This window comes from Diceros bicornis, chromosome 7 (assembly GCF_020826845.1).
Source record: "Diceros bicornis minor isolate mBicDic1 chromosome 7, mDicBic1.mat.cur, whole genome shotgun sequence".
Taxonomy (NCBI): Eukaryota; Metazoa; Chordata; class Mammalia; order Perissodactyla; family Rhinocerotidae; genus Diceros; species Diceros bicornis.
Window position 1 is genome coordinate 85,933,382 of NC_080746.1, and position 288,358 is coordinate 86,221,739.

The following is a 288,358-nucleotide window of genomic DNA, read 5'->3' on the forward strand; positions in this document are numbered from 1 at the left end:
AGTCAGACTGAAAAGTGTGTCTGAAACGAGTATTGTCATATATATTTATAGAACCCACCATCAATACACGAAGAATAAAGAAAACCCAGCCTCCTGGTTACCCTGACCCTCGAAGCCCTATCGTGTGCTTCCCGTGGGCCAGGGAGTGGTGTGAAGAGTCCGCATGTGTGGTCAAGCCCACCTGGGTTCTGCTCCCGGCTCTGCCACTTACCAATCGCTGAATCTCGAGCAAAAGACTCCCCTCTCCTTTCCTCGTCCGCGAAGTGCACGTGGTAACAGCACATACAACACACGAAGGAGCAGACGCGAGGACGAAGGTCACGTATGTGAAGGCCTGGCACACAGTAGGTGTGAAAACATGACTTTTCTTCCCTTCGCTTCTTGAATTTCTAATTTCCCTCTTGAGTTCAGTTAACATATCTGTCGGTATCCTTTGAACACTGTCCTGGAGGAGACGATCACCGTCTGACTTGAACAGTTTGTTTGTCTGATTTGGGGCCAGAAGCCTCAGAAATAGGCCTCCCTGTCCAGAGGCATCAGACGTGTTTCTGTCCTTATCCCCCATTCTCCCTGTTCTGTCTCTTTAAGGAAAAGACCCCGACCAGGCTACTCACCCCATTAATGCTAAGGGCTGCGGGATTTCCAGCTCTTCTGAACTCTGCATGACCCTGCAGACAATAATTGCTTTAACATAGGGTTAGGCAACAGCCATAAGCTTGTCTGAAAGTAAGCCAGGGCTTAAAATACAACTTAACCTGGGAGATTTAAGCAGGTAAAGAAGATGGCTTCTCTCCGGAATTGCTTCTTGATTAATCACCCCATCTGAGGCTGCTGGAAAAATGACAGTTTTCAAACAGGGCTTTAAATGTCTCCTGTTCCACTTTTCCTCCCTGGCAGGAAGCCAGTCCCTGCGGCCACTGGTTCTTAAAGGGGACGGGTTCCCACGGATTCTCCTGAGCTGCTCACAGAACGGAGTGGGATAGCGATGGACACATTGATGGAGGGAGTTTTCATGCTTCACACTCGAGGTCTTCCCATCTTCAAGACACACTCACGGAGCAACCACTGAGTCTGGAGGACAGAAGCAGCAATATCTGGGGAAAAGTGCACATTTCCAGCTCTGCTCAGAGTTTCAGGCAAATAGACTTCAATGCGCCCACTAGCTTCTTTCCAGTCACATGATCCAACATCTTGGCATCTACACGTGGGTCCCGGCATTTTATCAACTTGGCCTTAGTCTGCCCTGTCCCTCCTGCTGGCCTCTCTCAACCCTCAGCTTCTTCTCAGCCACCACTTCTCTGAACATCATGCCTTGAGTTTGGGAACCTTCTATTTGCAAGCAATCTGGAGATGACCTCCTGTTTACAGTTGTTTTTTCTTCTCAAATTAATTATCAGTCTTCTGGGCTAGAGTCTTGCCTTCCCACTGCGCTGCTGGGCACCTATAGCATCACCAGTCTCCTCCCTTACGCGTCCTTACTAATGGGCAAGCTGATTTCTGCTCTCACCACATCCTTAGTTTCTGTGGTCTTTAGGTCCTAGACATAAAGTGTGCCTCCAACTCATGGGATTTTTAGACGAGAATTCCATCTTGGCCTTGGGTAAGAGATTTTTCTTACCCAACAGAGATATTTTCTTCACCTCAAACCAAAAATAAGCTCTGTTCAGGGATGGGTTGGCTTAGTGGTTTTCACATCGTGTTCCTCATCCAAACCCTAGGGTTCTGGAAGGATTCTCTGGGAATCTTCCTCTTGGTCTCAATGAGAGTGGTCCACTTGGACTAGTCTTGTGTACTGTACTGGAGTTCCATCTAAGCTTGCCCCTTTTGTCTACAGCCTTCAGCCCCAAGACATTTGCATAGCTTGCTCCTTCTCTTCCTTTGTGTCTCTGGTTTAATTGTTCTCTGCAACCACCCTACATAAAATGGCAACATTATGCCCCCAGTTTCTCATTCGCCCTGTGGTAGTATTTACACCACCTGATATACTGTGTTGTCATTATTTATGGTGATTCAAGCTCCCATGAGTTTTTGTCACGCTGAGTGCTTCATTCCCCAAACCCACAGCAATGAAGACACACAGCAAGTGCTCAATAAACATGAGTAATGATACTTAAGGAAAGAGTCCCAGAGTTCTAGGGTGTTGTGTCTTGTTTATTGTAAGTCAGAATGACTTCTTGATGGAATCATTTTCTTTTTATTTTATTGTATTTAAAAAATTAACATACAGTCTATTTGACATTTGTTTTGGCATCTGGTTCTATGAGTTTTAACACACGTATAGATTTGTGTGAGCACCACTACCACAGAGCACAAAACAGTTCCATCATCCCCCAAACTCCCCCATGCTGCCCCTTTGGAGGCACATATTCCCCCCACCCTAACCCCTGGCAACCATTGATCACTATAGTTCTGTCTTTTTGAGAATATCATACAAACGGAGTCATACAGAATGCAACCTTTTGAGACTATCTTCTTTCACTTAGCATAATGCCCTAGAGGTTCATCCATATTGTGTGTGTTAATGGTTTGTTCCTTTTTATTGCCAAGTAGTATGCCATTGTATGGATACACCACAGTGAGGTTACCCATTCACCTGCTGAATGACATCTGAGTTGTTTCTAGTTTTTGGTGATAATGAAAAGCGATGCTATACACATTTGTGTATGGGTTTTTGTGTGAACCTCAGTTATCATTGCTCTAGAGTAAATCCCAGGAGTGGGACTGCTAGGCATATGATAAATGTATGTTTAAGTTCATAAGAAACAACCTGTTTTCCAGGTGGCAGTACCATTTTGCATTCCTATCAGTAATGCATGGGAATTCTAGCTGCTCTGCATCTTTGTCAGCACTTGGTATTGTCAGATTTTTATTTTTTTGCTTTTTTTTTTTTTAGCCATTCTAATAGGCATGTATGGTATCTCATTGTGGTTTTAACTTGTTGCATTTCCCTTACGGCTAACGATATTGAACATTTTTTCTTGTGCTTATTTGCCATCCATATATCCTTTATGGTAAAGTGTCTATTCAAGTCTTTTACCCATTTTTAATTTGATTGAACTTTAAGACTTTTAAAAATATATTCTAGTTACAAGACATCATGTGATTTACAAATACTTTCTCCCAATTTGTAACTTGTCTTTTCATTTTCCAAATAGTGTCTTTGACAGAGCCAAAGTAGTTTTTAATTTCAATAAAGTCCAACTTACCAATTTTTTCTTTCATGGATTGTGCTTTTAGTGTCATATCTAAGAACTCTTTTCCTAAATTCCAGGTTATGAATATTTTCTCCTATGTTTTCTTTTGAAAGTTTTATAGATTTATGTTTAACATTTAGATAATGATCCATTTTGAGTTCATTTTTGTGTAAGGTATGAGGTTTAGGTCAAAATTATTCCTGTTTTTTGCATATGAAGTCTAATTGGTTGAACACCACCATTGGTTGAAAAGACTGGCCTGTCTTCATTGAATTGCCATTGCACCTTTAATAAAAATCAACTGGTCATACCTGTGTGGGTTTATTTCTGGACATTCTATTCTATTCCACTGAAGGACGTATCCATCTCTTCACCTATACCACTGTCACGAGTACTGTATCTTTACGGTAATTGTTAAGATCAAATAGTGTGAGTCCTCCAACTTTGTTTGGAATAATTTTTTAACTGCTGTCATCCTGTACTACAAAAGAAGGAGAAAGAGAAAAAACTTTACTGAGCACCATCTATGTGATATGCAGTGGACTATGGGAATTACAGTATTGTTTAATTTTTAAAACAATGCATTCCAGATGGGTATTATTTTCCCATTTCTGAAGATAAGAGAAATGAACCTCAGAGAATTTTAATAACATGCCCAAGGCTGTAAAGTTAATATGAGGCAGAGCCAGGAGTTAACCCCAGGTCAGACTGACCCTCAAGCTTACCCCCTGTCTGCCACACAATAGTTCATGTCACCTCTTCTGGATTTACTTTTTAAAAAATCACTTATGATTAAAAAAAAAACCTTCTGTGGTTTCCCAAAGTTATTTTGTTCCTATGGCTGAGATGCAAACATATTCCTGTTTATACAGTCTGAGCAGAAGGTTTAGTTTGGCCTCTTGAAAAATAGTGCTGAGTTAATAATCTAAGAGTAGACTGTCACACTGGCTACAGGAAGATAAATAATCAAGGATTATAAGTCTTTAATTTAATATAACTTATTCTCATTAATTAAATGCCAATTACCTGCATGTCTTTCCTGGGAACTGGCCTTTGCAATCAATCTTTTCAGAAACGTTGTACACACATGCTCACAGAGGTATTAATATCACTCTCAAGATTTACAGGCGCTGGACTCTTTGGCTTAAACCATCCTGCAACACTCTACACTGTAACCGCAGATAATCGTCATAAATTTCCTGATCTTTGACCTGACCGGTTCTTAAATTTCCATTCCCTAACGGGCTTGAGGAGTTCGTATTTATCACACCGAGACACTTACTTCTAAGGATCAACGCGTTCCAGGAAGGCTCTAGATTTCGGATCTACGCCCCATCCTCCTATTTTGGGTTTTTACTAGTCACAACAGATGAGAATCCTTGGACAAAGAGAGTACTCTGTCCTCTGACTGCCCTGTGCAAATCATTCATTCACGGACAACGTAACCCTGCAGAGCACCTGGAGCAACTTGACCCTTCAGAAGCCTTTCAATGCCCCACCTGCACCGATTTAAGTATTCAATGGCAGCACACATCCACCACTGAAAATATTCCCATTCCAGCCTTCAGCAGCTGGCTGTGTGGATCTGCAATTCTTATTAAATTTCCTATTCTCTACTCTGCTTATTCCTTATGCTGGTACATAACTATACATTTTATGGGCGCTATAAATTTAAGTTTTGCAAGTGGCTGGTGGTTGCTTCGCAGAACTGGTCTGGAATATGTGTGTTCTAATTCCATATTTCAGCTCAACAAAACAAGGGGAGAGAGGAGGAAACCAAATTTGTTGAAGGAAATCCCAGGTTCACTTGCGAGCTCAGAGTCACAGCTTCCTGCATCTGATCAGCTTCCATTCTTTCTTTGTTAACATTTCGATTTGAGTGCCCAGAACAGAATTATCTCCATCTCAATCATTAGTTGAATGTTCTTTTTTGTTTGCTTAAAACTTAAACTTAAAATAGTTACGCATGCGCATGCAAAGTAGAATTTAAAGAGTGCAGCAAAGTACAAAAGAGATAAGTCATAAATCCACCAGCGGCATGTATAAAGGTCTACATAAGTGATTTGATAACGGGGGCGTGCATGTGCCAGGCGCCATCGAAGCTCCTCGCATCCGTTTTCTCACTGACTTCTCCCAACAATCCTATGGGATCAGTACGGTTATCACCCTCTTTTTAATGAGGGAACTGAGGCTCAAAGACATTAAGGGATTTGGTCACAATCTCACAGCTGGCAAGTGGTAGAAGCCTGTGCTGAACCAAACCTGCCGGACTCCAAATCCCATGTTTCAAACACGATACTGAAGCTGTGAGCTACTCACCACCACTGTCATCTCAGATTCAGCTTTTCAACCACAGACCTTGTGACCTAGCTTAACCCCCATAACCCCAAGTCAGTCTATTACAGGTCTTTAATGTGGGCAGGACCAAACATCTTGCAAGAGATGCTTCATAGCTTAGCTTGACCAATTCATTCTTTGAGTGTGACCAATTCATTTCTCCAATTTGTAGGAAACAAAGAAAACTGGGCTGGGGATTTCTTCATAAACCACTATCCTGGCAGGTAAACACGGTACTATTGATTCCTAAGGGTACATCAGGGGGTATGAATTATTGCTGCTTTTTTCCCCTTCCGTAGCAGAGATAGATTTGCCTCAATTCACTTATATTCTTTCAAATAATTTCCATGGTCACCCTGATGAGTTATCAGTAAGGTGGTAGGGCTGAAATGTCTGGGGCCTTGGACAAGAATAATGGACAATACTTGTCCTCATTAACACACTGTTCTGACCTAAACTCCACCTGTTCAGTCATTCACAGACAGGGTAGCTCTAGGTCTTACATGACCTTGGCTACTGTTGATTAGATCGGGTGGATACAGTACCGGGGGTACCAATACATTGACTAGGAAGAAGCTGATGAGATGATGTTTACTAAGCATCAGATGGAAGCTCCATGAGCAACTGCTACTGAGGTGCACGGAGAGTCCTGGTTCATTACCTCCCTAGGTTTGCTTGTTTCCTGTTCTTTATTATGTCCGTTTCCTATAACGAACCTGTTTTTTTTTTTTTTTTTAATAAATTAGAATGACTTTTGGTTCCTTGCAAACAAACATCACCTGGACAAGAAAGATGTTTTTGGCTTCCTTTAACGTCAGATAGAACTCTTTGGAAGTACAAATGGGTGAAGAGCATAAAATGGTATGTGTCAGACTTGAAAGCGTTAACTTGCCCACGCAGAGCTAAGGGGGTGACTTCCTTCTCTTCAGTTGGGCCCAGATGAATTTTGGTTGGTTTTAAATGGTGTTTTTATTTAGGAGGCATGGGACGCATGTGATAAATGTGAGGACTATCGTATGTCTTACAGAGAGCTAACTGTTCGTGAAAGATGCTCGCCCAGTGACACACACAAGTCTGATGCACACTGGCTGCTGGCTTTTCTAGAACAATTTCATTAAACCATCAACTCTCACACCAGAATGTAACGTGACAAAGCAGAGATTGTCTTCTCTGACCTTGGCAGGGTCTGGAAACATTAAAAAAAGATCAAATACTCTTTTTTCAATAAACAACTTTATGAAGACCTAATCACCCTGCATACTAAATTCAAGCAAAGACTTACAAGGCAGCCACTTTCTCATTAACACTGCTGTTAATTTTTCCTGCTGTATCCAATTTTCTCCATGTCTCAGACTAACCACTTACTCTAATTTATTAGCTTAAGAATTGCCGAATTACAAAGGTAAGAAAAAATCATATGTTTCGCCTTTCCTCCAGAGTTAGACTCCCATCCCGAGGAATTGGAATTCCTCACTCAAGGAACCAGTTCTTCTCATCCTTTAAATTGGTATTTTATCAAATCTCTGGCCTCTGGAATGTTGGCAGGCATCACCCAGAGTAGAATGTAATGTACTGTTTCGCGTCTTGGTAAAGGCACTTTGCATTTACCGTCAGAGTTATTTTATCATTTTACGAACAGTTTAACATATTTACTCATGTGTAAATGGACAATGGGTGAAGACGAGAGAGGCTTCATTTGCAGTGAAGACCTCAATAGAGTCTCTAAAATAAATGGTTGAACTATCAGCTAAAGACTGTAAATTGTGGATATCAAATTACGGCCGTTATCTCTAACCTTTAAGATATTGCTTTTAAACAGAATAGACAGAAAATTTCTGGAAAAAATGAGTATATTTATATTAAACAGATTTTTGAGATGTTGTATCTATCCATCTATACCTATATCTGTATATCTATATATCAGCTTGACAAATAGAGTTCTGAAACTCAGCACTGTACTGGAGAAATATTTCAAATCTTGAGTTTGTACCTAATTCTTTAACTGTAATTAGAGAGACATACTTGTGAAGAGAAGTTTTTTTGACTGACTGACTTGGGAGAAAATGGAGATGCCCTAAAACTGTAAGAAAGTTCAAGAGCTGCCCAAAAGCTTGAAAGGAGTCAAGGCCCCAGCCCAGGGGAGATATATTTCATTCTTCATTATTTGGGTGTCCATTTCAACATCACTCTGCAGATGTCAATGTTAATGTTAGCCAGAGAAGCTCTAAATCCTTGAAGAACAGAGAGTGCTCTCATTAGCCTCTTTTAGGACATATCATCCAAACAATGAAAGTTTAAAAGGCTTAAAACTTTAATTTCTGATTTAACATTAGCCAGACCTCTCTGGCTTACAGACATGTACTCCCAGCTACACAGTTGAAAGGTCAACTACTTTGTGTTCATCTCCTTTTCCAATAAAATGTATTTATCATCAAACATTCTTACATAAATTTATTGATACCTTCTCCTGTTTATACATATCATGGCCAAAAAATAAGTTATAAAATAGAAACCATGGTCAGCAGAAATCACGGCAGAAGACGAGACCGTGAGTCACAGGAGAGCAGGTGGAGAACACGGAGAAGCACCACTGATTTCATACGGTCACTTAGAGGGAAACAGGCTCACTTGCTGTGATGCCAGTTAGACCGCTGGTTAAGGCTTCAGTTGGAGCCTCTCTTTGGCCCAACTCTGCACTGAATCTTATGCTAAGTAGAGGGCCCGATGCAGAGTGGCCACATGATAAATATCAGTTACCCGGTGCATGGCTGTTGAGGTGCAGATTTGCATCCCTCACCTCAATCTAACATCCCCCAGGTGCATGTTTCTGGCCACTGAAAACTCCTGAAAAGATATCCATTGGGTGTGCATCCCACTTCCAAACCTCATTCCTAGAATGAGGACTGAAACAGAATCTCTTTGACTTCAGGTGAGTAGCAGAAACATTTTCTAACAAATTAAAAGAACTGTCCATAGATTCAACTGAAGAATGACAATTATAATTTTACAAAAGTTTCAGATGACAGAGAACTACATAAGAGAAAAAAATGGCCAAGATACCTCTCCCTGCAGAATGCCTCTAGGTCAGCAATAATTATCTGGGAGGCTATGAAAGGACAATGCCTCTATCGAGTTGCTTTTAACTTGGGTCAAAGTGGTGGTGATGAAGGGGTTCTTTAAACAGCTTGGAGAACGCTGAGCTTTAACAGTGGGTGATGTCGTCAGCATCCCAACCAAGCTATTCACTGCAAATACCCAACAACCGCAGCACTTCTGGCATGGATACAAACATTCATATCAATAAATGCGATCCTGCTGAATCCACAAGTATAGCTGGAATAGCCTGCCCATTGTCTCTTCACTGGAGATCCGTAATTTATTTCCTGGGAAAAGTCTTTTTGAAGAGTAACATCCTCAAAAAACAGTCTCCCCTGTCTGCTCTGTTAATTGTGTTGGAAAAACCCATCACATACAGACTCTGACGAGGGGTCCAGCTCTCTTGGTCCCTATAAGAGCCAGCGGATCACACATGAATGAAACAACCAGGCTCCTCAATTGCCCCCTTTGTTCAGGGGTGTCCTGACACTAGAGGAGATAAATACATCAATCCATAGTTTAGAGAAAGAAAGTGATGAAAAGATATACACAAGTCTCACCTATGGGCCTGGAAAATTAAAAGGCTTGCTCAGTTTTGGGCCTGACCTCTTGCTTTCTGCCCTTCCTAGTCCCATCCCCTGCCCCACCTCGCCTTTGTATTGAGTAAATTTCTCTGCATAATCTCTGAACTCAAATATATTTTATTGCTCTTCCTGGATGCTGTACCCATAGACCTCACCCTTTGGGAAGACGATCTGTTAAATACAAATGCAAGGGAAATGCAATGCCCATCTACCATAGCTTCTGAATCTTCTCAGAACACAGATTCCGTTCACAAGACGTGAAGGCAGCATACTGCTCCCTCTGCAACCCGTGGTCTTATGATGAGCTCCAGATTTTTTATTTTGGGTATTCAGCCCTTTAGAAAACAATGCAAGGAACGTTCTTATCCTTCTGTACACTTTATTTCAATACCATTGATACCCAGAAATATAGCCAGTCAAGGAAAATGGTTAATTTGTTATATACTGGAAGAGTATTGTGGAAGTAGAGACATAAACACACATACACTCTCACGAGAGACACTTTAATGCAGAAACAAAGTGTGACGAGTATCATTATTTTTCTTATTTCTATAAAATTGATTTCAACAAATTTTCTCAGGTGAAACCCTCCAAGTTATATTTTTCAACTTTTTGAGATAAGAACTAAGAAGGTAAACATGGTATTTCAAATCTTGCCAGAATTCATTAATGCTACAGAAGCACTATGTTTACATCCCAGGATCTCTGTACCATCTGATGCTTCAACTACGTATCTTCATTATCACCATCATCTAACAAGATGAAAACTTCGTGGAGTGGCCCCTCCTGGTGTTTGAGTCAGCACCAGACCCTCCTCAGAGAGTGCTGTACTCTACCTTCCCTCTAGGAACCTCCAGCAGATAAGAATTTATCTTGATGTTCCTACTGATCTTTCATTCCTCATCTACGGATCTCAGAGGAGGCAGAGGCCAGACGTCTCCAGCATGGGGAGACGGAGTCCAAGGAAGCAGACAAATTGAGGGAAGGAAGGGAACCGTGCTCATGGTGAGTGTGGGCTCAAGAGAGCTCATGGGGCATCTCACTGCTTGCTCAAATGGCCACAGGCAGAATCAAAGCAAAGCTCTGGTTTCCATACTCCATAGTCCAACCCTAATGGTCACACCCACGGGAATACAAGCTCTTTTACCTGAGGGTTGCAGACCACAATGGACACCTGGACTAGCTCCCCAGGAAACACTGGTCAGGGGGCTATCAGGGCAGCCTATGCGAAAGTCACCCTTCAATACAAGTTCAGAGCAGCACAAAGAAACACGTGCTCAGGGCAGCGTTTCTCCAGAGAGTGATTTCAGATTTCACATAAAGTAACTGGTGGCCTTGGATAAATCATTCCTCTCATTTATGTGCTGAGCAGAGAAAACAAGTCAACAACTGATGCATGCAAAAGCATTTGGAGGTGATGGATGGAGACATTACAGTGCATTTCGTCAAAGGCATGCCATTAGAGAAAACCATTTCATAGAGTAAATTAAGAAAACAAACAGGCTACGTGACCCACTTGGAATTGCCACTGGCCAGACCAGTTTTTCTCCTCCAGGAATGAAGCTGCCTGGGACTGACATTATCATTGGCCCTCAGACTCCTTTCCTAGGTTAGCCCCAGTGCTTGTCTGAGGCGCACACCCCCCAGCTCGCACTTCTGCAGAAATCATAGACCCCGATTTTCTTTTTATTGCTGTCTTGAACTATTATTTAAGTCTCTTACTGCTATTTAACTTCATGTGTCAATATCTTGTTTTCTTCACCAAGTTGTAAGGCCCTTCCTTTCACAGCAAGAACTGAGTCTTACAGATGATGCTTCCTAGAATGGCACCAGGCTTGGGGTGTGCAGTAAGCATTTATTGATTTCGCCTGTGATTAACTTCCCCCATCTTCCTCACATACCTGGCCATTGTCTGCCTAACACTGATTAATCCATTAACAAAGCATTTCTTCAGACCTAGATGCCAGGAACGCAGAGAAGGAGACCTGGTCGCTGACCTCCAGGAGCTCACGGGCAGAAGAGTAACAATCAGAGCGGGGTGCAGGTAGAGGCAGGTGCAGTAGCACCAGATGGGGGTGTTCTGGGTCCAGGCAGGGAAGGTGTCTAGGAAATATGAGTCCCTTCAAGGATTAAGTAGTTGTCACCTGGACATTACAGCCGGTGTGTAAGGGCATGTTGGAGAGCCCAGGCATGGAGCACTTGGGTTCCAAGTCATTTGCTATTTCAGGAGCTTCTGCTGAAAAGCTCAACCTATTCCCGAGGTCATCTGCTAAGGTTGGCGCAGAAATGGGCTATGAAATCACAGGCCTCCCCCTTGGTCAGCGGGCTGAGAGCATTCGGATGCACCTCATGGCAGCTGAGGCTTCATAAAAATCAAAGCTGATTGATGGAGGCAGGCGCTCTGCCTGCGTGGGTCCATCTACCTGTGCTTTTAGTACCTCTGTGGCCATGCTGCCTAATGGAAATGCATTTCTCCTCTCCCATTACCCCAGATATAGATGCTCTTGGATATGAAAGGCCTTTTACCTCAAGATTTTTGTCTTTAAGGCATCCCTAATTCAGAAAGAAAACGAGGAGTTGAGAAGAACCTACCACAAATATTTTGTCAGGTAGTTCAAAGAGAGAGAGATGAGAATTTAAAGAGCTCCATTTAGTGTGGCCTGGGTTTGCAGCTCCATCACCCTGACTCATTCCAGTTCAAGGAATTCACTTTCTCTTGTGAAGGGCTCTGATTAACATAGAAAAATTAGCTAAATATTTCTTTTTGCCTTAAGAAATTATGACTGACAGCATAATAAAATCTTCCATTTACTGTAATAGTTTACTGGGCCCAGGACCCTATGGATATGACCCCATGTCAACTGTGACAAATCACTGTGAGGGAGGACTTATCCCCATCATACGGGTGTGGGGTCTGAGACGGACAAAAGAGAAGCAGGAAGTCGGAGGCTCCCAGACAGTAGATGGTGTAGCTGGGGTGTGAGAACGAGCGCGTCTGATTTCATGAGTGGCAGCTCTTACTGACACCGATGTTTTCCAGACCGGACATATATGTGTGTGTCAAAACGCACGACAAAGATGTCAAAGCTCAGAGGCAGACAAGGCAGAAGCCACGCACTCATCTCTCCTGTAGGAGGAAGAACTGGGTGTCCACCAGAGTTCTTGTAGGTGGACTGGCTGAAGGGACAGAAATCAAACCCTCATGGGAACACTCGGAGGCCAGATTCTGAGGTTTCTTTCAAATAATCAAGTTTAATAATAATAAGCCACAGATAGGTGGTTCGTTCTATGCTACAAAATCCCATTACGTCTGCCCAAACTGATCTCCCCATCTTTGATTATTCCTGAATGTCAAGCTGAAAAAGCAGTTCATGTTCAAAATTAAGAGTCCAAATGCCAGTGTGAGGCTCTTTGATTGCTGTGTGACCATGGTGGTGCCACTAAGCCTCTCTGAACTTCTCATGAGCGGCACAGGCTGACTTCATAGGGGCAGCAGGGAAAAGAGAGGCTTCTCAGAGAAGATTTTGAATCAGTGTGGTTTTCTCTTTCACAGAAAGGCAGGATAGGAGCAGCGAAGTAGAAGTGATGTCTTAAAAAGGCAGGGAAAGTAGCTCTGAACTTCTGGGAGACTGTGCTGGAGAGCGGAGCACACACAGCCATTCTGTGACTTCATTGAGAAGTAGGAGAACAAACATTTTGCATTAAGAAGCTGACATCCGGAAGTGGGCCTGGAGCCTTGTGTTTTGAAATGGTGCATTAAGACTGCCCAGTCCTGGAACCCCCCACATCCACGTCCTCCAGCCCATGCCTGGCACTGTTTCCAGATGCTTTAGCTCACAGCCAAATTTTTCAGACATAGACCTTAATTCACTTTGGTTTAATAATGAAACAGAAACTACCTTAAAACTTTTAGGAAAGTGGGAATAGGGCATGAAAAGATACTGGGAAGCTAAAATAACATATGGATGTCAACTCTGCCAAAGCAGCACGTCCTTGTGGGATGAGGGTTGGGGAGGGGGCCTTATTCTGGGCACAGCAAGTATTTCATCTGCAATTGGCAAGTCCCAAATCCTCCCAGCCTCTGCTTCTCCCGACTTAAGACCTGGGTCACAGTATTTGTTTACTTAAGTGATGGAGAAGAAGGTAGGCTTAAGGCTGGCCACCTGTCACAGTAACAGTGACCTGCCTTTAAGGGGATTTCAGCAATCCCCAACATCTTTATAAGACAAAAGGGGATTGGGAGGAAATGCAGAGAAAAAACCTCACTAACTGAGCTTGAAGGAGACGGTGAGAAGGAATGAGAAGACTCCATGGGGAGAGAGATGCTGAGACCCACCAGTGCCGCTTGAGGCAAGCTGGAGGAGTACAGACCCTTCCTGTTCTGAGATTAGAAGGGATTTTACAAAATATGATGCCCAATCTGAAAAGCCAGGCCCCATAACTGCCTCTCACGGCGGCCTTGGGGTTCTTCACATTCTCATGAAGAGAGATTTCTTATAGTTTCTGAAGAATGAAAACAAACACACTTTCTTGGAAATAATGCCACTGGTGCTCTGGAGGGTGAGTCCACAGACAGGTCCCGCCTGGAGCATCCCAGGCAGCAGAGGGTCTCATTCACCACACACGCGTGTGCCCTGACCGGAGGCCAGGGAGTGAGCTCCGTATCACATATCACACAACTCACAACAATTTCACCGTCGTCATCACCCTGTCTTACAGAGACGGTGAGCACCCATTGAAGGCACCCTTGGATGTGGGCAGGCTGCTGGTTCTCGGCTCTGAGCTCACCCACCACACGTGCGGGGCCTCAGGCGGAGGGGAAGTGGTCCAACTTGATGTTGTTGCAGCGTCTCCAGCGGCTCCTGCAGGGCGACAGACGTCCCAGGCCCGCATGGGGGTCCATCAGCTCGGGGAGGCACAGCGTTTCTTGTCCACAGGCAGCATGATGAAAAGGGCGTGGAGTCAGACCTGCTTCGGACCTTCCGTTTTCCTAGGACAGTTAGTTAACTTCGGGAGCCTTGGTCTCCGATCTGTAAAGTGGGGCTTATGTGACCTCCCCAAGGTTTTCTGAGGATCGGAAACAAGACACGAGACCTGCTCAGCAGAGTGCCTGTGACGGAAGGTGGAAGTCCCCCACTGGTAAGAGCTTCCTCAAATGTCTCCCTGTCTCCTTGTTCTCCGGTAGGGAAAGCGTCAGGCCTCTTGAGAGCCATCTGGCCCCCGGGGGCAGTTCATACATATGGAGTGGGGAACTGGACCGGCTCAAGGAATCTCTGTCCACGAGCCAGTCCACCCTGTAGACTCAGCAGGCTGGCCTACTTCCTGCCTCCACACATGGAAAGCCACTTCAGTAAGTGCTTAGCTGAATTCATTTGTGTCCAGACGTGCTCTCAAGGGCTGTGCACGCTCACTTGTCATCACGGTCGTCCACCTGTTTCTGGAAAGCCTTCTTTTCCGGAAGTCTGAGCCTGGCTCCTTGTACAGTAACCAGAGGAAATTTCCATTCATTCAGTGCTCCTCTCCCTGCGGCTCCCTAGGAGGGAGGGCTAGGGGGCCAATACCCTCTTCTACTAGGTAGCAGGTCAGAGGAGGGTCATTAACCTCTCTCAGTACCTCTGTTGGCCCACCTTAGCTACTACAGTCATGGACCACCTCTGGCTGGGAAGCTCGAGCATCTGTTCAGCGAGCCCAGACCAAAGTGTCCACCACAGGCTCTGGGAGGCATCTGAGACCCTTAATGAATATTAACAACTATGATGGCCCAAGATGATTACATGTGAGTGAGCTGGAATTCTGGCCTAGAACGTTCTCTTTACTCTGTTAGTACGAAATCAAGAATTCTTCTCAGGAATTACACCAAAGAATCCATAGTGGGTAGGAAGGAAGGAAGACGTGTCAGGATACAATCCAATGGGCCCTGGAGTGCAGACTTGGGATATACTCAGATTCAAGACCATGCTGCTCTTCTTCAATGGCTCCTCCAGAGAAAATAAAGAAGGCAACAATTTCCCCACCCCACCGGGGGCCGCAGCATTTTAGTGCCGGGCATCATTAAAACAACAGTGAGGGGAGATGGTAACTGCTCCTGGGGACAACTGAGAACATGTTACTCTATCATCACGGGTCCGTCCTCTCACGTCCACACACACGTCCACAGCGTCTCCAGCCCCACTGCGTGCTCGCTCTGCTCCTGTGGAAATTACAACGGCCAAAGACTAAGTCTCCCCTCTCTGAAATCTATGGCAGGTTAGATGACAGCATGATGGAAGGGAAGGGCACACTGAGTGCCTTACAGATCTACCTGCTGGCCCCTGAGGGGTGGGGGACAAAAACTGATTGAAAATTAGGAAAAAAAGTCACTTATTCTAATTCTTCTGAAAGGGTGCACTGATGTTGCATATGAATAAATCCCCCCTCCTCAGGACTAAGCCACCAGCCTCCCACCAACCACCCTCCAAACAGCACAGATTTAAAAATCTTGCAATTTTATTTGCATATAAAGGCCGCTAGATATAGAATATCACAATAAATTTAAAGAAACAACTGCTTTCCTAAATTTCATTAGCAAGATAACATAAAATAGAATTAAGCTCAACAGCATTTACAACGGGAGAACAGAAATGACTATTAGCGACAATATTTTGTGCTAGCGAAGATTGCATCAACACACAGTGCAAAACGGGGGGGTAAGAAGACAATTCGGGGTATTTAAATATAAAGGACAACTAAGCCTTATTTTAGTTCGCTTCCATTGCATCCATTTACGTCTATACACGCCTGTAATGTACCTAGATTTGACTCAAGCTCTTTAAGACCTTGAGTTCTGAGAAAACGTCAGCTCCTCGGGACCTCCGATGCCCCGCTCACAGCGTCCCTTTACAGTTGTACTGTCCTCGGCAATACCAAACTCCTCACTCAGTCATAACACACAAAAAATATTTATATATATAAACCCCTATTGAAAAGGAGTCTGCACGCTCATTTTTTTACTGCATGAAATACCTGCTCTTGAGAGATTCCATTTCCATATTTTTAAAGCTAAAATAATTTAAAAGATACAAACAAACAATGAGGCTAACCACAGCGTGGATCTCACTAGCTAAGCATCCTTTCAACGAGGGCCGTTTCCTCCCTTGGCACAGAGTTCTTCACAGAGAGTGCGGAGACGGCTCGTCCACCTCTACTTTTGTTGAAAAGATTGCTACGAATCCGGGCCACGTCTGCAAAGAAGAAGCATTACCAAGAAAACAACAACAAAACATCAAAACACAAAATAGTTCAAACAATACTCTCAAACAGCTGTGCAAATCTGGGTGGTTTTTAAAACACTGCCTACCTGTTTCTTCTTTTCTTTTTCTTCCAGCTTAAAGCACTTTAAAATTAGACTCTTATCACCTTTTAAAAAGAAAGCTTGGCTGTCCTTTGGGGAACACTAACAATGTACAACGGCGTGGCCTTTGAGAAAACAGAAGTCATTTTACAAATTCACAACGCTCCTTTGATTTCCAATGGATGCCCCATTTAGAAAAAAAACAAAGAAGAAGCACGACCTCTAGCATCATTTGTGTTCCAGCAATTTACAAAAAGAACTCACAGGATTTGGAAATAACCGAGTACGAGAATGTAAGTTTGTAATTAGAAAAATGGCAGTTTGTAGACCTTCTCTCACATTCCAGTCAGCACGGGGGAGCTTCAGGAGCCCTGCGGGGTCGGGAGGTCAAATATAATTGGAGGGTTGGTCGGCTGGAAGCTGACTGTGCACGTGGAGGCGTTGATGTACGTGGTGTACCCGTCGGTCATGATGCCATAACCTGCGGAGAGACAGCGCCACGCTTACTGTAACGCACACCAGTGGTGTGACTCAGCGCAGGGCCGTCAGGCCAGGAAACCCAACGTCCCTGCCAGTGGGCAGAGGGATGAAACGCAGAGGAGCCTCCCAGATACAACAGCTTTCAGAAGCTGCCTCCCAATTTTATTCTATTTTCTTTAAAGGGAGAATTCTCTCCTTCAAAGAAAAGTGCCTCTTTTTTCCTTATTTAAATACTAGATTTGTCGGGGAAAGGCTGTGATTTCTTTACTAGTGAGAATATAAAGAATTTTTTTCCCTTTTTTAAATATGATTTTCATTTCAAAGCCCCGTATTAACTGTTGAGTTCTAGGGAAGAGGGTGAGGAACATAAGGAACTCCTCCAAGGCACACGGCTGCACATGGGCCCCGGGACAGGGGAGGAGGGAGAGCACGGCCCTGGCAGGCGGGAGGGGGCACACGCAGCTTCTGAGCTATGACATCATCTCTAAACTGCCTCCGTGAGAGTTAACAATGAGGGAGTTGATCTTATTGAATTGTGTGGCTTTGATGCTGAGCCTGTTTCATTCAAAAGAGTCAAGTAATCACACATCCAAGCGATGTGGAGAAACATCACCAGAAGACCCTGCTTCCTAAGCTTGCCTGGACACTGGACCAAGAAAACCACAGCACACATGCAGTATAAATCCCTTGTGACCTATTGGAAGAAAGATAAGAAAGTTTCTCTGGGTCTCTGGTATGTACCTTCCTTTTACAATTTTTAATTCGTTGAAATTTTTAGCATGTTTGCAAATTTGCACATCTCCCTGGACATCTTATATATTTGCCTTATAGCCTCTGCAATTAAGTCTGTAATTCTATGTTGTTATCAGGCTCTTATGGCATAGAAATATATGTCTGTGAAAAAATAAAATTACCAGGACATACAGAAATAACTGATAAGGGTTAGTTTTTTTCCATTTGCTAAAATTTCTCTCAGTAAGCCTGTGGAGAGCTTAATGAGAGTCAATGGAAAAATCTCTTAAGAAAAGAAAAGAGGCATTTAAAATGTGCACTGTTTAGTTCTGGGGTCATAAAGTCTTGTTATCTCTCTCCATCAAGAGGCTGGTATTTGCCCTCTCTCTGCCCTCTTCAGCTGTCTTAAGTGAATAAAAGCGAGACAAGTTTATTTGAATATGATCTCCTCCCTTTTAAGCAAGTTTATTATTTTGGGACTTCAGTGGAATTCCCCAATTGTCTGGCTAGTTTACAGCTAATTAATGATTTAAAAAAAAAAAGGAAATATGAACTCACAGGCATGCTGTAGGAATTCCAGCCTGAGACCTGGCCCCAGAAATGCTGTGTAGACATGAGCTCCCATCCCCCAAAACCTGTGTCATGCCGTAGAGAAGTGCCGTCCTTTTCAGGGGGTGCAGCTCAAAGTCAGGGCAGGATGACACCCTCTCTCGGGGGGCTGCACCCCTGCTCCATCCACTCAGCTGGTGCCTGCACTGGGAGCAAGCTGAACTTTCCCTGGCTTTAGTGGGATGGTTTTCAGTATGCTGTTTATTCCACGCCTGAGCAGGACGCCACCAGATTTGTGGGCTTTGAAAAGCAAATTTTGTTTTTTGCTTCCTCAGGCACAGGGCCCTAAACAGCTCACCTGCAGATTTGTCAAGAGTAACTCCAGAGGGCAGTGTAAGCGGGAGCCACCACGCCCACCACACACAAGCCTGCATAATGGGCGAGGCCTGGAGACTGTGGCCTGCTGGAAGACGGCTCGGAGTCTGCGCAAAGGCCCTGCTACCCCTGGTCTGAGAAGGGAAGGACAGACAAAACCCAGCACCCCGAAGGTTCCTGCGAGGCTCCCAGGTCCTGTGCACTTGACTCCAGCTCCCCCTGAAAGGCGGAACAGGGCATTGGACCGGTTCTCGCCGAGGGGGGTTCGTGACTGTTATCCTCAGCCCGGGCTCATAGGGCCCCTGGTTTCTGAGAAGACGAAATGGTTTTCTGAGGTTAGCAAGGAACCATCTACCTGCAAATGTGCAGGTTCCTGCCATTTCTCTTCTCTGTCTTTCATTCGTGTCCAAAGTTATTTTCTAGCAAGTGCCCTGTCTTCCCGGGGCTTTGTGTGTGTTCCACACGAAAGTGCTTACAGGTGGGAGGATGCCACGGAAGTCCTCTGGTCTACACTCCGGGCCGTCTCTTCTGACTCTCCTCAAGAGGAAATTGGCCCTTTTTACCTCCGGGCTGCTCCAGGGGTGGTTATCAAGGCTCCTCCTCAGAGCTCTGAGGTTCCAGAGGCTCCCGGGGAGTGCGGGTTTCCTACAGGGTGGGCCAGATCTGCTTCCTGCCCTCACTCTGCTCCCTAGAAAACACGCATCAGCTCCACACGCAAGTGTTTCTCCTGCCATTCATCCTGCAAGAGGGTTCTGCTGGTAAAAGCAGCTTGAACCCCCGCCCGTTGTTCCCAGCATGGCCAGGGCCCCTGTGGCGTGGCCCACGGATAGGGACACAAGCTTTGAGCGCCCTGCGTCTGGTCTTACCTTCGTGGATTCCTCCAAACACGTGGAGCTTGGGCCGGACGCGCCTCTGGACGGTGTTCAACAGCTCCACGCAGCCCACCCGCTGAAGCTCCTTTGGAACCCAGTCTCGAAAACCTACAGGCAAAATGCAATCAATACTCTTAATTCTCGTTCTTCAGGTAAGGAGTCATCTGGGCTTTCAGGAAGCCATAACTCACACCAGGTTTATTACATTATCTGCAGTCCTGGCCTCGCCATTAAGGCTCACAACGGCTTTTAAGGAACTTTTCACCTGTCACTTTGTCTTCTTTAGGTTCTTGAAATTTTTTTTGGTTTCCATTTTTTTTCTTCCTGTTAATTAACATTTTTTTTTTCTGTAAGGGATGTGATTTATTCAGCCATGGGTTTCAAACCTTCTTCATGAGCCCAATGACATTTATTCCCAGCAGTCCCATAATATCTCTTTCTCTCTCAATTCAGTTACTTTCTATTTTTTTATTATATCTATCTTATAGCAGTTTACTTCCAAGGTGGTTCAAAGAGGAAGGGCTGGGAGGGGCTGCCTGTGAACCGGCCACAAGACCCCTCGCTCTCCTGAGATCCATCAACCCTTAACCCTCGATGGTTCCTGAAGACCACAGCGGGGAACGCCAGGCTCCTGCTCCAGGCTCCTTGCTAGCAGTGGGCAACAACGTGACCTCGTAGTGGCACCCAGCAAGCTGGGACTAACTGACTGCCTTTAAAGTAAAAGCCACTTAGTTCTACGCTTAATGCAGAAAATCTATAAAAACTGACACCAATTCTAGCAAAAGTCAGCTATCTGGATGATTATGGTCTGAAATGGAATCCACACGCCTCCCAGGATGGGGTAGAAAGAGGCAGTGAGATGAAAGGCTAAACCGTCATCTGTGGGAAATTGTTCCACGGCTCCACGAGGTGATCCTACTGTTTAGAAATGACTGGGCAGAAAGGGACGGACAAGCTTCTTCCACTCTGTTTGGCGACACTGTAGACGTGAAGATTCAGCATCTCTGTAGAGACACGTTAGCTGGGGTGTGGGAAGGGGCCAGAGTCTGGAGAACATCAGACGAAAGTGAGGGCCCATAAAATCCAACCAGGGGTTTCCAAACCTTGTTAATTAGAGGAAAAAATCCTTAGCCCACAGTGATTGGCATATTCCTGCATGAACGTGTTTTTCTGGAAGGAGGAATATTTCATATACAATCACCTAAGAAAGCATCCTGCTCACACCATCGTAGTCAAGCCCCACATGCGATGGCTTCCCTTCCCAGCAGGAGAGAATCCCCCCCAATCCCCGAGTCCAGCACTATCACAAGAACCCCACACCTGCACAGACTACGGTTCACCTCCACCTCAGGAACACTTGGCCTGACCTTCTATTTGGAACTCCTTGACATGGACCTGACTCTGCACAGCCACCCCGGGTTACCTGTCTTGACTACAACGGAGGGGTGGGGGGGACAGCAGCCTCCCTATGAAGAGTTCCTGGGATGTCTGATTTCTTTGGAGCTGGAATTCAGACTTCCCATTATTGCCACTTGCTTCTGTACCAAAATTAATGACTTGATGAGTCTGTGAATCAATTGTTCCATTCAAAGTTATATCCAAACAACACTTGAGTCACGTAAATGTTTCTGTGCTGAGGATGTCCAAGTCCCACAGTAAACAGCCTAAGGGGGATCACGCCTGCATCCGGGAGGCTGCGCAGGGAGGACCAAGCTGGCCGGGATGCGGTCCGCAGGGCCCCACTGGGTGACTCATGCTGCTCAGAATATTCAGCTAGCAATTCATGATTCAGTTAGTCTCTATGATTGGGAAATAGGGAAATTAATTAACTATGACCTGATAAAGGTTGCTGATAAATATAATCTTCTGAAACATGGGATGGAGTGGGATGGAGTTGGGAAAAAAGCTGGGGACGGTGACTCTGAAGTGTTGAGAAAGTCAGGAAGAGCTGACTTGTGCAAATGTGTACAATTTCCGTGTCTGCAACAGAACTGGCTCCCTTCTTCTGCCTCCCCCGTCATTAAAACGTGCCACTGCGGCCCAGCCCCGGCCGCCCCTCCCCGTCTCTATGTGCACAGAGCACGTCCCTCGTAAGGACGGAAAGCAGCACTACGTGGCTTGGAGGGAAAATATCTACAGAGATTAAATTCGTATTAGGGATGCAAGCCAGATTTTGTATTTTTGAGGCTGACAGAGGAGGGAAGTGACATGGATAACAACTCCAAACTAGGAAAAAAATCATGAAAATCATTTATTTTTGTACTGTTTCCCCCTCTCTCCAAACCAAGATGATCAAGCACACTGTGCTAGTGCTGTACATTCAAAATTTGTGAAGAGTAGATTTCGGGCTGTGTGTTTTTCACCACAATAAAAAAAACAAGAAAGCTCTCCTACTAAGAGTGAAGCGTCTGAGTTTCCTGAGCAGACCTGCGCTGGACAGGAAGGGACCCGGCCTGAGAGACGCCCCGGGGATGGGGATCCAGGTGGTAGTCCTGCTGAGAAACGTCCTGTGGCCAAGCCAGACAGACAGCAAGCTCCTGGGTAATCAGGAGATAATTACGTAAGTCAGACAGTCACCTCTGACCTGTCGTCTGGGTAACTGTAACCCTGCACACAGGCTAGTTGGTCTGTGGGATGAGTGTCTCTAACTTTTAACAGAATCCTTACCTAACACTTTAGAGAAAAAGGAAAAGGATTTTTTCTCATATAATCAGCTCAAATGTTAAACTTTAAAGATCTCCCACGTCCCACTTTTATATAGAAAAGGAAAATGAGCTCCTTTGAACAAAAGTTTCCCTCATCTCATTGCCATTCAGAAGCCCCGGGACTGGGAGGTCCGTGCCTGCCTCCCATTCCACCCCCACCACCCTCACTCCAAAGTGCACACAGTTCTTAAAATAAATCATCGAGCTCAAAGGACTGTGGTGCTCCACACTCATCTGATTCTCCCTGACTCGACTAAATCAAAATATTTAATTTCAAGAACACCTATAAGCCCAGCAGAACCGCTGAGTTTAATTATCGTACCGGTTTCTTTAAAGACATTGACTTTCCTTTCTGTATTTGCTTTTTTTGGGGAGGAAAATGATTATGTCCTTGAAGCATTACTCATTAATTCATTATGCTTGGGAAAAACGGCCTCTCGGACAACGAAAGGGCAGCCGTGCTCCACTCACCCAGCGGAGGTCCGTGTGTCATGAGGATGTCGACGCCCTCGGGGATGAGGTTCCACTTGTCCAGCAGCGACTGGCCTCTGGGGAGGTTGAAGCCCCATCCATTAAACCACGGGGTCCTTTGGGGGAGACAAGGCACACGTATCAGGCCCGCAGAGCCGCGTTTCCACTCTGCGCTCTCTCTCTCCCGCACATCCCCCACGGTTTGCAGCCCTCTCTCTTCTCTTTTTGATGTTGGCCCTGGCAGCAGGATGCCTTTTTTTGACTGCTTCAAAATCAACACATTTGAAAGCAAGCGCGAAGCCCGAGAATTGTTCCACTGGAAAGGGGCACGAGAGCCTGTACAGTGGAGACCTTCCCAGCAGAGCTCTGTCAAAATCTGAACAATGCCTTGCCTTCCCCCAAATCTCAGCGCTTCCTAAGATGCCGGCCCAGATCCAGACCACTTCCACCCTGCTGCAGGGTCTCAGGGCTAAGAATTGCACTAGCCGGCCCTCCTCCTCCCCATCACTGCGGAACTACCTCACTAGAGACTCCTATGCGAGTCCTCGGAGAGATGGACAAGAGCTCTGCAGGCAGAAGCCCCTGCACGTGGAGATGCTTTGGAGCCCCCTGGACTGAGAACACTGGAAAAACACGGGGGCTGAGAGGTGCGGAGGGACACAGGGAGCAAAAAGCAAATGCGAGCTTTCCTCTTGTCACCAAGGGGACGATTCTGGGGGCACCCCTGGTCACTCTGGAGTCCACTCTGCTGACAGCAAATGTGAGCATCCCACCTTCACAGGAGCCTCTGCTCCTGGAGTGGGTTTCTGAGATCGATGCTACGTGTAGAATGAATGGGGTCTTTGTCCACCCAACAAGCATTTCTAATTGGAGCCGAAAACGTCTCTACCATTGATAATAATGGGAGAAGGATCAATTTTTCTCTACAAATACTACGGGCGAAATCATATCAGAACAAAGCAGTGCCCAGTGCCGTCCTGTTCCCAAACATCTAGACACAACCATTATTTTTTGAGACTGACTCTCTCTTGTTCTGTAGGAAAATTCCGATTTGCTAGGGCAGACACATCAAAGGCAAGGTGGTCAACGCTGCCTTCAACGGAAGCTGCCCCTTCCGTGCCACTGAAAGAGGTAACCTGGGCACCAGGTAACCTGATGGCCACAGCCAATCAAGTGGCGTGCACTCTGACTCACAGCCGGTCACGGGCCAGACTGCCAGATGCTCTCAACACTCTGACCTCAGGTACACTGACCCTGCATCCATTTGGGGGTGGACACAAGTCAAGGCCAGAGGTGAGAGGCTGCCCACTGAAAACCATGTGAAAATCCACCTTACACGTGGGAACCTCAGATCTCACTGAGGTGGCTGAGAGAGAAAGTTCCAGAGACAAGAGACTGTGTGACCCCAGCCACAAAAAGAGAAAAAAGGAAGTACTGACTGGTTCCTAACCACTTTCCAAGTCCCTGAGCCATCCTCAGGGGGCTTCCTTAGTGACAGGAATAAGTATTAAAGTGGTTAATTAGTGAGTGTGCACTCTTTGTCAAGGCACCATTCTCACACTGTTTGTACTCACATGACAAACTCACGAGGTGGGTACTACTCCCAACCCCATTTTACAGCGGAGCAAACAGGCACAGGGAGGCCAGGTAAACACACCCAACAGACTGGATATAAACCCAAGCAGACCCATGCTCTCGACCGCCAGCATTCCTCTTCTTAGAGATACACTTCCTGAATCAACTTCCGATTTGCCCTGGCTGAGCCTCTTCTGATCTCTTTCAAGTCCAAGCGTCATGTTGTTTGAAGCCAAATGATCTCTGAACGGGAACAGCGCATCAGCTGTGAGGTTCTGAAATCCAGCAACAAGAGGGTAGAGTGGACCCCTGTGGTTTCTGTCTGCCCGGCTCCTCCCCCTTCTCCTGGTAATGACATCTGAATTCCCTCTGGAGACCCTTTCCCGCCCCCACTCGGTGCACGGGCTCTGCGAGGGCTGACTCGTCCCTGCACTAGAATCTCCCTGAACACTGACCCGCCTAGAGATGTACATACGACCCAAGCTGGGCTGAAGAGAGTCATGCTCAGGAGTTTGCTGGTGCTACCTAAAAAGAGGTCATGTTCCTCTCTGGGATCCTGAGTCTTGAGAACTACGTAAGCCTACAAGTGCCTGGGAGCTGTCCTAGCCACCATGCAGATAGCCCGGGCCTGGGAACCAAACCAGCACAAAGAAAGCGGAGCTGAGAAACGGAGTGCCCTGATGACCCTGTTGGACACCTGGATCCAGCTCTGCCTGAAGCCAGTCACACTTTCTCTTCCAAGTATGTAAGTCAATAAAATCCTTTTCTTTTTATTAGCACGTTTGTTAGAGTCCTAATATATACAATTATCGTATTTAGTGTAAAAATGACCTACGTACTTATGGTAGGCAATGACGTGTCCCTCCCTCCCCCAAAGACGCCTGTGTCCCAATCCCTGGAACCTACATCGCCTTACACGGCAAAGGGGAAGTAAGATGCAGAAGGAGTTCAAGAGCTCATCAGCTGACCTTGAGATAAGGAGGTTACCCTGGACCATCTGGGTGGGCCCCAGATCACATGGGTCCCTAGAGGGGGAGGAGGGGCAGAAGAGGAGATGGCCCTGAGGTAGTGTGAGAAGGACTCGACCTGCTCTTGCTGGCTTTGAAAGCGAAGGAGATGGAGCACGAGCCAAGGAGTGTGGGCAGCCTCCAGCAGCTGGACAAGGTGAGGAAGGAGAACGATTCTCCCACTGAGCGGCCGGACAGGAGCGCAGCCTCGTGAGGGCCAAGTCAGACTTCTGAGCAGCACACATAAGGCGAGAAATACGTGTTGTTTTAAGCTGCTAAATTTGTGGTGATTTGCTACAGCAGCAATGGAACGCTGATTCGTACCTAGGATGTCTGCGCTGGCTGTAACATTTCCGGCCTGTGAGTGGCCTGGGCCTCGCCTGGTCCAGGCACACATTCAATCAACACGGCCCGTCCACGGCCACACGGCTGGCTCCGTACCCAGCCTGCCGGGGAGGCGCCAGCGTCGCAGGCCCAGGGAGAAGGCCAAGCAGACCCATGCGGAGCTCATACGTCCAACCTGCCCTCTCGCCCTCCAGGACTCCCTGCCTTCAGGTTCTTAGATATTTTCATTACAGTCTAAAATAGAGCCTTCCCAGTCTGGGATGCCCAACTATCCCCCTCATCTTACAATGACTCTTTTCCAAGACTTGTCTTAAAAGTAAAAAGAAAAAAAAAATTGGCAAGTTCAGAACCCCATGAAAACTCAGTGAGCATCACGGCATGAGAGAGAAAAATAAGCAAAAACATCTGTTTTCCTAGATTTTGAAAACAAGCTTCTGGGCCTATGGTTCCTGCTTGAACGGCGAAGAAAGGAGGGTTTGACAGCGTCCCAAGCACACCCAAGGAGCGGGACAATGAGGGGTCTGACTGCGCTGCCAGAGTGTCTGCGGCCGTCGGCCTCTGAACCCCCAGGACATCCCAGGGCTTCCAAGTCAAAGGAACAGGACTGAATTCTTCCAGAGTCTTCCCAGTTTTCCCTCACAGAATTTTCTCTGGGAACCCACAGCCCTGTTCCCCCAGGAAACACTCAGTTTTATAAGAGCTCTGTGAAAGATTCAGACAGGCTTGTGGTCTACAGACACCACAAATTTCATTTGGTTAATGTTAAGCTTGTGACAAAATCCAGAAGTTTCCAAGTTATGGGTAAACTTTAAAAACGTTTGGCGTTTTATTCTGACTCAAACCTGGACGTGTATGAGAGAGGGGTTGAGTTGCAGGACAGGGATGTTTGACAAGTCCTTGATACGCTTTACACAGGGTTTTACAGCGACTATTACATTTAATTCCTCTTGCCAATCCTTGCGTTAGACGTCATCAGCTCTGTTTTTAGATAAAAGGCCTGAAGATCAGTGCTATCAACTCCCTTGTTCACGTTCCCAGGACTGGGAAGTGGCAGAACCAGGATTTGAACCCAGATCTGCTGGCTCCAGAGACTGTGCTCTCTCTTTGCTGAACTAAAACCTCCTGGCCCAGTTTTGATTCTGGCTCTCACATACATTAGCTGAAAACAGGGCTGCCCCACGAGGTCTCTTAGGCTGTGCACCGCACACCTCCAGAGGGTGCCATGGCGTGTGTGATCCAGCTGGCCCTTGGTAAAGATGCAGTGTGACCTCGACAGTGTTGTGAGGGCTTTCCGCTCCTCTGGCTCCTCCAGATAAGGCCTTTTCCACTAGACAGTGGCCAGGCAATGAGAAAGGCAGCTCAGTGGTGGGTTCCAGAACTATCCCAGCACGGCGCAATAAATGGGTCACAGAGAAGTGGGAGACCCGTGTGCTAATTCTCATGGTGGCATCAATTCACTAACTCATATAGACCTTAGATAGACAAGGACCCAAGGTGGGCCAGGTTCCTCATCTGAGAAATGCGTGAGTGGGTGGACTCGATCACTAATTCCAGGATTGCTTCTGGGTTACAGAAATCTTACGACGAAGCTCCGCACCCAGAGTAGGAGCACACAGGAGCGCTCCTGCGGGGGCACTGGGCGGAGGCGCTCCGACCCTGCTCACTCCCTCAGCCGCTCCTGCCTTCTGACCCACACCTCTGAGCACAGCTGGCAAAACCCGGCCCTTGATGATCTCTCTGTGATCTGGAAATCCTAACATTCTATAATTCTGTGCAGACTAGTCATGTGCTGAGTAAAAGCTGTGAACTGCTCTCGGTGAATTTACCTCAATTGCTTATAAGGGACCCGGCCCAGTGTGGGGGAAGTAACCCCAAAGAGCAGAGACCGAACGCATCAGCATCAGTGAATAACGTTTTATCCAGTTGAGTTTCAGCCGAAACACGAAACCCCAGCAGTGAGCCCATCAGGGGTTGCCTGGAAGTCCGTGCAGAGCCAGCCTCCAGAGCCCACAACGGGTTTTGTTCTGTAGCCATGGGGGCGAGGGGAGGCGGGAGGGCGGAATCCAGGGGGACAATGTCTGCTGCCTCGGCCAAGGACTTAATAATTAGCTGTGACCAAGAGACACCACATGGGAACCAACTTGTCAGAAACCGTTCCACACAGCACCCTATCACACACAGTGGGCCGGTCGGAGCCGTGACCCCGCCGAGGAGGGATGAGAGACCCTGCAGGAGGGGGCCCTTCAGCTGCCTGAAGCCTCAGATGGATGGAAGCTGGGGCTGCTTTCAAGGCGCCTCCCCTTGATCTCAGAATTAGAGGCCCCGGCCTCTCTGGGCTGAAGGTCCAGGGGCAGGCGCTCGGGAGTTAACACAGGCAGAGCACGTTCCAAACAAAGTCGTACAGACAGGTCTTCTCTGCGGACGCAGGGTGGGACGGAGTCGCCGCGAAGGTCACCTGTGTTTGCAGGTCACACGCTGCGGAGCGGGCAGAAGGGAGCTGCCGGATGGTACACCCCAGGTCTGGACAGGTGACGGCTGTTGTCCCCTGCCGACGCAGTGGGGGCCGGGCGCGCCCCGGGAAGGCAGGATTTGAACAGGGAAGTTGGTACTTGTTCTGTTGCGACGGCTCCTCAGGTCCACAGCCTGGTGCTGGTCGGTGTCCACAAATTCTCCACGGCCAGACGGGGCCCGGGCGGGCTGCAACAGGAAGCCTCGGGATTCTCACTGATAGGCTCCTGGGCGCCTCCTGCAAAGAGCAAGGCTCGGAAGCGGGGGCGGGCTCCACTGGGATCCTGAACGGAAGCTGCGAAGGGGACGGGGCAAGGGCGCAGAGCCGGGCCGTTGGCCGGGCCACTCAGAGCTGTGAGGACCTGGGGCTCTGTGAAGCTGGCCGCTCTTCTGGAGGCAGTGGGTACGAGCATGGACCATGGAGTCAAACAGACCCATGTTCAACTCCCAGGTCTGCTACTTATTAGCATCTCGGAGCCTCAGTCTCCTCATCTTTCAAACAGAAACAATATCTGCCAGTGTGGGTACGGTGAGATCATGTATGTAAAACTTTTGGCAGAGTACTGGCACAAAGTGTTAATGTGCAGCTTTTAATTGCTATATAGTAGCAACATACGGGTAGGTATACACACACGTACACACACCTGAGCTCCCCACCACGTGAGCTGCCTGTGTTACTTCCTCTCTCCAGAGCCCCCAAAGCTAGGGCTCACCAGATCACAGACCCTCCTGCTCCAGACTCTGGAAAAGTCCCCAGTGACCAGGCGGCATCACTAGACGGCTGGATGGAGCCTGACTTCCTCAGCTGATTACTTACTAAAAGGGACTTCCTCTGCTCACTTCTGAGTGGAAGTTTTTCAGGAAGGCGCTCACTGGCTCCTCTCACCTAGACAGAGGAGGCGTGGAAGGAGGGAGTACAGGGCCTCACGGTTGGTCAGGGCTGCTGAGCTGGCTAGTAGGGGTGGCTAGACTCTGACGGGATCTTACATGGGGGAAGTTCAAGGGAGGGGGTTACTCTGGGTCCTTGGAATAGTAATAATACAGGGCTCAGAGAGGTTCACTGGAGGGATTGGCAAGCTACTAATTAATGCCATCACTGCCGAGGGCACCTCCATTATGCAAAACTCAGAAACCAGGGGCACTTTCCACAGGCGCTGTCTTTTCTAAATGGTGGCTCATCGGAAGTGTACTCTTCCTCTGAGACACCATCGGCCCCCTCCATCCGCATCACACCAGGCCCAGGAGGAGCTAATTTCCCCCCGGCGTTCCCGTGCCAGGAAGCTGTCACGCTGCCTCCTGGTCTCCAGCCCCCTGACAGCTCAGCCCTCCTGACTGCAGGGCTTCCGTCAGTCAGAGCTGCAGCTTCCCTGCACCAGCTGTGTCGTCCTCAACACCCAGATCAAAGGCAGACACCTGGTGCTCCCCTCCTCGCCTCCTCTCCTCCTCTTAGCTCCGGAGTTTGTTTAGGAAGCCAGCCTTCTCCCACCAACTCACTCCACCCGGCAGCCTGGAAGTTACTCTTGCATGCAATTAAAAAGACGCCTTGCATTAGCCACAGGGAACCTCACACCTCGTGCAGCGAAGTGACACACAGACCAACTGACCTCGTGAGGAGAAGGAGGAACAGCTCAACTTCAGGGCAAGGTTCTCCCCATGCAGCTGCTCGGGAGCCTGCCCGCCCGGACTCGGCCCAGCTGCCTGTGACGGCCTGCCGGCTGCTCTGCACAGCTGTCCAGGCCCTCTCTTCACTGTGACTTCGGGACTTGGTCTTTCATGACCACGTCCTCGGGATGAGAAGAGACACTGTTCTGATAAAGAGAAACTGTTCTGATAAACGGCAGGCCTGGGTGAATAACGTGGTCTGGGTGCCGTGGACTGGATAGGTACAGATCACACTGAGGTGGTGACCTGAGGCCCATGAGCCATGAACAGCGCCGTAAACCAGGGCAGTAGGCCATGCCATCTGTACATACTTGCCAGCCGTGGCCCTTTTTGTAACTAATTAGGAACAAGTGTCAGAACGAAGCCTCTCTCACCCATTTTCCTTTCCCCTGCTGGAAAGGAAATGGTGTAAGCAGAGTTTGCTTTACGAACCGAGGGAAAAAAATCACTGTGACCTGTTTTTGAACTTGGTGTGCCCTGAATTATTAAAAATAACAGTGTCTTCACGGCTCTCCCAAGCTTACCTGCCTTTAATCTCATCAACAAGTTCACGGCAGGAAGAGGAAGACTTTCACTCTGTTCCCGTCCCATCGGGCTGCCAGGGGGATGATACCCGTCCACCAAGCAGAGAGCTTGATGGGCAGAGGAATGGCCGTGGCAGGACTTCTGCTGTGGTGGGCAGGTGAAGTGCATTTGGGACAGGCCCTGGTGCTTCCCGAAGTGGCCCTTTGTCCTGTGGCCCAGGAAATCAGCGGACACGGTAGCAAGGTGCCCTGACCAGAGGACGGGCCCTGAACAGAGCAGCCCCTGATGGGGCCTGTATTGATATCAAACCCCAGCAGGGGGAACGCCTCAGAGAGGGACATCACAGCACCCTCGTCCAGGCACAAAGAAACAGAAGGCTCGGTGGATGGAGAGAAGTAGAGAAGAAAAGCAGCGTTCCTCTGTTTTTCTTTGGCAGTATTTTTTATTGTGGTAAAATATATATATATTTTTCTCTTAAGGAAGATTTTGCTGAGCTAACACCTGTGCCCATCTTCCTCTATTTTGCATGTGGGATGCTGCCACAGCAAGGCCTCATGAGCAGTGAGTAGGTCCACACCCACAATCCGAACAGGTGAACGCTGGGTCACCGAAGCAGAATGCACGAACTTAACCACCACGCCACTGGGCTGGCCCCTGGCCTCCATTTCTAAGTAGCCTAATGTCTCAGGAACTTGGGGAACATCAGCATGATCTGAGAATTAATCCAGCAATTCCAGGTGAAGCCTGGCCCTCAGGCCAGGAGGTGACCTGGACGTTTCTGTCAGGACTTTCAGGGGGTGGTGTCCTTCCATTTCCTCCTGCACACTCCTTAATAGGGCTCTGCAGCTGAAAACAGGCCCACGAAACACAAAACCACAACCTACCAGAGACGGAGCCTGAGAGGGCGGTGTGTGTCAATGCCTGGCTGGCTCCAGGCACAGGACAGACAGGACGGGGAGCAGGTGGGAAGGCTGCCAAGTCCTGAGGGGACTCCACAGAGCAGCTGCACCGCCCTCGTCCCCTCGCCTGCCCGAAGACACCTCACAGAGACTCAGCAGCTAGACAGCGTCTTTCTAACACAGATTTCCCAAAAGGGTAAGAGAAAGAGGGAAGGTGGCCTCAGGATCAGCTAGAGTTTGTTTTGTTATATAGTGAACTCTCAGGAATTGACGTTAACAGGTAGGGATGGACTGAGGAGACCTCTGCCCCCAAACAGAGGCTAACACAACGTTTCATTACGTTTACTGTGGAGTGTGTCCGTGTGAGTGTGTGTGGTTGCACACTTATGTTGCTCACGTCGGTTTCCTTTTATGCTATTCCATATTCTAGGGCACCAGGGGGATAGAGCCGGGAGGACGGGGCTGGGAAGAAAGCTGCCACCCAAAAAATCGACCCAAAGAGAGGACGTGGTGAGTGGACAAGAGAGCACTGTGAGCTCTGAAACACATCGAGGGAGGCTGGGAGCTCGACGCCTTCACCTGGCTCACCACCCTGTGCTGCGCCCGGCACAGAGCAGACGCTGCCGCACTCGTCAGTTGCGTGGAGAATGCGCGTTCACGAAGAGTCTGCGGCTTCATGAGGAAATGTGTATTCCTCGGTGGTCAGTGGAAAGCAGAGTATTAGTCTGCAGATCAGTATGAACTCATAGAAAACATGCTTAGGAAAAAGAAACAGACCAACATGCTGAACGGGTATCTTGGGGGTGGGGGGGAGGACCAGGAGTGATGTTTTTCCTTCTTTCTTTTTGTCTATTACTTTCTACTTTTTCTATACTGACTATGTATTATTTGGAAAGAAAAAGTTATTTAGCATAAAAATCTCCATACGGCGAAACGCAAGCTGAGGGTGGATGGAGATGTGGAGGGCTCATCATCCGCTTAGACGCCACTCTGCCTGCACAGCAGCTGCCTCCAGGGGGTGAAGAGCCTGGCGGCTTTGGGGGACTTCTGCTCAGGAAGTTGACGTAGGGCTTGTCTGCTTCCTCTCCTCTCCCACCACCATTCTGGGGATGGAAAGGCGTCTTTGGCAGCAGTAGAAGTCTTTTATTCCTTCGAGTAACTCAATATTCACTATATATCCCAGACACGTTTACTGAGGCAGCTGCTCTGTGCCAGGCACAGCGTGTTGATGGTGGTTCAGCTGTCACTTCACTGAGGAATTTCAGTTTAAATGTAGATAATGTTATATAGCTGCAGAGGACTGTACTTATTACAAATCGCTCTCACATTTATTAGTTCACGGTACCCCAAGAAGCAGGCAGGTATTAAGTTTAGAGAAAATGGAGTACAGAAACAGGAATTTTAGTAACTTGCCCAAGGCCACCCACAGCTGAGGTGGCATGAACCTAAATTTGCAGTCCAGTGATTACGTACGCAGGGTTCAAAGTTCGACAGATCTGGGTTCAAATTCCGACTGCTCTGGGACCTTGGGCAAGCCCATCGTCTGATCTCAGTTTTCTCGACTATAAAGCGGAGATAACACCACCGAGCACACAGGTCTGCTGTGAGGACTGAATGTGAGAATGTATGTAAGGCGTTCAGCAGAGTGTCTGACTTAGATTAGGAATTTATTAAGAATTAGACGTTACTCTTGTCATCGTCATTATGGATGTTATTAATATCACTATAAATACCCAATCACCAACTCTTTGGTTTTTGCCCCCTAACGTATCTTCTTCACATCCCCACAAAGTGTACTTCCCTCCATTTCTCAGATCTAGAACGTAGACACCAAAGAATTGAGTGGATCCATCTCAAAGCAACGAGTGATGGTCTTCAGATCCAGGTGGACCAGCTCCGGACAACGGGAAGGCCCGACCTGGAGCCAGGAGACCCGGCTGCTCCAACTCACGTGCTGTGTAACCTGGAGCGAGTAACCTAACTGCTTGTCTGCTTCCTTGGCGGTGCGGTGGGGAAGGCAAGGCCTGTGAACCTCAAAAGGCTGTCAAACAGAGGCCCTTCTGAGCGAGTAGTAACCAAAGGAAAGTGTCTTCTCGTTCCCAAGTCACCGGCCTGCTGGTGCTGTTTGATAAGCTCGGAGGAACTGGAATAAGTGACAAGCAGGTCAGATGAAAGTTAAAGTGTTGGCCTCCATTCATCCACCATTTTGGCTGTACACGACTAGTTTCAGCCCAGATCGATTTCGTAAAGTGAGAAAACCGTGACTTCAAACCGGCAGTGCACACAATCCGAGGATGGAGGGAAAACTTAGCTGCCCGTTCCATGCAGAGGTGAGAGCAGGTACAGACCTGGTGTCGCCTCCCTGCGGGCCAGCCAACCCTATATTATTAATCGGGCTCCGCAAACATGACGGAGCACCTTTCCCTGCAAGGCCGCGGCAGGCGCTCCAGGGAGCTCTAAACGCAAGGCGAGACCCTCCCACCTGCCATCTGGTTGGGGTAAGGAGACCATCGCAGGCAGAACTGTTCTCTCGTATCTCTGCCCATTAAAACTGCACTGAGGCTCAGCCCACATTTTCCCCAAGAAGCCTTCCCCATCCCCTGAGCACTCTGTCTAATCGTCACTTGTGGACTTTCCCAAACTCTGCACCATCACTGGCCTGTTTGTGTTTTTGCTTATTTCCCACCTCATTCCAGCAAGCATTTGAGTCACACCTGTGTCACGAGAAAGTCTGTTTCCCCAGCCGACGGTGAGCCACGTCCTATTTATAGTGGGGTCACCAAGACCTAGCACAGTGCCTGATACATAACAGACGTCAAGAAAAGATCCTAATGGAAAAAGCGGGAGCATCTGGAATGAACGCCCACGGAGGAGTCCAGGTGATGGGTGAGAGGGGAGGTGGAGGGCTCAGGACAGACGAAGGTTCCGGTTTTTAAAAAACAAAGGCGACTTAAAAACCCTGGAATACGTGTCCCATAGGCCTGTGCCACCAACTACGGTATCACCATGAGCTCCTGAGCACCTGAACGGTGGCTGGTCTGAATCGAGGTGCACCACAAACCTGGAACACACACTGGATTTTGGATACTTTATACAAAAAAAGAATGTAAAAATATCTTAACTTTTACATTGATTACATGTTTAAATGATAATATTCCGGAGATATTGGGTTAAATAAAATATATTGTTAAAATGAATTTTACCTTTTTTCATTTTTTAATGAGGCATATTTAAAATTACACATGCAGTTCAGGTTATATTTATATGGACAACACTGTCCCAGGTACACAAATGTTCCCACCATGATTCAGAAATCCCTGTTTAGGGATTCTATCCTAATGAAATAATCCAAAAGTAAGCAAAAATGCTATGCACAGAGTTGTTCACTCCAGTGTTATTTATAAGAGCAAGGTATTGGAAACAAGTATCTCCTAAACTCTGCATAAAAATAAGAATGGTTAAGAAAATCACCATTATTGGAATGTCCGATAAAATGTATATTTTGCAAGCACTAATTATGAAGACTAGGTAGCAACACAGAAAAGTCTTAAGACATAATATTGCTTGAAAAAGTCAGCTCACAGTGCAGGGAATCTACGCACAATCCGAATGGAGGCAAGTCCTCTCACCTACTCATCACCCTTACTGAGTGACTGCTACGCACCAGACTCGGCACTAAAGGCAGACTGAACTGGAAATGAAAGGAAACGGGGAGACAGCTGGGTAAACAAACAACTGTGTGTGCAAATGGAAATATCTACCAAGTGAGATGGCACCTGAAGGAGGCCACGCCTAGGCTTTCCTGGGATGAGCAATGACTGAGGAAAATGTGAAAAAAAACAAGCAAGTTATTCTTTTGGTCAAGGGGTCAGGAGTCGTGTGGGTTTTTCCTTGGATTCCTAAGCTTTCTTGGAATTCTACCATAAAAAGGGAGAGTGGAGATCAGCGTGTGACCCGAGGGCAGTGAGCCTCTGGCTCTGAGCAGGTGCGCACTGCTGGCTCAGAGAGGAACCGGGTAGTTTTAACAGCCTCGCTCTGGGGTCAGACCTGTGTCCAGACCAGCGCTAACATCCCCGCTGCACCTCTCAGTCTCAGCTTACCCATCTGTAAAATGGGGATAATTATAGTGTCTACCTCATTGAAACACTGTTGAGAAAATTAAATAATCTATGTACAGTTCTTAGCGGGGTTCTTTGCACTTAATAAGCATTAAATAAATGTTGAATTTATTATTAAGATTGTAAAAATTAGAGAAACAGCATGATATAACTGACCAGGAAGACAAAGCCGAGGGTGGGACCCACCTGCTCCCAGCACTACCTTCTAAGATGCACTGGTTCACCTCCCTCCATTTCTAGATCTTTTACAGCCCATGAATTTACTCAACCAAGCTTTCATCTTCCTTTTTCATTGCCTTGAAGAATGATGAAATTATAGATGTGATGAAATTATAAAGGTTCTATAGAACATGATGGTGAAATAGTTTAACCGGAGAAGTATTTCGGTCTGCTGTCTCTCACTCAGCGGCACAACTCTATGAAAGCCAGACGGTACTCTCCTTCACATTCCCCTCCCCCCAGCATGTTACTCATTCAGTTCCAATCCACTCGGTCAGAATACTAAGCACAATTTATCAATCTCCAGGTGACCTCCCATCAGTCAAAAATATAACCAGGTTCATTGTTTTGTTGTTTCTTAAAGAACTGCTGATGAATTCAAGAAATTTTGAAAAAGAAACATTTCATTTTTCTGATACTCGGCCCTGCTCTTTCTCTAATAAGAGACTAAGCAAGTTTGTGTGAAAACAGACTCTTTGTTTTATAAATAGAACACTGTTCAAGGTTTTTTAGAGGTGTCTGCTAAAAATAAAGAGGGTTATAGTTTACTTCCTTGTAGCTTTCAAAACAAAACAAAAAAGCCTGAGCTCAACTAAATGTGTTATATTTCTATTCTGAATGGTATCTTTACGTGAGCCAGGCCTGATTTCTTGAAATGAAATCCCCCAGAAATTAGATTTCTTCTGTTTATACACGGTGTGCCTACGTAAAGTGATGACACTATAGTGGGTTTTGTTGACACTATAGTGTTTTGTTTTGTTTTTTTTAAACATATGCCCCGGGATGAGCTGAATGATCTCCTTCCCTCCTACACAGTGCTCACACAACTCCTCCTGGAGAACTGCAGCCTCTGAGGAGGGCAACCACCATGTCTGTGCAGAAGTGCTAGGCTGTTTGCTCACAAATTAACAGTACTTCTTTGAAGCTGAGCTCATTGGTCCCCAAATCGTGAACTGACTGTTCCAAGCTGTTCCTGGTTGGAAGCTGTCAAGTGTGGTGGTGTGGAATCAATGCCAGGTTCCCAGGCAAGTCCCAGGAGCCACGTGGAGTCATGTGATAACTAACATACAGTGACAAGGACAGCGCCAGAGCTCCACACTGCCCAGAACAACGTGAACTTGGAAAAAGGCCTGCTTTTCAGCTCTGGATGCTGGGTACCCATCGCTCCTTGCCTTGGTGGGACGGAGCCCCTAATCTCTGGTTCAGCGGTGGCTCTGGGGCCAGGGGCAGAGACTGCGAGGTGGACAGGGGTGAACCGAGGCTTCCCGGTGTGACTCTGCAGGGCAGTATGCCCACCCTGTATCCACCATCCATCTGCTGGGATTGCTCTGATCACAGCGGGCTCTACAGTTCAATGAGTCTGAGAGATGCTATTGCATCTCCCTCCAGGTCGGGGCGTCAGTGAGCATTAGCACAGCCCAGGCTCTGAGCAGCCTGCAGAAGAGAAGCACGTTTCACCTGATACAGCTGAACAGGCTCCACACATGTGGATGGTTGCACCCTGCCCCCTTCTCTCTCTAAGGCCTGTTAACAGCTCACGACGTGGCAGGAATGTTCTGAGCACTTTCCACACAAGAAATCATTTAATGCCCACAGCATCCCTCTGAGCTGGAGGCTGAGATTAACCTTGTTTTATGGATGTGGAAACCAAGGCAGAGAGAGGTGAGCGATTTCCAAAGTCACACTGAGACCCGTGTTTACCTACCATGCAAAATAAACCCAGGAGGGCCGGCCCCTTTCAAGTCCTTGAGGAAACGCTGTCCAGTAGGCAGGCCCAGGCCCCCCAGGCCCCTTCTTTCCTCATGTTAGTCCCACTCTCACATCCCAGCCCCCGAGTCTTCAGAAGCTGCATCTGGACATTTCCCAGGGTTATAAGTCTCCCTCTTCTGCAACGGAGAAAGACGCGGTCTAACAAGGAGTCTTTATTCACCGAAGACTGAGGAAAGATTCCACCACACTAGGGACCAGCTTACTCCACGCGGGTGTATCGGTCTCCTCTTGCTGCGGTAACAGATTACCGAAAACGCAGTGGCTTCAAACATCGTAGATTTATTCTCTCGCAGTTCTGGAAGTCAGAAGTCCAAAATCCGTCTCGCGACTGAAATCAAGGTACTGGCAGGGCTGGGTCCTTCTGGAAACTCTAGGGGGAGTCCACTTCTTTGCCTTTTCCAGCTTCTGGGGCCGCCACATTCCTTGGCTGCTGGCCCTTCATCATCTGACCTCTGCTCCTGTCGTCACGTCTTCTCTCACCTCGACCTCCTGCCTCTCTTATAAGGACCCCTGTGATTAAGATGGGCCCTCGGAGATAATCCAGGATAATCTCCCCATCTCAAGGTCCTCAATACAATCACATCTGCAAAACTGATTTTGCTACGTAAGGTAACAGCCACAGGTTTCGATGTAGGATTATGATGTGGACTTCTTTGGGGGGCCATTATCCTGCCTTTCACAGTGGTGCTGTGCTGATGGAGAGCTGAAGAGGAAAACGGGGGCCTGGAGTTGGCAGGGGTGGGAGGGAGCAGATGGAGATTCCTCTGGGGCCCCCAGCTCCACTGCAGGGGAAGGGAAGAGACAAGGTCACGGGGCTTTTCCCTGCCTGGCCTTCCCCCTTTATCATCGCCAGCTCAGCTACAGGACCCTGAACAGAGAGGAGAGACAACAACGGAAGGCAGGGCTGTACTTCTCAAACAGGTGTGTGCCCGTCCCCGGGGGCATGGTTCTATGCTGGGAACACCCAAATCCACAGATCATCCTGATTTATCTTTCCGGAACAACAGTTTTCCTTAAAGATGCTGAGATTCTTAAAACTGAAATCACGATTTTCATATTACAAGCCCAGGTATATTTCTGGTTCTGCTTAAAAACAACACTTTTTAAGTCTTCCTGTTGTCAGAGTGTATGGAGATTACACAATCCACCTCCAGTAGTAACAGTGATGAGTAAATAAACTTAAGCCTGTGAAATGCTTAGGTCGGGGCCTGGCCCGTGGGAAGCTCTCAGTGAGTATCAGAATTCGACCTGGTCCTTGTTTCTCCACCACGACCAGGACAATTACACAGTCACCTGCAGGCGCTTTCCATACACTGGCCCCTTCAGCCTCCCAACCACCCTGCAAGATGGAACTGTTGTTGCTCCGTTTACAGGTGATCAGTGAGCGAGGGCTACAGGGTTTCAGTCGCTGGACTAGGGTCACTCACTGGACTGTCAAAGTGGGGACCCAGACTGCGTGCCTCCAGGGCCCACAGCTTCGGCGTTTCCATTTCTCCTTCAGGTCTGCTGCCCAGGTTCCCGTGGGGCCAGCAGCGCCCATCACCCCACGAGTCAGGCAGTCAGCAGAGCTTCAGAAGGAGTTCCCAGGGGCTCTTGTTTGAAGGCTTTCTAAGCTATCAATTCTGCAAAGAACACATTTCTGCTTCCTTCCTGGTTGGTGCTGGTGTTTTAGAGGGTGAGGGAACCAGAATTTGTGTCCCTGCTCTCCTCCAGTCACCTCGCTCTGTCTGATGATGCACCGTCTCCTGCGTGAAATGGCAGAGCCCCTAGCCAATCCTTTACCTGCTTCTCAAAGCCTTTTAGTGAACAGAATCAAAAGTGGCGCTGACTTTTTCAACAACTGGAAATTTCTAGGAGTCAGATTTTTGCTGGCTCTCCCTAAAACAGAAAACTTGGAACCAGCAGTGCAGTGACATTCAGTGACAGTGGCTCTGCATTTGGAAGAATACCTGACATTACACGCAAACTTAGTGCTGCTTCTGAGGATTCCGGCTAAGCGTACCACAGGGAGAAAGACAGGGAATGTACGTCCTGAAACCTTCACGAAGATGAGCAGGAAGCTCTGCGAGGGCAGTGACAGCTGGCCGGCCGATGAAGGCTGACCGCCCACATTCCTCTCTTCCCTGGACCGCAGTCTCCAGGTTCCATGAGCCAGAGGTAGCCAGGGGTGCATTTCCACTCTGCCTCCACCCACGACCGTCACATGAGCCTGCAAGTGTGGGGTGGGGGCCTGGTCTCGGCTCAGCTGTCTACAAACCTCACGGTTTCCCAACAAGACACAGAACAGAGGAGCTTGGAACGCATGCCCAGCGTCGCACAGCAGAAAGACATGGTGGTAAGGCACCAAGAGGCCGGGCCTTCTGCCTGCCGTGGAATGATCGCAGCCGTGTCACCTAAGGTAAGTCCCCGACTCCTCTGATGGCTGTCCCTTCCTCCGCCATCAGTGGCAGCGGCCGAGGTGAGCGCGTTTCCCACTAACTGACGACGCCATCTGCTGACCTGAGACGACAGCGTGGGGTCTGTGTACGAATCACGGCGTTTCTTCATGTCTGTCTCACTCTCCAAGCCGTACGCTCCTGGAGGGGTGGCACTGTCTTCGCTGGATCTCCAACGCCTGCCCTTTATTAGACACTTGACAAGTATTTATGGACTGTGAGGTCACATGCTGGGACAGAGCATTGTTCTCAGACTTTGGAGAACATCAGATCACCTGCAGGGCCCATCCCACAGCTCAGCAGGTCCAGGGGGCCTGAGAATGTGCATTTTCTAACAAAGTCCCTGGTACTGCTGGTGGGTGGGCCCTGGGACCAGAGTCTGAGAAGCACGGGCGTTCTGGTGAGAGCTGGCTTCCCGGCAGACTTCGCTGGTTCAAATCCTGGTGGTCAACGCACTTCACCTCTCTGTGCATCTGCTCCCTCGTCTGCAGAAATGCAGAGACGACCACACCTGCCTCACAGGTTCCCGTGTGTGAAACACCTCCAGCAGGGCCCGGCGCATCATAAACCCCACGTTTGCCATGGTTACCGGGAAATTTTGCTCTCCTGCTCTGATCTTTCAGTCTGTGTCTGTATTAGTTCTTCCGACAACAAACGAGGATGTATGGCTTGGGAATCCTGGAGTCACTCTGGACCCCGGTGGGCTCACATCTTTCTGTTAAGATCTGTGTGGATTTGGGCCTCTGCTGAGTAACAGAAAGAGATTTCTCACTTCACAAGTCAACGTACCTTTAGACTTTTAAGGTGAGCACTATATTTTCCAAATCAGGCAACATCTAGGTTCCAGCAGTAAATGAAGACGTCACCTCCAGCCTTGAGAGTGTGGCCATGACGGTCATCCCTGGATGGTCAAGGCCACGATGGACATCTCCTCTCTGCGACCGCCCGGGCTGGCAGTGGGGGTGCAGAAAGCTCCCTCTATTTAAGCTGAAGGAAACTAGCAGTGAGATAAACTGAAACAACAATTAGATTAAGTGGCCTCTATGAGGAAATTAACTTTAATAGGTATTGTCATCAGCAGGCCTACCTCGGAGATGCTGTGCTGGCAGAGCTGGGATGCAGTAAAAACCAGGGCCCAAACGCAGCCCCACCCGCCCACAACTAGAGGGGATTTTCTTTTTACCACCTCTTGTTTGCTTTGGTGTGGTCCTTTCTCTGCTCATGCAAGCTTTTCTGTGACTATCAAACTGATCACACACCTTTGCAAATGATCAACTCCTCACTTAGATGAGATTGAAGCTCAAACAAGGACTGGGAGATGGATTCCCTTTTTTGCCGCTTTCTCTTAAGTGACACCTGAAAGTTTCCCTTTTCTTCAGCAAATTCCAACCCTGGAATGGTGAGCGGGCTTGGAAGGGCCTGCTGGCGTGTTTCTGACTAAGTCCCTTCACTGCAGGGAATAGAACCTGCCTTGTTATCCACATGTAGTTACATGATCTGGGGCTCTTCTGGATCAAGACTTATGTGAATTCTAGCCCGAATCTAGTCTCCAGCCTTCCCCTACCAGCTGACCTAGGAGCAACCTTCCCTCTTCATTCAACCACCTCTAAGATCCTGCGTTGAAATTCAGGCCTGGGGCTCAGCTCCATCTTGACTTGCCACCTCAGCATCAAGAGATCAAGAGCGGCGCACGAGGCAGACAGAGGGAATCTGGCCTCGTGGGAGAATCCTCTGACTTGTTCACAAAGTGACCCTCTGGGGCTCACGGAGCAGGAATCTTGGAAACAGAGCTGGTGGGCTTGGCCACCCAGTCTACCTGATAGCAGCCATGATGGGGAAGAGCATGGACTCTGGATCCAGACAACTGGGCTTGAATCCTTGTGCCCACACTCATCAGGCAAACTCCCCCGTGCCTCAGTTTCCCTATCTGTATAACTGGAATAACAGTTTTTCTACTTCAAGGGATTATCATGAAGCTTAAAACATGTAAAACACGGAACGGTGCCTGACACACATTAAGTGTTAGGTATTTGTTAAACAAATAAAATATGTTGAGCCCTGCCATGTGTCAGAGACGACCAAGAACGGCTCTGATTCTCAAGGAGGTCATGGTCTGGAAGGAGATAGACTTGAGAAGAAGTAGGCAGTGTGAGTGTGTGTGGAGTGAACGCTAGGTGGATGGTAATTACAACAGCTTCCACTTATTGAACACCTATGAGGCGTCCATGTTTGTCCTCTCTGTAATCCCTGCTAGAGGCCTGCAAGGTGGGTATTACAGTCTCAAGTCACCCACGAAGAAGGCGGCTAAGACCTAAGGGTCACAGTCAAGCAGCTGAGCTGGGATCTGGACGCAGAGCCACCTGACTTCAGAGCTCACGCTCTTTCTCCTGACAAGATGGAGGGATGAGACACTTAGGAAACCGCGTGCTGTGCATCCAGTAGAAACAGGTGGGGCCAGAGGGCAGGAGACTAGGTGTTTTGTTTTGTTTTGTTTTTTTGTGAGGAAGATCAGCCCTGAGCTAACATCCATGCCAATCCTCCTCTTTTTTGCTGAGGAAGACCGGCTCTGAGCTAACATCTATTGCCAATCGTCCTTCTTTTTTCTCCCCAAAGCCCCAGTAGATAGTTGTATGTCATAGTTGCACATCCTTCTAGTTGCTGTAAGTGGGACTCGGCCTCAGCATGGTCGGAGAAGCGGTGCGCCGGTGCGCGCCGGGATCTGAACCCGGGCTGCCAGTAGCGGAGCGCACGCACTTAACCGCTAAGCCATGGGGCCAGCCCGACTAGGTGTTTTTTAACCCACAGACACCTGCTCCAACTCCAGACCTCAGAGCACGACAGCCTGACCTGAAAGACCTGCGCCCCATCCTCTGTGAGCCGTCACCCTGCAGCCCTGGCTCCGCATCCAGATGGGAAGCCCCCAAGGGGCAGAGACAGCACCTTCTGCTGGTCTCGTCCCCCTGCAGCCTGTGCCCGAGGTTAGACACACAGAGGGAAGACACTCAACAGTTGTGAGGAGCAGGACTCCAGCAAGGGAGAAAGACATAAGCAGAAAATGACAAAACGTGTCCAAGGAACTCACAGAAGGAGATAGGGTTTGCAGAACAGATCAGGTGGGCCTGAACAAGTGAGACAGGAAGGAACGCGGTCTGGTTCTGAAACACCCTGGGTTCAGATAAAGTCAGGTCATGCCCTTGTATTTCCAGATTCAGAAAAGAGCAAACCCTGCAAACCTCTGAAGGTTTGCCAATCACTAATTATATGGCAATTATTCTATTTTGGGCTTTTGCTAATGAGATTTGGGAAGTGTCTTAATCACCTAAAATTAAGAAAATAATTTCAAACTTGCCTCTAGGGCTAGTTGCACTCCACTTAGGAGGAAACATATAAGTGAATGTACACGGGGTTATTTTTTATTAAGAAACGTCTGGGTTTGCTGGAACCCTCGGCTGCCATCCCATATCTACGGCATCCCCACGCTTTAATGTCTGAGGTGTCAGCACATCTGCAGTGTCACTGTTATGTTTAATAGACTGCGGGTGGATTTTGTAATTTCCAGAAAAAGGCGATCTCTTGGACTGTGGTGCCCTGGTCACTGCTGACGGAGGAGAAGGTGGAGAACACGGGGTGCTCGACGCAGGGCCTGGACGTGGTTCGGACGTGGGAGTGAGGGACGGGGGAGCGTGAGCTACACGTATAAAACACACTCCTCCTCCTGAAGTGCCTCCTACAGCCCAAGTCAGAGGGAATTTCCACAGATAACACCACATCCTAACTGTGCATACCTTTGTCATCTATGACCTGTTTCTGTGATGTCGTGGGGAAGGGAGGTTAGCACGGCAGTGAGAGCACAATCCTCGGTCCTACTTATTACCTACACTGCCCTGAGCAGACTACTCAGCATCTGTGTCCCCAGTTTCCTCGGGTACAAATCGAGGTGTTATCTGCAGTGCCCCACAGGGTTAATCAGAGGTAATACATATACAATCCTCCACAAACCCTAGATCCGGGCTCAGCAGACCACGGCCTGTGGCCAATCTGGCTTGGTGACTGTGTCTCTAAGTAAGATGTTCTGGGGACACAGCCATACGTGTCCACTCACGTGTGGTCTGTGGCTGCTTCCACGCTGCAGGGGCAGAGACCACGGGGTCCACGAAGTCTAGGATACTCGCTCCACGGCCTTTACAGGAGCAGCGCCTGCCGGTTCCAGGCTCTAGAGCACCAAGGGCGCGGTGGTGGTCAGGCAGGAGCGGAGCCGGTGCTGTCACGGCACTGATGCGCCACAGAGAAGCTGTTGGGTGCGTCCCTCACTCGAGGTGGCAGAGGCAGGAGGTGGAGCCCAAGGCCACGCCCCGGCCATCCGCTGTCAGCCCCATGTTGTCCCCACTCCACTCACCCACACGCTCTTTTCACTCAACAAACAGTCTGTGCTGAGCTGGCGCCTCCACTTCTGTGTGAGGCCCACCTGATGTAAGTCCTGTCAGCTCAGAGTCCCCACAGGGACGCACCCACAGACGCTAAGAAATCCCACCACAGCCACGTTCCCCGGTGTGTTCTGTGGAAGGGTAACGTGGTCAGTGCCACAGGGCAAACACTTTGTGGAAAGTTGAGTTAAAGAGGTTTCTCTACCACGGGACTTCTCAGGGCCTTGAGTGGGTTAGCGCACAGGGCGCATCTCCAAGAGGACGGAGCAAGCAGCACTTCCCCATCGATCCTCCCCACCCCGCGAGTCACCCAGCGGGACCGTGGTCTTCAGAACACTCTTTGGGAAACGCTGCTGTTTGGTCTCGGAAATAGTATTTTCCCGTTTTTAGGAAGGGACTATACCTCCCCGTACCCAGATGACATATTTTTCAATTAATTAAAAGAAATTAAAACCAAGGAAATGCCCTTTTAATTACAGCTGAAGCATTTACTGACCAAATAGTTCCCAGGAGTTATCACCAGAAACACGCTCTCCAGCGCTGCCGAGAGAACAGGTAAGGAGCAGTTTACGCTCCCTCCAATCTTCCCAGACCTTCATACCCTGAGCTGACCATGAGACGCTCGTCTGTTCCATGTGGAAAATCAGAGATGGAACAGGGAGAGATCACGTTTTTATACATTTGCCACAATCCCCTTCTATGAAACCAATCACTCTAGAAACGTCCGTAATGTATGAAATACTTACAATTGACTACAATCTTGTGGTAACCGCTTAATTACGCCTCCAAAAAATGCCCCTCATCCCGGGAGCCTGGCAGCAGATCTGCGATTCTGCGGGTCAGTCTCAGATTTCTCTCCCACTTTGTCCTCTAATTCAATCCCAGCTATGACAGTGGGAAACATTTGAAGGCTGCGGTCCCCAGACGTTGTTACAGTGCCTGGCTGCAGTTTCTTGGTCCCATTTCTTTTTCCCGACTGTGAGACCTGACGGGACAAGTGCTGGGCCCTCAGCCTTCAGAGCCCACCCTCGGGCAGGTTACGCCGGGCTCTCATCCAGAATGACCACCGACACAGTCACCACCTTGGACCCGCTTCGTTTCCGGAGTGTACAGCCCACGAGACAGGTCTTGTTGACCACTGAATCCTGACTACCCAGCCCAGAGTTGGCACCTACTTGGAGTGAAATAAATATTTGTCTCTGTTGATCTCTGGCTCGCTGGAATAACTGGTTCAGAGATGGCGAGAAGGGAGGGTTTCATATACGTTCAAGACAGCCAGTTTAAGTAGAAATGTAAGAACCGGGCAAAGTTGTGGAAAGAGACGGGAAGAATCTGAAGAAGAACAGAGACAATCCCTGAAGCATGGCAGTTTAAGAAGAAAATCCTGAGACTTGGGAGGGAGAGAAAGATAGCAGAGTAGTCTCCAGACAGAAATACTTAAGGAGTGTTCTACAGAAAAGAGAAATGTAGCCCAACTAACGCCGATCTATGATATGGGTCCTCGTCCAACACAATCTATGTTCAGAGAATTGTCTCTGATAGGAAAGGAGTCTACACAAGCCACAGAGGGAACTGTCGACTGCCAACTCCGTGAAGACATGTCGGGCAGCAGAGACGGGGCAATTCCATGGTCTGATAAGGGAACTCAGTGTGAAAATATTTTAAAACAACGTGATAAGTGCCATTCATTCAGACACACAACAAACATTACCCAGCACTCAGTCTGCGTAGTGACCTGGGCAAGTTCTGGAACATCACATGCAAGCTGACTATCCACTGGGGCTCCTTTCTTTTTCTTTTTTAAATAGTTATCACGTAAGCTTTGATTCTAACCTGCTTTGGATCAATCACATGAGAAATTCCTCAGACGCATGTCGATACCTCCCTTTGCTCACAGAAACGCGGACTCCTGAGACCCACCCTGCCTCCCCATCCACTCTGCTGGCACCTGGGAGGAAATGATACATTTTAAAAAGTCGTAAAATAGAAACAGCATTTATGATGAGAAGACGGTAAAGACAACAGCAGCTACATTAACGAGAGCTTCCTCTGTGTCAGACACCAGGCAGAGCGCTTTAGACGATGGGCTCACGTTACTACTGAAGTAACAGCATCTCTGTTTTCAGCTGTGAACCCGAGATGTAGCCAAGTTAAATAACTTGTCCAAGGTCACCCAAGGTCACCCAGCACAGGCTGTGGTCTGCCTGACTTTAGGGTTGGTGTTCTGTCTCACTGAGCTCCTTTCCCGTGGTAGCAGGGGAGGGAGAGACGGAGTGAGAGGAGACAGGCGCGAGAGGTCATTGTGAGCGCCATCGAGGGGACTGTGACCCCCAGCGACCCTGGTAAAGCAGAGGGAACCCTGCCCGGTCTTTCTGCCCCATCCTCTCTCCTTCCGGTGCTGCATCAGACAACGTTCCACTGCTATCCTGGTGGCAGAGCTTTCAGCATCACAGCAACATGCAGCTGCCACAGCATGACAACCGACAGACGGGTGGTCCGGTTCCCTGACGTGGTGGTAAACCAACCCGGGCACGGTGGTGACAGCGCCGATCTTACCCACTAGAGCACCAGGGCTGGTTAACGGTGGCACAGCCAAGTGGAGAGCACCCAGACTTGGCAGCCAGACAGATGTGGGTTCAAATCTCGGCTCCTGCAGATGAACTCAGGCGATGCTTTGTATGCAGCTGGGGTAATAAACACTAGACCCTTCCTCCGGCACCTTCTGCCTCGAGAGGATGACCAGTAACTAGTGTGGTGGAGTTCTGTGTACCTGAAAACAGTGCATCAGTGACACTTCTCACAGAAGGAAGACGCCTCAGGAAACCGAGACCTCCTCGAAAGCAGGGAGAAGCCCACCTGTCGCTTCTCCCGGCCCCCAGATGCCTGGAACCTGCAGAGCTCTCAGGCCGCGCGTGGTGAATGCAGGAATGCAGACTGCGAAGGGACACACAATTTTCTGGAAAAGCACAACTTTCAAAGCCTAATAAACGTCTTTTTGTGTTCCTGTCATCTCGTTCGAGCTAAAGCAAAAGCAATTATGTTGAAAGGAAATTGATTAAAGCGTTTTGTAATGAGTTCAAAAACAAATAAAAAAACAAATGGCTATGCACCGGGAAAGTCATGGAAACCAAACAGGATGGAATCCCGGTTGGGTGAAAAGCCTTCCCTCAGGGCGCAAGAAGGTAGAATACTCGAAATGCGGAGAGGCCACTGGAGAGGCGGGATCTGCATTCCACCTGCCTGTAAAGTAAGGAAAATAAAGCCCTGTGCGGGGCAGACCTGTCACTTCCAAACGCTCCCAGTTTTGCTTGTCTCACAAAGCGCCTCAGACACGTCGACTGCACTCGCCCGTCTGACGGGGCAGTCCACAACAAGACTGGGATTAACAGTGGTTTCTGAGTTACTCTCAAAGACACAGAACGTCATCCTTGTTTTTATTTTTAGATGGGACACATTTTTCCAAGATGATCTAACTCCATGATGGCTAAATCCATTTAAAATAAGCATTCCAGATAAACTCACCTCGGGCTGACACAAGAAATAAAATACATATTTACTGCGATCCCAAATAATGTTACAAGTTAAGACTTTTAAAAAAGAATAAATAAATTAACTCATTTTAAAAAGACGTTTATTGTAATCTTGCTGCATTCTACTTCTCCTTTGGTTTTTTACCCGTACTTTTTGGGCTGTGTTAGTTTGCCGGGATTTTTCCCACTTGTTTAATCTAGTCTAGTTAAAAAATGTTTAAGTTATTCAGTAATGCATCAAAACATTAAAGAAATCTTAGATGTACTCATGACAGCATTAATTTCTTAAATCCTCATAACTCTAGGGTGACATGGAACCAGCCCCTGTGCTACCTTAATTAAATAAATCGCAGCGTGTCCTCCAACTTTATTTGTCAGGATTTCTGGGAGTCAGTGATCACCCACATAGGGATGAAAGAACAGGACACACAGCAATTTCATAACAGCAACCACATTAATTTTTTTTTCCTCTTTGGGAATTGTGAAATTAAGTTTGGGGGAGGTGAACAGTCCCTTTAAAGCTTCCGTCTTCTCTTTCCCTCGTCTCCCCTTACAAGGTCTAGTCTAGGTATGCAGCATTGCCTGAACGACCTGTGACAGAGAGAAAGTTCGAGAGCAGAAACCAGGCTGGACTCATTAGCACGTCCAGTGGGAGAACATGGCGGACGAGGGAGGGCTCTGGGTGGGCAAGGCTGGTGTAAGGGGAGTACTGGTCAACCCGCCCATGTCACAGACAGGAATTAAGGCTCAAAGGGCTGATGTGATTTGTCAGAAGACCTTGCATTAATACATGGACCTAGATTCCACACTCTCTGACTCCTAGATCAAAGATCTTCCCATTCCAGCATTGGACTGGGACTCAAGGGACCTGAGTCCCAGTCCAATCTGTCACTAATTAATGTAACCTTTTTTAAATTGTGGTAAAATATACATAATATACAATTTACTATTTCAACCATTTTTAAGTGTACAGTTTGGTGGCATTAAGTACATTCACATTGTTGTGCAACCATCACCACTTTCCATCTCGAGAACTTTTTCATCTTCCCAATGGAAACTCTGTCCCCATTAAATACTAGTTCCCCATTCCTCCCTCCCCAGCTTCTGCCACCACCCTTCCACGTTCCATCTCTATGAATTTGACTATTGTAGGTTCTTCATATCACACAATCTTTGTCCTTTTGTGTCTGGCTTATTTCACTTGGCATAAGGTTTTCAAGGTTCATCTATGTTGTTGCATATGTCAGAATGTCCATCTTTTTTAAAGCAGAATAATAGTCCACTGTATGGGTACACAGCTTGTTCATCCGTTCGTCTGCTGATGGACACGGCTGCTTCCACCTTTTGGTTATCGTGAACAATGCTGCTACAAACATGGTGCCTAACAGCTGCTCAAGTTAACATAACCTTTGATGAAGCAGTTTCTCCCTTTCCTCCCTATCGTCTCTAAAACCGTTGCAGAGGGGTGAGTACTGTCTTGAGGATCCTGTTTTCCACTAGGGCCATCATTTCTCCATGGACCGCCCAGTATTGCACTAAACTGCTAACCCAGCCCAAACTGAGACTGACACAAGATGAACAGCTTTGCAGTCAACGTCAAAGGTTTTGAGTTCCTTCCTGGCCCTGGGAATTCCAACTGTGTAGAGAAAACGGGATACACTCAAGGAGACTGGCAAGTTCCCACTCCCCCTCTCCTCCTAGAGTTTCACCGGTTGGGAATTTATCCTGTGCAGACTCTCAGTTCAGTTCAACCCACAACCACGTACTGAGAACCCAGCAAGCACGGACTCTGTGCTAGGTGTTCACTGGCTGGATCTTGGCATCACTAACTCCCTTTCTCTCTGGAAGTCACTGTGATGGAATGGCACGTTTTTAAAAGGGCTAGCTGTTATATGGTGTGCTTTAAAAGAATAAATTAACTCACTGCAAGGAAAAAAAAAAGCCAGTGTAAGCAAGCAGAAGAAACAAACATCCTTCCATCTCCTGGCACCGCTGTCCCTGTTTGCTCGCCTGCTGCAGCCTCTAACTCTGCCAGGCTGTTCCCTTCTTCCTTGCAGGCAGGATCTAAAATATCTGCGGAGCCTGCTCGGCAAAGCAATTAGAGAGCCTGTATATTTCAATCTGGCTAATGGCTTCCCAAGCCATTCCCTCCTGAAGAAGCGCTAGAAGCAAGGGCAGTGAGAGGCACCCCCCCGATCCACACTCCCACCCATAATGGAAAGCAAGCAGACCAACTCGTTTGCCAAGACTGTCGGAGCCCCCGGACGCTGAGCTCCAGTCCAAAATGACTTTTTATGTCCAAGTTACTGATTTCCCTGAAAACAGCGACTTATAATGGAAATGCGAACATTTAACTCGTGCTCTTTGCAATGGTTTTGCATTAGCGTTCTGAAAGCAGAAGAGCCACAAAGTTAACAGACTGTGCTTCCTATCAGGGAGGGAAGGAGGGAGGGAGGAAAGAAAAGCTGTTGAAAACAACAGGTCATTTTATTTGATAACATAAAAGGAGCATTAGATTTGTCCTCCATGGACTGGGCTGCATAAACGACGGGTCACTCTGGGCGTCAGGCCGCTGTCTGTCAGGGGGGATGGCCCTGCCCAGGAGTGCCTGGCATCAAGTCCTCTCTGAATGTGACAGACCCAGTGGACCAGAAGCCGTCCTCCTGGGCTGCCACGCGCCACGGAATTTCATACAAGTTCAGAACTTCTGACAGTCTGATTTGATAAAAATCCCAAGCCCACAGTAGCCCATTATGTGGGCAAACTATTCATTTTATATTCACCTCCTTGTCGTCTTAGTGCAGAGGTCATCTAAAGAGGAGGCCTAATTAATCAAACTGTCAGGGGCAATGAGGAGCAGCATGTTAATAGGACTTTTATTTTACCCAGGAAAGCGGCGGTCTGACAGGGCCCAGGAAATATGGCCTTGGTGTTGCTGTTTATTCGAAATGCCGAGACCAGTGGTAAGAGGAGCCAAGCAGTGTGCGGCTGATAAAGTGCAGGGTGTCAAGCGGCAGCAGCAGCAACTCGGAATTAGACCGATGAGAGCCAGCCCTCAGCGGGTATTGATCGCTGATAACTAGGGGCCCGGAGCAGAGGGCCATATCAACGAGGGTGGCACAGCCCAGAGGGCGTACGTAGTGAGGCAGGGCAGGCCAGGGAGAGGAGGCAGACCTCGCTTCTGTCCTTTGCTGAGAGCTGAAAGGGTTTGCTTCAAAATGAGTCTTCACTCCGTGCAATCAGTATTTCTTCAAAGGCTCCTCTGCCCCGGTCCCCGTGCCAGGAGCTGGGGCGCTAAGACGCTGGAGAGGCCAGCCCTACCAGCGAGGGCTGCGCTAATCGTTTGGGGAGCAGACTCCCTTAAGAATGTAAAGAACGCCACGGAGCTTCAAAAGAGAAAGTGCATATTTACTCCAAAGACAGGAACGTAACAGACAATTTCAGGGGGTTACAGAATTGAAGCCCACCGAGGCACACTTCGAGGCGGGACCCTGGCTAAGAGCTCCTTGTCCACCGTCACCATCTCCTACTGAGGGGTATTTTTCAGAGGTGAAGGAGCATCATTGCCGGGGAGAATGAGACAAATCACACGGCACCGTTTTCATTACAGGATTTCCATTGCAGGACTCAAGACTGTCTTCACGTCACACACACTGAACCCCATCTTATGCTCGAGGCAGCGGCGTCCCCGCTGCTGTGGGGGGAGCCGTGATGTTCAAAGGATGCAGCCAGCAAAGGGATCAACAGCCCCGGAGTGAACGGGGCGCCCAGACCTGAGGGCGCAGCAGGAGCAGGATAAGCCCCAGAGACCCCCTCGGACGCTGGGCGCCCACCGGGCAGAGCCTCCTTCACTCCCGGGCAGAGGCCCCGGCTCCTGGTTGTTCCACGGACGCCACAGAAGACGACGATGTGCACTCAAGTTTCACAGCTTCACCACACTGGTTCTTACAGCAGCCTGTCTGAGGCCACTGCTGTGTCCTCGCTGAACCACAAGGAAATGGACTGAGCCGCTTTAGACAACTTTCATCCACAGGGATGAAACGCAGGGGCAACTGTTTGCATTCAGAAGGCACTCCCTGACAGCCCAGAGCAGCATCCCCTTTCTTTTTCAAGCCATCTCTCTGTCTCCTCCACAGCAGTTATGCTAATGCGGACCTGGACTGATTTGTTTTACTTGCATCTCTTCAGTCTCCCGACTGGATTTTAAGGTTACGCCGCAGGAGCTGTCTCCCCTTCACGCCTAATATCCATCCATTTCCCGGCACAGGGCCTGGCACGTAGGGTGCTCAACAACTTTTTGTGGAATGAATGAATGAGTGAATGTCCCTAAGGACAGCCAAAAATGACATTAATCAGAATACCATGAATCTTAAAGTTCTGCTGTGTTTGAATACGATTTCATTACTTCACGCTAAACTATTCATTGAGCATTTATTTCCCCAGGCCTCATCAGACCCGGGGGCTCAGTTAACAAAAGAGCCTTGACCCTGTCCTCACGGGCTCCACAGTCTCATTCCTTGTCTGGATCAGAATGAATAATAAAAACAGTGACTGGAGCAACATTGGTAATCACAGGTGTGTTGAACTGTTCCCATATTTCAGGCTGCACAAAGTAATTTGCACACATTATATCATTGATGCTCCAGCTATCTTACAAATTAAATGCTGCTCTCAGTCCCATTCTACAGATGACGGTCTGAGTTCAGGGAGGTGAGGTAACCTGCCGACGGCCAGCAGGGGGCAGCCGGGGGAGCCAGGATGTCACGGCAGCTGGGGCTGACTCCAAAGCCTGGATTTGAGGGATCAGCAGCAAGGCTGCATCTAGGTGTTTCTAAAACACCCAGAAAACAGACACAGAAAAATAAGAGCTATATATGTGAACTTCCTTGGACCCTATTCTGCACCCAGGTTCAGCAGCCAAGAGTTTAATGGCTTATGTCTTAATGGGGTTTTTCAGTCTGCAAACAATTTCCACATAAAATGACACGTTTCACCCCCCGAGAAACTCCGCAAGAGGGAAGAGAGTGTCAGCCTCCTTTCAGAGGTGATGGCTCAGGGAAGGTCTGGCTCAGGGCCACGCAGCTGGCAAGCAGCAGAGACGCGTCCTGATCCTGGTCTTGCAGGCTCCCCAGCTTCCCAGGATCATTTTAATAATTTTTGCATTTAAAGGATGCATAACTATCCCAGTGGACCCTTGGAAAGTAGTGTGTGGGCGGCAGAGCAGCACCACTCGACAGGAGAGCAGCAGCTCGTTGTGGGGTCTTCGTCCCAGCCTCACCTCTAACAAGCTGGGGGCCAGAGCCATCCCCTTCCCCTCTCTGGGCCTCGGCTGCTTCTCCAGGAAAGACAGGGAGGGGACCTTGACTGCATGATCCACAAGCTACTTTCCAGCTCGGACACCCAGTATGAAGCTCCATGTCACCCCTGGTCTCCTTCTCTGTTTTAGCTTCCTTTCTTCATCTTTTGGCTGCTTTTCTGACATTCGGGAATTAGATATGACAAAGCTTGGCCCCTCATGACTAAAGACCTTGCTGTCAGGTCCTAGAAACACAGCTCCCACTGCTGACCTGACCCAAGTGCAGGGTGGAGCAGGGGCTCGGAGTGCGGGAGGGGTCCCTGCCAGCCAGAGCCTGCTGTGGTGGATGATGGAGATGCCCAATGCCCCATGCCCTCGTATTTATCGTTTAAACCAGTCGTTCAGGGACTCCGCTACTGAGGAACCTTTACCATAGGGCCACAAATGTAGTCTATTTACACTCTTATCAGGATCCCCCCATCTCCCCCTCTCCCCCCATCTCCATGGGAGATGCTATTTTAATGTTAAAAGAAGCCTGTTTCCATAAATGTCCACTTAACTTTTACCATTTTCCTGTGTGCTCCAACAAAGTTTGAGGAACTTTCAACAAGACAACGCGTTGTGCAGTGGGCCTCATCATGGCAGAAGCTGAAGGGGTGGGGTGGGGACTTTCTTCATCTCCCCGACGGGCAGGCTGCGGGGGATCACCAGGGATGTGGAGGCAGGAGACCCGCACCCCGGGCCTCGCTCTCCACGTGCCTGGATGCAAGCACGGGCCAGTCGTGGACCCTCAACTCCCTAAACTGAGAATCACACCAACTAGGCCCGCCTCGAAGGAGTGTGGTGAGAAGGGAGCCGGGAGGCGGTTCCCTCTTCCCGCCTCTTCTCATTTGCCCTCTCTGCTCATTAATGCTGCCGGAAACCACAGCTACAGAATAAGAGCAGAAATCAGATCATTTCACTTCTCTGCTTAAATATCTTCAAGGGCTTTTCACTGATTAAGAATAACCCCAAATTCTGAGCTCCACACAGGGTCCTCACCTACACCCAGAGCCCTGGCTGCACTGGCCCCTCTGCACCCTTTAACCTCTGACCTGAGTCTCCCTGACCTTGTATGTCCTGTTCTGTAGGCCCTCCTCCTCCAGCACTGCCAAGAGGCCAGGCTGGGTCATCCTTCAAGATCTGACTTAAACATGACCCGTCTAGGGCCACAGACCTGCCCTGGGCCATCTTCTAGCACGAATACCTCTCCCCTGTTCCGACAGGACTCCATGCAGACCTTTGCTCTGGCAGCTTCTGCAGTGTTGAATTAAGGATGGTCTGTGCCCCCACCCCACTGTATCAGTATTTCTCTTGTGGTCCCTGTGTGAGAATTACCTGTGTTGCTTGACAGAAATGAAGACTCCAGGGTCCCCTCAAGCTCACCAGATGGCCCCGTCTGGAGGTGGGATATGTCTACACCCGCTGAGAACCACCGAGCTAGCGCGTGGGCTCTCGAGCGCCAGGAACCACGCTGGATTCGCTGTCTCCAGAGCTCAGCACAGAACCTGGCACAGAGAAGGCACCACTAAACCCTCGGGACGAACACACAGCTTATGCCTTTAGGACACAGGCAAGCGGACATCTTGTCCTGAGGGTGTGACTGGAAGACAGTTCCCTCAAGATGTCTGCAGAAACACCTTCTGTCTACCGTGGGGCTCCAAAGAGGGAGGAGCTCTGGGAAGAGCCAGCTGCTGCGAGGGAGAGCCAGCAGAGCGTGCCTCGTCTCTGTGCCCACTTTCCTCTATGTGGCTCTGCATAAAGGACGGCGGGACCTACAACAAGAGCAGGGTCTGCGATGGAAGGGCCTTGGGGGGTTGAAGACGGAGACATGGCAGGGAGGCCGTCCTGGCTGAGGATGCCCAGCTGCGGCACCTGGTCCACACACGGCCTCCTGGTGGAGTCAGAGGCGCCCCCTGGAGGATGTGCAATCCAGTAGGAGCTGTGGGCACTGAAGGGAAACACTGCCCTTTGAGCTTTCTGTTCTACTCAGACCTTCAAATAAATATAAAAGGCTAAGCTACCAGCAGCTAAAATCAAGCCTCTGGTGACCACCACAACAGAAGCAATGGACTGCCCATGACCTTTTCACTGAGAAGAGAATTTGGCGCCCAAGCAGGAAGGGGTGCACTGCAACTTAAGCTGCAGCCTCCAAACCCTAAGGCATCCCAGGTCCAGAAGGGCCTGGGTCCCTGCCCAGGGACGCGCTGCCCCTGTGTTATCCACTGGCCTTCAGGCATCCTTCAATTCAGTCTTCTTCAAAACCATCTCTTTGAACTGAGGCTTTGCAGGGGCCCTAGCGAAATGAAGACGGAGATCACTTTATTTTATTTCTGGGCCAATCAAATTTCTCTCCACTAGGGCAATTTGGAGACTGGCTATTTCTGTAAATAGTGTACTGCAGCCCCCAGAGTAACACCGCACCCCATACCCCTGTTCCTGGCTGCAGACGGTGACATTCTCACTGAATTCGCTTCCTTAGACATTAAGAAAACAACTGATTTTCCCTTCCCATGGGGAAAATTGAGTGCACCAAAATTTCTGGTCATTTTCTACAGTTTGCTCTGTGATTTGGAAATGGCAGACTTCATTGGACACTAATAAGACCAAGCAAAGAAGAGAGTTTCTTCTTCTCTGAGCTTCCCCACTTGCCTCCAAAGGGCAAATGCCCCCCGCTGCGTCTAACTCGATTACGCCCTTCAAAGGCTGGCGGGAATCTCAGACATGGTCCTTCTGGAGCTGGCTGTGCCCCCCCGGAGAGGCACCAGGACAGCACTGGAACAGCATGTGCACGCAGCAGAGTCAACAAGGAAACTTCCTCTAGTGCTCTCTGCTGCCTCAGTACACAGCAGAGGTCAGGGGAGTGCCTCTGCTTTCCCAAAGAGGTCGTCCCCAATCCCGTCTCCATGCCACACACCTTTGTCCCACGCATTTCTTTGAGCAAGAAACAACTTCTTCAAAAGAGTCCTTTAAAAAGGAAGGGGCTTCTTTTTACCTTGGCAAGGAGACTGTTGTTGCTTGAAAACAAAAGGAATCTGCACCTTAATCTAGATGACATTGCTATAGGAACCTTATTTACAGTATGACAAAAGCCCGTTCCATTCTCACAGCCTCATTAAATCTAAGCCTCATTTAACTAGTAGGACATTTTTACAATGGGTTTACTGGCGTACCGTGATAAATGGCTGTCTAACATCCTCCAACAATAGGCGGGCTACAGCCATAACCACGATGTGTATAAACACAGCCTCGGTTTAACAATGCACAGTGCTGAATAGCAGGAAGTGAAGGAAACATTCTCCCCGAGCATTTTTGTGTGTGTGGGAAAAAAGGGGAAAAACTCACTAGAGGAAAATTTATAAACTATTTTTACAAGTTTAATGTTTCTACTGAGGACAGTAAAGATGACCTTTGAAACTCATGACCTAGTTAAAACAAAAAAGTTTTCCTGAAATTTGATAATTTCATCCCTGAAAGATCAAAAGGGTTGGCAACAGGATGAAAATGACCCTGTTCTCTCTGCTTTTCAAAAAATCCTGTATCTGAAAAACAAATAGAATGGCGTGTGAGTATATGCAGGGCACCCTTCTAGAAGCTGAAGTCTTGCTTCCCCAAGAATACGGCAGGTCGCCGGGCAGAGCAGCAGCACCAGGCCGGACGCTGGAGCACTTGTGTTTTTAACCAGGGGGTCTACAATTCTGCATTTTCCTCTGTGATGGAGCATCGAAGCATCACATTCATCATATTCAGGGCTTCTGGGGCCTCTTCCAGGTACTTGTCGGAGCCAAAGGGGGAGAAGCATAAGGCCTCCTAAATGAGGGAGAAACGTAAACGGACTCAACACACTGCGAGCCGACCTGGATTTTCACTGGCCTCTGATTTCATTTCACACCGAATGCTGTTGCAAAACTGGACAGAGCCAAGCCACTAGTATTTACACTGGAGACGAAGGTCTGACACACTGTCTAAATGAAATTTCCCAGTTGTCCTGAGCAGTTTTTACCTTGTTTCCACGCCAGCAGTTTGAATTGTCACCACATACTGCTGCAATGACAGGTGAGCACCAGCCCGCCCGGCTCGGCCAGCGCTCAGCACACAGGCCCGGAGCCAGCCCAGCGCTCTAGCCTCTGCTCTGTCCCACTGGGCGGCACTGCCAACGGGGACCCAACAGCTCTGCCATGACCCTCTCAAAAGGCTAATGAGGAGGGACTGTGGACAATTATGACTGGAAAGAAAGGACACATTCTCCCTCACTCTCTGTTTCCCTCTATGCTTTAATAAAAGGCTGCCTTTTGGAGTGAGTTTTGGCAATAACTCAATTTTTATTACTAGAAAATATATTTAAAATAAAAAACTACTTGTACATAAAACTAGTTTTCATAGTGTTAAAAAAATTAAAAAGCTAAGTATATATCCTTAGGTTACTCAGGTGTCTTGTTTTTTCTTCTCCTTTTTAATATCAAAAGGCAGCTTCTACAACCTACGCCTTCCTCCCCATATGGGACGGGAGGGGATCAGAGGCCGGCTGTGCTTCATCAACAGTGTCAATCAATTAAGCGTCGCTCTCCCCCAGGAAGCAGCCCTCTGCAGATCAGCCTGGCTCAACGTGATGAGATATGGGAGCTCCCCGCTCGTAAAGGTAACTCTGCAGATCAGCCTGGCTCAACGTGATGAGATATGGGAGCTCCCCGCTCGTAAAGGTAAAGATTCCTCACCCGGCCAGTCCTGCCAAGATCAGAGCAGCCTTTGGGCATATCCAGAACTCGTTAACCTGCCAGCCACTCTGCCCTTTGAGGCTGACATACTGATGCTCTGCCCAAGAGGCTCTGTGACTCAGTTTTCCCACTCCAACAGACAGGACGCTGGCCTGGGTAACACTTCATCACATCCTGAATTCAAAGCCTGCACGTCTTACCTGTGAAGGGGAGACAGCATAATTTGCAAGAATTTAACTCTCTCCAGACACGGCTTTAGTTGTTCTTTATAAATACCATTTCTCTAGAGAAAGCCTGCACTGGTGTGAATAACGGAGGAAGCTTTTCATGCTGTTGATCATTCCCCATAACAAGGGGCAAATGAAGAATGTGGGGGAGATTCACCTGGGGAAGGGACAGCTAAGGAAAACACCGATTCCCTCCGACTACCCAAGGAGCTGTCTGACATGTGGCTGAGCTTAGATGGACAAGGAGCTCTGGCAGAACGTGAATGGTCCTCAGCTGAGAGGAACCAAGGCACAGCAAAGCCAGAGGAAGGGGCGCTAACTAGCACTCAATCAGCAAAATCAATCCTGGTTAATCATGACCATACGTGGGTGACCGCGTCCTGGCCACACTCCAGAATACTACGTGGGCGGTGAAGCTGGGCGTGGATGAATCCACTCTTTCTCAATCTCTCTCTCTCTGGGGGTGTGTGTGTGTGTGTGTGTGTGTGTGTGTGTGTAGTAAAGGACTGTTATTGAGGCACTGGATGGCTAGATACACTTTAAGGATGTTGCAATCCAGAGATTCTATAATCCTAAAAATCAAATATAAAGAGGGGGGCTGGCCCGGTGGTGCAAGTGGTTGGGTGCACGTGCTCCGCTGCGGCGGCCCGGGGTTCGCTGGTTCGGATCCCGGGCGTGCATGGATGCACCGCTTGTCAAGCCATGCTGTGGCGGCGTCCCATATAAAGTGGAGGAAGGTGGGCACGGATGTTAGCCCAGGGCCAGTCTTCCTCAGCAAAAAAGAGGAGGATTGGCAGATGTTAGCACAGGGCCGATCTTCCTCAAAAAAAAAAAATAGAAAGAGGAATGAAAAGAAATGGCCTAGCCTCCACTTGTTATTTTTTTGGCCCACTTTTCCTTGCAGGCACAGTATATTTATTTTGGGTCTTTCCAATTTCCTAAACGGGGCCATAACGGATTCACGTCTAGGACCCTTTATCCGAAGGTTCGTCGCCTAAGGCACCACGTGAGAACTAGTTACTCATGCAGCCACAGAGCCGGTAACAGGAATAAAACTGTTCAGACCGACACAGACACAGCGACAGGCACTCACGCACACCTGGAGAAGTGAGCCACACCCTGTTAAAAACCAACGCCGCACAGAGAGGAATAAGCTGCAGAGAAAGCGCAGGTTCTGGCAGGGTCCAACTTCGTAGTCTTTGATAGACGTTATTCTCTGCCCCTTAGCTCACGTGGTTTCAGTCCGTCTGTGCAAATGTCTCACCGGCGTCTGCGGGGTAAACCGACACGCCCGGAGAGCACCCCCAGGGCCGCTCCCGGACCATCCCGAAGGGACGCCGAGGACAAGACGACGAGGGGAGGGTCTCTGCCTGGGCTGTGACAGGGTTCTCGCAGGGCTGTGTCCTGAAGGATGATGTGGACCCACGATGAGAAAGCTCGAAAGGACTTTCTCATTCACATGTTAGTCTGGCATTTGGACCTTCTCATTTTTCAAAACTGCCCTTTCTTTTTAAATCGCTGAAAGCTGATATCCTCCTTAAGTCATGTGAGAAGCTGTTTTAACCCTTGGCACTTTCAAATTGTTGACATGTGCCCCAAGGTTGTCAAGTTTCAGACCCCAATAACACCAAAAGGTAAATAAAGGCACATGAAAGAAAGCCAGCATTGACTCAGCGCCCACTAAGTTCCAGGAGTCTTTACATATGTGACCGCACGGACCCTGCAAACCAGCTGTTTCACCAGCTTCACGTTGAAGAGGCTCGGAGAGGTCGAGTGACTTGCTCAGGGTCCCCACTCAGTAAACACTAGCTGGGGTTCAGTTCAAACACAGCTCTAAGTCCAAAACCCATGCTCTCTCCCATACACCAGAGGACTGCGATAAAGTCACGTGCTGCATAACGATGGTGCAGTCAACGAGGAGCCACATACGTGACGGTGGTCCCGTGAGATGATAACCGAGCTGAAAATTCCTGTCGCCTAGTGCCTCCGAAGAATACGCTCAAAAGCTTCATCCGGGACTTCAAAGGATTTGCCGAGGGCGAGGAGGCTGCAAAAATCAACAAGGCTGTGGTTGAGACGGCAAACAACTTTAACCTGGGTGAGGATGAGGATGGCATTGAGGAGCTCCTAGAGGTGGTTCCTGAGGAACTGCCTCATGAGGAGTTGTTGGAACTGGAACAGGAACGCACAGCTGAAGAAGACACGAGAGGAAAGGAAACTGCGGGAGAAGAAAAGGAAGAAGAACCCCCAAGAAAACTCAGTGGAGGGTTTAGCAGAAGCTTTGACAGACCTTAACAAGCTCCATAAAAAGTTGGAAAACACGGACCCCAACACCAAAAGGTTTTCATTAACAGAGAGGAACGTTCATGTGCATTATCTGCTTACAAGCAAATCTATGATGAAAAAAAGAAACAAACCAAGCCAACCGCCATGGACATATTTCTGAAAAGAGTGATCCCTCCTCAAGAAGAGCCTCTGGCAGGTCCTTCAGGAGGTATTCCAGAGGAAGGCGCTGTTATCACAGGAGATGACAGCTCCACGCGTGTTATTGCCCCTGAAGACCTTCCAGTGGGACAAGATGTGGACGTGAAACACAATGACATTGATGATCCTGACCCTGTGTAGGCCTAGGCTAACGTGTGTGTTTGTGTCTTAGATTTTAACAAAAAAATTTAAAAAGTAAAACATTTTTAAAAATAGAAAAAAGCTTACAGAATAAGGATATGAAGAAAGAAAATATTTTTGTACAGCTGACAATGTGTTTGTGTTTTAAGCTGTTATTACAAAAGAGTCAAAAAGTTAAAAAAAATTAAGTTTATAAAGTAAAAATGTTACAAGTTAAGTAGTGTTAATTTATTATTGAAAAAAGAAAAATCTTTTTTTATAAATTTACTGTAGCCAAAGTGTCCAGTGTTTATAGAGCCTACAGCAGTGTACAGTGACGTCCAGGCCTTCACATTCACTCACCACTCACTCACCGACTCACCCAGAGCAGTTTCTAGTCCTGCAGGCTCCATTCGTGGTCACTGCCCTATACAGAGGCACCATTTTTTTTCTTTTATACCATATTTTTACTGTACCTTTTCTAGGTTTAGATACACAAATCCTTACCATTGTGTTACAGTTGCCTACAGTAGTCAGTACAGCAACATGCTGTACAGGTTTGCAGCCTAGGAGCAACAGGCTGTACCCTACAGCCTGATGCATAGTAGGCTGTACCATCCAGGCTTGTGTAAGTACATTCTGTGATGTTCGCACAACCACGAACTCGCCTAACGACGCCTTTCTCAGAACATATCGCCGCCATTAAGCGACGCGTGGCTTTAGTGCCGTCCTGGCGTTCTAGAGGCAGCAACAAGAGCCATCCGGGGTTTACTTGCGGACCGCCATATTCATATTTGGGTCTCCCCAGAATCCATGTTCTCAGAGTGAAGATATGGTTTGATGACACAAATGAACGAATCTGCATTAAATTCCTGATTTTCAGATATCCAGGGCCACTTCTGACGCTGCAGCCCCTCCTGCACACAGGGTGTTCCTGGAACGCAGGACATGGCGCCCCTCCCCTGACCTGCAGTTCATGTCACAGTGGAAGGAGCCCTGACTCCAGAGCACGGCCGGGGCCCTTGTGCCGGCTCTGCCCAGGCAGCACCTCCTGTCTGCTTCTCATCTGCTTTCTCTGGTGCTAAACGAGAGACGAAGATTAAATGGTCTCAGAGGCCCTTTCCAGTTCCACCCATGAGAAAATGTTTTGAGGTTGGGAGAGAAAAACTTAAAAAATAAAATAAGGAATCATAAAATGTTAGAGATGGAAAGAAACTCAGAGATCAATTAGTACAACGTTTTCATTTTATACATAAAGCCAGTCAGGGCCAAAGGGACGAGGTGACATCCAAAATTACAGGAGCAGGAAGTGAACCACATATGTAATCCAGGTCCCTGAGCTTCACATCAACCCTCCTTCCTCAACACCGAGCAGAATGAGCTTGAAACGAAACACACAATTAAGGGGAAAATATTTAAAAATCAGTAAAAATCACAGTTATCCATATCCCAACCAACCCAGACGCTGAATTAACTGGATTTTTATTTCTTCAGCCCTCCACTTTTACAGGAAAGAGGCAAAAAGATGTCCCCGCCAGGAGTCGATTTACAAGGAGCAATTCTAGGAATAAACACACAGCCAGCTCCAGCACCCATGACTTCAAAGCCAGCTGTTCTCACGTATTAGTGGCGGGAAGTCCCCCTGGTGCTGAAGTGCACACCGCCTACGCCACCGCCGCGCTCTGACTCACGCCCAGGCAGGGCCCAGCACAGATCAACAAGAGCCGAGGTCAGGGGGGTGACCTGTGTTCCGGAACCACATGCTCTACAGCTGGACGAGTGAAGCCAATAAAACTGCTAATGATGGTTACCTGGAGACACGAGGCGACCTCCCCCCACCCCCGACTCAAAATTCCTAGACCAACTTTGAACAGTTATTAAAATAAAAGTTTTTGTTTAAGTCTCAGAAACTTACACTTACCCAACACCCCACCTCCCAAAGATGCCTGTTTCTCAGTGCTGTGCCACCTTCATACACAAACCCCATTTCCTAAAGCGGGACTTTTACAGGACCATGGAATATACCTGGTCTGAAATAGACAGTCACTATGACAACCCTAATTTTATAACAAGGAAGCCCACAGACATCCCAGCAGACAAAGTAGAAGCCCAGTGCTGGCGTGGGACCTGCTGCATCTCCTGAGGTTTCCCGCAGCTGGGAACATGCACGTCTTCATCAGAAAGGAGCTGTCCCAGCACCTCAGGTCACGTTATACGCAAGGAGAGGCCGTGACCAAGAAGTTCAGAAATACTCAGGCAGTTTTCAGATCCACAGCTTCACAGGGAAGCTCTCCCTCTGGTCATGTCATTCCAGGACGCGTTGGGAGTTAACAGAGTCGCCTGAGAGTCACACAGACCAGCGGCAAACATTTTTCTCTTTGGAAATCCCGAGCAGAACATGCGTATCGTGACAACTGATTTGCCCAAGGGTGGCGACTGTCTTCAGAAGCCAAACTGACGCTGTTTCCAGAAGTACAAGAACGTGGTGTGAACTCTGGGCAAATGGCATCAAGGAGTCCTGACCTGAGACCCACCCAGTGTCCGTCCCTCTCTGCAGCCCCGTGGACACCTGCGTAGGACAGAGCAGGCGCTGGGCTTGGCCGTGACGCAGGCACACAGGGCACCGTGCACTGGGACAACCGAGAGCAGGTGCGCCCGAAAATGAAGCAGCGACCCACAGACAAGAGACTCACGTCCTGCTTACAGCACTTGCTGCTTCAATCCAGAGGCTCCTGTACTCCTTGTGAAAGCTGGCTTTTCTTCTATGTATTTGTTATGTCACAGCTTTTACCTGTTCTTCTTATCTGTTTTTATACATCCCTGCTTCCCTCGGACACCATATAAATGTGGAGTCCAATCCCCCCCCAAAATGAAGAAAACCTTTACTGATGAGGAGTCCACCAGTCCCATATTCTGGGCGTGTGGGGGGGTTGGGAATTATGTCTGCCAAAAGGAACCTGATGGAGTGGCGGTGGGCATGTAAAGTGGTGCAGCCGCTGTGGAATGGTACAGTAGTTCCCCAAAATTAAACACAGAATTACCGTTTAGCGCAGCGATTCCACCTCTGGCCACACTCCCCAGAGAAGTGGAAGCAGGGACTCAGATATCCGTATAGCGACGTTCACAGCAGCATTCTTCACAACAGTCAATAGGTGGGAGCAACCCAAGCATCCATCAATGGACGAATGGGTAAACAAAATATGCACACACATACAGTGGAGTATTATTCAGCCTTTGAAAGAAAGAAGAATCTGACACGTGGTAGAATATGGATGAACCTTGAAGACACTGTCATGTGAAATAAGCCAGTCATAAAAGGTCGCATATCGTATGATTCCACTTATATGAGGTCCCTAGAGTAGTCAAATTCATAGAGATAGAAAGTAGAATGGTGGTGCCAGGGGCTGGGGGAGGGGGAATGGGGAGTTATTGTTTAATGGGTACAGAGTTCAGTTTGGGATGATGAGAAAGTTCTGGAGTGGTGGTGGTGATGGTTATACAACAATATGAATGTAGTTAATGCCACTGAACTATACACTTAAAAATGGTTAAAATGGTAAATTTTATGTTACGTATATTTTACCACAATAAAAAAAATCTGATAGGAAAATGATGATGTTGCACCAAAGATGTCACTGACTGGGACTCGGTTAGCATTTCATTTGTGCTGCAGCAAAGATGAGAGCCAGCGAGTTCATCCCTGCAGGACTGGAAAGGATCCTCCACCTTCCGCAGCTCACACCCAACATCGGGATCACGAGCAGAAGCCCCAAAGACTGTCAGGGCGGCTACAGGATAAAGAGAAGGATATGCACACCCTGCAGTAGAGTCCAGCGCCGTAAGGCAGGCACATGATGAACAGACCTCAGAGAAGAGAGAACATTCCCTGGAAGTTGACGACGATGGCTAAATCTTCTTTATGAAGAGTAAATGTTCTTTCGGCCTTCGCCTATTTAAGCGAAAATCATCCTGACAATTTAATCTCCAGACTTTTTTCCCAAGTCTTATTTCAGATTCTGAAGGTAAGCACCATATATTTCCTATCACAAATGGAAACCTCGCTGTGCTTCAGGAGATTACTCTGTGTAAACATTCAGGCAGAGAGGCTGCGCACTCACTGTCTGGCATAAATTCATCTGATTGACTTATCAATCGTAATTCAACAAGTGTGAATGCCTAGTCAGGTGCTGACAGACTCAGAGGTCTGGGAGTGGGGCCCGGGGTTGGGGGAACGGGGGCACATACTGCAGTTACCAACACAGCCATTGGCACTAAAGACCGTGGAAAGCTCTGTCCTGGTTCGGGGCACATTCTGAGAACATAAACTGGAAGCTCACATTCAACTGCTCTTCATTACCCCTGCTTTCCAGGGTAAAGACGACCCCGATACCAGGGAGCAATCGATGATGTAAACATTCCTTTGACTTAACAAGAAACTGAAAACAGCGAAGAGCAGAATGCAAACAAAAACTCGACAAGCGCCAACCCCCAGCATGAACTCGTTATGTGCTTCTGTGACTCATCTGGAAAGAGAAAAACCACCCACAGCCTGCAGATTCAACTTGGGCATGAAGGAACAATGAGACCTCAACAGATGCTCTGCATAGAAATCACTGCATAAATAAGGCAAATAATTTAAAATAATGTAAAGATACCAAGAGTCTTTTAAAAGTATGTTCAGAAATATTCTTAAAAACGAGACGGGAAATTAGCCTCTTTTAAGCATTATTTTAAACAATGACTTCCTTCATTTAGGGAAAAAAAAAATCCTGTTTCTATTTCTGGCCCTCAATCTATTTTCCTGGACTGGATCTCCAAAAGAAGTTTACTAACGTCCAAGTGCCAGCGAACGAGGAGTCCAACCATGCCCTTCCCATCCACACTAACTTCCACACAACTGATTAAATAAAAAGCCACTGTAGTATGTTTAATTGATGGAAACTGAAATAAATAGATGTATTTATTACCCACATGGCAAAAAGTATGGAAAAGGGCACAGTCCCTATCATCTGGTATTTATTTGATGGATGGAAAGTTTAACAAGAAATCTAAAAAGGCACATACGAAGGAACTTTAAACCTGGAAAGAAAAGGGTTGTACGGAAGGCAGCCGGTTAACTGCTGGAGGAAAGAAAGATGGACTTTCCTAAAGAACCTGTGGTTTAGAAAAAAAGGAAATACAGTAGTTAAGAATAGTTGAGTGACTTTGGAATTGAACCTGTCGATTTTTATTCAAATAGTGAAATCATAAAAGAGAGAGAAGAGGTAAAACATCCCTAACACCTTGTCTTTGTACACATTTATGTCACTCAGAAAGGTTTCTCTGCCTTCTATTCAGGCCAATTCTCAATATCAGTTACAAAATAATCCTGAGAACCACTGAAGAAAATAAACACCAAATAATTGTGATCACAGAAAGGAAACGAGCTTCCAAGGGGGGCTGTCCACCCCGTCCCGAGTGAACACCCCAGAGTGGACATTTGTCAGGTGCTCTCCCAAGCTCCTTCCTCCTCCTCCTCCTCCCCACAGCCCTGGCTTCCACCTGGCGTCTATGGTGAGTGGACTGCACTTCAGGCCCAGTGAGGCGAGCCTGTAACCCAGGCTGAGGCCGTTAGCGCATTCTATCCCTTTGGCCCTGGCGAATGGGCACAGGACTCAGCCAGCCAGCAGGATCAGCTTCAGGATTTTGCTGAGTCAGCCTTTCCCCTACATACAGGCTCTGCCCCCTTTACGTCCCCCAAAGCCACTGGCAGCATCTTGAAAATGTGAGGAGACAGTATGCCTGAGAATGGAGCCAACCCACAAGAAAAGGAAAGGGAGAGACTGTCCCAATGTCATGTTTAAGGCTATGTTAAAAGCCATATCTACCTGTGAATTTTTCAAATAAGTGAGCCAATACATTCTGTTTGTTCAAGCCAGTTTGGAGCGAATCTTCTGTCAGTTGCAACATAAAATTCCTTACTAATATGGTGCTATGACTAAACTGTTAGAAAATATATATATATATTTTTTTCTGGTGAGGAAGATTGGCCCTGGGCTAACATCCGTGCCCATCTTCCTCTCCCTTATATGTGGGATGCCTGCCACAGCATGGCTTGACAAGCGGTGTGTAGGTCAGTGCCCAGGATCTGAAGCCGAGAACCCTGAGCCACGGAAGCAGAGCGTGCAAACTTAACCACTACGCCAATGGGCTGGCCCCCAAAATATGTTTAATGTAGTAAAACATCATTCATTTGAACCCCACACTAATGAATTTTAGACAATGTAGGTCAGGGAAGGGCTGAGTGGAACTTAGCCATGTAGCGTCTAAAGAAACAAGATTCAAAGGAACATTTAAACTGTTAGACCATAAGCAGTATATAGTAAGCATTCAAAAAAACTTGATGAATTATATTGATACATATTTAAGATATCTTAACAACTACACAAACAACTTGTACAAATAAGTGAAATGGTAATACACATCAGCCTCTTTGATCCGATCTTTTATCAGAGCCAGAGGGTACCAACCTTTTGGATCTCAGGGACTAGGGAAATTTCAAGGAATGTTTTAGGTACTCATAAGTTGTTAACTTTTATTCTACCACGAAAGGATGCGTCAACACAAACACACACACGCACACTCATAAACACACATACCACACTTGACTATCATCTACACCATTCAATAAAAAAATATTTAAAGCCCAAAATGTAGGATGAACATAATTTCAGAATGAAGGATAATTCTTCCCAAGAAAAGACGTTAATAACATACAAAGATACTACAACACACACACACACAGTCTTTTTTCTCACTTCATCACGACAACATGGTGAAAGTTTACCTCCAGTTTCCTGATGTATTGACTGTTATAAACCATTTAGAAACTTAGGGTTTTCACTAATTCAGACTGGCTATTTCTCAATCATCTGGATAAACCATTAGCATTTCATGTGTCTGTTTTGTGACCCTGGACAGAAACCTGCTACTTTGGGGCTATTTTGCCTATGAGAAGAGCCTCTGATCAAGTTCAGAGAAAAATCTAGAAATATTCAAAGCTGTGACTTGTTGCTCGTCTTCAATCAATTCACTTTTATGCTTCATGATTGTATAAAGTTTTAATTTTCTAATTTATTTTATGTTTCCGTTTCTACTGTGAGGGTGCAAGGATTTAGATGAGGAACCTCCAGGAAACTATGGGGTTGGGAATCCAGTGCTAACACCAGGGGACGCCTGGATAACCGGCAGGCTCTCTGGTCCAGTCCAGCTCAGCTAAGAGCTCAGCTTTACATGAAGCAGACTGAGTGACTCCTGACTCACCAGCTGTACGATTTCAGGCACATCACCTGTGGGTCCTGGTCCGGGGTCTGTCATTGAGGGTTAGTAATACTTCCTCCCGAGGTTGTGAAGACGAAGTAACAGTTTGGCACAGTGTGGGGCACATGGTGAGTCCTCAGTCAAGCAGGAAGAGTGACACCTCAGTGATGCAGGAGGACATGCATTTAGAGGCCATGCAGGTATGTCAGTAGGTGAAGCTGCAGTGTCGAGGCAACTGGAAAAAGCGATGGGTCTACGGCACAGGGGAGCACAGACGTACCACGGAGGACCTGTGAGCTCATCTGTTTCTTTATCCACTTGTTTAAAGAAAATACTGTACACGGAAAGCAACACATTTGGGGTCCAAATGCAGCCCTAATTCCTAGTTTAAGGCCTTTGGCAGGTGGAGTCTGACACAAGTAGAGGGTTTCAACGGAGGTAGTGTCTTTGAAGCTACACTCAAGCTCCTGGTGATTTTAGTGCCTTCCTTAAGTGGCCACTCGATAACACGTCACTATTTCATTCCTGTTGCACAGCACCTATCGGTACTGGACAGTCGTCTTCTACATTATTTTTATTTTTGTTCTGCCTTTTTCTTGCCAGAATGGAAGCTCCATGAGAGCACAGACTTTGCTCCTAAGCCTGGCAACAGAAGGGGTTCCATAAATATTTGTTGAATGACAAATAATGACAAACATGAAAGGTGTTACCATTTGCTACTGTGGATTTTTATTCAGAATCACTACTTTCAAACTAGGAATTTTGGTTTTTGACATTTAACAGATGTATCTCCCCCTCTGAATGTGGACCCGCCGAGGAGAGCCATGTGTGACAGCCAGGTAATTCAACAGAGGAGTTAATGTTGATGTGAGAGTTAGTTTCAAAGGCACTGAAGAGGAACTTGGATTTAGCAATTGCAGGGTGCCACTGCCCCCCACGGGGCCAGAGTGATGAAGGGAGTGGCTGCTGTTCCTGGAGGCCAGGACCACTCTGAAGGCTGGGCCCGTAATGGCCCATGGAGCAGAAGCTGGGTCCACTGAGGAAAGGGGTCTTGGGGGAGCTGACAGCAGAGCCCCGCAGGAGGCCAGCTGGCCTCAGTCTCTGTGACACAGAGAGGAGCAGGGAGGGGTGGGGATGGACAACTCCAGCCGAGTCTTGAAGCACTGATACGAGAGGGGCAATGCCACGCAGATCTACCCAGAGGCCGGGCCGAGGTGGTTCTGCTACCTGCCTCCACTCTCAGTGCTTCTGGGAATTCAACGGACACAGTTCTTTTTGGCACCAAATACCTACTGAATGTTCAGACAAAATGTATGTGAAAGAGATCATTATTAGGGCCTACACAACCATGACATTCTGATCTTGACTTCGGAGCCTGCTCTTTTTGGTAAGAATGGGAAACCTCGTCTAACACTATCCCTATTTGAACACACTTCTGAGCCTCTGACTTGAAAGTGTAATATTCTAACAAATACCTTTAGCATATACACATATTTCAAATGTTTACCTTCACACATGACAGAAGAGTTAACAGGAATATTAATCTCTGTTTTCCTCTGTTTTTTCTCCCTTTTTCCAAGAAGGTCTCTGTGTTCCTTTGCCTCAGGGGTGTTTGGATATCATGGTTTAAGCAGAAGTTGCCAGAAACACCCCCTCCCCCGCCCTTCCTGGCTTTTGTTTTCACTGAGGGCAAGAAGCTAGGTCAAGGCACAGGGGTGGGGGCCACCAGTACCCTGGGGACAGGGGAGGGGGAGGCAAGACAAACAGAGAGGACCTCCTCTGAGGGAAGCAGCATTGTGTGGAGTATCGAGGACTCCGCTGGAACTCCCCCGACCAGGCAGGGTGGGCAGGGAGTGAGGGGCCCTCAGCAGGACAGCGTGTGACGCCCCCCAGGACGCCAACCCTGCCCTCACTCCCAGCTTGGGGAGAGATCCCAGCCCAAGTCAGGGAGAACAGGGTCACCTGTTTCCAGGGACCGTGCAGTGGACCAAAGTCCAGAGGGCCCTCCACATGGCCTGGATCCCTCCAGGGCCCCGGGTCAGGAGCCGGGCAGTGGGAGGTTCAGTCACCAGGGAGATCTAATTTCTTCTACGCTGAGGGGTAGGGGCTCCGACGTAGATTTATTTCAATTCCAAAAGCAAACAAACAAACATGATGACGTGAAACTTCTTGCATTCGTGTATCACAGGGACTAATGCACACCTGCAACAGTCGTCTCAGTGTTGAAAACTCAAGTCGCTGGTGCAGTCACGGCTCTCACCTTGGGCTTTCATAAGCAGATGCAGCTGTGGAACTGCTGGGGGCTGGGGGGGTGGTTATGTTCCAGAATCCTTACCTCGGAGACAGACTCGCTGGTGGTGTGACAGAACCACAGTAGGACGGCGTGGACGTCTCTTAGAGATCACTCTGGTGGACCCATCTCACATTCTACAGAGCAGGCAAAGAGCTCCCCGGAGGCCCCAGATCCAAATAAAACATGCCGTACATTTCAACAGTGGTTCCCAAGCTTCAGTCCTGGTGCACCAGAGTCATGATTCACTTACCGCATCCGCGTACCACCTGTACTAATATTTACTGGATATTTCTCTACACAGGGACTCACTTTTATTACTTAAGTACATTAATCCTCACCCTAAACAACAACATCCATGAAATCACATGAGTGTGGTGTGCTACATGTACACTCACACAACACACTTTTCAGTATGCCCGCAGTAAACACAGGACAGGACGACGGAAGACCCAGGGCTCCTCTGTGCGCCGCCTGAGGTGATGGCATGCTTCCGTAAGTGGCGCAACTAAGCACAGTTTGGGAAACCGCACCACACACATTTCTGCAAGAACTACAGTGGTTCTGACGGCATCTTCTCGTCCCTTGATCCCAGTTTCCAGGCTTTGATAACCTCTGATGATGCCTCGTCTGAATATAGGACGGTACTGAGAGAGAGTGAGGGGTAGAGAGAAGAGAGGGGCAGAGGAGGGGGAAGAGATGAAACAATAAGGGGAAAGCAGAAAGAAGAAAGGAGGGAGAAGGAGAGAGAAGAGCTGCCCCGGCAGGAGATCCAAACCACCTCTATCAACCACGATGGCACAGGGACCTCTGATGCCTGCACGGTGAGAGCGAGGGATCACGCGGGAGGTCTGTCCATCATCGCCACGGTGGCTCACGCAGGGGCAGTACTGTCCCAAACCATCACAGCGCTGATCCCCAGCGTGAATCTGGAAATAGGAAGCGTCTGCACTCCCATCCTCCGGTTCTGCGGGCCCCCAAGGCCCACCTGCCCCTCGAGCTCCACCTTGCGCTCTGGGGGGACCCAGGCTCATGGCCAGCCCTCTGCCCCTTCCTTGCTCACCTTCCTTATCAGCTCAGGAAGAGATTTCTGCACAACTCTTCCTCTGGTCACTCACATCTCTGGGAACCAAACCCATTAAGATATTTTTGATCCTTACTCATGCTATTTTGAATGTCTGGTGCACAGGAAGGAACGGATAAAAATAGAATTACAATGCCCTTACTGCCAGAGCAGCAAAGGGGCTGATGAAGATTGATGTCTGAATAAATACACAACAGCAGGCCCTATGCTTTCACAGCCTTTGACAGACACAGAGAGGAGTGCATTTCCACTGTGTGTGCACATTCCTGCTCCCCCACCGCGGACTTTTTCTTAAAATATGGCCCCTCTTTTTTCAAATATTAAAAGTCACATAGAATAATGATAATACATAAAATCATGGCTAATATTCATTGAGCTCTTAGTAGATGGCAGGCACGGTTCTAGAAGTTTCCATGAACTGACTCATCCAGTCCCCACAACAAACGACCTCATGGGGATGCATGGATACTAGTACCCTTTTTATAGATGAGGAAACTGAATCAGAGATGTAGCAAGAGCATGGCAGGGAGATCCTAGCCTGGTCTCGGTTCTCCAAATAAGGGTATTAGCATGGGAGTTACCTAACATCTCCTCCTCCCAGCCTCTTCTGTAGTTTGGTGTTTAAGATGCAGGTTGCTATGAGGACTAAGTGGGAGGTGTGTAAAGCACTTCAGAGAGTGCCAGCCACAGACTAAGCCCTCAAATGCAATGCATCTTCATCATCATCATCTTCATCACCATCATCTCCATCATCATCATTCCTTCCTCCATCTCCTCCACTGACTAGGAGGAAAATTTTCTCCCTCTCCCTGTCTCTCCCTCCTTCTCTCTCTGCACCTATGAATCTGATGATACAAAACAACTCAATTTCACGAAAGGAGCACGGCACAATCCCTACGAACTCTCCAAGGAAAGGAGTGAGGGCTTATTGTCCCTGTGTCCTGGGAGCTCCCCAGGAACTCCAGGGGGAGTGCCCTCAGCTCAACTAGAACCGGTCCTTTGACAGCCATGCTTAGTTTATGGTTTGCAGTCACTTCAACTCAGAGAGCCTTGCTTCTCTGTGAGTGGTCATAGTTGGTGACTGATGACTGAATTCTTTTAGCTGTCAGTTTTAATCATTCTTTCCACTTTTATGTTAGGATGTTCTTTTACACAGCTTTATTATTTAATTCCATTTAACATTTTACTTTTCAGGTATAAACAGGATGGTCCACCATGAAGTGGAGAGCTGGGTAGAGAGTTCACGACTCAAATACAAAACGTTTTAGACACTTTTACTTGTCCCCTGTCCGACTGGCCCAGCACGGGCCTTCAAGTAAACAAGCCCCCACGACCAGCAGCAGGCACTGCTTAAAAGTAGACTGCCTGTATCTTCACATCACTGACGGTCTGGTTTAACCATCTGTGCCCTGAGCTCCTCGTATCTATACTCCATAGGGGCCCCATTCCTGCTGAGGACCTGGTGGCTTATTTCTACTTGAAGTCTCATCTGCTACCCCTTTAGCCCAACGCCTGTGCCCAATGTCTGGCTTCAGTAGCTGCCTCTCTCCTTGCTTCTTCTCCCACCTCATCTGCCTCAAGTCATCCTGTATAAGCTTACAGCCTCTAAGATTCTGTATGAATATACCTCCAAGAATAAGGAAAGGAGGAAGCTTGTGGGATGTGCTAGCTGGGAAAGGTGGCCGGCTGTATCGTAGGCACATAATCAAACATCTCTCACAGCAGGACTTCTTGGAAAAGACGCAATTAATGTTAAGCGTCCATTATCAGGTTACTGGAATTGTATAATACCAGTCAGCAAGCAGAGATCTACTCTTAACTTCCTCCCTACCCTCAGCCCATCAGTCCTAAACCCTTCAATTCTATCTTCTCAACATGTCTTGAGTCTCTCCTCTTCATCCCCCCTGACAATGTTTTAAGTAAGACTCAGCAAGGTTTCTGATTACTGTTCCTGGTCTCATATCCTTCCCCACTCCCTTCATTTTGGTCTGCACTGCTGCTTGAGTTCTTTCCAAAAGATAAATACAGCCAAATAATTCTCCTACTTCAAACCTCTCCATGGCTCACCAAAACCAGAGGACGAAGTCCCAGCTCTCACCTGGCACCTCAGGCCCTTACAGCTGCCTTATCCCACCACACCCTGCATTCCAGGGAATGGAACTACTCGAAGATCCTAAATTCTTAACTGCTTCTATTCCTTGTACGTGTGGCTCTTTTGGCCTGAAATGTCCTCTGGATTCTTCTCAGTCTTCCTGAAGCTTTCCTTACCCACCCAAGCTGACTCAGGAGCTCACCATATCTGTCTCCAAAGTACTCTTACAAAGTAAGAGTAGCACATGTGACAATGTGTTAAATGATCTACTGGTCCTCTCTTTAGTAAGAGACTTAGGAGGTCCTCTAGGGTCAGCATTTTCTTTCATTCAGCCTCATATTCCCAGCATCCCACTAGTTGGAGAAAGCCTTTTCATATTTTGCAAATAGCTTTTTGGCTCCGCCACTAAGTTGGGACTTACTTGACTTTCTTCATTAAACATTAAAAGAATTTTTTTTCCCAACTGAAGACTGTGTCTCATTTGTAGGTCATGAAAGGAGTTTAGTGACCAGCATTTAAAAAATGAAATACACAATGAGATACTACTTCACACTCATTTGGATGGTTATTATCAAAAAAACACAAGTGTTGGCAAGAATATGGAGAAATTGGAACTCTCGTACATCGTCGGTGGGAATGTAAAACAGTGCAGCTGCTGGAAAATGGTATGGCAATTCCTCAAAAAATTAAACAAAGCATAATCCAGCAATTCCAATCCTAGCTACATACCCAAAAGATGTGAAAGCCGGGACTTGAACAGACCCACGCTCACAGCAGCCTTATTCACAGCAGCCAAAAGCTAGAAGCAACCCAAGTGTCCTTTGACAGATGAATAGATAAACTAGATGTGGTCTATACCTACGAAGGAATATTACTCAGCCTTAGGAATTCTGACACGTGCTACAACACTGATGAACCTTGAAGACACTACACTAAGAGAAATAAGCCAGTCACAAAAGGACAAATATTGTATGATTCCCTTTATATGAAGCACCTAGAACAGTCAAGTTCATGGAGACATAATGTAGAATGGTGGACGCCAGAGCTGAGAAAAGGGGAAAACAGGAGTTAATGTCTAATGGATACAGAGTTTCAAATGAGAAAGATGAAAATGTTCTGGAGATGGGTAGAAGTGATGGTTGCACAACAGTATGAATGTACTCAACGCCACTGAACCATACATTTAAAAATGGTTAAAATGGTAAATTGTATGTTATATATATTTTACCACAACTTAAAAAGTGAAATATCAAAATATCAAAAAAAATCAAAGTGTAACATATGTACAAAGGATAAGCATGTTCTATGAAATTTTTATTTCAATTAAAAGTTTGTATATATTTATTTTTGGTGTAAAACAGATCTTTTACTGTGTGTTATGGTCAAAAAAGTTTAAACACTACCGTTCCAAAAAATTCTTTTTAATAGCTACATAATATTCTGTCACATAGATATGTTGCAAATCTTAAACCAGCCTTTTGGACTTTCAAATCATTTTCTTTTTTTTTTTTTTTTGCTAATTCTCTGTAATGAACATTCTTATATAAAACTCTTTGTATGTATCTCTGTTTCACCTCTTGTTACATGACTATTTTCTCAGCCTGTTTCTGTAATGATTTTTCTACAGCACAACCCAACCTTCCAACAGTTTCAGCCTTGCCTTCTTATCAGATTGCACTTCTAACCAGGAACACACAACCCCCGCCCCCGCCCCGCCACGGCTCTCAAGGACTGCTTGGAGCTTCCTCCGCCTGCTTCACGCCCGGGCCACCATCCAGGCTCCCCGCAGACAACGTCAATGCAGGGAGACGGGCAAGGTCTGCCCTCTGCAGACACTGCCGCCGCCACTGCCACTGCCGCCGCGACGCGCAGCTTCTGAGATGCTCCCAAAGAGCCTGGCGTGCATGCCCATGCGTAATCCTTTCCCCCTGGGGGAAAGCCAGGGGCTGGCCCAGCGACTGGTTCCAATGAAAAGCACATGGGGAAAGTGGCAGGGTGCTACTTCTGAGGTCAGGTTGCCGACAGACCCTGGCTTCCGCCCTGCTGGCTCTCCTTTGTTCTCTCACTCGCTCACTCTGATTCCAACCAGTTGCCATGCCATGTTGTGAGCTGCCCTACGGAGAAGAAGTGAGGAAGCCACCGGCCAGCAGTCAACAAGAAACGGGGAGAAGCTGAGACTCTCAGCCCAACAACGTGCAAGGAGCCGGACTGACCAACAACCTCTCGAGTGACCCTGGAGGCAGGGTCCACCCAAGTCCAGCCTCGAAATGACACGACAGCGCTGGACAACAGCTTGATCGTGTCGTCTTATTAGAACCCATAGCGGGAGGACCTGGCCAAGCTCTGCCTCGACTCCTTGCCTAGAGAAACTATGAGATAATAAAGGCCTGTTGTCTTAGCAGCTAAATGTTGTGGTGACTTTTTACACAGCTGCAGATGACCACAACGTCAGAATCTCTGACCACTGGGCCCAACATAAATAAAGGTATGTATCACTCCAGAATTTTCAATCCATTCTCGCCGCCACCCACTGCTGAGAGCGTTTCTGGCTTCCAGGGCCAGAAGCAAAGATACTGGGATGAACAAATGACCACGGTTCTTGAAAAAAGAGGCTGTAAGACAAGTGGTTCCAGAAACTCAAAACATTTGACCACTTGCAAGAGTCCTCTTCTCACCCACATCATGCATCTTGCGTGTCTGTGACTGGAGGAGGGGACGACTATTATCGATGTCGGTGGAACACTCAATCCACCTCTTCCGGTAACAGTACATCACACCAATTTTCCTTTGAAAACTCCCCTGTCTTCCACCGTTGATTCAAGTGGTCCAGGTGGGGCCCACCCCAGCCTAGCCTGCCTCAGAAGGCAGCGGATGACCAGGCCAGCCAATCAGAGCATTCCATCCTCCTTCCCACACTGACTGTTCTGCGAAGGTCTCGTAAATCACGCTGAGACGATTACTCTCTTGATTGGATGCAAAGCTGAAACTGCCAGCTCACCACAAAGGGAGAGTCTGTCGACAGACGTGGGCAACACCTGGAGACTCAGCCAAGAAACAGAGACGGATTCCATGATAACGTATGGGTATCTGCATCAAGGGCAGTGTCAGCTATCCCCATGACTTTTAAGTTACACGAGCCAATAATTTTCATTTGTGCTTGAGTCATTTTGAATGGATTTAACTAATACCCCCATCCTGCTTTGCTGCTCCAACGTTAAAAAAAAACAAAAAATACAAAGCTATGTGACTTGACAAAGAATGTTGCTGATACAAACTGAAATTTTTCCTGATTGCTAAAAGCAGCAATGGCCTTGAACTGTAAGTTATGGTAAGCTTGTTTCTAGAAAGGTCATTCTCTTATATCTAAGATGGTTAGATATGGAATCTAGAATTTGGGTAGTTTTCTTTAGACTTGAACTTCTTTCTTTCTTTTTTTCCTCTCCTATGAAAAAAATGACTGACATAAGTATACCTCATTAACGCCTTCCTTCCTCTCTCCCTCCCTCTCTTATTTGATTAAACATAGCAATAAATGCTGAATAAAATAAAAAAGCCCCAGAAGACTATATTCAGCCTAATATCCTTTGAAAAATCAACTTTATTGGGATCAAATTTACGTACACTAAGTTGTATCCAATTAAAGTGTACAATTTGATGGAATTTCTCAGAGGTATACATATCTGTGATAATGAAACATGGCCACAATCAGGACACACACATTTCCACCACCCCTCAAATATCCTCATGCCTTTGCAGTATGCCCTTCCCTCTGCCCCCAGTCCAAGCAACCACTGATCTTCTTTTGTCAATTTAGATTAGTTTGTGTTTTCTAGAATTTCATAGAAATGGAATCATATTTTACATACTATTTTGTGTCTGGCTTCTTTCACTCAGTATAGTGATTCTGAGATTCCTCCATGTTGCTGCATGTATCAGTAGTTTATTCCCTTTTTATTGCTGAGCAGTATTCCAATGTACAGATATATCATGCTTGTTTATCCATTCGCCTGTTGATGGACATACGGGTAGTTTCCTGATTTTGGTTATGGTGAAAAAAGCTGCTATGAACACTTGTGTCCAAATCTTTGTGTGGACATACATTTTCATTTGTTTTGGGTAAATACCTAGGAGCAGAATGGCCAGGTTATGTGGTAGGTGTGGGTTAACTTTTTAAGAAACTGCCAAAAAGTCTTCCCAAAAGGTTGCACCATCTGATATTCACACCTGCAGTATATAAGAACTCTATTTGTTCCTCCATCCTTGTGACTCCTGGTATCGTGAGTTTTTCAAGTTTTAGTCCTTCTAAAGGGTGTGTAACGGTATCTCATTGTGGCTTTAGTCTGCAGGCCAGACATGACTAATTATGGTGAATATCTTTCTCTATGCTTAATGGCCATTTGTTTATATCCCTTTATGAACAGTCACTTCAAACTTCGGACCATTTTTTATTGTGTTTGTCTTCTTATCGGGTTGTAAGAGTCTTCTGAATACTCTGGACAGAGATTTACATAATTGTCAGATGTACGTATTGAGAATTTGTTCTCCCAGATTGTGGACAGCACTTTTACTTTTGTAACGGTGTCTTCTGATGAGGAAAAGTTTCTAATTTTGATAAAGTCCAATTTGTCATTGGTTTTCTTTTTTTTGTTTTTGTGAGGAAGATCAGCCCTGAGCTAACATCCATGCTAATCCTCCTCTTTTTGCTGAGGAAGACCGGCTCTGAGCTAACATCTATTGCCAATCCTCCTCCTTTTTTTCTTTTTCCTCCCCCCCAAAGCCCCAGTAGGTAGTTGTACGTCCTAGTTGCACATCCTTCTAGTTGCTGTATGTGGGACATGGCCTCAGCATGGCCAGAGAAGCAGTGCCTCGGTGCGCGCCCGGGATCCGAACCCAGGCCGCCAGTAGCGGAGCGCGCGCACTTAACAGCTAAGCCACGGGGCCGGCCCTGTCATTGTTTTTCTATGTTCATGCTTTTTGTGTGTCCTAAGAAATCTCTGCCTACCCCAAGGTGGCAAAGATTTTCTCTTAAGTTTTCTTCTAGAAGTTTTATAGAATTAGTTTCATATTTCCATGTAAGATCTATTTTGTATTTATTTTTGTATATGGTGTGAGGTTTGGATCAAGGTTTCCCACACTGACATTTATTTGTCCAAGTGCCATTTACTGAAGACTACCATCTCCCCTTTAAAATGCCGTGGCCTTGCATCAAAATTCACTGACTATATACGTGTGAGTCTGTTTCTGCACTCATCTTTCTTTTCCATTGATCTATATGTCTACCTTTCACCAACACCACACTGTTTTGATGACTAAAAGCTTTACAGTAAGTCTGGAAACCAGAAAACGTTAAGTCCACCAACTTTTTTTTTTATATTGTTTTTGCTTATTCTAGATCTTTTTTATTTTCAAATAAATCTTAGAATCAGCTTATTTCCAAAAATCAAAAGTGTACTGAGATTTGTGGCTCAGTCCGTGGACTAAGTCGAATCTACAGATCAATTTGGAGAGAAGTGAACAATCTACAAACAGCATATATTTTCCTTTAAGTCTTTCTTTAGTTTCTTTCAGTAATATTGTTTAATTTTCAATGAAGAGATACTCCACATCTTTTGTTATATTTACTCTTAGCATTTTATATTTTTGGTGCTATTGTAATTAACATTCAAAAAATTCATTTTCAATTTTATGCTGCTTGTATACAAATATACAGTTGATTTTTGTATATTAGCCCTGTATCCTATAACCTTGCTAACTTCACTATTACTTCTAGATTCTTAGAAGATTCCTTAGAATCTTGTTGTTTTGTAGATTCCTTAGAATTTTCTAAATTAACAACCATGTCACATGCAAAAAAGACAATTTTATTTTTTCCTTTACAATCTTCATGCCTTTTATTTCTTGTTTTGTGTTTTATTATACTGTTTAAGGCCTCCAAAAAATTGTGACTAGAAGTGTGAGCCCAGGAATTCTTACCTTGCTCCTGATCTTGGTGTGAAAGCATTCAATATTGACCATTGACTATGATGCTAACTGTAGGCTGCGGCCCTGTATCAGACTGATGAAGGTCCCATCTACTCTTAGTTGCTGAGAGTTTTTATTATGAATGAGGGTTGAATTTATTCAAATGCTTTTTCTGTATCTATTGAAATGATCACATGGTTTTCTTCCTTTATTCTGTTAATAGGGTGAATTATGTTGATTTGTTTATGTTAAACCCATCTTGAATTCTTGGGATAAACCCAAATTGGTTATAATATATTAACCTTTCTGTATTTTTTTGGATTCGATTGGTTAAATTTTGTCAAATATTTTTGTGTCTGTTCATGAGGCGTATTTTTTTTTTTTTAGTAAAGTCTTGGTTAGATTTTGGTAATAATGTTATGCTGGCCATAAATTGAGTTCAGAAGTATTCCGTCTTCTTTTAAGAACAAGTCTGTGCAAGATTTTGATATTTCTTCTTTGAATGTCTGATAAAATTCACAAGTAAAGCCATCTGGGCCTGGAGTTTTTTCGTGGAGAAGGTTTCTGGAAATGAATTAAATTGATTGTTATATACAGGGTTATTCAAATTTTATGTTTTATCTTGCGTCTTTTTTAGTAAATTGTATTTATTTTTTTAATATGTCCATTTCATCTAAGGCATAAAGTTGTTCATCATATTCTCTTATTACACGTTTAATGTTCTATAAGATCTGTAGTGATAACTCTACTTTCGTTCTTGATATTGGTGATTTATATTCTCTCTCTTTTTCTTGATCATTAGGTAAAGGTTTATCAATCTTGCTGATCTTTTCAAGAATAAGTTTTAGCTTTGTTATTTTGTTTTCTATTTCATTGATTTCTGCTCTTAACTTTGGGAAGTCCTTCACTCTGCTCACGCGGGAGCTGTTTTTGCTGTCCCTTTTCTAGGCTCCTGAAACGGAACCTGAGGTAATTAGCCTGAGGTCTTCATTCTTTTCTAACATAAACATTAAAGTTAGAAGTCTCCTCTACCCTGTGCTTTATCTGTATTCCACGAATTGTAACATGTTATATTTTCATTACTTTCAATTTGAAATCATTCCTAAATTTGAGGAGCTCTTCTTTGACTCATGTAGATACATGTTGTTTAATTTCCAAATATTTGGAATTTTCAGATATATCTTGTTGTTATTAATTTCTAACTAAATTCTGTTGTGTTGAGGGAAGACACTCTGTATGATTTCGATCCTTCTAGATTTACTGAAATTTGGTTTATGGTCCGGTATGTGGTCTACCTTGGTGCAAGTATGATGTGCACTTGAAAAGAACGTATATCCTGCTGTCGTGGGTGAAGTGTTCCACCAATAACAATTGGGTCCAGGTAGTTAGTAATGTTGCTCAGATCCTCTGTGTTTTACTGATGTTTTGGGGTTTAGTTTTACAATTAATTAATGACAGAGATGTGTTAATATCTGTTATGATTATGTGATTGTCCATTTTTTCCCTTTAACACTGTTAATATTTGCTTCATGTATTTCGAAGGTCCAATGCCAAGCACATACACATTTATGACTGCTATGTCTTTCTGATGAATTGACCCTTTTATCATTATGAATGTCCCTCTTTATCTATGGTAATACTCTTCTGAAAGTCTATTTTACCTGATCTTAATAGAGCTGGTCCAACCTTCTTGTGCCTCCCATTTGCCTGGTATATACTTTCCCATCCATTTACATCAACTTATTTGTATTTTATATTTAAACTGCATCTTTATATTTAAAGTGTGTCTTTATATTTAAAAGGTGTATTTTGTAAATAGCATACAGTTGTTTTCTGATCTATTCAGATAAACTCTGCCTTTTAAGTTCATGTAATGTAATTATTCACATGAGTAGATGTTGGTCAACTCTTATTTGTTTTCTGTCTGTCCTCTTTGTGTTTTGTTCCTCTATTCACTTCATACTACTTAAATTTTTTTTAGAATTCTGTATTATCAATTGGCTTTTAAGCTATACGTCTTTATATTACATTTTTAGGGATTGTTCTAGGGTTACATTACACATCCTTAACATTTTACAGCCTTCTTAGAGTCAATAATGTACCACTTCACATAAAATGTAAAAGTCTTGCAACCATGTAAGTCTCCTCACCTTTCTTTGTGACATAGTTGTCATATGTATTACATCTATAAATATTATAAGCACAAGATATTTAATGTTTGCTTTAGACAGTCATAGTATTTTTGAAAAAAATCAGTGGGGAAAAACAGGTTTTTATACTCACCCAGATATTAACCACTTCTGATGTTCTTCATTCATTCTTGAAGGTCCGACCTCCCCTCCAGCATCATTTCTCTTCAGCCTAAGAACCTTCTTCAGCATTTCTTGTGCTGTGGGTTGGTGGCAATAAATGTTCTTTGATTTCCTTCATCTGAAAATGTTATTTTGCTTTTATTCTTGAAGGATACTTTCATTGGCTGTAGAATTCCGGGTTCACATATTTTTTTCTTTCAGCTTTTTAAAGAAGCTGTTCTCATGTTTTCTGACCTTCACTGACGCCATTTAAATCATTGTTCCCCTGTATGTAACATGTTGTTTTTCATCTGGCTGCCTTAACTATTGTCTCATTTTCTTTGGTCTGCAGCAATCTATGATATTCCTAGGCATAATTTGCTTGATGGGGAAAATATCTTCTTAATCTGTAAGTTAATGTCTTTCACCAAATTTGAGGACTTTGGGGCATTATTTCTTCAAATAACTTTTTGGTTCTCTTCTCTCCTCTCCTGCAGGTCTCTAATTACCTGTATATTAAATCTTTGATATTGTCCCACAGATACCTGAGGCTGTTAATTTTTTAGATAATTTTTCATTCTCTTCTTTAGATTGTATAATTTCTATTAATCTACCATCAAGTTCACTCACTCTTTTCTCTGTTAGTCCATCTGCTATTAAGTAGTGAATGATATGTTCAGGCATTATATTTTTTCAGTTCCAAAATTTCCATTTGGTTCATTATTTTTTATTTCACTGCTGATATTTCCTAACTTTTTATTCATTACAAACATAGTTTCTTTATCCTCACTTAGAATAATTATAATAGTTGCTTTAAAACCTTTGTCTGATAATTCTAAAACCTGATTCATCTCAAGGTTGGCCTTTGCTGATTGCCTTTTCCCTTGACAATGGGTCACGTTATCCTGGCTCTTCACCTGTCAAGTGACACTAGATATTTTGAGTGTTATGTTGTGGAGACTTGGATTCTGTTAGATTTCTCAGAAGAGAGTTCGTGATTTGTTTTAGCAGGTGATTAACTTGGTTCGAATCCAACGCTAAACTCTGCCGTGCCTGTGGTGGGCCGAGGCTCAGCTCTCAGCTCAGGCTGCTTTCAGTCAGCCCACACACACCTGGCTCAGGAATCGGCCAGAGACTGGGGCAGGGTTTATATACGAAACGTGGTGTTCCTCTTGTTTGACTCTATTTTGTCTGGGATTTCCCCCTCACTCTCTGGTGGCTCTGATTACTCTGAACTCCTTCAAATGGCTTCTCCAGCCAGAAGAGTGCCGGCTCTCTATGGAGTTCCAGCCACCCTGTGTCCTAACCCGACCCACCCGTGGCTGCCCTCAGGGCAAAATCACAGAAAGGGAAAACTCATTCTACACAGTTGCCTCCTCCAAGTTTCAAGTCCCTTCCAAAAATCTACCCACTTGTGTTTATTCTCCAAAGCTCTTAGGTAGTTTATCTTTTGTTTTTGCAGAATTTATAGTTATTTGTAGGAGGTTCAATCTGTTAGGAGCTTATTTCTCCACAACTAAAGCAGAACCCCATAATATCTTTTTTATAAAGTTCAAAACCAATAACAACATATTGTTTAGATATTTGTGTGTGTGCACGTGTGCGTGTGTTAAGACAAATCTAAGTAAGCAAAGGAATGATAAAGACAAAATTCAAATTAACATCTCCCTGGAGAAGGATGGCAAAGCGGTAAGAGAGGGGAAAGCACAGAGATACACACAAATTACCGTCAGTGTTCTGGTTCTCTGGCTGTGGAGTGGGTTAACGGATGTTCACTGCGTTATTCATACATGGATAAATAACATGATAATAATAAGGGCTATGCACAGACCAGTGACGACAGTGTGTCGTGAACCGAGGACTCTGATTGATTTAATTCTGTCCATCTAAAAACAAATGTTCACAGAGTCCTCATCGTGTACACAGACTCCTGAAAAGTCTCAGTACCAACAAGATCCTGAGGCCCTCTCGTCATAGGGTCTATGACACGACTAAAGATTTATGATATTCATTTATAGGTAATTACGGCCCATTCAAATTTAGGCACATCTTAGACACATGGTTAATAATGAGAAAACCCCTAAATAATGTTGTCGTTTTGAACGAGAAGGATAACAAGCAAAATCATGCATGTGTGTTTTGTTTCTTTGTTCACAATACGTACAAGCTGTTTGACCAAGACAGGAAAAGTTCCTGAGGGTGCAGAAGCAAGGAGTAAGAAGAAAACAGACTGAAGCAGGATGCCGAAGTACTCTCAAAGCAGGAGAAAGCTTCAGCTTGCATGCCTAGGAGCATATCCACATGTCAAGGGCCGTGGGACGTTTTCCCCAGAGGGGACTGGACGAGAAGCCTCTCTGGTCTTAGTATCTTAAAGGAGGCTGAATGGAACACCAGGGAATATGCGGGAGGGAGGGAGACCACACTGGCCAAAGGGGTGGAAAAAGTGATGCAATCGGAAAGCTCATTCCCGTCTCTAATTTTATGACTCTCTGCGAAAAGGAAGGAGAGTTCAAACCACTTCAAAATAAGATCACTGGAGACCTGGCTTGGGAGACTGGACCGATGAAAAAGGAGTTTATAAAGATTTATTTTCCTGGCTGATAATCGCATACCAAGGCAGAAGACACCGCCACCTGACTGCTGCTTCAGAGCAAAGCTGAGGCACATTCTAAACCGACGCAGAGGAATTTCTCTGGGAATTGGGAACAGCAGGAGGAGAATCTACAAACCACATCACCAGATAATAAAGGCTTTCCTCCCCGACAACCAAAAGCTTGACAAATCGTGCCAACGTTTGAGTTCTCAGGATATTTAATAGAGCACGACGAAGCTCCCCTCCACCAGCCTGCCGCCTGGTTTGACTCCCAAAGACAAACCTCTAAAGAAAAAAATACCATTAGATTTTCTTTTCTTTTTTCTTATTTGAGGCCATTAATAACAAATTGTACGTATCTTCCTTTCCCAAGTCAAGAAAAAAACCTCTTTTTGTTGCTTTCACTGAAATAGCCGTAAAAACACGTTTTAAAAGCTATGCCTTATAAAAGGACATTTTTTTAAATAAAGGACAGAGAAATTTGCTAATTGCTCTAAAATTCAAATCTCCAATCAAGGGAACACCCCCATGGGTGTGAGGAAAGAGGGCCTCTTTGGGGAAGGTATTCCTAATTATGTGGAATGCTCTAGGGGCGCCCAAGTTTCTGTCAGTAGCAGATTCTGATAAGATACGCACCAGAGGAGTCAGGTCTGGGCCATCTCAACCGGGAGGTGTTGGTATAATGTGGGTATTTAGCTGTGATCCAGGGGCCAGCAAAGGTCAGGCTGGACAAAGCAGAGCCTAATGAAGCTGCCAGTGTCTGGGGTACAAGAGCCACAAAGCCTTTCAAATTAGCAGCTGAATCCTGACACTCATTAGCAGTTATCTACACAGGGGCTGCAACCTACGCCCTGGCCAGGAAAACAGCCTAGACGCTCCCACACACAAAGGAACGAAAGGGCCTGCAGAAAGAAAGAGCTGCAACCGTTTGAATTCTTCCCTTTCACGTCGTGACATTTTTCTTTCTTTTTTTATATACTAATGACAGGATTGCAGTGTGCTTACCTTCCAACTTAGTACTAAAATAATTACCACCCCAACTAAAGTGAGATTTCATTTTTTTTTTAATCAAGGAAGGTTTAGTCAGAAATCTCTTCTGTGAAGTTCTGTACAAGACATAATATACTTTAGTTAACTAACAAAACCAATAAATCAAGCTGAAGCATTTATTAAAGTATCGTACAGCACTAAATTTATCACTGATGGCAAACTGAATTTGAGACCATGGCAGTGTGCTCCTCGCATATACTTCAACAGATTTCTTTTTTGTGGGGAGGGCAGTAGAGTTACTACACAAGTAATGAATGCTGAATTTTACTAGAAATTTTTAGCGATGTAAGAGACGCCTTCCAATAGAAAACTGTTTTTCCCACAGTGTCGCTGTCACCGGGAAAAGTTATGTATTAAAATTCTTTTCCAGCGATTCTATCCTTCACACATTAGAGTTAGCAGAATTTTTAAAATGGTGATAATGAGCATTTTACAAAGCAATTTATAATCATGACTCAGTTAATCCACACTCTCTCTCCACCATTAGGTCAGTGCTTGCCCCTCGATAATAAAGATAAGAAAACCGAGGTTCAGTTTCCCTAATCCAACAGGTAGAATAATTTTAATCCAAGGTGGGTGAAAAGTAAGGAACTTCACAAAATTGTGTTGGGTCTTCTTAGTATTACTCAAAACTGTAGCTCAAAGGACGATATTCCCACCTTAAGTATCAAAAGAGAATCACATTTCAAATACACATAAAATTATTATTAACAGGCAATCTCTGCTCGACACCACACTTCTAGACCCCATCATATGAACACTGCCTTCTTTTCTGCTCTGGTCGCTGCACTGGGCAGTTTACTGTAAAACACATCCAGGAGACACAGTCGTATTTTCTATAAACTTTTCCTCTGCCCTAACATAGCTCTACAAGCCGACATTAGCATTTCCTCGTTGTCTTTTCAAACGGTATTTTCTTCTAGACAATGCAATCAGCATATAAAAACCAAATTTCGCTGCCTGGTCCTGGTCCAGGCAAAGCAGCAGTCTGACGAGGAGAGGGCATTAAGCTCTGAACAAAAGCGTCCATGTCGACCTGTTCTGCAGACTGATTAACAGAAACAAGCTCCAAGGTCTAATCGCAAGTCGAGCCCTGTTTTGCAGACTAATAGAACAAAGACCCAGGAGAGGAGGGGGAGGTACCGCACTGGAATACAAATAAGCAAAGGTAGACACCAGGCTTTCCTGACGGCAGTCGCAGCCTGCGCGGCCAGACTCACAGCCCCAGTCCAGGGAGCCACATTAGGGGCAGGTCAAAATGCAGCACCCGAGGCCTGGGTGCCATCTGCCAACCCAGCACCAAAATGAGCCATCAAGGTCCCACTTTCTTATAAGATTCTGATTGAAAGGAGGAAACGACATTTTTCAGCAGAATGACGCAGGGCTCCGGGTGCTCTGGGGGGATCTCCATTTCCACAGGGCACACCCTAGCAGCTGTTGATCAGGACAGACACCTCCCCCGCCCCGCCCGTCTTTTGCAGTGGCCTGTCACACGGGTGACCTGTGAAGTGTCGCACATGTGCAGGCCCACAAATACACAAGGACTACACACACAACGACGGCATGAAGTTAGAAGGAGAGAGTCAATGTCCATGTTACGCACAGACACACATTTCACAACTAGAGAACGTGGCCTCTTCTCTTGACTGTAAAAATAAACCTTACCCACTGTAAGAACATACAAAATCCCAGGAAACTAGAATGAAAGAAAGAAAGAACATTCCTAAGAGAAAATTGCTGCTGTACGTGTGGCGTATGACCTCTCAGTTTTCATTTTCTCTAGATATTTATATACTTTTTTTATGATGTTATGATCTCTCTGTACATTTTTGGTGGGGATATGGCTTTTGAAATGCTTACTGCTAAACAGAAGAAGAAAAACATGCCACAGCTGATGACTGATGCTACTTCTGGAATGACTAAGACCAAGGGAAGGTACGAATTTTCACTGGAATCATAAAATCTTCATCCATGTGAGTGTCTGGTTAACTGAGGAGGGTTCACACAGCTTGGGAAACATAATCTTTAGGAACCAAAAAGTCAACTTTTTGCGTTGTTTCTATACTTGATGATTTTCTGCAGTAATTATTTTCCTTTCATTTTTATTTTTTTTTCGTATTCTTACTTATAGAAATCCAGGAAGACAAAAGCTTTTGGCCTCATTCAGAAGAAGAGAATTTGATTCAAAACACAAAGAGAATGGATTTTCTCTGGCATGTCTGTATTCTGCTTGATCAATAATCCAGTTATTCTGTTTATTGCAACAATCAACAAGTAAAAACATTCATAATGGAAATCACAAATATCAACAGTTACAGCATCTCAGCACAGACTTCAGGGCAGTTAGGCCTGTGGCTTAGAGGCCAGACAAACTTCAACATTTCCAAAGAAGTGACCCTTTTCTCTGAGGCTTTCAGAGCAGAGTTCAAACTCTACAGAAGGGAATTCCTACGGCAAACAACCTTAAAAAGCGACACCCTCCTTGCTATGTGCTTTTCCCTTTGATAGCAGTACTGAATGGCGCACATGGCGTGTCTGAACGCAGGAAGGCACTCAGCACCCGACAATTCCCTGGGCTCTCCCGGCTGCCTCTGAAGCTGCTCTGCAGGCCACAGCCAGAGGAACTGCCCCCGGGAGGAGCCATTTAAAGCACAGAGGTCACGGCCAGCTTTCTGCACACGCACTCAGGGTTCTCATGTTTCCAACTCGTTCTGCTGGACCTACAGGTGAGTGTTTCTCCTTGCAGAATTAGATCTGGGGAATTTCATCCTGGGCTAGTCCGGACCCCTTCCTCTAACGTGCCTTTGACACCAGGTGGTCCCCTTCCTTGCCTTTTCAGTTTTTGCTGCAAATTTCATACTTGGACATTATTAGTCATAGTAACTGTATTTGCACTTTAAGCCGATCTTTTCTAATATTTGAGGAAACGGTCTTTCTACATCCTCTCTTGAATTAATGCAGACTTGCTACCGTCTTTTCTGCCCTTTACAGAATGCGGACACATTCTGCTAACCCAGAGGCTTTCAAATTCCCCACGAGCTTCCTGTTTGAGCAGCCCTGATGGAACATTTCACATTCAATTTATAGTCCCCATCCAAGATTACCCTTACTTTCCTGGGTGAAAACGCACTACCAAGCGTTATTCATACATTTAAGACGATACTTCACGTAAGTGACCTTAAAAATGCCCCATACGTCTGCAGGTAACAGACATCTGTTCATTCCTCCACGTCTCTGGACCACATGCAGCCCACAGACGGGGTTCCTTTCCTAAACGGTTTCCACTTACCCAGATCATAAGCACCTTGCCGTGCAAAGAGACTGTACAATATTTGCTTTAATAAACTCTCTCTCTCTCTCACACACACACACCCCTCCATACACACAGGGGTGACCACTTTCCTAGACTAAGTTTCCTATTCACCTCACTTCTGCTTCTTTTTGCTTCTCCTCTTCTATCCCAGTACACACACCATCACCAAAAACAAAAAGCAAAGAAAACAAAACCCAAACGATAACAGCCATTGCAAAACCACACAATTGTTACCTTTCAGGGAAGAAAATAACCTTGATTGAGCATTGAGTAAGTGCCAGGAATTTAACACACATGATCACATTTTAATCCCAGGAAAAAAATGCAGGTTTCCCCGCTCTCTGAAAGTTCGCTTTACACCACTTCTCTTTCACGAAAGGCCCGTGTCAGTACCTGTGAGAGGATTTTCACTTCTGTGAAAAGCATCTCAGCATCCAGCCGCCACAGTGTTGAACCGTGTCTGCGCTTTATCTCGATTTACTTTGGCAGGTTAAGTTTTTGAGTCTGGGAACACTCAAAACTTTTTCCCATATAAATTAACAGCAATTGCTTCTCCGCTTTATGCCATTTCGGCTACAAAAAGTTTCACAGGAACGCTCTACTTTCAGATAGCGAGGGCAACCTGCACTGAGCAGTGAAAAGAAAAAAGGCTTGGGGTTGACTTCCAGGTCCACTGGTTAGGAAACGAGTGTCCTGGGTGAGTTATTTAACTTCTCCAACTTCCAATTTTATCATCTCCCAAATGGGGTAACAATTACTTTCTTTACAGGGTTGCTGTGAGGCTTAAAAAGATGGTATATAAGGTACCTGTTGTAGGTATCATCATTTGCACACCCAGCTGACCGACGGAACTGTTGCTCAGAGAGATGAAACCACGGGTAACAGGGTCAACGCGTTCTAAGTGGTAAAGCTGAGGCCCGAGCTCGCTGGGACGGCTGCCCCAGCCTGCAGCCTCCACACCACACAGGCCTCCCTCGGTTAGCGGGCAGGGCCGAGCAGCAGCTGTGTGAGCTACGTCCCGTCCGCAAGTCAGAACTTTTGTGGCGTCCTCCTGCTGGGGGGTCCTGCTGGAGAAGTCTGTCAACCTGAGAGACTGATGGTTGCAGGGAGGGAATCAGCAAGAAGCGCTCAGCCCAGTCTCAACAAGGCCTTCGCTGGCACAGGGACATCCCTGAGCACACCAGGGCTCAGCCTGTCCCCCAGCAAGCCTCCCACGGGCTCAGAGGTGCATTCTGGAGAGGGGGAGAGAGACTGTGCCGCGATGGCCGCCCAGAGCAGCCTAGAAGGGCAGAGGGCAACCCCTCCTTGGCCCCCGTCAGCACAGAGCAAGCACAGCTTTGCCCATCAGGACTTGCTGTGGAACGACTCTGGCAGCACGCAGACCTGGCGGAGGGGCAGAAGGGGCGCCCTGAGGTTGTGCAGATGTGGGCACAACCACCCCTAACCACGTGCTCCGGCCCGCCTCGCATCCTCACAGACCACCAGGAGGGCTGAGGCGCCGTGGGGACCCCTGGCTCCCATGAACCCGTCTGCGCTTCGGGGGAGAAGGCCGCGGAAGGCCAGCAGCGGGGACCAGAACCGGGCAAAGGGGGTCAGCACGGCTGGGGGACCCCCGAGGGCTCTCTGTGTGGTGGGACCTCGAGACACTCAGGTCACCTCACAGGTCAGGACAGAAAAGAAGAAATCCATGTGTGTCAAATAGCTGGAAAATAAATGATACACAATCTACGTGAGCTAATTCAACTCTAGGATTTCGACGGCTGAGAACTCAAATACCAGGGAAAGGGAATCCTACACACTTGACACCTGGTTTCTGACATCCGGGGGACGTCTGCGGGCCCACCTGGTCTGGCTTCCGACCAAACTCCCACTTCACACTGACCACTCTGACTGCAGCGTGAAGAGTCTCCAAGTCTGACAGAAACTTCCACCACTGCTCACAGCACGGGGATAAGGCGTCTGAGTGAAGAAATGACAACATAGAGCCTAAAAATACTGTGGGAGCCTTTCTTTGACAAGTCTCACCGCCTTCAAGTCAGGTGTGAACAACCACCCCGCTCCTTACCCTGACTGACCACCCGCCTCCCTGTCTGAGTGTTTGGGAAGGATCGCGATGTGTCCACGAAGGGCACAGACGTGGTTCAGGGCTTCATTTGGTTCCGTTTTGCTCTGCCATCTCTAGTCCTCCTTGTGGGTTCATGGCTACACTTGACCTTGCATTGGAGATATTTTCTTTCCTTCTCCCACCCTGTGTCCCATCTGTGTAGACCTTCAGTCCGTCAGCCACAGACACGGCTCTACCGCCACCACCCTGATTCACTCATTCATTCAGATACGCACTGGGCACCCACCACGTGCCAGGCACTTCCCCCAGGATCTGCACAGAGAACAAAGCCAACAGTCCCCTGCCCTCACGGAGCTTACGGCCACTGATAACCTCCTTCCACCGCCGGCAGCAAGGCCAGGTTACAAACAAGAGCTGTCAGTGGAACGTGGGGAACGAGAGCACACCGGCAGCCAGCGGCTGGGTTCAGCGTGACGGTCAAGGTCTTCTCTGAGCTCGGCGCACGGGCCCCCGCCAGGCCTGGCTTCAGGGGCGCCCTGCCAGCACTGCCTTCCTGATGCACGTGCCCTGACCTGCTGTCCCCCTCAGCTGCTGCCTGGTGCCGCAGAGGGAAAGCCACACGCAACAGATACCCGCCCCACAGCGTGTGCACACAGGAAGCAGAAGTCGCCTCCACGGGGCAGAAGGACCAGAAGGAGCTGATCCGTGTCTTATGACACACTGAGACGTAGACTTCTCATTTTTAAAGCCCTAGGTTCTGGAGCACACAGTGCAAAAGATCCCGGATCGTCCTGTGTTCTGTCCCCTCAACATTCCCATTTTCCCCCATAAGCACCTCACCACCGAGTCCTGGGAGCCCTGAGGGTGCTGGCCTGGCGTCTACCCTCTTTGCAATGAGATGGAAACAGCCAAGTCCTCCAAGTGGCCGCTTCCTGAGTTGCCTCAGGTCAAGGAGGAGAGGGACATCTGAGGTCACCAGGATATCCTGTTTTAGCGTAAAGAACTCAGCAGAGGAACTCTGGGTTCTAGTTCTGGCTCTCCTCCAAACCAGCTCTGCAACTTCGGGCAAGTCACTCCTCTGTCAGAAACTGCACCCTGGTCCCCTCTGTCACAAGGAGGCAACGCTGGGCAGCACTGACACACAGCCCTGAGGACACTGGCTGCTATTAATTGTCATTACTGATACAGACTCTGCTATTTTTTTTTTTTTTTTTTTGTGAGGAGATCAGCCCTGTGCTAACATCCACCAATCCTCCTCTTTTTTTTGCTGAGGAAGACGGCCCTGGGCTAACATCGGTGCCCATCTTCCTCCACTTTATATGGGACACCTCCACAGCATGGCTTGCCAAGCAGTGCGTCGGTGCGCTCCCGGGATCCGAACCAGCGAACCCCGGGCCGCCGCAGCAGAGCGCGCGCACTTAACCGCTTGCGCCACCGGGCCGGCCCCCCAGACTCTGCTATTTTAATTGTCTAGAACTGTTTTATTAATTTAAGTTTAATTACTTTAATTTTAATTTAACTTAAATTTTATTTATTTAGAGTTGTTGTGAAGCTCGAATGAGATAGCACAAGTGAAAGTTCTCTTAGCGAAACACACCATCCACATGGAAGACTATTACTGTTGTTTGCTAATCGAATCTGTCTCTCAGAAGGTGGGGGAAGATTTAAATTATGCCAGTGGCTGACATGAAGCATAAATGAACGCTCAGGGACACCCTGACACGCCCTCCACGTCCTTCTGCACGATCCACACCAGCAATCAGAGAAGGCGCCCGGACAGGTGTCAGGACGGAGCTGGAGGACAGGCAGAGGTGGATCCAGCAGCACAAACTCCGCAGACACTGGCTTTCCAAACGATGTTTACCGATGTGGCTATCAACGGCAGGGAGGCGGCAAAGGGATTGGTTTTGCTTTCTCCTTTTTCAAATAAACAGGGCAGTTGTTAAACCAGAAGTGAATCCGATTCCGTGCGGCTTTAAGAGCAGTCAGCTGCATTCTGAAACAGGCAAAAATGTAAACAGAGCCTGAAACTCGAGAGCCGGGCAGAGCAGCCACAGGTCTCCTAATGGGAGAGTCGGCGGGCCCTGCGCCAAGAAAAATGCAGTGCTAGCCTGGGCCTTTAAACAGAACCATGTAAAAGCAGAGTGCATATGTGTTTAACACACACACACGAGACCTTTTTCTGGGCCAGTACCTTCCTGAACCCTCTGGAATAAAAGCTGGGATCCTGAAAACATGGTACAGAACAGTATTGTTGGCACAGTCTTGTTCTTCAGCGTGAAAGGACTTTCCTGCTGAACATGGAGATGTTTCTCTCTTTTTTTTTTTGTCCCAAGTTAATTACCAAGTGTGACTGTGAAAATAAAATAAACGAGCCCATTCTGCCCGTCCTCATATCTGAATTCTGTCACATGAGCTGCCAATCGGTTTTCTAATCCTCTCCTCCATATCTGCTGTTAATTTGTTCGCTATTTCAAGAACTTAAGACTGTCAGCAAAATACATGATGCATTACAAAACTCCTAATTGGAAATAAAAACATCTGAAGCTTTCCTGACGGCGTAAACATGAAGTATCATTGCACTGAGCAGAACAAGGAGACACGAGCAGCCTCGTAGCGATGTGCATGCAAACACAATTCCAAATGCTGCAGGAGACTGCAGTCAACACTTAACTCCCACTCTGAAAAACGCTGAGAAAATTACATCTAAATGAATGAATGAACTCAACGTGTTTATGATCGAAATGAGGGAAAGAGAGGAGGGAAAAAATATCCTGCTCACACTTCCTTTGAAAATGCAACTCAACGGGCTTCCTCTTGCTGTTTCAGCCATCTTAGAATCATGCTGCCTGGGCCCAAGCTAATTCTGCTGCAGAAGTTAAGGCACTTCCTCCACAGATACTAAAGCTGGCAAATTACACCTGCATCTACTCTAACGTGAAGAAGTGTGCTCTTTGTCCTGACCCCTTAGTCAGCGTGAAGATCAAATTCATGGACGTCGCAAAGGCCCACTCATGTTCACGAAAAGCCACAGGAGACCAGCCCTGTGCTTCTGTTCCAGAGGGAACAAGGTGCAGGCTGGGGCTGAACCACACGACTGCTCCGTTCAGGTTGGAGCAAGATGGACTTTTCACCTTGTGCAGCTGATGAATGAGTACCCTCATTTTTTTCTACACAGCATCTTAGTATCAAAAGAGCAACTGAAATCAGAAAAAGAAGGGGCCAATCCATTTTTAAATGCCAAGTCCCACGGGTGAGTTTACCAAAACCTGCTCACATTAAAGTGGTGGCTACAGACCCAGTAACCAAAAATGCAAAGATGATTTCAAAATTCCACCTCCCCTCCACCCAGGCCAGACCAGCAGTTACTCCAGGGCTACCATTTGACAGAGAGGAACCTTGTCTCCTCCCTCTAACCAGACTCAGCCTTTAGAAGAGACGCTGCAGAGCTGAGAGTGATCTCAAGAGGAAATCAGGCAGCGTCTTGGCGGAAGAGAATCAACACGAGGGATGTAAGAAGCGCACAAGCTTTCCTGTTGTGAGAGCAAAGTCTTGGGCAGACCTAACCGCCTGGCAACACAAGACCCTCTTCTCCTGTCCCCCAAAGAGGGAAAGAAAAACACAATCGGAGCAGTTAGGAAAAGTTGTGACCAAACTGTGACTCCGAAGACGACACTATGTCCTGCCTGATTCCTTTCCTCAAGACTCTTGGAAGAACGAGATGGTGAAGGCATATATACAGAAGCCACAGAACCTGCCAGAAGGCCTCCGGAGGCAGGAGTGCCCCCAGGAACTCGTCAGCTCTTGCCCCCTTTCAAGGGAGCCCCTTTCTCCCACGACAAGGCAGCCCACTTTCAGTCTCTTCAGTGTAGACCACCGAGCTTTCCCAGACCCGTCAAACCACATCCAAATCCTCTTCCTGGGGATCTTGTGAGGACCACAGCGCCCTCCAACTGCAAACACACACGAAGGCTCTGGAGGGCTGACTGTAAGTTATTGTCCACATACAAATTCCCGCCAAATCGTAAATTAGGAGACACTGCTTCAATTCTCCCTGGTCTTCAGGAAGATTTCAGTTGTGCTACAAGTTAGGAACATGTGCCAAATAAAGGCAAATGTTCCTTTTCTATAGCGAAACCAAGTCACAATCCACATTTTTTAAATACATGAGTTATAGCTATCTTCCTGGTCAGAGAGCAATTACTTTTGAGAAACCTACGACAGGATGGAAATCCTTAGTATCAAGGTTCTTATTTTGATTTCTGTTTTTAAACTAAAACCACTAGCAATATCAGCAAATCACAACTTACTATTTCCTCCAGAAAAGTCACTAGAAGAGCACGAAAGTCACCTTAAGTCAGTTTACACTATTTTGGGGCTGGAAACTCTAACGGGTCTTTAGGCAGGTTCACCTCTGGGTGGAACACAGGGAAGGAGAAACCCAACTTCTGAAGAGAGAAGAGTGGGAGCTCTGGTAGAGATGCCCCAAACTTTGCTTCCAGTCAAAGTCTTAATAGTGAGAGAGGTTAAAGACTTTACAAGATACTAAAATGATCAAGGACGCCTGCAAATAGGTGTACTCTGAAGATTCTGACTCCGGGACCATTTAAGTGCGTGGCCTACGAGAGAAGCGAGGGCCGACCTCATTGCCCGTGTTTTAGGAACAGGGAAGTTAAGTGATTTGTCCCGTGTCACCCAGTCAGCAGAGGCTGAACGCGGGCTGGAACCACCGAATCTGACTCCTGGGGCACAGTCTTCGCATGAAGGTGGACAAAGGTAGAAAGTAGATTGAAACACCAACCCCACTACGTCCGTAATGGCCGACACTTAACAAACACACTGTGTGCCGCGGACGCACGGACTGTCCATCCTCATAACAACCATGTGAGCGAAGTAACGTTGCCGTCTCCCACTCTGGAGATGGGAAGACAGAGGCACGGCGATGTTGAGAAACTCGCCCGAGGTCCCAGGGCTGAGTCAGCGGCAGAGCTGGGGAAGCCCGTCCCTGCCAGAAGTGCTCACGGGGGCATTCCCAAGTCAGTGTTCCAATTACCAGCAGACCTGGGGATATTACTTTTCACAAAATATCTTCACAGTGAGAGCCAAACTACTGATGCCTCCAAAATATATGGTGAAACTGAAATTTCCTCATCGTCAACCTCTGTATTCTTGGTCAAAAGACAACTACCAACAATTCCTAGGGGCAAGACAAAATCCGTTTAAAGATCTCTCTCACTGTAAAGAGGTGTTGGGCAGGAAAGAGTTCAAATTTTCTGGAAATCCCAACAAATTCTGTGTAAAGACAGCTTCAGGTTAACATTTCAGAAGACTAACACAGCCCATTTACTTAAAATAAAATATTAAATATTAAAATAGAAAAGTTTAGAATGTATCAATCCAAAAAGTTTGTACCACCACCAAAAACGGATTACTCCCCATCACATCACATATTTGAACTGCTGTGTCTTTTCATTTCTTGAGACGCTGCAAGATCTGCCTCAGGATCCAAAATCACCCCTCACTCATCATGGCCATCATCCGGTCTAGCTAAACCCTGTCCTACACAGATATGAACCTGACAGACAACAGAGGAGGCTGGCTTGCTGTCACCATCTCAGCAACCTCAATCTGAGCATCTCTGAAAGTCCTGCTCGTTCCGGAATGGCCTGCAGTATTCTGTGCCTGTCGAAGATTTTTCAAAAATCATCTTAGGTTATTGAAAAAATGATCTTAACTCCATGTAGAGCTTCTCTGCCTATCAGAGGTCATTCATTCCTCCACTACTGCACCGTCGTTAAGAAGAGAGCTGGGAGGCTGGAGGAGCTCTCTCTCCTGCCTCTACCCAGAAAAACTAATACAGTCGTCCCCCCGATCCTCGGGTTCAGTTACGCATGCTCAGCCACAGTCCAAAAATAACTACGTCACGAGGTCTGTGTCATTCACTCACTTCATCTCCTCACGTGGTACAGAGATAGTACAGCACGTCCAGAGGACAGTACAGTAAGATCTTCTGACAGAGACCACATTCACATAGCTTTTATTAGAGTATATTGTTATAATTGTTCTATTTTATTGTTAGTTATGTTGTTAATCTCTTACTGGGGCTAATTTATAAATTAAACTTTATCATAGGTATGTATGTAGAGGAGAAAACACACTATATATAGGGTTCCATGCTATCCACGGTTTCAGGTATGTACTGGGGGTCCTGGAACATGTCCCCCATGGTTAATGGGGGTATCAACATCCTACATTACCCTGAGATCAGTTTTCAGATTACTGTTTGATAGGACTAATTTCTGCGGTTTATTCTCTTGCCCTTTACCACCTTCTCACACGTAAAAAAAATTAACTGACGCACATTAATAAAGTGGATATAACCACCACCACCACACCCAGTCCTACTGGGTGCCCTGCGGTTGACTCCAATTAGGAGGCCGCCACTTAGTATCTGTGTGATTTCTGAACAGTTACTTAACCTTTCTGTGCCTGAGTTCTGTCATCCACCAACTGGGAATCAGAAGACTGCCCATCTCTTAAAGGTATTTTAAGAAAATGAGGTAACAGATAGAAAGGACTTGGAACAGAGCCTGGCATATATTAAGTACTCCAGAGGTCACAATCACTGTCGGGTTGATTTTAAACAGAAATATACTTCCTGTATCCATTCATCAGTCCTAGATACTAACCTGTAAAGGTGGAAAAGAAAATTACAGAAAATATCTCAACTCTCTACTCTACAGAGGACAAACCAAGCTGAGTGGGTTGGCCAACCTGAACATACTGTTTGTCCTCTTCCAGCCACTGGGATCCTTTTCCAGGTTGGGTGAGGAAAGGCTAGGTCTGCTCTATACACACACAGAACTCTCCAAAAGTCAATCAATCAATCAATCAGTCAATCTAAGACTTCGCTGATACTGATCTTCTGGTCTAACACTCCTTTTCTAAAGATGGAGAAACCAGCCTGGAGACTAAGCGACTCGTCAAGTTCACATAAATACACTTGGTGGCAGAGCCCAGGCCCTGAATGGTCATCACTCTCCTAAGCAAACCACCAGCACTCTTCTATACCCCTGCAAACGTCACCTAACTCAATCCCCAGAATAACCCTCTAAAGCAGGTAGTATGTTCACCATCTCAGCGATGCAGAAACTGAAGCTCATCCTCTTCAAAACCAGACAACTGACAACTGGTACAGCCAAAATCAAAATGCCTCCTGTCTGGCCCCAGAGAATATGCACCTGCTTCAAGTTTTCTAGAGCTCAGGGCCGAGAATTCTCATCCCAACCTCACCCTGTAACTTCTACGCTGCCTGTGCCTCTGTCTCGTCCAGAGAGCCTTAAAAACACGGACTGCTGGGCTCCACCTCAGGAAGGAGAACCAGAGTCTCGGGGCGTACGGCTTCAAAATCTGCATTCTTCAGAGCTGGTCAGGGGATTCGGATGTGTAACAACATCTGAGAGACCCTAATCTAAGCAAGATATGCTCTGAGTGCTTCAGTGTAAAATGGGGGGCAATGAGTGACGAGGGAGGTTAGCGTAGATGAGTCTGCGTGAAGGGGAACACGGTGACCTTCCCCAAATCCTTCCGTGTCCCCGACACGCATGCAGCCCGCCACATGAACATATACACATCGACCACAGCCCTGCTCCCGCCAAGCCGCCCCAAGAAATCCGCCTCACGAGGGCAACACGCCCTGTGCTCTGCAGCGGTGTCAGGGCACGGGTTACGCTGGAAACACAGCGAGAAGGTTCTCTCCACCCTTCTTCCCACTGAAAGCGCCGAGCCAGAAAAGAGGGAAGACTGTGCGAGGAGCACTCACCAAGGAGCACCGTAGATCCTGAACCCCTTGACCGTCACCTCCGAGTCCTGTAAGTAGATGCTGTTGGTCAGGAGGGCCTGCACATTGTCGAAGTCCTCCGGCTTCAGCTTGGACACAGAGGGGAAGCGGTAGTAGTCCTGCTTGACGAGGTCCGCCATGAACTCCTTGTCGAACGTCAGCTCGTGGTTCCCGGCAATCACGATTTTATATTCGTACGGCAGGTTTCCTGAAATCAGAAGGAGAGCACCAATTAGCACATTCATTTTCCATCACGAAGTGCCCGTGCCGAGCCTACGCCATCGGCAGACAGCACACTCAAGTGAAGCAGCTCACGCGTTCCTCTGGATTTCCATGGGAACCGAAATTTATGACAACTCCTTTACGCTAACGAAAATGACAATAAACAGGAGACAGGGAGCTGCTAAGAAGCTAAAAAGCTACTAAGATGTTAAGTTTTCTGTATCCCTTTCCCTCATCAAATTCACTGTGATGAATCCACACTTTGTAACTATCCAGCAAAAAGCTATTTAATCCTGATCCTCAAAAAAGGTCTGGACTTGCTTTGGTCCTCAAAAAATAAGCCAATCAACTCTTCTTAACAACTCAGGTAACTGCTAAATTTTTAGTATATCCTTCATACAAAAGATGAAGCCCAGCCAAGCGTTCTGCAACTTACATACAGTAAATGAAAGGAACTACATGGTACAATTTCATATTGCAAGTTAAAGTTTACCTTCTGGCTTGTGAATAAAAAGCACATTAATAACAGCCCTTTGATTAGAAGGCTAACTTTCCTCCCACTGGGACAGGAAAAGAAACTGTAAAGCTTAACCCCCTTTTAATATTTATGGTATGGAAATGCGAGTTCTCAGTGTGTGCTTTTTATGCAAAAGTTTCCCGATCAAAATGAGATAATTCTAGGAAGAAGAATGAAAGCTATAAAGGACAACCCAAACACCAGACTTCTGCATAGATTTATAATGTCTGAATGAAGTGCAGATCATACATATTAATAACTCACCGTGATGCCAGTGGCACCAAAATCCGAAGGGAGACAGTGCCGGGCAGCTGTCCCCATCCTGAAATTAATGCCCTTTCTCTTCTCTGTCATTATCCATCCCTCAAGCCTCACCGCTGGGCTGCTGCTCATTTTATTTCATTTTATTTTGAGGGGAAAAAGTGCGGGACAACGGCGCCTGTAATTCCAGCTTCCTGAGACTCCTGGGTCCAATGCAAAATTAATGTTTCTCGCTATTCCAGGAAGAATGCAAGTTGCCACTAGCAGGAAATTGGATACACTTGTTGTAAGAATTGGTCCTTACCAGCAAGCCAGCGTCAATGATTTAATTAGTGAAGTTTAGTGGGGAAGAGAATTATATTTGGGGCGGGGTGGGGAGCAAGTTTTGTTGTAGGTCCACTTGGACTGCAGCACTGCAGGCTGCAGAGATTACACCGTGGAGTCCGCAAGCCCAGTAGCACTCTGCAAACGGACCTGCTAATGTTGAAGTGATTCCTAAGATCTCCAGAATATGCTTTGTAATGCTACTGATTTTTCTTTAGCTTTCAATCTTTAGATTTCCAACCATAATAAAACTGCCTATTTCGCATGAGGGTAAATGGGGAGGCTTAAGAGAGAGATGACGGCCGTCAGAAAATAACACTGGGGGAAGATGAAACCAAAAACACTGTGGCCAGGCGTCAACGGCCCTCCTTGACACTAGCCCCCAGTGCTGCGTGACACGCCATGGCCTCGGTTACCCACAAGGCTGGGATGAAGAGCTCACAGAGAACGGGAAGCCTCTCTCAAACGCACGGTCATGTGAGTTTACAATCTGCACTCGCAGAAGGCAGTAAGGAGCGTGACGCAGTCCCAGCTACCTGACAGAATGATGGTACTCAGGGAGCGATGAGATTCCCTGCGCTTAAATACAGATGCAAGAAGTACTACCAGGCTGCACATTCCCAGTCCGCAGACGCTGGAAATCTGTGAGGCGGCCCACAACTCTGACATCCTGGCTCTGTGGCCCCCAGGACACCGCACCCCCAGAATCAGCTGTGCTGCCACAGTTGGAACATTCTCCTGGACAGCAATCTGTTCCACAGCAGGGCCCACCCGCGTGAATCTCAGAGCATGCTGTCCGCACAAGCCACGAGGCAGCTGCCCGGTCCCCCCACTGTTGGTGACGACAGACTCCCCGTGAGCCTGTCCTTGACGCACCGCCGCTCCCGCACGAGCACTTGGCGCCAGCTTTTTCCGTTTAGAGCTTTGGTTTGGGGAAGGCCTGGGTGCGCCTGGGAGATAAGAGAAAGGAAGGGCATTTTCCCCTTCAGCCAGTCTAAAAAAGGTAAAACTGCTTCAAGGTAAATCTTCCTCAGGAAGACAGGCCTCTTGGGTGGCTTGTAAACGAAATTTTGGAGACTCAGCGTAAAGCAGCACCCACCGAAACGAAGAGCCGCAGAAAGGCGATGATATCTGCACGTTGCCAGCCAACACCCTCCTTCTGGGACTCGACAGGAGTCTCCTACCCCGTCCTCTGTTTCCACGTCATGAGACTGCCATGCGTCTTTCCTTTCTTTCAGCTGTAATCCGCCCACTTTTATGTTTTATGTGAAAAGTGTGAGAGTGCAGCTGACACATCTCCTGTTACGCGATGGCGTTCTAGTTTTTTTCCAGAATAGATTAATTTGGAAGGCTCTGCAGTGAAGCTCCAAACTTCTTGGTATTCAAATAGCATCACTTTAAAATTGTCAGACAAAGAGGTGCCTGCCTTTATGCATTTTATTCAGATCAGGCCATCGAGGCTGACCTGCCTGAATAAAAAACCAAGGCCGTATAGAGTTATTCCAGCACAGAAACATTCTTGCTTTGAACGACCTACAGAACTCTACCAACTAACCAGCTTTCCCAAGACATGGTATATGCTCTACCGGTGATATGTAACATTAGTTTAGGCAGAATGGAGACAAACTTTTGAAAAAATGTCAGATAATTTTGTATGTTTTAAAAATGCATATTTGGAAAAATACAATATAACAGTACAAGTAATGATATATGGCTTCATTTTTCTATTTTACTACTTTTCATTCCTATTTTCATTTTTATATATAAAATAAGAGATGATTTAAAGAAAACTATTGAGCAAATAAGATAACACAGATATGGCAAAGTGACAACTGTAGCAAGCGAATGAATAAAATGTGGGAAACTAGCCCATCAGTTCAGGTTAGAGTCATAGACTATAGAGAGAACATAAGCTCTTGGAGGCAGCAGTTAAGTCTTATTCTAATCTGTATCTTCTAGTGTATCTGTATCGCCCAGTTTTACCACATAAACAGATGCTCCCTTAGTAAGTGAAGGATAATGAAAGTCAGCTGGGTCAGCACTGCTCCTCCACAGCTCTGATTATCCCACACTCTTGCCACCGCCCTAAGCGACCATCGCAAAATTCTTCCAGATTCCTCTCTAGCTCCCAGGCTCCTTTTGACTCCCTGCTTGGCACACAGTATGTCCTTGAACCTCACGGTGGGCTCTCTTCATTCCCTTCCCTTCGCTCTCCTCTCACTCCATCTTCTCATCTCTCTAATAATTGGCCTCATAATCCCATTCCTCCCACTCCCGCTGGCAGTGTCCTTTTCCAGACATCTCTCGCTGATATTTTGGGCCTCTCTCTCTTTCCACTGAATCCTCCTCCTTAGTGAGTTTATGTTTCCCACCCCAGGAAAGAAAATAAACAAGCAGTCCTTGACATGCACACACACGCGCACACACACACACTCCTAAACATCCCCAACCTTGCTTCATCTTTGAGATGCTTCCTCATTTCACTTCTAACTTTCTGGAAAGAAAATTCCAGAAGATTGTAGCTGGCAGGCAAAATTCAGCCCACAGGTGTATTACAGTTACAGCTCAACCATGTTTTATTTAAAAAAAATTGAACTAACATTTAGAAATCTGGAAATATCACACAAAAAATTCTGGGTTTCTAGCTTCTTTCGGAAAATCAAAAGATGAGACAACACTGACCTCCAGTCTGCCACAGACCTCCCCACTCCCTGTTACTTCTCACACCTGGCCCACTTAGCACGTTTGTGTTGCCTGATGGGCCACTCTATTATTAGACTTCACAACTTTGAGACAAATGGTTACTCAGAATTTACCCAAGGCAACCTGGCTTCTGTTTCTGTTCTCTTCCAAAAGCTTCCTTGGAATGTCGACAGTAACCTCCTAACAGCCAAAGCCGAGACTTTCCTCAGTGCTCATCTGCACTGAGCACATGCAGTGACATGCTTGTCCTGAAGGTGTCTCGTCCCCTGATTACTGATGCTGCACTCTCCAGCTCTGCTGGCCCTCTCTGATGTTTCCCCCCCTCTCCCTCTTCCTCCGCTCCCGCTGCGCCCTCCTCATTCTCAGAGAGTCCCTCACATTCTCCCCTTCACCTTTACTTCTATGGACATCAGTTAATATTTTCTTACTGTTCGCCTCACATTTCTGTTCTTCACAATTCAGTTTTTAAGCTACTGCAACTTAAACTGTGAAGGCAACATGGTGTTGAGAGCAGGGACGCTGCGGCTTTGCCACGTGCCAGCTGCACGACCTTGGACAGAGTCCTTCTGTCTCTGAAGTGTGCTGGCAAAACAGGGATGGTTGCTGCACCTGCCTCAGGGGCTGCGGCCGAGCCCCCCTGAGATGAAGCTTCCATGGCACACGCGCCACGTGGAGGAAACAACCAGTGCGAGGTAAGTATTTGCTCTCCAGTTTCTAGTTCTGCTTTTTGCCTGCGACTTATTCCCCAGACTGTGAGGCCCCTGGAGGCAGGCACCGCGGCTTGTGGCTTCTTGTTTCGCCCAAAGTACCCAGTTCAATACCTTCCACACGGCAGGCACACGGTTAGGATCCTTTTACTGAATACGTGAAGGAGTGAACGACCCTCGCGAGATTCTCCAGGAGCTTCCTCAGGAGAATTCCAGGAACGGGGCTGGTCATCCTGCCTATGACAAGCTTTAAGCGGGTCACGCGTGCCTCCAAGCTTCAGCCCTCCCAAAGTGTCCTATCTCTGCCCAAGAATCTGGCCTAGTCAAATAACCTCCAACAAATCAGTTTTAAACTTCAGTTTCCTCAAATATAAGTGGGGGGAGTAACACTCCCACCCCAGGGTCTGGTGGGCACTAAATGAGACACTGCGTGTAAAGAACCCACCCGGTTTCTAGCCCTTCATGATCACCCAACAGGTATTAGCTGTGTTACGATAATTATTACAATGATTACCCTTCCCAGTCATCATCCAAGAAAATATTAATTTACCCACAAACTGGACCACTCCCTGGTCACATGGCACAACGTCACTACTCTCAAAAGGAAGTATCTGAAGATGGAAAAGAAAACTTCGATATTCCAAAGGCAGAACCTGGCGTGGTCCAGCACGTCCTTCAAGTTCACAAAAGGGTTCATAAGGCGTCTGGATGTAGAGGTGATGGTGGGGGGCCTATAAGCCGTCAACCTTCCACAGCACAACCCAGCGCCTATGCCGAGGTGATGCCAACCTTGCAAAACACGTGCCCTGAACATGTCGCTTCTTCCCTCCATCTGTTGTCCGGTTACCCATCTCTTCTAATATTTACTGAACACCAACTAAGGTGCCAGGACTGGCCCCTCATTCGCAAACGCAGAGTATAACCATGACAGATAACATGCAGACCCTGTTTCTCTCAGGAGTCACTCTCATTTGGTATATCCCTAACATCTCATAGAATCCGATGGTGGCACTCTTCCATGAGTGTGTAGAGAGGAACAGAAGATCTAGAAAAGCGTAAGATCTTTGGCGACGCACACGTCTGATAAATCCATCATGACTCTGAAGCAACACACGACGAACTGTGTCAAGGTCAGCCTCCCCTTCCTCACCAAACTCCGGACATTTAACGTGTCCCCTAGAGTGGCTTCCATGAATCCCAGCACACAAACCCAGAAGGATCCTCGAGACGGCCTGATCTGGGGATCTGAAAGCTGTGCTCGGCGAACCTCCCCGGGGCTGGAGCAGGACAACAGGGGCCAGAGACGGGCCGAGAGGCGGGACCTGCTCCCACGTTCGCCACAGCAGCACTGCTTCCTTTATTTTACCAATCGGGGAAAGGTTTCATTGGAAGAAAGTTAACCTTGGCTTAAAAACATTAAAGAGAAACCAGTGGTTTATCCAATTCTATTTTACTGGCAGAGAAGCTGAGAGCCCGAGAGGAGCTGCCACCGGCTCAGCAAAGTCACAGGCCAAGCTGGGGGGCACAAGAACAGCTCTTCTGCCTCCCAGATTCTTTCGGGGGCTCTGCATTTCTACCAGCCTTGTGCAGTTCGGCTCCAGGCCTACCACTTACCTGAGTGCTCCTCACAGCACTCTTCACCTACGGTGACCTCTCTAGTTCTAGGCGGCTGTGGCCCTTTTTGTTTGTATCGTGACATGAACTCCCCATTTAGATGCCTCTCTGGCTGTGTCATGGACTACTCCTCCAGGGGACGTGAAGCAGTGTCAGCCTCAAATTCTGACAACACACATCCTGGCTCAATTAAGGCATTCCCCCAATGCTGCTGCAGCTGGGTGTAATTTCTTTGCCACTCACTCCCAAGAGAATGTGGGAGCCTACCCAAGAGGAAGGGAAGGTCAGAGACTTGGGAAGGAGAAGGAAAAAACCTCCTTTGCTGAACTTTATGCAGGATCCCAGAATTTAAAGACATGTTGGCTATATTATGAGAACTAAGGTGAGACTTTGACGGTAGAATAGAAGTCCCAGGTAATAGATCCAAATGCCTACAGGGACCAGAGAGGTAAAACAAAGCAATGGAGAGCAGTGGGGACTCAAGTGCATCACCATTTAAAACAGACATTGAAGGGGCCGACCCCATGGCCGAGTGGTTAAAGTTCTGTGCACTCCACTTGGGTGGCCCGTGTTCGAGTGTTCGGATCCCGGGCACAGACCTACACCACTCATCAGCCACGCTGTGGCAGAGACCCACATACAACATAGAGGAAGACTGGAACGAGTGTTAGCTCAGGGTGAATCTTCCTCAAGCAAAAAAAAAATACACATTGAGAGGCTCCGCTCTGGAAAACCAGATTCCTTGCTAGCTTGCCCCCCACCAAAAAAAGTTCATGTCCCTCAAAATTAAGTGTTAGACAACTACAACCTATTTTTCTGCTATAAATCACTGTAGAATGTATTCCTCTCGGAAACCCAAGCGCAGGTCATATGAAAATCCTAGGTCAATTCCAGAGCAGTCACCTTCCTTGGCAATCTACCCGCCACCTGCCAGAAGACGGCTCCTGCCCTACCCTCTCCATTCCCCATGAATGGGAATGTGGGAACCGGGCAACCAAAAGGCCGAGGGGTTGTGGCTAATGCCAAACACCACCTTCCCGCTTCCCGTTTTTATCAGGGATCTGGTAGGCAAGGCTAATGGACTGCTCTCTCCTATTTGTTTCTGCTAAAACCGAGGGAAAACCCCCAGAGTACAACAGCAGTCCTCTGTGGAAGAGAGCATCCAAAAGCAAACACGGCTTTCTGGGTTTCCTGGGAGAGAGAAAACCTAGTTATACAAAGGTGACAGATTTTCAGATCTCCAATCTCTATGCCTATTCCCCTCCATACTCCTAAATTATAGACTTTGAAAATGTCTGAGGAAACCAAGAACGTTTATGGCATCACACTCTTATTAACTAGAGCTCACTCTGGAGCAAGAAGAAAACAACACAGGAGAACCTGCTACAGCTCCCAGGTGCCCAGGAAATCAGACACACAGGAACACCTCCAGGCTCACTCTCCCCTGCCAATGGGCGAGAAAATATCTAACTTTCTGAGATTAAAAAGAATAAAACAGATGTAAAGTCAGACCTATTATCACAGGACTGCTTCTAAACAAAAGAGACCTACTGCAATACAATCCCATTTCTGAAACCTTTGGCCTGCGTGGGCAGTGCCAGGGGCCAGTTCTAAAACACTGTTCCCTGATGCCCATGTTATAAAGGGACCTGTTAAACCCCCAAGGTGGATAAAAGACGGGAGGTTTTTCTGCTTAAAATTATTATGATATTTTTAATATCGTGACTCCAGCAGAGAGGGAAAATGTTCGAACTCTAGAAGCCTCTCTATTCCACTGAGGACTGAATAAGAATAACTTGGGCTTGAAAACTGGCCAAGCAGAAAATTTTGCAGGAGGATGAAAGAAAAAAAATACTACCAATGGCTATGAGGATGGAAGAACTATGAGGCTGTGGGATGGACTAAGGAGATATGTCATCTAAAGTCCCTCCTTGACGACTGGGGGCTGAGGGCAGAGAAGGGCTGAGGCCAGGAGGCAGGGACAGGGCTCTGTAGGCCTGGAGCAGGCAGAGCTTGCCTCCCCTGTTGTACTGCCAGCACAAGAGAAATGGCTGGCACTTAGCAGTGCCCACTCCTACTTGTTACATGAACGAATGGACCTTCACCAAGCCCTCTGGGCTCCACAGTTCGCACTCACTTGCCCTGGCTGCAAAGCCACCAGAAACACGCAGCCAGGGCAAGCTCCGCCTCTGACCTCAGTCTGTCCCCCGTCAGGCTCCATTAATTCTCACAAGTCCTGACAGCTCTCACGTTAATACTCACACTTGCTGATGGAGCCACACAGCAGGTTCAGACCGCTACCTTCTCCTCTGAAACTCATGCATTAGGATTTCTTCCATGCTTGCAATGGAAAACCAAGTCTAAGAAATATTAAACACAGAAAACTATATTACAATAATGTCAGGGCTGAGCTGGAAACCCAGGAGAATGTGAGGAATGCTGAGTGAAAGCCCGGTGGTCTGCTGCAGGAGTTAGGGCTAGCCTGAGAAGCCACAGCTGAAACGCTCCCTGCTCTTCTTCAGCCTCCTCCATAAAAAGAATCCCAAAGCACCTGGAGATGTTATAAGCCTGAATCCACACAAAGGAGGCAAAAGTCCATCCTCCACCCAGGAAAGCAGACCCCCTCTGGATCTGAGCGGTCACCATGGCATTGATGGCAGGTAGATGACGCTAAGACGTGTAGACTAGGAGGGAGCAGGCCGATAGTAACTATTAGGGACTTGAAAACAGCTCGGAGAGGTGACTGCCGCTCTTGTGTTGGCATGCATTCCTGTCTCAACCATACTCTTATTCCAACATAACTTTTCGTGACTTCAACACACACAGAGACACACATACATTCACACACTCATTCATACTCATCCATTTTAAAAGACAACCATAAGGCGGTAGAAATGAATGACAATATCCTCTTTGTTTCCCAACTGAGTATCTCTACGTTGCCGCCCAGACCAACACGGCATGTTCTACACGTGAAGCTGTGGTGGTAACTGCTGAAGTGCAGCTCCAACTATACCCGAGTGTCACCATCTGGCTAGACAACTAGAACCACAGGTAGTCTCTTCCCTGTGCATTTTGTCCAACCTCTTCCTTGCAAATGAGGGCCTTGGCTTGCTGAGAAAGATTTATCCCCCATAAAACAAATTCGATCTGAACAATGAGACTATCTTCTGAAGACCCTTCAATCTACTTCCTCAAGCTTCAAAAAACCAGATCCAAATCAGGGTTCCACTGGATAGTCACAAGAATTGGCAAAGACATTGTCAAGTCTCATCTCGAGCAGCTGTGTGCATGTTTCTATCACTCAAACGTGTTGGAATGTAGGCATGAGGGAAAGATCGTGGGCTTTGGAGTCAGACAGATTTGGGACCAAGGTTCTAGTTCTGTCTCTTATTACTTGTGAAACTCAAACTCAAAACATGCTATTTAACCTTCATATTACTCATCAGAAAAAATGAGGATGACTGTACAATCCACACTACAGACTGAGTGAGATCAGGAAAGGACCTAACACAAATCTGACACACAGAAGGATGACAAGTCCTATCATTATTTTTATCCCGTCTTCTATTTTGCATTGTAACTTCATTCAGGATACGGGGCCCATCTCCTACTTCCTACCACCTTAAAAGAGTATTCAATAAATATTTCTAATAACCTGGTAGTCTTGACTGACAAAGTCTATGTGAGCTGAAGAATAATATGTTATTGTTTTTTCCCCACAAAGCCTTTAAAAAGCAACTGAGAAAAAGGTGTTCCTTCCAGCAATAATTATAAAACAAGTGGCAATTATTCTACTGAATAATTAGAGGAACAACGCAAATCCTATGTGTTTGCATTTTAAACCGTTAAGTATAGTGAAAATCAAATTAAATAAAAATAACACAGGCATAAAGTCCATATTGTGTAAAAGAAACAATAATTTCAGAGGCTTTTTAGATTCCCTCCCCACCTTAACCCCGTAAATAGTAATAAAAAACCTTTTTGTAATAACTACTATTATTTTTGCAAGCTGAAACAATGTTTGGGCAGAGGAATGCAGGATTTCATTGTGTGGTGATTCCAAGGGGCTGGTCCACAGAAGCCAGAACAGAGGGTTGACAGTGGAAATAAAATCTCTGCCTTAACAGCGCCACTGGGGCTGGATGAAAATGGTCTTCTAGAACTTGATTAAAACTAAATTGAAAAAGAACATATTTGGCTAATATTACATTAGACTAAAATATAGAAATGAACCCTAATACTCTCGAAATCTAATAAGAAAAAGCCATCTCAATTTCCAAACTTTCAAAGCATCTTCTTTAAATGCATCACAGATCAATTTACATGGTACTTTTGCCAATAAGCAAAACCAAATCACAGGTTCCAATTGGCTTATATTGGAAAGTGTGAGAGCAAATGCTAGAAAATGCAATTACCGCAAACAAACTCCATTTTCTCCCCTCTGAAGGGAATTTCAGAGAATATTTTATTGCCATCAAATAATATTTCTGAAGGCATCAATACACAATTCTATTTTCTTTGCAGAGTCCCCACTCACGGTATAATCTAATCCCCTCTACAGAATATGTTGAAATTTAGAGAAGAGCCTACGAAAGGCGATATTACCTTGCACACACATCCTACGTCAATTTTAATAATTTGCACTCTGGACAGGAAGCCACACAGAGCAAAATTTAGGATCCAATAAAATCGACTTTTCCCATTTTATAACTCAAAATTTTAATGAAGCATTTCACGGATAAAATTTTAAGAGAAATCTCTCAGGGAAGGTTATTTTGATCAGTAGTGACAGCGACAAGACAGAGGGAATGGAGGCCACATTCATTTCCTCTTCCAATTTTGCTTCTCCCTCAGCCTTCAACTGGCACAATTTTCTACTAATAAGAGCTCCAGATAATCAGAAGCTACAGAGAAGACTTCCTGGGGGTGTGAAACCATGAAGTCTCCTACTGATAGGCTGGGGTTTCAGTGAAACACCTGTTCCATCCGTCTCTGATCTCCTTCGTTGGGAACAGCTCTGTGGCCTAATGCCACAAGCCTTCCCTCTGGGGTGAAGTGGTACGAAGTACGTAGTATAACTCCTCAGGAAGAAAGGATTTCTGGGAAGGCCATCATGGCCGTTGGGGCCCGAGGTTCCAGGAAGTACAGATGGAGGTCTATTTCGCTTTCTCCATTTTTATTCCTTACCCATACGTTATTGTCTGAATGTATGTGTTCCCTCAAAATTCATACGTTGAAATCCTAATCCCCGATGTGATGGTATTGGGAGGTGGGGCCTTTGGGAGGTGATTAGGTCATGAGGGTGGAACCCTCACGAATGGAATTAATGTCCTTATAAATGAGACCCCACAGAGCTCCCTAGCCCTTCCACCACGTGAGGACACAGAGAAAGTACCATCTATGAACCAGGAAGAGGGTCCCCACCTGGACTCGACCGCGCTGGAGCCTTAATCTTGGACTTCCCAGCCTCCCGAACTGTGAGAGGCACATTTCTGTTGTGTAAAAGCGGCTCAGTCTGTGGTATTTTTCAACCTGAATGGACTAGGACATCACAGTTTTCTGGTTTCTAGAGACCTAGCCCCCAGCATCTTAAAGCTACAGTTCAAGAGACAAATGTTCACTGTGTCTTCCTAAACCCATCTTTTCTCATAAGCAGTATGCTTAAAGCATACATAAGGTGTTCTTTAAAGCTCTCCTTTAAATAATTCAATTAAATATTTTAAGGAATCCAGGTAATCAGGCCACAGTTGGAGAGCACAGCTGTCTGCTGAACACTGTTCCCAGCAAGACAGTAAAATGATAAAAAGAGCGCAGGTGGTCCTGTTCTGTGAACATGTTCCTGAACACGTGAAGTGAGGGGAGAACACACTGCTTTAGCCTTAAATTGTCCATTAAAATCTATGTCCAATTCTCTCCCTTAGGGTACACATCCATGCCCTCTGAAAAGGCATGGATTTCCCACACTTTTGGGTTCACTTCTTTTATGGGCTGAATTGTATCCTAAAATCCATGTTGAAGCCCTCACCCCCAGCACCTCAAGTATGTGATCGTATTTGAAGACAGGGCCTTTAGGGAGGTGGTTAAGTTAAAATGAGGCCGTAGGATGGGCCCTAATCCAGTCTGACTGGTGTCCTTATAAGAAGAAACACTATGGACTCAGAGAGACACCAGGAATGTACAGTCACAGAGGAAAGAGCACGTGAGGACACAGTGAGAAGGTAGCCGTCTGCAAGCCAAGGAGAGGCCTCAGGAGACCCTGATCTTGGCTTTCCAGCCTCCAGAACCATGAGAAATAAATTCTGTTTTTTAAGCCTCCCAGTCTTGGCATTTTGATGCCTAATCCACCTTCCTACTAGGCAGACTTTGCTTAATCACCCTACGCACTAAAGCTGAGGTGACCTTAGCAGAACACAGGTCTGACCGTGGATACTCCCTGCAGACGCTTACACTCACCCACTTTAAAATCCTCCTAGATCCCTGTTATTGCCTACAGACCAAAGAGCAAACACCCCGGGGGGTGGCACAGCTCTGTGGTCTGGGCCTGCTCAGCCACTCCTCCACTCAATCTTGGGCTCTGAGCTTGCCAAGTGCTCGAAGTTCACAGAGGAGAATTTGTCTACAGGGCTCTTCTCCCACTGACTACTGACCTCAGGAGGCTCAGACCACATTCGGTTCATGTTTGCAGGCTTCAGTAATTACTTATCACACGAATGAATGGATGGAGAAATCATTTCATCCTGGCTGAGAACCACATGGATATGAGTAGCTAGACTTCAATTCTGGATTCCATTTGTAACATTAAAGTGTTACGATAGCGCCAATTACATACATCACAAGGTATACTATTCATTTGCAATTGAGAAACTAAGTCTGATTCCCCCCTTACAAGAGGGGAAGCAGATGGGAGCAAAGAGATTGGCCTACAAACAATGACTCAATTTTTGGAATGAGTGAAGAAATGAATAGACAATGAATGAATGAATCAGCTATACACATCACACAAACGATGTGTTGCAATTTCAAAAGAGAAGGGAATTACTGTTGTTGCATTGTTAACATTACTCATTTAAAGATTCCTCCAGTCTTTGTTCCCAGGGCTGTGTAGCTCAGAGGAGATAATCAATAGTGGAGTTAATGGAATAGCCATTCATTATCTGAGGAAGGGGCCTGTACCTCTTCTTCATCGTATCCCTTCATCTGCAAGTTTGCACGCCTAGGCCTCTCAGGCAAATCACTGCTGTTTTGACAGCTGGCTTTGCAGAGGCCACTCTTCACAAATGCGCCTGCTGCCCGGGCCGAACAGGACACGCGTGTGCGTCTTCTCAGGCTCCCAGGCACTGGGTCAGATGAGAAAATCCAAGCTAGCATGTTTGCAGGGCCAGCTTTTTCCTTGTGCTTCCAACAGAAAACCAAGAGGCAGCAGGGTGCTCCCGACCTCATCTTTTAATTCCAGGCTCACTGAAATTCCAACCCAGGAGAGTTCTCGGAGACCAGAATCACTCCTTCTATGGAAAGGGAAGCTAAGACGCGGCAGGGCTGACTGGCTGCTCCAAGGTCGCCCCAGGAGTCAGCCGTGAGGGGGAACTCCTGACCGATCCTCCTCTTCTCTAATAGTCCGTCACACAATTACAGTCAGTTTTTCAGTCGCAGAGAGCTTAAACAATTTGCTTTACAGACCAGGAAATTTAGGTTCGCAGAAACTGAGAGGCTTTTCCTAAGACGGTGCCTGAAGCGTAAATCCTGACTCCTAAGATCATCCATCACCTGAAGGTGCGGTCCAACAACACCCGGGCGGACGGCCACTGACGCCTTCCTGTCTCGCAGACACTCAGGACCGTGCCAAGTCCAGTGCTGGGAGAGTCTTCCCTCTTGTTAAACCTTTTCCATTTTCGTTTAAGACCATTTTCTTTCACGTGACCCTTGGAAGGCATCTGTTTGGCCACCTTAACTGTGAGCTTAAGTCAGAGAGTAACTTATGATAATAGCAATGAGCTCTCTGGCCCCCTCCACAGTCCTTCCGAGCTCTTCTTCTATCTCCAGCACTATCACTAAGGCATCTTTGATGAAACCCAATGGTAAAGCTGTTCCATGGGGCCGACACTCCAATTTTTACTTATTTTTTTCCATCAGTAGCTAAGGGACTATATTTGCTCCTCTCGGCCAATATGGTACCCCTTTTTCACACCCAATACCAAAGTGGTTTCCCAAGTGTCTGAGCAAAAGATTTTCTAGACCAACATCTTATAATACACAGGCTCATCTTGACCAGGGTGTTTCATTTCTACGTATCTCTGAAGTACCAGCTTTCATTTTTCACTGGGATTATTCTCCTCAGAGTAGGGGTAAGGCCAGTATCATCAATTCTTAAATGCTGAAAGGGAGTCAAACTTTTATGAAAAAGACTACTTTTATTTATTTATTTTTTAAATAAATTCCTTTGGAGAGTTCTGGCCAGAAACTGGAGATCAGATACCCTTGTAGGAAAAGAAGGTATTTCTGCTGGGTCTAACATAATTCTCCACAGCCAAGAACTCCGACCGCCTCTATCCCAAGCCGTCCAGGCTTGCTAAATCGATTCCTCACAGGAAGGTCTGAAAGATCTCAGTTCTCTGGGTTAACCTGTTCTTCTCTTACCTCTGTCATGTGGCATTTCTCTTTCCACTCCATGTTCTCAGATTCACCCACTTTGTGGTTTCCTTTCCCTTTTGGCTCATTTCAAAGCTCTTGCAAAGTCGGGTCACAACCTAATTTTCTAATCCAGCAGCCTTGGGGAAAAGAAATCCTATCAGATCCCATTAAATCTCATTAAATCTCTGACCCTCTCAAAAGTCAGGATGAGATTCGATAACAAAACAGGGCGTCAGAATGCCCATGGAATGGTCATAGTCTTCCTACAACATTCAACAACTCTTCCTGGGGTCCTGGGGTGTGACGGGCAGTACGCTTGGTGCTGGCTGGGAATGTTACGATGCACAAAACCCTTGTGGAGCTACACTCAGCTGGAGGCAACAGACAGCAAAGAAGAACCTGCAACGTAACTCAGGGCACGACACGTGCTAGGAAGGGAGTTAGCAGGTGCTATGAAAGAGTAACGTGAAATCCATCGGGATACAGCGATCAAGGAAGGCGTCCTTGAGGGAGATCAGTCAACACTTCCAGTCTGCCCAGCCCTTTATCAATAATCAGTTAAGATACGTAAGAAACAGACTTTCCTGATCGTGTGTAACATAACGCAAGAAGGCAGGAAGCACACTCGTGTGCGCATGCACACACACACACACATGTGCGCGCGCCTGATCATTTGAATTATGTAGGGAGTTAAAAGAAACCAGATTCCAGGCTCCACTCTGGGAGTTTCTAACCCCGAGTGACCCATGATGTTAAGGAAAAAAATTCCCTTTTGGCACTTCCATGTTTTCTTTTCATCTTCCAGCAACTAGGTAAGATCTCAGGGGCCAGCATTATCTTAGAGGTGGAATCTACCATTCTATCCAGAGGCGGAGGGAGGCCTCGGCCCACCACGGTTCAGGCTAATTCATCTATGAAGGGGTGGGGCTCAAAACCACTAGAAACGCACACAGTGTCATTCATTTCCGTTTGTTCTTGTTTCTCTTCTTGTTCTTGCTGGCCCTGCCCACTGTGCACGTCTCTCACATGGTTTAGAAGGGGATCCTCAACGCCCTGCAACAGTGGGTTCAGGTTCCAATGTCTTTCCATCTCTTGATAACAAATTGATGGTGACAATTGATTTATTTGTATTGTTAGAAGGATACTTCCTATGCTATTTCCAGAATCCTGACGTGCCAACTCTAGATGGTAAGAGAGAAAGATGAAGCTACTCTGAAGAGACAGCCATCAAATAGAATACACAATTATGGGGTCAGCTTCTCCAAGTTCTGGAATCTGACCACATAACAGGAACCTGTACCCTTCTCTCTCGACATCATTTCTACTGGAAAGGGACGTAGGTGACTGGTGCCAATCCTCCTGTCTAATACGTCAGGCCTGGTGGTTGCTCTACAGGAAGGGCAAGGGATGAAACAGAAGAAAGAAAGAGAAGAGAAAAAGGATCAAAAGAAAAGAGTCAAAAATTTCAAGACGAAAACAGGAAACAGGCGACGAGCATAGTATTTGGAAGTGTCACCCACAGCCGTCTCAGTCACTGGCCAAGCCACGCCACGCGGCTGTCTCCTGAATTACACAAGTCACACGGAACGAACTCCACTCAAGGAAAACAGGCTACTCTGTGCAAGGTGTCACCAGAGATGCCTCCTTACTGGACTCACAGAGCAGACACTGTTGAGGGCCTGCTCAAAGCCTCACCTCAGCTTCCACGAGAGCAGACAGAGCCCCCAGATTCGTCCATTATGCATCCCCCCGGGAAGTCGTGTGCCCAAGAAAGGCGGACCTACTCTCAGGCCCAGGCCAGTGGGTCTTGATTAATTAGTAGTTCTATTTCCCTCGCCAGTGACTGGTTGAAAGACACTCATGTCACTCAGTCCCGGGCAATGCGACACGAGGGGCAGTCTGCTCAAGGGCTTCTGGGAAATGGTGGCCACCTGCACGAAGAGGCAATGCAAACAGGGAACGGCCCCCTTTTCCACTGAGCACTGTCGTGTCTTCATGCTCTGCCTGGAACTTCAACATCACTCTCCAACCCCAGTGGCAAGGCTAATGACACGTGAGGAGAGGAGAAAGGAACACTGAAAGAACCTGGGCCCCTGACCTCCGGATCCTGACAAAGGCTTTACCTCCGGCCTTCTCGTTACATGAGATAATAAATCCCTGTCATTTAAGCCATTTTGCTTCTTGCAGCCAAGAGCCTCTTGGCTGATTTTCCTCACTACGTTCATACTTCCACATGCTTCATTAATAATGCTTCCCCAAACAATGCTATTTGTCTACCTTGTACTCCTCCGTACAACAGCCGGGTAAGAGATCCTGATTCGTGATTTGCTGCCTCTGACATGGATACTCAGAGACCCGGTAAACAAAATCAAATCACGATGACAATTCTAAAGCTTAGAATCAACACGTGTAACACTTAGCCTCTGTTGGGCACTGTCCCGAAAAACTTTATAAATTAACCCACTTTGTCCTTACAACCGTATGAAGTAAGGGCTATTATCGCCTTTTACAGATGAGCAACTGAAATACACAGAAGTCACAACGGAAAAGAATGGCCTACTTGCTAAGGGTGATGCGATCCTGCAGAACATACCCTGGAACTTGACAGTCGACACCGTCACAAGCAAGAACGGTCGCGGTGCACTGGCAGGAAAGTCGCAGAGGAGCTCATCACAGCTCTGATTATTCAGACCCGCCAGCAGAGAATCTGATTCAATAGGTCTGAGCTAGATTCCAGGAATCTGAATTTTTAACCACCTGCCTGGGACCTTCTGATAAGAAGCCAGTTTTAGGAAGGAGACAAAAACTTGGAACTAGAGAAAACCGAGCTGCCCACGATTTGGGGGACACGACAGGACAAACTGAGTTGATCAATTAACTCCTTTGCAAGTAGGTGTGCAAAAGCTAACTCCCATCAGAGTGGTCAGATAACCTTAATTCTTGATAGACTAGGGTCATAAATCAAAGTTAATTTGCTTCCTAAATCCTATAGGACACAGACGGCGTATGTGTCTTCTTGACTGCCCCACTCATCTACTGGACCCAACTCGCCTCCCAGTTGCACCAAGAGCCTCCTGCAGCAGACGCGAACGGCCTCGAACATGAGGGAAACCTAGAAACCCCACCAAGCCAAGGCCACAGGCCTTTCGGGAACTTTCTGATGCAGACACCTGACAGTCTGGATTGGCCACAAAGAGTTAAAATCTAGCAGGCATACATTTTCACTGTGGCAATCTTCTGTCTACCATGGTCAGAGAGCATGAATGTGACCAAAGACAGCGACACTGGGCCAGGAACCACAAGTACATGGCACATGAGCGACCAGCTGCCCATCCGCAGTGCCCATGGCGGACACTGCTGATCAGTCACACCCCCCACTGAGTCTGGATGTGGGAGGAAGAGCCTTCCCAACAAAGCACCTCAGGGAGGAAGCTCCCGAAGAACAGGAATAAAAATTAAGACCTCTCACTACCAGGAGACCAAAAAATATGAAAACACTGTGCGTTCACGTCCCCGACACTGGTCTGGTGCATCTGCGTCTCACGACTGTTATTTCTATGGCTCCTCATTTCTTGCCCGTGAAGAGCACTTGGGTAAATGTTTCCTGATTTTAATCTAGTTTTTTCCTGCTACTTCGGAAAAGGATTTAGCACTTCCCTAACATGAATATTAATCTCAGCAGAGCCCATAAAGCACTGGGACCAACACAGTTAATTAGCGAGTCACCAAGAGTGGAGCGAGAAGCAGGAGGCACGGCTTAGGAACTGCCCCTTTTTCTTGTAATAAAGGAAATGAAGACCGTAACTCTAAGAACACGGATTAACCCCCCAGTATGGGTAACTGCCGTCAGATGTGGGTCCGTCAGTCTCGCATTAACATAAGCTACTGCGTCTTGGTTTTCAATGGCACAGCAATGCCCAAGATACTGCAGATAAGTGCTAACGCTGGAGTTTGGAGAACCAAGCCCTGTGTCCAGCAAATGCTTTTAAAAGAATTTCACTCTCAGTGGTTGCTTGCCCAGAAGAAATTCATTTTATGTTAAAAAAAAAAAAAAAGTAAGAAAGAAAACAAGGAGGCATTCAATTGAGCAAGCATTTTCTTAATTCATTTTAAGATAATCTCTTGCACCAACAATTTCTCCGATGGGTGGAACCTCAGACAGAGACTGTATGATTTGGCTGTATGCTCCATTCTATCTTGGCGTACCAAGCGAAATAATGGAATGGCGATAAAACAAAAAAAGAAAGGCTTTATAATAGTCAGGACACGCCAAGCAATTTTAAATTGAATTACACAGCCTGCTAATCTTTATGATGGGATAAAATTTATTTCAACCTCATGCATTATGCTAAAATTTGTGCGCTTCCCCCTCCCCACTTCCTGAGCTGAGCGCCCCCCGGCCACACCTCCCCAGTGATAAAGCTTCTCTTCGACCCCCAAAGCGTTGTTCCTGCTGACGAGGAAGCAGGGCACTGCTTGTGCAGGATTTCCCTCTTAGCGCTGTTGCTGGTCGGTGTGCATCTGTATTTCACACCGGGGATACACAAACGTGTTACGAACACTGAGCATGTTTTCCTCACACCACAAACACACATTTTTACAAAGGAGGGATTCAAACACACGCGTATGGTAGAAGAGATTTTTAACACCAACAGTACTGAGGAGCCTTGCTAAACTTTAAAGACAGCTGTGTGACACACTGCACACTGCACGTGTGATGAGGCAGACACACTTCAGAAACCACCCTGTCAGAGTCCAGAAGCATCGTAACCCCACGGAGCATGCGCCCGTCCATCTGGGCACGGCAAGGGAGCTTCCAAGTTTACCTCGCTGAGCCCATGTCTGAAATATTCCAGCAGACACGACCCTCTTTAAAACATAGGCTCCTTCCTGATACCTTGTGGAATCTTACCCTGAGATGTATTTTTGCTTATTCATAATAAAAACGAAAAACACACCCATAGACACTGACTTGTGAACAAATCCCTGTTCCCTATCACTGAGTGGTATCTATGACTGCTTTTTTTGACATTTGCAAGGCAGGCAGAGAGATCACGAGCAAGAATAAAAACTTAGATCTGAGAAACACTGCCGGAGCGTATGGCAAATTACAAGCTACAGAACGTCTACCCAAGACCACACAGTCTCTGTTTTAGGTCTCTCTAGAAATCCTAGACACTCTGACTGACCCTCTCCTCCGTCTGCGATGCACGCTGAGTGCCGCCCACAGCACAGTGACTAACCACACTCACAGTTACCCCTGGTGACATCCATGCCTTCTGTCCCCACGTGTGGCGTCCCCAGACTAGTTTATGCCAGCTGTCCTTTTCACCGTAATCATCTCATGTAATTATATATTACTTAAAATGACTACACACGAACTTTGCAAAACTGTAAAATTTGCTGTTGCATAAGGAGTCCACAAGGCCACTTTAAAACCTGAAGAAAGGAGTCATAAAATCTAAAAGTACTCTACGCTCAGATCGTTCCAAGCATCTTTACGTTCTCACTCGCCAATAAGTAAACTAAAATGGACACAGGATAAACATGATAAATTTGAGATAAAGATGATAAACTACACGTGTATTTACCCAAGAAAGGCAGTGCCGATCTCTAATCAGTGTGTCCCATTCACAGAAAGGCTTCGCACCACCCCAGGTGACTGGCCAAGGCCTGTGTGCTTCCAGTAAAACACAAACACACGCGGCTACAGGGTGTCACCGCTGCTGATGTTCTGACTGACTGGACACCCTCGGGTCCCTGTCACACTGGACCAGAGCGGGCAGGAGCTGCGCACGCTCACGGTTGTGGTGGCAGGAGTCACGGCTCTCACCACCCAACCTGCACGGGGCCTTCTCAAAGAACAAAACATCTAGGAACTGGCCTGCTGGTGTAGCGGTTAAGTGCACACGCTCCGCTTCAGCAGCCTGGGGTTCGCAGGTTCGGATCCCAGGCACGGGCCTACACACTGCTTATCAAGCCATGCTGTGACAGCGTCCCATACAAAGTAAAGAAAGATGGCCATGGATGTTAGCCAAGGGCCAGTCTTCCTTAGCAAAAAAAAAAAAAAAAATCCAGAAGCAAAAGCTACATCTGACCACAAAAGACACTCTCCAATTTCTGATTTCTACCTGTTTTTATAGGAGAATCTTAAGTTATCTCACTCTCACCGTGCTAAATATACAAGTTTAAAGGTTCATTTATCAATTCAAATATAAGTCATTTTTAGGCTTTGTGGTTATACTGCTTTCTGAATCCAGGCTTTCTGTGAAGAAAGGATTCCCAGAAAATGAAGAATATGAAAATATCAGTTTGGTTTCCTAAATCCCCAAGAAACTCACAAATTACAGCTACTAATCCAGCATTCCTGCTGGTGGCCCCAGTTCTGCCACCACCACTCAGACAAGTACTGCACGCTCCTGGTTGGTGATCAATTCCAAGCCCAGGTGATACGGGGAATAAACGGGTCGGGGCCGGATCGACCGTGGGCACTGAATCACAAACGGCTGTGTAACGTGCAATAACGGAGAGGCAGGAAGTGAAGACCTACACGCTCTCGCTCTCAGCAGCCACAGAGAAACCAAGGCTCAGAGGGTTTGTGTTGCAGTCAGAGGCCTGTCCTCACGGGCGAGCCGCGTCTCCCCAAAGCAGAGAAAGCTCGCCTCCCACCCCCCTTTCAAAGCAGAGCGTAAGCGACATTCCCACAAACAGCAGGGAGAAGGGAGACAACAGTTTAATTGTACGACTTTACCCTGAAATTAGAAGAAAAAAACGTGCTGATTCTTTCCTGCTCCTGAAGTTTCAACAGAATTTAGGAAACGTGGGGGAAAAAATTTTGCTTCAGTTCTATAATGCACACAAAACTTGCTGTAATAACATCTGAATCTGGCAGATCAATAATGCATGCCGTAGTTAGCTGCTTAATTATTCATTTTGGATGCACTAAATAGGGTTTTAAAACAAATTCCAGATGTGAAAAGAGCCAGGAAACACAGGAAGTGGAATCAAAAATAAAAGTCATTTTTTTCACCAATGTAATTCTTTTCTGGAACATCATAAAAATCTCCTCTAATTTTCAAAATTAGAAAGAGATATTTTACAATTGTGTGTGTTTTGTGGACTATTCCAAAGGCAAAAATCAAATGCCTTAAATACCCCATTTCAAAATACTGCACATAAAAATGTCATATATCACAATATCCAAAGGTCACAAGGTGACAAATAGACGTAAACGCTAGTATAAGAAAATTAATGAAAGATATGTAATAAAATGTGAAAAAAGCAAATAAAAAGAATGTTCATTTGTGGGACAAATCAAAACAGAAGACTAAAATTGAAGTTTGCTGTACATGGTTGCAGAGGTTGTTGACCGCACGAGCAGCAGCCAAGGGGATGAGTGGGGGCTGTGTGCCATTCAATAAGCACGTACCCACCGGGTCCAGGGGACGCCACTTTACACTTCGTACAAAAGCACCTTACAGACAAGCAGCAGCCCTGATCAGGAATGACATACAGGCACACCTCAGAGATACTGAGGATTCGGTTCCAGACCACCACAATAAATCGAATATCACGAGATAGCAAGTCACACAAATCTTTTGGTTTCGAAGTGCATCTAAAAGCTATGCTTACGCTATACTGTAGTCTATTAAGTGTGCAATAGCATTATGTCTAAAAAAATGTATATACCTTAATTAAAAAATACTTTATTGCTAATAAATGCTGACCATCACCTGAGCCTTCAGTGAGTCATAATCTTTTTGCTGGTGGAGGGTCTTATAAGAAATGTAATATGTGGGGCTGGGCCAGTAGCATAGTGGTTAAGTTTGCGAGCTCCGCTTCAGCAGCCTGGGGTTCGCAGGTTCGGATCCTGGGCGCACACCTACACGCTGCTTGTTAACCCATGCTGTCGCGGTATCCCATATACAGTAGAGGAGGATGGGCACGAATGTTAGCCCAGGGCCAATCTTCCTTAGCAAAAAAGAGGAGGATTGGCAACAGATGTTAGCTCAGGGCTAATCTTTCTCACCAAAGGAAAAAAAAATGTACTATCTGCAAAGGGCAACAAAATGAGGTATGCCTGTATTGGAGAAACTGAAAAATTTTTAAATGAAAATGCAGAACAACTCTCGTTTCCTTCCCCAAGTAATAAAATAGAAAAACAACAACAAGAAGAAAAAACAAAAACAAACCAGGTGTAGGGATCTAACTGTGAGTTTGGAGATGAACCCCCTTCTAGGCTAGATTACGAACGCCTACTAACCAACTGTCTTTGCAAGAACCTTCAGTCCACGGCTCTGGAATGCGCCTTCCAGTTTCCACAAGGGCTGACTCGGCCAGGCCAGAAACACAGAGATCTGAGTGCGCCAGTTTGAGAACCACCGGCCAGGATACCAAGGCTCTTTGATCTCAGTACTCAGCACGTTCTGGCCAGCAGTCTAGCAGCCTTCCATCAAACAAACTGAGTTTATCCAACATTCATTAATAATCTCACTAACTTTTAAAATTAATTAAGATACCAGGCAGCATCTCTTGGAGCAAAAAAACTAGGTAACTCTCCAAGGCAAATATGTTTTCTGGTCTTTGCCAGTACAACGCAAAAACTGGAAATGAAAGAAATCTAACATCACCCAATTCTCCTCTGCCCCTCTAGGACCCTGCAGTCCCAGCCTTCCTGTAGGCCACGGAGAAATGCAGGGCTCAGAGCACAGATACTGCTCTTAGAGACGTGTGACCCAGGGCACGGTCGGGGCAGCATCTGTAGCTTCAGATCAAGAATAACTTCTTTGTATGCTGGCTAGGAGGACTGAATGAGCTAACTAATGTGTTTGCAAAACACCCACGTAGCATCTTGGCACTTAATATACAGCTCTTCTCATAATTATAATTTAGAAATGAAGGGATAAATACACTAACTTCATAGGATCAGGTTTCCATTATAAACCCTCACTCCTTAAGGATACGCAAGTGAGAAATAGTATTTTAATTTAGTTTGATTTGCTTTGATTTTTAAAACTGATTGCAACCCAACTGGATCCTAGAACAGAAAAAAACTGGTATAAAGGACATTATTAGGTCAATTAGCAAAATCCAAAAAAAGTCTGTAGATTAAATAATAGAACTGTATCAATTTAAATTTGATTTTGAAAATTGTAGTGGGTTAATGTAAATGAATATCCATGTTATTAGGAAAGACACATTGAAATATTCAGGGTAAAGGGGCATGATGTCTGTAGCTTACTCTCAAACGCTCCAGAAAAAAAATACAGATAGATAGACAGAGCTAGAGAGAAGGAGGGGTGGGGGGGGAGAGAGGGAAAGGGGGGGGGGGAGTGGGGGGGCGGAGAGAGAGAGAGGGAGTGAGAGAGAGAACGATAAGGCAAATGTAGCAAAACATTAACAATTGCGGAATCTGCACATAGAGTATATGGGAATTCATTGTATTATCCTTGCAACTTTTCTGAAACTTGAAATTAGATTCAAATTAAGAAGTATAAAAATGTTAACTGAAAAATGATTAATCAACTGGGGCTGCCTGTGGGTGTGAGCTGGGCTGTCCACACGTGATGGCCCTCCTGCTGTGCCGCGAGTCCCCATGCCACCCTTGCTCCTTGGGTGAGCAGCCAGCCCGGAGGGCAGGCGCGGCCGTCCTGAGCTCAGTGGACAGCACTGTAATCATGTTCTCTTCTCTTTCATCTTCCCTGACGACCCCAGTGAGCACGTGGAGGGCAAGCTAATGACTGCCCGTATCTCTGATGAGCACTATATCATCTGCATCATAATATTTTCAGTTCTTCCCCCTGCACATAATGCCACGTTGACAGCAAGGTCAGTTAAGTTACTATAAGGGATTTTTAATGAAAACAATTATAAATTTAAAATAACTGTGTTTAAAGCATTTAACAGTCACTAGGGTCAAGTGATTACAGCAGTTACAAGCCCCTTGGGACATGTTCACACCAAAACAAAGTGAATAAATTACCTCGGCGGGCGCCTGTAATCACTGAGTGACCACAGGGGTCAGGCAGAGCGGAACCCTGAAGACTCTCACGCAAAACCAAGAATGAAAATTTATCAGTCCAGAGCGGGGAGGGGGAACGTCAAGAATTAGTGAGTCTGGCGATAGAGTGGAAGCAGAACTGACTCTCCACGCAGCCTGAAGGGCCAGGAAAATGGCACTCAAAGCCCTGGAAAAGAGGCTGCAGGACACAAGATGCAGGTGGCTGGGAGGAGGCGGGGAGCTACCACGCAAGTGATCTACGCAGCATCAGCAAGTTCAGACTCAAACCAGGGGCCACTTTGGTACAAGGATGACTGTCCTTACCCAGAAACCTGTGGGGCCTGGACACACAGACGGGGGCCTCGGATGTGAGACGAGGAATGTGATGTCAACAACAAAATGCTCATCTCTAACATCACCTGGCTCCTGGTACCTTCTGAGGATGTGCCTCAAACTTCCCTCCCACCACCCTGTGACTATGTCTCCTAGTTGTAGAGACCAGGGGGCTGAAGGTCAGGGAAGCTACGCATTTTGTTCAGGGAAGTATGAGCCGGAAGCGAAGGAAACCCAACATTTATTAACAGTCCCTATTTGCTAAAGACTCTGCTGGCAGTGCGCACTCGGGAGACTCAAAATCGAAAGGGGAGACCAGAGGTCATACAGTAACCTGTGCTGATGGCGTGAACAGAGTATAGAGGGAGGAAGGGACCACAGTCAACTGGGAGACAGGGCCCCTTTCTTAACAGAGGTAACCTTTGGATGGGGCCTTGAAGGATGGACAAGAGTCCACAGAAGAAAGAGAACAAGATTGGCAGGCAGGCAGCAGGACCAACAGAAGCAAATGTTCACTTAATCAGCAAAAATTTATTGAGCACTTAGTAGGCAACCCCACATCACAACAGGGAGCAGGAGAAACACTGTTCTCCTGGAGCCTGCTCTCAGTCGTCTATCCATTCTCTCATCACAGTTGTTTTGAGCAGCTCCTATGCGTCAGGCAGTGTTGTAGGCAGAGAAGATACAGTGTAAACAGGACACGTCCAGACCCCACAGAGCTTGCATTCAGTAGAGAGAGACTGACGATAAACAAGAAGACTCACAAGTCGGAAAAATAAGGTCTCACCAGGGAGGTGGCGTTTGAGCCAACACTGACAGACCAAGGAAACGGATAAGGACAAAGGTTCCAGGTGGGCACAACCATGGAGTAGAATGTTCTGTGGTCAGAGGAGAAAGAGCAAGGGAGAAAACGGTAAGACAAAAGCCCAAAGAGCCAAGGAGAGAAGTATGGTGGGGACGCACTGGGCAGACAGATTGGACCAGCTCATGAAGAGCCCTGAATGCCACCACAGACCACTCCAGCAGTAAGTGGTTCCTAAAGTGCATTCCACAATACATCAGTCAGATGGGATGCTCCATGCAAAAGGATCCCTGCGCCTCCATGCCCGTATCTGCGAAAATGGTGAGAGCAGCATCAGCCACCCTGAACGTGCTGAGGATCTGACGAGTTCGCTCTTGTGAAGGGTCAGGCAGCAGGGAGGGCTCGCTAAGTGTCGTTATTACTAAATGATTCCAGGAAAGGTGAACGGCATCAGAGTCTTGGCAGTTTCTTTAGGTACAACAGGGACCAACAGACACCCGGGAAGTAAAACCGACAATTCAGTCACAGTTAGACACGAAGATTTAGGTGCCTGGGTCAATGATCATGTGAATCAGAAGGCGAGTTCAGGAGAATGAGCAGTATTTGGAAGCGATATTAACTCAGTTTGAGGTACAGTGGTTTTGAGGTATCTATGTATCTTGTACCATCTGTGTTGCAAAATACCTAGTCTCCAGTAAGATGCAAGTACCTGGCGAGAGATTAAGATAAAATCAGTACTCCATTCTACAAATAAAATCTCAGAGAAGGAGAATAATCTCCCAGGTTTGACGTGCAGAATTAGCATAGGATGTGAAACGGCATCACACTCAGGCAGAAGACCAAGCCCCTAGTCCTGGGCCCTCCACTAAGAAACTTGCGCAAAATTGGATCAGACATTTATTTAAACTCTCTGAGCTCTAGCTGCCTAATTTATAAAATGCGGGAAATCACAGTCATGCACCACATAACATTTCAGTTAAGGATGGGCCGCCTATCTGACAGTGGTCCCATAAGATTAGTCCCCTATGGCCTCATGTGCAGTACGCTCTACCCCGTGGGTTTTTGAAAGCACACTCTGTCATGTTCACACAGCAACAAAATTGCCTAATGACTATCTTTCAGAACGTTTTCCGTCGTTAAGCAACGCACAACTACTGACAATCTGAGGCTGGACGCCGAATGCAGTGACACACTCTTTTGTTCCCTTCTGCATCCTCAGTGCCCACCACAAAGCAGGACCTGGCCCTTAGAAGACACTTAGATCATATGCAAAGACACTTAGATCATATGCAAATAATCTCTTGAGGATGAAGTCTCTTCATGCTCTGGGATACAAAGATCCTGCTCCAGGATTTAGCATTATATAGTTTGGGGGCTTCATATTTCCCTCTTGGGCCAGATAGTTTGGAAAAGTTAGGAACTCTTCTGTTTCCAAAGAGCTCCTTTTTTATTTTATTTATTTGTTTTTAATAGGCATACAATTTTCATACAGTAAAATGCAAAAAGATTCCCCCTTTTCAGGAAATCGTTGGCCTGGCTTTTTCTGTTCTGCTGATGCAATAACGAGTCTTGCCCACGGCTATTTCTCTTTAGGAGATGGAGATATTCCAGCGAAGGAGAAAGCTGGAAGCTTTAGAATTAAACATTGGGAGAGTGAAGACAACGACCAGTGACTTTAGCTCTCGTCCCAGCTCCTGCACTGGCTCACAAGACGACCCTAGTCTGTCCTTCCCCCTTCTGAATCTCCATCCATCCATCAGCAAGACAGGGATAATGCTGTCTGCCCACATCAACTTCCCTGGACCATTATAAACATTAATGATCTAATATACTCAACGGTACTTTAAGTCCTTTGGAGGAAAGATGTCATATAAATTAGAGGCATTATAATTAACGTAATTTGAGAAAATGGCTGGCCATAGCAAAGAGTATCAGGTTCACATGGATCACCAACGACCTAGCCATCACGTCCTCAGGTCACTAACGATCCTTTCTAATGGAACAAAATCCATTCTCACTTATTTGAGCATATTCAACTACTCTGTGCTTGGGTTTATTTTTTTCAAGTACTTTACTTAATTCTATATCAAAATTGAACTATACTTTGAAGTTAATTTTGTCCTCAATGGGAAAACGTATTTATATATGAATTAGACCATGAGGTCATTCCCTTTACGACAAAAGATTCTTCAAGGTAAAGAAGGCAAGTACATAATAAACATGAATCAACTGTTACTTGGATTAGGCGAATACTCGTCCTATACTCTCACAGACAAGAACGCAGGACGTTTGTATCCACACGACAGAACATAGAGACAACTCATAGACACTTCTTGAAATTCTAGAATGTCATAGTAAGAAAAAAAAAAAAAAAACTCTCCTTGAAAGAGAAAGAGAAGCTGTTAAATAAATTATAACTCTAGGATGGTAACTGGGAAAATCAAATTATGAATAAAAAACTGAAAAGTACAGTATGTCAGATACTGTTTTTGTGAGCAAGCTAAAGACGAAGAAAGTCCTTTGATAAGAAACTCTAGATAATAGGATCAGGGCACCGCAGGCTCTAAGGACCTCGGGCACCTTCTCCTCTGTGAGTCATGGGAGAAGTCTTCTTGTTTGCCCTTCTTAAAGCTCACACCTTGGCCTCTTTATTAGATATGATCGCTAAGTGGTGGTAAAGTTAGATCACTACGAACACTCCAATGAGACGCCTCTGCTCAAACCACTTCTGAAACTTCTCTCTGGGATCCGCCAGGCACCTCACAGGAGAGCAGCTGCCACTATGTCACATCATTGATTTTTACTCAAAATGGTGTATCTCCACTGGTCCATGTGACAAACTCCAGATCCTAACAATTCTGTACTGTTTCAAAAAATCAGAAGCCTTAAACGAGCAAGCCATGCCTGGAAAGCATTCTGTGTGTAAGAGTTTAAAGCAATAACCTGAAATCCCACCAAAGGTGGGCGTGCTGCAGTGTGTAGACAGGCGCTGGTGGGCAGGGACGGTACCACAAGGAGGGGAGGTCACACCGGAGCGGAGAATGAGTGAGCCAGAGTACAGATCTGGGACGGGGGGCCATGACAGGAAACTCAAGAGGGGGACAGAAAGGGGAGGCCTGGCCCCTCAGGTGTGTGGTCCAGAGGCTGATTAGAATCAAAGGCGATGTGCACATGTGCTGGGTCTGGGGTGCCTGGAAAGGAGATGGCAGGGCCATGGGGTCACCGTGGCACAAAGACTGTAAGGCCACGTTCCCTGAAGTTCCACTCTCCAAGGGAGTGAGAGCAGCTCAGGGCAGGCAGGAAGGAGCGTCCGCACGCTGGGAGAACGCAGTAGCAGGAGGGACACTTACTGACCACTCACTGCCTGTGCACGCTGGGCACCACCATCTTATTCGACCTCACAATAGTCCTTGTAGGTTATATATCCGGAGCATTAACAGATCTCCTTTTACAGCTGAATAAAGTGAAGACCCCAGAGTTAACACATCTGAAACCAGGATTCACACATAAAATCCAGTTCTCACGCTCTCGACCCTATACCACACTGTCCTTTCTTTCATCAACACACAAGCGTGCACTCGCAAACACAACAGGATACACACCAGCTGACAGCAGCAGTCATCTGTGAACTGGAGGATATACTGGTGATCCTAATTTTTTTCTCTGTTACCATTTTTACATTTTTTGCACAAAGAGTGTGGAAGCTTTCACAACTAAAAAAAAAGAGTTTGTAGTCATTACTAAAAAGCCCTTCCAGGGTGAAGATTTTCTGCCACTGAGGACATTCAAAAATATGTGACACAAACTCTCAAATACTACTCAGATTATTAGGGAGAAATTACAATCTTTATAGAGGGAAATTGGACAACACATAATAAAACTTTTTTTAAAAAAGTACATATCATTTAGAGCAACAATTCTACTTCTAGGAAGATGTCCTACAAATATAATTAAAGGCGTTTGCAAAGAGAGAGCAAGAGGGACATCCACGACACCAGATGACAATAGAAGAATGAAGACACCTCAGTGTCCAGGAACAGAGATCTGGATGAATAAACTACAGCACACCTCACAACCGGACGCTCCGCTGCACGGGGCCTGACAGGTTAGGTTTTTTAAAGTTACAGGATAATATGCACAGTGCTATTAATTTTAAAAAACAGTCATTAAACAAAAAGCCCTTAAAGGGTGAAGATTGCTGCTACTGAGGATATTCAAAACAGAAGTAGAAAGTAGAAAAATTTCCCAAATGCCATAGATACACCAATTAGTAATTACTCTGAAAATAGGATTATAAAGGAATGTATATTTTCTACTTTGCACATATCGAATACTTGAATTTTTATAATGTATGTGTATCTTATTTGTATTGAAAATATTCTTTTGGGGGAAAGATTATTTTAGTCATATTTATTGATGTAGAAAGTTGTTCATGATATATTGTTAAGTTGAAAAACAGACTATAACATGGTCTTAAGATTTCTATTCTGGTAAAACGTGTGTGTGTACATATGTATCACTATAAAACATCTTATAAAGATTCACACTAACACGTTAACAGTGGTTACCTCTGGCCGTGGGTAATTTTGTTTCCTTCCATCACTTATCTCTACTTTCTAAGTTACCAGGAATGAACATGTATCACATGTATTATAATAATACAATAAACAGCTCAGGCTGTGAAAGCTTTCCCTCAAGACCGGCTCCAAAACTCTTGGCCAATAGCAAGATCCATGGGAAGAACACAGTCTCCCAATACGATTATCCTGAAAGGGGCAGAATTGATTTGTAGATGTAGATCTGGCGTGTTTGTTACAGTCACTCTGTCCCGGCCGTGATGCATACAATGCTCCTACAAATGAGAATAACCTTTTCCTGAGATTTTCCTTGGAAGCACTTTCATTCTTTCTTTTAGGCCTGGAGAAACTGAAGCTCAGAGCTACTCAGTGACAACCGAGACCACAGAAAAGCGAAAATTAGAAGTTCATGGCATCGGTGTTACGTTAAAAGGGATTTTGACGGACTAGATTGTTATAGATAAACTCTCAGCTAAAAGAATAGGCCATCCAAGATTTAATATTAATTATAATATAGGAAATAAAACAACAACCACAAACCCTTTTTAAGTATTTCCGCACAGACATAGGAATTACTAATAACAGCCAACTGGATGTTACAAATACTTTGAGGAGAAACGGAAGGGAAGGGAGGATAAGACATTTTACATACAGTCCTACATAATTTTGAAGTGGGGCCAAAAGTGAAAAAATAGCCCTGAACCTTCGTGTCCATTCACCCACTCAGGGATTCGACAAGGCTTCATGTGCGTCGACTTCCTCAGGGCCCCATACTCAGAACTGGGCACGTGGGGCACCCTCGAGACCCACACGCTGTCTAGTGGGGGAGAGACAGTAAACAATCACGTCAACCGGCCTCTCTGACAGTCACAGAAGATGAACTCGCCCTCCTGGAGGAGGAGTCATTCCAGGAAGTGGGAACAGGGTTTCAATGGGGAGCGGAGGGCACGTGCATCCAGGGAGGGGGAGGAAATTGGGTGTGGGTGTAACTGAAAGGCAGAAAGAAGAAGGTGGATGTGGGATCAAATGACAAGGTCTCCTCACGCTCCTCTGTGCAGCAGCCATGGACGTACACGCAATATTCAAGAAGAAGGCCACCAAAAACACTCTGAGACGAGAGGACAGCAGGACGAGAACAAGGCACCAGGACAGACTGCCAAGAGGCAGAGGTCTCGAGAACACAGAGGGAAGGGAAGGAGACCATACACCGCCCAGTGCCTCCCAAAACGTACCGCAGGCACAACGGTGGTGTCAGAATGCATGGATGCTCAGAATTTACCAAAACGCAATAAAAACAATCACATTCTAACTGGCAAGTACTCTATTGTGGGCAAGTTTCTTTTTAAGCCATGTCTGTGACTGAGACGCATTTCTGTCAAGCTAAAGAAGAAAATGTTGTCACGGTTGAGTGGCTAGGATCCCAGTGCTGTTCACCCATGCCCTTTCACGTCATACCTGTAGCATATCTGAGCCAACGTATTAATGGGACCACAGGATTTAACTATCATTTTAAACAGTATTTCTTTGTGGAAGATTTATCTGTGCGTCTTTCCCACAACCCGAAGTTCCCGGCCCTAAGAGCCATGTGTCTCTCTGGCCCAGGCTGGTTCCCTTGAAGACAATCCCGGGGGCACCAGCCAGGTGGAGGGAGGGGCAGGTTGTTTGTGAGACCGAGACCTGGGATGTCTGATCAGCCAGACCAGGCAGAGGTGAAAAACAGGGATTTTGGTGGCTCCTCAGGGTGGCAGAGACAGAGATTTAAAGTTTCATTCCCCAACCCTTGGCAGAGATTTTGGAGGAAGGGGCCACTGGGAGCCACAGCAGCAGCTGCCAGAATATACCGGCTATTTGTAACTCAAGGGCCTTAAGTGGGAGAGACCTGCCCACAGAAGACAAGATGTTCAGGCTCCACCGGGGGCTGCCCATTTCAAGGACCGAAACGAGAGCAGAAATGCTCACGTCACAACGTGACTACACCACCCCTTGGAGCTTCTGCGACTGGCCGTGTTTTCAGAGTTCTTCATGGATATTTACTTTGCTATAATTCACCGCCACTGGAACAGGCCACGCCACATGGTAAGAATGCTTCCCCACCTCACGACGCCCGCCCGTGGGCCAACTCACAGGCGGGGGCTGTGCCGCAGCACAGCTGTAGCATGCCACACACCGCCCGCAGACCCTGAGTGCGTGACCTCGTACGTGTGTGTCAGGGAGGCTGTTATTCAAAGAACCACCATCTTACCTGGGACACGGCCCCTCCAGCAGGGTCCCAGGCCCCAGACTGAGAACAGAGAAAGACAGGAGAACACACTTGGGAAGTGGAGTCTGATGGACCCAAGTTCAGATCCTGAGGTCACCTCTCAGTCATCTGACCCTGGTAAGTTAACTTCACCAAGACTCTGTCTCCTCATAAGTAAAAGAGAAGCTAATACCTACTTCACAAGTCACTGTGAGGACCACAGGGCCGATCCGTGTAACTGGGGGTGGGGGAGAGGGGCCGTGTCTACACTCCACCACCCAAAGACAACACATGTCAGTTCAACCCCCTCCCCATCCAAGGTCCAGCCCAACGTGGCCATTATCTGAGTGGCCCTGGGCAAGTCATTTCATCTCCCCAGCCTCAGTTTCCCCTTCTCCCAAGGCAGGAGGTGGGACTCCAAGGCGTCTTAGAGCCCCATATTCTGTCCGGTTAGTCTAACTGCCAAGAGGGGGGCCTGTCTTCAGCCTCTACTTCATAGCTGCTCCCCCTCATGCTCCAAATCTTTCTTTAAATCCCCAGTGTGGCCCCTTCCAGGTTCTGCTCTGGATCCTACGACACTGGCTCTGCTGTCTCTCTCCACACTATGTGTGGGAAGTTATCTACTGGCCAGGGCTGTGTGAAGATGGTACAAGCTTCGTCACAGAGCAATCCTCACAACCACCGTGGGTGCATTGTTATTATTACGCCCATTTTACAAATGAGGAAATCAAGGCTCAGGAGATTAAGCAACTTATCAAAGGTGGGAAATTCAAAGCTGGTTCTTCCAGCTGCTGGAAATCACTATATGCTACACCACCTCGCCATCCTCTGAGTGCGCCTAGCTTCAGTCCTCTCTTCTTATGACCCTGTGCTGTGCTAGCTTATCTCACACATTCCTTTGTGTTAACAACTTGATGTGCTATGCCTGCCAGATGACATAGTACATATAGCCAGGACCCAGCATCTCTGAACCAGTAGGGAACTCACGGGATTCGAGGGCCCTGCAGCTAGCAGGTCACGGTGAGATTCAACACAGGCAGGGCTTAAACACATCTTTCAAATAACAGCACATGGTCACACAGCTACTCAACTTCCACATGAAGCTGCCAGAAGCACCTGCATTTTAGCTCAAGCCTAAAACGTGCGGGCTTCCCAGCTGCCATCAGCCTACCCATAATATCACAGAACAGTGAAGGACAAGGGCTCACACTGTGGGGTAAGACAGCCCCTGGTTTACTAGTCCAATGAACCTGCGGGTACTTCTTAGCCCCTCTGAGCTTCTTATCTGCTACACGATCTTGGGTAAGTTAACCTAACTGAGCTTTGAGCTCCTCATCTGTGCAATGGGGACAACAGGAGCACCTCAGAGGGACGTTACAGGGACAGGAGTGCCTGGCCTGTAGCAGAAACAGATGAGCCCGCTGGGAGAGCAAAGGGGGGTCGGGGATGGCGGGGTGGATTCCAGTCATCAGTGCAGTCTGGACCAGAGGAGAAAGATGGACATGGAGCAGAGGTTCATCGGACTCTGAGGGCCTGCCAAATCTGGGAGGACCCGTGCCCGTGGGAGTTGGATGCCCTATTCTGGCAAAAGCCCTAGACTGATGTGACCCCTGACCCCACTCTGCCCAGCCACCTGGCAGCTCCTGCTGCTGGAAGCACCTTCTCAGGTGAGAGGCTGCCGACAGTACCAAGGGGTGCAGCGTAATCACCCACCTCTCACCCTCAGAGCACCAGGAGGTTGCCGGGTAACTGAGCTATTCTGGGCCCTCCCTGGGGGATCCCAAGTTCTCCATCCATGTCCCGTGGGGTCCCTTTGGTCTCTCACTCTGCGCTCATCCTCCTGCCTCACAAGATCAGGGGGAAACGGGAAGAGAAGGAACTGACCGTGCAACTGGACCTGAGCATTTTGTTTCCTTATCATTTTATTTCCTTAGTTACGGCACATTTCCATTTATGGGGTACTTCCCCTTAGAAGAGCTCCCAGTGTTTACTTCAATCTACTAAATAATTCCTCTGACCTCTTCTTGTTTTCACCCTTTAAATATCTGTTGATGGTTCATTCACCACATTCCCCATCCAGTTATTAATGGCCCACAAAAACACACCAGCAGTAATCATTCACTGATTAATCTGTACAACAACCCAGAAAGGCAGGTAGGATTAATCCTTAGTTCTGCAGAGGGAAGCCAAGGGGAAAAGAGAGGTTGACTCAGCTGCCCAAGGTCAACGATTACACCCAGCATCCATCCTGCCTTGTGTTTCTGTGAATGCCTGCCACGGCCTCATTCCCTCTTTGAAGGTCAACACTGTCAGTGCAGCCGGGTCACTTCTGTGTTGAGACTCGGTCATCACAGAACAGTTTAAAACTGTCGAGGGCCGGCCCCATGGCTTGGTGGTTAAGTGCGCGCGCTCCGCTGCTGGTGGCCCAGGGTTAGGATCCCGGGCACGCACTGACACACCGCTTCTCCGGCCATGCTGAGGCCGCATCTCACATACAACAACTAGAAAGATGTGCAGCTATGACATACAACTATCTACTGGGGCTTTGGGGAAAAAAAGGAGGAGGATTGGCAATAGATGTTAGCTCAGAGCTGGTCTTCCTCAGCAAAAAGAGGAGGATTAGCACGGATGTTAGCTCAGGGCTGACCTTCCTCACAAACAAACAAACAAACAAAAAAACTGTCGAAATTCAACCCAGAATAATTTTGCCCGTTAATAGTTCATAAATAAAAGCTGCTAAAATGAAGAGATAATCATACTTAAAAGGAAATTTTACTGAGGCCAAAGAGAAGTGAAAAGATCTGAATGATAGCCCTGGCTCTGCCACAAGAGGACTCCAAGAAAGGCACCTAATTTCTCTGCTTCTCTGAGTCACCTGTAAAAATGAGACGATGCTGAATGATAGTTAAGGTATCTTGCTGTTTGAAATGAGATGACCAAACACCTGCTAGAACAACACCAAACGCAAAGCTGCAGCATCCAGGCACCAAGACCGTGGTAAATCGGCGCGTTCACGCGCTGCTCATGAAGCCCACAGCCACAGGCCCTCAGAAAGCAAGGTGCCAACGCACAGCAAGAACCATAAAGCTTTCCACATCCTCTCACTCAGTGCTCTAACTCACAGCATTTTACCCTAAGAACTAAGTCAGGGGAAGCAAACAGACATACACAAACGAAAACACACTTCAGGGCTAGCTATCAGAGGAAAAATCGTTATCAATTTAAACGTTCATCTTGAGAGGGATGTCTTATTAAATACAAGCATAGAACAGTACGAATGTCATGTTGTTATTAAAAAGGATAAACACAAAAATGATGCAAAATCATTTAAAATATTACCCATGCTATTAAATGAAAATAACCAAAACTGAAAGAGCAGATATGCACGCTGATGTCAACTATGCAAAACAGAGAGACGCACAAGGTCACAAGAAAACACAAAATAGTTATGCTATCAGTTAGGCTTATTGTTTATTTTTTTAAATATTTTATCGTTTTTAATGAATATTGTTTTTCCATTAACACATATATTTTACCATTTAATCAAATATTTAAAAATTTCTCAAACCCTGCTTTAGTTTGATGGAAAACAAATTTTCAAGTTTCTGCCTAAATCTCCTGAGTAATTCTTGTTGGCTGACATATTATTCACAACATTACTCTTCCAGAGTGATTTCTGCTCTTTGCTATGTAATTCTTTAGAGATTCTAAAATCTCAGAACCCTTGCACTTCTTTCCCTCACCTAAGAAGATTCTTAAAGATTTGTCATCTCATCTAGCTAAGAATAACCCATCATTGCCTTGTAATGCTAATATTTGGCAACTGCCTGCCCCAGAAGCCAACATTTTCCCATAACCAGACCTGTGGGTGCCTCTGCAGTAACCACAAAGTTGCCACTGTCCTTTTCACAGTATGTAGGGTGGTTTCGTATTCCAAGTTTGGGAGCTTTACAGCAGGACATCTTATGTCTTCAGGGTCTTAGGACACCCTCTGGTTCACTTAGGAAAGCTGCCCCCAGCAGCCTGAGCTAGGACCGTCGTTTCACATAAGGACTTGTACAACCTCCTTCATTTCTTAGAAATGTTCTCTTACTGGTAGGTCATTTGTACATTTTGCTCATAATATCTGGGAAAGATCGCAGAGCCAATGAATTAAAAATATGATTCTAGGTCTCATGTGTGCCAACAAATGCCCTCATTAAAGCAGAATGGGCGAGATGAGATCGGTTTCAAAGCTTTCCATCCCTTTACCCCAGAGCCGCCGAGGCCAGGCACTGAAAGGATGCACAGTAAAATTAAATATCTAAAAATTCATCTTTAATTAACAGAATTGGATTAAAGCTGGACACACCTCGCATCATATGAGAAGTGGCTGAGCTGGCTTCCAAGCGAGCTAATTCAATTAGGACGCAGTGAGTGACACTCGGACGGGAAGGTTAATTGGGGGCGCCAGAACGCAATCATTCCTTACCTAACCAGTCATTAAACTTCTTAACCTCTGAGGGCAGTCCCAGCTCGGTGAAATCGCCTGTGTGGAGAAGGATGTCCCCATAAGGCATCTGGATACCATCTGTTCTGGAGTGTGTGTCTGAGATGCAGACAAACCGCGTGTGGCCCGCTGGTTTTGGAGTGTCATATGGGATGGGGTCGACCCTAAAGTAGACATAACAGATCCCATAACAGTTAAATACGTTAGAACCCTCGTAATTGTCATCGCACATACATATCGATACTTATCCACGAACGCACCCAGACAAACTGATGCAAAGCCAGAGGGGATCACCATAACAAGGGACACTTTTGGGTGCAAAGGAGACAGCATCACCCATCTGCAACCCCACTGGGCAAATTCAACAAGTCTTACTTACCTGGCAGGAAAATTAAAAAGAAAGAATATCTCATATGTAGAGTCGGCAATAACCCAGGAAACTGATAGAGTGATTAACGGTGAAGTTGAGGGATATTGAGCCCCAACTGGGGAAGCAAAATTATGCTATTTTCTCTCTCATCATGCTCCAATTGATCCCACTACTCATTAGGAAATGGATAACTAATTTATTCCTTCTTAAACATGCCTAACTTAAGCAATGAACTAATTTATGGAGAATACTCTGCACATGCTCTGCCGCTGAGATGTGGAGAGACAGAGAGTACTTATATTTAATTTCGTTCAACATCCATTTCTTCCTGTTTTTGCTAAGAGATTCACAGATCGAATTGTGGGGAGGGAGGGTATGCCAAAATAACAGGGCTTTAAAAAACTTTGGATGTTGAAAGCACTTTGTCCAGTTCCTTCCTCCCCACAGTGAGTTACTGCAGCCCGAGGGAGACGACAGCTTACTTGGGGATGCTCAAACGCTCAGAGTCAGAGCGAGTCTACTCAGTACAAGTAGTGAGCCTTTTAGTGGGACTGTATGGATCTACACGTGCATTAATATATGTTTAGTTTTAAAGACCTAAGCACTGTGAAATTACACTAGGGCATAAGAATCAAAATGATCAACCCGAAGCAAAGAAAATGAAACAGAACATTCCCATTTAATTGAGTGTAACAAAGTGTGCTAAATAAACTTGGTAAAGAAATGCAAATCGGACTCTTCAAGCACACAGCTTTAATTATTTAAGGGGTTTGTAGCAGAGTTAAGGATGCTTTAACCATATTAACTCTACGCTGACAGCTTCCTTTAATTTCTCTGCAGGAATGGACACTTATTTTGTGTTATGGGTGAAAAGCAGCAGTTATAAATGCAAAGAGAGGGTCCCAGAGAAGCAAATATGGAATGCAGAGCCCAGAGGGTAAAGCATTAAATAAGGCAACTTCACGTCACAGCCCGCCCTCGAGGGTTAACAGGCAGCAGAGACACGCTGACTCCCTCTATGCACTGCCTCCTCAGGCTTTGTTCAATTTCTTTTCTTTTTCCACCTTTTTAAAAGAAACAATCTGTTTTAACGATGGCAATTTTAGTGAGGGAAATAAAGACATCAGTATACATCTTGGATGGTCTTGCATTTCTTTAATGGTTAATCTTTTCATTTCATTTATCTTCGTCAGAGAAGAAGGCAAGAAGAAAGGAGAGCCAGAAGCAGAGAGACAGGAGAACGGAGGGAGGGAGGACTGTGAACTGGTAGGTCTAACTGGAAACCCAAAAGAAAGTTTAACTTCTGCAAAAAATTAATGGATTTTTCCTGTAAAGGTTAGAAATTAATAACGCTGTTACCATGGAGAAAATTCACTAATCCACTGAGATCTCATGAGTAACCTGGAAACCCTCCTGGTTATATCCAATGTTGATATTTTTTTACATGAAAATGTTTGGTGTCATCCTCTCCATCACTAAGACTGTGTTACACTTGGCCTCAGTGGTTCTGACCTTGTCAGTCTCCTGTCTTCTAAAAGTGGTCTTCCCAGAGAACAAAGGCCTGTTCCCTGCTGCAGCAGACTGCAGCACCCTCTGAAGGTGGTGGGTAAGATTCTATTCCTACACCTAAAGTGCAGATGCTCACCAGAACGGGACTGTGAAGACTTATACGGAATCCACCGCCACGTGAATGAAAACTCAGGCAGCCACTGGACCTTGAATATATGAACAAATTCAATCATAGATATCTCTATGCATCTTTATTTTCCAGTTCTCCGCCTAACGGTAATGTATAGACACAGCCCCGCTTCTTCCTCTCCGTAACTCAGCCAAGCTATGTGCACAACTACTGCATCAAAATCCTTTACGAGTCCATCAAATGTATCAGAGGAAAATCATAGTCATTTTGAATTTACTAAACAGAAAGTAGCAGAGACATAAACCCCTCGCTGAATAGGCCCCTTATTCTACGAATCTACTCAGCTTAGAGAAGCGACCATCACATGGTAAAGAATTTGTTCCCTGTCTTAGCTGGATATTGGGCAATAACTTTCTAAGACTGTTGGAACATCAGTCAATTTCTGAATGGCTTCAACTTCCTTCCCCACCCTCCCTCCTCCTCCAGAGAAACATTTAAACAACCAACAGAAGGAACAGCGAAATAAAGGCCAAGGAATAGAAAAACAGGGGACAGGAAAAAGGGAGAAAAAGTGTCTTCTCAGCTTTGAGCTGGAATAAAACAACGAATGAGAAGAACACAGAAGACTGGCAGAGAGGGCCCCCCAGCAGCACCATCAAGGTGGTGTCATCAGAAAGGAAGAGCGAGCAGACCTTTGGGAGGGATGCGGAGAGCTGCGGAGGATGACTAAACGCCGAGGACTGGGGAAGGGGGAGGTACAAAGACACGAGTGCAGAATTTACATACATCCCTGACCCTGAGACACTGATGTCCACTGTTACCGGGGGGACCAACTACAAGAAGACAAGACGGTGCAGCGTGGGAGGGCCACACCACAGGACACCGTGACGACTATACGGGGGTCACGGGAAGGAAGACATTTCCACCCAGAGACATTCAGAGCTGAAAATAAGATGCCTAGTAAAGGAGGCAAGTGCCAAGGATGTAATTAAAGTCGAGACAACCTAGGAACACTACTGTTTCCAGATGGGGCATTTGGTGAGCACTTGGAAAAGTCAAGAGAGCCAACATTTTTGCTGTGAAAGCCTGTTTAAGGGAGACCCGCCAGCCACTGGAGGATTTACCCACTCGGTTCGTGTGAGGACCCTCAGCCTCGTCTTCCGTCTTCCCTCTTAGGTAACAACCTCACCGCTTATTGCTCATGCTGCTGACTTCTCAGGTGACCTGACACTCCCTTGGGGGGTCAGGTCAAATATCCTAGCAAGTGAGTATGGTACCAAGGCAATCTATCCCCAGAGCCGGATCCACACATCAGAGTGGGGTTTGCAGGTCCATTTGAGCGGTGTACCTGGGGGAAAATCAGATGACATGGGAAGACGAGAAGAAAACAGCACCGTAGGACCGCAGAGCTGGACAGAACCTTTGGGGCCCTCGTTCAAAGCTTTACAGGACTTGACTCCACTCTGGCCCTTCCTACCTAGCTGACAGAAATTTCTTTCCAAGGTGTTCGGGGTAGGGAGCCCCCAAGTCCCCTCCCCAAGGGCAGCCCATTCTGGTTTCTGATCTATCTGAACCTCTGAGAGAGCTGAGCACAGTCCAAAGAGACCTGGCCTGGAGCCTGGAGACCGAGTAACAACTCTGGCTGAGTTACTCGCTTTGGGCAAATTATTTCTTTCTCTCGGGCTTCATTTTATTCTCATCTGTAGAATGGGAATAATAATGCCTAACCTGCTATGTTCCCATGAGGACATACACTGTCAAGTCCTGGGTCTGGCATGGACCACAGGCTCAGAGAGCAGAGGAGCAGAAGGACGTATGAGTGACGCACGTGGGCTATACAGCCAGACTGTCCGGCTCTGGACTCCACTCCAAGTCTATCAACAGTGTGACACCGAGCACCACACGGGACTTGTGAGGATTAAAGGAGGTCACAACACAACACCTACCATAGTAGGGGCACGTGATCCACAGTCAATAAACACACCTATTTCCTCCCCGTCGCTTCCTTCTTAATCCTAGCTCTGCGCTCGGAAATAACGGAGAATAAGAACTCAGGCCCTTTTCCACTTGACAGTTTTTCAAGTATTTGAGGACATGTATTACAATCCCCCAAAATCTTCCCCACACTAGTTGAGTAGCCACAGTTTCTTCAACTCTCCCTCGTGTGATAGGATTTCAAGTGCCCTCAGAACCCAGGTGGCAGAATTCCTCCTCCAGGTACAGTCCGACCGGTCAGAATGCCCCCATCTGTAGTGTCAGAATTCACGGGCCGTGTGAATTCATGGACCCGTGCGCTGCTCGTCTAAGACAAACACCAGTGCAAGCGACAGAGCCCACAGCACTGGACACGCTGCTGGACTTTCCAAGAGGCCCGAGCTCTCATCTCAAACCCTTTCTGTAAGTCTCCAGGTTTGGTGCCAAGCCTCAAATCTCGTTCTTGAAGCTTGGCTGTCAAAGGTTTATATAGTTCACTGCATATTCAAACAAATAAACCATTCCCATTCACTCAGTCTTGACACATCAGAGTTTTTCACCCATAAAACCATAATATGATAGTACTATTGCTTCTACTATGGAATCTTCTTCTGGGCATATCTGTTATTTTTCCAATAACAAATTCATCCAGTGCTGCGAGTCCCACTGACAGATCTTCAAAAAAAGCTGTTACCACGAGGTTTGTTATGACATGGATTTCTTCTCTGGGCCGTGCGTGCAGTGAAAGCCTTGTGTACACAGTTAGCCTTTAGTTCAGCATCCGAATAGAATGTAACCCTTACAAAGCATTTTAACAGGATTTCGATGTATTTACCATCCCCTATTCCACTTGAAAATCCCGATGTTGTGCTGATGCATTACACTGACTTTAGCTCTAAAAAGTTTTCCAATGTGACATAAAAGCTTTCACTCTTATCCTGAAAATTCAGACAGCAGGAAAGCTAAAATTATGTTTGTGATGTTATACCATGCACTCCAGACATACTGTTTGATAAAGATATGCAAAACCCACCAGCAAGATGATGAATAAATAAATATTAGGCTTCAGTTAGTAAATCACAGAATTTGGGGACTGGCAGGGACCTTAGAGACTAAGTAATCCTGTGTTTCATTTCACTGAATATCCTCTTCATGGCTTTTGCCTTACTCTGTGTGGTCTTACTTAACTTTTATTAAAAGCATTACAGTTGTTACAAATTTTTTTTTTAGTTTTGCCCTAAACAATATTATTTATAAAGTCATGAATTGGATATGCTGGTTGTATTTTTCAACTGCACATTCAGATAAACACATAACTATGAAAATTTTGTTTAGGGTTTGCCCACTCTAAAGAACTAGAACTCAGGTTTTCTAACTTCCAATTCACTTCTCTTTCCACCCACTCAATTTTGGAAGATAAAAATATTCCTGCACTCGGAGAATAAAATGATAAAAAGCATAGAATGCCAGAAAATCAATCGCCTAAGCTCTTGTAGCCATTAACATCTAGAGAGACTGCTCAAAATTACTGGAACTCACTGTCAAAAATATCCAAGTTCTAGTGCTCCGTACACTGACCCCTCAACTCTCACATATGTCATCCAGGAGAATGGGGTCTCTTAAAACCTCAAAAACTGCATATTACAGTTCATTTGGGGGCAGTGGTGAGCAACACAAAAGTCTGATTTTTAGAATATTGAAGATAAAAAGTGTTTCTTATTCTCAGGTCATCCACGAACTGCGGGACCCTGGACAAGTGCTTCCCTCCTCCAGCCTCCGTTCCTCAGTGAAAAGAGAGTAGGACCCCAGGATCCCCAGAGGATCAGCACAGTTTCTACGCTACTACTAGTCTGCACAAGACTTGGAAACAATTCAGTCTCTTAAATAGCTTAAAACCTGCTCTTCCTCTGTGCAATTTTATTTTCTGCTTTCCAGACAATGCAAAGATCAACACAGCCCAGGTCCATCCAAATATGACCAGAATTAGCAAGACTTTACATATAAAGAGTAGAGAAACTACAAGTTAGAACTATGGAGAGAGCTTCCCAGTGTCAACAGGAGAACAAAGTGCAGAAGAGAACAAAGAAGTCCCAGCATTCCAGGTATCACAAGAAGACGGAAATTAAAGAATGTGTGTTTAACCGTTGCTTCAGAAACGGGGCTGTTCTCATTTTTCTAAACTGTGAGCTGGTGGAATTCTCCTCATCTAGCTGTCGTGCCCCAGAACAGCAGCGACGCTGAAACACAGAAGGCAGCATCCCAGAGCCAGATGCACAAACATCTTCACGTTTGTACCAAGGGCACTTTTCCCTTAGCCGAGGAACTGCCGTATCCACACTGTTCTATCCCCAGCTCACGACAGCTAACAGACCCCCTGCACGAGCGTCGCCTCAGTGTTTCCTGGTACAAAAGTCCAGTGCAGACGTTCAAAGAATACTCAGTGGTCACAATCCAGTGCCCGAGCACTGCACGCAGTAGGAGCTCACGGTCCTTCCACGAGTCTCTTCTGAGGTGTTCTGGGGCCCGTCAGGCTGGTGACTGTGTGAGCCACTGCAGCCTCTCAGATGGCGCATCGTTGGGTCATAAATATCCCACTGGAGACGTACTGTCACTAATTGTCGTTAAATGTTTCCCACTGTTTGAACCTAACAACCAAGTTAATCGGCTTAAGCTTCTGGGTTCTGGCCTTGCATCTGAGAAAAGAAAGCACGTGACACTGTACTGGGGCCCGTTACTCTAGATGGGCGGGCACGCAGGCTGGCAGTCAACAACCATTTCTTAAACACCCACCTGTGTGCCAGGTGCCATGGTAGGTGCTGGAAGGACAAGGAAGCCACAAGGGTGGTTCCTTCAAGGATTCTGCAGTTGATCCGTCAGTTCATTACTCAACAAATGCTTAGTGGCATGCCTGGTTTCTGCTCGGTCATTTAGTCATTTCACAAGCATTTATTAAAACCTTCTATGGACCACAAGTCTGTGAGGAGACAGCTATAAACAAGTCCAATGGTCCCGGTGATGTGAACAGTGATTTAGGAAACAAGGTGCAGTGTTAGAATCCAGGACGTGCGAGGTCCCGTGGTGTGAAGCAGAAAACGCCTGGCCCTGCTCAAGGGCTGGGAGGAGGACAGGGGACATTACAGTGGGCACAGAACACAAGGCAGTGTGTCAATGTCAAACGCCTGGGACAAAGGATCTCAGGCTCAGAGAGAAGAGGCACGAGAGTGGCCTGAAGCTGGACCCTGAGCTGGGATTAAGCGAGCACAGGACTTGAGCTATCAGGCAGAAAAAAAGGGCTGTCAGGGAACAGCAGGAGCCACGCGGGAGCACTCGGCACCTTTAGGGATCTGTGTGTGACAGCAGCAGTGGGGGCTTGAAAGGCTGCTGGGACTGGGGGCCGGACCACAGAGAGCAGAGTGTGGGGCCTGAACCCGCCGGAGGCCACAGAAAACACCTCCTCCCTCACCCCTGAGAGGGCAGGAGGAAAGCTGGCCCTACTGAAGCGGCTCCAGGCAGGATGGGACAGGGTGGCGTGGGGGCACTAAAGAAAGGAGGCTGGCTCGAAATTAACTGCAAAGATTTAGCATATGAAGATAAAGCCACGCCCAGTCAGAATGAAACCAGGTAGAAAGGGGAGGCTAGAAGGAGAGGCAGAGAAACCCGTGACAATGATGTTACAGACAGACACAGTCACCAGGCGTGCACTGTGCACACGGACTGGAGGAGCAGTCAGGAGGGACAACATCCTACACCATCCAGTCTCCTCCTGCCCCATCCTGTCCGCCTTCTCATCTCCAATCTTGGCCTACGGACGGAAGGTTTGTGTCCTCCCCTAAAATTCACGAATTGACACCTAAGCCCCAGTGCGATGGTGTTAGGAGGTGGGGCCTCGGAGGGGCATGAGGTCATGAGGGTGGAGCTCCCATGAGTGGGATTAGTGGCCTTATATAAAGAGACAGGAGAAAGATGACCTCTCGGCCATGTGAGGACAGAGCAAGAGGTGGGCTGTCACCGGGAACCAAACAGGCTGGCACCTTGATGGTGGACGTCCCAGCCTCCAAAACCGTGAGAAAGAATCGTCTGTGGTTTAAGCCCCCAGGCTAGGGTGTTTGTTACAGCAGCCCACGCTGACCAGACATCTGGCTACTGACACAGAACTTTTTGGCTGAACATAACAACAGCCATGATGAGGAGCAACAGTGCTCGTTTAGAAGCCAGGGACCAAGAGACGCCCTCTACGTGGCCTGTTTTCATTCAACCCTCACAGAGGTAGGCCGTCTTTCTCCCATTTTACAAATGAGGAAACGGAGACTCCAAAAGATTAAGCCATTTGGCAAAGGCACAGGGCTGCGAGGTGGCTCTGGCCAAGCTGACTGCTCGGCGTCTGCTGTCCACCATCCTCCAGCTGCAGATCTCCTCTTACACACACGGCACACCCAGACGAAAGAGCAGATGCTGTCCTAAAACGGGGCACGCAGCTTTTTAAATCAATAAATACAACTACAACTTCAAGAATAAGGTGGGTCATTTTCAAACAGTGTTCCACCTAAAAATACGTCTTCGTCTAGCTCAGCCCAGTAGAAAGGACCTTAAGGGACGTCAAAATCACAAGTATTTAATTTTTAAAGTGTTGGGGAGGCATTCACCAGGAGTGTTGGGTCTACCTGATTCAACAAGATTTTTTTACTAAAACTCTGTCAAAGGAGAAGGAATTCCACTGTCTTTCTCTACCTTTCCAACTCATCAAAGCCAAGCTTTCCAAGGCTTAGTGTCTCACAGGCAGTTGTTAATGGCTTCACTGTTTGGTTAATTGTGCTTTTCAGATATGCAGGTAACTTCATATTTACATGGCTTATGGTCCTTCCTTAAAGTGTGTGGCCATTTCAGTTGGGTTTTAACAGCCTGTAATGTTTTTTTCCAACTTTGGGATGAGTTGATTGACTTACTTTCAAAAAATCAGTCATCACTAAGGCAAAAAGACCATTTTTGGCTACATATAGGACATCATATAAGTGCATTTCAAGACAAATGCTTGTTTGTAAGGCCACTTAACATGATGCCAACACTTAACAACCTCTCAAAATTAATCAAATACAATAATTTTCAGACTCAATATATGTTACTCTGGAGACTGTTTCATGACAACAAAGAGAACCGTTTTACCCTCCATCTTTAGCCCCCGCTGAAAAGCTAACCGTAAAACTCATGTGCTTCCCATACACAGAAGAACCCATGCAGGACAACTCTCTTCTCTCTTTGGGAGTGAGTACTCACCACCTTGGGAGACTATTTCCTAGTACACTTTTCCCCACGACTATCACCCAGTTGGTGTATCCAAGGACAGACCTGGTGGGTGACTTGCCCATGATCTCCCAGCTAGTATGTGGTTGAAAAGAGAATCAAATCTAGAAATGACAGCAATGCCGGTGGTTGATTTGAACCATCACAAGGGGACACGCCCTTTCCCATGGTACAGCTGCTAATCAGTCCGGGCCAACCCTGCCCAGGGTTCTCTGGCGAGTGACACAGGCAAGGCCTACCAAGAGGTGTGACCAGAAATTAGTCCTCCACCCCAAGCCTGTGAACGAGCCATTTTAATCATTTAGTCCAGGGATCAGCAAACTACAGCCCATAGGCAAAATCTGGCCCAACGTGTGTTTTCACAAAGAAAGTTTTACTCAAGCACAGGCACATTCATTTGTTTAATTATTGTCTATGGCTGCTTTTGAGCCACAACAGCAGAGTTTCATAGTTGTGACAGACGCCATACGGCCTACAAAGCCTAAAATATTTATTATCTGGACCTTTCCAGGAAAAGTTTGTCTACCCCTGATTTTGTCACTCAACAAACATTCTGTAAGCAACAACTATACATTAGACACTTGATTACTAATAATAATACCTGATATTTAGCAGTATCTACTCTGTGCAGGGGCTTCTCCCGCATCATTACATTTAATCCTCTCAAGATCTCCGCATGGTGCGCGTGTGCCCATGCCCATGTGCACGCTTTTTGGTATTCTTCTCCAAATTTTACTGAAGGTCACACAGTAAGCTTGGGACTTAGGGTTTGGAGCCTGTCTAAACCACGAGCTTCTGCCCTTGGCTATGCAGTACTGTTTCTCAGAGGCGTAGGAAAAAAACCGAAGACTTTGGAATGAGCATCCTCTTGATGAATGCTGAGGCCTCCAGGCGTTATCTGAGGCCACAGGGACACAGGCCTTAGTCTCTGGGCTGCTTTGTAGACGTGAGGGCAGTACAAATAACTTTTATGTGTAGATGCAAATAAATTCTGTCCAGTGGAGGTTCAGTGGACCCCCCTCCAGTTTTGCATCCATTTGTAAATTCATTTCAACATTCTTTTATTTCATTTAAATTGGTGGTTCTATGAACCTGTTAAAACGAATTTCTTGGTTCCCTCAGTTACTAATGGGTTAAATAAAATTTTTGACAAGTGTTCTTTTTATATAAGATTCAAGATTTTTAAGAATTATTCTTTTATGGGGTCACCAAGATGTCATTTTTACCATCTTGAACCTCATAGTTTTACCTGGGAGGACGCAGATACCAAAGTGTAATCGATGTGACCATAAACTATATGTGTCTCTGTGGGTATGGCAGGAGGGAGAATGAGAGAGAACAGAATGGCCACGAAGTCACTTCGGGCGTCTTTTACGTCATTCAGAGCATCAGCAAGAGCTGAGTGTGGACCATGACTCTGCCTCTGCCCAGCTCTGGGACCCTGGACAAATTACTCACTTTTCTAGGCCCCAGTTACCTCATCTGTGACCTGGGGATGATAACAGTAGTTGCCTCACAAAGCGGTTACAAAGATTAAATAACTGTTATTTATAAAGGGACTGGTGCATACTAAGTGTTCACTGTCGGCCATCGTTATCGAGATTCTTCTATGGACACATTGGTGAGAGGAATTAGTTCTGTTTGGGATGGGCAGTACGTTTTATCCCCATAAAACATACAAGTAGGTATGCTTTACCTGGACCTTGAAGGAGTAGTAGGAGTTCACCAAGCTAGGGCAACGGGTCTTTCGGCATAAAAGGATCAGTATTAAAAAAAAACACAGAGGTTTGAGGGTGAGAAGGTGAACGAGAGTGCCAAATTTACAAGAAGGTAATTCCCTGGTGGACACTGCATTTATAAGGTGACCTGAATTTTCCTCAAGTGGTTAAAGCTTAAACCTCTTTCTGCTTCAGAGCTGCAGAAAGATTGCCAAAGCCAAGTAGGAATGCATTATCCAGATACCAATTCTCACGAAATCCGGACACCAAATCATCATGACTAGTTCTGACTACTCACTCGGTTCAGGCACCACCAAGAACAAGAGTTACTTTATTCCAATCCTCATAAAAACAACAAAAAGTATTAGCCGAGAACGCCCGAGCCCAAGGTACAGACCACATTTTACACAGGCCAAACTGCACAAGGCACTTGAACGATTCACTTACATTCAGTGCGCACACACACACTCTCCTACACACCCACGAATATAACACACAAATCCAATTATAGCCTGCTTCTCATCCTGGCCAGATCCAATTTCTTTCAGTGCCTGGTTATATGTCGTTTCTACATTCTTTTATTGCTGTCATGATGGTTCACATATAAAATTACTCTGTTCTATTTCAAACCAGTGACTTTCCAGGATACTCTGGACAAGGGGAATAAACTTTAGATAATTCTCAGTTCGGTTGTGGCAACATTTGCTAAAAGTTTACCAGAAAGTCTTCGTCCACCGCGTTTGCATCACGCTTCTGCCCCTTCTCCTCCTGCACACAGCATGCAGGCTCCCCTGGAGAGGGCCCTTACCTGCGGGGGGCGCTCTGCAAGTCAGCCAAGACTGGCCTGTCAGCCGGCCCCTTGTGCTGGAGCAGCGACGGATAAGACAGGAGGGAGGTCAGACCACTCACTTCAGTTTTTTGGCAGGAAGATAATTCCTCAAAATCCTTCTCTTTTTAAACAAAGCAGAACAAACCCCTTACAGGTACTCCCTGTGCCATACTGTCAGAAGCCCCCGCCCGCCAGCTCCGAGGTTCTGCTGGTGATGGCCTCAAGCTCTTCCTCCTGAGGAGGCGACACGTGACTGCGGCCGTCCATAAAGGCTGAAGTGAGTGTACTTAGCTAAAGGGCACTGCAATAATTTTTCTCTTCCACGTGGGAAAGTTAGCCTTGAAAATTCTCTGGCTCACTGCCTGTGTTTAAATCATTCTTTAGGGAGGGGTGGCCGAGGGGCATGTTGAGTCCAACCCGTCCCCTGCTCACTCCCCCACCAACTGCCCTTTAAAAGAACAACAATCCCAACAACACGATGGCAGCCCCACCAAGCCTTCAGATCTGCCTTCAAGGTGGCGCTGAAGACTGGGCGCATCACCCTCGAGCCCCCCAGGGCCCCCGGAGGAAAGCAGCCCTGGCTGACAGATTAAACTTGACTGGCATCGGGCTGGCGGGCTCTGTGCAGACAACATGACTCCTGTCAGAGTCCAGGGTGAACGGTGTCCTGAGAAAGTCTCTGAAAAGAAGTATGCCCCCAACTACACATCAGCTTCTATTCCAAAGAAATGACGGTGTCTTTCCCACCCGTGCTGCAATGTGTCACCGCACAGGACACACGGTGCGGATCACGAGCCCGTGCCACTAAGTGCAGTGGGACTGGGACATAATTCCTTTGTCCTGACTCTGAAATGTTTGCCACAGGACCCAGGGCCGGGTAGCCTTCCCATTATGGCCCTGCAGAGGGACGCAGGAACAGCCAGGGAGTTCCACGGGAGTTTGCCAGACGCTGGTGGCAACTGAGCCCACAGATCACCTTTACCGGCACGTGGCTCGAGGACTACAGACAGGCTCACCCACGTCCACACTGCCTGCCCCACGGCTTGCCCGGCTGAGGAAACAGCCTCTGCTGTCCCTCTCCACACTCCGAGGGGGAGGGTCGGCCTCAGCCGGCCCGTGAGGGAGCCCCCAACCACCAAAGGCTCCGCTCACCCGGGAGGAGAAGCAGTAAGGCCTCCCACAGGGCCAGGCGGGGCAGGCCCTTTCTTGACGAGACCACAAATCAGGCGAGTCCGTGGACAGTGCTGCTGGTTTTCAGGGTTAACGCTCTCATCCACAGGAGACTGAGTATAACCCCCCACCTGCTCCCAGCACACCAGACCCCTGTGGGAGAGAGCTCCAGCTCCAGCCAAACCCAAGCCGAGTCAGCCACCTTGCCCTCTGATGCGCCTGCCGCTCCCTTCACCTCTAACCTGTGCTGCGTACAACCCTTCCCACGTCCTCAGAAAGCTGCTTCATGTAGAATCCGACGGCACCCTCAGCTCACAGGTGAACAGCGCAGAGTGACCACTGCCCTTGGAGTCTAGGATCCAGGTGGGCTGACTGACCCCCCCACGGCCGATGTTAGCAACAGGACTGGGTCCAGGCTCCCGCTTCCACACCCCGAGAGAGAAGTAGGGCCCGGCCAATGAGTGCTGTTTCCTGCGCGTGGGCCCTGGGCCACACACTTTACGAACATCACCGCATCTACGCCTTGCAGGAACGTGTAAGGCGGGCATTATTAATCTCACTTCACAGAGGCGAAATACTGGGTTTATGAGGTTAAATAATTTCCCAAGGTCAGAGATGCCACAAACGGTGCGCCTCATTTCCAAGGGAGTCTGTCTGACTCCCGGCTTATTCCCGGTTACCCTGCCTCCTGGTCCGATACTTGTTTCTACACAAATCCAGTGTTAAATTGAAGAAATTACAGGTTTCCTCCACATCTGAGGATCTCAAATACTAGGTATTACTTTTAAACACCTAACAAACTTTTGAAATTCTAGTTTTGTCCACTTTGATATCGTCCAATAGAAAACACTCTAAAAACTATATAAAGTGCTGTCTTTTGTTAGGTGTTTTTACTGGTGCAAATATCATTTGCTCCCATCTCTTAGTTCATTTAAAAGAAAAACAGATGGTTCCATATAAATTCCTACATGAAATTTACTAGAATCCCCAGAAAACTTTATGAGCGTAATAAGTGCTCGAGACAAACAGCATGGGTTCAGACCCCAGATATACACACTGAGAGCCTCCAGAATGTGGGCAACTTACCGAGCCTCGAGCCTCAGTTTTCTCACATTTACATTCGGGACAAAAACACTTATCCCAAGTGACGGTGTGAGAAGGTAACGAGATAAGCAAGCACAGTATGAAGGATAAATAACTATCATAATTATTACTGTTTTGTGGTCATTTCTGTCTCTGCAACACTCCTCAGGATTCTCCTAATTCCACTAGGTTGACACAACCTGAATACTCTCCCGAATGGAGCTCCAACACTCTCTTATGGACAGATAACAGACCCCCTGCACCCCGACTGGGAAAGAACATACAGTTTGTAACTCATAATTCAACTCCGCCTCTGAAAATTATTATTCACCTGGTACTATTAGAACGGTCAAGTCCTCTAGGTCACCTTAGTACTCACGTCAAATAGGTGCTATTTTACACAAAGTAACGTGTTAATTCGACTGAGTCACCTGAGAAACCAGAATCGCAAAGGACAAGCCAAGTTTCCCGATCCACAAAGGTGAGGGTCCCTGAAACACGAGAAATTACTTATTCTACTGTGAAAAAAGCTTTTTTCCTCCTAATTATAAAATATATGCTTACTAAAGATACAGATAATTAACATTAGTAAAATTAAGAATATGTGTATAAAAAGCAAAGAAAGATGAACCCATATCTGTCTACCCAGAGATAACTACTAGTAACATTTTGGTACCTTTCCATTTCATCTTTTCGCTACGCATTTCTAAAACATAATTGGGACCATTCTGCATTCAAAATGTTATATTCTGGGATTTTTTTGCTCCACCTAAACCATTATAATGTCAGCATTTTCAGTGCTACTGCAGACTCTCTATAAACGTTTTCACTGGCTGCGGGGTATTTCATGGGTTAGTTTTGTCATAATTTTCTTAACTGTTTCCCATTGCTGAACTCCCCCAGAAGGCTTTTAAGCTGTCAAGCTAGACAAGATATCTAGACACACAGCCCTGACAATGGGGCTGCCCATGGCTGTGCACGGGCCATTTTGGGGAGCAGCTACATAACTTCTCACCATAAGGGGGTCCTGCTCTTCAAATGCCAACAGACCAGGAGCTCAGCAATGTGTGAACCCCAAATGCCAGTTGTTCTGGGCAGCAATTACAGCCCCTCTGCTAAGATAGACACAGTCATGTTCTCCCTGGTCCTGGCCACACTCAGTGAGCACAGGGAGCACACATACCTCCCCTTTGGCAGGTGTGCACCAGTGCAAACACAGGGCACAGGGTGGCTTCTCTTCTCCTCTTCCCCATCACACTTTATTTCCAAAATCACTGCTCCATCAGCACTCAACACTATTTGCCGCCAACTGCACCATAAAACCTACTTTTAAAGTAATGTATCACGTTCATTATATTTTCTCTCAGGAAAAAAAAGAGAGATCTTAAAAGTTCTCATCACAAGAAAAAAAAATTTGTAACTATGTGTAGTGACGGATGTTAACTAAACTTACTGTGGTGATCATTTCACTCTATATCAATTCATTAGGTTATACACCCAAAACTAATACACTAACTTATGTCACTTATATCTCAATTTAATAAATGAATAAATAAACAAAATATTTCCCAAGAGCAGAAAAAAAAAAAAAAAAGGGAGAGGAGAGAGAGGCAGAAGGGCAGGGGTTAGGTAGAAAGAACAATGTAGATCTTGCCCATAGTCACAGGAAGTAACACTGAAGTCAGACAACAGGCCGTCAGCTCTCAACACTCACTCAGTACCTTCATGCTCACCCAGGACCATCATCTTAAGGTCCCAAATCCACTGCCACGCCCTTCAATCCAGGAAGGGTGGTGTGGTCTCAGAAACAACCTGCAAGTCACACCCGCGTGCCCCACTGTCAAAAACAATAGACACACAGGGATGCTGGCTTTCAGCAGTTAAAGGATAAGCAAAGAGAAGACAGCCTTTGTGAATTTCTAGGCACAGCAGCTGGAATTTTGAACATCTTCACTGTTCCTCTTAACAACAAGGTGGAGAAACGGAAGAAATTACTTCAAGTGCAAAGTCAGGATGGCCTAGTGGAAAGAATGGGTTTTGTCACGAGGAGAGCTGGGCCTGAGTTCTGATTCAGCCTCGTGAAGGAGGGATCGACAGCCCCTCCAGTGGCTCTCTGAGTATCAGATACAGTGTCTGCAACTCCAAGCACAGAGCAGGTGTGTCTCAGGTGGCAAAGATTTCAGTATTCTTATCAATAAGCGAAGCCCACACTGCCAGAAGGAGGCTGTGGGCAGTCAGACCACACTGACGATTCGTGAGGGCCAATAACCATAAACATGAGGTCAAGGGCCTAGAGACTAAGAACCAAGGACTACTGCTGCTTTTTTCCAACCTTATGAAGCAAACTAAGAACCAGGGAGCAAATGCACCCCCTTCCTAGACTCCCTGGCTGGTCCTGGGGCAGCTCACTCAGCGCAGGGTCCTCGGGGCGCTCTGGAAATTTCCCAACAACTGCAGAGCAGGGCTCCCTGCCCCCACGTCCCTACACGGAGCCGGAGCCGCGGCAGCTCTACCCCCACTGCTCAGTTCAGTCCCATGCTGAGCTTCTGACAGCAGATGGCATTCAGAAAACCCTCATCTCTGTCTCAAGCAGCTCGGGGACAAGCCATTCTGACTCCTCCCCCAGCTTTGCCTTTCACTGCAGTTCTAGTAAATGGGCTTCTGCCTCCTTCGTGTCACAAGCCTCTACAACCCACCACAATTCCAGGGGCTGCAGTCCATTCACCCTTGCCCTGTTCCTCTAAGGCTAGGTTTCTACCTTAAAATTTCTGGCCCCAAACTCAAGAACGTCCACTAGAGGTCTGCCACCTGCGGCCACGTCTTCTCTGGGTCAGAAGAGCCCCCACATTTGCCTGCGCTAGGCCTGACACCCCGCGCTGGCCTCCCTGACATTAGTTCACTGTACGCAGCTCCAGGCAGCCACGCGACCTCTCGTCCCTTCAAGGCGGCAGCTCACACCAACCCCAAACGCACACGATCTCCGGGACTCCACAGCAGTGCTGGGCTGGACCGTCCAGCCTCCTCCACCATCTCCTGACGCCCTCGTGTACAACAGCAGAATTATCATCACCCATTTGACTCATCCCAGAGAACAAACTTCTCACTCAACTGTAAATTATTTCTCAGTGCTGGACTCTTCTTCTTCCTCCCCGTAGGAACGGCCTCAGTCCAGGGCCTCTGAATTGGCCATCCAGCCATAACTCACGTCACTCAAGAGCCCAGTCACTCCAACAGCACCTCAATACTGTCACTCTCTTGCTTTGTGATATCAAAAGATACACTGATTCACAAGTTTTTGGCACCAGAAAGCAGTTTGGGGGACTACTTTACGTCTTACAGATAAGAAAACAAGGCTGAGACATTGAGAGACTCGTCCAGTATCAAAGTGAGAGTCGAGGCAATTCTGAAACCACAGGCTCCGAGACCCGGAGTCTCTCAGGCCCCTGACGCATTCTTAGATGAACATGTCTAAGAACTAGGGGAAAAACAGATCTCAAATTCTTCATTCCAGTCAGTAAGGGCCCAGTCTCCACGTCTTATTTCATACTTCCATATTAACGTATTCTTTGAGGAAACTTCTTTCTTCCACAGGCTTCCAAATGTACCTCACAGTAGAGACAATCTTTTCCTTCTCAAATTTTTTTTTTGTGTGAGGAAGATCGGCCCTGAGGTAACATCTGCCAATCCTCCTCTTTTTGCTGAGGAAGATTGGCCCTGGGCTAACATCCGTGCCCATCTTCCTCCACTTTATATGGGACGCCGCCACAGCATGGCCTGACAAGCAATGCATTGGTGCGCGCCCGGGATCCGAACCAGCGAACCCTGGGCTGCCGCAGCGGAGCGTGCGCACTTAACAGCTTGCGCCACCGGGCCGGCCCCCCTTCTCAAATTTTTACAGTCAGTTTTGGGTGTTTAGCTGATGAGTTAACAGTCTTCAGTGTTGCCTCTGGAATTCCATGACGTGTGAGTGTGACGTTTCCATTCGTAACTCTCTCGTGCATTATCATCCAATCCCAGCGGCCTTGGAGTGGCAAGTCCAGGAACTAATATAAGGAATTCTGAGTAACTTTGGCCTAAAATCTAAGAATGCTTGAAATGCGAGGACCCTTGGAGACGGACCATCTGCTCTAACCAGTATTAGTTCCATTTTACAGATAAGGGAACTGAGGCCTACACCATTTGATCCTCAATCCAAAACGCTTTTCTCCATGGATCCCCCAGCCTCCTGATAATGAACTCCTCCATATTTGTGTTTCTATCTGAGCGAAAAAGTCATCTTCGGTCATGCTTCTACGCAGAGCCTCAATCAGTGGAACTCGTCCAAAAATACGTGTGAGGATCTGGATTGTATTTACTTCATGCTTCTTCATGACTTCAGTTCCACATGCTTTTATCATGAGCATTGTTTTGGAAAAGAAAACAATCAAAATCCAAACCTTTAATCTATGGGTCTGTCGCTGCCTCCTTGACAGACAAGCATGACCCAGACTCAGGCAAACTTAGGTTTCACTGACCAACAGAGAAACCAGATCAGCCGGAAGCAGCCTCTTTTAGCCTTGGTTTACTCACCTGCAAAATGGGAATCACACCACCTACTTCCAAGGGTTACGGTGAGAATTAAATAAGATAGTGTAGTAAGGCAGTTAGCATTCAGCTGGGTACACAATAAGCACTCAATAGATGGCAGCCACTATTTTATTATTATTATTACTATTATTATTATTGTAATAAAATTTCCTTGGTCTAACTTAGACTGTATGCCCTGCAGTCCAAAAGATCCAAAGAGAGAAGGGGTTCCCCAAAATATCTGTCTAACCAAGGTAAGACAATAACATGAGGAAAAGTCATTAGAATGGAAAAGTAATCAAAACAATAAGGGCTAGTTTTATACTGTAGACTGTGACAAATTTTATATCAAGGCTGATGCAGATCATCCAGTGGGCATTACACTGAACCATTTTCCCCCATAATAAATTTATGAGATTACCATGTCAATTTGTTAAACAGTCCCAGACTCAGGCAGTTTGCTTGTCCAGAACAAGCAGGAATCTAATAAATATTTGAATTAGTGAATGAATAAAAGAACGATCATGCCAAATAAGCAAATACATATCAAAACTCTGAGACAGCTGTATTTGCCATTCTGTTCATAAGGCTAAGTAAGTTCTAGAATATTTCCATCTTAACTAGAGGTACCAATCCAAACTTTTTGTTGAAGACAACGTATAACTGTGTATAATCAAAATACAAAAATTCAAATATATTTTTGGAAATTTATGTGTATTTTCACTTATTCACAACTCCTGATAGACCACAAGCAGCTATTACATGAAGACAAATTATTAGCTTTCACAATAGTATATAAACAGAGCTATAATTCATGTTCCTTTGGAAGTGTTCTTCTCTAGTTACTGTGAGATTTAACATACATATATAGCCAGATAATCTACTGTGATTGTTAGTTTCCTTCAAAAAAAAGAAGAATGGCTCCTTGTTAAGTAACCAATCAGTAAACATCTCTGGTCAGCCATCGTGGTCACCTAACAGCAGAATGTGCAATTATCTCCGTCTCTAAGCTGACAGACCACAGTTCCCATGTATATAGGACCATTTGTATCAACTTTCCAGCGTCAGTCCAAGACCTCTGTGGACAAGTAGCAAGGCGCTGTAGTACACTGTGTATGAGGACTCTCCACGGAGATGGCCGTGAGGGGTCCCCCCAGGGAAGACCCTTCGCCTGGTGCATCTAACCAGCCCTGTGGTTGGGTGAGAATGTCAAAGGTGAGAACTCACTGCTGAACTCCATTCCCGGCGCATGCTGAACGGGCACCGGAAGGGCCCGGCCAGGAAGGCACGAGTGAGTATGAATGAAGACGATTCCTGCAGCTGGAAAATACAGACAACTCTTTCCTCACATGCCCCCAAACTGGCTCCAAAGGCAACCCCTAAAGAGAAGGCTTCAGAACTGCTCTCGGACAAGTGGGCACTGCAGGAACAGGAGGTCACACTAAACTGAACACGTACATGGGTACACGGACGTACGTGTTTTATTATTATTTTATGTAGTCTGGTGAATTAAAAAGAAGCAGAAAACCTGGGTCAGTAGTTTATAGTTGCACTTCAAGCTCAATAGTCTTTCCCAGGCTGAGCTTTGGGGGCCTCCTTTACCTTTCTCTTTCTTCCAGAGCCAGAGTTCAGCTATTCCCAGGCAAGAGCTGCCTTGTTCACAGGCACTTCATAAACTGCTCCCCCTTCTTTCTCTTTCTCTTGTCTCCTTCCTTCTCCCCTCCCTCTCTCCTTCTTTGTCTCCTTCCTCCTTCTTCTTTGTTTTTTCTAGCTGGGAACACACCAAAACTTGAAGAGAAAAAACTGAAAGCATAAAAATACTTTACAGTCACAACCAATTCTTTTCAAATAGTTAGCAAACCTGGTCCTCCTCATTTGGACAATTATAGCAAAAAGAAGGATCTAGTTTCAAAGTGCAGCTGCTCATTTGAAGTGGGATAGGCATGGTTAATTTTTTCAATGAGAAAATGGTGATGAATGGAATAGAAAAGAAAGATATCTTTAAAGCTAGACTAGAAAAAATTGTTTTAACTCGAGAAGGTCATCAATTTGGAAATATTATCCAAAGAATTTTCAGGTCACAGAGAGGAAGTTTCAGGAAATCTTAAGTGACTACGAACGAAAAGTATGCCTTGGAGACCAGTTTAAATCAAAGTCGCAGTAGTCACATATGCAACTCGAAACCCCGCAGGATCCAGCTGCAGAAGAATCCTGGTGAGGCCACTGGGGTCCCAACGCACAGTTATCTTCTCTGTGAACCACACAGCCACAGTAACAAAGGTCTCCACAATTTTTATTAATAAAAGTTTATTGCAGATTGCATAATATTTAAATTCTTATGACTTCAGAATACTATTTCGTGGACTAAAACAAATATCTTTAAAATTATTGGTCATACAAGGATAGTCCCTTGTGAAAATTCACTGAGTCGAATACAGTTAATTTGTATACTTCTCTGTATGTGTGTTATGCTTCAATTAAAAGTTTACTAATTAAAAAAGAAGTTAAACTCAATCGTCTCCTCCCATAAGAAATGTTTTTTCTAGATACACTTTTTTAAATAATATGAGAACACAAAACTGTACATCTCCTTCAGTCTTACCGAAAATTGTCAGCTATCTTAAAACATTACTCTTTCTTTTGAGCATCCCTAAGTCTCCTCTTTGATAGAAAAAAAAAAAAAATCTACCCTTTCATATTTTAATTTCCTATTTCTCACATTTAATTCTTCCCATTTCTCTACTAATACTTGTCCAAACAACCAGAGATCATCATTCAGTGTCAAGCCCCTTCACGCTGCTGGTGTGTCACTGTCACCCGCTTTCTTTCTGAAGCCATCTTCGCGTTTAACAGGGGCTCAATCAGCACGATAGCCACCTGCTGCCCGGCAGGGCTTATCAATAACGCAGTTAGTAAACAGCGTTTGTGGGTAACCAGGCTGCGTTACAGGCCATCTCAGAACTCACACCTTCCCTTCCACATCCACATGGAAAATTCATGAATTAAGAAAACCTCAGTGGAGGGAGGAGGTGATTTGTGAAATAGAGCATTTCTCATTTGTCGCTGAAATTACTGACTTTTGAAGTCAGCGATTATTATTGTTGCGTTAAATTATTTATTTTCAAGGAAATAAGCAGGCGAATGTTAAAATGACTTTTATGTCATCTGCCTTAAGAATACTCTTTAAGGGGCCAATTAAGATACATATTTTATAATGGTCACTAAAAATATGGTGACAACTGAAATTTCTGTTTTATGTGAACCACTTTCTGTAGCCAACGGCCTGAAAAGCTTTACACTTCCAACCAGCGGAGACTGGCACTCACTCGTAGTGGGCAGAAGTTGTCACAATCGGCAGAACGTGATTAGCAATCACTGGCTACATGACACGAGATAGTCTTAAAACTCCCATTTACCCCCCACTGAACCAATATCTTAGCTCACTCTGGGGAATGCGCACAAGACTCTCTCCAGCAACTAACACAAGTGAAAATACAAGCCCGGCTCCGCAGAATGCAACAAATTTGGTCACAAAGGAAAATGAAAGCAAGCCCCCTAATACTAACTCAAGACACTTTAGTTGGAGAAAAACAGCCTGCACCTCATAACATTTTATGATACCAAATGAGATGCAGGCAATGTAATTTCACTTATGTGATTCGCTTACAAGCAATGCAAATGCAATCTTGCTGATTACATTTAAAACAAAAGCCTGAATCTGCTTATTTATAGAGCAGACCCACAGTCATGCAAAAATCATGCTACCCCCAATCATGCTTCTTTTTCTTTGGCCTGGAACAAAAAGAAAACAATCTGGCTGAAGACCTTTTCATCTCCACAGAAAGAAAAACGATGGTAGCGCAAGCCCCGGGTTGACCCGATATGCTTAATAACGTGGCTTCTTGGTGCCCGCAATAGACGACAAGGTCAACCATGTGCGTAATCGTTAGCTGAGGTGTTCGACCACATGCAAACTGCGTCCAATGTTTTATTTGTTTGTCAGATAGCCATAAGAAGTGTTCAGTAAGCACTTGCATCTGTTCCATTGTAAACCTCCATTTATCTGTGGGTGTGTGTGCGTGTGTGCACACACGTATTTGTATAGAGACAACAGAAATGAGTAATTTCTGCAGTGAAATGCAGACTGCTACAACCAATATAGTCCCTGTCTGGACTCCTCACGATGCATATTTTATGAACTTCTCTGCCTACTATATTGGGGTCTTGAGCATTCCTGAACTACTAATTTTAATCATCACCCAAACTAGAGCTTTCATTAGATAATTTTCCTATTATGAAGTTGAACAGTTAGAACTCAACGCGAAAGTTGCTGCCAAATGCCATCTCTGAACTTCCCAGAAAAGCAAGGAGCTGGAAAAATTCTCCTACTTTCTGCCATGTTCAGTTTTCAAAGCTCTAACAGGTACTTCTGGCTCACCACCAGCAACAGAACCAGGGCCCAGCTGCCAGCCGTGGCACCAACATCCCAGGCATTTGGCTAGAGTCTCACTGATAGCTAGGTCTGCAGCACCCTGGGCAAAGAGGATCACTGCCACAGCCAGCTTGGGCCCAGCTGCAGCTTAACGTAAAGACGTTTAATGTGATGCCACACACCTGCCACACAGTGCTTTCCAAGAGGGAGACGGCATGTGGCTGGAAATGCTCCTTGCAGACTGACTTGTGGCCACAGGGTTTCTCAATCTTAATGAAGAAGACACACTTCAATTGTCCCCCAAGTGATGCCAACACCAATTATGGATAACAGAAGCAATTTTCTGTGCAAATACATCACTTCCTTTTGCAGAGACATCATCTCCACACAGTAACCTCTGAGAACTTCTCAAAAATGGAGGTGCCTTTGAGGTTACCTTGATCTCTGACTCTCAACCATAGCCAAGTCTCAAAACTGTACTCAAACTGAACTTTGTACAATGTACTGTGTGGAAGCACCAAACCTTCCATCTTCATGTCTCCAAACGGAAGACCTAGAAGCATGAAGGTCTGCTCATTTCCACACGGCGCAAGCAGTGGGCCAGAACCACGGAACTTGTTTGGAATGCGAGCCGTTATCCAAGCCCACGGCATATGGCTGCACACGTCTCGACTCCCACATCCCAGCAAAAATGCAACTGCTGCCCAAGTGCATGTGGTCTCTAAGAAACGGCAGTGGTTTCTGCAGCCCTGGGGTCCAGAAGATGCTGCCAGACTTGAGAGGAACCAAGGAACACAAGAGCGGTAAGAACGGGGGGAGCTATCACGAAGTGAAAGCAAAGTGTGATCCTCCAGGGCAGAAAATAGCTGCTCCTGTGCGACTTATGCTGCTTTCCACACCAGGCTGCCACCTAGACTGAGACACCCTCCTTCACTTCTGGGACCAGAATCAGACCTGAAGACACCTTGACTATCCTGGATATGTCTACAGGGGAAAACTAGGAAATAAAATTTAATAGAATTAAGTCAGATACCTGAAAAAGGCTTATTTCTGACACGTTCTTGAAGAAATTCTCCCTCCTTTCTCCTACTCAGTCAGGATTTATCATCTGCCCCAAACTGTAAGTTCCTTAAGCACTTTCTACTCACTAAGGATCACACAGAGACAGACCGCACTGAAAACCAGCAGCCCTGTGTGACGTCGATCACGTCACTCAACCTCTCTGGGCTGCTGATTGGCCAGATGTAAAATTCTCTATATGCATTTCCCTCACAGCGAACACAGCACACAAGTATACAAAAATAGTCCTTGATATTCTATTAATAATAATGCACACGTGATTATTTTATCAGATATTACCTAATTCAGACACATTTGATTGTCTCCCTAAATAGGCCAAACACCCCTAGCAGACAAGGCCTGGGTGGCTCACAGTGCTACACTACCCTGACCCAGGCAGACACTCATTGCGTTGTGTCTTCATCAAGAGCTCTCTCTCTGGTAGGCACTGTGCTATGCCCCGGGATAAAATGGGAGGCGAACCAGCCACCATCCCAGCCCCCACACCACTCCCTCTACCATATTTACTGATTCATTGGTAGAAACACGTTCAATGACACCCAGCTTCCCCCAGACCCCACTCCGCACGCCCATTTCCTCCCTGTCCTGCAGATGGTTCCAAGACGCCCACCAAGCCAAACAACTCTTCCCGTTATTCAAATATGTCAGAGGTTCTCACTTCCAGTGAGTAAAGGTTCAGAGGACTGGAGAGTTGCAAAAGAAGGCCTCAGGCACTTAATACCAAGCTGCCAACAGACCCTCCCTCAGATGTCGATGAGTGAGCCACAGGAGGCAGGAGGGACCTTTTCAGCAAACTGTATGGAGAAGAGCTGGAGCGAGCAAGGTGGCGGTGACTAGGGCTCGGGTGAGCACACTAACGGCAGGGACGACTCTCAAAGGGGACACAAAGATCTTAAGTTCAGAGAGAATTTACCACGAGGACAAAAGGACAGAACAAACACGTACTGAAGGCTGTTGACTGACTCGCTGAAGCTGTCTGGAATTCCTGAGCCCATGGGCACCGCAGAGATCCAAGATCAGGCGGCAGCAGCCCTGCCCTGACAGGGCTTCCAGTCTAGGAAGGAGACCCTGAAATCTGTGGCTCTTGCCTCATATTTGCAAATGTACATTCAACGTGGGGTCTGCTGTGCTAGAACTAGAACATCTGCGCATTTAAGTCATGTGACACCGTGTAAGGCGGCTCTTTTTTTCACTCTGCCATGTGCTTCTTGTTCTGGGACTAGACTCTGAGAAACAAAGAGGAGAAGACGTCACAGACACTCTTGTCTACTCTGGCGAGAGGAAAGCTACCTCTCTTGCTCGTTCTTAACCCTTCCCCAAGATCGCATGGTTATTTCCGTGGGTGACGTGGACCAGAAAGATACACACCTACTAAGTCTTTCGTATTTTTGACGGCTTCTCCCAACTGCCCCCGAGGTAACTGTTCCCTGACGCTGCCTTCCCTCGGCCCTCATGTGTAACGTCCACTCGAGCACATATGCTCACGGACTCGGTCTATGGGTGTGCTGGCCTCATCATCCCCAGCTGCACCGGAAGGTCTCCCGCCTCCGACAATGATGACAACATCAATATGAGCAAACGCTTCGACAGGGCTCACTGTGTCCTGGGAAATGTTCCGGGTACTACACATAAATCAACTGATTTAACCCTCACCACAGGCCTACATCGAGGTAGGTACTAACTTTTTCCCTCATTTACAGATAAGAACACTAGGAGGTTAAGTAACCTGCCCGAAGTCACACAGCTAGTAAGCGGCAGACCAAGACTCAACCTTAACAATCTGGTTCTCGAGTCTATTTCTTAAACACTACACTTTACTGCTTCTCTCTCTCCTGGCACAGTGAAGCTCAGGAACATACTCCAGACTCTTAGCATTTATTCCAGAACTATCTATTACAGCCTTGTATGTTAAACTGGACTCCACTTTCTTAATTTGCTGAGTGTTCACACTTATTTTTAAAATCTAACCAGGTGGCCAAAGAGTGGAAACAAATGCACCCAATTCTATGTGCAGACAACACATCCATGGCCCTAATCTGAATCCATATGTGAGCGAACAAGATACATAAATCTGAGTAGATGGGTTGTTCATACAAACAATTCAGAGCCTTATCATGCCGCTCTGAACTGACTCCAATTCATCAAAAATGTAGCAGCAGGTTATATACAGCACCTTCCATTAACTGTAACACAACAATAAATTTCCAAAATGTAGGACTCAGCACCAAAAATATATATGTATGGGTGGAGAAAGCCCAGAGATCCTGCGGAACGCCAAGCAGCTCGCGTCTCCTCCGTGCAGCCTGGATCATGCATAATGCAACAGCGCAACTGCGAACAGCAGGCGCGCACCAGATAATTTACACTTGTTTTTATGGACACGAGGACCTGATCTTTGAAGCCGTCCCTAATGAGATTCCGCTTGGCCCTAACGGCATCCTGAGAGAGTGTTCCGGTTTTCGACTTGGCATCCGGTGCATATTTATAATGCAGAATACAAGCTCATTTAAATTGCACATGTGGATTTTGGTGTCTTCCCTATTTTAAAGAAAGATTTTCATATACTAAGGAGCACTGACTCCTCAATTACTAAACCACACTACACTAAACAATGTCATGGCCAGTCGCTACAGGGACTCATCAAAGAGGCAGGCCCATCAAAGGGCTTCCACCTGCAGAGCAAAAACCTCCCCCAGTTCAGGCCCACACCCAAGGCCAGGAACTCAATTAGGTCATCGCCAAAGGGCACCCCCAGAAAGCCTGACTATACCACACTTTCCTCAGCAGACACAGCCACGAGGACAGTAGGGGGAAACCCTGAAGTCAGTCACCTAAATTGAAAACTTCCTGCCCCAAAGGGCTTGCAACACAAACCTCTCTTTCTTATTATCTCCCCTCCTGTAAGTTCTGCTCCCTATAAAATTCTTTCTTAAGCTTGGCACTTTACACAGGGTTTTTTAAATCATTTTGTTTTCAAGAGGTTTATAGTTTAGTCACCCAGAATTAGAACCCCATTACATACTTACTCTGAATTTCATTTATCTTACCTTTAAATCCAATTTTAAAAAGGTTTTCAATCGCTATATAACGCCAAGGTTGTTATGACGGTGTTATCTGCACTTAACCCAAATCACAGATTTCTGTCAAAACAGTTATTCTACAAGAGCTTGAAGAGTTCACTATTTCAAAAAAATTAAGTTGTTATAAAACATACGAGTACAGAATAAAATTGTTTTGCCCTATGCAAAATGCACAATTCACCTGGTAACAGATGACCCGTTTTCATGGTCTTCATTTCAGGTAAACTACACATATTAGGGGCAGTTGCCAGACACCTGGTAATCGGGCTGAAATATATCCTAATTAATTTCATGCCTCTAACCAGTAATTGTTGACTGCAAATAGGATCAATAATGGGCACTTTACAAGGAGTTAAAACAATATACTTTCGATGCCTCCGATTTTACATTAGAGAAGAAAGTAGGAAACCCAAATCTCGACTGAGGGTCAAGTTGAAAGTGAAACTTTGAGGTTCTTCCTATGTTAGAAATGAGAGTTTAGGAGGACAGATTATGGCATTAGTGCAGGAGTATCAGAAATACTTACTCTGAGCGTCATCCAGCTCCATCCTGAAAAAAACATGTGAGACTTCCATAAGTGACCCTTTCTAAAGCCAGTTCACCCTCAAATCTAACTGCACTCTCAGAATGGATGAGTGATCACGGGGAGCACACAATTCCTGGGGAAGCACAGCGTGAGAGGATGTTAAACCTCTGCAAACTCAACTTTCATTTATTCAGTCACTCACTCGACAGGGATCTGGAGAGTGTCTAGAACGGGCCTAGCACTGTGACGGGGGCTGGAGAGAGAGGTGGGCAAAAAAATAAAATAAAGATAAAAAGATAGAGTTGCTGCCTTCAGAGAGCTTACAGCCTAGTGAAGGCGGACATTTCACAATCAGAACATACACTTATGATCAGTGCAACCCAGAGAAAGCACCACTTGTAGGCACTGTAGGCACATATGCAGGGTTCACCTGATCCAAGGGGTGTGGGGTTCCCCCAGAGCAGCGACAAAGGTCAAGGTGTTAGGAGGAGAGCTGTGGGCATCACTAGGAGATTGCAAGTTTCGGGCAGTGGGCCAGCCCACCCCCCTCCCCACCCTCCTAGGACAGCTCCACCTGGAAAAATTAAAAATAAAAACCCAGGAGATGTGCCTGGCAAGCTGGATTCACAGCGCATCTTCCCTTCAGTGTCCAATGCAGACAGGACTGAAGAGCTCAGCAAATATTGGTGGACAGATCACCAAAGGTGGCCTCACGGCTGCCAAATGTCTGGCTGGCACCAGCGTGCAGGCTCAATCGGCCATGAAAACCTCACCACAGTCCTGCTCCTCTCAAAGGAAATCATTTTCTGATCCACAATGAGGCTTACCCAGAGGCCAGTCCTAGGGGGAGGCCTTGAATTTTGAGCTTAACTCAATTGCACGGTTTAGGGCAAGAGTCTCAAGTTTCAGAAGTGCAGTCAGGTAACCTGATCCATCAGAGTTTTAATGGCTCTAAAAACCCAAAGTGTTAAATCCTTCTCCCAGAGCAGTCTGAGGGTGCTTTCCCAACCTCCATTCTCCTCCCAGTCTCTTACTCTCACCCCCACACTGCAAGGAAGTCTGAGACACTCATTTAACACTCATTCCTTAACCCTCAAGTCTGACTGCAACCTGTGTTCTAAAGTAGTGCACCCATCCTCCCTGTAAAAACAGAGAGGAAACCAAAAGATAATGGAGAAGGAATGGGCAGAAACAGTGCCTTATTTCAGGGACAACCCTTCTCTCCTGACTCCTCGTGGGCCTGGGAGGAGCTTTTTCCGGTTCTGTGGAAACCAGAGGCTGCAGGGCCAGGCGGCCCACCGCGCCAGGGAAGGCCCCTCTCCAGGCTGCACCATCTGGGCAGCAGGCAGGGAGCTGAGAGTGTTTACGAAGCCCGTGCCCCGGGCTCTCCGCAGGTTAACGTAGACTTGATCCCCCTCCCGGGGTGGGAATCCCTTGGGAAACAAGAGAACTCTAAAAACTTTAAAGCAGGAGGAAAAAAAGAAAAACTCTCCACAAGAATAAAACAGACACAGCAAACTTAACAGCAGCAAATACAGTTACGGTGATGCTAGGCCACGCACCGCCACTAACACTCTGCTACCACCCAGGTGCTGATGCCGTAGACGCAGTCACAATAAACGGTGCTGTGAACGGTGACAGCCCCCACGCACTGCGCACCGAGCACCAGGCACCACCTCACGTCACCTCCACCATCACCTCCTGTAGCACGTGCGGCAGTCCCCGGGGAAGGCAGGAGCCAGGAGTGCAGAATGTAAGCGACCGCATGCAGGGGCACGGGGCTGGACAGACAGACTGGACTCCGGATACATGTCTTCGGGGGGAACTTTAGGAATGATTTCATTCTTTATATTTTCAAATGTGCCTAGATTTCTGCTTAGCAACAACCACTCCACTCCGGAACTCTCCTCTCCAAAATGCGTGCATTCGTTCTTCCTCTCCCGGGTCCGTCTGTGGACCCTTTATTATTAGGGCATTAAGACCAGCAGTGGCTCCTGCGGCCCTCGGGACAGCACCTCGCAAAACAGTGATGTCTGTTTATAAGGTGACACCACCTTTCCTGCAGAGTGTGGGGCAGGACTGAAATCCACTAATGGCCAGAAGGCTTATTTTAATTCTACACTCGACAAAATAAACACCTCATAAAGGCAGGTAAGCAGAAGCCACTTTTCACTCTGGACGGCTTTGTCTTAATAGCCTTGAAGGGAGGAACCGACTGCCAGGAGCAGGCTCTGCTCCCACAAAACACAACACAATCGTGGCACAGAGAGGCCGCGAGAAAAGCAACACTCTTAGGTAAAGTTAAATTATTTTTTTCCTCAAAAGGGGGTCCCTCTCACCAATACAGACCATTGCCGAGTTGCAAAGGTTCCTTCACTGCCAATTCTGGCCGCATTAGCGGGATTTAAGCCAGCCTCTGAAAAACCAGGGCATCTGATTTCCCTGAAACCAATTCCCAAAAGAGCTGATTTCTTTTCCTCTTTTGTCCACAGAAAATGAAGCTCCACTTACATGTTGGAGGAAATATTTCAAAACATTCCCTTTTTTCTCAAAGTGCAGAATTTATGGTAACAGATAATTAACAACAAATGACAAACAATCCGAGCAGTAAAGGTCCAGTTTGGTTGCCAAGATGATGGTATCAAATTCCAAGATAAACAGTGGAGCGTGCCGGCTGCCATGAACGTGGTGGAGGGGTCGAGATGGACAGACGCAAAGCAGAGGAGCATCGCCACCAAGGGGCACGAGTGGGGCAGACGGCCTCCCGGGGTGTCGGCTCCCTCTGACTTCTCGAGAGTGTCAGTGGGCGGGGGGCAGGACGGGCCACACCCCTGTCTGACGGGGGACTCGGGCCTTTATAGTGCACACGCGGAGCCTTAGATTCTTCCTTGAACTGCATTGTGAAGCATCGGGAAGTAACGTCCTCCAGGAGTTACACCTCCTCCCTGGTCTGCATCTTCTTCCCAAAGACTCGACCCAATTCTTCTCTCTAAGTTTGTTGAGTCAAAACAGGCTTCAGTGCTACCAGCTGTGCTCAAAATGTGAGGGTTAAGAACTAAATGAAAACTAGTTAACCTGTAAAAGTCAGAATTGGAGCACAACATATGGTCAAGTCTCCCAGATACTAACAGATGGCCAACCTTGGGAAATTGAAATTTCAGATATTCTAACATTTCTCAAAAGCCAGTTCATAGTTCACTATTTGTCAAATGGATTTGTTTTTTAAATCCTGAAACACAAACCTAAAGTTTTGAATTTCCTAAGAAGGCCTAACAAATTGCTCCTTCTCAAGGATCAAACAGGTCAATGCATCAAAAACTGCCACTCTGACCTTTCAGATGCTGGACTCACCGGCACGCAAACCCGGAAAGCAAAGGTGCGATTTGTCTCATCTCCCTGCTGACTGATGTTCCGGGACCCTGGGACCCTCTTGGTGCCAGGGCCAAGCCCAAGGCCAGGAACATCATAATCGCAAGAAAGAGTTATGATCTTTTTTTTTCTTTTAATTTTTTGTTTATTGCAGTTTACAACATTGGTTTATAACATTGTATAAATTTCAGGTGTACATCATTATACTTCTATTTCTGCATAGATTACATCATGTTCACCACCCAAATACTAATTATAACCCATCACCACACACATGTACCAAATTATCCCTTTCACCCTCCTCCCTCCCCCCTTCCCCTCTGGTAACCACCAATCCAATCTCTGTCCCTATGTGTTTGTTTATTGTTGTTATTATCTACTACTTAATGAAGGAAATCATACGGTATTTGACCTTCTCCCTCTGACTTATTTCACTTTGCATTATACCCTCAATGTCCATCCATGTTGTCACGAATGGCTGGATTTCATCGTTTCTTATGGCTGAGTAGTATTCCATTGTGGATATATACCACAGCTTCTTTATCCATTCGTCCCTTGATGGGCACTTAGGTTGCTTCCAAGTCTTGGCTATTGTGAATAACGCTGCAGTGAACACAGGGGTGCATGTACCTTTACAAATTGGTGCTTAAGAGTTATGATCTAACAAACACATCTGCTAGTCTGTCTCTCTCCTTCACACAGACCCCACGTCTCCTCTTCTCCATAAAACGTGCATCTCCACATTATACTCCTCACCTACTCAAGCAGGACCAGCAGGTCAAAGTTGGTAATTTTTTTAAAATGGCATATATTAAACATGAAGTGAAACTGAGAGCAGGCGGTATGATATTTGTGATTTCAAGAAAACGTCTAACAGTCTGATAGGCTTCTGTGGTTATCTTTGACGTTGTTAAGGCAAAGCAAAATGAAACAAAAGGAAGAAATTTTCCAAAACTCGGGACTAAAATAGAGCTGGTGAAATGTCTGTGTCACAGTGAAAGGCTAAATCTTGCAGGAAATCGGGGAGACGTGCTGAGGCCTTGTAGCCGTGGGGAGATTTCATTTTTTTCTTGATTTTAGTTTTAAAGTCTTTGTGGAAAACACATTTTAAACTAAGTGTACAATACGTAAACGGTTTGAAACTTGGTCTGTGGCCCAAATACCTAAAACCAAATACCACTAGTAAGTCACTCTTAGCCAATCAGTGTAAGTGCCAAAACAGCCCACCGCAAGATGGGAAAAGATATCTTCCAACCCAAGAATTATCGAGTCTTTGAGCTGGAAGGTCTCAGGGACTGTCTGCACAGAGAAATAAATGGGTCTGAGCAGAGTCCATGCTCTGGTCTAGGGCCCTGCAGTCTCTGAAGGAAGGGCTGCCCACAGAGGAACTACAAGAATGGCTGCACACTCACTGGGAATTTTAATGCTCAGTAACGCCAAGTACTGAAAATTTACCTGTTTGCTTTATTAAACGGTGCTAGTTCTTCTTTTTCTTTTTTTTTCAACTACTGTCAGGAGCTTTACTACTTAATACAAAACTGCACAAAAATTTAAACCAACTAGAGGGGCCTATATTCTTGATTTGTGGAAAAGAAGAGAAAACGAAAAGCCTGCAAAATGCATTTTCTTATTTGCATACATTTTACCCTTCTACCGGGACAGAAATTGAAGAAAAAAATCTTCAAAGCAAAATAGAACAAAAATATGCAGACGCAAATACTGCACGGGCCAATAAATCCAGCAGAATTTCCTCTCTGCAGAGTTAGTGTTTCTACACAGACAAAGCCTCCGAGTGTACTTTTTACATTTAAAAAAAAGGCAGACTAACACGGTGGTCTGCGCAAGTGAGGTAGTTCTGTCGTCCTGATACTGAAATAACAGCCCAATCACGTAATCACACAGGGCCGGCTGCTGAAGCGTCTCGTCTCCTGTCTGCCATGAGGGTCTGAAAGGGAAGGAGACCGGGAGGAGAGAGCTAAGGACACTGGAAGGAAAGAAAACAAGCTGACAGAGGATCTTCCCAGCCTCGGTGAGCTCCCTCTTCTTCTTGGAAACAGTTCTGAACCACCTAGAGTTTGTCACACGAGATGTGGTTGGTTCAGCCGCACTGGCTTTGTTTTTATATCTTAGAATCCACATCTTCATAAGCTCTAAAATCTCACTATTAAAATTAAATATGTCTCAAGTACAGACTCCCTCTCACACTACTTCCTGTTTAGCTTGCTTGCCATTTTGTGTATTTTCATCAAAACATCTCCATGAAAGAAGTTTTTTTTAAAAAAAAACAAAAAACCCCCCAGTATTTAGAGCAGGAGGATTCAATCCACAAGGAGAAGTGATGGGTGGTTTCCTGGTTTAAGGATAGGTCTGTCCATTGACTGTGGCCACACTTTCCCTAGGCATCTTTGTCTCTATAAGTGTAGGTAAGTATTGCAGAATTTGAAATCCCGGTACACAGGATGTGCTTTATTTATCAAAATTCTTTACCCTCCCAGAAAGTCAAGTAACCAAAAAACAAACAAACGAACAAAAAATACTACTAGGTTAGGAACACACAGCTAGAGTTCTAAGAGAACAAATCCATATGGACAAAAAAACCCATCCAATTTTAGGTTGCCTTTTTAATGCTTGAATGCAAACAAAGAAATCTACAGAATAGGAAAAAAGTGGAACGGTCACGGACCACAAGACCAGTGCCCTCAGGGAGTGGATAGGAAAAAGAACTTATTTTAAAAAAGAAATGAGAGAGGAAAAGAAAAATACCCTGTGTTTATATGTGAGTGCAAACTAAAAGGGCCATTCAGCATCTCCACGACGAATTTCAGATTGAAAACATTAACAAAAATTATGGCCATGCTAATGTGCAGGCCAGTGATAAATTTGTAATGAGAATGAGAAGGTGGCTTACCAAGAGAAAAATGTCTAGAATGTTTTTCCAAACAGCTAACGCAGCCTAGCTCTGGAGCAAAGGATGAATTCTACCGTGTTAGCACAGGGCCATTTTACAGAGCCCCAGCACCCACCGGTCCGTTGACACGACTCTTCCTCTGCGGGAGGGTTAGGGGCCTTCTCCTCTCCTCCTCCAGACCCTCACATCTCACTACCTTATTCTCTGCCTCCAGAATATCACAAAGGATGAGGGATTTGTGTTCTTAATTTCAAGTGGACTGAAGATGAGAAACAGGAGAAGCCCTGGACTGCCAGGGTGGGGAGGAATGATGCTGAAGGACATCAAGTCCAGTGGCTGCAGAGGAACCTGAAATTCAGAGAGGCCCAGCTTGCGAAGGACCACAGACCCGATTAGAGACCAAGGCAGGACTAGAACCCAGGCTCCCGGGAACACTGACGAGTAGTCTAGCACAGCGAGTGTTCCTTTCCTGGACACTTCCTGTATACTCCGCTGGCTTCCAAACATGAATCTGAAGACACTTTAAAGATTGCCCCTCAGGTGCAGGACGAAGGAGTGGGCAGCGTCCTGGCTCTGCACTCATCTTCCCACACATGAGCAAGTTGAATACTGAACCAAGGAAGAGCTTTTGGTCTATTCCTGGATTATTACATAAAATAGAAGAAGGTGCCACCCAAGGAAGCTGGGACCATCGGAGCGAGCTTTTAACGCAAATGTTGCAGACAAAGCAGAAGGACTTGTAGACAAATTACATTTTTATCATTCTTTAAAAAACGTTTTTATCATAAAAGTATTACATACTTGTTACAAAAATAATTCAAATTATATGCAAGTATAAAAGTGAAAGGTCTTTACGTAACCGTCTCTCCCCCAAATTCCTTCCCAAATGTATTCCCTAAATAATCACAAGTAATATTGATATTTATCTTTCCATATACTTTTATATTTTTTAACCAAATGGCACCATTCTATAACACTCTTCTGTAACTTTATTTTTGCACCTAAGGATACCTAATACAGGCCCGAAATGAGCATTTACTTCCTATCACATAAGAATGAACTTCAGATCAGATCAAACAAACAAAATCCTCTAGGAATTTGACATGGAATGATCACCCAGATACCCTAAAAGCTTCAGGTCATTTTTGATTAGCAAGACCGAAGCAAACACTGCCAGATGCTGTATGGTGCAACAAAAAACAAGAGCACAAGTTAGACTTGTCAGGTTTTATACAACCAAGCGGTTCAGAAAGGAAGGTGTTAACACTTCTCTCATGCTCACCAGCCAGTGGGCGAGACCATACATACTATCACAGCGCCTACTTATCAAGTGCTGTCTTTCAGGCATCATATGCCATATACGTCATCTCATTTAATGCTCACGACCATCTTAAAGGGTCGTTAGACCCATTCTACAGATGAGAACACTGAGATCCAGTAATTTGTCCGTCATCTCCCAGTCAAGCCAATGACTGGCGGGATCAACATTTGTACAGAAATCTCTGATTATAGACCACGTGCTCAGCTCTCGAGTGAATACCGTCCTCACTCCCCAGCCCACGCTGTGCCCTCTGCACTCAATCCTGGTTAATTATGGTTAACCTGTGATGCGTCTGTTTTAACCACAGCCGTAGGTGAGGAGCCTAAGACACTGATGGGGGTACAAAGGTCCCCGAGCAGCCCCAGTGGAGGAAGGACGCCATGATTCCGCAGAGACCTGGGTGACACCCAGGTCTCAGGACTCCTCCCACCTTGGGCCTGTCACCCCCGTGGAGTCACTGGAGGGAGGGAGACACTCCCAGGCTGTTCAGGGTCTTGACGGGCACTGCGAAGTCAGGATCCCTGCCAACACTGACGGACAAAGCCCCACCTAGAAGAGTGTGCTGGTAATGACTCCATGAGGAAGACAGGACAAAACTTACTTTCTTATCTATTCATTTACCTATACTCCACTGATTTTCAACAGGAATTGAGACAGCTTACAACAAAAAATGCAGAATCAATAAACAGTCATTAATGATAACAGCTAACATGTATGGAGTACAGACCATGATAACAGCTAACATGTATCAAGCATAGACCATGATAACAGCTAACACTTATCGAGTACAGACCATGATAATAGCTAACATGTGTGGAGTACAGACCATGATAACAGCTAACACTTATCAAGTACAGACCATGATAACAGCTAACATGTATGGAGTACAGAACATGATGACAGCTAACATGTGTGGAGTACAGACCATGATAACAGCTAACATGTATGGAGTACAGACCATGATAACAGCTAACATGTATCAAGTATAGACCATGATAACAGCTAACACTTATCAAGTACAGACCACGATAACAGCTAACATGTATGGAGTACAGACCATGATAACAGCTAACATGTATCGAGTACAGACCATGATAACAGCTAACATGTGTCGAATATAGACCATGATAACAGCTAACACTTATCGAGTACAGACCATGATAACAGCTAACATGTATGGAGTACAGACCATGATAACAGCTAACATGTATCGAGTATAGACCATGATAACAGCTAACACTTATCGAGTACGGACCACGATAACAGCTAACATGTATGGAGTACAGACCATGATAACAGCTAACATGTATCGAGTATAGACCATGATAACAGCTAACACTTATCGAGTACGGACCACGATAACAGCTAACATGTATGGAGTACAGACCATGATAACAGCTAACATGTATCGAGTATAGACCATGATAACAGCTAACATGTATCGAGTATAGACCATGATAACAGCTAACACTTATTGAGTACAGACCACGATAACGGCTAACATGTATGGAGTACAGACGATGATAACAGCTAACATGTATCGAGTACAGACCATGATAACAGCTAACACTTATCGAGTACAGACCACGATAACAGCTAACATGTATGGAGTACAGACCATGATAACAGCTAACATGTATCGAGTATAGACCATGATAACAGCTAACACTTATCGAGTATAGACCATGATAACAGCTGACACGTAGGGAGTATAGACTATGATAACAGCTAACACTTATCGAGTATAGACCATGATAACAGCTGACACGTAGGGAGTATAGACTATGATAACAGCTAACACGTATAGAGCATAGACCATGTACCAAGCACTCCTCTAGGAACTCCACAAGTAATACTGCTCTTTTTTTTGTTTTAATTTATTTAAGATTTTTTGAGGGGAAAGATTGGCCCTGAGCTAACATCTGTTGCCAATCTTCCTCTTTTTTTTTCCCTTTTTCCCCCCAAAGCCCCAGTACATACTTGTACATCTTAGCTGTACGTCCTTAGTTTCCTTATATGGGACGCCTGCCTCAGCATGGCTTGATGAGGGGTGTGTAGGTCTGCGCCCAGGATCCAAATCCACAAACCCCAGGCCGCCAAAGCGGAGCACACGAACTCAACCGCTGCACGACCGGGCCGACCCCACAAGTAATACTGTTCTAACCTTCACAACAACCTTTCCATAGGCACTACTTTTATCGTCCACATTTTACAAATGGAAAGAGAAAACACCGAGAAGCTCATACACCTCTCCACAGTTGGTTACACAGCTAGTAACTGGCGCAACCAGGTTTTAAATCCAACGACCTGATTCCACTGGAGATGCCGACCACTGTGCTACACTGCCTCCCAGAAACAAGGTCAAAGGACAAGCGCTCAGGAAGACTCCGGGGTGCTGGCAACCCAAGGGGTGACAAGCAAAGGCACTAAACTGAAAACAAAATTTGCTTTGAGCTTCCTAGCAGCCAACCCTTAAAGCACAGGTGAGGAATTAACCTCAGTGAGGTGACCAACCACCCGGCTAGCGTGGGACTGAGGGGTCTCCCAGAACATGGGACCTTCAGTGCAAAACCTGAGATGGTTGGACACCCTACTAAAAAGGTTAATAATACTCTATCAGGCTTCCGATCATTAAAAACATACAAAATCTTTATGGTGTTATTGGCTCCTTCAGCACCTCCTTCCACCATCATTAAAACACTAAATAATTTCCTCAACATTCCGTTTGGGAAAGATGAAGGGGTTGTAGAAAAAGAAAGCCTCTTAATTGCTGGTTTTCAACCATCCCACATGTTCAAGGGTCTGGTAAGAGAGGCGCACCAATTCTGGGGTCAACCCTGCCCTGCCAACTCCAGCTGAGCCTTCATTTCCTTTTCCAAGGTCACACAGGATTGCTTTCTTTAAAAAATATCTTCCCAACATCACAGGCAGAGATGTAGGCCCGGGGTTCTTAGAAAGTTCAGTGGCAGCCTCCTCAGAACTCCCAGGTGAAACCAAACCAAGACCAGGCAGTGAGTCTCTTACAGCCAGGTGACAGACAGCCCTGCAGTCAGTGACGAGCTTCATGCAAACGGGGGCCGGGTCTTACCTATCTGTGCTCCCCCACAGCAACACCTTGCAAATAAATGTTGTCTTCATGGTGATCTTAATCTTAGTGTGTCAGAGCTGAAAAGATCCAGAACGCTCACTGGGTTCAAATGCTTACAGATGAGCAAACCGAGGCCTGGAGAAGGGACGGAAATTGCCCACGGTGAGTCTTAACGCCAAGGGGAGACTGAGTGAATTTAATGGGATGTGAGCTACTCTTTAATCAAGGTGAGGAAACCCTGCTAGGCTGTATGAAAGAGAACAATTTCTGTCATTTGAGGGAGCGGGATTGTGACTCCAACCCAGGCGATCCACCACGGGTCTGCACAGATCTCAGCTGTAACTGGAAAAGGGAAGCAGATGTCTTAAGAATCCCATGCAAAATAAATGAGCAGCTATTCAAGTGGAAAAGACAAAAGATCTTTAGGGAGAGGAGTGGAGCTCTGCCACGACCTGTTGAAAACTTCAGAAAAACTGAAGAAATTTCAGACTAAATATTTTATGGGTATTTTCCAGTCAATTTAAGTCTCTATTTAGACTAAGGGCAATATTTTTTTTAGAATATAACACGATTGCATTTCACCAAAATACTTGAATGCCCAGTGCGGGCCAGTCCCTGCGCTAGGGCACCAAGACTGAAAGGGAAAGGTGGGCCAGCATCCTGATGATGCGCACGCACCTTCACACAGATGCGCCAAATGTCAGGACAGCACAGGAAAACTACAGTGAAAGCCTCCAACTCTCAACCACAGTTTCTCATCTCAGGGCACAAGCAAATCAAAGGATCCATCAATCAATCGGTATTTGTGAGCACCTGTTACCCACTCAACCCCTGCCTTTAAGAAACCAATGATGCAGTTGCAAGAGAGGAACAGAGAGAGAGAAACAACAGAGGTGCTGTGGTCTGAAGTGAACGCCAAGTGCCGGGGCGTTGTGGTGGGCACAGGCACAGGCAGTCCGGACGGGGAGACAGAAGAGGTTCACAGACGGAGAGGGGCCTGGCTCTGAGGCCTCTGATGAGCATCAACGTGAGCGACTGGGCTGTGAGAAACAGCAAAAGCACCAAGATGGGAAGGCCAGAGTGCTCAGGTGATGGCGAGCCAAGGGTGGAGCTGGGAGTTCAGGTGGGACACCCTGCCTGTGGGAGAATCCTCTACCCAAAGGTAGGAAGTCTGGTGACGGGGCTGTGCAGCTGTCCAAGTGGCCACTGCAAACCCCATTTTCAAGCCTCTTTTTCAAAAAAGGTATAATTTGATCCTTCGAATTTTTCATGGCTAGATCTGAGCAGATCAGCGCTAAGGTTACATGGTTTTAGGGTATCTCTGCATTCTCAGTTCACCATGGGAATCTCACGGCCACAGACACGTGGAGACTAGGCCGAGATTCCCTATCAGTGGTCTTCCAGGGATTCTGGGGCAAAGCAAACTTTCTTTTGCCTGAAAGGAAACAGAATCCACAAAGTTCTTTGTGATTCTTTAATATAAAACATCACACCACGGGGCCGGCCCGGTGGCGCAAGCGGTTAAGTGCGCGCGCTCCGCTGCGGCGGCCCGGGGTTCGCTGGTTCGGATCCCGGGCGTGCACCGACGCACTGCTTGGTAAGCCATGCTGTGGCGGCGTCCCATATAAAGTGGAGGAAGATGGGCACCGATGTTAGCCCAGGGCCGTCTTCCTCAGCAAAAAAAAGAGGAGGATTGGCGGATGTTAGCTCAGGGCTGATCTCCTCACAAAAAAAAAAAAAAAAAACATCACACCAGCAAAACAGAGCTAGAGGTATCCTAAGTCCAGCCTGCACAGATCCTACAACATATGCCAAGAAAAAGAAATCACTATAAGCGGAGGAATAAAAGGAATATTTGAAATGAACACATGATTATTGTTCAGAAAAGCCATTTAACAAAGAAAAATCTTATTCACCTTAAAAACTTTTCCTTAAGATGAAGTTAACGATCCTTCATAATCATGAATATATTGTGATGTAAAGAAAGTATGAAATTCTTAGAAATAGTTTAGCACTAACTGTTCACAAGAATTTCTTTGTCTTTTTCTTCCTTTTTTTTTGATTTTGCAGAAATCCCATCACAGGTAACTGAGTGGCTCTACAGAATATACTTGCAAAGTAGCATCCTAGTATTTACACTAACACCCAGGCAGTCAAGAGAAGGCTCTTTTTGTTTGGTTAGTGTTTCTAAATTTGAGGGGAGTTGAGTTTGTGTGTGTTGGGGGGGGAGGGGAGTCCTACCATTTTTCTAAATGCCCAAATAAAAGAATTACTAAAAAAAGAGCTTGTGGCTTAGACATGCCCCGAGTTCAGTTTTGCCAGCAATGGCAAAAACAGTCAACAGAGCCCTAACCTCCTCTCTCTCTTGACCATATAATAGTTTTCAAAGAGGTTTAGTCCCACCATGAAAGAGCCGTGGTAGGCACTGGAGGGGGCTCATGGAAAATGAGCACCAGGCCCTGAATAAACAAGGGAGATGGTGACCTTCTGCCCTTCTGCCGAAAGCCCAGCGGACCCCGCAGCAGAGGAACAGAACACACTGGTGTGCATCCGGGTCCGCAGAACCCTGCCTCTGAGTTTCTCCCACTTCGCCCCTTAAACAGTTGAAACCGCAACGCGGCTTAAATAGTATTAGGGAGTGAGAGAAAAGTACAATTCCTGGAACCAACTGTTCCCCTGCCCCTTAATCCTTTGTTCCCCATATTGTCCTGCAGCATGCAGCCCATGTTCTACGAGCAACAGGCAAGACAATGGACTTAGCAGTGGCTAGACAATTAGTCCTAATTTGGCCTATTTCCCAGCTGAACGTAAAGGAGTAGTGGGGTGAGGTGTGGGGGAAAAAATACAGAAATTTTAAAGAAATATTTCATCATGGAGTCAAGCAATGCAACGGAAAGCAAACTGAACTAAGGGTCAGGAGACTCTGCCAAAATTCAGCGTGTGACATTAGGCAATACTTAACCTCTCTGTTGTTATCCACAAAAGGTGGGAAACCTGCCACCACCCCTCACAGGCTCTGAAGATCTAATGTCAAACTGTGGTTGAAAGAACACTGCAAATTTGCAACGTTCCACAGACGTGGGGACTCCTCCGAGCTGTATTTGGGAGCACGGATACCCATCTGTTTTGCCAATCACAGACCTTTTATTCTCCCCGACAGAAGTCATCAGTGCCTTTCTTATTTTACTATTTTCTTGACTGTTCGTTTGTTAAGTTCACGAGCGATACTTACATGTGTACATGTGGCGGCTGGAATCTGCTCTGGTTGATGTTGTAGTGCGTGAAGGCCTGGGTGGGGTTTGAGCTGTACTCGTCCACCGTTATGGTCACCTTGCCTTGAGAGGGAATCCCATGTGCCATCCTTCCTCCCTATCGGCATGAGCAATTCACAACTCTCCGGCACCAAGGAGGGAAGCAGGCATGGTGCGCCTCAGCCAGCCTCTGCCCCCAAGGATCTGCTCATCAACACTGCTGCACGTGTCTGAAAAAGAAATTATGAAATGAGAACAAAGAACAAGAGCGTGTTCTAAGAGACGTCAAATGTGACACCTGGACATGAAAGTGGTTCAGGAAAAACCTTAATATGTGCTGTTGCCTCCTGGATACAACCTTTCCCAACTCTCTGCCCTGCGTGCCCTTCAGAGTGGACGCCATACTCCACGTGACACTGTGGCTGCTAGTAAATCATTTCAACGGCGTTCACACTAAGATTTCCTCTTTAATTATAATTATGGCACTTAACGTGCGTTACGGAAGGGGCAGATCCACAGTTGCCATGGTGTCTAACTATAAATGGTTTGTGCTCAAAGTGGAGAATCTTCCAAACCTTCCCTGCTAATTAGAATGTTTGGTCTGTACAAAGTTGGTGTCATATAATAATTGGAAATCTCAAGGCTTCACACAGCCGTATAACACAATGACAAATGTACATTTAAAATGCTGTGCTCATAACAGATACCTGTGTGTAACCACAATATACACGTTAATATATACACACACTACACCTAATTTTTTCTTTCACAAGCAGCTCCCAAAGTGCATAGGTACTCAATGCCTGGTATACATATGGGTTTCACTCCTGCCGAGAACTTTATGGTAAAGCAAATCCTTCTTGCTGCATGTAACATGATTTCTTTAAACCCTCCGTCACTGGGGGGAAATCAAACACACCCAGGCTGGGACCACTACTTCGGAAGCACGCGTCAGCGCCCCTCTCTGAGCCCGACGGAGCGGCGGAGGAGGCAGTCATTGCGTCTACCGCCTCCTTCTTCCTTGGTGCTGCACAATTCTCAGGAGTTAGTTTCATACTTTTTTAAAATTTTCCATTAGTTTTGATTCTTTTATAAACATCAATACATTATTTGCTGCCCCAGGTTCAGAACTGGGGATGTTTATTTTTATTGCAGGTGTGCAGACACTGAGGAAAGCAAATCCAGGCCTCAAAACTGCTGCAACTGATCAGTGCCTGGAGAGAAGCGGCAGCAGCTCCTTGGGTAACCCCGGGGGTGACCCACACTCTTCCTCTCTGTGCTCCACATCAGGATACGTTTGCCCTGTGCACCATTAAGCTCCGGGAATCTTAGCTGCTATCTCAAACAAAAATATTTAGAATAATAAGATTAGATTTAAATTTGGCATGAAACACCTTAAATATCAAGCAAAGGCAGATGGCCTGCCATAGGCCATTTATTTTATTATTTCACAACCCGGGGCTTGTGTAGTCCTCCATATGCTAGCTGGGCTAAGAAATTCCACAGTGTTCTACGCAAAGCATTGCCTTCTTCCTATCAGCAGAGCAAGCTAGGTAACCCCCACCTGGCCTGCGTTCCCAGTGCACAAGGGCAATGCTGGGACTCGACCCCCTGGGGCTCCGGCACTGTGCACAAAGTGTGGCTTAGGGTGCTCCTTCTTCCTGACTTCATGGGAGGTACGAGTCCCCTAAGCACCAGTTGACAGACAACCAGGCCAGTAGGATTAACTAAATTAAAACCTTTCCCGGCCTCTGATGTAAGATATCTATAAGAACCGCTTACAAATCATAATGTAGCAGTTTTCATACCAAGTTTGCAGCTGTTTCCTTAATTTCCCCCACAATTATATTTTACTGTTATTTTGCATAACAGTAAAACACAACACCTGCTTCAAATTGCAGTCCTGTTCTAAGTACTGTAATTCTCTTTTGAGACACAAAGTACTGAGACACTAGTGAAGCGCAAAACTGCATAATTGCACCAGGCTGAAAAGTAAATACAAATGAAAACATCTTCCTGTTATAGAAATGACTGTCATTAAAAAGAATGTTAGCCATCAAAGCGCAGAGGGAAAAAATACACATGTTCAGACTTCGAGAACTTAGTGTTTGCATAAATTAGAGAGTGGTGTAAAAATTACAAGGCAATTCTTATGTCCCTGCCATCAGTGTCTATTGTGTGAAAGGCAGAACATTAATAAGCAAAGGAAACAAAATCCATGTCTAGACCACTGTGACCTCTCAGGAACAATCTCTGCACCCGGTGCCAGAAACAGTTTAAATTTTCCTGGAGGCAACTCACTAATTAAACTAAGCAAAACGTCCTGGACATGAAATATACATACCTATTGTGTAAATATCTACGCAAAGACTTACAGGAGTTGCATTAGACCCTCATTTGAAGCCAGAAGAAGCAGAACTTAGAGGGTGACCAACTGGCACTCCTAGATGGCCCACTCTACCCTTAAGTCAACAGAGGACTGCCTTTTCTATCAACTGAACATCGTTCCTCTTTGCACCTTTGCCCCAGCAAGACAAACAGAACATCTTTTCATCAGCAAGCACAGGCCCCTGGAACTGTGAAGGGCTAAATGGGTGGCTGGCACCTCATCTGAATTCTTCTTTGCCATGTTCTCTTTCAAATGTTTTATCGAAACAGTGCACCTGCAGTGTCTATCTTCTTTAATCTGGAGTCCTTTGAAGAAAATGTCAGACTGAGGCAGAGAGCTTCAAAACTTTCACAGGAATCTTTACAGACAAGGCAAGTCCAAGCCTTATTTTTTAAAATGCTATGTTCACCCCCACTAACATCACAAATTGAACACAGCCTAAGAATGTTAAACCCCAACACACGGGAAGACTTTTTTGGATAAACTCTCAGAGACAGCGGACAACGGTCCCCTCCTCCAACCTGAGAAATCTGGAAAAAGCTTGAAACAAGACAGAAAACCGTCAAGAAGCTGCCTCACCGGCTTCACATATTCAGGCGGTAAAACCTTCCAAACGGTCAGGCTCCAGAGCACCTCATCCTCGCCACACTTACATTACTTCTTACATACGATATTTAAAGAGACCAGTAGTCTTTTTTTTAATTTTCCTTTTATACTTCAATGCATTTGCTCCACAAAACAAAGGAACCCAGTCCTAAATGCCAGGAATCCTAAAGAAAAATCTAAAAGGAGCTCACACTGCCAAACATTCACGCTGGTGCTAGACTGATTTGCTCTTTAAAAAAAAAGAAAAAACATGTGAGCACATTTTGCATTTCCTAGACAGCAATCACTTCTCCTGTCCCTTAAGCTGTGCAACTTGCACTGTTTTTTTCAGGAATCTAGTTGGAAACCCTTTTAAAGTCTGCTGGCAATGAAGGGATTAAAAGCTGAGGAATTAAATAACTATCTCCACCTCCCAGACACCACAAGTCCAATTTACCAAAAGTTTCAAAGCACCAGCTCATGACCTCTCTACCCGAGCACCGCCGGGCGTGGCCCACGAGGCAGGAGCCCGCTCTCCCCCTTTAACAAGGATGCTCACTTCATTCACTGGCCCGAGACGCCCGCCGGACCGCCTGCCGGACCCGGGAACTCGCCTGCTCCGACGCCGCCAAATTTCGCGCTCTCCTCCCTCCGCCGCATGGAGCGGGCGCTCTCTCCACCCACGCCCCTCCTCCGTCGTGCCCACCTCCGGTTACTCATCCCCGTACCCCGGAGCGATGCCCACACCTCCCGGCGCTGCTCCCCCGGGCTCTGGGAGGGACGCGCAAGTCCACGTGCGTGTGCGCGGAGCGCCGCTCTTACACCTGCACTCGTCCCCAGCACTGCGGACACCCGGCCGGCGCATCCTCGCCCGCGGCCGGGCAGGGCTTGTCTCTCGCGCCGCGGGCCACGCCGGAGTCTATATGCGGCGGGGCGGGGGGCGCCCGGTCCTCCACTGTGGATTGGTTTGTTTGTTTTAAATCTAGGGTGGGCAGTGGCGGGAGGTGGGGGCTGCAGCGACTCCACACACACACACACGCACGCAAACGCACACTCTCGCCCTGACCCGGCCCGCTCGTCCCGGCTGCAGCTCCCCTCCGTCCCCGAGCACCAGCTCGCCCGACCCGCTCGGCCCCCGCGGCCACTGCCGTCGCCGCCGCTGCTGGCGCTGCTGTCTGTCTTTCTGTGCCTCTGGCCTGCCCCGGCCTGAGCGATGACCACCGGCGGCCGGCGCTCTGACAGCGCCCTCCGCGCGCGAGCATCCCCGCCCCACGCCCCGACGTCGGCCCCGGGCGCGTGGGTCCCCGAACCCCGGAGCGCAGCCCCGCCGCCCCGCTGTCCGCGAGCCGCCGGCTGCGTCCCTGGAGCGGCGGGGGGTGGAGGCCGCGGGTCCCGGCTTTGGACACCTCTTCTTTCACTTAAAGTTTTGTTTGTTTTTTCCACTCTGACCTGTGCGTGTTTGCAGCATCTCAAATCAATTACACATTTTTCATGACCCGCATTTGCACTTAATTTGGGGTGTGCGGAGGGAGGGGGAAGGTAAGTGTGCTGTAACTCTTCCCCACGGGGGCATCCTTAATTTCTTTTCTTGCTGGTGGATGCTAACCCGCTCCCCAAGCTCCAGAAAAATGCCCCCTTCACCTCCTAGGCCGCAAAACCCCGGAATTCAAGGGCCCTACAAAGGTCTCCCTGTTAGGTGTAAATAGCAAAGAAACTCCTGCCTCTGCCGAGGAGCCATCGGCGGCGCGGCTACTTTTCCGGCCGTGCCCGCCCGGCGGGTGCCGGCTCGCGGGCAGGCTGCGCCCTGGACCGTGGAGACGGGCGCGGGGCCGGGCGGCGGGCCCGGCCCGAGCACAAAGCTGACGGCGCCTCCCCGGCCCGCACCGCGCTCGGCCGACACAATGCACCGGGCCTAGGCCGGCGGTCGGGGCGCGGAGCCCGGACCTGCAGCGGCCGCTCGCCGTGCCCTCGTCCCCACCGCCGCCCCGCCGCCGCTCGGCCGCTGCCCCCGCCGACACCGGCGGAGGAGGGGGCGGGAGGTGGGACCCGCGAGGTCGGGGCCGAGGGCGGGGGAGGGGAGAAGGGCAGAGGGGCGAGATGCGGAGCGCGGAGACGGCTCCCAAAGAGGAATCGCCCTCGCTCGGGGTGGAAAACAAGCCCCGCTCGGGTTCCGAATTGCGCGGGGAGCGCCCGCCCGCGCCAGCGCCGGGGCCCCGGGGCGGCCGCGGTCCGCAGCCCCCGCGCCCGCACGCGCCTCCGACCAGGCACCTCTCCCGGCCGCGCTTTGTGTGCGCCTCTCTCCCCTCCTCCGCGCGGCACCGGGCGCCCGGCCGCTCCCCCTCCCCCGCCCGCGCCTCCCTTCCCGGGCGGATTACCTTTCCGGGCTGCGCTCCGGTCCGGGGATGCCTTCAGCGCCCGGCGAGCAGGCGATCCATCGCCGAGCGGCCCGAGCCGGCGGCAGGCGCGCGGGGGGCGCGGGGGCGCGGGCGGGCCAGAACCTTCGACCCCGGAGGTCCCGCCGCGGGCCGGGGCGGGGGGCCGGGGGCGCGGCGCGAGGGGGAGGCGGGGGAGAAAGGACCGGAGAGCCTCGATCTGGGCAGAGAGCGAGCGAGGGGGCGAGCAGAGGGAGCGAGGGCGCGGCGAGCCGGAGGGAGCGCGAGCGGTGCAGTGACAGGGACTGCCACTGGGGTCAAAGGAGCACAGCTCCAGGAAGCGGGGCGGCCGAGGCGCCGCTCCGTGCGCGCTCCCCGGCGGGACCCCGCGCCCCCGCGCGCCCCTCCTGCAGCCCAGGCCGCTGGAACCCCCGCCGGCGCCCCGAGGCCCCGGGGTTGCGAGAGGAGGAGGGAGCGGAGGGCGAGGCCCGCAGCCTGCTGGTGCTCCTGGGTCAAGCAGGCGGCAGGAAGCCGAGCTGCAAGTTCATCATCATGAGTGTGATCAGCGTAAAAATGATAGGGGACCCTCGGGAGGGGGGGGTACCGCGTCCCAGGGAAATAAAGGGAGTTTCCCCTCCAAATGGGCGTCTTCTGCGAAGAGAACACCCAGGCCCCCACCCACCGACCTGCCAGGCGCTGTCTGGAGTCCTGGCACAGCTCCAGGGCGCAGAGCTCGCCGCGGGGGCAAAGGGGGCGGCTCGAGACCTGCGTTCAGACCAGGGAAGGCGACCCTGGGTCCCCTTGGGTCCGAGAGCTGAGGCTTTCCTGGGGGAGAGCAGTGCTCCTTTTCCTGAAGCCTTTCAACGCGCCAGACACCCACATACACACACACACACACACACACACACACACACACACACACACCCTTTCTCTCTGCAGTGTTGTGCCTGAGAAAGAAAAGGCCAACCTAAATGATAATGTTTTTCACCTCCGTGAATGAAGGCAGGATCAGGATCAGGGTGAGGAGGTGAGGAGCGGCAAAGACTAATTATTTCCATTTTTGTCTTTGGGGCACGCTTCCCCCGAAAATAAGCGCTTCAAAATCATTTTAAAAATCAAAGTTGGTCCCCTATTCTCTCCTACTTTGGATAATGGAAGAAAAGGTTTTCAGAATTGTATGCAAACCACAGAAGGAAGGGAAAAGTGCAGAAATGCTAGAAGACAAGGAAGAGAATGCTTTCAGAAAACTTGGTTGGTGGGGCTGTCTGTGAAGTGATGCCATTGTCAGGGCTGAAAGATTTGGACGACAACCAGATCTAATTCCTTTCCAGGAGTCAGACTCAGAGATCTAGTTGTTCTCCAAAGGGAAATCCAGTGGATGAGAGAGAGAGACGTGTGCTGGGTAGACTGTGTGACAGCTGACTACACATCCAGGCTGAAATTATATCCCCTAAAAATAAAAAGGAGCCATTTCAACCTGGTCTGTGGCCTCTGTGCTGAGACTAATTGGTTTCCAGGGTCTGGGAGGAAGGGAGACAGGCTGGTAGGAGTCCCTATAAAAAAAGATCAAAGGGAATTCACTTGAAAATATTTCCCTTTTACAATGGGCTTTCCTGCACTTGAATTTTAAGTAACCTATCTCTCATGCCTGGGCTGAAATGGAGGGGAAATGGTCTTACTCATGTATTTATTTTGTTGTGCGGTATGCCCAGAGTGTCGGGACTGGTCACATGTGCTGGGATCAAGAGGACAGTGACTCCTGGCCCAACACAAATCACAGCCAGGGACATTGACATAGAAGATGACAGAGATGAGGTGGGGGCAGCTTTATATTTTGCTTTTGTTTTCCAGCCCAGCAGCGAATGCTGACAAGAATCATGGTTTTGAAGAAATGTGTGGTTTTGTTTCCCTTATTCTGGGTTAGCCATACTCTCCTCTTATCTAAATGGTTTGAATTTTTAGACTGATACGGGCTGATTTAATCAGCCAAAAAAAAAAAAAAAGCAACAACCAAATTATTTCTGTGGTTTTCTTCCTTTAAAAAAAAAAAAAAAACACTAACTGGTAGTCAATCAAAACAGCCAAACTAGTTTGTACATGATCCTGAATCTAAACGTTTGCACACAGATGATAAATAATAATGTGTCCCACTCCAGTGACACATTCTGCAGGATATGTAATGCTATAAAAAATCAAGTGAGTGATCCTTTACAAAGTTGGTGAAGATTTGTGTATCATTTTACCGAGTGGGGAAAAATTGAGGCAAAAAAACTTAAAATTGTGACTTGTAGTGTAGGAATAAGTCATTCTCTACTGTGTCCCTGCTGATCAATTACCCACTGAGAGAAGCAGTGGCCAAGCTACATTAGGGTTCTGAGTTTTTATTTCCATTAAGCTACCAAAATAACAAAGCTGGAGAAATGTAAGTAAATTTAAATAATAAATCAGGAACAAAAGGAAGCCACTTCTCAAATAATTCTCATTGCATGGATTCGAACATCTTGCATTTTATTAAATCATATTCTCCACCAGTGTAGCTACCTACACTAAAAGCTTGTTTTAAAATGATTGGATGTGAACCATGTCTGTCCCCTGACTTCAGCTTTGAAACGTCCAGCCTCATTATATCAAATTTTAAATGCAATGGGCTTCGATTTTTTTTTTAAGATAAGTGAGCCTATAAGTTCCATTTTTTTGTTGTTAAATTCAATTTTTATTGTTTATAATGACAAAGAAAAAGGGAATAAAAATTAAATGCCAAGTTTATGATTGCTTCTATGCAAATATTACAAATTTTTTCCTTTAATGGGCTATAAATCTGGACCCTTTCTCCAGTGACTTCATCAAGGAACTGGCAGATACGCTTCCTGATAGCCTGCTGCACCATCCTTTAAATCATCTTTCAGAATGCGTTTAGGGGGAACGTGAGGGGGGCGCCTGGGAGAACTGTAGGTGGAGGCTCGGGACAGGAATGCCTCTTCCCTTGAAAGCTCACTACTTCACTTGGAGTGGCCTCTGTTCTCCTTCGGAGAACAGGATTTCCAATACTTCAGGGATACTTGGGCACAACTTGAAACTTGGTTCAATCCTGTGGTTCTTCTTCAGAAAGATGTTCATTGAAACTATTGCATTTCATTGAATCGTTTCATTGAAATTATAGACAGTAATCTAACTCTAGAAACAAGCAGCAATTATTTTACCTCTTTTTTCTTTAAATTGTCTGCATTTTTATCATTTTCCAGCAAAGGCTAAGATATATATTACCAGAAATCAGAGTCTGTTAATAGAACTACTATTATGATGCAATGAGAGAAAAATCTGCCAACAAATACCTTTATTCGAAATTCCTACAGTTTTTACATTTTTTTGACGTATCTCAGATGTTCTCATCGTAATCCCCTCAAGTTTAAGAACTGTGTCCTGTATTCCTTTGTGCCCTTCATGCTTATGTACTATGCACATAGTAGAAACTTGGAAATATTTGTTAAACGACCGTGTGGGTCAACAGATGAGAAAGTGAGTAAGAGAATGCATGGATGAAGGCAGCAGCTACAGGGGGAAGGAAAACGCTCCAGACCTGCAGGAGCGGAAGTGATGTCGGGAGGCCAGGGTCAGGATAAGAGTGAAGGACTTCCCGTGGAGTTCAAATAGGACATTTAAAGGGGTTTGCTAATGTCTTTAGAAACATGAAATAATACATAAGACTGTTTCAGAAATGGATTTTCTCAGAGAGCAACTGAAGATTATGTATCATGTCTGTTTAAAGGCAACCTTCTTTTTAAATACAGTAGGATGTCAAAAAAAAATAATAATAATGCAGAGTAAATTTTATATCTTAAAATTTACAGAGATAATGTACCAAGATATAGTCTCAAAAGAAACTAATGGGATTAACCTAATTCTTTGATAGATCCTCTTTGAAGTCCTCAAAATAAGCATAAAAATGTTTTTTGTCCTTTGTATTTAAAATTTCCTTTTGGTTAACCAGTAAAAATGTTCATGGCTAAGCAAGATTCATGAAACACTAGAACTGATGAAAATTTTATTTCATAAAATAAATTTTGTACACATTATCTTAGAAAGGCTAAATTTGATCCAGCAGATAAATAATAAACATGGAGGGAAGTGGAAATCTTAAAATTTTGCAAAACACTCACTAATTCTTACCATACTTACTAGCCAATGTCTATCTAGTATGTGTCAACAAATCAGAAAAGTGTTATTTATGCCATCATAATTTTAATAATTAATTTAAAAAATCTGAACAAGATGCTGAGCACATGTTAGTGTGTTTTCCATCCTCACAGACTCGCATGATCTCTGCTCTCAGTTAATGTTCTCTTGTCTGTCCCCATGTCATGGTCCCAGTTCTGGAATGGTGGTAGAATTTGGTGGTACTTGGGATGGGCTAGTCATGGCAGAAGAGCATTCTCACTGAAACGAAAGCCCAAGTCGTCTCTTTTGAAAGATGAGCAGTGTGGAAAACCCATAATAACCTTATTAAAGAAAATGTACATGGGGGTCTTCAAGTTTAATAATTCAATTTGACAAGCTAGTATAAGATGTATCAATATTTTGAGTAAGCATTATATAATGTAATTTTCCTTCTCAGCAAAAATAAATGAATGAATACATTTTTTTTTAATTTTTTTAAAATTGAGTTTGAGAGAACAGCAGAATCTGAAACCCATTTCTCTCTGTATTATTAATGTATGGTTGGATTATTCAACAGATATTTTTTAAGCTCTGCCCTGTGCCAGGCAGAGTACTTAAACCATGCCAATGGACTAAAGATGCAAAAAGCAGAGCTTTCTCCTGCATTACGAATTATGTAATCTCATGGGTGCACAGAGAGACTGACTTTGAATAATCACACAAATAAATATAAATTATATCTATGAAGAGGAGAGGCACCTGCTGCAAATAAAACATAAAATAGGGAGACTTTTCTCCTCTGAGGTCGAGTGAAGACATCTCTGGAGGAAGGGACACAAGGACGTCGTGGGAGGGAGAGGCAGCATGGCAGGTGCTGAGCCAGGAACTGCGAGGTGCGTGGAGGGCTCTGGACCTGGATCTGTCCTCAGAGGCCAGAACAGAAGGGCCAAGTTAAGACGTGGAAGGTCACAGCTGAGGCCCTGTTCAAGATGTCTGACTGTATCCTGAGGGCAACTGGAAGCTATGTAAGGATCTTAAGCAGAAAGGCTAACATGATTAGATGTGTGTGTTGAAAGGTCACTCTTCCCCCAGCGTGGAGAATGGATTTTCGGGCTGGAGTGAACACTGGGAAGCCAAGCAGAGCTTCTGCAGACGTGGGGCTGGAGGTGATGGTGGCCTTCAGCAGGACAGTTTGGAAGAGATGATACATGGAGAAACATAAATGGACTCAAGAGAGCTGAATAATTACTAATAAAAACAAAGATTGCCAGAATCTTGAAATACTGGTTGAAGGTATGGTAGTACCCAGCCAGAAGGGCTGAGAGCCATCCTAACCTAACGACTCCCTTTCTTAACCCCCTCCTTCCACTCACAGCCCAGTCTCCCTATGTCTCCACTCTATCCTATGCACACCTTTTAGAATCCTGTCTTGTCATGAAGAACTGCAGTACTAAGTATAACGCTGGCGTAAAATGTCACTAGTCTAACTTTGTTCAAACATACAGATCCTAAAACTATATCCCCTCATTCAGTGTCCCACAGCCATTTTTGGCCCACATATGGACTTGTTCTTATTTCGTACGAAGTATAAATGCGGGAGCTAACTGTATTTTTGTTCTCCTTTACATGCTGCATCAATTCCATGTCTGTCCTCAATGGAACTAGTTTGCTTGTATTTAATACTCCAAATAATATTAAGGAATTCTTAACAAGTGGTTGTTTTTTAAGTGACATCTTCAAAGAAACAGATATGCTTTCAGAGGAAATACAAAGACACCCATTACAAGTAACGATATTCTTCTTTGGGTGCAGGATTATTCCACATGGACCCAATCAGCCTTCACAAACCCATTGCAAGGAAGATATTCTGGTTGCTGGGTTCCTTATTGGCACAAGCTAAGTCACTATGGCTGCTTAGAAACTCAGACTGCCAAGAAAAGATGCGACAGAAATATATACACACATTTTGGGACTTCTATAAAGGTAACTATGTTTTCTAACTTTACCCCTTTTTGGCATTTCCACATTTTGAAAGTTCCATCAGTTTCTTCTTCTGTTCTCATGATTCCCCATAGTGACCATCTATAAACAGTAAAATCTGCACACAAGAGAACAGTTGAAGAGCCAAGATCTTGGGCACATGGTTTTACTAGATGCTAAAATAAAAAGAAGGTTTACTGCAGGAGAGTTAAAAAAAAAAATCACAGTGCTATATCAAAATCCTCATTTCAAGCTGAGTCCAGAAGCAGCTTTAAAAAGATTATTTTTTTCCTTTCCAATTTTTTTCCTTTTTCTATTGATCATTTTGTGAAAAATGGAAAATACAGGCAAGCAGAAACAATTAAAAATTAGCTGTTATTTCCTCATTCAGAAGTATCTGTTAATATTTTGTTACATAGTTTTTCAGTCAAAGGTATTTTACAAAAATGGAATAAAATTGAGAATGCAGTTAAGAGTATAGTATAGTAATTGAGAGCAAAGCGGGGCTGGAATCTCCTCTCTGCCTCTTACTATCTATGTGACCTTCAGTAAGTTGCTTAAACCCTCTGTGTCTTGGTTTCCTCATTTGTAAAAAGGAGATATTAAAAGTACCTACTTCATAGAGTTGTTACAAGGATTAAATAAGTTAATATTGTTTAAAGATTAGAGTAATGCCTGATGCATATCAAGCAATTATTATACAGTTTTATAATCTACTTTTAAATCTTTTTAATACAAAATTAATACACAGTCATTGTAAATAAATTAAATACAGAAGTACATTAAGAAGAACAATTTCCCCCCTCTCTCCCTTACATCCCATCACCTATATAACCTATTCTTTCAAGTGAGTAGAATACCGTGAACATCTTTCCCATGCCTCTACAGACCAGAACTTTCATTAAAAGAAGTGCTATGTGTGTTATAAGTTCAGAATACCCAGCAGTCCATATTCCATTTCAGGATACTGCACACATATTGTAATAACGGAGATTACTTTAAAAGATGTTCCCTTAAGGATTCAGTAGTCCTAAAACATATTAAGAAAATCCTCCTGATATTCATATTTATGGGAATGATTGAACTGATCTTTGAAAGACCAAAATATTTGCATTTAGTTTATTAATTCCCTTTTTTTGAGGCATGAATAATATTCTAAAAAGCAAATTAAGGATTTTATGTTTTGCTAGCTGCAGTCAGCTTTTGGTTATTTATGCTGTTTAAATTCATAAGCAAAACAAGGAAGCTGATAGTTTGTTGAGAAGCGATGACTAATCGATATTTAAACTTTACCACCAATTGTTGATTTAACACTTATTTGCATACTTCAGAGTGGTTTAGATAATATAATGGGCCCTGATCTGCAGCATTCATTTGACAACAGGAGGTTGGAGATGTGATGGCAAGAACATGGGAAAATTGTAGAATTTAAGGGAGGGAGGCTTTAAGAATTCTTTGGAACTTGGCAGTTCTTTGGCAAATTGTACGGCTGCTGCTTTTCCACCAGCTGGGATATGAAGTATGTGGAGGTGTATACAGCCAGTGTTTATCTTATCATAAGATTTGCACATCAAAATTAAATAGTCTATGGTAATCCTCAACTTTCACACACAGGCTAATTGAGTTAAGACAAATATGAGTGTTTGGGTATCAAGAGGTTGGCCTGGTGGATTCTAAAGTTTTCATTTTAGAAAAGGCTGTACCAAGAGAAAACTGTGTTCTACAGCAGCTATTATCCTGCATCTGAATTTGCTGTTGGCAAACTGGTCCCTGCGTGTCTTTGAGGCATATGGAAATTGATGATGAGAGTGTCTACTGTAACTAGAAATATAATTTGATGAAAACTGAAGCAGTGAACTGTGAGAAACTGTTAAACCAGAGTCATCAAACAGTGCTTCAAAAATAATGAACAGAACCACTAGCCCTTTATGAGTAATATTGGGTAAAAATGAGAAAAGCACATGGTATGTACAAAAAGTTTAAATATATGAGGTAATGCCCTTTTAATTACTATTATTACAAAGACCACTGCAGAAGTCTACACCCAGACTCCTTTCCATTTATCTCTAAGTAGACAATGACATCACGTCTCCTCAAATCATTCAGACTTGGGACGGAGTTGGCTCGTTCACTAGGGAATGCGGCGTCTGGGTTGGCACGGGACTACACCCTCGCTCCACATTATCCCCAAACTGAAAATCACATGTGACGGTGGCCAAAGGATTAAAAAAGTTCACTCTAGACTTTAAGCACTCAGAAAATCATGAAGAACAAAAACAGAAGTGCACCATAAGGTATAATCATGAAACATTGTGGAAGGAGCAAACTTAGAAAGTGAAAAACGCACCAGTCATCTGAAGGCTAGCAGTTCGTGAAGTCATTAGAAGTCATTCCATACGGGCTGAGTCTGAGGAAAAGTCAGAGATTGCTTTGTTCTTGACTGAGTGGAATCAAAACCTATCCAGACTCTATAAACACAGGCAATGGAGGTCCGCCTTTTTCTTGCTCTGTGTGCCACTAACGCACGTAAATGCCTTCTGTTCAGAAACGTCTGTGATTCTGCTCGTATTAATCCATGTCTCAGGCTGGCAGAATGCCTAGGCACAATCAAAGAGGGGTACAAGCCTGCCTTCTCAAACAGGCTAGAAAATTTGTACCAAAAGATCACAGGGCAACAGAGACAGCTGGAAAAATTGGAGCTGGGGCTCTGATTTTTGTGCCAGTGTTACACCTAATGCAAAGGGAATGCAGAAGATAGATTGAGAGTTCTGTATGTTGTTTAGTTCCATGGCTCTGTACTCACACAGAGGTAAAAATGTCACATTTTAAAAGTACTATCGTACTGTAACATAACACAAAAAAACCCGGCTGCCCCCCAATATTAATACATCTGAATCCAGCAATAGTTGCTAATAAATAGGATAAACACATATAAAGAGTAAAGAGTGAGGTGATAGCTCCAAAATTAGGTAATAGAAAGGTGTTCCACTAACATCCTTTGAGAATCATTTCTTGGAAAAATAGTCCTAGCAAGTGTGTTTACACACATAGAATTTTCTGCAAGATGGCTTAAAATGCTTGGGCCACAGGGGTTTCAAATCAAAGGTTTTAGGACATTTGTGCTTCTAAAGCAAACATGAATGATTTTTCTTGGGTTTTAGTAGTGGTTTTATACACGGAGAAAAACCAAGGTATTCGGTGTAATCCTGAGTAACATCTCTCCGTTTGGATGGACCTTTTCGTCCACAGTGCTATTCAGTGTGATGTTTTTCAGATCAAGTGTGGCATCCACAGTGAGACGCTGTGTGTAAAAGGAAGGCCACTGGAAGCTTATGGAGATGCGTGGAGAGTCTCTGGGGCCCTTGCTGGCTCGGGCTGTTTTCAGACTGCGTGGCCTTTGACAGGCGTGAAGAAAAGCAGGACCACAACAGTCCTCCCAGCACAGCGGGTGGTGACAAAGGACAGCCCGCGGAGACGTCTGTCACCGGGAAGAGCAGCTCTGGAAGGGAACCAAGAGAGGAGAAGAGGTGGAAATGGAGTGTGTGCAAGAGAGAGACTCAGAGCAGATGAAAATATAATATGTGAACAGTAAAATTAACCCCTGAAAACATCAGTGGCTTGAATCACAGCCATATTTTCCTCTTCTGTTTTATTGCCAACAACTTCATTAATAAAAGAGTTTGAAAGTATAGGCAGTCAATCACACTATTACATTTTAAAAAAATCTTCTAGAACCTTCTGGCATCTTAGGGAAATTGCCTAATAAGTTCCAGAAGGAAGGATGGAATATTCCTAGAAACAACAAACTTATTCTCTGAATTCAGTATTTATTTTCACACTTTCATCTTTAGTAAGGCAACATCATAGTCTACATGTTAGTTATATCTTTTGCTATTTTTCTAATCTGCCTTTTTTGACATTCTTGTGCTCTTACGTTAAAATTCTTTTCTTTTTAGGATGATATTTTGATGATTGAGTGATGATATTTATTGGAACATGCATTTTTATTTAAAATGTGTACACGTACCCTGAAGCTTTTTAGAAAAGGATTAAAGTACTTTAAACACATAGATTCATAAGCTCATGCACCCCTCATATGTAAATTCTTCCAATAAGCCTGGTTCAGATAAAATCATAAGCTAATATGTAGCTAGGCTTCCACCCTACCATGATCTCACCACTTTTTTTTTTTTCTGGTTTTCCAAATAAACAGCAGGCCCTAGGGCTCTTTGAGCTCTCTGGAGTGGTTAGCGCCAGCCATCGCTGGTTCATGGAGCTTATCTTTCCTGGTATTTCTATGTGATTTAATAGGTCCAGCCTGGCCCAGGGAACGAAAACTTCTGGGTCTGTTTCTGGAAGCACTCCTCATTGCCGTCTGTGATAAACCAAATAACCTTTCTCTGCCTCAGCTCTTTTCTCATAATCGTGTCTGTTTTGCAGCAACGGAGTGAGGCTTGATAAAATAGTCAGAGTCGTTCACCGGTAAAGCAAAGCCTTCTTCTGAGTCACACAGGTGTGTCTAGTAATTAATTAATGAATAAGGACCAACCTGTTGATGGTGATATTAATTAAATATCCAACATTAAAGTGGCATTTAATTACCAAGGGATTAATAAAACAGATCCTCACTCTATTAGATTGGGATTCTTTAGTTATAAGTAATCGAATCTGACCCTGGCTAAAACCGGCAACAGGGAGTTTGTTGAAAAGTAACGGGATTACATCAATCAGAAGGCACCGGGTGGTGGATTAAGTTTTCCCAAAGTGATTGCACCAATATATATTCTAATCCCAGTGTTCTCACAGTGCGATGTCGACGGTACTCTGCCGAGAGGTGGGAGGGTCTATGTTCTTTCCCCTTGAACGTGGGTGGCCTTTTACAACAGAAGTGACACCGGGTGACTTTGCAGGCTAGGCAGTAAAAGAGATAGGGCTTCTGCATGGATCTCTCTTGAGGTGTGGATCTTTGGATCCCTGAGCTGCCACGTATGAAGTGTGGCCATCCTAAAGCCGCCATACTGGAAAGACCATATAAAGATTTCGAGAGATGTCCCCAGCTGTTCCAGCCTTCCCTGACCACGTGCGAGCATGGCTTCAAGCCCTGCCTGTCCAGCCCCCCAGGCTAAAGTGAGCAGAAGAGCAACGGGCTGTCCCGGCAGAGGCCTGCCCAGACTGTACAGCCTTGAGCAAAGTAGACATTGTTATTGTCGTTGTTTTAAATAACTAAGGTGGGGGTGGGGGTGGATTGTTACACAGCTGTGGTAACTGGAACACTTGGGCAGGAAGCGGGAATCAAGGAGAGAAGACGCCGAGATCGGGGAGCCAGGATCTAGAGGAATCTCTTGCAGCATTAGGAGGGGGTCATGGTGCTGCCACCAGGATGACTCAGCTCCAATGTCTCCTCAATCCTGCATCATGGCTTAGGAGTCAAAGTCTTGGAGAGCACATCCTCTGGCCGAGAGAGACCGTAAATCCACCCCTGCTTGAACCTGAGTGATGCAGAAAAGGTTTGGTAGAAAGATCCCCCAACAGCTCCTGGGACTCCCCAGGAGGATGGGGGGTACCTGGGTTTGTCGTCCCCACCAAGACTGTCACGTGGGGGGAAAGAAATTGATGTGTTTTTCAGAAAGGCAAATGGATGACAGAAAGTCAAAAAACAATGAGACCCTTCAGCCCACACTTCATTCTGCTTAAACAATTTTCTATAGTTATAGTATCCTTGAATACAAATTAATTACAAGTAAAATGTATGTCCTGTCTGCTAATGGTGTTGCTGAATGAAGTTATTGAAATAGTCTTCAAGATAAAGGAATTCATGGGGTGTTAAGAGACATTAGACTCCTCCCTCCCTTCCTTGCCTTCCTCCCTCCTTTCTTTCTTTCTTTAATGATCTTTAATAATTTAGTACTTACGAACCAGTCTATGAAATATTCCAAACATAAGACAAGAGCCTGAAGATTATAAAAATACTCAGAGTTGCCTTAAACGTTTTTTGGAATAAGATGGAGGAATAAACAAATAATAAATTAATAAAATGCTAAAAAACTTTCCAGGGACATTGTTTCTCAAACTATAGTCCTTTTTCACTTATATTTAATCTGTGTCAAATGTGGTGGCTCAACATACAGGTGCACATGCGCGCGCGCGCGCGCACACACACACTTGCCTCCATCATTTTCAATCAAATGAGCTGCTCAATTTCTTGAAAATAGTAAGACTCACTGATTGTTCAACTGGATCGGAGGTTTATTTGACTGAATTGAAAGGCCATTGATCCAGTGGCCCTATGGGAAGAAAATGTAAAGGATAATTTTCCCTTACTGTCATGGTTCATTCAAGTTTTAGTTTGTTTTAGTTATTTAACAGGAGACATTATTCCCTTTTAAAAGATAGTGCACCCAGGGGAAAAAATGATTTTTCATCACTGAGATTTCGCTATGATTTTAAACAAGACAAATAAAGACATTCTTTAAACCAGGGTGCCTTGTTTTCTGTAGAAAAGTCATCTGTAGAAGACATGATTTTCGCAAGAATTTAAATCAGATTACCTATATTTAGACAGAATATACACTGAAACAACACATCATTGCTAAAATGGTTTATTTCATTTCCTAGTAGCTACTAGTAGCACTTGAGTCTTTTTTTTAAATTTTGGTAAAATATACATAGCATAAAATTTACCATTTTAATCACTTTTACGTGTGAAGTTCAGTGGCGTTAAGTACATTCACATTGTTGTGCCGCCATCACCAGCATCCTTCTCCAGAGCTTTTTCATCTCCCCAAACTGAAACTTTGTATGTTAAACAATAACTTGCCTTTCCCACCTCCCCCCAGCCACTGGTAACCTCCATTCTACTACATTTTGTTTATTCATTCATCTGTCAATGGACACTTGGGTTGGTTCTACCTTGTGGCTGTTGTGAATAATACTGCTGTGAACGTGGTATACAGACATCTGTTTGAGTTTCTGTCTTTAATTCTTTTGAGCATATAGACACAACTGGAATTGCTGAGTCAAGTGCCTTCAGACACTGCCAAAGGTCCCTTGGGGGACAAAATCACCTTCGATTAAGAACTGCTTGCCTAAAGAAACAAACTTCTTTAAACGATGGTATTTATACAGAGGTTCAGAAGGCTCATTAGAAGCCATCCTGTTGAGTGAATCATCTCCACCTCATCCCTGAGGCTTATATTTGGCCACCAGCAGTGCTTGGGGACTCAGTCACCCATGATGTCACCTCAGACTCGCCCAGTCAATTCTCTCTTTCATCTCTTTTAATCCACTGGCTCCTTCCCATCATGCTACAGATATGTTGATGTCTCTATATCCTATATCTTCCACCTTCTAGTCACCAACAAACGTCTCACTAGAGTAGTCTACAAAATGTCAACTCCCATTTATTCTTTAATCAATTAACATCTGAAACTGCTTTGACTACAATCACCTAATTCCTAGATTCAATCACATGCTTTCTCTTATCTTTCTTCTGGACATAGTCATAGCAATATCCAGTTGAGCCTGACCTAACTTCCCAGTGGGTCATTTATTCAACAGGTATTTGTGTTTGTTTGTTTTTATTTTATAATTTTATTTATTTATTTTTCCCCCAAAGCCCCAGTAGATAGGTGCATGTCATAGCTGCACATCCTTCTAGTTGCTGTACGTGGGACGTGGCCTCAGCATGGCCGGACAAGCTGTGCGTCGCTGCGTCGGTGCGCGCCCAGGCTCCGAACCCAGGCCGCCAGTATCAGAGCGTGAGCACTTAACTGCTAAGCCACGGGCTGGCCCTCAACAGGTATTTGTTGCACCTACTACGCATCACTGTGTAATAATGGATTTCACTGGCCTTTGTCTCTGGTTCCTGGAAGGTCACCTCTAAACCCTTGGAATTTCTCAAGTGATAGGTGTATTTTTGTTATTCATGGTACACCTCTCAGACCACATTTGAAAGTCTGTGCTAATGAGGAGACTCGTGGTGGGCTCCTAGACATGTATGCTAATGAGATGAGTCAGGATGGGGGCTGGCCATGCCAGAAAGACCAACTGTGTGATTAGACTTTGGGGCTTTCAGCTATGTGATATAAATCCAACCTCTGGGGAAGGGGGTGGGCCTGGAAATTGAGTCACATGGCAATGATTCAACCAATCCTGCCTCCATAATGAAAGCCCTGATAAAAACTTTGGACACTGAAGTTCAGGTGAGCTTCCTCAGTTGGCAAATACCCTGCATATCCACACAGACTGGTGTGCCTAGAGGGTAACGTGCATCCTCAGGACAAGGAGCTTCACATTTGGGACCTTCTCAGATGTCATCCTATGCACCTGTCCTTTTGGCTCGTTCTGATTTGTGTAATTTGCTATAATAAAACTATAATTGTTAGGTATAGTGCCTTTCTGAGTTCTGTGAGTTGTTCTAACAAATTATCAAACCTGAAAGGGTAGTGGGAAATTTTGAATTTGTAGCAGCTGGTCAGAGTGTAGCCTGGGGACTCAAACTTGTGGCTGGTGTCTAAAGTGAGGGCAGTCTTGTGGACAACTGTGCCCTTAATCCATGAATTAACTCTGGGTAGTTAGTATCAGAGGTCATTCCGGTCACTCTGAGACACTCTACAATACCAAGTTGAACAAAACATTGATTCCTAGCCTCATGGAACTTAGATTAGAGATAGAGAGAGAGAGAGATCAAAATGTAATCAGAAAACCTAACATAGAGGCTCCTCTGGGTACAGATGAGTTAAATTTCCAAAGACTATGCATAAGTCTATTTGTTCCTAAGTCCAAAAAGATGCTCTACAAGTGATGAACACACACATCAATTAATGTTAGATTTCACTTTGTTTCCATCATAATCTTACACTGCTAATTAGTATTTTCCATCATTCTCACTGCTTGTACATTCATTGGACATAATGAGATTAATTATGCTCATAAAACACCTCGAAATTAAGCACAAACATAACAAACTCTAGAGAACTTAGAAAAGTGCAACAAGATGACTAAGATTAAAGTGACTGTACATGACCACTTGTGTCTTCAGTCCTTGGTGAACAGAGCTGACTGGGCTTTGTTCCAGAGCAAAGCTTTGTTTATACAAATGTCTATGAATTTCTTAAGTTGGAAATGACAAAGAGAGGATATACAGACATGCACATTTATGGATAAATAAGTGACTCATTTAGATGGAAGTTTAGGGAAGGCTTCTCAATGACCTGAAGGTTGAGTAAAAATTAATCAGGCAGAGTACCCTCGAAGGAAGAAGGTTGTTTTTTTTTTTTTAATTTCAGGTGTACATCACTCTAGTTCAGTTTCTATATACACTGCATTGTGTTCACCACCAACAGTCCAGTTTTTATCTGTCACCATACACATGTGCTTCTTTACCCCTTTTGCCCTCCCCCCATCCCCTTCCCCTCTGGTAACCACTAATCTGTTGAAGGAAGAAGGTTTAACAGGTACAGATATCCTGAGGTAGGAAAGAGCTTGGCACAGTAGAGGCAAAGGACAGTCCCTGTAGGGATTGTGTCTGGAGTGAGGAGGCAAGGAGGTGAGGGAGTCAGCTTCAGCAAGCCAGCACCGAGGCTCAGGTATCAGAGGGTGGTGATGGTGATGATATGTTTGGTAGATAAGATGGCCAATACTGGGAAAGATGCCAAACCAGTTACCCCACTGGGATGTGAACCTCCTGGGGAATATGAATGTGTGTGTGCTTGCATGCTTGTGTATGAGTGACTCAGAGCTATAATAATTTGGGGTTAATAATAGGAAGACATCTGGCATGAATTAAATCAGGAGCTGAATGCTTTCCATGAATTATTTTGTTAATATTAATAGCAACACTGTGAGATAGGTATTATTGTTTTATTGATCCATTTTAAATAAGAGGAAGGAGTAAGGTTTATTGGTTAGGCTGGGTTTGAATTCAAGCAGTGTGGCTCCAGAGCCCTCTCAGCTCACTTGGGTCTAAAACCACGCCCATGTCAGATGTGCCACAGCGGGAGGTGTGTTCTCTTCTCCACCGTGTGGGGGACCAGTCGTGAAAATGAAAACGCCGAGGGTGGATTTCCACATGTCCAGCCTCCAGTCAGCAGTGGCTGTGAACTGCTCCCACACCACCCCTGAGCCAGGCATCCAGCCTTGGGACCCGTGGGGTAGTGATGACATATATCACCTCTGGGGATTAGAAATACATTTGGGAAAGGAGTTTCTTTAGAAAACTGGATTTTGTTAAATCAAGTAAAGGGATTTGGCTTATGAAGGATATTGGGATATTAATGTAAAGGGGCCTGAATTCCAACTCACGGGTGATAAAGTGCGGAATATTCTGGTTCTATGATGTTATCCAGCTCTTCATTGCTCTTAATTCCGTAATAGTAATAATACAGCAGCTTCCATCCCGGCCCTTCTGTGTGCAAGATGAAGCCCTCCTCTAAACTGATCTCACTTCTTCTCAGTTTGTATTAATCCAGCATCAACACTCTCCAGATTGATCCTCGCCAAATTTACTTAACTGTATTTCCCAAAATTCTCCAAGGTGTCCCTGTAATGCTAGTCATGCTGATGGTCTCATTGCCCCCAGAACTCCTTGTGCCTTCCTTCTTTCATGCATGTTTGGCCGAAATAGTCTTTCCCATTTTATTCCACTTTTAAGCCCATTTCTACATCCTTCCAAGAACCTGTTCCTTGAAAGCCACTGCGTCTCTGGACCCCCGTCTGCGTCATAGTTTGTGCGCGTGGTTGTCTCTGACCTTTACTGCAGGCTTTGCTGTTTCCCCCACTCGTTTGCTGCAGAGCTCCTAAAGTGCGAGACACAAGCTCCGGGGGGAGAGGAGATGTTAGGTGGTTCTACGGATGTGGCATGGAACAGTGAGGAATGGAGTGTCACATTGTGAGGAATGGAATCTCTCTTGGATTCTTTTTCAATAATTGGGATTAGGACAAGTAAAAGGATCTGTTTTATACTAGTCTATGTTTAGTACCAATAACACACAAACCTTCTTGTGTAGAAAGGAAAATCTCGTAGTATCTGAATAGAATATAAAAAAGTATTTCTCTTTCATTGTATTTATTTTTATAAATACAAATATAAGGCAAGTAATAGAGACATGCCATTTACTATAGCAATATAAATTTTTAAATAAATAAATTTGAATAAAAATGTGAGTAAATTTTAAAAATTGAGGAAATACTAATAAGTCTGGATGTAGACGTGTTAAACATCATGAAGTGATACATGATGGCTGAGGTTTGGAAAATTCTGGTTTCATGATTATCAGTGCCATGTCACCATGGAGCATGTAATTCACCGAGGCTTGTAGTGATATTCTAAGAGGAAATCATGGATGATGGAAAGAACCTTGAGGTGGCCGTTGGGACATCTTGGTTCTGGCTTTGGCAGAAAGGGCTTGCGAGGACGAGTGCAGTAGTCACGTCGCCTCCCTGAGTCCTGGTCCTACCGTGTGTTGGCTGAACTCACTTCGACGATTACTCAGCTTCAAGCCAGCACTGTCCAAACTGATAGAACTTTCTCTGATGAAGTTCTGTCTTCTACAATTTGAGGTGAACAACATAGCAGCTAGATTTCCAACAAACACTGGAAATCTGGCCTGCGCAACCGAGGGACTGGATTTTAAATTTTATTTAAATTAACTTTATTTAAATAGGAACATGCGGCTAGTGGCTATTCATTGGACAGTGCATCTCCAAGACTCAGTTTTCTCGCCTATAAAATAAAGAAAATGATCATATTTGCTTCAGGGGATGGATTGAGATTTAAATGAGATAATGCACATAAGTACTTACCTCAGTACTTGGCACAGACGAAGAACTGAATAATATTAGCAGTGTATTTAACTAGCTTTATAGGTGACTTGTTTCACATCTCTGAAACTCAGCTATTGCTTTTGCATTCTAAGGTAATGCTTCTAAGATCATCTGAGCACAAACAGACTCGGTTCAGATCGGCCGCAGACCCGAGTGTAGGACACACAGTAGAGGCTCAGTGACAAGGAGAAAAGCGAGCTCTTGTTGGGGGTGGATTTTTGGTTTTATCTTATTTGACCTCAGTCTCAAATTTCTTGCAGTTGTGAAAGTTTAAACATCTAAGACAATAAAAGAGAATGCAGGGTGACCAAAAGAAATTTTGAGTAAATTAAAAATATCACTTTATGCCAGAAGCTTTCTAAGCAAATGTGAAGGTTTCTTGCATTGATTCTGTCACCTGCTGGGTTTCTGATATTCTCATCTGACTGCACTGAGTAGCCTCCTCCCACCCTGGAGAAGAAGGAGAGTTGCCATTTCCTGAGAGGCCATGGCACGCCTAGCACCCGCCAGGTCATCATGGCTTAGTCCACAGCAATCCTACAGTGGATGTGCTGTTATCCCTGTTGTGAAGGTCAGGAGACTGAGCCTCCGGGAGAGCGGATGAGTTGTCCAAGGTCACACACCTAACAGTAGCATCTGGCCTACCTGGTTCTAGAGCTCGCTCTCTGTCCACTATGGCACACTGCACCTCTGCAGGCACATCTGATGAAGTTGCTACGGCTGTTCAACCATTGCGAAATCCAATTAGCTTATATTTTGATTTCGTCTGAATCCATATAATTCTCAGAGTACTTTTCCAAAGCTGTTGCCAAGGACTATGATTTTGTGTGTACGTTTTGGAGGGTTCTGCTGTGAAGGCCAGAAAAGAAATTACTAAGATACTATAAAAGCTACGGCTTTTATAACTAACATGTGTCGGCAATTAATCAGAACCAGGACCTAAGTGCTCTGTTGGGAATATCGCATGTACTCTTCTTACCCAGTCCTACACATGCCATTCTTATACCCATTTCACTGACCTGTAAACCGGGGCACAGAGTGCAAGCGGTTTATCTAGGATCACCCAAGCACAGCTACGATTTGGACCCAGGCCTGTGTCCCTGGCGTCCAGGCTGTCAGTCACCACACGTGCTACCTGCGGAGGTCCTGCTGTGAGGCCTGAGCCCCGGGCGGTGTTGTCTGTGCACTGGACACCGGGATTTCTCTAGGAACTTCTTCCTCGTGACCCCTCATAATCCGTCTTTGCTGTCTCCCTCGTGTCACTTTTCCTCATCAGGCCTCCCCTTCTCCAGGTGACTTTTTGTGCTGCTAACTTCCTATTCCTTTTCTCCTCTGCTTATTTCTACTATTGGGATAGGTATGTAACATGAGGAAATGTGTGCGTTTTCTGCCAAAAAAGAAAAAAAACTCTTTATTGACTGGAATAGCGAACTTTTAAAGCACCTGGAAAAGAAAAGTATTGAGTGAACTCAGTAAGCAAAGAAGCCTGACTTTCAGCTCCTCCCTCATTTTGCTGCTGTAGTTTTGAAGAGGTGATAGAAACAGCAGCTCTGTTGTACTGAAGCGCCAATATTCTATTTTCTGTTAAGAGGGTTTGGTTAAAAAAATTGTTATAAACCAATGTTACCTCAATAAAAAAAAACCTATATAACTTTCTGCTTCTGGAAAAACTGCAGTTCTCAGGACTATGATATTTAAGGATATTAATGAGAAATATCCAAGGGGAACAGTAGTCATTTGAGGGGAAAAATACATTTTCTGTGTCAAGAAGAGATAGTCCCGTGTTGTAAGTGGGCCAAATTATGAGAATTATTCAGACTCTTTTTATAGCACTTACCAGAGCAGTTAGGATAATCGATGCTCTATTGCATCATTGGTGCATTCAGGATTTGGCAGTTAAGTATGATACATGCTAAATTGAAAATACCCACTTGTTAAAAAGAAAGAGTAAGAGAATCCTGAGTGGTTTTTCACCTGTCAGAGGTTATCGGAAGCTGTAATTCAGGAAAAAAATGAAAGAAAAAGCTGTAGGTTGCCCAGTAGACTCACATGACTTGGTGACCTTTCAACTTCTTCAGTGGGTTTCCATTTGACAGGCAAAGTGGCACTCTCTAACAATGACAATCATGGGAATCCACTGGAAAGGCGTTCAAATGGTTTCTAGAATTCGTACAGAATATGTGAAATTTGTACAGATATGTACAGAATATGCAAAAAACATAGCTAAACTTAATCAACAGTTTCTTTGCTTCTATTGCTGCCAGCCTCCAGATGATGGAACAAAATAATAGTGAGTTGGAAGCTGCATGCCGAACTCTATCATTTGTAAGTTTATATGAGCATTTATATTTGTACTAGCAACTGCTTTGAGAGCATGTGCTCATGCTCTGAGGATCTATAAACTGTACGTCTGCATGTTTCTGTAAGCTATGAGCTTTCATCAGGGAGAAAACAATATAAAAAGGCAATATGAATCATATTTTTATCTGATGTCAACATTACAGGATATGTGTTGATTTTAATAGGAAATTGTCAATGAAATATTTAATTTAATTTTAATATGAAATTGTCAATATTTGACTGTTTTTGATTTACAAAATGTCAATTTTATATACTTCAACCTAATATTTTAAGATTTGAGTAGACTACAAGGCAAAAATGTTATCTGTGGATTCTAACAGTAACGGGAGTTGCCCTGGAGTTTGTTCCAGTTTACAGAAGCTACAGCGATTTGAACACTTTTACTTCATGATTGTATTTTGAAGTGATGGACTGAAAAATAAATAGAATTTAAAGTATCCTCTGACATTCTTAAATATTATAACAGATTTGTTCAACACAGCAGACACTTTCACAATTATCACAGACTCAAAAGAACAAATCATAAATGGATAACACAAAACATCTAGTGATTGGGTTGAGGGCTTTCTCTTCAACCTTAATAACAATTAAATGGCAAAGAGAAGCACAGGCAGCTTTTTCCTAGGAAACCCTAGGAAAGAGGGTCCCTTGCCTGCATAGTAATAATGAGAAAAATTAAAAGCAGAAGAGAAAAGCCACTGCACATTAAGAGATACTCAAGACCTTGGTCCCTTGATTCAGACGCAGGGACTCACTTTATTATTCAACCTACAGAGAGATCTGGCCAAGAGAGAAAATAAAGTGACCTGTTAAAATTACCTATACTAAAAATCGTAGGTCAGCTAGTTCCCAGAAAGAACAGTTAGAAAACTAGCAAATTATTTTCCCCCATTTTTTATTTTGAAATATTTCAAACCTACAGAAAAGTTGCAAAACAGTACAAAGATTATCCATATACTCATCTAAATTCACCAGTTGTTCAACTGTTACGATTCTGTTGTCTCTCTCTCCCTCAATTGTTCTGTCTATTCTGACAGTCATAAGTAAGCAAAGATATATTTTAAGGATATTTTCAAGGGTTTTTGAATGCTCTCCATGTAAGGTGTGCATCTCTCCCTGTCTCCCAGCTTAGCCAACGTGTCAAAAGTTCATAGATAGACGCTGTCTTGGGAAAGTACCAAGTTACCTCAGGAATTCACTCCTAATCCCTACCGCAGAGTTCTAAAGTTCATTCCCTCAAGAAAGAGGAAGCAGGGAGGGTAATGTTATCATTTACCCACAGAGCATGTAGGTGACAGCCCCATATTCACTTGGTCCCCTCAGTAATAAGATCCAACAAATCACTTTAAGGGGGAGGGATTGCGTTACATTCCTCCCATCGAGGTCTGACTTTCACAGCAAAATCGAGGGGGATTTCGTGTTCTTCTCACCTGATCTTGTGCCTCTTCTGGAACAGTCTGCTAATTGATCTCCCTGCCTCAGTTTCTCCCTCCACTTTCGCTCAACCTGCACACAGCTGCCAGGTCAGCAGCCTGGAAACCTGACTCCGATCAGGTCATTCCGCTGGCCAGACATTGTCACTGATGTCCCATGTCCAGCAGGATAGATTTCAAATTCCTGAGTCTGAGAGAGCTACTTAGCTGTATGCCCTGGTATGGCTGTATCAGTTGTTAAAATATTAAAATACTTCCATACCGGCTGGTAAAGAGAAATCCTCTACTTACTGACTCTATAAATCACCTAACGATCCAGCCCCGCGGCAGCTACGGCGGAGAGTAATGGGGCTTGGGAACGGTGCCGGCCCCAGGCGGGTGGTCGATGGCGATTGCCCAGGGGACTCAGATAATGGAAGTGGTGCCAGGAGTGGTGGCCTGTGCAGCTCCTGTCAGCTCCAAACCAAGATTGTCCTTGTTTTAGGTCTTGCCTTCAGACCACACAGCCCGTCCATTAAAAATAAAGAAACAGATAAAAAATCTGCCCGTGTCTCACCCTCAGCACCGCTGCAACCTAGGCCAGCCCTGCACACCATCCACACGTCCTCCTCCACTGACCAGCCGGAGTGCGCTTCGTGCTTAGACCAAACCATCCCAGGCACTGCCTAAAGGTCCCGGGGGCTTCCTCGCACGGAGGAGATGAACATCCAACTTCCTGACGGTGGTCTGCAAGGCTCGTGGGTCCTGCTGTTCTCTGAGCCCATCTCCTTCCACTCTTCCCTCACTCCACTCACACTGGCCCAGTTTCCACCACTCAATTTTGCCAAACTTGTAGCATCTCAGGACCTTTAGCATTTGCTTTTCCTTCGGCTTGGAGCAAACTTCATAAATTTTGCTTCGTGACTGCCTTCTTCTCCTAAGTCACTTCCTCAGAGGGGCCTTCCTGGACCTGTCGTGACAACTCTTATCTCCCCTACTCCATTACCCCATATTCTTTATTATATCACAGAACAATGGAAATCATCTTATGTGTCTCTTTGTTTACACGTTTATTTTCTATCTCCCCCTACTGGACTCTAAGTTTCCAGAAGGCAGGGTCCTCTGTCTTGTCATTGCTCTATCCCAGCACATAGAATGATGCCTGGCCTAACAAATGAGTGTTGACTGACTGTCTGATTGACAAAAGCCCTGAGCAAAGTGTCTGGCACATGGTAAGGACTCAGTAAATGCTAGCTAGTTTATCATCACAGTATTCTGTTTAGTCATATATCTGTTGGCCTCCTCCCCTCTTTTGTCCTCAACTCTCCCACTTTTATATTCCAGCACCAGCAACATGCTTGGCACTAACTGATTTTGTTAACTCTAATTTTTTATTACAATAAACAATAACCTGTTATAGAACTCAAACAGAGACTTCTTGAAGTAGCTTCATTCTTTTCTTTCTCTTGATTTTGACGTTGGGAAAAGAAAGAATCAGACTTTTTGCAGAGACTGGTTATAAACTTCTCAAGTTATGCATATTTCCTGTAAAACAAATGTTATGAACTGGCAGCTGGGGCCATTCAGCGTAGCACATGGCTGTGATTGGTTTTGCTCGGCAGTGCATTAAGTTTTTTCAGTGTACATTTAAAAATCAAAAGAGTTCACATTTTCACTTGGAAAAAAATTATATTTTCAGTTTCTCTTAAAAAAAAGAAGAAGATCTGGACACGGTGAGCTCAAGTCCACGCAACTGGCTGGAGCTGAGTTCAGCTGCTCCCTTCGACCTGTGCGTGAGCCTGGGGCTGTTCCGGTCCCCACTTGTGCTCTTTCATTCATTCTTTCATTCATTGCCTGGATCCCTGAAAGAGCTTGAGTTTGTAATTCTCCTTGTAAAGAAAGTTTCCCTGAAGGGAATAACATGTTTTTACACCTTGCTAGATGGCATTAGAATTTCCCGAGCTCATCTGGTCCTGGGTCCTGGTTTCATTTGATGAACTAGGAGTTAAAGAAGGAAATGCGAGAAAGGAAGCTAACTTGGATACAATGGGTGGGGGGCAGGGAGCAGGTAGGAAAGGGGCAGATTCAGATTTTATGGGACAAGACATTTGTACAACGTTTTGGATCCTCTATTTTAAAAAAGAATATACAATTATAAAATTTTAAAAATTGCTAGGATCTTTCCTAGGACATTAGGAGAGGCTGGAGCAAGGGTGGGGCCCTGAGGTTTAAGAATCATTAGCTGCATTGTCAATCCACCTCTAACTGGAGTGAGGAAGAAGATGGAGAGCTCTATAAGTAATCTTCAGACGCTGAACATCTGTGCTTACTGCAATATCAAACACGAAACCGAAGACCCGTTCAGTAAGTCGATAGAGGCTGAAGCATGGGCTTTGTGCCAAAGCTTTCTTTTATCTTTTTCCTTTATTATCTACTTTATTTTGGGGGTACTCTCTTCTTGGACCTAAGGATTCTTGGATCCCTTGCAGCCTGAGTTTCCCAGCCTCCCGGGTCAGCTGGCTTTGGCCAACGGGAGCCTCTGGCTGGAGATGGGAGGGTGGGCAGAGGGGAGAAGCCAGGGAGTTGCTCCCCCTCCCTCTGGCTGAGGGACACCTGCAGAAGCAACTGCCTGCCCTCAGCGGTTCCAGGTCCCACTGGATGAACTCTTCACGGATCCAACTTCCAACAAGAGCCTACAGCCCCAGGCTCTGTTTATGAGCACCCCTTTGTCTCTCTAGCATAGGAGTGGTAGACATTCCTGATTATTGCCAATCTCTGGGTTACCTCGTCGTCCGCTCTTGGCTTTTTGGCTCCTCTGTCAGCTGTGTAATCAATTCCCTGCATTAAAATCCCCTTGTTTTAAACACTCAGAGTGGATTCTCTCTTTCTATTGGAATCTGATTGATGTTGGGACATTTTTGTCTGGTTTTATTACTACATTGTACTCATGCTTAATTCTATGGTCTTACTATTCTTATTATAAACTGATTTTTAATATAAAATGTTCAGTTTCGCCACTATATTCTTTACATCATTGGTTTGTTGGCTTGTTTGTTTGATTATTTGAAAATACCTTTTGATTATCCAGCCTATGACAAACTTTGGTTGTATAAAAGTGATTTTTCTTGTGCGTATATTATTCAGAGAGTAAATCTTACGAATGTGATATTGAAATGCCAAAATAGGTCCCAAACATTATTCTTATAAAGCATATGTGCTCAGTATGGAGCTAAGATAAATGTGCATTAGATGCTGATAGAAATTATCTTTGATTGTATAAAATATTTTTTATTATGGAAGATTTCTAACATGTACAAAGTAAATAAAACTGTATAAGGAACCCTCAAGTTACCATCATCTAGCTTCAACAATTATCAACATTCTGGCATTTTTGTGTCATCTCTACCTCCATCCAATACCCCCTCCTCCACTGAACTATTATAATTTTTACAGTTTTTTATGGTAAAATTTTCATACATTAAAATGCACAAATTTTAATCTTGCAGTTTTGACCAATGGATGTCCCTGGGTAACCACCTCTCTATCATCACATAGAATATTTCAGTTTCCTGAGAAAGTTCCCTCCTGTACCTTCCCAGTAAACCCGGCCCCTGAAGTAACCACATTCCTGATGTTTTTTAACCTTGTATGAGTTTTGTCTATTCTAAAATATATGCAAGCATAAAAATATACAACACGCAAGTGGAATTGTGAGCGTGTACACTTTTGTGTCTGGCTGCGTTCGTTCAGCACATCTGTGAGATTCGTTTTTCTTGTTGTGTGGTTAGCAATTGACTCTGTTTTTGTGTTGCATTGTATGAACATACCATCATTTCTCACGATTTTCTTCCCAAGTCATGATTTATAGATTTGGGTTGTTTTCCATTTTTGTCTATTGTGATTAAAGTTTTTATAAATATTCTTGTATATGTCTTTTGTGGTCATATGTGTTCATTTCTCTTGGATAAATAACTAGGAGTGGAATTATGGGGTCAAGGGTAGACGCATGTTTAACTTGATAATAAACTGCCAGAACTTTTTCCAAGGTGAATGGGCCATTTTACATCCCTACCATCAATGTATGAGAGTTCCAGTTACATTACAACTTTGCAAATACTTGGTATTGTCATTCTTTTTCATTTTAGCCATTCTAGTGGGTGTGAAGTGGCATCTCATTGTGATTTTAATTTGCATATCCCTGAGGACTAATGGAATTGAATACCTTTTTCATGTGCTCCACTTTTTGAGGCGTCTATTAAGTCTTTTGTCCAATTTTTAAATTAAGTTTTTCATCTTTTTATTATTGAGTTGCTGTAGGAGCCCTTTACATATTCAGAATATATATTTCGTGAATGTATTCTCCAAGTCTGTGGCTTGCCTATTCATTGTAAACAGTGACTTTTGAACAGCAGCAATTTTTAATTTTGATGTAGTTTAGGTTTATTTATATTTTCTTTTACAGATATTATTTTCTGTATCCTGCCTAATCTTTGCCTACCCCCAAGGTGCAAAAATAGTCTCCCACATTTTCTTCTAAATGCTTAATAGTTTTACTTTTATATTTATGTCTATAACCCAACTCAAATTAATTTTTTTATACAGAGTGAAATCATGGTTGTGGCTTATTTTTTTCATACAGATATCAGTTATTAAAGAACAGTTTACTGAAAGACTTTCCTTTCTCCATTGAATTGCTTTGGAGCCTTTGTCAAAAATTAACTGACTGTGTAAGTGTGGGCCTGTTGTTGGACTCTCTGTTCTATTCCATTGATCTATTTGTCTGTCCTTATGCCAATGTGCCAAGACTATACAGTCTTTATTACTGAACTTTTAAGTCTTGAAGTCAGGTACTATAGGTCCTCCAGCTATATTCCTCTTTTCCAAAATTGTTTTGGCTATTGTTAATCTTTTGCATTTCCAACTAAGTTTTAGTACCAGCTTGTAAATTTCTATAAAAATGCCTGGTAGAATTGTGACAAGGATTGTATTGACTCTATAAATTACGTTAGGGGCAATTAACATCTTAACACTTTTGAGTCTACCAATCCATGAACATGGTATATCTCTCCACTTATTGAGGGCTTCTTTAATTTCTTAGTTTTTACTATAGAGGTTTTTATATCTTTATTAAATTGATTCTTAAATAATGTATGAGTTTTATGTCATATTTTAAGTTTTCCTTTTTAAATATTTGTTGCTATAATATAGAAATTCATTTGTTTTTTTAAAATAGACCTCATTCCTGAGACCTTGCTAAACTCACTTATTAATTCTAGTAGTATTTTTTTGGTTGATTCATTTCTATGTAAATAATCATGTTTTCTGCCAAATAGAGGCAGTTTTATTCTTCCTTTTCTATATCTATTCCTACAACCTCCAGTACTATGTTGAATAAAGAGTGAAAGCAGACCTCCTTCCTTTTTTTCCCCAGTCTTAGGGGGAAAGCATTCAGTATGATGTTAGCCACAGATTTTTTTGTAGATGTCCTGTATCAGATTGAGGAAGTTCCTTCATTCTTTATTTTGCTGAGAGTTCTTATCATGAATGGGTGAGGAATTTTGTCAAATATTTTTCTGCATCTATTGAAATGATTAGAAGGCTTTAAAAATTTATTCACTTAATATGTTGTATTATGTTGACTAATTTTCAAATGTTAAATCAATCTTGCGTTCCTAGGATAATCTCCACTTCACTTGACTCATTACCCTTTTCTATATTTCTGTATTTGATTTCCTAAAAATTTTGTTAAGGATTTTTTTCATGTATTTTCATGAGAGATTTTGGCCTATAATTTTTACTTTCTTTCCTTCTTTTCCTTTTTTTGTAGTGACTTTGTTGAGTTTGAATATCAGGATTATGATTACTCCATAAAATAAAGTGACATATAAATTGAGAAGTGTAAACTCTTTACACAGTTTGTGTAAAATTGGCATTATTTCTTCATTAAATATTTGATAAAATTTATCATTGAAACCACTTGAACATGAAGGTTTTTCTTTTGTTGTGTTTTTTTGGGGGGAAGATTTTTATAACTGATTTATTTTCATTATAGAAATAGGACTGTTCAAATATTCTATTTTATCCTGTGTTCATTTCCAAGTTGTATTTTTCAAATAATTTTTCCACTTTATCTAAATTATCTAATGTATTGGCATAACATTTCTAATATTCCCTTAATTTCCTTTTGATGTCTGCAGGATCTGTAGTGAAATATTTTCTTTTATTACTGATATTGGTATTTTGTATTTATTCTCTTTTTTCATAATCAGTCTTTCAAGAGTTAAATTTTTTTATTAATATTTTCAAAGAACTAAATTTTTAACTTTATTAATTTTGTCTATTGTTTTCAATTTCATTGATTTCTGCTCTTACTTTATCATTTCTTTTCTTCTACTTCATTTGGATTAAATTTGCTTTTCTGTTTTTTTAAGCTCTTAAGACTGAAACCTTAGATTAACTATCTAAGCGTGTCTTTTTTTTCTAACACAGGCGTTTAAAGCTATAAACTTCCCTGTAAGCATTGTTGTAGTTGCATCTCACAAATTTTGATATGTTAAATATCACTATAATCTATGTACAAGTATTTCCAAATGTCCCTTTGATTTCTTTGGTCCATGGATTATTTAGAAGTGTGTTAATTTCCACATATTTGGAGCTCTCCAAATATCTCATTGTTATTAATTACATTAAGGTTGGAGAATTATATTCTACAAATCTCAATCTTTTGAAATTTATTGAAACTTGTTTTATGGCCAGTATATGTTCTATCTTGGTAACATTCCATGTGCATTTGAAAATCACGTATATTGTGAAATTGTTGGGTGTAGTATTCCATAAACATCAGTTAGGTCAAGGTGGTTTGTGTTGGCATTGAGCTCCTCTGTTTTCTTACAAATACATATATTTGTAATCTAATTGTCCTATCAACTGTTGACAGAGGGGGATGAAATACCTTAACTCTGACTGTCAGGACAGATTTGAAGCTGTGTTACTAGGAGCATAAACATTTGTAGTTGTGTCTTCCTAATGCATTGAAACTTTCATCATTTATGGAGTGTCCTCTTTATGTCAGGTAATACTCCCTGTCATAAGATTATTTCGTCTGGATTTAATACTTCATTCTTGCTTTCTTATGCTTATTGTTTGTATGGTATTTGTTTTGTTTTTTTTTTTTTGTCTTTTGACTTTCAATTTATTTATATAATTGTACTTAAAGTTTTTTTAAACATCTTTATTTGCTAATTGCAATATCTAGGTAATCTTGGGGTGGATTTCTATTGACTGCTTCTTTCTTAACTATTAATCACATTTTCCAATTCTTTTCATGTCTAGAGATTTTTGGTTGGATACTAGACAATGTAAATGACATATAAGAGAATTTGTATTCTAAAGAACTACTCTAAAGAGTGAGTTTTATCCCAGTAGGTAGTTAAGATGGCTGGATTCAAAGCCAAAATTATGCCACCCCCGTGTTTGGCAACAACTGGAATCTCTACTCACTTCTTTAAGCTTATACTAAGCTTCCTCCATTATTGTTTTTAATGTTTTTTAAATAGAGGAGGATAAAAAAAAGTATTTAGAAAATTCTCTGTATTAAATTTCCCTCCTTCAGTGTTTTATTTGATGATCTGAGAGACCATGACATATGCAATGATGAAGTCAATGTTGAAGAGTAAATTCATTCATATATTTACTTAAATATTTATTGAATCCATTATGTGCCAGGTACTCTGCAAAGTTCTAGGCATAGAAGAATGAATAAGATTTTCAAGGACCTCACAGTCTAGTGAGAGGGACAACCAATTTAAGATAAGTAGAATGTAACATGACAAATATTTCAGTGGAGATACATTAGAGATTTTGTGGGAGCACACAGGACAGCTATCTAACCCAGCCAGGCAGTTTTTAAGCAGGAAGTTTATTGTAAGAAGGTATACCCTAAGCAAAAACATGGAAGTATTTAAGATACAAAAGGAATAAATAAAAAGTCTCAATTCACTTCAAGAATTTCTGTAAGGTATTTCATTTTATTTCATCTTGGCCAGAATTTGCTGAACACTTATTGTAAGTCTCACATTGTTCCAAACATAGAGGAATTAAATAAATTCTTATGAAGCAGGTCACAACATACCCAAGGAAAAAGGAGGAAAAATGGACATTCTTTGAGGGTCTACACTCTATCATCTTTTTTCACAAAATTTATCTTCATTAATTTATTTAATTCATTTTTTAAATTAAAGAATGCCCCCTTCATTTAACTTCACAAAAATTATCTTCATCAATTCTCACCAGGACTCTTTGAAATATTTTTTCCAATTTACAAGTGAGAAAACTGAATCCCTGAAAAATAAAATAACACATATAAAGTCATATAGATACTAAGTAGAAGAATCAAGACCAAAAACTAAATCCATCTGCTCCAAACTCCATGTTATGTCCACCAATTTTATAAGAAGATATTAAGAAAAATTCTAACTTAGTTTATTTCCTATTTCATTTTTTAGAAAATAAAAATCAATATATGACATTACATAGTTTAAAAAGTCAAATAATTCTGTGACACTTATAATTTAAAAAATCTTTAAAAAAAAAAAGAGCTCCCAACCACAGAGGAGCATCTAAAATGGAGAATTACATTCCAACGCACAACAATTTGTATAAGTATTTATCTAATATTAATATAGTACTATGCTTGAAAAATGATAAAACATACTGAGTTTGTATAAAATGTTGCATAAATTCCAGTTTAAGCCACTTGTCGTGTGCCTTTAACTGTGCTTTAAGAGTTTGCACTGAGATTTTACTAGTTGATGATGTTCCATAAAGAAGAAGTTAAAAATAACAAAACGAAAACAGAGGTTCTGTGTTGGATAACTTGACAAAATACAGGATTAGCGTTATTTCAATTAAGTCCTAAACACACATCTCAAATTCTGGGAAATTATCATAAGCACATTAGCATCATTCATCACTACTTCAAGATAGAACTATTCAGAGTGTATAGGTTGATTTGAAAGGCTAAAATTCCACTTCTGTGTTCAGCAGACAAAGCATGCAACGTGCTACAGGTGTCATTCTAGCACTAGACGAGTTCTGTGACATGAAGACTAAGTATGGATTGTATGCCACACTCAAGACACCAGCAAATCGTTTCCTGTTGTGTCTCAAGAGGAAAAATAATGTTTCAGCATAAGAACGACCTAGTTATGTCCTTGGGTGAAAACAAAACAGAACAAAGCAAACACATTCCAATAAGAGAATAGCAAGAAAAAAGATGAAGCATGTGGGGAAAAGCAAAAGATGACCAGATACTCAGAAGTGCAATGGCTGCTACTTTGAGCAGTGCCAGAGTTCTGGCACATCTAACAGTGGTGACACTTTCTAACAAATGTGTGTGTGTCAGAAACTTGTTTCTAGGGTGATTTTGTGTAATCAGAAACAACTTTCCTAATTTAAGAAAGTTATAAGTGGTGTTTGAGTTTTAAGTTTAAGCCAGAGAAACTCATTTAATAGTTAACAACTTGATAACATAATCTTACTATACAACGTAATCATTACTGATAACATTCTTTTCAAGAAAACACATTCTATTCTCTTCCTTAGAAATCTAGAAATACATTTTCCTTAATTGAGAAAGTGGCTTTAGCAGTCTTCTAGGGTTAGGGAGAGATGTAGAACAGGTCTCAAGTTAGGGGAACAGAGGGAGGTAGAGACAGAAGAAATTGCAGAGTTTAGGACTCTGGTAGGGGCAGTAGACGTTGCAACCACGGGTGTGAATAGAATTTATTGAGTGGTATCCAGAAAACCTCTTTAGATGGGGCTGACTCAGCTGAGAGGGATTTTCTATGTGCTCTTCTTCTTTATTTTTCCTGCCCAGAGTGCAGACGTGATGGCTGGAGCTGCAGTGGCTATCTTGTAGTCATGAGCTGACTTTAAGCATAGAAGTCAAGTACTAAAGATGAAGAAGAAAGATAGAGTGAGCCTGGTAAATTTGTGAAAGTGGGAGCTATTTTACCAGCTTGAGTCTGCCTGCCTTTAAACTTCATTTACATGAGATAAAATAAACACAAATTTTATTCAAATTGCTCATATTTTGGGTCTTTGTTCCTACTAACTAAATACTACTCATAAGTGATACAAGGGACAAAATGAAAATTTACTGAGAAACTTCTCTTTGCTGGGTACTGTTCTGAGGATAATAAATGAAAGACATTACTCTTACTTTCAAAGCACTTAGTCTGTAGCAAACAAATGGCCATGATAATGAGTGACTAGTGCTCAGTGTGTCAGGAAAGCACTTAGGAGAGACTCTCAATCTCACTTGGGGGCATTCTTACTTAAGAAAAATCTTGTGTTATTTGGTCATGTTGCTGATTTAGCTAAAGAATTTTAGTATACTCCAGCTGTATGATACTGGTAGGATTAGGTTCTTACTTCTCATCAATCCTTCCCCAGGTTTCTTCATCCCAGTGAATGGCACCCCCTTCCCCAATTTAGACTTTCATTTTGTCTTTGGCGATGTGTCTAGCTGTAAACTGTTTTCATTTATCCTCTTGGGATTAGTTGGGCTTTTTGAATCTGTGAATTTATATCTTTCATCAGATTTGAAAAATTCTTAGCTATTTTCTCTTCAAATATTGTTTCTGCTTATTACTTCTCATCTATTCTCCTGACTGCAGTGAACACGTATTGACCCTTTCCCTGTCTACTCCACTCACTTCACTTGTGCTCTCTTCTGCTTTGTCTATCCTTTTGTCTTTCCCTGCTTCATTATGGATATTTTCTTCTAGTTCAGTAATTATTCCTTCAGCTATGTCAATTTTCTATTGAATTCTTAATTTTGGTGTTGTAGTATTCAATTATTGAATTTCTATTTGGTTTCTTCTCCAGTCTGTTTTGTCACTTTTTAAGAGTTTCTGATTCCCTACTTGAAATTATTAAGACAGAATTTTACCTCCTTGAATATGTGTGATTTACAGTCTGTGATTGAAAATTCCATTATTTAGTGTGTTGGTTGTTCTATTTCTATTGGCTTTTACATCTGCTGGTCTTGTATTCTCATGTATCTAATCAGATCTGATTTTATGCTGGGCTTGAAACAGTATTTGTAGAAAAATTTGTGGAGGATGTTGTCTTTCTCTAGAGAGGATTTTCATTTGTCTTAGACAGGCACCTGTGCATTAGCAATTGAAGGTCATCCTAATCCAATTTCCGTGCCTGAAGCTTTTCTGGGTCTCCCAGATGGCTGGAAACTGGTGCCATCTGTGCAAGGGCTGATTTGCTTCCAGTTCACCCAACTCTCATGATGCAGCCCGTTGGGGTCCCCAGCCAAGGCAGCAGTGGCTCGACAGAGTTCCCATTCTTGCCAAACTTTGGACTCTGACTTTTATTCTCTGAGTCTGTTGAGGTGTTAAAAGAACACGTCAATCTCTGGACCTCCTCTCCTGGCTGGGCAAATACAGGGCAAAAGTAACCTCAAATGTTGGGCTCACATCTCCGGATTTTCATCCTTTTTTGATCTTAGTCTACTGATTTATAACTTATTTTTTAGCTGTTTGATTATCTTTAAAAGATTTTAAAAAACACATATTCCACCTTTATTAATAGTCTTCAGTAGGCTTTGAATGATCTAATCTGCCATTACCGAAAGTAGAAGGCTAGTTCCATTAGTTTTTCTCTTAATTATACCTGGAATCCATCCAGCTCTCTCCATTCCACCACCAACATCCTAGAGTGAACACCATCATTTTTACCAGAGCACTGAAATAGTGACTTAATTTTCCCATATGCTTAGTTGCCTCCTTGAGTCTAAGGTTTCTCAACCTCAGCACTATGGACATTTTAGGCAGGAAAATTCTTTGTCGTGGATAGGGAGGTGGGGTGGGAAGGAGCTGTTCCGTGCAGTACAGAAAGTTCAGCAGCATCTCTGGCCTCTACTAGATGCGAGTAGCACCCTCCCCGTTCCCTCCCCAGTTATGAAAACCAAAAATGTCTGTAGACATTGCCAAGTGTCCCCTGGGGGACAAAATCATCCTGCATTGAGAACCACTGTTCTGATCCATCTGTTACACAGAGACAAAGGCAAACTTAAAAAATATGTAAGTTGGAGCCCCCCATCATTGAATGTCCTTTAACAGCTGTAAGAAAATTATTCAAACTCCTTGTAAAGCCTTTCAAGGCCTCATGTGCAGGGTTTCTGTTTATACTCCTAACCACACCTCAGGCCAGTTTTCTACTCAGACTTCATACTGCAGCTACACCGCTCTTTTCCCACCGATGGGCCTTTGCTGACGATTAGTTCCCTTCACCTAGAATGATTTTACTCTTGTTTCTCATCCTGTGCGTCTCAGCTTGACTGCCATTTCCTCAAATAGGCATGTTGTTGAATGAATGAATGAATGAATGAAGCAATTCAAATTCTAGGTTGGATACTATCTCAGATGAGACACCTTATTCAAGGTCCTCGTAACAAAACAAGACAAGCCCATGCAAACACACACCTTAAACCTATCAACCACTCTCACCCTCTCCACCAAGGCAATTTAGGATTTTCTCGTGGTTTACTGAGTCCCGGAAAACAAAGGTCCAGAAATCACCACTGGCCAGTCCTCAGCACCTTTTCTGCTGGTCCCTTTCCCCTAATACTGTCCCTCACGTGGTCCCACGATCCTGTGCTTTGTGACCAAACTAATGGTTTCTGAGGGGATTAAAAACAAACCAAACTCCTTTTTTTTGTATTTCCTCTACCCTTTCTCCATATTCCTACAAACTGCAGTTTTAAAGCACACACTGAAATTGTACAGATCATGTTTCTCAAAGGGTATTATATCAAATGTGTTTTACTTCATGTTTTTTTAATAAAAATATTAATTCAACTTCAAATTTCTTTCTTTCGTGTGTAGGTCTGGGAGGATGTTAAGTGACAGGATTTCTATTCAGCCTATTATCTCAAGTTTCAGCATAATGATGCCTCTGCCTCAAGGTAGAAGTTAGTTTAATTCTTCAAGTCTCAGTTGAAAGCATTCTGGAGAACGCGATCCAAATCGCCAAACATTGACATTAGCTAACTTCCTGATGGAGGATAAACAGTCTGCAGATTCTGAATATGGAAGGTAGGGAATAAGGCTCATTCACAATATTTTTCCACTATTCCTGCTGCAACTGAGATTATAAAAGATAGAATGTTAACTTTAATAAAAGAGAGTTTGAATTGACAAGACTTGGGATAGAAAATATTTTGCAACAGTATACTGTCTTTTCCTATGTAGTTTATCGTCATTATTTATACCAGACTATGAGAAACAGATGTAGATGTCTGTAGTTTTCTCTAGGGAGAAATAAGTAATACTAATGAAATACAGATTATGCTTAAACAGATAGTCAAGAAATTAAAATTTATGGTACCGAACAACCTTCGGCATGGAAATGATCTACTTGAAGCTTCTGAAGACAACGTGCAGAAATCAGAGTATCAGATACTCTGAAAAGAGAAAAAGAACCCTTGACTTGTATACTCCTGAAATATTAAGATGTGGCCTTAGGAAAGTTCTGAAGTGCAAGTGAGTCTACTCCTCATTTTGTCAATACGAATAATATGTACTGCATGAATCAGGTTGTTACTAGAGGAACATTTGGGTACTTCTGATTCACTCATGAAAGAGTAAGTCAGATTCTGCAAAGGAGAGGGCACAAGACGAATAAACATTTTATCTATTTTTTTCAGGATAAGAAACAAAAATAAAAACTGACAGAAGAATGGCAACCTGGTGCCATGGGAAAACGCTAGGCTGGGGAACAGGAGCTCTAGCTTCAAATATTTACTCTGGCTCTGTGACCTTGGATGAGTTATTTACCTTTCTTCCCCCAAATTAATAAAGTTTACTTTTTAGAGCAATTTTAGGTTCACAACAAAATTGAGCAGAAAGCAGAGTTCCCAAGTACTCCCTGTTCCCACTATCAACATCCGGCACCAGAGGGGTGCATTTGTTACAATGATGAACTTGCACATCATCACCCAACATCTTACATTGAAGTTGACTCTTGACGTGGTACACTCCATGGGTTTTGACGTAATGATGTGTATCCACCATTGTAGTATATTACAGAATAGTTTCACTCTAAAAATCCTCTGTGCTCTGCCTGTCCATCCCTCCTTCCTCCTAACTCCTGGTGATAAAGAATCTTTCCTTGTCTCCTTAGTTTTGCCTTTTCCAGAGAGTCATACAGTTGGAATCATACAGTATGTAGCCTATGCAGATTGGCTTCTTTCACTTAGTAATATGCATTTAAGTTTCTTCCATGTCTTTTCATGGTGTGATACCTCATTTTTTTTTTTCAGTGCTGAATAGTGTTCCTTTGTCTGGAATGTTATTTAGCCATTCATCTACTGAGGGACATCTTGGTTGCTTCCAAGTTTTGGTAATTAGGAATAAAGCTGTTATAAACATCTATGTGCAGGCTTTTGTGTGGATGTAAGTTTTCAACTCCTTTGGGTAAATACCAAAGAGCATGTTCACTGGATTGAATGGTTATTAATAATTAATTCAGTTTCTTTAATAGATATAGAACAATTCAGATTGTCCATTTCTTCTTGAGTGACTTTTTGCAGATTGTGCCTTTCAAGGAATTGGTCCATTTCATCTAGGTTATCAAATTTGTGGGCATAGAGTTGTTCATAATATTCCTTTTTTATCCTTTTAATCTTCCTAGAATCTGCATTAATGTTCCCTCTTTCATTCCTGATATTAGTAATTTGTGTCTTCTCCTCTTTTTTCGTACTTAGCCTGCCTAGAGGCTAACTAATTTTATTCATCTTTTCAAAGAACCAGCTTCTGGTTTGGCTGATTTCCTCGATTGATTTCCATTTTTCAATTGATTTATGCTCTAATTTTTATTATTTCTTTTTTTCTGTTTACTTTGTATTTAATTTGCTCTTCTTTTTCTAGTTTCCCATGATGAAAACTTAGAAATTTTGATTTTAGAACTTTCTGCCTTTCTAATAGCGAGATTTAATATTATAAATTTCCTTGAAAGCACTGCATCCCACATAACTTTAACTTGTATTTTTCATTTTCATTTAGTTAAAAATATTTTTAAATTTCTCTTGAGATTTCTTCTTTGATCCGTGTGTGATTATAAGTGTGTTGTTTAATCATCAAATATTTTGGAATTCTCCAGCTATCTTTCTGTTATTAATTTCTAGTTTAAGTCCATTGCTGTCTAAGAGCAGACAATGCATGATTTCTCTTCCTTTAAGTTTTTTAAGGTGTGTTTTATGGCCCAGACTGTGGTTTATCTTGGTGAATGCTCCATGGAGCTTGAGAAGAATCTGCATCCTGTTGTTCTTAGATGAAGTGGTCTAGAGACGTCAACCATGTCCAGTTGATTGACGGTGCTGTTGAGTTTAACTGTGTCCTTACTGATTTTCTCCTGCTGGATCTGTCCATTCCTGATAGAAAGGTGCTGAAGTTTCCAACTATAGTAGTGCATTCATCTATTTCTCTTTGCAGTTTTATCAATTTTTGCCTCACATATTTTGATGTTCTGTTGTTAGGCACATACACATTAAGAATTGTTAAGTTTTCTAGGAATACTGACCTCTTTACCCATATGTAATGCCTCTCTTTATCCTTGATAACTTTTCTTGCTCTGAAGTCTGCTCTCTGAGATTAGCATAGCTACTCCTGCTTTCTTTTGATTAGCGTTAGCATGGTATATCTTCCTCCATCCCTTTACTTTTAATATATATCTGTCTTTATATTTAAAGTGAATTTTTGTAGACATCCCATAGTTCAGTATTATTTTTTGATCTACTCTGACAATCTTTTAATTAGTGTATTTAGACAAATTGCCATTTAAGGTGATTATTGATAGAGTTGGATTAATATCTACCATATTTGCTACTCTTTTTCTATTTGTTGCCATTGTTCCTTGTTCATATTTTTGTCTTCCTCTACTTTTTCTCCCTTTTATAGTTTTAACTGAACATTTTGTATGATTGCATTTTCTTTCCTTTCTTGGCATATCAGTTGTATTTCTTTTCTAACTCTTTTTACTGGTTGCACTAGAGTTTGCAATATACATATACAACTAATCCAAGTCCATTTTCAAATGACAGTATATTGCTCCATGTGTAGTGTAAGTACTTTATAATAGCAAAAAATTCCTAATTCCTCCTTCCTATTGCTTGTGTTATTGCTGTCATTCATTTCACTTACATGTAAGCATACATAAGCATATATACATACACAAGCATACAAAATCGAATACATCATTGCTATTACTATTTTGAACAAAAGGTTATCTGATAGATCAATTAAGAATAAGAAAAATAAAAGTTTTATTTTACCTTCACTTATTCATTCTCCAGTGTTCTTCCTTTTTTTATGTAGATCTGACTTTCCGAACTATATCATTTTCATTCAGAGAAGAAGAACATCTTTTAACGTCTCTTTCAAGGTAGGTCTACTGGCAACAAATTCCCTCCTTTTCATTTGTTTGAAAACGTCTTCATTTCTCCTTTACTTTTAAAGGATGATTTTGCAGGGTACAGAATTCTAGGTTGGTAGTTCTTTCTCTCAACACTTGAAATATTCCACTCCCTCCCTCCTTGCTTTCATGGTTTCTGAGAAGTCAGATGTAATTGTTTTCTTTGCTCCTCTCTAGGTGAGGTGCTTTTTTCCTCTGGCTTTTTTCAGAATGTTTTTCTTTACATTTGATTTTCTGAAGTTTTAATGTGATATGCCTAGGTGTAGTTTTTTTTTTTTTAGCATTTATCCTGCTTGGTGTTCTCTGAGCTTCCTGGATCTTTGGTTTGGTGTCTGACATTAGTTTGGGGAAATTCTCAGTCATTATTGCTTCAAATATTTCTTCTGTTCCTTTCTCTCTTTCTTCTCCTTCTGGTATTCTACTTCCACGTGTTTTACACCTTTTGTAGATCTCCTACAGTTGTTGGACATTATGTTCTTTTTCTTTGTCTTTTTTCTCTTTATTTTTCAGCTTTAGGAGTTTCTAATGTCGTATCCTCAAGCTCAGAGATTCCTCAGCCTTGTCCAGTCTACCAATGCGCCCATCAAAGGCATTCTTCATTTCTGTTGCAGTGTTTTTGACCTCTAGCATTTCTTTTTGATTCTTTCCTTGAATTTCTGTCTCTCTGCTTACACTGCCCATCTGTTGTTACATGCTGTCTACTTTATCCACTAAAGCCCTTAGCATATTAATCATAGTTTTAAAGAAATTCCTGGTCTTATAACTCCAATATTTCTGCCATTTTTGACTCTAGTTTAATGCTTTTTCAGTCTCCTTAAACTGTGGTGGTTTTCGGTTTGGTTTGGTTTTATTTTTTTGCATTTTAGTAGGCCTTGTAAATTTTTGTTGAAAGGCAGCCATGAGGTACTGGGTACAGGGAACAGCAGTCAACAGGCCTTCAGTGATGTGGTGGTAAGGTTTGGGGGAGGAAGACTTCTCTGGTCCTGTGACTGGGTCTCCATGTCTTGGTGAGCCTGTGGCCCTAGACTGCGAGCCTCCCAGTCTCCCCACCTTAGGTGGGACAGGATGGCTGGAGTAGGCCAGAACCGTGAATTTCCCTTCCGCTGTGTGGAAGGCTGGAAGGGGCTGGAGTTGGGTGTTTCCCTCCTTCTCCCGGGGAATCTGATATTAGCCCAGCAGTTTGGTAAAATTGTTTCTTTTGAGAGCAGGCCTTGTTTTGAAGAAAAGAGTGCTCTGGCACATTTCAGAATAGTCCCCCCGACCCCCCTTGCTGGACGCACAGGGGATTTTTCTCTGATATTCACTTTGAGAACCTGGTAGAGCTCCTGGAGGTAACACTCACACAAGTGTGGGGGCCTCCCTGTGACTGGGTCTCTCTGGAGTTGTTCCCTCTCAAGCTTGTCCACACTGAGCCTTCAGCAATTTGTCAGTTATAGTTCAGGTTTTCCTGCCCTGCCACTGGTTCCTGCGTACGTTTCTGCTTGTAAGTTTCTGCTCTGGTAGTTACAATTCTCTGTATCTGCCTGTCCTCTCTCCAATTTTGGGGCTGTGGTTTGCCCTGTCACCCTACCTCTCTGGCAAATCTAAGAAGAGCTGTTGATTTTTCAGTTTGTTCAGTTTCTTTATTTGTCGTTAGGATGTAGACTTTTAATCCCCGTACATGCCAGACCAGAAACCAGAAGTTGAGTCATTTACTCTATACAGGCTCAGTTTCATTGTGTGTAAATGACTGAGTCTGCATCCCCAATAGTAATTAACTTTTTGCTAAGTAAAAAAACCATTCAGAAAAATATCATGTTAAAAGACACATTTGTTTTTCCTTCAAAATGAAAATTATTTTATCGCATCTCATGGAAAATGTAAACACTCATAATTTAAACTGAATACACTAAAGAGCAGCAAATATGGACGCACTTTTCCAATCATTCACGCTGAAATTAGATCTTAGATCCTATGGAGAAACTGGGCAGGACTCATCCTCTGAGACCAATAGCTGCTCATCAAAGGACTATATTCATTTTAGGTCTAAAATTACATAAATGCTAAAATCGTATGTGGTCCTACCACCCATTATAAGATATTTAAAGTACCAGGAGACGAAATATTGGTGCTATTTCAGGGGATGGGAAAATTACATGGTTAATTCTATAGTAAGTCACAGCGAGAGATTCTTAGGAAATACAGAGATCGGACACGATAGTTCACTTTTTTTTTTAACCCTTTAATCAGTTTCTGAAAAATACGGATTTGCCCTTGAGCAAAAAACACTAAAATAAAACAGGAATATAGGAAAGCGCCAAAGACACTCACTAACTGCAGAGTCCTCAGTTGCTCATCAGAAACCTGAGGATACTTCTGACCTTCTGCACAGGAACCTCTGTGGGTGTGAGGGAGAGGGCTGGAGGCGTGCACAGCTGCTGGGCTTTTAAAGGAGGAACTCATGGGGTTGAGATGCATTCTAAGTGTTGAGTGGAGCAAAGGGACAAAGAAGAAAATAATGATCTCACTGAGGAAGAAGAACCAAAAAGATTTCCTGAAGATCAAGGGTCAAGAGGACGAAATAGATAGGAGAGTTTGGGGATTTATACTGGCATTAGCTGCTGAAAAGTTTGCGTTGCACACATTGCTTTAATGGACACAGATTTGCAGAGGTGAAATGTTGGCCTGCTAATCTAACGCATCTCTTAGCTTCAGAAGATAGGGGAATAATACACCTAATTATCATGTAGGAGAAAACAGATGGAGGTAATGTGGACACCCACATTCAAGTGAGGGGGTTCCTGGGTCTTTGCCCGTTTGAATGGAGATACTTTATCCTCCCCAACACATTGGGTGTCTGTTCCCTTCTCAAAGGAACTGCCTGGCTTTCTTCTCACTGTTTTCCTAGTTATTTGGGAAGAGAAACCAATTACCCTCACAGATTGCATTATGTTCCCCATGATTTCAACTCCTCAAGGAAAACCCTCTGTCGGCAAATCCAAATAGAATAAGGGTTCCTCGTCTATGTCCTCAAATACTTGTGCACATCTGGGCCATAGCCTTTATCACTGTGTATGGCAGTGGGTCTTAAGTTTTTGGTCTTGAGCATAGAATTTTTGGCAGAATATTTGAAGGCATTAACTCGTATCTATTAACATAACTTTGTGTTCACTGGGTAGAACTTCAGCCTCATGTTGCTATTCAAGAGGGATGTTTAATGCACTGATTTACACACTCAGGAAGCAAACTTCTGAAGCTTTTCAGTAAATGCACAATTTCTCAGCAGCTGTGGCTTAATATTGCATCTTTTACTCCTCACAGGTTTTATTGTGCAATACACCACATTGCATGAGCTCTTTAGTTCCCCATTTGATCTCATTGCATAGATCCTGCTTTGTAGGAAATAAAATTTTCCAAGTGATCAAACTTTGGCACACGCCTGTGGAAGAGTCACAGTATAGCAGTGTCTCTCATAGCGGTGGAGATCCACTGTTGAATCAAAACGGTGGGATTTTTGACTATCTATTATGATTAAATGAATGAATGATTTGAATTGAGCATAAGATACCATACATATTAAGTCTATATATTACAAATGGAGGAATGTAAGGGACTTTAAAACTATATGCCATGCTCTAAAATTCAAGTAGTTAGTTTTTTAAGTCTCATAATTCTTTGACCTAAGCCACCTAAGTTTTCAGAACTTACATGGAAAGATTTTGCAAACACGATTGCTCTTTCTGCCTTCATCCTGCTCTCTTCTTTGTCTTTTGTTTGGCACAAACATCCCTTGGCTCTTCCCTAAACTTTCAGTACAACTCAGAAGTTACATAAACTGAGGTGAGAAACTTCAGAACATTAAAGCTCTTTTTTTAAAGCTGAGGAATGTATTTTATGGGGTCTGCCCAGGCAAGTTCATTATTGCAGAGCTAGTTGTGGCACCTAAATAATTAACCTATAACCAATACATGTGTGAAATTACTGCCTCAAGCTCGCCTTAGTGACTGTTTGCCATTAAATTAGCAGGATAAATAATTTACGCCAAAATGTAGGCCTGAGATAACACCATTAAAACTGATACCACTTGTTCATTAATTGTAAGAAATTAGATGAGACACAGCTCCCCGAGCGCCAGCTCTCCTGTGGCGTGAACGGCGTGTTAGTTCTGTGGTTGTGTGGAAGGGTAGATGAAGATCCCGGAATTGCTCAGCTGGTGCAACATCTAATTGAGTAAGGTGTGGGTAAAGCATCGTGCTAAATATACACGGAAGAAAGGGTGAATGTCGGTGTGAAGCTTTGAAATGATTAGAAGAAGCACATGAGAACAAACAATTTCTCGGGGAGAAAAAATAGAACTATTTATTTTTGTTTTCAGTTTACGACAGTGATTCCTGAAATTTTGTTGGTCTAAAATCATCAGGCATACTATCCCCAAAGAAAATCTAATTCAATAGGTCTAGGGTGGGGCCCGAGAATATGCCTTTTAACCAAGCACTGCAGGTGATTCTGATGCGAGTGGTTGGTGGACCAAGTTTTAAGCAGCACAGGTCTGTGCAATGATGGTTTGACTGTGTCAGCAAGGGCCCTGTCTCATTGCTTGGAGAGCTCCAGCACTCAGCTCGGTGCCTTTCCTCAATAATATCATTTCTCCCAGGAGGACTTTGAGCCGGGCCCTGGGCTCAGAGCGCACAGAGTGGCCAGTGGGCAGGGGGAGCTCTGACTGCTGGGTTGGAGGGAGCAGTTCCCACACCTCGCCTCTTAGCACATTCTCTCAAAGGCTCCTTCGCAACAATTCTAAGATAATATATTGACACGCTGGTGGGAACTAGGATAAAAAGATGCCAAAGAAAGTACTTGAAACCAAGAGTTAGACTCTTCAATACACAATGGAAACATCAGCGCTCACTCGAGTGAGTGTCTGAGTCCATTCAGGCTGCTATAACAAGATACACAGACGGACTGGCTTGGAAACAACAGATGTTTATTTCTCACAGTTCTGGATGCTGGAAGCCCAGGATCAGGGCACCAGCGTGGTTTCCTTCTGGTGAGGCCCTCTTCCTGGTTCATAATGGGTGCCTTCCCGCCGTGTCCTCTTGTGGCGGAAGGGGTGATAAACTCACTTCTGCTGTTTCTCCTTTACTCTCACACCCACTGCACTTCTGACACCAGATGTGCGGGTTCTTCCCCACACCAAGCAATTCTCTGCGCCCCCAGCTGCATGTCCTACAATTCACTTCATTTCTGACACTAATTGGTGTTAGCACAAACGCCCCTCTCCCCTTCTGGGAAGGTAGGGGGTAGGCTGAAAATTTCAAGCTTCTAATCATGGCTTGGTCTTTCTGGTGACCTACCCCCATCCTGGAGCCCACCATGAGTCACTTCATTAGAACAAAGGATGTTCCTGTCACCCAGGAGATTCCGAGGCCTTTATTAGCTCTGTGCCAGGGAAAGGGTCAAAGACCCAGCATTAGAATAAGAGATGCTCCTTGTGCTCTGATCATGTAGGAAATTACAAGGGTTTTAGGAGCTCTGTGACAGGAACCAGTGGCAGAGACCAATAAAAATATTTTCTATTATTTCACAGGGGGCTAGCAAGCTTTCCGGGGCCTCTTTTACGAAGGCACTGATCCCCTGCACAGGGCTCCACCTTCGTGACCTAAGCACCCCCCTAAGACCCCACCTCCTAACACCATCACATTAGACATTAGGATTTCAACCTATGAATTTCGGCAGGACACAAACATTCAGGTCATAGCAATGAGACAGATAGGAAAGAGTTGTGTTGCCTTCTGTTTTGCTTCCCCACAAGCCAACAGGCCTGACTTTACTTCCTGGCCTGGACCTCCCCTGAGGAAGTTCTCTTGTTGTTAGAACCAGGGGGACCCCAGTCTAGTGGAGAATACAGCATCCAACAGGCAGTTTCAGTCTGATGTGTTACATAATAGACGCTAAGTGAGCATGTAACTAGGGTTCTCATTTAGTCTGAGGTGCTCGGGGGAACACGGTTGAGGAATTGCTGTTTATGTTGGGAATTGAAAAGTCAGTGGAATTTAGCTATTCCACAAGCGTGGGAGTGAGGATGGGTGAGGGAGACATTCATGGGAAGCAACCTGAATGTGTGGTGGGGTGACTTTGAGGAAGAAAGCCTAATTAGTAACAAAAGCTGAAAAACCAGTAAGGCTGGATCCCCAGGGAGTGATGGGAGATGGGCTGAGAAGATAAGCAGGGTCAGACCAAGGAGACTTTGCAAGTCACTGGCGATTTGGGCCGAGCTTAATAAATATTGTAATTGACTATCACAGTAATCTCAAGGTTGAGAAATAACCTCAAAGTTCATACACGTCCTTGAACTTTGGTATGGCGGACCCTACTTACATGCTAACAGAGCTCCAGCTTGTTTGAGGCCAGCAACCTATCCAGCCCCAGGGGATGAATCAAAATGGGTCTAATGCAGTCGTGTCCATTTTCTTCCTGTGTGCCAGCCATTTGTCGTCCAGCCTCCCTCGAGCCGAGGAATGGCCTCTTGTACCTGTATCTGGCGAATTGGATGTGAAAGAAAGTGTGCTGAGGGCTTGTATAGTTTCCTATGGCTGCTGTAAGAAATTACCACAAACTGAGTTCCTTAAAGATCTGGGGGCCAGAAGTCCAAAATCAGCTTCACTGGGCTAAGGCCGAGGTCTCAGCAGGGCTGCTCCTGCCCGCAGCTCTGGGAGAGAATCACTTCCCTGCCTTTTCCAGCTTCTGGGGGCCACCTGCATCCTTGGCTGGTGATTCCTTCCTCACATCACTCCAACCTCCTGCCGGTCATTTCACAGCTTCCCTTTCTGTGTCAAATCTCCCTCTACTGCCCTCTCCTAAGGTCACTTGTGATTACATTTAGGGCCCACCCAGGTAATCCAGAATAATCTCTCTTCTCAAGATCCTTAACTTAATCATAATCATGCCATATAAGGTAACATTCACAGGTTCTGGGGACTGAGGCATGGATACGGTAGCCATTACTCAGCCCACCACAAGGCCTCTGGGTGCGTTTTTACTTCCTGATAATTGGAGAGCCCTCTTTTCAATCTCTTCTTTCCTTACTAGGAATTTTGGGGGGAGAGATCTATTTTTGTAGCCATGGTTTTTATTAAAAAAATTTTTTAAATATATTTTTTCCAGCTTTATTGAGGTATGGTTGAAAGAAGAAAATTGTATATATTTAGGTTATACAGTGTGATTTTTTTTTAAGGTGTACAACATGATGATTTAATGTACATATACATTGTCAAATGATTACCACAATCAAGTTAATTAATACATCCATCATCTCACAGTTACCTATTTGTGTGTGCTGAAAACACCTAACATCTACTCTCTTAGCAAATTTCAAGTGTACAATACAGTATTATTAACTATAGTCACCAGAACTTAATCATCTTACAACTGACAGTGTGTACCCTTTGAGCAACATCTCTCCATTTCCCCCATCCCCCAGCCACTGGTAACCACCATTCTACCGTATGGTTCTTTGAGTGTGGCTTTTTCGGATTCTACATATAAGAGAGCTCATACAGTACTGTTCTTTCTCTCCCTGGCTTATTTCATTCAGCATAATGTCCTCCAGGTTCATCCTTGTTGAGGTTTTGATGCCTGGAGCTGCTGCAGCCATTTTATAACCAGTAAACAACATGAAAGGATGAAAACCCCAAACACTAAGGACAGAAGGAGCCTGGGTCCTTCTGCAGCGCTGAGCTGCCGCACAGAACTTTGAGCAATAGGCCTCCAAATTTCTGGTTCCATAATATCGTTAGTTGTCTTTTCTGTTTACACCACAGGTGGTTGGTACTGTTATTTGCAGTGGAATATACCCACTGCTCCACTTGACAAATGAAAGTCGGTGCTATTTGCAGCCAGGAAAATGTTATGATCGAGACCCTAATATTAATACAGAAACAGAGACCTTCAGGGGTAGAAGGGAGTGACGAGAACATGGGGTTCAGCCTCTGTATGTTAAAGATTACTAATTTGAGGCTCAGAGAGGTGACAGATTTCTGCAAAGTCAACAGCCAAAAGTGGTTCACGGCCAGGATTACAATTTCATCTCCTGGCTCCCAGTTCAATAATATTTCCCTAGCCCATGAAGCATTGGAACAATTGAAATGATAGCTTTGAGGAGAAAAAAGAAAAAAAGGCAAAGAACAAACATGTCACACTTTCCCCAGGACTCAGGCTTTCACCAGATTCCAAGTTCTTCTAACATAATATAATTTAATGGGGAGAGCTCTTGACATGAAGAGGCAAAATTTATATTTAAAAGGCTAGGATCATGACTCATTAAAGCACTTTAAGGATGTTGGCAACGGATACCAGGAGTAACTGATGGTTGTTATTCTACAAGAACAAAGACGTTGATTCTCTGGAATTAAAGGTGTTCCAGTGTCATGGTTGCTCGTGGGGAGGAGCAGGCACCTGGATTTCTTTTTTCCTCTGGACAGCTGTATCCAAATACAACACGGTGTGTTTCATCACCCATAATGGAAGCGCCCGTCACTCCTTGAGCATCATCGTATGGTTGGTGGCCGGGGGATAATGGAGCACTGAGTGTCAAGGTGACTGGCTTTCAATGCACACAAAACTAAAAATTATAGACCTGTCATTCCAGAGGCAGGCCACAATTAGCTGTCTATGCAACTTGAAATTTCCATTTTGCCAGCCGAGTAATCAGTTGACTGGAGTTTCTCATTTTGGATGCACTTCTAAGCCTTTTGTGTGCTGGTTTGTTAAAATGTGGATTCTAAAGTAAATAAACAGTGCACTTAATCAGATGTATTCTTTTTAGAAACACCCTTTCCCAAACATACAGGCAAACCCCAATATTGCTATAATAGTAACAACAATAATGTGACAAAACAACTTAAGCCTTGGGCATTTTATTTAGGGATAGTAAAAATGCAAGCCAGAAAATAAGAAGCCTGCCTTAATATCTGGGAGACCAGAGTCGAGAAAGAGGCGGAGTTTTGGGCAGTCAGGTAAATTGATAAGGTCACTAAGCAGGAAGTAAAATCAGTCCTGGAAGTCACAACTTAGGGATTTTGGTTTTGGAAACACTCACTGACTGAGAACCGTCCATTTGCCTGTTTTCTACCTAGATTTGGGTTCTAATTCTACGTCTGAGTTCTGTGTTTTCTGTATCCCAGGCTTTTAGAGACAGAGAAAATGCTACGAACACAGGTCTACTAAAAAACTGTGTTGCAATTTCCCTTCAGTGGCTCTAAGTGCAGCAAACTCCAGGACTTACTGTCATCGACTAGGGGACTTGCGAAACTCAAAGGTGGGTTTGGAAGCAATTAACTGTTTTTCCAAGTTGTTTCTTTTCCTTTTGTGTGTTAAGGAGACGTAACCACCAGCCATCCTGAAACTGACCAAGCCTCACCACAAGAGCTATGCCCAGGACCTTTGCCTTATCTTTAATGCAGAGATCTCTCCAGGAGGAGCTTAGGCCATATTATGTGGAAGCATGTTCTCCAACTGAGCCTGTGCAAGCCAATACCCACCTCTCCCTTTTGAATATTCATTCCCCAACTGAAATAAAAGTTCCTGCTTCCCTTTGTTCAGGGACGCCATGACTTTGGAAATGATTCCTCATGGCCTCCTATTTGCTGCAAATACACTTTACTTTGTGAGACAACTGCCACTGGTGTAGAATCTTATTTAACTCACGAGGAGGCGAGCCTGCTTGGTTCGGTAACATTACAACCTCAGAGCAGATTCTAGACCATCCAGTTGAACCCGGATCTCTCTACCCCTCCATCCCTTGCCCCAGCCCACATACTGTCTCCCTCACTTGGATGATCCCTGTTGAAATTTAAATTGCCAAGCCACGAGGACACACGTGAAGTTGACAGTCAACACAAATTAAGGAAAAGATCAGAAGTCTTTGAGTGAAATTCTCTCTACACGTCTTGAAACTCTCATGATTCTGTTTAACTTTCCGTCATAGTTTTGATTATTGGGAATGTTAGGTAAGGTTACATGGAATAAAAGAGACTTGCCCTGCACAGTAAGAGAACTCAATTTGTATTGTATTGAAATAGGTCCAAACTAGACTGTTGTTGGTGAAATATTGACTATTCTATTGTTTTGAATGACTGAGTGTCATACTTTCCTGGGAATTGATTTCTGAGCGTCAGTCAAGGAGTGACTGAACTTGCAATTAGAGTCACTCTGTTGTGTAACTCAGATTATGCAAAGATCATTCTGAAATAGCAACTGAGATATAACCCAGGATTTGGTGCATGGCTTCTCTTTGTCTGTGTGTGTGCACTCAGTTTTTAAAGGACCAAAAGACTTTTTTTCATCTCTCTAGGAAAAAAAAGGAACATAATGTAGGATTACAAGAGGCTTGACTATCTGTTTTATAAGAATATAAACCTAGCAACTGGTTAATATTCTATCTCCCTCTTAAAAAAATAGTCAGCTTTGTCATTGATTCCTAATGATTAGCACAAAAAGGGAAAGGCTTTTCAAAACCAAGATACAATTTCTTTAATTCCAAAAGTGTCCATTTAAGAAATATAAACTGTGAAGATAAGCAAAGGCTGTTTTCTCTAAAGGAAAGCATTTTCAAATGAACAGAACAAGCAAATGTGGAATTAATTAGGTGGAGTCAGACGGGTATTAATTATTCACCTTTCCTGAGCGAGGATGGAGTTGTTGCTAAAGAAATGAACTAAGGCAGGCCATTGGCTTCTTTCCTTTCTGTTGCTGCTGCTCTGATCTGAACTGGCTGAAGATCCGACAGCAGGAGGACAGAAGAAAATCTGCCCTTCCCTTCGCAACTGGGGGTAGACTGTCTTCGGAAAGTATAGTATCCTCCATTGAGAGAAAATGTTAGTGACTATCTGCTTTGAGATATAACAAAACTTCATATGTTTGGAATATATGCATACTCCTCTGTTATACTCTCTTTATACTTTAAAAATATCTAAATAAAGTTTGTCCTAATTTTCAGAATTCCATATATTCTAAACTTGGGGATAGTGGCCAAAGTGGCCAATGATTCAAATTGATGACAATCCCACACAGAGCCCAGTCTCTTTACAAAGCATTTGTCGAGCATCTGCCTCCTCACCCAGGCAGGAGTGCATGATGCATAAGGAGGCTACCAATGAAATAAACGCACTTAAAACCAGCACAGTGAAAGATCAGCACTTATTGAGTACCAAAAATGTGTTAGTTTCAAGTGGCAAAAATGGAGTCAGAAAGAACCTGGGATGAGATTTAGCATTTTTGGGTTCTAGTGCTGACAGTGATGGTGACTACTTGTTACCCACCTCTCAGTATTGGTCAAAACCTTCCTCAGCATGTACATGTGTGTTGGGTGGTGGTCAGAGTGTGTGAGGGGCTGGAGGGAGCAGAGGCAGAGAGAAACTCACCAACTCTGAACAGTGTTTCCAAGAAGCAAGATGACTCTGTCATCATGTCTACATTCTAATTACACGTGTATTCTACACACTCTTGATTCGTTAGGTGACCTCATGTTAACTGCCTTCTATAGCTGAGGAAGCCAGTACCTGTGAAGACAGTGACTTGGCCCAAATTGGACAGCTTGTCAACAGCAAAGCTGGAACCAGACTCTAAGCATCTGACTTCCTGTGTAAGAGACATTTTTTCCTAATCGAGTTGTTTGAACCATGGGACTCTGAAAATAACCCATCTTTTCAAAGCAGCACCACATCCCTGTAGGTTGCTTCAAATAGCTCTTTAAAAAGTTGAAATAACAATATCATCTTAACAAGTTCATTATAAATTTGGATCCAGTATAGAAAATATGATTTATTTATATGCAAATTAAACTATCTTTTAAATTCCATGACTATAAAGAAAAAGAATTATAGATATTTAGGATAAGATTCCATTCTTTATTTAAAAACGTACCTTGTTGAAGGAGACGTCCATAAATAATAGGAGTCAAAAACACTGACTCAACTTGTGCGATGGCTGTTTAGGTAAGATTTCTTGGTGAAGCTGGAAAATGCTCAAACAAATGTGTATTTTTAGACACATGACAGAAATCTGCCTTAAACTGGAATCAGTTGACATCATTTTTTAAAGTAATATTCCTTTCGGTCAAGTCCGGAGTCATGTTACAAAGCGTCCCTTTCTTTGTGACAGGAGTTAAATTAGAAAACAGTTTTCATAAAAGATTTATGAAAAATATGGTGAACCACAATTGGTAAACATTCTATTTCTACTAAATATAACGACTTTTAGTCTTTAAGTGAAATTCCAATACACCTCTGTAAATATATTTTTGCACTTTAGTTGCTACATTTGTTAAAAGGGAGGTGAGTCAGAAACAAAATCGTGCTATGGGGAAGATTATTTATAGACAAATGTAATGAATAAACTAAACTCCAAGTTAGTACAGCCCCAATAATGCGTTCTACTTCTCTTTCCAGTCTCAGTTTTTTACTATTTTGTAACCGACTTTCTGTATATTATAACTCACTGATGCTGTGGTGTTGTTTTTCTGGGGAAAAGCATCTTTTCTCAACGAAATAGAGGTTAACCAAATTTTACAGGTTCGTTAAACTGTTTTTGCAGATCACCAGAATTATGCATTACTATAAATTACCCTAAAATTATATGTACATAAAGGTCGGCCACTTAATGAATGTATTATTCTCTGCTAAGATTACAGGGGGGCTTCTATCCCACACTGAAGTGGTCATAAATAACACAGTGACCGCTAAGGCGGGTCAATATTAAAAGCCGACTTTGTGGTGCATCTTAAACACCAGCATTCTCAGCCTTCTAGTTAAAAAACCCCCCAAAAGTCAAGTAGCCTCAGCTTATCCCTCCCTCCCCCACCCCCAACTCCTCTGGCCAAGTTTTGCACGAAAACTATTCTGTCACGTCCTGCGCGTGTAAGCGTCACCGGATCTGAAGGGCACGCGACTTGTACCCTGCACAGACTGCTCAACTGGAGAGGCTCCCGGTCTGCAGGGCGCAGCCGCTCTGCCGCTGCCGCGTGTGCGCGGGGACCCGCGGGGCCGACCGCGCGGGGGCAGCGACGCCGGCCCCCGCCCCCCTGCCTCACCCCCGCTCCGCCCCTCGCCCTCCTCGCTGCCCCGTCCCGCCCCACACCCGCCGGCGGCGCCGACGTCAGAGCCCAGGCCGACTCCACCAATCAGCTCCGACTCCGCAGGGTCACGGCGGAGAGCCGGCCCGCGATTGGCTGCGCGGCGCGCCGGCCCGCGGCAGAGCCGGGGGGCGATGGGGCCGCTGCGGGGGCGGTCCGACGTCGGCCGGGGCGGCGGCTCTGCGCGAGCGGCCGGCCCCCCGGACCCGCGCTTTCCGTTGGGGCGGCCTCGCCGGGCCGTCCGGTCATCTGGTACCCGGGGTCCCTGCTTGTCCGTGGTGACGGGGGACAGCGCCTCCGTGGGGGCGGGGGGCACAGAGTGTGCGGACAGCCCGGGCCGGGCCCCGAGCGTGGACGTGCAGCGCGTGAGCCCGCCGCCGCGACCCCCGGGGCTGCAGCCCTCGGTGACCCCGCGCCTGCAGGACGGGAGGGCCGCGGCGGAGTCCGGTGGCCGCCCGCCGGGCTCTGAGCGGAGGCCGGGAGGCGGCCGCAGGACGGGGCGGGGCGCGCTGTCTCGCGGCTCTTGCGAATGAGCTTGGCCTCCGGGCTTTGCCGCAGCCCCGCACCGCGAAGCAAAGCTGTGCCCAGGGGCCGAGTAGTGCTGATTGTGCCGCACGGCTGATCGGCTGAGCGCGAAGAATGCTTGCTCCGCGAGGCGGGGACGTCTCCACGTGTCCGCGCCCTCCCGCCACGGGCTGGGGCGCGCGGCGGCCTCCCCACGGGGGCCCCGGTCTCAGCCTTCGCGCTGTGTGAGCCTGGGTGTTATTTTCGCAAGAACAAGATGTTCAAAACACCATCAAAACCATTTCTGCGTTGTTGCTGATGAAACAGTTGAACCACCAGGGTTTCTCCCGAGGGAACAGTTAACTTTCCTCTAATCTTGGCTGTTTTCTTTGTTTCTAAAACACCATATCCCTTAATATGCCTGATTTTATGTGTTTTGTTGAAACATAAACAGATGCTTTAAGCAAAACATCATTTAAAAAAAGTGGTCCCTGCTACTAGTCCATTAATCAGGATGAGGTATTGGTCTGGGACAGAAATGGGTGCGAGAAGATGTTAGTAATAATGAAACTGCTTTGGACACTGGTTGGCTGGATTAAAAAAAAAAAAATCTCAAGTCCAAATCTGCACATGCGACTGTGAAAATGTTTAATTAATCCCATATGAACATCAAAGGTTTCATCAACTTCCCTAAGAAAGATAAAATAGAGATGCAGATAGCTCACGAATCTGGCAGTATATTTCAGATCATTAGAACTAAGATTCGCTGCTCTTACAGAACTATTCCACGTTTCTTCTGTGAGAGTGACAGCCCTTTCATTTTTGAGCTAGGGTGTTTGTTTTTATTTGACCAATTATTGTATATTATTGTGTGGTTAGATTATTTGGTTTTGTTTTGTACTGAAGTGATAGCTATTTTAATGGATACTTTTTCTGAAAGAAATCTTTATCTATGATTAAAAGAAACAGTCTTTGTAAGTAAAAGGAAAAAAAATTGAAATGTTTCCCCTTGGTAATTAAGATCAGTGCTCCTAAAAGAGAAAAAAATGAAAAAAAGAAGAAAACAAGGCTAAATCACAGGGGCCTAGTTTACCGAAGAGTCCTCCGTTCTCAAGGCGTTCTCTCCTGCTTGCCCCAGATGCATCCTTCAAGCTCCCGCACTAGGTTGGGAGCTGCTTGAGGGCAGGATGATGTCCTGCTCTGTAAGGTATACATAGGAAACCAATGAGTAGAAGGCTGCATCATTCCACAGACCTTGGTAGGACACCCATATGGGCCTCTGTGAGATAGGACCACTGCCAAGTTGAGATCCTGGAAATCATGGTAACTATGTAGTTACATCATTTATTCAGAGTTGGGGGTTAACTAAAATGCCCTGTTGGGGAGTGGAGTGTGATCTGACGGCTGTTACCTGTGCCAGAGTGTTTAATTTGTGCTCTAAATAAAGATGGGAGCTTCTTTCTGCTAGTACTTCATTCTCTTACCATTTAAGCCCCAACCGTCAGAATTACCTGAATGAAAAATATCTGAGGTCATTAGAATTATAAAGGTGGGCTGTCTGCATCATGTGTCTTTAAAAGGTTTGTAAACAGAACTCTCCAGGGGACATGATGTTGTGTTCAATATTAAAATGTATTTCAAAATTTACAATGTTTGTGCAAAACATAGAAAATAATACACATTTATCTCCTTATGAATCTCTGGCGAGATTCCTGCCACCACCAACTGCAGAAGTACACAGCCCAAACAAAGCCCATTGGGGTACATTTTCAGGATGGCGCATATGGGAACAATAATTTAGGGACAGTAATAGGAGCTGGGTATGCAATTCCCTGCCCAGCACCAGAATAAGTGTACCCCACTGATCACTGAGTACGCTGAAAATACTTGAGTCAATAAGACAGAAGCCATCTGCAGTTCTCCTTATTTGTACGTTGAGATTCCTCAAAAGCAATTGGAAAAAAAAAAAAAAAAAAAAGAATGACATGGAAATCACTATTAAGTAATATGTACTAAGAACTATATATTTTTTAAAAGGGGGCTTGGCAGTGAAAAATTAGCTGGGCCTTGCCATGTAGGGAATGAAAAAATGAGCTTCCACTCTTCTGTGATGTTGCTGTGAATTCGCTGTGTCGCAAGCTGCATGTTCACCCCTCAAGGGATCTGAAAACTTATCAGATTTTATTAATTTGTCAGCTCTGCACTGAGGTGTATTGTAAACCAATTGTAAGTACTTCATTTGGGTATTTATTCACTGCTTACTAAAAGAAGCAGCCTTTGCTACAAACCCCGAGGGTTTCCATAAGCAGTTATATTGTGGCTTTCCTCAACCTGAGTATATGAAATCTAAATGTATTTAAATATTTATCTGATGTTTCTTAATGGGTGTCATCTTCATTCCTGATTTGCAAAATTAGGGACCTATTCTTTCAGCAGCAGCAGTGGAGGTGTGGATGGAGGGTGTGACTGAAGAAGTAACCTCTCTTCCTATTTATAGTAGATGCCAATTTTAGCCCTTTTTTCTGGAGACAAAAATCTGGAAATGTGGGTGGTGGGGTAGAAATGCTAATTTTAGAATGAGTGTGACTTTGGCTGGCAGGGTGTGAGAATGGTGGGGAGGAGGGGAGAGCGGTGGTTTGGCCCCAGGAGATCTGAAGGCCAAGCAAGGGGAATGAAGAAAAGATGGGAGTTATGGGAGGAAATTGCTGGGAGGGAGGAGTGGGAGGTGTGAAAGAGCAGAGGAAAAAAGAAAACCTCCTTGGTAAATGGAAGGGTGAGGGACACCCGGCCGGGAGTCACAGGACTTGGTTCTAGGTGGGGTTCTGTCCTCATTAGCCGCAGGAATGTTAGCTGTGATCCGTCCTGCTCAGCATCTGCTCCGTTTCCTTCCCTCTCCCCAGGGTTGCCAGATAAAATACGGGACCCTCAGTTAAATCTGAATGGCAGACAAATAATGAATAATGTTTTAAAGAATATGTCCCAAGCATTGCGTGGGACATACTTATACTAAAAAAATTATTCTATGTTTATGTGAGATTCCAGTTTTATTGGACATCCTGTATCTTCTTTGCTAAATCTGGCAACTCTACCCACCCGACCAGGCCTAGTGCAGGCAGATGTAGAGCTTCTCCAAACATGGGGCCAATGTCAGCGTCAGTATGAAAGTCACCGTTGATCAAACTTCTACTAAGAACTTCGACGTTAGTGTATTTCTTGCCTCTTACTCCTGTCATCTTTAGATGCCACTGCAAATACTTTCTCTTTCATGTTCTAATATCTAAACTCCTCTGTCCATCTACTGCCCCCCAATTAATCATTCCTTTTCTTTCCTTTCCCAGCTCCTTGCGCAGCATCCCAAGGAGTCCACAGCCTTATCATTGACGAGGTCCTCTTAATCCGGATGTTTGAGGCTCCTCCCCTCTGCTCTTCCTTGAGGGTCTGACTTCCCCTGTCTTGAGTGGAGGCCATGCTTTGTGAGATACTTCCCTGTGGAGCAGGGAAGCAGGGGGACATTCTCATTGTTGCTTCCAAAGCCCCTGCAAAAAGTCTCTTGTTATTGAGAGCCCATTGCATGTGTCTCCATCATCCTCTTCCCCTCCTCGCTGGCAGCTTCTCATCTCCTGTTCACTCTCCACAGGTGATAAAGCCTTTGCCACCTGTCTCGCCTCCTGCCATATATACATACGTCTATCATTATCCATAAGAATTTCAACATCCACATACAGGGTCTATTGGCATCCTCACTTACACGCTGTGGTATACCACAAGTGGCTACCAAATCTTTGCAGCTTCTGTGATCAAGAGGTGGAGTCCATTTCCCCATCCTTTAAACCTGGACTGCCTTGTGACTTTTTTGTCCATTTGAGGGAGGCAGAGAGGCTACTTCCGAGCCAGGGTCTTGAGAAGCCCTGCAGCTTTCTCTCTGTCTCTGTCTCTCTCAGAACACTCTACCTTGTGAGGAGGCTGAGTACAGCTGAAGGGACACAGAAACCACGTGGAGCAGGAACAAGCCGACCAACTGAGATGCAACTAGCAGGCAGGGAGAGAGGCTGTTCTAGACCATCCAGCCCCAGCAGAGCCAACTACAAAGGTCAGCTGTTTCCACCTAGACCAGAAGAACTGCCCCGGTCATCCAGCCAACTCACGGAACATGAGCTAAATAATAAGTATTTGTGGTTTTCAGCCACTGAGTTGTGGGGATCACCTTTTTCTTTTTTATGAATTCTGTCATTATCCTTGAGAATTTCAGTGTCCCTATACAGATTTTACTGACATCTTCCCCTTACATGATTTGGCTTCTTCATGTTTGAAGAAGTTTACTTTCATCTTAAAAAAATATACAACTAACATTAATGGTTAGGATATAGAGAAAGGGGCAAAAGAGGATAAAGGCGAGTGAGACCAAGTCTCCGCGTTCTGATTTAGAGAGGTGAGGTCCTTTCTGGATTGACGGCAGATCTGATGACAGGAAAAGAAAGCCTTCTGTTAAAGGAGAGTTGAGTCTAGACAACTTAATCACACTTTTCTGTCTAAAAAATACCTTCCCCCAAATCTGCCCTGGGCCGTACTTCCCCAAATAAATACCTGAGTGAAAAAGTTGGACAATTGCAGTCAAGATTTAGTTCAAATAGGCTGTAATTAAAGAATGTCTATAATTATGGAGTATCAAGTAATCTAACAATGTGTGATAACAATGAATTTTTTTCATTGTTAAGTAATTGACACCTTGAGGTCTAAAGAGATGAGATACCAACAGATATATTTCGGTGGCTTCCAGGGATTAGATGGGAGTGATGAGCCCGAGTGGTGGTGAATGTAAAAAGTAGGAAACAACATGAAGATGATGGGAAAGTGGAGGTAAATTTTTCGAGCAATGGACCTGGTGAAGAATAGGCGTTACAGGGGAGGAAGATGCTGAAGGCGAATGGGCACTGTTGGGCACTTCGTTAATCTCATGAAGAGCAAATTCAACTCTCTGGGCCTCCTCTTTCTCCTTTGTAAAATTAATGGGCTGGAGTAAAGCCGGGACAGCAAATTTTTGACATGCTTACCACCACTTTCCCTTTCCGTGGCCAGCCAGACTCTGATAATCAATTATATCCCATTGTCCTGTTCCACGGGGCTGTGGCTTCTGAATCTCTTTCAGTCGAGCAATCCAGGCAACTCAGTGAATACATGAGAGGTGACATATGGGATGAAAACCTATTCCTTTACCGTAGACTAGAAGATCTCAAACAACTTTTTCAGTATTAAAATTCTTTCATGCTAAATGTGGAAAAATCTCCATGCATCCTTCCATCTCTGCTTTAGGACATGATACAAACTGTGGCGTATTATAACCTGAGCACTCCCCTTAAACTACGACAAGTTCCAGAAAAAAAGTGGAATATAGATGCTTGTTCTCTTCAATCTATTTTTCAAAATTCTAAACATAGAAAACCAAAAGAGACATTTAAATTTAATTTGATCAAGATGAAGGGGAAAATTGATTTTTGACATGCTTAACCATCGCGGTATCAGATATATAGATTTCAAGGAACCCACATTCGATTTTGTGAGCTTTTTTCCTTTCTCGTATGTCATATAGTAAATTCATTTTGAAGCTACAGTGACAGTTTTTTGTTGCTGTTGTTTCATTGGTTTTTTTCTTAAAGCAGAACCCAAATCTAGCCTTAAAAACAAAACAAAAGTCTCCTCAAAACACAAACCAACGCTTCTCTCAAAGATCATCTGCATTTCTCCTTTTTGTTCTGACAGAAAGTGGCACTTCCCAAATTACACATCATGTTGGAAAATTGTAGAGCAGGGGTGACGTCCAGTTTTTAAAAAAAGCTTATTAGCATATCTTGAATAATCTCACCCTCTGCCTATGACACAATTTGCAGAAATGTAGGATAAGTCATGTTTTGAATTTTATTCCACCAAAAAATTTTGAATAAAGCCAATATTGAGTATATATTGAATATATAGTTGAATTATATGAAAAAAGCTGTTTTCCTAAACTCACTACTGTTTTGGTCATTTTACACTTTTAAAATTATGTTTTGGAAGCTGGCCCAGTGGCATAGCGGTTAAGTGCATGTGCTCCGCTTTGGCAGCCCGGGGTTTGCAGGTTCGGTCCTGGGTGCACACACATGCAGCGCTTGTGAAGCCATGCTGTGGCGGCGTCCCATATAAAGTAGAGGAAGATGGGCACAGATGTTAGCCCAGGGCCAATCTTCCTCGGCAAAAAGAGGAGGATTGGCAACAGATGTTAGCTCAGGGCTAATCTTCCTCACCAAAAAAAAAAAAAAATTATGTTTTGTTCTCTTCACAAATATAATCAATAGTCAATGTGGAAAACACAGAAACATAAAGGGAAAAAACGACTCGTATGTCTTCCACCCGAAAGTTGCCATGCTTATCATTCTTTCATATTGTTTAGCCTGCCTGCCTTCCTTCCTCCCTCCTTCCTTCCCTTCCTCCTCCTTCCTCCCTCCCTCACTCTGTTTCCTTCCTTCCTTCCGCCTTCCTTCCTTCCTTCTCTCCAGCATCATGAAGCATATATTGTTTTCTCTTGTCCCAGTTTTACCTTTGTCAACATACGATGAAAATACTTCCACATATGTGTACATTCTTTCTCAATGATTTCTTCTTGAGTAAATCTTACATACAATGAAATACACTGTGCAATTTGGTGAGCTTTACAAATGTCTACCACCGTGTAACCAACACAGTCCAGATAGAGTACTGTCCCACCTCTCTGTCAATTCCCAACACTAACCCTAAGATAACTAACGCTAGTTTTGCCTGTCCTTGAACTTATTTGAGTAGAATCATACAGTGTGTAGACTTTGGATTTGCCTTGTTTTGCTCAACTAGTACTTTTGAGATTTGTTTGTGTTGCTGCACTAAGTGGTTCAATCTTTTTTATCACTGAGTAGAATTTCACTGTATGAATATACCCCAATTTCGTTAGGTTATCCATTCTCCTGTAGATGAGCATTTGAATTGTTTCCAATTTTTGACTATTTTGAGTAAAGCTTCTGGAAACATTCTTGTCCAAGTGTTTTTTGGACATATACTTGATTTTCAGTGTTTGTATAGTGTACCATTGAATTTCTATACTATGTATGCCTTAACTCAACCCCTATTGTTGGTCAGTAAGTTATTTCCTATTTTCACTATCATAAAGAATGCTATGGTGTAAATCTTCGTGAATTCTTTTGCCCCCTTTTTTGTTATGGTAAAATATACATAATATAAAATTTACCACTTATCCATTTTTGAGTGTATAGTTCCATGGTGTTAAGTACATTCACATTGTTGTGCAGCCATCAGTACTATCCATCGCCATAAATTTTTCATGGTCCCAAACTGAAACTACACCCTTTAAACTATAACTCCCAATTTATCCCTCTCCCTAGACCCTACTAACCACTATTCTACTATCTATGAATTGGACTATTCTAGAGACTTCATATAAGTGGGATCATACAATATTTTTTCTTTTGCATCTGTCTTATTTCACTTAGTATGATGTTTTCAAGGTTCATCCATGTTATAGCATGTGTCAGAATTTAATTCTTTTTCAAAGCTGAATAATAGCTCATCATACACACACACACACCACATTTTGTTTATCCGTTCATCCATTGATGGACCTTTGGGTTGTTTCCCCTTTCTGGCTCTGGTGAACAATGCTGCTGTGAACACTGGTGCACAAGTATCTGTTCAAGCCTCTGCTTTCAGCTCCTTTGCTCATATACCTGGAAGTGGGATTGCTGGATCATATGGTGACTCTGTGTTTGACTTTTTGAGGAACCTCCATACTGTTTTCAACAGTGGTCACTTTATTTTACTTTCCCACTCTGTAAAATGTACAAGGGTTCCAGTTTCTCCACACCCTTGCGAGTTTTGTACGTAACTTTGAACATATCCTTGATTATGCGTTTAGGTGAAGTTTCTAAAAACGTAGTTCCTGTGTACGAGGTTCTGTCCGCTCTGAAGTCCCCTAATCTGCAGAGCCACATTTTGCTCCAGGAAGGTTATGCTGATTTATTCTATCAGCAGTGGCATGACTCCTTTTTGGTTTGGTTTTTTATTTCCTTTTAGACGAGTCTAAATTATTCTAAATCATTCACTTGATGGTGTCCAGCATGTGGGTATTTTGCTTTCCCTGAGGCAGTTATTCAGTTATTTGGAAGTACGTTCGTATTTTGCGTATTGGTGATCATATTGATGTTAATGGCCGCTGGTCAACTGTTATCCATCGATGACTTGAACCTGCGTCAGTTAACTGTCATTCGTCTGTATTTTGTAGATTGTGACTTGCTTCTCCTGGCCGCCCTGGAATGCTTTGTCTTCTTAAGGGATCTTGGTCAGTAATAGTAACAATAATTATTCCTTGTATTTGCCTAGAACTTCAGCTGCTTGAGCTCTTTCACACACGTCATCTTCCTGGAGGAAGGTGGGCAGGTAGGAAACGCACTCTTATTCTCATTATCGTAGGTGAAGAGGCAGATGCCGAGAAGCTCGCTGTGAGGCCGGCTAGCTGGTGGTGGCACCGGCAGGGTAGACTGAGTTTCCCAGCTCCTATTCAGAGCTCTTTCTTGAACACTACACAACCTTCCATAAATATATAACAACAGTTTTCTTAAAAAACACCATATGTATAACATTTAATGTAAAAAAGTGAACTCAAATAGAATTTTCCACTTTGTCAGGCTCAACACATATAATTTTGGTCGGAGGCCAGGATCTAGTGAGGACAGGCATATAATTCCATCATTACATTGACAATAGACATGTCGAAGCAGACGCAGTGGACAAATTAACTCATCACGGACAGATGATAGTTGTTATTTTCAGTTACTTCATGAGTTCTTTGCTCAGTCGTATTGTACAGTTGTGACTGTCTGTTGTTTGGGGTCCAGTAAGACGTTTGACCTCTAGAGCAAATGCTTTCTTAGTCATAAAAAACGTATTAATATGAAAGTTTTTTTGCCTTTAAAAATTAAAGTAGGAGGTGAAAAAAATAGAAACCAAATTTTTAAATTAATACTCTTGCAGCCTGAACTGAAGGCAAGAGTTTTCCAGGCTCCGAGTCCACGGCTTTCTGAGGAATGACATCCTGCAGAGGCGTCCGCTGGCTCAATTTTGGCTTTAGACCCGGAAACCCTGCAGAGGTAGAGACATTCCTCGCTCACGGCGGCCAAACAGGTGAAGCCATTCTTTACAAAGAAGTGTTTGTGGAATTCCAGTATGTGAAATAGAGAGCCAGGGAGCAGCCGTAGGCAGAGGAGGGGTGAGGAGGCTGACTCCCTATGCACAGCACGACTTGTTCACGTTCGTTCCTCCACTCCTGAGCATCTGCTCTGCCTGGTGCTGGGGACCCTCCGAGGGCAAAAAGGGACAAGGTCTCTGCCCTCATGAAACTTACAGTCCAGTAGAAGAGACAGACATTAATCAGATAACCGTGCCATCAAGTGTGAAAGTACAGCTCTGCCTATAACACACAGAAGATGTACACGGACCCGATGAATTATAATGGGCGACGTAGCCTAGTCGATGAGGTCAGGGGTGCCGCTAAGGAAGTGATGCTTGGGCTTGGATCTGAAAGATGAGTAGAAACTTACTGAGGAAAGAGGAGAATTAAGAGTATGCCAGGAAGAGGCAAAAGTACGTGCAAAGGTCTGTGCCCAGAGGTGAGTCAGAGAAACTGAAAATAAAAAGTGGTCCTGGATCAGGGACAAGAGAGGGATGATAGAATGAGGTGAGGCTGCAGAGGCAGGGAGAGGCCACACCTTGTAGGGATGACCGGCTGTGCTCAGGAATTGTGTCGTTGCCATAAGAACAATGGGAGGGCACCGAGTGTGGCTCAGTCCGCATGTTGAGAAGATGACTCTGTTGTGGTGTGTGGAGCACTCTGGGGAGGGGCCTACAGGGAGTGTGAGCAGACCAGTCCGTGGGCTGTGCTGTGACCCAGGCAGAAGAGGGATGTTGGGGAAGTGGGGAGGAGCAGCTGTGCAGGAAGTCACGTTTGCAGGACGGAGAGGACACTGGGGGCAGGTGTGAGGGGAGGAAGATGCTGAGAGCAGGTTTCTGGCTGGTATAGACGGGGTGGGGGGTGCATTCATTCAGAGCAGGGGCCAGCAAACTATGGCCCGGGGCCAAATCCTGCCTGCTGCCTGTGTTGGGAAGTAAAGTTTCCCTGGGACACGGCCAGCTCGTTGTGTATGTGTTGTATGGCTGCTTTTGTGCTATAAACGCAGAGTCGAGCAGCTGTGACCAAGACGCACACAAAGCCTAAAATATATGTTATCTGGGCTTTTACAGAAAAAGTTTGCTGACCCTGGCATTGGAGAGAGGATACTGGATGAAACGTGAGACTGGGAGGAAGACAGTGAGGCTGATTTGGTACACGTGTGTCCGAAGCGCTTGGGAAAGCCAGGAGATGACGTCAAGGAGGAGGTTCCACACGGGCCTTCCGAGGTGGTGCAAATGGACCCTGTGAAGGTGGTGAGGGGAGTCAAGACTACGGATGAGGTCAGCAAGGGGAGGTCAAAATGAGAACAAGAAGATGTCTGGGAGGGAGCCTGGAGAAACTCCATCGTTTAAGAGCCAGGTAGAGTAGTGGTTAGAGAGTGTGTGACGCCAAAGAACATGGCATTCCAGATGCCAGGCATGTTGGTTTCCTAAGGCTGCTGCACCAAAATGCCACAACTAGGGGGCCTAAAACCAGAGCTTTTCTCTCATAGGTCAGGAGACCAGAAGTCTGAAATCAAGGTGTCGGCAGGGTTGGTTCCCTCTCAGGGGCTCCGAGAGACAATCTGTTCATGCCTGTTTCTTAGCTTGTGGTGTTGCCGGCAGTCGTTGGCGGCCCCACCGCCAACGTTTGCAGACCTACCACTCCTGTCTCCACCTCTGTTGTCACATGGAGTTCCCCCTGTATGCCTCTGTCTCTGTGTCTCTTCTCTTTTTATAAGGACACCAGTCGTTCTGGATTAAGGACCCACCTCACTCCATTATAACCTCATCTTAGCTAATTACATCTGCAATGACCCTATTTCCAAATAAGTTTACATGTTGAGGTTTGGGGTGTATGTGAATTTTAGCGGGACACTCTCCAACCCAGTATACCAGGGGAAAAGATAAGTTCCAAAAGGAGGCAGTGTCAACAGCATCTGATGCTGCAGAGAGGTCCAGAGAGTGGTTTCAAACTTGTGCTGGTTTATGGAAAGTAGAGACCCTCAGATAGCATTTAAGTAGATTATACCTAATTCTGAATGTGCAGATTCCCTTCTTGTTTCCAGTCATCCTGGAGTTTCATTGATGACTGTACTGGAGGGTCTGTCTTATCTTTGAGAGGTCGCCTGGTTGGTGTTCCTCATGTGACGCAGGAGTCCTGGCACTGGAGGGATGGAGAGGACAGATGCCACCTTTGGAATTCCTCTTTTTGATCTCTGCAACTACTTGATATCCCTCGGAGATCTTTCCTTAAGTACTATGCAGGCCCACTCCTATTTAGAGTGCACAGGGCTAATGGGATCACTAGCCGAGGTGAAATGGTTGCAGATGGTAATGCGAAGACTAATTTATTTTCAGAGGCTTTTAGGAATTCATGTGCTTTTAATGATCGCTTACTATAACCACAAATCCCTCATTTTCATTCTTTAAAGGGAGAGGATATTGCCCATTATTAACAGAGGAAGATAGAGTAGGCAGCTAATTGACCCAGCGAAGCTGACACGATTGTGGTGGGGTTATGAAAACTGAAGAGTTTTACTGTGCTCCTAGGACTTTTGTCTCATTTTTTATATCGACTTTTTTGACCTGTTGGAGAGCCATTTTCACCTGCTCATCTCTCTTCCTCAGTCAAGCTTCCATCCGGCAGGCCCACAGTGAGGTTTTTGGTTTCCTATGATCCTTTTTTTCATCAAAAAGCTGATGCTGCCTTGTGCCCCCACCAATGGGATGGCACTTTTTCCTGGAGAGGGCAAAAATGAATGGGATTACTTCCTGTCTGTCATTCTGCTCTGGGATCCTATTATCTGCTGCTTTTTAGGCCGAGGGGTGGGGTGACATGTTGGCTGTCACTAGTTTGCTAGGGAGAAGGAGGGAAAATGGAGGTGGGTAGGAATGGAAAGACGTATTTTCTTTTAATCTTGACACAAAGGAAGGAAAAAAAAGTCTTCCATAGCCACAAATCATTAATTTTAGGAGGGAAAATGTTGGTCCTTCCCTGGCCCATTAAGCTGGACTTGGTGATACCACATACCTACAACTCATCAAGGCCAGAGGCCCTGAGATGGTGCTCAGCGAGGCCAGAGCTCTTGTTTGCTGCAAGCTTCTCCCCCTTCCACTGCCATCTCCACTGAGGTTGGACTCTAGTTCTGCTACCTGGATTTATGTTCCATCTCTGATGAGTTGCAGGTTTATTGTTAGTCTTTCCAGGTCTTGAAGTTTGGATTTTTCTGAGGGATTCTCACAAGGGTTGCACTTCTGGCTCTCAGAAGCCCCCCTTCATCCTTGGCTCTGCTCTGCTCTGCACTCCACCCGTCCCAGGCAGGAAGGCCCAGAGCTCTGGCACCCGGGACAGCAGTCTGGTTCTGAGCTCCAGAAGGAGGTCCTCATGGTTTAGGCGGCAGCACACGATCATTCACAACGGGAAAAAGAGGGTTTTGAAGTTAAGCCCACCAGGGATTGAATGTCAGGCTCTGACCACTTCTATTTTTACCTTTTGAAAAAAATTCCATTAAGTACATTCTAAAAACAACACAACAATGTTTATATCTAAAACATACATGTAAAAGCATGGACTGGAGTATACACACACAGTGCACGATCGTTGTTGCTCTGGGGTGAATCTGGGAACCAGGGAGTCCTAGAGAGGGAACAAAGGAGATTTTAGGCTCACCAGTAAATGGCTTAGGGCTTTGATATTTAAAAAAATCTCTGAAACTACTATGACAAAACGTTAACATTTTAAAAATTCTCATGGTGGATTATATTATTCTTCCTGTTTTTCTACATTAAGCATCTTTTCATAAGTTTTTTTGCAATTTTTATGTCTTTTTCTCTGAATTGTCTGTTCGTAATTGCTCCTGTGTCTCCATTGGGTTGTTTATATTTTCCATATTTCTTTGAAGTGATTTCTATATTCTGATATCAATTCTTGGTTAGTTATGTGCATTGTGAGGGTCTTCTCCCTGTCTGTGGTCTATCATTTCTTTTTGTTTTTGGCATTTTTTGACAGACAGTAAGTGACAGAGGTGATAGACAGAAGTTGACTCATCAAACTTTTCCTTTATGCATTGAGCTTTCTGGTGTATTGCCTAAAAAGTCCTTCTTTCCCTTAAATTCATAACGTTAGTTATTTTCGTATATTTTTTTCTAATAGACAAAGGTTTATTTTCTCTTGTAGGTCTCTAATCAATATGGAATTCATTTTTTTTGGCATTGGTAATTTACAGATTTAATTTAATTTTTTTCTACGTGGAAATCCAGTTGTCCAAAACTATTTAATGATTGGTTACAGGAATGCTATGGATTTTTGTATCCAGAAAACTTGCTGCATTCTCATACATTTTAATAAACATAGATTTTATTCAATTTTCTATGTAAACAAATCCATATTATTGCAAATAATGACTGTTTTGTATATTCCTTTCTAACTCTTTTATATTGTATTTCTTTTTCTTGCCTTATTGTAGTGTCAGAGTCTCTAGTACAATGTTGAATAGTAGTGAAGATAGTGAGTGTCCTTATCTCATCCTTGACAGTAATGAGAATGCTTTTAAACTTTTACTATTAAGTAGGAAGTTTGCTATAGGCTTTTGTTAGATGTTCCTCCATTAGGTTAAGAAAGTTCCCTTCTATTTCTAGTTTGCTGCAAGTACATTTTTAAATTCATAAATGAATGGCACAGAATCATTTATTTCTCTCTCATGTAACAGTTACCATGTGAATGGTTCAAACTGATGGTTGAATGCTGCCCCTCAAGGTCATGTAGGGACCCAGGCAACTGCTCTGCCCATGCTTAGGCCGCCCTTCTCATTGTGGGAATGGAGAAGAAAGGGAAGGGGGATGCCCGAGATCTTAAGGCGCAAGCCCCAAATTGGCATACGTAGATACCACTCTCATTGCATGGGGAAGAAATTAGACACAGGGCTACACAAAAGTCCAAGGGAAGCCAGAAATCGTGGCAGGCATGAGTCTCTGCCCAAAGATCGATATGATGCATTTTAAAATCTCTATTTCTAGTTATCTTATTAACATTATTTATTTGTGCAATTTCTTTTCCTGATCAGTTGCTGAAGTTTTTTCTATTTTATTAGGTTTTTTTTTTTCCTTAAGAAACTCACAATGACGTTAGTGGAAAAAAACTGGCAAAATCCAATGAAGTCTGGAGTTTAGTTAATACTAATGCACCAGTGTGGTGCCTACTACCAAGAATAATACAGGGTGTATGAAGACGTAGTAAAAGTAGTCAGCATTTGTAAGCATTACTGTGTGCCAGGCTTCCTTCTAAGCCGTTTTAATCCTCAAAATAGCACCAGGAGGTAGTTACTACTAGTATCCATTCTGTTTTATAGATGAGGAAACTGAGCTGTGGAAAAGTTAAGGAATTTGTTCAAGATCACATGGTCGGTAAACGGTCGAGCCATGATTTCAGGCCAAGCGTTTGGACTCCCACAGCAGCGCCTGGAGCCGTCATGCTCCAGATAACCCAACGCTGTAGTTATGCAATGACTTTGCTGCAAATTTCAAGGTGACTGTATCAGGAAGAGTTCCAGCAGGAGATAGATGACGTACTCAGAACTGGCTACCGGGGAATGTCTGATAAAGGACAGTTACACGGTTTAGGGAGGCCAACCAGGAAAGATGCTATCCTCTGGGGCTGATAACAGTGGGGAGCTCTTACCCTTCCTGCACCCACATGGACAAAGGGAGGGAATGGTTACAGAATCTAGAGACGGGATACAGCTGTAAGTGAGGGCTGCCAGGTGAAATCTGTGGCATTTGGTTGAGGAAATGCAGCCAACCTGCTCTGACTGCACAATGACAGACGGAGCCAGAAGAAACAGCTCCCTCTCATTTCCCTCCCATCCACCATCTCCCGCTGCTCTCTCCTGTTGGCTGAACCCAAATGGAACATAGTTGACACAGTCTATAAAGCTTCACCTCCCAGGCTCCAGAGCAGGATGGGGAATATCTTGGAGAAGTAACAGGAAATACTCAGCAGAGTGAATTTCTCTATTAAGGAAATGTTATTTGCTCCTGGAATAGTTTTGTACAAAACTGAAATCTAAAGTAAAGTTAGTATATTCAACAAGGTGTTAAAAAGATCTCTTTTTCCTTTTCTTTATTTTTATTGCTTTTGGAAAGGAGCTGGGCTTTTGTCAACGCCCCTACATACTATTTGCTTAGTTAAGGCTCTGTGACAAAAACTTTCATGTGTCTTTGCGTGTGTAGCTGTGACTTAGTGGATAGAAACCACATTTTGTTCCCAGTTATCATCTCAGCAGTGGTGATTCACCTTTAAGCTCTTGTATATGTTCATCATAGTGCGTAAAGGAACGCTATAGGCTAGAGTTTTCACCTCTTCAATGCTCGAGATCAGGTTGATCCAGTCATAGAAGGTTTAACAGAGCTTTGACAGTTGGATGAATCTTTTGGATTTTCTGGTTTAACTTCCTGATCCTTGAAGGAATGCTCTCTGTGAGAGCTCCTCAAAGATCATTTGCAAACTATGAATCCATAAACCAAAGGAACAGAGCTGCCTGGGATCCCATGACAGTACTGATCTGTAATTCTCACTTTTTCCGGAATGGACTTTTCCCTCTCTTCCCTTATTATTTCAGTAGTAGCCTACTTTACACCAATCACGTAGTAGCTATATTCAATTTATGAACATATCGCTTCAAGTTATCTAATTTCTTAAATGAACAGGACAATGCAGAATGGAATGGTGAATTAACTCTGTTCACCTATCTAAGCATTTCCTGGGGAGGGGGGAAAAAAGTTTAGATGCCATGCTTGGTTCAAGCTGGCATATTCACCTGGATGGGCCTATGCACTTGAGTACGTATCGGGTGCTGTGTTTTACATGTTCATTTGATCCATACAACAAGGTAGGTACTAATATTGTGCCCATTTTACAGATCTGGAAATCAATTCATTTCCTGTGAATAGATTGATAGAACCAAAATTCTGTCCTAATTCTGTCACATTTCAACCAGTGTTTCTCAAGCGAGTAGAAGGAAAGAGGAGGAAAAATGCCTCCCGAGGGGGTGCTTGGAAATGTGTGTGGGCACTTACTTGTTTTCTGGATTGTCATAGTGGTTGGGGAGTGCCAATGGTGGGCACAGGTGCCAAAACAACAGTGCCCAATTAAGAAACCCTGACCTGTCCCACCCTGAAGTAAGCGTTTATGTTTTACAAGTGGCAATTAGCATATCCACACATTGATTATTTTATGGATTTTGATTATATACATACGTCTTTTGCTTTTTTTAAAAAATGTGGTGGGAGAAGAAATTATATTTTTATACAGGAATCTTATGGATCTGGATGAAGACAGTGGAAGCCAAAGGAAAACTGTCATCCTTTAAAACAAGTAGAGGACCAAGGTCTGTGGAATCCCGGAAGCCCCATTTTACATCACGGTCAGAGTTGGTGTGAAGAAGTAGAGATGTGTTGTATGGATTGCCAGGATGTATTAGGGTTTCAGGCAGCACTTTCTAAGCAGCTGAACTGGTGCTTGAAGGATGTTTCTGGGAAGCCTTATTGTTGAGCTCCTCTCCTCTCTGATAGCGGTTGAGTTATAGCCCAGCCGTGGGCTCCGATGCTTTCCTGTTCATGTCAGGTAATGCAAATTGGCCGGGGGGAGGAGCAGACGTTGTGAACTTACTAGCAGAGTCTTTGTTTTGCTCTGATTTGAGAGGTGCAGACAAGGAGAAGCGTCTTCTTGGATGATTCAGTCTGTGTATTAATCTTCCCATTTCCAGGCCCTTCCTAGTTTATTCCCTCTCCACGCCCCAGGAGTTCTCTACCACACTGGCTTTTAGTTTGTGTTCATTGGTTACAAAGCATTTTATTGGAGTCACTGTAGGAGAGAGTGGGGTGGGGTCAGGGTGTAAAGGGGTGAGGGTGGGGGTGCGGGCTCCAGGCAGTCTGACTCCTCATCGCTACAGTGTAGACCAGGGTCAATCCTAGCTCTACCCCTATTAGCTATGTGACCTTGAGCACGTTACTTAACCTCGTATGTAATATAGAGGGAAATAGTAGCACTCACGGACTTGTTGTGAAAGTTAAATGAAACGATGGGAGTAAAAGTAGCTGATCTATAGCAAGCACCCGATAAATGCAAACTACTGTTATTATCATCATCTGACCCCATCCTGTCTCCCAACCTCTACTTTATCTTGACAACTCCATGCTGTGTTCTCTGGTTATATCAGACTAACTAGCGGGCATTTCCAAACCACCTTCCTGCTGGGGCTCATGCTGCACCTCTTCTGTGAAATTCCACTCTTTGATTCCAAGGGGCACAATCTCACTATCTTTCCAGGTCCAGCTAAAATGTCCACCTAGTTCACTTGTCAGAATGAAGTGCACCCTCTCTTGGCTCCTGGCAGACACATAGCCGAGAACCAGTCCCTAACTCCTCTTTTGCTAACACAGCCTAGACTTTGTTTCAGGCAGCAATAAGCCAAGCTCCAGAAAAAGTGACGATAGCTCTAAGTCAATCACAATATTGTTCCCTGCTTTCTCGAATATCAGAGTATCAGGGAGCAGTCATGGGACTCATTTCTGATCAACGGGATATGAGGGCAAGTCTACTGGGGGAACTTCTGGGGAAACCTTTGCTTTTCTGACAACGGGGCTGCTGTGCTCTTCTACCTCCCTTCCTCTTTCCTTCACTGAGGAGGTTAGGCCTGTAGTGGCAGCAGCCATCCATGACAGTGGGCTGTAGACACAGGAGCAAGTCAAGAGAATTGACCAGAAGTTGACTCTAACATAACTGAGTTGCAAAACCAATGCTTGAAGCCATCTAACCTCATATTTCTTATTATGTGAGAGAACAGCCTTTGTTTTTTAAGCCATTGAAAGTCAAATTTTCAATTATTACAGCTAAATGCACTTCTGGCTAAAGAGGAGTAAAAATTCCTTAAAAGTCAACATCTCAGATATTTTTCTTTTAATATATATTATATACAGTCATTGCAGATAATTTGGAAAGTACAGAAGGGCCTGTGATAGACTACTTTAGTTCTCTAAATATTTGGGGCCTCTCCTTACAGGAGGAATGTGGTTCTTCCCCCAGGAGCGCAGAGCATGGCTGTGTGGCTTGCTTAGACCAATGAAAGGTGAGGGAAGTGACATGTGCCACTTAAAAAAAAAAAGCCATTTGTTTTGACCTCTGTCCTGAGACTAGAGCGTCCCAAATAGAGGCTTATCCTTCAGCCATGGATAAGAAAGGAGGGAATGTGGAGCAGAGCTGTTCTGACCCCAAGGTAGACACGAAAATGAGACAAATAAGGTGTTGGGATCATTTCTGCTCGAAGTACAACAACGTAAGGTGATTGATTTAGAGCAATAAGAAGGAGAAAGAGAAGGAGAAAAAGAATGGTAATTCTACTAACGGAAAGCAAATACTGTTAGTAATTTCCTTCATTAAAAATTACTATTAGTAATTGTCAATGCGTGTTTTTAATGTTTGAGATATGTCATATTTTCTCAAAAACTTATTTCTAGCATAATTATTTCCTCTGCTATTAAAAATCTATCGATTTTTCTTAATGATTACTTAATGTCCCATTGTTCAAACACTTTTTACAAACCACGAAGAGGGCGTTTGTGTCATTATCATCTGTATGAGCACCCAGGGCCCTCCTTAGAATTCCTCGTGTGTTTGTGGAGCCAAGTCCGAGCACAGCATCTGGTGTATAAGTGCTCGGAAGCTTTTCTTCAGGAGAAGCTAAGAGGAGGAGAGCAGGTGACAAAGCAAGCGCAGTGGCAGAGGTGCCGTAGGAGTCGTGGGACGGACGTCACCCACGTCAGCCACGTCCGTCTGGCTCCCCGTGTCCTTTGGAGTTGACCTTTGATAGCTTCTCTGTGTCCTGCTGCCCCCCATTTCTCTCTGCCTTACTCACACGGACAGGAGGAGTCCAGAGAACTGTGTTCTGAAAGGTGACTGCTTTCTGTCATGTAATTAATTAACGAACTTATTTATATTTTTATTCAATACAATTTTTATGATGTAGCAGCTCACGTTCCAGGCCCAGCAGATACAGCAGTGAAATGACAGGCAAGGCTCTGCTTTACGCTACTTGACATTCTTGCTAGTCACAGAGGGGAGGCAGAAAACAAAGAAGTTCAATGAGTGGACGAATGATTTTGTGTAGAGATGTGTGGTGCAGAAAGTGGAACGGGTCGTGTAGAGAGCAAGGGGGGAAGTGCAGAAAGGAGCGGATGGCTGTGGCTTGGTGATGAGGAAAGGTCTCTCTCAGGAGGTGACCTTTGAGCTGATGGCCCAGGTGACAAGAAGTACTGACGGTCCCCGATTTACAATGGTTCGACTTATGATTTTCCCACTTTATGATGGTGCAAAAGCAATATCCATGTTCAGTAGAAACCATACTTCGAGTTTCGAATTGTGCTCTTTTCCTAGGCTGGCTATACACAGTCTGATCCTCCCTCGTGATGCGGGGCAGCGGCAGCGAGCCCAGCTCCCAATCAGCCACAGGATCACTGAACCACAGGATCATACACATACAACCCTTCTGTCCCCATCCCACCATTCTGTTTCTCCCTTTCAGTACAATATTCAATCAGTTATGTGAGATATTCAACACTTTATTATAAAATAGGCTTTGTGTTAGATGTTTTCGCCCAACCGTAGACCATGTAAGTGTTCTGAGCACGTTTAACGGAGGTGAGGCTAAGCTCTGATGTTCAGTACGTTAGGTGAATTAAATGCATTTTTTAAATTTTTTAATTTAATTAATTTATTTTTTGTGAGGAAGATGAGCCCTGAGCTAACATCCATGCCAATCCTCCTCTTTTTGCTGAGGAAGACTGGCTCTAGGCTAACATCCATGCCCACCTTCCTCCACTTTATATGGGATGCCACCACAGCATGGCCTGACAAGCGATGCATCAGTGCACGCCCGGGATCCGAATCTGGGCCGCCAGCAGTGGAGCGTGCGCACTTAACCACTATGCCACAGGCCGACCCGAATTAAATGCAATTTTGACTTATGATATTTTCAACTTACCATAAAGTTCATCGGGATGTAACCCCATCTTAAGTCGAGAGAGATGTGTACTCATCTATGTGAAGGTGTGAGGCATGAGTGTACCCAGCAGACGGAACGGCAGTGCAAAGCCCTAAAGAAAGAATGAGCTTGATGTAGTTGAGGAATGAAAAGGAAGACAATGCGATGAGTGAGAAGGAGAATAGGGGATGAGGTGAGGAGGTCAATAGAGCCCAGACTATATGCAGTTTAAAAGACTGTGGTAAGGACTTTGGATTTGTTCTAAGAGGGATGGAGGAGCCAGTGGAGGACTTGATGCATTGGAGCAAAACTGGAGCAAAGTCTGATTTATATTCTCAGATGTTCACTTGGCTGCTGTGTGGAACACAGCTTGTTGGAGGATAAGAATGGAAGCGGAGAGACTAGTTGGAAGCTACTGCAGTTCTCTAGACAAGAGACGGTGGTGGCTTAGACTACCGTGGTGTTGGTGAAGATGCAGAAAAGTGAATGGACCAGGAACATGTTTTAGAGGTAGACCCAGCAGAACTTGTCAGTAGACTGTGCACGTGCTGGGTCTCCTTTGTGTTTTGTGCCGTGTTACCATTGACTTTGGCGTCAAAATGTCTCTCTCGGAATCCCGGTTCCACCACTTCCAGCTGCGTGATTTGGGGCAGGTTACTAAGCTTCTGTACTTGAGTTTCTGCATCTCTCGATACCTCATCGGGCTGAATACATGAGCTAATGCATGTGAAATGCTCAGCGCAATACTTGGCTCATAGGGAGCGTTGAATTCCAGCTATTATTATTATTGTTAGAACTATGCAACTTACAGCATTTTGCCCAAAGACAATTGTCCTTAAACCACTTGGCTTGAAGTGGGTAGTGAGAAGAAGCTATGGGACAGGTAAGCAGGAGGTTTATCTTAAGAGAGTGTCTCTCGGAGGGAGAGCTTCTGATCCGGCTCTAGGGCGAGTGGCTGGAGCCATGCCCTCCTTCGTCAGTGATAACTCAGTGCAGGATATAAAAGCTGTTCAGGAAGAAGCATAACACTTTTTTCATCTTTGGTAATTCCCCTGAAGATCCCCCTTTTTATTCTAGCGCATTATTCGTCTGTAATATAAAGGAGATAATGTGGAAATTAAAGTGCTAATTTCAGCTGTGGTGGGACTCAGGCCACAGTGTGGGGATTAAGAGACAAAAGAACAGAAAAAAACCTTCCCAGACAGGTTGCTCTGAGCCTGTGGATTTTTATGAACAGTTTGCCCAGCATTGAATGGAAAATGCCCCTTTCATTGGTAAATTTCTGAACACTGTAGAGTTTGGGGGACTCACAGAAATTCATGGCTCTGTACACAGGTTACAAGTGTTTCTTAACTGATGGACTGTGAAAAATGTTGAAGGCAAGTCTGCCTTGTTCTCAGATTTGTGTTCACTAATGGTAACAGCCACCGTTTATTGAGCGTCAACCATGTGCCAGGTACTGATTCTGACGTACCCTCTCTTATTTCATTTTTATACCGTTATAACCCTGTAATGTAGGGATTGTTCTCTCCAGTTCAGAGAAGATAAAACTGGGGCTCAAAGAGGTGAGGTCACTGGCTCAAAGTGACCCACAATGAGTGGAGAGCTGGGATTTGAGTCAGATCCATCTCTAAACACTGTGTTTCTAACCGTTATAATGCCTACATCTGCCAAATGTCTTAGTTGACATTTATCTAAAGATAAATTTCATATGTGCTTTGTGTGAAATATAAACCCATGAAAATAAAAAATATAGCTTTTTTATAGGAGTCAAGGCAAGCAAATTTACATATTATAATTCAGGTGAAACAAGATAGCTTGTTTGTAACTCAATTTTAGAATTACTATCTTATATTTTTCACCATGTGGTGTAAGCTTAAAAGTGTAAAACTTTCTTTCTTTCTTTTCTTCTAAGTTAAAAATGACTTGTCCTACAGTTTAAAGAAAAGTGAACCGGGGAAATAAACCCTGAAATATTAGATTCATGTATGGCTTGGGTTTGTCTTTGAATTACGGTTCTAATCACTTCTGGCCATGAACCTTTTCAATCTGACATTTTGTTTATTTCAGAAGGAAATAACATAGACCAAAGTCATAATGTCAAGAGAGTGGATAGAGATCCTCCCTTCTCCGTCTCATTCCAAGGAAAAGTGCAAGGGTGTTGCCTTTCACAGATTAACTCCTTCAGTTTACAAGTGGAAAATATCCTACAGCTGCACCGTCCAATGGTAACACTAGCCACACGTGGCTGTTGAACACTTGAAGTGTAGCCACTCTGAACTGACATGGGCTTGTAAGTGTGAAACGCAGACCAGATTTTGAAGACAAAAAAAAAACAATGCAAACTATCTCAACAATCATTTTTTATTGATTACATGTTGGAGTAATAATACTTGGGAAATAGTGGGTTAAATAAAATGGATTCTGAAAAACAATTTCTCTTGTTTCTTTTTTCATTTTTTTATGTGGCTACTAAAAAGTTTTAGATTGCACGTGTGGCACGTGTGCACATTATTTTTCTGCTTGATAGCACTGTTCGAGAGTCCTATATTTAACATATTTATTTTCAAACCCATTTTGGAGGTTAATGGGGGAAGAATTCACGCCCTCAGATGCACGAAGAGTGAGTGTATGTATAACGCTCCACTTCTGAAATAGTGTAAAATCGATACCAGATCCTCATCTAATTGCCAAGGGTAATAAACTCAGGCTTAAGTTCCACAAAGCCAAATATCTTCTTGGGAACTTATCTGAATTATGGAAGGCACCCAGGCCTTTCGGTCATGCAGGCCTGATTGTAAGTGTCAAATAGCCATATAACCTTGAATATTAGCCACCTCTGTGTATCCTTGCACGTCCTCTCAGCCCCACCCCTTGTACAGCCACTGCTGTCCTGGCCGCTTCTGTGCAGGCTTCAGCCAGTTTAGCACAGGTGACCTAAGACAGCTGGCCGCACTCCACCCTATCTCTAGCTCCCTGCCCCTGGGCTTAGATGTGGGGCACCGTGGGGATGTTCATGGCATTGTACCTGCAAAACTGGAAGGGCAAGGGAGCTGGCACCTGTGGGGCCCCCTTGACCAGTCGGGGTAGAAGACCAAAGACGAATTCTTCTCCCTTTCCTGACCCAGGTACACGGTTCCATGACATACTCCACAAACCTCCCCAGAAGGGCCTGGCAGGGTCCAGCTCTGTCCCCTTCAGAGGTGGCCAACTTTATAATGCACCCTGTGTTGGCTTTTCCTTTTTCCCTGTCTCCCTCACTCCTGCTCCCGGCTCAGTTCCCAAATAATCTACCTGCACACGAACCTTTGCGTCAGGCTCTGCTTAGGTGCCTAAGCTGAGGCACCTTGGGAAAGCGAGATGCCTTCACGGATCTCAGTTTTCTAGTAGGTAAATTGTGGGTGATAATATCCAAGTGGACTTCAGGTTGCTCAGGGGAAGGGACCGTGTTTTACATGTCTTCGTCTCCTTGGCACTTACCACGTTCAGTGAGAGCTACCATTTGTTGAGCACGAGCTATGTGCCAGGCGTGGTTCTGCTGTTTTGTGGTATTATCTTCACTTTCCAGGTAAGGAAAATGAGGCACACGGAAGAAAAGCGACTTGCTGCAGGCCTCCCAGCCAGACTCAGAATTTCCGTCTAAGTTCCTCTGGTTCTGGAGCCAACCCTTGTTCTACTCAGTTACGCTGCCTCCACACGTGGGTGGCTGTGGTGACGAGGAGGAAGGTGGGTCAGGAGAATGGAAAAACGGGTAAGAAAATGAAATCAAGGAAAAGCTCATCAGGTATTTAAATTGTGTATTAGAGCAGATTTAAAGCGAACATGGCTTAGGTCTCCGCCATGGCTCACTGGAAACCTTTATTAACAAGAGAGGTGGCTATTGACCATGGTGACAACAATGGGACGGGTCAGCTGCCCTGGTGGACAGGACTCCTCACTTCACACGGTGAAGATTTCAGCGTCACATCTTCTTTTTAAATCAGAAGAAGACAACAAATTTCTTCCCGAGGACAATGTGTTCGGGCACTAATTCTTCCTCCAATGTGTCGTAATTGTGTTCCATATTTCAGCCCATGTTGGGCCGTGTCAGAGGGAGGCCCAATAACATCTATGCAGTGATTCCAAATTGGGAGCGATGTTCGTCATCCACGGAGCCAGCACCAGTGTGCTCACCTCTGATGTGCTTTCATGACGCTTCAGAGAGGAAGCTCTGGTTTTGCGGTTCTTCTCATGATGTCGTGTAGTAACCAACGAGTATTTAGTCAAGTTTTCTTTCTTAGCTGTTTTCCCACCACAGCTTCAAGTGGGAGTAGATTTGAACCATGTGCTGCAGTTTGTCAGTTTGAAACCTTATCTGTCTAGAAGGTGAGAAGCCGCAGAGGCACAGAAGAGAAAAACCATTTTTGCATTTGCAAAGTTCAGTGTCGTGGAAAGATTCTGAGTGGACACAAGCACGTTTGGCCTTGGATCCTCCTCCAGCACTTAAAGCTGGTGTGGCCTCAGGAGAACTGCTTAATTCTGTTTGCTCATCTACACAATGGTGATGAAAGTTCATACCCTTACAGGTTAATTGTGAGGATAGGAGATTACCTACGGAAATGCTTAGATAGTACCTGCCATGTAGCAGGTGCCTAATAAATGCTAGCTTATTAATGTTGGCATTATTGTTACCATCTCTGAATGATGCTGAAGGACCAGTTAGGAAAGTTAAGATAAAAGCAGCTCTTGAAGTGATTCATTTGGGACCTGAGATGGGATGGGCTTTTTTTGTGTTGCTGAGATAGCTAGGGAAATATAAGTGTAAAGTCACATTAAAATGTTTCATGCAGAGAAAAATAAGTGGTTCCCTAACTTGATTTTTCTCGTTTATTCTTTCAGCAGGCATTAAGCCATAATCATACCCTTAGAACTGGGGACATCTCATGGCAATTAGAGGTTCACGGGTAACAACTGAGGTCTTTGGGGAAAGAGATGCTATCAACACACCAGCCCATTCCCTCCTCTGCAACCTAAAGCCCGCTTTGTTACAACAAGCGTTCTGTAACACACTTTTACTATCCTGAAATGAAACTTGTAGATAAAATAGTCTATCCAAAGAATTTTTTTAATGCCCTAATTATAATATAGAGGAAAAATAGGAGGAAAGTAATATATGATAAAGTAACATGAAATTCTTGGGCGCAACTGCACTGGAGGACTTGCTCAAGTCGTCGGATGCCTGTGCTTATAAATGGAATCCCCTCGACTGTGATAACTGCAAATACAGTCTGATACAGGTGGCCGAACTGGCAGCTCAGATACCAAGAACCGTAGGAACAGTATTGCATCACTGATGTTATTTTTTGAAACGGTGAATGACTCTTGATAAAGTTCCAAACAAAGCAAAATACAATCTTTCCTTGATTTATACGATAATTGCATTCCTCAAAAATTCAGTGTATTTTAAAACTATGCAGAAACATTTTGTGTTATATGTAATGTGGGGATAGGCTCTATCCCAAGATGGCTATGACCCAGTTTCTCATTGACGTGAGTGTCAGAAGGGACATTCCAAACTTGCACAGAACTTGGGACAATTTTCATTATGCAGGATTGTCCTGCCCGTTACAGAACATCAGCATCCCCAGTCCTTTATCATTGATAGGCCAGTAGTACCCACCCATCATTGGGACCAAGTAAAATATCCCCATTACTTTTTCAAAGCATGCCCTAGGGACAGTCCTGCCCCACGGAGAATACTGCTTTGGTCCATACTAAGACCTTGCGATTCTCTGAACGGCCAGCTTTCACCTTCTGTCTTCTCTGCATGGGACGCTTTTCCTCTCCGTGGCCTTGTTGCTATTTACTCATCCCTGAAGACCCACCTCAGGTGTCCCTCTCCAGGAAGTCGTCTGCAAAGCTCGGGTTACTCTTCCTCTGTGTTCCCATAAGACTCTCTGTTAGGACTTTCGTGACTTTGATTCTACTGTTTTGTCTGTTTTCCAACATTATTCTAAGAGCTCCTGAGGACAGAATCAATCAATTTATCTATTTTTCTATTTATATTTACTTATTTAAAAAATTTATGTCTGGGCCGGCCCGTGCTTAGCGGTTGAGTGTGCGCACGCCGCTACTGGCGGCCCGGGTTTGGATCCCGGGTGCGCACCGCGTCTCCGGCCATGCTGAGACTGCGTTCCACATACAGCAACTAGAAGGATGTGCAACTATGACATACAACTACCTACTGGGGCTTTGGGGAGAAAATCGAGGAGGATTGGCAATAGATGTTAGCTCAGGGCCAGTCTTCCTCAGCAAAAAGAGGAGGATTGGCACGGATGTTAGTTAGCTCAGAGCTGATCCTCCTCACAAAAAAAAAAAAAATTATGTCTTTATCCTTAGACTCATTACTGCCACATGTGAAATATAGGTGAATGGAGAGATGTTTGAACAGATCAATGAATGAACGACAATGTTTATACCAAATATTTATTGTCTACTGTTTTAAGGTAACCTAGTTAGCTCTGGGGAGACAAATTAAAAGTGGATCCTGCTCTCAAGATGTTTGTAGTCAAGGAGGGGACCTAAATCACTCATGGTCACTTTCAAAAACACAAGTGGGGCTATAGCATGTTAATTAGATGTAGGCTGAAAGTAATCTACATGGTGCCATCTACTTCTTTTGGAATTGGTGGAGAAGAAAAGGCTTTTGCAAAACCTCAAGTTTAGGACTCATTAGTGTTATTTCAGGTGGGTTAGCTGGGCTATTCTGATACGGTGCAGAACAGCACAGGATTGTTTTTAAATAGCAGTTTTCATACTTGGGGTATTTTAAAGTTCTTTAAAGTGCTTTACAAAGTAATGAGTTAAACACTGGTAGTGAGAGACTATGTATGCTAATGGAGAAAGCCATTATGCTCTTGACAGTAGCTGAAACGGGACTGTGGAAATTAGAGGCAGTTTTATTGATATTGGCCAGGATTTGGGATTAATCCTTGCTCCTTTTGAAAATTGCCATGGGATCTTTAAGTCGCACTTGGATGGCCACTGTGTTTAAGAAGATTGTTTTCTGGACCTTAAACTCAACCAAAAAGTTTCTGCATAGACATTCTACAAATAAAGTACACTTGGAGATAGCAATTTTTTCCATAATGAATTTGGATAATGAAAGATTTTCATAGAAGAAGCAGCAGGGAAAAAAGAATCCCCATGACCCTTCCCTAGCTTTTGGAAGTAACCTCATTGGAGGTTCTGAAATATTCAGATGAATGTGTTCCAATTTTCCTGTGCTCTTCAGGGTTCTGGCTGAGACTGATGTTGAGGTGCCAAAAATCTAATGAGAAAGCTTGTTCATGAGCAATTTCCACACCACTTTTAACAGACTTGCAAGGTTAAGAAGATCTGAATAAATATGCAAACCTTTTGATGTCAACTGGAATAATTTTTCATGACTTTGGGCTTTACAAAATTTTGTATGAAATTTTATGCAAATTTTATACAAATATAAGGGACAATGTAATCGGAAAGAGTGAAGCAATTTGATGTTTAAAATTTATTTTAATATATTGTATCATCTATTAAGTTAATATGAAATTAAACATTAATACCATTATTGGTATGCTTGAGAAATCTCCGCTATAAGCCTACACTGAAATCTAAAACTTAAATGGTAGATGTTAAAACTAATCATTTAATACAATTCTTAAAAATTGTGTTTAGGATTGGCTGAAAACTGTCACTGTAATTTACTATTCACTCATTGGACAGAATTTGATTGAGTACCAGTTGCCTCTAAGACAGCGGTATAGGTTAAGAGAGGAATCCTGGTAAAGACCCTAAAAGTGAATGTTCATTTAGTCCAGATTTTAGAGTTAGCAATAGTGAGACCATCCATTAGCCCTGGAATTTAGACTAATCTCCAAATGATCAGCTTTTAGTTATGAGCTCTCTTGATATCTTATGGAGGTTTAATATGCCAAAATCTTCACGTTGAGATTTGCTTCACTCCCAAACCTTTAAAGTCCATGCAGAATATGTCAACCAAGCCATCTTTTAAAGGAAAACGTGAAGGAAATGTGTTAGGTATCAGTGTCTGCATTATTTGCCCCATTGAATACAAAACAAAACAAAATAGTACATTTTTCGTTAGTAAAAGTTAAAGAAGTTGGACGACAGTGGGCTTGCCTTCCTCAGCATAAGCAGAAGGTTGAGCTTGATGTGAGGGCTTAGGGCTCACATTAGGTTAGCCCCAATGTGGGCTGCACAAGTTGGAGATGGGTAAGAAGCAGATGCTTCCCAGATCTCAACGTTTCAACACAACCCTGAAACTTTCTGGGAGTGGGAGCAGGTGAGGAGATGTAATTATTGGAAATGTAACAGATCTTTCATGAAGGCAGGAAAAGTTTGAAAGATAAATCTTTTTCATTTTAGTAATGTTATGTCTTTCTTAGTTACTAGAATTATAATGATAACCCAAATAAGGCAAAAGCTGTATGTCATAATGGCAGGAACACTGATGGGGAGGACACCCAGTTCTCCTAATCTTACTTCTGCCGTTAACCCTGTCTTCCTGCTGGGCAGGGTGCATATCTGTATGATTTTCCACTCTTTTCCCGATGTCTAGAGCATCACGTGTAGGTGTCCCTTAAGTATGTTTTGAATGAATGAAAATATTTTTTTAAGAGTTGCCTTTGGCTATGACTTCTGTCTTGGCTTCAGCATCTTCATTTGCAAAATGGGGGGATGGGCTAGATGATCTCCTTGTCTACTTCCAGTCTAGGACAGTTTCTTAACTACTAGCCCTTGTTGAAAATACAATTTCAGGACCCAACTGAGTCAAAGTCTTTGGGAATGGAGCCTGGGCAATTGCCGTTGTAATGTATTACAGATGCTTCTTACGGGCAGTAAATCTGTTCTAGGGCCGTACAAGGATCTTACAACAGGTTTAGAAGTAGGAACTTTGACCACACCAAGGCATTCACATGCCATGAGCAAGTGGAGAGTGGAGGTGACTGTCTGGATAATTTGGTTCTCTAATTCCTAACACTCGTCTTAGAGATATGGATATTTTCTATAAGGCCTATTTATCCAGGGAACTTCCTCTATTCTTGATGGAGGTAGACAAGGATATAGTATTTCCAGATTTGGTCAAAAAGCTATAACTCAAAAAAAGCAAACTCCACTTTTTCTTTCTTCATGAAGATGTAATTTTCAAGCCGTTAATCTTTCCATTTGCAGATACATTGCTAAACTGGATTTTGAAACATTATACTGCAAAAACAGAAAAATTTCTTTAACTGACAGGTAAAAATATAATTGACTTTCTCAATATTCAAACAAATCAATCTCCTAAAATATTAACTGACATCTACTTTTCTGATAGATGTGTTCTTTTATAAAAGTGTAATTTTAAAAATCCTAAATTTAAAAATTGGCATTTGTAGATAAAAATTCCTCACATTGACAATAGAAAAGACAACTCATTTTACTCAAATGCCTACTAACCACAGAAAATAGGAACGAAACACGATTAAACAAACAACTTTAAGTCCTTTTGTTGACATTCCCAAAGGCCAAAATTAACGGCTGGGTTTAAGATACTCAGTTGCTTCTTTGTTCTTCCAAACTTCATACTCTTGATGAGGCGTAGATTGATATGACCCAAGAGAAGCCAAAGCAAGGATATTTGGTTTACATAACTGAACTCCAGTCAAAGTCAAATAAGTAGGCTGTTAAGGTAGACCCAAGAGCCGGATTTTCAGACATCGCTCAGGCAGAACTCGTGCTGGGCTTCCTCTCGTTTGGGTGAGTTGTCCAACCCAAACACAGCCAGTTATTTCTAGTTTTTTCCATCAGTGTACATAGTTTCCAACTGTGGAAATAGAGAGATAATTTGCTTGACTCCATGTCAGATGTCAGGCCTGCTGACCCTCAAGGAAAGCTGAGCTGGACAAGGGTGAGCATTGCCCAGAGTGCGCAAGTTTGTGGTCTGGTCTAAAATAGTTGTTCCTCTGCCAGAAATACAGATGGCTGTAAAATAGGAACATTTTAAAGGTTTAAATTTAAACAGTGTGCTTTAAAGAACGCATTATACTGAAACTTACTTTTTCTTTAATTTAGAGCTATCATGTATTTAGGTGGTAGGTGCAGAGTATGAACTGACTGAGAAGATATGGCATTTCTCTCCCATATTTTAAAATACATTGTTGATTTCCAGGGCATGCTGTTACACAAAAAAGCAAAGTACAAAGAGGATCTATAATATAATAAGAAAGAAAGGGATCTGAGAAAACACACATATGTCTATTCATTTTTGCAGAAGAGATACAGGAAGGGTGAAGCAGAAATTAAAGAAATTGGTCACCTAATGGGGGTAGGTGGGAAAGAAAGGGGAATTGGAACAGGTAGGCAGGAGTGAGGAGGGCGTGGCATTTCTCCAAGAGCTCTGATTTTAGGGCCATAATAGTGTTTCACATATCCTTCACATACCCAAATAATGCGAAGGATATGTGAAATATTACATTTTTAAAATTATTTTTATTATTATTTAAAAATAATTAAAACCAACCAGAAGGGGGGGAACCTGAAATGGAACAGATTCTAACACATGACCTGACTGTCGTGCAAATGAACAAGATAATCACACCAAGGGGCGGGAAGAACGGAATCTACCTGAGTAACTTTGGAAGCAGTATCCTGACTGGATGTTGCAAGGCTAAAGACCCAAAGGGCTATGTGTGCATGGATTCTGTAATATCATCAGCAGAGTGTTTCTCAAAGGTAGAGGCTTGGCAATTCTGAAAACACTTTATGGGTATACTAAAATTGAACAAATAGATAAGTATATTGTAGATAATAAGAATTGGGTTTCTCACTGTTGGAGAAAGAATTTAAAAATAAGGAAAGGGGAAAGGCTCACGTGAACCCTGCAGCATTGCATTGGAATCTGAGGTATCAGCATAAATGCATGATTTTTAATATATATATATAAAGAGAGACAAAAGACCATAGGTGTGTATACACCTAAATACGTAAGTATCTTTCCTAGTTCTGTTTGCTAAGAGGGCTGAGAAGCAATGGCATCACAGTAGTAATGCACATGTAGCACCCAGATCTTGGTTTCAAAACATCATTCTGCAATGAAAGGAGCCAGGGCTCCTAGAAGTGGTAGATTCCAGGGCTGAGGCAAGAAAAACATAGGATGAACATGGACATCTGGTACCAGAATGTAAGGAAACGCTCAGCAAAAGATAGGGCCTGTTGAAATTGTTCTTTCGTGTAAGAGCCAACCTGAAGGAGCTCCAGATGGCCAAAAGTGGAACAACTTGAGCAAATGAAATAAATGGATTATAACCTATAGAATAAAATAAATATCCATGAGTCTACCCTGATATAGATAAATGCTTGGTTAATAAATATCCATGAGTCTACACTGATATAGATAAATGCTTCGTTAAACTGAAAAATGAGGGAGAAGGAAGAACTCTTCCTTACTGTAGAATTATGATTAATAAATGTAAAAAGGAGGAAGAAAATAGAAAGTCACCAAAATGTGTTCCCTAAGATATTTGCTAACTATGAAGGGAAAGATAGTAAGTTTACAGGGGTGAAATGCAGCAGACCCCAACTTAACTAAGTGATCAAGGTTAACATCACTAGCAATAAAGACATATCAATATCATGAAGCCTTTGATGCCACGCCCTGAGAAGGCCACAACATTATTTCTGTTGTATTCTTGCTAAAACACATAACCTTAATCCAATCACAAGAAAACCTTAGACAAATCCAAGTTTTTGACAAAGTACTCAACAAATTATCTGATCAATACTCAAGATCATGAAAGACAAGAAAAAACTAAATCATATGGAATGTAGGCAACTAAGGAGAAATAAGAACTAAATGCAATGTGGTATCTTTTCCCCAGATGAAGTCCTGGAACTAAAAGACATCATTGGTGGGAAAAATGAGTGACATCCAAATAAGGTCTGTAGCTTAGTTAACAGTGTTGTACCAAGGTTAATTTCCTGGTTCTGATCATCGTCTATGGTTACGGTAGACGTTGATAGAAGAAGCTGGTGATGGCTGTATTGGGACTCCGTGCTATCATTGTATCTTTTCCGTAAGTCTAAAGTCCAAAGTAAAGAGTTAAAAAAATAAAATATAATGTGATGAGTGAAAATGGTTTTATATATAACTTTTAGATGTGTCCTTTGAAAAATTTTTGAAGAGCTTATACATTCCAGACTCTACCATGGCCTGCAGAGATTTACTCCATTTGGTCGTTTCTCACCTCTCCCATGTCATCTCCAATTCTGTGCCACTCACATGGGTTTTCTTTCTGTTCCCTGAGCACACCAAATGAATTCTCAGCTACATGGACACACACACACACACACACACACACACACACACACACACACAGTCTTCCCCTGATCTTCTCCAAATTGGCTCCATCTCGTAGTTCAGCAATGGATAGTAGTTAGCTTTTACCAGGTTATACTGTGTCACAAAAACAAAGCCATATTTCTCGCTTATGTTGCATGGCTGATCCATGAATTGTGGGTTAGCTGTGCGTCTGCTCCCTCTTTTTTATCCATGCTAGGATCCAGGCTCAAAGAGCAAACCCAACGTGGGGACATACCAACTCAGGACAAGCAAACTAATAAAATGGGACTCTCATTCTCAGAGCTTCCCCGAGGAGCTGGACGCTGCTGCTGGTGCTGATGTTTCATTGCTCAAAACACATCACGTGGCCGAGCTGATGTTAACCCGGCAGGGAAGGAAACGCTCCTATGGAAGGCACTACAGGCCATGTAGGGAGAAGTCACATGGTGAGATGTAGAGTCTTCTCACAGGGAAGGGGGGATTGGGAACAATGATGCAGCCCAGCTCACAAGAAACCTTCTCAAGGAACCACCTTGTATCACCTGCACTTTGAGCCATCCCTCTTCCCAGGTTACTGGATATTCTATTATTTTGTTTTATTTTCTTATCACTTTCTGAAATTGTCTTACTTTGTTAAGGTTTCCTTTTGTTATTGGTCTCTGCCACTAGAATTTAAATGCTATGAGAGCAGAAAACTCGTATAAGTTTCATAGCTCTGTCCAACAGTTTCTGGCCCTTAGTTGGTACTCAGTAAGTACTTGTTGGGTGAAAGGAAGGCACAGCCTGGAACTCCTTAATTCCCACATCTTTATATAATGTATTACATACAAGGTCTCACTAATAGTAGGCACTGATAAATGTTTGTTAAATAAATAAATGAATGCATATTTATATTGAATAAAATTAAAGATAAAAGAAATGTTTGTACACACATTTTATAAGTGGCTGTGACTACAACTAAGAGAAAAGACTCTCCCTATTAAGAAGGGACACTTTTATGCATTGAATTTTTCTCCAAGTAGACTTGGACGAGGTAGATGAAGTTTAATTTTCTGCATGTAGGTCCAGCTAACCTCAGCTATGAGGACTTGAGGTGAGGATTCAGCCTGGGAAATGCAGAGCAGGTCTACAGAACATACCGATTAGCACTTTGTCTGGGAAGCAGAGCAGCAGTAGAGTGGGGGCTTGGAGTGGGTGGGAATAGAGGAGACAGTGGGAACAGACACACTGGTGTTTCAGTGTTTCCAGTGCTTTTTTTCTTCCTTCTACTGCTGAGAGCTGCCTTTGGAAGCTCATTGTAATAAATGGTACCTTGAAAAATTCCCTGTGCATCTTACCTTTTCATTATGTCTGTTAAAGTTCCAAATATTCCCCTGTTTGAGTTCTCACCTCCTCCTAAAAAAAGCAAAATTATATTCTAGTTTCTCTCAGTGGATATGACCCTATAAATATTGCTCTGCTTAGCAACGACTGTTTGCAGGCCCAATGTGTTCACAGGTCTACTCAGATTTAGCCTTATGTACAGATGGAGTCAGTGCTGTGATTGCAGAAAGGTTGACTTTGCCTTCCTTCATCACAGATTTCCACTGTTAACAGTTCATTCCTCGGGTTTCGAACTAGATGACCTGAGATATGAAGGTTGCTTTAAGTCATAACTACCTTAATATGAAAAAATTTTTATTCTTTTCATAAAAAAGTTTTAATTGGGTTCTGGGAAAAAGTGCTCAAGTGTGGTGTCATTGTTGGGCAAAGGGGCATGGAAAAGATGAGAGGAGCAGAACTATGAAGCTGAAAGTCCAGGGAGACAAGGCTTTTTCTTCCCAGGTTCACCCTGAGCTGCCTTTGACCTTAGAGCAAATTACCCACCACTGTAGCCATAAACCCGCAACCTGTTACAGCACAGACTGAGTTAAGACGAGGTCTGGAATGAACATTGTTCAAGGAGGTTCTGTTATGGGAAGTCATCAATGGGCCAGTTATTCCAGTGGTCCTTCAGAAGGGCTGCACTTTCATAGCATGGAGGCCATTAGAGTGAGTTTCTAGAATATTTGCTTCTTTTCAATCTTTCTCTAATGCAGAGCTTAATAATTCCAGACAGTAAACAACATTTGCAATGATACTCATGAATTGTAAATCTTTGTAATGAGACAGTTTGAGATTTAATCTTTAGTCTGCCATTTGTCAGCTACGTATAGTTGAGCAAGATACTTAACCTCTCTAAACCTCAGTTTCTTCATCTGGAAAATGGATAAATTAGTATCTATCTCAGAGTATGTTGTAAGGATTAAATGAAAACATTTACGTGTGCTGTCAGGATATCATGAGTTATAGGTCAAAAAAATTCAACTCTAAGCAACTCAAACATAAAGGGAAATTTTTTAGTTCATGCAACAGGGAATTGAAAGTGTAAGGTTGATTTTAGGCATGGTTTAATGGAGACATTCAATGAACATATTCAAAACCTGCCTCTTCTTCTCCAGCTGTTGGCTCTGCTTTTCTTTGGTTTGGCTTTATTCTCAAGTAGGCTCTCTTCATTTGTTGGCAAAGATGACCACAAACAGCAAGCTCCAAACTTACATCTTACAGCTTAGCAACTACAATGAAAGAGAGTACCTCTTTTTCCATGGTTCCAGCAAAAGTCCTAGGACTGAAGCTCATTTCTGGGTCCTGGGTCATGTGCTCCAGACTGAGGCCAGGGGAAGGGATTCTCAAATTGGTCTGATCCTGGAGCCAGCTGATTATGCCCTCCCCACCCAAAACAACATGGACAGAAAAGTGGGTGAGGGATATCTCCTCTCATCCAAAAAAGGGGGCTTTGCATTAGTACAAGAAAAATTGCGGGTCAACAAAACAACAGTCTACTACAGTATTTAAGGCCTTCAGCACAGTGCCTGACACAGATCAAGCCGTCCATGAAGGCTTGCTGTTATCAATGTCGTCGATTCCCTGCAGAAGGGAATAGGTGGTGACTTTAGGCAGAGAACACCAGGGGAGAATCCAGAGGGCTAAAGTTAAAGTTAAAAAGTTAAGCCTTTAGGCAGAGAATCTGAAGGTGAGAGCATGACCAATTCTTGAACTTTCTATTCCCAGTAACCAACACAGTAGTTGGCATGTGACAGGTGCTCATAAATGCTTGTCCAGTGAAGGAATACATGCTAGGACTCATGCTGAGCACTTCTCGTCCTATAGTCATTATGACAGCAACATAACTAAGCTGCTTCTTGGTCTGTTGTCCCAATGGCGTCTGTCTTCTAGCAGGCTTGTTGTAGGGTGCTCTAAACTTGAAAGTGCATGCGAGTCACCTGGGGCTCCTGTTAAAATGCAGATTCTGATTCAGTGAGTCTGGGGTGGGGCCTGAGATTTTGCATTTCTAACAAGCTCTCAGGTAGCACCATTATGGCTGGTCTGCAGGGCACGCTGTGAATGTCTAGGCTCCAAAGTTCTAAACAACTATTTCCAAGTATTTTATGTCAGGAGCTGACATAAAGCTTTTACCAAGTGTCATTCAATTCCACTGTTCGGTGGAGAACCTGCTTGCAGGTGTTGTAACATGTCATTTCTTTCATGATCAAGGAGGCAAAAAAGGAAAGACGAGAATTTACACTAAGGGTAGTCCTCCTCCAAGTCTGTGAATGCAGAGAAACCCGCGTAAAAGGTACTCTTGAAGAGGCTGATGAATCTGTTTCCAGCCTTTACAGTTGTTCAATGTTTATTAAGCAAATAGCCGCTCTTTATGGAATGTGAACTCTGTGCCTGGGCACTGTGCTTTAATCTCAGGGCAGTCCTGTGATCCAGCAGACAGTGTCCCCACTTCACAGATGAGGAAAATCATTCTCGGGGGAATTAAAGCCACCCAGGCATGCAATGGGTTTATGCAATGATTTACTTCAGTCTCTCTCTTAATCTCCATATTTTAATGTATCATATAGAATACTCTTGGACTGTTAGAGAATGCACCCATGGCTACTATTAATATCAGGCATCATGGTTTTTAACTCTTTACTTATTTCCTTCAGCATCATATGGTGTTTAGCATTCATTGCCTTATCTGATTTGTCTACTCCAAGATAGAAGCTGACCTTCTGAAATAAAATACTGAAGCTGCTTCTGACCAGTTTGTCTGGGCATGCTCAAGAGCGAGAAGATGGAGTTGCTTCGACCATAGGATGTGGAAGAGGAATGAGTTCATCATCACGTTGGCAGTCCTGGGTTGACTGTGGGCATGGCTGTGAGCAAGACTTGCTTTTGACTCCTGGTTTGGCCATTAGCCAACTGTGTGACTATAGAAAAATGATTTACTTTTGTTCTGCCTCTATGTTCTCATATGTAAAATGTGGATGATAATTATAGTCCCTATAACACAGGTTTGTTTTGAAAATTAAATTTAATTATGCAAATAAGGAGCTTAGCTCAATACCTGGCACTTAGGAAGCACTGAAATTAAAAAAAGAAATGTAAGAGGGTCTGGACATCAGCAAATATATCTCATTAAAGGTCAATATTATGTACTTTTCTCTTTTGGCTATAGATCTCATTTTAAAACACTCATTATCATCCTCAATCTTTCCCCCTTCAACTCATTTCTAGGATTTTGAATTCTTGGCACCACACCTGAGATTCATAATTGCTTCCTTCTGTTTAGGCAGCTGTAAGAAGTTTGCATGAAAGTAGTCTCCTTCCTCTCTCTGTATCCATGACATTGAACGTGCATTTTCCCTCCTCAGCAATTACATGGAGGTTATACAACCTGCTTGTTGAACTGGAGTAGCAGATCTAGACTAATAAAATTTTACCATTGACATCGCTATAGGTGTCTGTGGGTAGATGAATTGGAAAGACATAGTTGCAAATGTAACACAGCTGAGCAGAAAGATTTAAACGGATCTAGACATAGGAACCCAAGGAGAAAGCAAAGTTACTCTAAAGCACGTCCAGGGCGGCAGGCACACCCATGGGAGCTAGGGGCTGATGTGGAAGTTTCTGTCCAGACATAATCATGCAAAGTCCAGCCACTCTGGCAAGCTACTCAGATAGATAGCCTTCTCCCTGCAACTCCTTTTCAAAGAAAGAAGAGCCATAAATCCAGCATCTCTGTCATCTAATTTTTGAAATACTTTAGACTTCTGCTTCTTCAAGGGGTAGGAGACGACAAACACGTTGCTGGTTTAACTTCACTTCTCCGGGGGCTCAGCTTCAGGGCTAAACGTAGTGAACTGTTGGTGATTCTTTCGTCCGACGGTTTGATCCCTGTCATAGCTAGGGCCTCCCTCGGTGTGTCTCATCCCCACGCTTGGTATTCAGGTGGCAACATGAGAGAGAATTCTACCTGGGTTGTAGGCTCCATATGTCACTGCGATTTGAGCACTTAATTCTTTCTTTTTAGTAATAAAATTAATATTTATCTGATGATAAAAGTAGGACTTATTGTAGAACATTTGGAAAATATAAAAAGTACAAAGAACAATATAAATACCACTGGAAATTCTACGCCCCATACAGAACCACCACCAACATTTATTTGGTGTTAGTTTCCCTCATTTATTTTTTATTTTGTGTATCTCTCTATATTTTTTAATCATATTGTATAAATTTTTTTGAATGCTGCTTTTTCATACTTAGTAATTTATGAAGAATATACTTCAGCATCACTAAAGAGTTCATGAAGAAGTTTTTAATACCTATGTCATAATTTCATTATAAGAACATGCCACAATTTATATAACAATTCCTCTATTATGAGATGTTCAATATGCTTCATATTTTTCAATATTATAGATTAGGGGTTGGCTGTGGTTTTCTGTAGAGGGACAATGGAAGATATTTTCAGCTTTGTGGACCATAAGGTTTCAGGAGCAGCTACTCATCTCTGCTGTTGCAGAAGCAGCCGTAGACGACGTGTGAATGAATAGTAGTGGCAGTGTTTCAATAAAACTTTATTCACTTCATTGGCCTATGGGCTATAGTTTGCCCAGCTGTGAAACAGATGATGCTGAGATAAACATCCTTGTCCATAACATCAATGGTTATTTCAAGTGAGCCCTACACTAGGAGGAGGAAGTGGGCTTGGTGAGCATCTAGCCAGTCTCACTACATAATTAAAATTTAAACACCAGATTTCAGGACTTTTTTTAGTCCTTTTAATGTTATGGTGAAGACTAGTACTCTTTTATAGAAAATTTTGGCTAACGAACATAAATATAAAACGTATATTTCTATGAGAAAAAACAGAGAGCCGATGATAAAACTATAAATAATAACATCTTTGAATTTGTGACTTGTCCCATGCTATTATAATAATATCTAAAAATTGCACAAATTTTACTAATTTTCTCAAAAGTGAGAAGATTTAGCCATTGCCTTACCTTACTGAGTGAAGCCAAATAGAAAATCAGTAGGTTAAATAGCAAAATGCAATCTCTAAGATTAAAAAATTAAAAAAGAGCAATCTCTCTAAAAGTTCGAATATACCTCAAAACACTTTCTGTGATTAACCACCGTTAAAGAAAAAGTAAGAATGTCACACTTGAAAGGCTAATACAATCTTCCCGGCACTGAAGTCAGGAAAACAGAAGCAAGAACGAGGAGATCATAAGAGATATGCGTGGAAGATCAGAATGAGAAAACTTTAAACTTTTTTCTTAGACGAATGAGATCACAAATGGAAACTGTGTGCTTGTTTCTTTGATGCTTGCGTATGGTCTTCTCACTGCAAAAGGTCAGTAGGATCAGATCACTGCACCCTTCTCATTTTAGGATGTTTATAGTAATGCAGGGTAACCTGCCCACAAAACCACAGGGAAGCGAGGAGCTGCTCAGGGGAGGGAGTTTAGCACCAGAAATTCCAAAAGAACAGATTAACGTTGTCTGTCTCTAAACTCTTCAAAGAAGACGGTGATTGTGCCTTTTATATCTTACTCCGTGCTCCAACCGCAGAATTCCTCAACTCCCAGGAGGAGCCTCGTCGAGATGCTGCGCTGTTTGATTTGGCACCATTCACAGACCTCGGCAGATGATCAAATAGAGGGCACAGCAGTGCAGGAAAAGCCTTAAGAAACTGTCTTCGCCGCTGTCGTTACTGCCTCCACGAACTGAAATCCCACTGGTCAGCGTCAAGGAGCCACAGACAGGAGCCGAGCGTGCGCACCCCCAATGTAGCTGCTTCACACACCTCGGCTTGGAGAAAGCACGCGCGTTCACAGCTTCATGTGCTGTATCTTGAGTTGTATTTACCTCAACTTTCAACTAAATTTGCTTCCTTCAAATAATCAAGTACTTTGCTTCAGAACTCTTTGGCTAAGTGTGTAGGCACGCTGAAGGGGCAAGTCTTGCTTTGAACTCAAAAGACCTGGGCTCCAGTCCTGGTGCTACCAGGTGCTCAGCTGTGCCACCTTGGGCAAATTGCTGCCCTCCTCTGAGCCTTGCTTCACGTGTCTATATGTGCCGCCCAGCACACTTCACTGGATTTCTGGGAGAAGCAAATGAAAATTATATTTAGGATCATGTAAAAATAGTATATAGAAAACATTTGGTGAAATGTAAAGAGCAATACTGTTGTGAGAAATTATTAATATAATTAAATAGAACTTTGCAGGAATGTCATAAGACATTATTAAAGGACAGATATTTTAAACAGTCTTTACTGAAAGAAGATAACCCGAAAGAGACTTACTAGACTGTCTCTGAATTTAAAATATAAATGTAAGGAAATCTTGTACCCCCTAAAAAAAAAAAAAAGAAAGAAAGAAAATGGACACAAAATTGAGAAAAGGTATGCTACCTATGGAAGTGATTACCAAATAGTAGAATTTCTTTTTTGTGTGTGTGAGGAAGATCAGCCCTGAGCTAACATCCGTGCCAATCCTCCTCTTTTTGCTGGGGAAGACCGGCCCTGAGCTAACATCCGTGCCCATCTTCCTCCACTTTATGTGGGACGCCGCCATGGCATGGCCTGACAAGCGGTGCATCAGTGCGTGCCCGGGATCCGAACCCGGGCCACCAGCATCAGAGCGCGTGCACTTAACCACTACGCCACAGGCCCAGCCCATAAATAATAGAATTTCTAAGCCAGGAAATTCTTAACAATAGATTAATTATATATTTGGGAGACCTTTTTGGAATGGATTTGGTGATCTTTGGCTAGTTTCTCCCAGCCTCTTCATTCATTCATTCATTCATTCATTCATTCATAGAATGTAAAGCATATTAGTTGTGTTCCTCAATTTTTTCTAAGGGTACAGAGTGGGTGCTCATTGATTATGTGTGAAATGAACGAGTTGACAAATTAATGAGTTTTTAACTGACAATTTTCTGTGCTGTTCATTGTGCTAGTTGCTAAAGGTGAAAGAATTCTATAGATGGAGTTTCTGGTCTCTGGGAGCTCCTAGCCTAGTGAGGGGAACAAGTGCATAAATATATAACAATTTAACATACGAGTCCTCTGATCCTGCACCTCGGATTCTTTTGGAAAATAATCACAATGAACAAAATAAAAATATAAATATGTAATAACACGTAAGTACATAATTTGTATAAAATATAAGTATAAAAATATTTATATATAAATGTATTAAAATATAATAATAAAATAATAAACAAAAATAATCACGAATGTGAGTTTAAGCTGCTCCACAATTTTCACTTCAATTCTTTAAAAATTTCTTTTAAATTCCCATTTATCTTGCTCAAAATTATAACATTATGTATACGGAGTACTTTGACAGATACCCCAATCTTGGTCCCTTCCCCCACAAGTAATTATTGCTGTGAGTTTAGTCCATATCTTTCCAGAGATTTTGCATGTTGTACACACACACACACACACACACACGCTATTTTTTTTAAGTGTATGCTAATTAAAACAATATATATGGTCTTCTGAATCTTTCTTTCCCTCGACAATATGTCTTGGAAATCCATCCACATTAGTACAATCTATCACATTCTTTTAAGATGCTACAAAGTGGCTGCGACAGGGCCATTAAGAGATGGCACCCGTGGAGTTGTGCAGTGAGCAGCCTGCACAGCTGTTCGTGGCCACCCTGTGCATGGCTTACGTGACTATAACACAGCTCAAGTAGTTGTTCCTCTATTGATGGACACATAGGTTGTTTCCAGTTTTTCAGTACTACCAACAATGCTTTAATGAATATCTCTGTAACAGCTATAATCACTAAAACGTTCAAATGAGTCTAATGAAATCATTCATCTGTTTGAAATCCTAGACTGGGCTTCCGAAATTCCTTTCTGAATTCTTGTGTGTTGTGTGTACACTGAACAGCAGAAATATTGAAAACCAAAACAAAATTACCCTTTTGAGAAGTTGCGACGGACGGTTAACCCTCTTTGACTTTTAATCCCAGAAGCTTTGAAAGATCAAGGCTTCTCCCTTATTTCGCCATGTGGTGTGCATAGAAATTAAACTTCCCCGAGTCAGTCTTCTTGCCTCGCCCCTGATTTGATTTAGTTGTGGAACCTGATGATGTAATAAGTATGCGCTATTTGAGGTGAGCTGGGGTTTTACATGTTTTTGAATGGCAACATTTCCACAAAAGATAACGTTATGACAAGTCACGTTACATCACGCCGCTCTGATGCCATGTTCTTACGGCTTCACACGCTTGACGCACTCAGCAGAGACGGCTGCTTCCCCCACAGTGCCTTGGATCTCTTTTCTGTACAGAGTGCTTTTCAGTATTGAGGGCTGTCTGTCTGAGGCACAGACACTTGTAGACACGAGGTGCCCCCTGAGCTGTGTACTGCTCAGGTAATGGTGCAGGGACCGGTTCTTTCTGCTGCCGAGATGGCCTTTATCGCAGGCCTTTCAAGGAAACATGGACTAATGAAATGGACTTAATGAAACTGCTAAATGTTAGAAATGGCATCTTTAAAAGGGGAGAAAATGCACCAGAGCCTCCTTGTGGTCATCTGGCCGTGACTGGCGGTATTGATTCTGGCCTTTGGCTGGATCTTGAACTAAGTACAGCAGAGGTCCAAGCACCTTGACCTCAAGTGGAACGTTTACTCCATCACAGAAGGAGCCGGCTTCCTGCATTCGCGGAGAGGACGGGGGAGTGCAGTGCGGGAGGAAGGGGGTGCTGGAGAAGCAGCGAGAGGAGCTGCTCCCCAGGCCTGAAGGTCGAAGGCTACAGTCAGGGGCCGGATGAGGCTGCCCGCCCGAGCGGGGCCTGATAACCTGACCCCAGCTGCAGCTTTCTTTCAAGATGTTCTGCCAAGGATGCTGCAGCTGTGGGCAAGGCTTCTCACAGGGGCCTTCTGAGACCCTCCGGGGTGGTTCTGAACGCCTGGCTGGGTGGCATCACGCATTTCCGCCTTTAGTTTTGCATAAACACGTATGACTCAGTCGGCTCCCCCACTTAGAGTGCTGAATTTTCAAACTAGAGAGGAACACAAAGATTACCTGTCAAAGTCTCTTTCCCCTGAAGGATGAGGGCACCACTCCCCAAAGTGGACAGGTGGCTTCTGAGGTGAGGTCGTGTGGCAAGTTAGTGACTCTACCAGCTGATTTCCCCTGGGGCAGTTGGACAATTCCTGACACTTCCACCTCCTCATCCCCCTCCGGATTACCATCACCATCATCGCCATCATCCTCTTGGGTTTCCTAGAATGCGCTCTCCAGCCCTCTTGCTTCACAGACGCGGTTCCATCAGCACTCAGTGGGAAGGACCTGGCAGTGTGTGTCCTTGTTGTGTAAGGAAAAGAGCTCTGGACTTGGAAGCAGACTCACTTGGGTTTAAAAACAGACTCAGCCCTTCACTTTGCTCCGAGTAACCTTGAAAGGCACTTTATCCCTCTGAGCCTGTTCACTTGTCTCTAACACAGAGCCAGTAATGTCTGCTTTAGAATTCCCGTGAGGCTTAAATGGGGGCAGCACTGCCGGCTGTCCAGCGCTGGTGCAGGGCGGGTCCTTGGGGAATGGGACCTATCAGTATTGCTCTTTTCATGATTGCTTCCGGGAGGCTCCACTGGCTCTCTTCTCTGAGTGTGGGCAAGTCGGTTCCTCTCCGAGCCCCTTAGCTGTGAGCTGGGGCGGTGGCCCAGGTTATTCTGCAGCTCGCTGCATGCATGTCGTGATACAGTAGCTCTCCAGCTTTGGCGCACCTTCCAACCACCTGGAGGCCCCACGCCTAGGGCTTCTGATCCAGTAGGTCTGGGAGGGGCCCAAGAATCTGCGTTTTTAACAACGACTCCAAATCTTAGTTTTCTCTTGTAACGACTGGGAAAAGTAATCATACCCGTGTGATAGGGGAACGGTGAGGGGCAAACGGAATGTTTGTAAAGCACTTAGCACGGTTTCTGGCACATGACACTCACCCAACAAATTGCCAGTTGCTGTTGTTCCTCTTTCCCTTTGTCACTTTGTAGAGCTTGTAGCCCCAGTTGGTAGGCTAAATTTGGCTCATAAACAGGACTTTACCATATGTGAATTAGATGCTAATATTTAAAAATTATAAGAGGTCTAGATTCTCTTGAAATCCCGAGAGACCCGGCAACACCAAGCCTGCACAAATGTACGGTGGCTGACTCTGGACATCGGCTGTCCCTTCAGACACACGCTCCCCGAGTGAACCAGGCGCCACTCACTCCACCCCGCTCATTCACATGTCTTATTGTCTGTTGTGGGCATTTGGGTTTGTAGATTCCTGATATAGGATCTCACTCAGCCTCTCTATCTAGCGCTCCAGAGAGCTACGAGATTATCCTTTCACGGTGTTATTCTAGAGCAATTAACAGCTGTCCGTGGGCAGAGGCCCCCATCACAGCTCCCTCTTAACCCAGCAAAAATAATGGGGAGAGCAGTTTGTCTTTATAACTTTTACGAGTTAGTGGCATAATTTCGGGTGAGTTCCAAGGGGCAGCATTATGAAAGTCTACTGAATACTTGGCCAGGGAACCTAACCCAAGCTGAGATGTTGCCTAACAGAATCAAAGCGGGGCTTAAAGTCAGCTGCTGCCTTTATTATGCACTCACAACCTGGCAGAGGAAGTTCTTTGGGCTGGGACCACATGAAAGAAATCAAGGCAAGCGAGGCTGGTTGAAGAGAGCAGATGGACTAGGACACCTTACACCACGGAGTGAGCCTGCGACTTCCAAAGACGCCTGCTTGGACATTCTGAAAGTTACCATCATCTTTGTATTTTTTCTCTCTAGCTACGGGTATCACACATGAAAAAAAATGAGGCAAGAAAGGGCTTTATACAAAGGCATTGAGGCCACATTTGTCAAACCCAGAATTCCACACAGATTTGGGAACTATGTTTCAAGCTGAGCTCAAAACTTTCAACTCTCAAAAGTGCTACTTACCCCAAGTAAAAGGCAATTTTCCAGCTCAAAGAAAGGCAGTTCTGCAAGGTTCAGGAAAAAAGGTCAGAAGACTCCTTGTACATCAATCAGCTCCTGGAAAACAACATGTCAATGAGTTAAGTGAACACGGATCAGGCACATATGGATTGAATTTCCTTCGAAATACTCCTGGGGTCCAAGTATATGGGGTGGAGTGGAGGAGGGGTAGAAATTCTTTGGAAAATCTAATGTACTTTTCTGCAGACCCCAAATACTTGAAAACACTTCCAAGATGTCAGCTGGCCATGCCACAAGTCCTGCTCGCCTGAGTCCATGTCCAGGCCAGCTGACCTTTGCTCCTGGAGACAAGAATGCATCCAAGGCCCATATGACAGCTAGGTCTTCCCACCTTGATTTAAACTTCATTCCATGGCATGGAGATAGGGAGATCTGGGAGACACTGGCTTTGAAGTTCCAGGGAAGAGAAATAGATTTATTTCAGAGAAAAAACGAACTGTAAGAAACATTCAAGGTGACCAGTCGTTACCGCCAGTAGCCTGTGTTTCTAAGGAAGTAAATCAATTCTTCGGTGCTTTCTTCCTTCCTGGAATCATAAGAAAGCAACTGGAAAATCAGATAGATCTGGGGGAGAAAAGCCAGTGCAAAGGGATTTTCCTAAGGCCATTCCACAGGGAAGTGCGTGGCCCCGCGGAAATCAGCTTCATAAACACAGGTTCTTCTAAAATCTTAGCAGAGAGGACAATGCAACACTGAAGTCTATTCTAGCCCCGAACACTAAACAATAACGTTATGAGTCAATAACTTTCAGATTTTATGTCCCATATAAGGTTCATACATGTTAGGGCCATTTGAATCTGATTTTACGTGAAACTGTAAGAATTCAATGTCGACAATAAGCTAGTTCCTCGATATACACATGGGACCTAAAATTCACTAGCACCAAATCCTTTTCCCAGGGAGCTTCACAGAAAACTTGAACTGGGAATCATACATCTAAAACTCTTTAAAATGAAACCTGTTGAGAAACAATATGCTTCGTTTTTTGTTTTCTGGGGCATTTTGTAGTTGAACTGTAATTTCACTTTAGAAAATTACACCAAACTAGAAACTTCTTGGCGGCAGAGGGAACCATTACGGCCTTTTTTCCTCTTTTGTTTTTTTTAAAGGCAGGAGGTAATCAGAGATAAACGTTAATGGGATTTTTTTTAAACAAATGATGCACTGTCAAGAGAAAATTTTTTCACAATTGTCAAATTGTGTAGACAGTGTTCAAATGGCTCATTCATTATCGGCAGCACCACCAAGTTGAAAACACACTTTTTCTAGTCTGTGGTTGATTGATGTCCATTACTCGTATCAGGCTAATGGCACTTTATTTTCCAACAGTAGCAAGTAATGAGTGACCTTGAGTGCATATTGTTTTCCTGAAAGGGTTTGTTGCTCTGTTTCCTTCATAAGCACCCCAAGGAAACAAGGCCCCTGTATTGGTGTTTTGCAGCAAACCTCATTTCTTTCATGGCTTTCTGTAAAAGAATTTGATACAGGGATAGAAGCTAACCTCAGTGAGTAAATGAAATATTGATCCATGCTACTCTGGCCTTGCCTTCACCTTGTCCCAGGGCAGTGAGTTACTGACTTTTCCGTTTTGGCTGTAATAGGAATTATTACAACAGGCCTGTGCAAGTAATTACTTGGCATGGTAAAAAAGGAGGGTCCATCATATATTTCTGTGGAGACGCTCGTTTCCATCAGCCCAGCAGTCTGCTTTTTTGGCTCTGTCTTTCCTACTCTTGATTCAATTCTTTTAACCATCATTAATCACACTCCTTGTCAGCAGAAGTTTATCAAAAGTATTAAGTGAGCAAGGTTGCCTGGCCTCCTTAAAAAAAAAATCAGCCAACACGGGGCAGTAAATTTCGAAATATGGAAGGTTGGTTCCGTGATATATGTGAATGTCTCTTCAGCTAGAATGAGCCGTTTGTTTCGGTGATAGATATTGTAGTTTGAGCTGTGATAGAATCCTTCTCAAGTTTATATGTCGTGGGCTATCGTTTATGAGAGACCATGTGTTTCTAAATGGTGAAGGTCACGGCTGATGGCAAAAGTAAAAGCAGTGGTGATTCATTAAAAATAGTTAATAGGGCCTGCGGCTGACAGGGATAAATGGGAACATGTGGCCTGCAACCCACCAGCACCTAAATTGACATTGCGTTTCTCCAGCCCCCACTCGCCACCTCCCATGGCCAGACGGCTGTGAGCAGACAGGCGGACAGCCGGCAAGATCACCTCTTGTTAATAACAGATGCGGAAAAACTTTTTGGAAACGTGGCTGCAGATGATCCATCGAAACTCACTTCCCCTCAGTTTTGGCCGCGGCTAATATTTATTTTTAAATTGGTACTGATTTTTTACTGATCACAAATATGCTCAGTATATGAAATTCAAATATCATAGAAACACGATGTAGAAAAAAGAAAAGCTTCTCTATTATATCTAAAATGTTTAATTTCTTTAAAAAATGATCTGAAGCAAAACATGGCATAATGTTGGATTTGATACAGCTGAGAGATGGTTCCATGAGCGTGTCTTATGTTGGTCTATATTCTATTTCTGTCTGTTTGTTTGAAATAGTCATAACTAAAATTTTTCCGTTTTCACAACTAAGGTGAAAGCCCCCTGAATCCCATCTCCCAGAGAGAATCGGTTTTATCAGTTTGTGTGCATCCCTCCCGTTTATTTTTCTTTACCATATGTATGTGCGTATACCAGACGTATGCAAGACGCATTCATTCATTCAGGAAATACACGGACTGTTAACCTACAGCAAAATACATGCGAACTCCGAGAGGAGCGTAGGGCCGGAGTTTTACTTCCAGTTTGCATTCAGCATTTATCTAATAAATGCTTTTGCTCCTGGTCCTAATATAACACACTTTCTCTTTGCAAAACTTCCTGGCTAATTTGGAGACTCCTAAAAACTAGAAAACAAAAAGGATTTTGTTGATTAAATCAATAGAGTTTGAGGATCCATTTAGAAAGTGTAAATCAACAATGGAACGTATGGAAGTAGAGGCAGCCCTAGGCAATTTCCAAATGAGCAAGTATGGATTTTCTATACATTCCTTCTAATGAAGAAGGTTTTAAAAACAAAATTGTTTGGGAATCTGTGGGGGTTTTGTTATTTGAGTTTTTTTTCCTCTCTTTCTGTGACTTGAGAAGTCAGTGAAAAATGGCACAGTGGCTTGCTATAATGCTGGGAGATAAACATTTTCACTTTTCGCTTTAGATGGCCTCTTTTCCCTAGGAAAACAGATCCTCCTGGGTGGTTAGAGTGGTTGCTGCCCCTGAGGGAGAATGGTAGAAGCCAAGCTGACTCGGGGAACAGTCCCTGAATTCATCAGACAAGTTTCAGAGCAAAACAAAAACAAGAAACAAACCACATTTTATGTAAGGATATAAAATAGAAGGAAAAAAATAAGTGGGGAAAAAGAAAAGAAGCTGTCTTTGACTTCCCCACTGGCAGCTCGAGCCTTTGTCTGCCTCCAGACTGCTCTGCCCCTCTGTGGTCCGGATAGCGGTCCCACCAGGACAGTGTCCGTCTCCCAGCAGGAACTGTCCTTTCCAGGTAATACTGGAAAAGGCGCAAGTAATCCCACGGTGCAAACAGGTTGGGGTTTTGCCAACTAAGTCCTCAACCTAAACTCGAGTCTGTTCATTTGTTGACGATTTAGGATTTGGGGGCCACAATCATTACAACAAGCTGCCAGGGTGACAGCACTGCATTCAGTTGAGAAGCACTCGACAGAAGAAGGAACAGCATCATCACAAATGCCCGTGTTTACAGGGAGAAGCACTTAGCGTCACACCAGCGAGAGAGGACCAGGGACCCGTGTTGTGCTTACTTCAAGCCCAAGTGGCTATGGGCATGGAGGATGTTTTTGGATACCATCGTCTCGAAGAGAACACTCACAGTGGTTACAAATTGACTTTTTATGGAGAAACTAAGACTGTTTCTAACCTATTGCACTGATATTATATTTAGTTAATATTTTATTAAAGAAAAGTCCTCCCATTAGAGGTCGCAAATTGCTTTATAATTATAGTACTTCACAGAACAGACTGTCTGCTTCGTTTTAAGGCAAAAGCACAAAATACAGCTGCCTTTCCCACATAACTTCCTTGTGGAGTCCTTGTGGTGACTCTCCCTCCCATGACTTTTAAAAATTTGTCTCAAATATTCGTTTAATTTGAACAGAAAACCATGTTGTGTATTTTCATGGGTTAATGAACTATTGATGGAGAAATTTCACTGAAGCAGGGCTGGGGCACACTGGGGACCAGAGGTGAGCAACGATACCTCCTCCATCTTCCAAACTCTTGTCTGACTCCACACCACTCTGACATGACTACAAGCCCTTAAACATGACGGTTATTTGGAGTCATGACTGTAATGAATTGGTGGGCAGAGCAGCTTAAAATTTTCATAAATTTCCATCAGAGGATAGACTGAATGGGAATGGAGGTTGGGCTATTTTCTCTTCTCCCTCCTTCTTTTTCTGCTTTTCTCCATAACCTTCAATGAGAAGTAACAGAGCTAAGTTCCTAGCAGACAAGGAACATGTATTTATTTTTGTGTCCCAGAGAACATCACACGGTTGACGCTAAGTAAATGTTGCCACGAGAGCCTCCTCTGACTGAAATGCGTTGCACAGCAGAAGCTGGCCGTGCCCTGGCGTGCCCTGTTGGCAGCCCTCATGCTGGCGCATGCCGTGGAGTCTTACCACAGGTACTTGGGCCTCTGCCCAGGGGCTTGACCTGTGGAGGGGTAGGGGTACGACCAGTTGGGATTGACCTGGGGAACTCGTGCTCCGAGAAGCAACTCTCAGTCAGTGATGAACACGAGTTGGTGGATAAACACCCCTGCTCCTCACCCCACATACTCAAAGGTGTATTCTAAGACTTTTCCAGAAGTCCCCAGTGGGACTGAATTCCGATTACCCACACGGCAGTCTACTCGTGAGCGTTCCCTGTTATTATTCCCTGTCCCGCCTTGAAGAGGCACTTCCTCGTGCCTCTATCAGTGCTTCTCAGGATCGAGTCTCAAATAAACTACAGTTCTCAAATCCTTATCTCAGTTGGGTTTCTGGGAAACCCAACCTGAGACTTGCTGCATCCCAGGACCCCAGGGTCACCAGTCGATAAGAACTGATAGAGAGTCTTCTGTGTGCCTAACCTCGTGCCAGGTGCTATGGGGCTATTAAGCCATTTAAGATATTTACTCTTACACTGCTCAGCAATCCCTTGCAAATTAGCTTGGAAGATAAGACATACACATTTAAAACAATTAGTGGACCAGACAGCATTACATGGGGCTATGATAAAGTCTGGAGCGTGTTTCACAGAGAGTTGGAGACAAGGTTCTACATGTGCAGTATGGATGGGAGTCATAACAGAGTCGTTTGCCTGGGGAGGCTAATGGGAGCCAACGTGGTAGAGCCAAAGAGGATGGTGCACTTAGCGCACGGGCTGGGTAGATCTCCAGCTCCACCCCAGTGTTCTGCATGCAGTCGGGGCTCAATAAATGCTGCGCGGATGGGAAATGAGCAGGCAAATGAATTAGTCATGAAAACTCAGAGGAGCTATGCTTTGTATTCCCCTTACTGAAGATTTGATTTATATTATGTAAGTGCATATGTGCAATCATCTCTTACATGCTGGGATTGTATTTTAAGTATTTGCTTTCCCACTTTCCATCCCTTTCCCTACTCCACATACATCAACCAGTCTCTCCCCGTCAGGAGACCTGCCATTTTGTAGCTGGGTGACGACAGACGCGTTACTTATCTCTTTAGTCTGTTGTTCCTGAGCTGTAAACTGTCCAGAGGTCAACTGACCCTGAGGTGTGGTTTATGTGACTCGCATCTCCCCATCCCAGGAAAAACAGAGTCCCAACCTCTCTCTGCTGCCTCTCCCTCACCCTGGTCCTATGTGCTTACATTGCTGAGCTCCCAAAAATACCAGATTAGATGACATACAAATTCTTTTTAACTCTAACAAAGCATATTGAAACAAGCAAAAGGTTTGGACCTATGACTGTGTGGCCTTGAACCAGTCACTTAATCTCTCTTAGATTCAATTTCTATTTTCAAAATGCAAGGCTATTGCTTTTGGACTAGAGATAATTATGTAAAGCACTTGACTTATGAATGCTCAGAAAATTGAACGGTTTTTTCATCAACTGTATCGAGATAGAATTTACATACAATAAAATGCATGCAATTTAAGGACACAGTTTGATGAATTTTTTTTTTTAAATATTTTTTTAGAACTCTTTGAGTGATTTTTTTTTTTTTTAAAGACTTATTTATTTATTTTCCCCCCAAAGCCCCAGTAGATAGTTGTATGTCATAGTTGCACAGCCTTCTAGTTGTCGTATGTGGGACGCGGCCTCAGCATGGCCGGAGAAGCGGTGCGTCGGTGTGCGCCCGGGATCCGAACCCGGGCCGCCAGCATAAGAGAGCACGCACTTAACCGCTAAGCCACAGGGCCGGCCCCAGTTTGATGAATTTTGAAACACAGGTACCCTTGTGTGACCACTGCAGTCAGCATATGGAATGTCTCTGTCACTCCAGAGCATCCTCTCGGGCCTCTTTACAGTCGATCCCTCCCCACATCCCTGGCTCCAGGCAAACACTGATCTGCTTTCCGTCACTATAGACTCGAGTGTCTTTTCCTGGAGTTTTATATAAATAGAATCATACGGCATGTGCTCTTCTGTGTCTGACTTCTTTTTCTCAGCACATTTTTCTTTCTAATAAACAGTAGATCTTATTTTACTAACCTAGTCAGAAAGTTCTTTTTAGGGGCCTTTGGACATTATCATATTTTGTAGATATAGCTGTGGATGAGTGAAATATAAATGGATTTAAATGGTACCTAAGATGATTATATTTAATAAGAAGTTTATCAATAATAACAGTAATAGCCAATATTTATGAAATATTTATTTTGTCAAAGTGCAGAACAGAAGATAGGAAGTATATTGGTTATCTGTTGCTGTGTAACAAATTACCCCAAACTTAGTGTCTTTAAACAATAAACATTTATTATCTCAAAGTTTCCGTGGGCCAGGACTTCAGAACTTGCTTGAGGTGATGACTCTGATTCAAGATCTCTCACGAGGCTGCAGTTAAGGCGTTTGCTGGAGCTGCATCATCTAAAGGCTTGATTGGAACTGGAGGATCAGCCTGTTCCCATCAGCTAGCAAGCTGGTGCCAGCTGTTGGCAGGTGGTCTCAATTCCTCCTCGTCTGGACCCCTTCAGGGGGCTGCTGAGGGTCTTCTCAACATGGGCCACTTTCCCCAGAATGAGTGATCCAAGAGAGAGCGAAGGGTAAGCTGCAATGTGTCTTTTATGACCTAGCCTTGAAAATCACATACTATCATTTCCCCATATCCTATTGATTGTACAGGTCAGTCCTATGCAGTGTGGGAGGGGACAGCTGTGCATTGAATTGTGTCCCCGAAAAAGATATGTTGGAAGTCCTAACCCTGGTACCTGTGAATTGACCTTATTTGGAAACAGGGTCTTTGCAGATGTAACCAAGTTAAGATGAGGTCATACTGGATATATATTACATCCAATGACTGACTTATAAGAAGAGAGAGACTTGGAGACAGACAGACACACAGGGGAGAGGACCATGTGAAGGCAGAGGCAGAGATTACAATGATACATCGACAAGTCAAGGAGTGCCAAGGATGGCTGGCAAACATGAGAAGCTAGGAGGCAAGGAGGGATTCTTTCCTAGAGCCTTCAGAGGGAGCATGGCCCTGCCAACCCCTTGATTTTTCACTTTTAGCTTCCAGAATTGTGAAACGTAAACTTATTGTTTTAAAGCCACCCAGTTTTGGGTAGTCTGTTATGGCAATCCTAAAACACTCATGCAGGGTCTAAATAATGGCATGAATACTGGGAGGTGGAGATTACTGGCGGCTATCATGGAGGCTGGCTACCACAGGAGGGGAGAACCTCCTTTGATAGAGTGGTCAGGGAACATGAGAAAACTTAGGCTGATACCTGAAGAATGAGAAAAAGCCAACTAGGTGAAAAGTAGGAGGAAGAACATTTCAGGCAGAGGAAGCACTTTGTGAAGACCTGAGAGGAGGAAAAGCTTGGTGTGTTTGAGGAATGGAGAGGAGGCCAATCTTGGCTGCTCCCTGTTGGACAAAGGGGAGAGACACACAGAGCAGGTTGGAAAGATGAGCAGAGGCTAGATCATGCTGGGTTCACAGACCGTTGGAGGGAGTTTCGATTTTACTCAAAGGGCAACAGGAAGTGTTTTAAGCAGGGGAGTGGCATGCTCTTGATTTCAGAAGATGACTCTGGCTGCCGCTCGACAGTAGGTTGAAGAGAGGCAGAATGAAGAGAGAAGACCAATTAGAATGCTATTGCAGAAGTCCAAGAAAAATCCAAGTAGTTGGCTGAGGCAGAGGGAATGAAGATGAAAGGAAGTGGCTAGATTATTGGAGACATAAACTGGAGCTCAGATTACAGGACTTTCTCATTAGATGTGGAGGGCAGGGGTGAGAGTAAAGAGTCATCAAGGATGATGC

At 44.7% G+C, this 288,358-nt stretch overlaps 1 protein-coding gene across 2 annotated transcripts; it reads right to left on the bottom strand.

Annotated features, from left to right (window-relative positions):
• Positions 1-15,694: 15,694 nt before the first annotated feature.
• MPPED2 (metallophosphoesterase domain containing 2) lies at positions 15,695-183,255 on the bottom strand. 2 transcript variants are annotated; one of them, XR_009220838.1, is made up of 8 exons: positions 182,972-183,255; positions 177,604-177,852; positions 135,903-136,084; positions 98,484-98,709; positions 22,726-22,841; positions 19,544-19,657; positions 16,548-17,022; positions 15,695-16,431 (listed from the first exon to the last, which is right to left on the bottom strand). XR_009220838.1 is itself a non-coding variant. In XM_058546185.1 (7 exons), exons 2-7 carry the CDS (start codon positions 177,729-177,731, stop codon positions 16,904-16,906), a joined length of 885 nt encoding a protein of 294 aa, XP_058402168.1. In that variant the 5' UTR covers positions 177,732-177,852; positions 182,972-183,255; the 3' UTR covers positions 15,695-16,903. The 2 variants fall into 2 exon arrangements, 1 of the variants encoding a protein (XP_058402168.1); XM_058546185.1 differs by having other exon boundaries at positions 15,695-17,022.
• Between the last annotated feature and the right edge of the window lie 105,103 nt (positions 183,256-288,358).

What these genes read in the sequence shown, in the direction of transcription:
- MPPED2 (XM_058546185.1), bottom strand. Translation starts at nt 177,731, where the DNA reads ATGGCACATGGGATTCCCTCTCAAGGCAAGGTGACCATAACGGTGGAC. An exon ending in CAGCCGCCACATGTACACAT is followed by an intron (nt 136,085 to 177,603) that starts GTAAGTATCGCT and finishes TGTCTACTTTAG; the next exon opens with GGTCGACCCCATCCCATATG. An exon ending in GTTTGGAGGAATCCACGAAG is followed by an intron (nt 17,023 to 19,543) that starts GTAAGACCAGAC and finishes GTCTCTCCGCAG; the next exon opens with GTTATGGCATCATGACCGAC.